This window comes from Lichenostomus cassidix, chromosome 5 (genome assembly GCF_008360975.1).
Source record: "Lichenostomus cassidix isolate B80296 chromosome 5, HeHo_3.0, whole genome shotgun sequence".
In the NCBI taxonomy this organism is placed as follows: Eukaryota; Metazoa; Chordata; class Aves; order Passeriformes; family Meliphagidae; genus Lichenostomus; species Lichenostomus cassidix.
In genome coordinates, this window is record NC_139486.1 from 4,660,504 (window position 1) to 4,884,855 (window position 224,352).

The window sequence follows — 224,352 nt, forward strand, 5'->3', positions numbered from 1 at the left end:
GCTGCAACGCAGAGTTCACAGGTCAAAGTTGGTATCTTTGTAAAAGACCCTGAGAGGCTTTTTTCTGTATAAATATGGCTCAAACATTGCTTAAACAAAGGAAACTTCCAGCCATTGCTGTGCCCCAGGGTGAGGAGCACCACATTTAAACCCACAAAGTGTGATAGAGCAATTCTTCGGTTTCTCCTTTTTCTCCCTTTCTGGGGTTAACAGGCTGGTGCTGAGCAGCTCTGTACCCCTGGAATTGCTCACCCTCCTCTGTGCCATATCTGGTTCACCTTGCTGAGATGGTGAAAGGCAAAAAACCACAATATTCAAGGTGGAGGCCAATCACAGTCTTATATATCTGTTCAGCAAGGATTTCTGGCTAATTCTCTATTCCTGATCAAACATTTCTCAGTTGTCCTTGATGGGGGTTTCCAACCCAATGCTGATGTTTCATGGAATCAAAGAATCAGAGAAAGGTTTGGGTTGGAAGGGACATTTAAGACCATCTCATTCCACCCTCTGCCATGGGCAGGGACACCTTCCACCAGACCAGGTTGCTCAGAGCTCCATCCAGCCTGGCATTGGACACTGCCAGGCATGGGGCAGCCACAGCTTCTGTGGGAAAAGTGTCCCTGAATTCCCTGGAGGACTTGATAAACTGCCTGAAATGTCAACTGAGTGCATTGCCCAAAGGCTTTGCAGAAAACTGGTTGAAGATGCAGACAAATGGACAATACCTTGGCTAATAGGAGGTTATGTTGGCTCCTGTAGAGCTAACTGAAAATGTTGCCAGCTGGATACAAGAAAGGAAAAGTAATACTGAATAATTTATTTTTAAATAAAACACACATATGTTGCAAAGTGACTGGATTAAAGCTTCTGGGACTTGGGGAATTTTGTGGAATGCATGTGAAATTCAAAATGTGTACTGTGCTGAGTTGAAGATTAGGCTGTTTCCAACTTTGATATTTCCTAGCTTTTCCTCACCTGCTTTCCAATGGCCCTGGGCAGTTTAAGCTGTGTTATCAGATGTGTGCTGGACATGTCTGATGAATGCCAAAATCTCACAGTTCGAGCAGACAGCTACTGCTCTGATCTGAATCGCTGCAGACTTTGAACAGGCTGTGTTTAAGCTGAAAGTGGGTGGTCTGAGTTGTCTGCAGACAGTCTAACTTGAGAGGGATCTTATTCCTGGAGCATATCTAACGCCATATATCAAAAGTTACTTTGATTCTTATCAATATTCTGGAGGCGAAACTTCAAAATATGCCATTAAAACAAAGAGGCATGACTGATCTTTTTAAGAACTCTTGTGAATTTATTGTTCTCCTAAAGTCAAATAACCTAGGAACAGAAAATATATTTTCTGAGTAGATATATAGGTTAAAGCAACTTCCTCTGTAAAAAAAAAAACCCACCAAAAAAACCTTTGGAAAGCTATTTCTTCAGACCTTCCTGACGCTGCTCTGCTCTAAAGAGTCTCCTTAAAGCCTTTCTCACAGCACAGTTAAAAATGACCTCCAGCAAAAGACAATTTCTTCAGTAAACAGCCAGCAAACGCCCTATTAAAGAAAGTATCCTCATTCCTCACATGACATGCAAGCTAAAATAATGGGCTTGTGCCGTCCCTGTGTCTTGATGATGAACATTCTGAGCCCAAGGGGATTTTCCAGAAGAGAGGAGGGCATGGATGGTCAGAGGGTAGATATGCAGCTATGTAAATACACAAAGATTGCTGCTATTTTATGTTCATTTATATTTTATGCTCATTTATATTAGCTGAAGATAATATAACTTCCTGCCCCACCTACATCAGAGATATAGGCTGTGTTTGTACTTCTCTCTTTCTTGAAAATCTCTGTGATTAAGAGTGGTTTTATTATACAAGAAAGGGCAAAGAAAGGGAAAACTACGCTGGGAGTTCTGCACTCTCCTTAACTTTTACTTCTTTTTCTCAGGTCAAATGAATATATTATTTAAACTTGGAAATCTCTTGATGAAAATTCAAGAGTCATTAGGTTAAAGACACTATTATCTAAATTTTTGTTTGTTTGATCTTTTTTTGGAAGAAGCAGTATAATTAATGATGGTAGAGAAACTCTTCCAGAACTCTCCACTTGTGTTTCAAAATCCCAGGGCACAGACTGGACATCCACATTCCCTTTATGAATCAGTCTTAAAATATTGGTGGGTCAAAGTCTCCACAACTGCTTTGAAAAGCAACCAACATCTTCCTGGTTTCAGCTGTATCATTGGGTATTTCCATGTCCGTGGCAGAGGGCAAAATGTGATTTAATTCACTTTTAAACCCTACCTATGCTTTTAAGACACAATGCATTAATGATTTTAAGCAGTATTGTTTTGGAGACAGCCTTCTTACTAAAAAAAAAAAGCCAACTCTCTCATTGTGTAATTACTCATAACAAAGCATAATGTAATTTTGCAAACAGCAAGAGCTTTGTTTTTTTCCAATTTCACATTAATTTTATTGGCCCCAAATCCGAGGCTGTGTTTTTGTATTTGGGCTTTTACCAGGAGCAGAGTATTTCCTGTAAAAGTGCTGTTAACTTGCTGGCACTGTAAGTGTTTCCTCCATAGTTTTGCTGTGAAGGAGCTGGTAGATTTATATAAGCTGAACACACTTTCCTAGTGACACTTTTTTTTCTGGTGTTCATGTTTCCTAGAGGGTGCAGGCTTGTCTCTTTGGTTTATATTGTTTTCTGCCAGTGGGTAAAGCATATACATCTGTGTCAGTCGACTTATACAAAGAACAGCTGTTTTAGCCCCTGTAGAGATATTTTCCCCTTGAAGAGGATTGTTTGGTCTTGTCTTTACGGCTAAATTTTTTAAATCTTTTTTTTTTTTCTCTTTTTTACCTCCAACCCCAGGGGAACAAGTGCTCGTCCAATATCCTGAGGTAAAAACACAAACAAGGCAGTAAAAGCTGAAGCACTCAGTGAGATAAATCTGCAGAGGTCAACTTCAAGCGAGATCACAGCATTGACCTTGGTGAGTTTACCCACAGTAAAACCCAAGTCCTCTGTCTTGGCTGTGTTGTTTACCTCAAGAGAGCTGCTGGCCATTAGTTACCTTCCAGTACAAAGAAATAGAACTGTTTTTCACTAGTGAAGACAAGTCTTTGGAGATCTGACAGAAAATTTGGTTGTGTTGTCAGAATTTAAAATAAAGTGAAGATCCTGCTGCCCTTAACTCCTGAGAGCAGCTCCAGAAGGAAGGCACTTGGGAGAACATGTGCTGGCTGAGCAAGCCCTCCCTGGCCAAATTTGCTGTTTCCCTGCTCCCTTTCACCACACTGCTTCAGGCAAATTCTCAGGTGGACCTGGTCCTGGATTTCACAGAATCACAAAATATCCTGAGTTCAAGTGACCCACAAAGATCACTGAGTCCAACTCTTGGTCCTCCACATGACAGCACCAGGAATTACACCATGTATCTGAGAGCTCAAATTCATCTTGAACTCAGGCAGGCTGGAGGCTGTGACCACTAAAACTTGAGGGCTTTAAGTCCACTGCCCCACTTTTGAATTTTCATGCATCCAGAAACACATATCTGATAACCACAGAATCCCAGAATGGTTTAGGTTGAAAGGTACCTTAAAGCCCATCTGTTTCAATGCCCCAGACACGGGCAGGGAAACCTTTCACTAGCCCAGCTTGCTCAGGGTCCCATCCAACCTGGCCTGGAACTCTTCCAGGGATAATCCTACCAAAATGAGTCAGTCTGGAGGGTGCAGTTTTGGTAGAAGGGTGAAGGTTATAAAGGAGCTGGAATATGACATTTGGAGCCCCAAAGGTGATGGGAAAGAGCTTTGGGAAAGAGCTGCAAGGCTTGGCTAAGCTTCACCTGTGTCAAACTCACTCAGCCTCCTCCACAAAATGGTGAACAGACATATTCATTCATTTTCCTGGCCTTGGAGTTGGTAAAAGTGTCACTGCCAACAATTTGCATTATTCTAAGTGGTGTCATTTTAAATCACACGTGCATGGTGTTCTGCTGCTTTCCTTTGAATCCAGGGATGGGACAGGGTTGGGGGACATCATTGAGATGGTGATGGGGCTGTTGGCACATCTGCAAGTGCTGGATGTGGTGCCTGGAAAAAGGGTGGAAAGGAAATGCCAAAGGATAGAGCACTTTAAACTTAAAAGCAGAGCAGAGACAGACCAGAAACCACACTGCAAAGGTCCTTAGGGAGTGGTGATATTTCCTCTCACTGGCCCAAGAGGGCTTCCTGCTGGTCTGTGCAAACAACCCCACTGCATTAACAGGGGATAGGTAGGGTCTAAAAAGGAGACCTGTCCTCTGAAAATGGGGTTAAACAAGCCCCAACTGCATTTTCACATATCCCCAGTGGGGCTGCAGCTCTCTGCACCACACCCAGGAATTAGAAACTGGGCTGAACCCCAAGATATCTGTCTCTGATGAGAGGAAGACGAGCTCTTAGCCACAGAAGAGCTCTCTCTTTTCTGGCTCATCAATCTGCCAGTGTAAAAATCAAGAAGTGCTTAGCTGTTGTGGTTTGTAAAGCTAATGTTTCAAGCCTGAGGAAGTGCTTGTTCCTGAAAAAAAAAAAGTTCAAGAATGAACTTTTGAAATAATGAGCTTTTTCAAATTGTATCATTTGCTTCCTATAAACCTGGCCTGGAAATATTAACTGTTCCCCAAGGGAGCAGAGTATTTGAGATGGTCCTGACCTCTCCCCATGTGTAATGTGTGTTGTAAGAAGGGCTTTCACCAGGTGTTGTTTGTTTAAACAGATTTCTGGTGACGGCATGGTTACATATGACCTTTAGGGACCACGTTGATAAGGACAGAGTAATTAAAACAAACCCCTGAAAACAGATATAGAGACCCATCAGGAAGCCAGGGATGCAGATGAAAGTGTGTTGGCCCCACAGCTCTGAAAAAAAAACCCAGGGAGGAGTCCTGTGGGTTTTAAGATAGCTGGAAGAGGATAATATTTCTGGGCAAAGTGAGTCAGTCTTGGGCTCACAACTGTTTTCAATAAAAGTACAACTGTATCAATGCACTTACCTGCACTGAGAGTGTTGCTGTCTTAGCTGAAACAAACCCAAAGGCCTCAAATATGATGAGATCAGAAAAGGTTGTAGTGATTTATTGATGATTTTGGCGTGGGGAGGTTCAACAGGTGGGAATTTCACTTAGGAAATCTGTGTCAGAGACTGCTCTTGGATCTCTTAAACTCCAAGTGAACATCCTAATTGCCAAAACATCCTTTTGCTCTACAAGAGGTCTCCAGTCCCTCTGTACTAGAGCTGCTGCAGTAGCCAAAAACTTCAGCTTCATCCATTCCTTATTGTTTTATTTATTTGTTTCACATGGTTTGCTATTCCAGTATGGGGTGAATCATCCTAGAGGTCTCTCCAAGTGCTTGATTCAGAACTTGCCCCTCCCAGGCACCATTCCTCACCTCGTCACAAGCTTAGAGTACTAACCCCCCTGCCTTACCCCTGGTGTGAATTTAGTATGTTTTGAGCCTGTGAAAAAAATTTGCATTAAAGCCTAGGGCATTAACTGATGAAAAATTACTCAGAAACCACTTCAGGTCATAATTCTTTTCCCCTCTGTGTGTCCTGTCTGGGTGGGAGATCAGGGTGAGGTGATCTGCCAGCCATCCAGGTGCCAATGGGAACTGATAGAGACATTCCTTCTCTTTCAGGGGTGCATGGTTGGGTTTCCCTCCTTTTTGTGCAGGTGATGAGTTTCTCTTTGTCTGTTAACTGAGAAACAAATCAGTGGGAGAATTATCTGGGAGGCATCTGCGCCTCTTTCCAATGTGGTTAAAATTGGCAAGCCAGTTCAAAAGTTTGAGGGTGGAGAGGAACCAACAGGCTTTATCCTCATATAAACCTTGTTTCCTGAGGTAAAAATGGCTCCTACTCCTTCTGCACAAACTTCACCTTCTCTTGCTGTGTATCAGGCAGCTAATTGCTTGTGGTTAATAATGAACTCATCTGTTCACAGCCTGCCCTGACTAAGTCAAAGGGAATCCTCCTTCACTCTCCTGCTCTTTTTGCCACCACCCACCACCCAAACCTGCTCTGCCTTCCAGGGTCTTGCAGGTTTGAGATCTGCTTTGATCCCAAGCTCAGCTCTGTGAAGAGTAACTCTCTCCACCTGGGATGTGTCCAGCCATTGTTATCTCTGTGCCTTTGAAGCTGCCTATCTGCAGTGCACTTCTCCATACTGCAGTTCTTACCTCTCCAAGTCCTTTTAACAGCCCCTTCACAGCTGCCTTTGCCTCCACCGCAGGCATTTGGCAGTGCAAAACCAAACAGGGAAGTGGAATCACCCATACTGTTAATTAAATATTCCCCCTCCATCCCATGGGCTGGAGACCCTGGGGTGAGGATTTTTCTGGCTGTGATGAGGGATGCTTTCCTTTGCCCAGTGTCCCACTGGCTCTTTCCCACGAGGAGAACTGCAGGAGTCTGCTATGGCTCCAGGGCTAAGAGCAGCACAGTGGGACAAAACCAGTACAGCTACCATGCTGATTGGAAATGAGTCCAGGGGAAAATCCCTGCTTCAAACAGCTCTGAGCTTTGGAAGGAAGTTTTAGCCCAGGACCAAGAACTGATTAGTAAGTGGGGTTTTTTTCCTGAATGCATTTATCCTCTGCTCATCGCCAAGATCCCCAGGCCTCTGGCAGTGGTGAAACAAGCCAGATGTTGAGATACTCAAAAGCTAATCAGGATCCCATCCTGATCAGCTTTTGCTCCATCCAGCCTAACCTTGAACCCCTCCAGGGATGGAGCATTCACAACTTCTCTGGACAGCTGTGCCAGTGCCTTGCCACCCTCACAGTCAAGAATTTATTCCTAATATCCAATCTAAATCTACTCTTTCAGTAGAAGGACAATCATTATAGAGGATTACAGTTCATTTTGAGGGTTAGGTGAAATCTCAAAGTGCATGCTGGTTAACTGGGAATAAGTAAATGAATTCTTCATTCAATTTGGCCTTTGCTCAGGACAAGTAGTTGAGTCTCCTCTCCCTGATCTCACTTATCTTTGAAGCTGCAGGGAGTTCATTAGAGTTGTCTGTCTCTGAGCAACTAAAGATTAAGGTGTGCATACATTAGCCCAAGGAAAATACATCAAGCCAAGGAGAGAAAATATGCTCTATGCACTACAGCTGAGTACAATTGTGTGCTGCCACACACCAGTGCATATGGCCCTGGATCTCTCACGTCTGATTCTGCCCTGGAATAATTCAGAAATGAATATGGGATCTATTTGTACGTCAGCCTGTCGAACTCTGAGCGTGACTCCCGGCAGAGGTTACTTGGAACAGAGCCCACGAAGTCCCACTGAGATTCCCATTGAGATACATATAGACCATTGTGTATTGCACATTAATGCAGAGTAATTATGTCGTACTGGAAACCTTTCAAGTCAGCATTCATCATTCAGAAATCGTCTTAAACCAGTTTGTGCTTGAAAGTGAATTGTGCGAAGTTGGCAGCCATAACCACCGCTGCAGCAGAGCGTATAAAAGCCCTTTCATTGTGGAGTTGGTGGTTTTACTGTAACTTCCCTGTCTCATCAAGGAACACCATAATTCACTGCAAAAATCTGTAACTCCTGCAGCATCCAGAGCCTGTGGCTTGCTGAGCATGAGTGACTCCAGCCTGAGCTGCGGTGGGATCATCGCTCCACATCCCCAAGCGTACCATCAGCAGAGAAACTGAGCAGACACTCCCATGGAAGATGGTCCAGATTGTCCTTCCCAGGTGGTAGGGCTGTGCTGGCTGGATGGGAGTAGGGCAGGAGGAGGAACGTCATCCTCAGCAGCCGTTCTTAAGTTGAGCTAATAAAGAGGCAAGCAGGCATTTGCAAATATCATGCTGGGCAGATTCTCCAGGGCCTCTGTCACAGCTGCAACATGAAAGAGATGATAATGAATATCTCGTCTGTTCCGTGGCCTTTCGGGCTCTTCCTGAGTTTGCAGTAGGATTGCGGTATGCAAAGAGCAAGCCTCCAGCCTCGTGTACCAAATTAAGTGGTAAAAATAATTGTGAAGCAATTTGCGGCTCGGTTTCATTATGTTGTTTTTTCCTTTCCTTTAGGAGCTGCAGACACATAGGAATAGCCTCAAGACTGCTTTGGTGAGGATCTTCCAGCTCAATTAGGTTTTCTGCATCATTTCAATGTCCAGCATGTAAATGAAGAAATATCCATCCAGGTTGCTGGTGGTGGGAAGGAGTGAAACTGAGTCGTTAAAAACCCCTTTGAAGAGTATGTATAAAACAGTGCTCCCACTAAATTCAATGCTTAAGCTTCCACAGATCTCATTACAGACAGATTTTCACCAGGCTCCGATTTAAGTGGAGCTGCTCACATCCTTACAACAAGCATCTTAATAAGCTTTTGCAAACTTGAAGCCTTAACTCATGGTCCCAGCTGCTGGATGTGGGAAAGATATATTAGTCCCGCTTTTTGCCATGTGGAAGACTGCTCTCTACATGACATTAATTGCTCTCTGCCTGGCTTAATAAGAGTCTGCTTTCAGCAGCCCAATATAACCATGTAATCAGAAGAATTTCTGTTTATTGTTAAAATGTTTTCATGCCTAGAAAATGAAGACTTCTGGAATGTGTCTGATGGCAACACGACGCGGGCGTCGGGAGCGAGCGCGAGCGTCTGGAGCGCTGAGCCGCGATTTGCTCCGCAGCCACCCCGTGCCCTGCTCAGTGATGAGCCACAGCCCAGCTAGAATTTAATTTCAGATTAAGGAGCCCAAGGCAGAGAGGGCGTTTCATTACAAGAGAGGACATAGCGTGCTGGTTTATGCTGCCCCTGTGCTTTGGGGCACCAGCAATCCACTGCAATCCCAAAGGATGAGCAGCTGGGATGTGTCCTGAGCACATGAGCCATTCCTGGAGTGAGGGTGAGCTGTCAGATGTGTTACAGCCTCCCCACAGCAGGGATGGCATGGAGATATCATTGGTAATGCCCTTCTTCCCAGGATAATCCCATGCCAGCTGTCCACACCACCCCCCAGATACCACCACAGGATGCCGTGCAAGGGAGAGGACAGTGTGTCCTTTGGGGTGCCAGCTTGCACTTTGGGACATTGTCACCTTAGGCCATGTCCCTGGCAATCAGCATCCCCTTTGGTTCTCTCTATCCCAGGAGGTTGTCCCACGTGTTTTCAATGGAGGGAGAGAGCTCCAGCATAGGAGGATGTCGTTCTAGAGAGGGACTTTCTCCAGGAAAATTATCCCAGGTGCTCTCATTTCTTGCAGGAGCCATGCTGGAGAAAAACTGGGTCAACAAAGGATATCCTCCTCCAAAACAAAATCTCATCCTGGTGCTCATGATTTTTAATTGGGCAGCACCCTCTCAGCTAAATTAACTTGTGCTCATCTGGCTCCTCCTGCTGCACAATCCCCCACCCAAATCACAGACTAGCATCCACCTGGATCTAATTAGAGCTGGAAGAAAATGAGGGTTTTGAGAAGCTGTGTCTGAAACAGGCATTTTTCAGAGGTTCCTTTGCTTATGAATGTCCATTGAAGGGAGCCACCCTGCAGGAGCAGCAGGCTATATGTCAGGGGAAACATCCCCAGCATGTCCCCTCTCTAAGCATCACAGTGAGCAGTTCCATAGTGCTCAGCTGCTGTGGCATCGGGGACACACTTGCCCCAGGCATCCCCTGCCCTGACTGGCCTTGGCTTTACCTATTTATTTCTCAGTAAGTGCATCTGAGCCAGGAAAATTGCTGTTTTGGCTGCTTCTCCCTTCACCCGTGAGTGATTTTTTCATCTCCAGGCAGCCACCTGTGTGCTGGACACAAGGGACTCAGTAAGGACTGAAAAGCACTGGGGTTTTTTTGGTTGTTTTTTTTTTTTTTCCATTGCATCCTGCACGTTTCCAAGGGGAGCCCTTTCCCCTCTGCCAAGGTTCAATGCAGCTCTTATGCACTGGATCCACAAAAAAAAAGCAGTAAATACAGCACAGAAGCATGCTTTGTGTGCTCTCCTGCCCGAGAAAAGTGGTGTAGAGCAACTAGGGTTTCAAAGCTTCCTTCGATAGGACGTTTCATTCCCTGTGGGATTTTGGGCACCGTGAAGCCGAGCTAACTCAGCAAATGTGTTTACTTTTGTGAGCTGGAGAGCCACAAGGCAGGAATTCACAGCAACCCCAACTTCTTAGCACAGAACCAATAACATTATGAGCACCTCAGGGCAGCTGTGAACAAGGGCTTCTTTTATAGGCAGGAAAGTGTAATACAAAGTGATTCTCGGCCACAGGAAAAGGGAAAATCGCCCAGGTAAATGTGCAGTGGGAACTGCAAACTGGATTCTTTCTGAAAAGTTTAATAATTCTGTGTTATTCCATGAAAGCTTTCCGGTATTAGGAGCAATAACCCCCTCCTCCATTCCTACATGTTAAAGTAATTAGATTGCAAAATACAATGGCTACATAATGTATCTATGGCTTTTGTTATTTAGGGGGGATTTTTTGGTTTGTTTCTCTACCCCCATGACGAGTTTAATTGAAATCCAAATTAAACCAGAGGCTAAAATAAATGGTGACAAGCTGGGTGCTCCCTCTGGGTCTGTGGCCTCACTGACACACACGTTTCTTCAAAAATTTCTAGGAAATGTAAAGCCAAATTAGAAAAGTCTCAATATGCCAAGATGCTGCAAGAGATGTTTGGCTGTTCCTCAGGAACTGGTTCTCTGGATTGGTTCTTTAAAGTGTGAGGATTTTCCCTTCCAGCCAGCCTAGCACAGTGGTGTTGCTAAATGAAATTACACAGGGATCACCAGGGCAAGGAAAAGAAAAATAAAATGTACCATTCCTCAAATAAAGGGCTGCAGTGTATCACCTTGCCAGACTGGAAAGGAACTCCAGCTTATGAGGGAAATAGCAACGTTGGCTATTTTCTGAAGATTAAGCAGCACAAGTGCTGCCTGGAATTTAATTAAAGATACATGTGTTTGCTTTATGTTCTTTCTTGCTGTTTGACCAGAGAGGAGCTTGGTTGTGAAGTCAGGTGCTTCCTAGAGAGCTGAGGGACAGCAGGACAAGTCCTGGCTCTGCTTACATCCCTGCACAGAGGGTAAAAGCCGAGGTCACATCCTGACCAGTGGTCACTCCGGACAGTGCTGACCGGTCAGGAGATGGAGCTCTGACCACACAGCCCAGCTGGGAATCCTCTCTGCTCACTCCTAGATTTCTGCCCACATCCTCAGCTCCCTCTGCTCTGCACTGGCTTGTGCATCAGCATCCAACCTCCTCTCCATCTGTACAGTTGTGGCAGAGATCTCTGCATCACAGTGTTCACTCATGAGAAAATGAGTGAAATGAAGGAAATGATGGAAATGAGATCCTCCCCACAGCACTCTCAGTGTTCCCCAGGAGGCAGCTGGAGGGTGGGTTTGGTGCCTGGCTGGGGCCTCTTTCCCTGTCACAGCACAACCCATCCATCCCCATGCTCCTCTCCGTGTTTATGGTGTGCTTGGGAAGCTTTTCATAAGCAGTTGTTCTTGGTGGGGGCTTTTAACACTTGCAGCTGTAGCACTGAGCAAGACGTGTCTTGCAGAATGCTTTCAACGAAGTAAATGAAATCCAGTTATTTAAATTTATGCAAAAAGACTGCAATAAATGGAAGAGTATTTTTTAAAATGCATGTCACACAGCGATTCTATGGAAAATGAAGATACTGAGGACTAGTTATCAGCTCCTAGGATCCAGCTGATCAATATGTATCAGTCCAGAGGACAGCAGAAGATGATGAATAGCAATTTCCACCATCGTATTAATTCCTGTAGTATCTGATGGCTTCCCAGTCCCTTAATTAATTTAGCCTCATGACCTTTTGAGGTGCCAGGTGCTCTGAAGGGGAACAAAGGCACAGACAAACACACAACTTCAGTTCCAGGCCTCAGCTCTTGGCTTAGATCATGGAATCACAGAATGGTTCAGGCTGGAAGAGAGGATGGATCCAGCCCTACCCCAGAACATCCCAGTCCCACTGGAGATCACCATGCCCAGATGTCCCTCATTTCTTCTGCAAGCTCGATGAGATGGATTCATCTCACAAAAACCCTGAGCTTTGAAATGAAGCCCAGCAGTTATGGTGGTGACCCAACAGAGGTGGTTGTGAAAAAGCACAAAAACATGTTGCCTGTCCCTGCTCTAAAATACACTTTCAGCTGTAAAGAGTTTAGTTTCCTCAATCCCCTTCCAGACCACAGCCTGGCTAGTGTTTCCCTGTGCTGGGATTTACCTTTCCAAGTGATTTGGTCATTGTTTCCACTCCACAAGCCTCTCAGATGGGGAGAGCTTTCCCTTTCTGAAGCATTTTTGCTCTCTGCAGATAAAGTGCAGCCTCAGCCCCTTGTAAATCAGAGCTCTCACCTTCAGCAATGAACAGTCCTAACCACAATTTAATAAAAACCAAATTAGGTCACCGTGGGAGCCAAAGCAGCTGAACCAGGAGGCTTCTTTGCATCTCTAAATGCTGTCCTAATGCTGAGGAGTGTTGCAAAAGACAAATGCTCTTTTTTGGAAATCAACACCAGCATTTCTCTACTTCTGGCTGCTGGCAAGAATGTCCCCCTCAGCACAGGGTGAGGCTAATCTCAGCCCTTGTTTGCTGCTGGAAGTGCTGGGGCTTACCTGGCCATCCAGTAGCAACTCACAGGGCTGCAGCTTCTCCCTGGAAGATTTTAAAAGTCCAGTCTAAAATATCATGAAAATACAAGGAGGCTTGTTTGGCACGTAGCATCGATTTCTCTCCCCACAGCTGGCCTCATGTGATAGTCTGAAATATTACTTGTAATATTATGAGATCCAGAGTGATCTTCAAATTGATGATGTCCCTTTAAAATGACTTTCAAAAAATGCTTTTAAAGTAGATGACAGATTTTTAATACCACCCGCAGAGTTCAGCATGTATCAGTGTCACTGTTCTTGCACAGCTGTAGCAAACCCTCTCCATCTGGACTTTAAAAGATTTGACTTTAAAAAGGCAAAACAGCAAACCCCCAATCATTAAGCAGGACCCATTTGCCAGAGATCGATGAAATTAAAGAGTGCTCGTGTTAAATTACTTCCATCCAGCATGTATGACACATTAAATTTGTTACACTTGGGAAATTGTCATATTCCTTCTGCTATTACGAGGCAGAAATACAAAAATTCCTAATAAAAGAACACACACACATGAAAAATCAGCTTCTTATGGCATTTCTCTTTGAAGTTGTGTGGCTCAGTGCCAGCGAGAAGCCACAGGCTCATCTGCAGCTGCCTTGCTGGACCCTGTGTGCTAACAGAGACACTGGACACGATGCCAGAATTTGAATTAGTGCCCTCCTTTCTCTCATACTATGACCAGCACAGCATTTTGCAGGCCCAAAGTGATCTTCCTTTTATTTTTTTTTTTAATTCTATTTCTTGATTTTCAGAAGATACAAACTGTTGCTGTCTTAAGTGCAACAGGTGACTGGGTGGAGAGATCTGCACTTCAGCACCAAGGGACATGTTCTGAGAGGGAAAAGTCACCTCCAGGCACCTTCTCCAGCAGCATCTTATCCTTAGTGCCTGCCCTCCTTAGCTGAGGGTTTGTCCTGGTTTTGATGGCCATCTGTCTCTTGTCATGTGCAGGTTATCCAAGGACACAGAGCCAGAGGACTCAAAGTGCTGGTGGCATCAAAGATGTGTGGGTTATCTGAGGCGTGAGCTGTGAGCAGCAGAAAAGAACCATTTAAATCCAACGTGAAAAACTGCTGAGAGGCTGGGCAAGCCCCTGTGAAGCCTTGCCTCCTCCTCATCCCCCCACATCCCAGCATGGGCAGACCCTGCTGCCATTGGGGGATTTACAAATAGCCAGGAACCCATCTGGTGTGAGGGAGGGGAGAGGGTGAGTCTGCAAGAACATGAAGAAGAAAATAAGGGGAAGGAGGAGTTGATTTTTCTTAATGCCTTCCACAGGATGACCTTTGACTCCTGAGGGGAGATGATCTTCCTTATCAGCTCCTTTCAGATTCCTCGTGAGATGCTCAGCAGAGAGGATGTCCAAGACTGATGGATGCAGGGATGGAGGGTTGGATGGATGTAAGGACACAAGTAGAAACACAACTTCTCTTCTGCTGCTCTAGTTTTCCTATAAAAATATGCATGTCCTGTCACTTATCACTTCCTTCAATCCTGACAACTGATGAGAAAGTGTTTAGGACTCAAGGTCTTTATTTAGTTTTCTAATCAAATAATTTAAATGTATGAGTTGACACAATAGGCAAAGAGCCATAAGTCCCACTGCTTGCTATTATGTGTGATTCTCCTTTGAGCAAATACATAATCACAGCCCTAAGTTATAATAATTATGTAATATTTCTTGATAGAAGCAATTGGAATCCATTGTGTAGGGAAGTAATTACAGCCTACTTTGGTTCCTTTGTTTCTGAGTGGGTGGCATTTATGGGCAAAAAAAATTATGCATGCTCAAAAATCTTTATAAAATGTTGGGTTCTCAGAAAATCTTGGGCATCCTCAGATGTACAGGATTTGTAAGGGATAATAAATTCTCTTTATTTTCTGCAATGCAAAAATGTGTATTCAGTTAACCAAGAAACATTTAGTTCTAAGGACGATAGAACATCAATGCAAATGTTTTACTTACAAAAAAAAAAAAGAGGAGAGTTTATAAATTTACGCATTTAAATAAGCTTGATGGGTGTGTGCACATGTTCCCTCTCACACACACAGAAGGTATGAGCTGCTTTTAAGATGACACCTTAAATATGGATTTTTATTCTGTAGCAGTTTCACGTTGGAGGGTTCTTATTTGTAATTAAATTGCTGAGAAAACCTTCACTGTAGTGACAGAGCAAAAATTGCCTTAAAGGAATAAATTAACAGTAATAGCACAAAAGAAGAAATGTCAGGCAGACTTCTACAACACTGTCTAATTTGCTTTTCTGATCACATCAGTGAAGGTCTGGAAATAACCAGATGCATTAACATTTATCTAGGAATTATAAAAGTTGCCATCCTGCCAGATATTCAGTTGGTTTATTAATTACCAGCAGAAACCTGAGATGAGATGTGTGTTGGTTCAGCTTCTTAACTGCTCACTGGAGAATGTTTTTAAAGGGATATCCTGTAGAGAAATAAGAGATGTTTGGGAAATATTTTTGAAGCTTGAAAACAAAAATGTTAAGTTTCAGTTCCTGCCATGATCTTGGTAAGTCTTTCATCAAGTGTATGGGGAGCTGGTAAAGGATGCAGGAAGTGGGCTGAAGAGAAGAAAAGATCATAAGAACACAAATATTTATCCTGGAGGTATGGGGTGGACTTTTTTACATAGCAAGTGAAGGGGCTCTTCTAAAAACATGGTGTTCTCAATCAATCCTGCACCCATTACTGTCATGCTGGGTGCCAAAATTGGTGTTGAAGAAGCTGAAATTGGTGTTTTCCGTGTCAGACTTGGGTCCTATTCAGTCCTGCCAGTGCCTTTTCCCACTAAAAGTCATCGCTGACTCTGGAGATTAGATGAGATATCTCCCAGTCACAGGCATGTCTGGTGCACTGAGCATTTCTTCACTTAGATCTGCCTATTTTATCTGCCTGCTTCCCATGGAAAGCTTTGCAAGTGGCTTCCAAAGATGAAAAGAAAATGTGTTATTTTCCTCGCTCTGCACATAAGCCCAGATATTTTTGTTCCTTTTGACTGCTTCCTGATCAATAGGCCAATTTTAGTTAGTGACCCTTTTCAGAATGTTCTCCTGGCCACTAGAGATTCTCTAAATTGCTCAAAAACTGCTCTGGTGAGAACAGAAATAGGCAGTGTGGCCCCAGCCCTGTTCAGTGCAGATGCACAGGCTATATATAATTCTGTTTTTTCTGGGTATAGACCTACATGCAGGCCCCCACTGGAAGCCTTTTCTCTGTGGCTGAGTAGCACTTAGCATGAATTTTTTTATTCGTGTCTATCTTTTAAGATACACTTTTTCATATGTCAATTTTATTCTGGATGCCTGCTGCCTACAAAAAGTGATGGCAGGATAGCAAAGCCCACCCTCTTCTACATATTTTGACTAATTGCCTCAAAACATCCTGTGTTAGATTCAGGCTGTGTTTTACACCCACATCACCACCATTTTCTCACACTTTTTTTTTTTTCCACTGGCTTTCTGAAACAAGGCTGCCAAAGCTGCCAAAATCCTTGGAGATGAATTAGAGGTCAAATTTGGCTCCTCCTGAGTGGAAGGGGCAAGGAGAAAGCCACAACTCTTCCCTATCCTACAGGGCAGCTCCTGTGTAGCTGTGAAAAACCATTTGCCAAGAGGATAAAGGAACTTCACAATGAATTTGATGGGAAACATAACTGATGTGTTTGGGCAGGGTTTGGAGAGGTGGATGGCTGTTGGCTGCTGCCTTGAACATCCCTGGCTGTGGAGCCTGGTTTTCCTCCAGGCCTGAGTCTCACCTGAAGGGAGACTTTCAGGAAAAAGACACTTCAGGGATGTGCCAATTCCATAGCTGCTGCTCACCTTATTGATGCTTCGTATTGAGATTCAAATTCCTTTTTTGAAAGATTGCAATTTACGCATCAGTGTTATTGTAGCTGCGGAGATTTCTTAATGACTTCCTGTCAAGCACAAAATGCAAGCTAATTTCTGATCCCAAAGAAGTGCTGTGACAAAGACATTTTTAATGAAAATGTTTGGTACAACCAAGCCACTCTGCTGCTCCAGGTCAGTCTGTGCAGCTCATCCTCCTGTGACTCCTACCCTGATCTCCTTCACCCCTTAAAAGTAGCACTCTAATTCCTGCTTGGCTGGGAAAGGTCAAGCCAAGCTAAGAAATAATTTTTTTTCTCATGAATCTTAGCATGATTAATTTGTCCTACTGGTTTCAGAACATGAGAATGTGATCCCACTCCAGGTGACAGCTTTTTGGAATATGCCTGGTAACTCCACAGTGTGACTTCCTTCAGCACCCTGTATTAATAAATAGGACCCCTTATTAATAAAAATATAACAAGAGAAAAAGACATCTCAGAAACCAAACATCTCTTATAATTCACTAAAGAGTTAATAGGCAATCCTGCACCTCACAGGGAGACCTTTGCTACACATTTTTAATGGCCTGGGCTCTTGGTAGGTGAAAGGAAAGTTCCAAGCAATAATTCAGGTTTAAAATACTGTCTCAGTGCCAAGTAATCAAACTAGTTTTAAGTGAAGCAATTAGCAAGCATTAGAAAGGCAGCTATTTCCTGCTTGAAGGTGGTAAACTCTGTGTCTCATATTATGATTTCTCTGGGGATGTGAGTAATAGGCTACAGAGTTTTTTTGGGGGGTAGTGGAGGTTTCTTTTGCATATGTGGAAATACTGGCAATGTCCTAAATCCTTGCCAATTTACTAGATACGAATGATGATGAGGGTGGAACAAAGTCCTTACTCTTTTCTGGTGGTTTCAGCAATCTGTGTGCCAAAATCAGTGAGGTGGTTTTCTCATTAGTTACTTAAAATGAGGTTTTTCGTTGCTGGTTCTGCCTCACCGGATCCTCATCTCTGGGACCAGACTGGTGCTGTGGGCTGGAATGAGCAGATGAGGCAAAAACTGGTCATTCTGCTGCTTTTGCTAGGTTTTGTTGAGCGGGTTGATGAAACACAGGTGGGGACCACATCTCCCTGAAGGAGAGTTTTCTCTCTGAAACCACTTGATTTTTTGCCAAGGGGAGCTCTCAGAGCTGCATTTCCAAGGCGAGGTGGCTCCTGATGGGTACAGCTGAGTCAACAGTCTGTTTTTACCTAAATGGGTGCTTTTGGAGCCAATCTGTCACTTGTCCTAATTTCCTACGCTTTACTTTGTGAATACAATTTACCTAAACTTAACCCTGGAGTGCCAGAGCAGATGTCCACCACAGCTTTATAAACTGCATCCACACCTAAAGCTCCTCAGATTAATGAGAAACTCCCCTGCTGGCTCTGCTGGGCTTTGAAAAAGGACTTGGGGGCTCAAAGTGAATGGCCATGCAGCCAAATAAAGTGAGAAGCAAGGCTGACAAGCTGCCAAAATGCTTGAGGTGCAGGACATGTCCCTGAAGCCTCAGTGTGGCACAGGACAAACTCCTGCCCCAAAGGGGAACCTCTGCATGAGGACCAGAACCAGAAATAACATTACTTTTTCATTGCAATTTATTTTTCTTGTCTTGAGCATTGGGGAGAAAAAAGCCCAACCCTTTTCTAAATGAAAAATTTGAATCTTAGGTAATATTAAAACTAATTTTCTTTCTGTTATTTTTATTCTTTTCCCAGCAAATTCAGAAACAGGCTGGAAAGCCTGAAAACCGAATTCTTCAACAGCATTTCAGATTTTGGCCAGCACATGCTCTTACCTAGTACTGAGCCTGATGAAACAAGTTTTATTTTAACAAACCTGGATCATAAACGTGATCAGGTGGAATTTTATGTAAGCACCAGCTGAAACCTGTGCTGGTAGTTATTGCTGAGTATAAGCAAAAAAGGAAAGCACACAAGAAACCTGTGGAATCTTACCTCAGGTTAAAGAAACAATGGGAAGTTTGGCAGAAAATGGAGAATTATATACTTTTAGAAAAATACTTGAATTTGTGTAACCACAGGAAGCAGAGGGAGAAGGTCCCCCTCCTAATCCCCTGGATTTTCAATCCATTTGTTCTTAACTTTTTCTGCAAACACATAGGACAACTTGGGGTTTTCTGACAGGGTGTCTAGATAATGAAGATAACCACAACTGAGCTTAAACGATCAGATTTTGTGGCTGAGTGCTGGGATGAAGAGCAGAGAAGAGGAAGAAGCAGCATCCCCAACACAAAGGACCTCAACCCAGATAGGTATTGGCAAAAGCAGCTCCTGTTTTGCCAAAAAGGGAAATGCCTTTTTCCAGCTGACAACTCAGCTGACGAGTCTATCAGCTCATTAAAAAGCCTCTTGCCTGCTCTTTATTTCTTATTAGCATGGCATCTGTGCAAAATTCGGTGGTTTTCACAGCTTTGATTTTCACACTCAGGTTTGTCTGGTGGAGGCATGAATGCCTTTACAGCAAGCTAAGCACCTTCCTTGTAAGCTTGAATTCACAGAGAAACGAGCCACAAGTTGGAAACTATTCAACCACAGTTGATAGATGTGATATTTTCCATCAGAAGACGCAGCATTTGTTTATAAGAGCTTTGCCAGCCCAGCCTGCTTCAGATGGGAATTTTGCTGTGTGTCTCTGTCGGGTCAGACCCCTCTGAGATGGGCACTAATTATGTGCTGCTGGTGGCTTTTGTCCCCAGCTTGTGACCCCCTTCTGCCAGACACCAGGGTGAAGCTCTCACGATTGCAGACGCAGTCAAAGGGCACCTGTACTGTCACCAAGTAAAGTGCTGTGGAAAAAAGCACTCTGAAAAAACCCAGCCTTGTGCTTTCTCAAATTAGCGGATGCTTTTAACGGCATTGACCTTCCTATCCCTGCAACTTTGCTCCCTGTCTCCAAAAATGGGGATAATGGCATCATTTTGTGGCATGGGGCTCTGCTGAAGATACACCCATTAGTGCTGGTGAGGTTTTCAGTCTCAAAGAGAGAGCACTTCACAGGAATGCTGAGCCCGGGGTTAGAGAGATGTGCAAAGGGAATGAGGACGAGAGGCTGTGTGATGAACAGGGAGAGAAATACCCAACAACCACCCTGTTCAGGGATCTGGATCATTATGGATGGAGCAAAGCAGGGTCTGATGGAGGGCAGAGAAATAGGTCTGTGATCACATCTTTCAAGACTGTGCATAACATACGCAGAGGAGACTAATCCAAAGTGGATGGCACTGTGTGTGCATATATATGCACAGGATCTAATTTTAAATTAGCAGCTAGGGTGAAGCAGTCATTTTGAATGGTGAGATTTGCAGGCACGAGTGTGAAGCTGAGGGTGGCTGTGAAATGTGTATTTACAAAAATAAAATAAAATAAAATAAAACAAAATAAAATAAATAAAATAAAATAAAATCAGAGAAATTTCTAATTCTGCTATGGAAAGATCCTCTGCTGACATCAAAATCAAAAGAACAGTAAAAAAATAACCTGCGGTAGCAAAGAAATCTCAGTGAATCACATTTTGGCACAGGGCAGACTCCCAGGCATTTCAGAAGACAATAACCAGGGCTGCTAAGGCCGACCTCAAAGGCTCAGGACTTTACCAGGATCCAGGATCTTTCCAGGGTGTCCACCCACCTGTCTGGGCCAGGAGACCCTCCTACACTGCTGTGTGCCTCTGTCTGGGGTCTCCACTGCTTTCTGCCTCATCCACCCCTGCCTGATCCATCACCACCCATCTGCCTTTAGCCAAGACCTGCTCAGTGTTAAGGTGATATTTGATGTTCCTGCAGCCACATTTCTTGAGGGCTGGGGTTGGAAAGGCAGAGAAATGGCTGTGCTGCACAGCTGGTGGGGTGGTAACCTCTGGTCAGCTGGATGGGGCAGCTGGGGCTGTGAGGGAGTTATAAACCTGTGATCCAGGGGGATTGTCACTGCAGGAGCTGGGATGTCTAACGTGGCCACTCCTCAAATATCTCATTGCTTCTGCATCAGACTTTGGAAGCAGAACAGCAAGATTTGCATCTTACAGCTTACACTTGCTAGCAACACTCTCCAAACTCTCCTCACTACCTCTCCCCACCCCAAATGCAAATGACTTCTTATATGTACTTTATTTCCAGTCTGAGTGTGTAAACTTCATTGATTACGCTGCTCGGGTTTGAAGATTGAATATCCTCTGTAACCTCTATTCACTTCATTTTCTTTCAGACAGGCCTGATCACTGCTTGAAAAACTCCCATTTCATCCAGCTGATGGAGATTTTTCACAGTGGAGTGCAGAGCATTTCCACCTGAGCGCAGCAGTGCTGCATTATTAGCTTGGGAAGCTATGACCTTGAAGGCTTTATATTTAATTTATTTCAGCATTCCAGCCATAGAGATGTTTGCTCTGATTAGACCCAGTAAATTACCCTCCACAGATGAATTATCAGGGGATTTTCTTCTCTTTTTTGCCTGCCCATTCTCAAACAACTCAGAATGAGCCTGGATATGTAGCTCTCTGTGGCTGGAAATCTTAAATTTCTTTTCCATAGCAGAGGTCTCCAAGCAGTCTACAGTGACTTTTCCTCAACAACTGTCCATCATATATGTGCCATTTATGGTGTCACCCACTGGCTGATTTGATTATAAAAAAATTTTAACAATAAATAAATCATAAATTATGTGCACTTTTGACCAGTGATTAGCCAATAATCCATGGGGTTATCCATATCTGCACCACCAATGAGGTTTCATCCCTTTAAATGTACAAGGCCAGCTTGGATGGGGTTTGGAGCAACCTGATCAAGTGGAAGGTGTCCCTGCCCATGGCAAGGGGTTAGAATGAGAAGATCTTTAAGGTCCCTTCAAACCCAAACCATTCTATGATCTGTGACTCCATGATAAGCAGGCATTCTCTTGGTATCCTGATATTTCTTATCAATTTAGGAAAGGAGATATAGAAACAATGGAAAAAACCAACAAAAGGTCTTAATGGAAGTCAACAAATTGTGGCTTTCTAGAATTAAATACCTTGATTCATATAATCTGCTATGGCAGTGACCATGACTTCTCTAGTGGAATAACATTTCTTGAAGAAACATTCAGTATTCTGGTAATAAAAAAGTGGGAATTTCCTCTTGGTGTATGAACTTCAGACATGCTGAGCAGCCAGGAGCAGAGCTGAACCAAATCTTTAACATTTTCTGGTTCCATATGAGCAAGGGGTGTGCTTTTCCTGCAACATTTTTCCACCAGAGATACAGCAAGTACTTGCAAGCAGTTGAGTAATAGGAGCTTAATTCTTTATCACTTTTGCCCCAGCAAGAAGCCTTGTGAGACTCGGAGCCAAATGCAAATGTAAAGCAAAGCGCATTAGCTCCAGTCACCCTGCAGGGACATTTTGTTTTGCATTTGCAGGAGCTCTAAAAGTCTGCACATGGGTAGTCCCTGTGGCTTACTTTGTTAGCAGGAACTTTTTCTGAGCTTCCCTAATTCAGTCACCTGCAGCTACATGAATATTTCCCTAGGGAAGAGAGGGTTATATCAGCATTTAGAACAGGGCTTTTCCCAGAATGACTCAGAGAGTGAAAATAAAGGTAGATGCACACTTCTGGAGGCGTTTTTCTCCTTGGGGGACATCTTTTTCTGCTAGCAGCAGCTGTAGCATGTGTGGAGGCCAGGTTTAAGCCAGTGTGATTCCCAGCAGAGCACTCAAAAAGCCTGTCAGGACAAGAGTTCACCCTGCAAGACCCAGGGCTGTGCTGCCTTCCCTATCACCTGCTGAGCTTCCTGCAGGCTCCTCAGCTTCACCTCACTCGTGGAGCAGTGATGAATATTGCCTGCTCTCCAGCACCTCTGTCCTGGCATGCTTCCAGCCCTGGGCTTGGGGACTCCATCAGGAATTTATTGCATTTGCAGAACAAGCTCTCATTCCAAAAAGCATTATTTGCTAATGCCTCTGCAACTCCATGAGAAAGTCTTCCCCCACAAACTCATTTTCTAGCTTAAATGAGGATGGAAATGATGGAAGGCGGTGGCTCCAGGTACCCTGGCATTTGTTTCCTAGCAGTGATTTGGATAATACTTCCCAGCTCTGGGGGGAAGGAGGGCTGGATTTTTTTGTTTGTTTGTTTGTTCTCATACCAAAGGTTAGAAATTGTCATGCAATCCTTGAACTGTGTGAATTAAATCCTAAATGCAGAATGGCTGGAAAAGGCACAGGGGTTACTTCAGCCAGGAAACAGCCCCATCAAATATTTTTTGGATCAAAACTGTTCAAAGTGTATTTTGCACTTTTCATACCCAAAAAAAAGTGTTGCAATAAATGAGGACACATAGCAATTTGAGGTCTAGCATGAAACACTGACATAACATTCTCTTGCACATTATCTCTATTTTTTGGGGGTCTGTATAGCCACAGGCAAGCCAGAGCTTTGGCAGGTCAGGGTAACATGGTTAAGCCTGGGCTCCAGTGACCTCACTAACCAAACAGATGAAGCTAAAAATAAATGCGAGATGTTGTAGACATACAGGAGCCCCTGTCCCTGGACTGTTTGCAAAAGGAAGAGACTGATTCTCCTGCTTTCAGTTTGTTGTTGGAGATAAGAGCTCACATCAGACAGTTTGGGTGGGGGAGTCCTTTGGTCTCATTTTCCCAGACAGCAAATACTGCATAGAGATCCTCCAGAAATCCCTTCTGCTCTCTGCATTCCTATTCCCTAAATACTTCAGGCCCTTACATTTTTATGGCTAGATAATGAGGCCAGACCAAATCTGTCATCTGATCTCTCTGCTAATGTAGCAGACACAGCTTTCCAATCCCAGCTTAAGCCGATTTTACTTAACTGTGACCTCTGTAGCTGATGGGAGCTGAAACAAAACTCCTTCAGTTAAGGTCCTGGGGTTTGGACAATGTGTGATTAAAGCTCTCTACAAGTCCATTTGAAAATCCATAAAACTACCAAGTCAGGATGCTGAGTTTAGAGTAACTATAAATTATCTTAAGCAAATAATTAGTCTCAGTGGCAGAAATGGAATTTCACGTTCACAAACATTTTGAGAATCAAAGGGAGCTGGTACAGAAAGATTACAATAGACAACAGATCATTGTCAGTTTTCCCATGTAAAAATGATTCAAAATTATTTCAGCAAAGGCTGGATCTGCTGGGCTATGGGACATGAAGATGGACCTCCACGGGTCTTGATGGCTCTGATTTTTCTGAGGCTGAAAAAGCAGAAACAAGTGATGGCAGCCAGTTAGCCATAAGGGTGAGAAACCTTTGTGTTGCCATGGCTGTGATTGCCAGAGGTGACTCCATGTGTGTTCATCCCAAGATGAGACTGGAAAGCACATTTCTGTAGATTAGTGGTGCATTGGGAGACTCTACATTGGCTGAGACAGGGACACCCAGGCCAGCTGCAGCCCCGGAGGTGTAACTGGGACAACCAAAGAGACTGAATTTCCCCTAAGAAAGTCTCACATCAAAAGGCCACACCGTGACAGCTGACGCTGGCAGGGTCTCCATGGATGTGGCAATCTCTGCACTGTGCCCTGCAGATGGAATAGGAAGTTCCTGTTGTCCCTTCCTCTCTTAATTAGCTCTTTTAATAACAAGGCTGTCAGGTGCAAAGGGATCTGGGTCCCATGGGCTGGACAGGGAGATTGCTCCATCCCCACCACAGCACCACTCCCCACACTGAGGCGATTTCCTCCTTTTTGTACTTGGAAAGGAGTGCGGGAGAATAGGGTTCTTTAGGGGATATTTTAAATTATTTTTCCTGCTGGCAGAAGGGGAGAAAAGGCTTCCAGAATGAGATCTGACCTTTTGCGTGCTGCAGCACTGATTCCCAGAGAGGCCTGTTGAATTCCTCCCTAATGAGAAAGGACTTTGTTTTTGCGCCACAGCGGAGTTCACTGAGAATAGCCCCATTTTCCTGCTGATCAGTTGGAAAACTTCCTCTCTCGAGGCTCTGGCTGGTGGCTTATCTGCCCCCCTCTGCATGGGGAGACACCACACACCCCCCAAAAAAACCTTCTGCCCAGGAGCAGCACTTCTTCCCCAGGTGATCAGTTTGGGGAGGTCCAGGAGTTCTGACTAAACCCCAAAGGCCCTGGGTAAATCTGATCTGCCTCTGATCTTAAAAGAGCCTCACAGCCCCAGCTAGTCCCAATAGAGGGAGAATTTGGGATGTGCAGACAGCTTTTTTCCTCCAGGAAAGGCAGAGATGTCCTCTCTAGTGCTTGTTACTGCCCTGTGCCCCAGTTTCTCCTTTCTGCAGGCAATTCCCTTTGCTCTCCACTGTAACCAGCTTCCTCTCATCCCTCCATTCCTCCTTCCTTGCCCTGGAGCATGCTGCAGTGGAAGGGATAAACATGATTTCCCTTCCTTACTCCAGGCTGTAATTCAGCTTTCCTCATTTTCCCTCTCTGGTCTCCTAGGATCATCTCTAATGGACTTTAAAGGTTAACCCCAGTGTCAGCTCAGCTCTGAGCAAATTTGTAATACAGGTATGTAAAGAAAACCCCAGAACATGTACTCTTTTTTTTTTTTTTTGGTAAGAATAAAGAAGGAATGTGGTAGGAATGTGTCAGCTGTAATAGCTGCAGCACGGGAAGGGGAAGCAGTTGGACCTGGGGTGAGAGTGGAAAAGTTTCCACTAGGGATACCCTGGGATGCAGGAGGGGAAAAGGGAGAGAAAAGGGCTGAAAATACTTGACAAAAGGGAGATGAAAGAGGGGGTTCAGCTTCCATTTCTCCCTGCTGGTGGGTTTCAACAAGGACATCATGTTTGAGATTTGCACTTAGCTTCCTTGGCCTCAAGTCCTATTTCTGCTTTTGGCCAAATCACTGGGGCTGGCTGCATCTCATCTGCAAGGGATATTCTCCGTGTGGATTGTACACAAACTGCTGCATCCCCAGCCTTGAAGGGCTTGAGCAGAACAGCAGCAGTGACTTTGTGCACAGCCAAGATCCACCATACACCCTTTAGCTTGTGAATAACAAGGGTTGAAGCATGTTTGCTGTGTCACAGCACCTCTGAAGGGGCTGACACGTTTCACCAAGCAGGTACAAATAATTGCTTTACACTGCACAAAGGCAGTCAAGGGCTGGGGACTGGCTGTTAAAATGTTTGTGGTGACACTGTGCCAGGCTCTGTGACGGGAATTCACCTTCGTGTAATTAATTCTGAGGCTCTGTCACTGAATCTAGTTCTCCTCAGATAAAGCTGGTGTTAAATAGGCTCAAAAACTTGCCGTGTCAGTCCACTTTGTACTTGAGAGGAGACATGTACCTCGGGGTAGGGGGAAGGGAAGGAAGGCAAATATGCTGATGACTGAGAGACACTGAGATATGCTGGTAATGGGGCCAGCCAAGAGGCAGAGAGAGAATAAATAAACATAATTTGGAAGTGACAGTCTGTCTGGCATTGTACTGCGGTCTGCTAAGATTTCTGTTTTTAAAGGATGCAGTAATTTAGTGAAAGCAATATGGTGAAAGGGCTCTGGTATTATCGATTAGCTTTGATCCATAAATTTCTGCTGAGTTCCTTGAAAATGCGTGAGATAAGCATGCAGGATAGACTGAGGCTGGATCTGGACTGTTGTGCAGGTCTTGATGATGCTAACACCATGAAATGTGATCATAAGGACAACTAGAGAGGGAATGAGGAGGTTTTTACAGGTCTTCATTGGGTATAAAACTAGTGAAATCATAATAATCATAGAAAGCACTGAATAGTTTGGGCTGGAAGGGACTTTACAGATAACCCAGTTCCACCCCCTGCCAGTTCCATGGGAAGGGACACCTTCCACAACACCAGGATGCTCCAAGCACCATCCAATGCTTCCAGGGATGGGACAGCCACAGCTCCTCTGGGCAACAAGTGAAACTGGCCTTACAGAAGCCTTTCAGGCCCTCCTGTACTTTAGGGAGACTGTGTTGGGCTGCAGTGACAGGGAAGCCTGTTTGAATGTGCCTCAGGGTATGTGTGGATCCCTCTGGAGATGGCTTGCTGAGCTGGAAGATGGAGGGGAAGAAGAAATAACCCAGAGCAGAGGCTGGCAGAGCACAATGCAACAAGTCCTGTCATGAATGATCATGAGTCTATTCCAGTCTCTCAATGCACGCTTTTTATCACACATTTGCTCTTGGTTTTGGGTGAGTGGGTTGCAACCCCTTGGGGCACAGGAATTTTGTGAGACAAACCCTTATTCCCTTACGTGATGCCCTCTCTGCTTGAGGTTTCTTTGCAAGCTTAAGTTGGGTAGTGTTATCAGAAATGCTCATTCCCACAGGCAAATTTGAGCACCTGAGCCCTGTTTGGAAGAAATTTCACAGGTCAGGTTTCCACAGAGCCTGGAACTGGCAAATCCATTGCAAGTTGCCAGCAACTCTTAGCTGTTTTTTCTTTATGATCCTCCAGACAAGCACATTCTCAGATTCTGGTGATTCAACATTTTATTGCATCAGGGACCAGCTGTGGTCAAATTTGGCAAAGCCAATGGCATCTTGCCAGCTGTCAGATCTGTGCTCAAGGCTGGAATTTCTTCAAAGAAGCTGTGTGAGGAACAGAGTATCCCTTTCTCATGGTTCAGATGTAGAAGGGAAGAAGCTTATTTCAAGTATCTGGTCTTGCAATGATCTCCAGAGTGCTCCAAGGATGACTAGGGAAATTGTGGGCTTTTCTTTGGACCATCACTACTTCCTCATGGGTTTTTACACTTGCTAAGCTCTCTCCCACAGCATCAGGTCCTTTTGCAGATGATGCCAGAGCTCTCCTGACTCATCCTCCCACAGAAGTCTGTACCCACCTGGCTCCAACTCAGTGACATGTTTCCCATTCAAACACTGACTGTTTCTTTCGGGATCAGGCCCTGCATGCTGGTCTTCAGTGGCTAGGATCCAAACCCTAGAAATGTCCATGAAGAAATTCCTGTTTGTTTCAGCTTTGGACCTGGTGCCAAGTTCTCAGCACTGTGCTGAGTAGGAGCCAGGATCCTGCTGGAGGCTGTATCTTATACAGTACTATGTCACCCCTTTGGATTCCCTGTCTTCAGCTTTTAAACCCCAGAAAACGTGTTTTGCTCAGCTCCCTAATGGTTATTCAGGAACACAAGATTGGAAGATGATTCCTTGAATCATCAAGGCTAATCCCTTGTTCCCTCTGGCAACCATGCCATTCAAATCCTTGCATAAATCTCAGCTTTGACTGTAATTAAACTGTTTGGCCCTTTAAACCATGGCTAGCCTCTCATGCATGTTGCATCCTTTTTCTGCCCAACATGCAAGTGTGTTGTAGAGTCTTTTCTAGCAGAACTTGGCTGCTGTCATTATCAGCTCACACCTTCTACTCCCACCCCATCTGTGCCTGGCACTATTTTCATGCATAATACATGGATCATCTGCAGCCTGGTAGGGGGGAAATCATCACTTCAAGTCACTTGTCTGAATTCAAGCCACATCTGAGCTGTATCCTTTGCTGAATTCCATATCCATGGTTTGATATAAGGGAGGGAAACCAGCGAGAAGACTTCAGGCTCCTCCTGCCTGCAAGGACTCCAAAGCAAATATTGTGTTTATAAGCCTTTGAGAGCCACAGTCAAAGCTGGTGGAAATCCATGCAAGTCTGATGCACTCTTGCAGCAATGCCAGCTGATACCAGGCAAATGATAAGGGTTCTGTGTGTTCACCTATCTCAGTTTTCTGCAGTGCAAAGCCTCTCCTCTTTTGCAGGTTGTCTGAGCCCTTGTGAATATTTACTGATTTTCAGCCATGCTGCTCCTCATTTACACCAGCATGGCTGGGAAGAGCGCCGGTGTTTCATTCTGGAAGACAGATCTTCAAAGAGTAACGTACACTTAACAAACTTGATTTTGAAGTCTCTCAGGAAGGCTTTGAAAACAAAGGCTCAAATTCCAGAGTAAGTAGAAAGACCTTGGTTCCTAGTGGTGAAAGCTTCCTACCAGAATTATTCCCAGAGGCAATACAGACTTTACATTTTGCCTCATCTAAATGCATTAGGAGGAGTATTAAATTTCACATGTGCTGCATGTTGATGTAATTCTCCTGACATGTCTGTTTGCACCATTATGAAATAAGGGATTTCCTTTCCCTTTCTTCCCACATTTGCCTTGCTCCCTAGGGATCTCCAGGATATGATCCATTGGCATACAAGGATTATGCCTTTTACACAGAGGACTTAAAAAAAGCTTCGTCATTGTGCTAACAGAGGTCTTGGGACAACATCCTGCATTAGCAGTGCTTGACTTAACTGACAACCTATGGCTGGGAGAGATCCATTAATCTTCCATGTCATGATCCCTCCAGGCCCTGTTCAAACTTTGTGAGGATGAACCCTTTGGTGCAGGAGAACCCTGAGGGTCTTTTCATGCAAAAGCAACACCTCTTGGGTACCCCGACCCAATATGGCATTTCCTTCAGTAGATTTTTTTTTTTTTAGTGTGGTGTTCAGGGGGGAAGGACGTGTTTAAATAAACAGCCCCCAAATATCCCCCCAGTTACCTGCAGGTACAAGGTGAGGTTGGAGGGTGCTCTACCACCCTGCAAACCCCTCTGCAGCCCTGGGAGGGTGACCAGCAATCTCCCTTGGGTCCCACACCTCTGCTGCCTCAAGGCTTGGCTCTCCCTGTGCGTTTATTCTGCGTCACAGCTCCACACTGTGACAGGGATGATGTAAATGCCAGCTTTGAGCAGAGTTGAGGGACTTTTTCTTCCCAATAAATCCTGAATGCTTTTAAATCTCAGGGGCAGTAAGGAGAGGGCAGAGCTCAAGGGAAGAAGAGGCAGAATTGGGATTCTTTTAAGCCTTTTTTTTCCAAATAAGCAAATTCAGATTGCTGAAAGAGTGCCATAAAATGAACTTAACAAGCCAAGGGAAATAGAGGAGACAATCAATTCCTTGATAAGTCAACACTGACCTTATTACACAGACTTGAAGGCATTCTGCCTTCCATCACTGGGGAATCCCACCTGTGCCTGTGTTCTCAGATCCTTTATTCAGGGCTGATCGCTCTGTTTCTCACCTCATCAGCTGGATGGGACACAGGAATGTGTACTGAAAGAGACGAATATTCATATGGTTAGAAAAGGTACTGGAGAACACACCTTGCTTTTACCTTCATGTAAAGTTGTTGGCAAAGAGCCTGTTATTCTTAAACCCAAAAGTTTTTAAGTTTTATATATATATATATAACTACATAAATATATTAAAAAAAAAAATTATATATATACACTGAGATGTGATTATATATATATATACACACATATGCACATACATATATATATGTGTGTGTATATATATATATGTGCACACATATATATGTGTATATATACATATATAAATATATATATATGTGAAAGTAATGAGCACCTATACACAGGGAAGCACCCATGTGGTCTACATCAGGATAATGCACATACAAAATGCTTGCATGCACAGCTATAAACTACATTGCTTGATTTGTATGTGATTCAAGCACTTTATCCAGGTGGACTGAAACCCTCCTGCCTGTCTGTCCCAGACAGGGGAGCAGCGACTGAAGGAGAAGTCTCTCAGTGGGGCTTTCCTGCATGGTTTGTGCTGTGCCTCTTTCTTGCTTGGGTTGATGGTGACATCTGGAGGCTGTCGTGTGTGTGCACAGTGACTTTACAGAATCCTAGAAACAGGGAATTATTTGGATTGGAAGGAACCCTAAAGACCACCTTGTTCCAATCCCCCTTCCACGGGCAGGGACACCTTCCACTAGCCCAGCTTGGTCCAAGTCCCATCCAGCCTGGCCTGAAAAAGGGCTGGGATGAGCCACAGCTCCACTAGGCAACCTGTGCCAGGGCCTCACCATGCTCATGGGGAAGAATTTCTTTTTAATATCTAATCTAAACCTGCCCTCTGCCAGTTTGAAGCCCATTCCCCCTTGTCCTGTCACTCCATGTCCTTGTAAAAAGTCCCTCTCCAGCCACAATGCACTTGTTTTCTCAGCAGATGGACACCTGTTCATAAAGGGGCTTCACCTATGGTGCAGGCTGAGCCCAAAAATCAGCCAGTATCCAAAATCCCACAGGAGACAGTGCTCTGCCTGTCCTTTCTGCCACCTCTCCTCACCCTGCTGTACCCAGGTATGACAGATGGCCTTGGTGGGGGAGTGACAACATTTCTCATTTCGTCAACTCACTGCTCTGCTTTTTGCTGTTTGTGAAGTCAGTGTGGGATTTGGGGATTTTAGCATGAGTTTGCCATTCTCTGTTTTTGTCCTTGAACCATATTAATTGAGAAAACCTTGTGCCAAAGCAGGGCTCTATATGGAAATTTGCAGTCATGCTTTTAAACTTCCCAGAAGTGTAGCTGGAAGGCACCCTGGCTGCCACACCAAAGCCCTTCCCACTCTGGGATGGTTTATACTGCTCATTACTACAAATGCCAGTATGCAAATCCCATGCACCAAAAATTGTGCTCCTCCCTTGACATCCCTAGAGGATGTTTTCCACCTTCACTGGTTGGTTTGCCAAGGCAGGCTGAGCCCCTACAGAGATCTGTCAGATGATGACTGGGAGTATTGTTACCAAACTCCAGCCCTAAAAATGTCCCATGTATGAGCAAAAAGTGTGGGCAGCTTGTATTCAGGCTTTTGGTCAAAGACCTACTGCAAGCAAGGAATATACTTTTACAACCACTGCTAGAAATTCCTACTTTTGGTTTCCCCCTGGCAATTTTTGTCTCTCTGGCATCACCCAGTTGTGCTACCACTGTCATCATTATATTCAGCCTTCAAGGAATTTGTAGACCTTGTTGCTGGGCCATGTTCTTCTCTAGGAGCTGCCCATGCATTTCTGGGACTGCAGTGAGTTCTGCTGCATCCATTCTTTATCCCATCACCAACTTGAAGGCTGTAAGGAAGAAAGAAATTAGGAAGGAAAGGAAGAAAGGAAAAAGATATATATTTAAAAAACCCAACTATTTAAATGGGGTCACAATTTATGTGCTGGAATTTTATACTGGCAATTGGGAAACTGGCTGAAGTTCTGCAGAGATTGGCATTAATCTCTGATTTATATCTACTTTGGGGCAACATACAGGCCCTGACTCCAGCACTGATTTGCAATAGATGTGCACAACAGAGATACTGAATAGCTCCTGCATGTTTTATGAAGAGGCAGACTGCTTGGATAGGGAGAATTGGTGTCTAGCAACTGGAAGGTGTCTATACTGGGCTTCTTGCATCTTTGTAATTCTCAGACAGTGCATTATATTTTGAGATTAATGCCTGGACTTTTGAAGTTGAGAATAGACAGATATCTGCTTAGGTTTCATCCTTGGTTTCTAGTAAATCTCCAAAGTAATTTTAAACTTAAGACCTTAACCTTGTTTTTAAAGCATTCAATGAGTCATTTAAATGAACAGAGCTCTGAATTCTTGGGAACTCTCAGCACAAATTCTGACATATGCTCTTTTCTGGTCTTGATGCATGATTTTCTCCATGCCAAAAGATGAACAGTCATCTTTTACTTTGAGAATCTGGATTCACCTCAAACCACATTTGTTCTTTGAGAACATCAGCATCTTTCTGGCTAATCCTTTTCAAGGAAACCATTAACTTAAATTGTAAATTGTACCTCCCTTCATTTCTCAATGACTCATGCTTGTTATTATTATTGTTCTGCTTATCAGGGTATCTCTCTTTCTGGGGATGTATTATTTCATGCTTCAGCATCTCACCACAAAGTACATATGTAGTTTCCAACCACAAATGTAAGAGTAATTGAAAGAGAAATTTGGAAAATGTTTATTCAGGAGATATGTCTCCTAAATCACGTCAAACTGGTAATCAAATGGATTCAATAATTGCCCTAATTTTAACTCAGCATAATGAGCTTTTCCAAACCCGTGGTGGAGAATTACCCTAATTTTGTCCAGAACCCCTTGTGATAGAAAATGCTGAATTTTCTAAGCAGATTTGAGTTCATATTCTGAGTTGGAGGTGAGACCAGCTGGAGGGATGCAAGAGAATGGAAAAGGTTTTCTGGAGGCAGAATTTTTGCCCCCCTCCAACCTTTTAGTTCCAGAATGGCTAAATATTGACTTTACTAATATGGAAACAGCAGTGTTGGCCCAGGCTGGTCCTCAGGCATGCAGGGGATCCTTTGGGATGTGAGGCATTCCAAAGGATGTCCTTTCCTTACAGTGTGAAGCTGGTGTAAAACCTATCTTCTGGGCCACTTTGAATCCTGCTGGAAAGGTACAAGAGACTTGGCTGACACCAAAAGCTGGAGGTTTTGTTTATGTGGGTGTGATCATGAGGGATGGATTACAAACAAGCCCTTGTAGAGTGATTAGTTATGTTTGTTAAACCAGTTCTGAGCTGGATCCAGCCTTTTGGTCATGAGTCAGGTGAGAAAGCACAGATCCAAGTGTGACAGAGGGGAAAACAACATGTGTGTGGCCCATGTTTAGCAATTGTTGTAAAAAAAATATTGCACTGGCTGTGATGTTACATTAGCCTAGGTGTTCTGCTGCTTTGAGTAGTGTCTCCGCTTCCAGAAAAAAAAAATACTTTCTCCAAATGAAATGGCTATTAATTGAGGGAGACCTCAAACAATCCCTAAAAAACCATGTACTAATTAAAGACAGATCAAAGTGGAGTTTCTCCTGTTCTCTCTGGAGGCAATTGAATTTATGAGGGGAAAAATAACTCCTCATGGCTTTTGCTTGGTTTCTAGTGCAGAAATGCACAGAGTTTCCTAGCTGGCAGCAAAGATGTGGGTGATGTATGAGGAGCAGCACAGACTGAAGGCAGGAACATGCTGCTGCCATTTAATCCAAGATAATGTATTTCACAATCCTACTCCTGGAGTTTTTCAGCAACTGGTTTAATGTTTTGGAAAGTATTTGGCTTGCTTTGGAAATGTTTCCCATTCAAAAACAAGCTGCAGTGGGAGAGCTGGCAGTTGCACAGGAGGCTGCTCTGTGAAAATTGGATTTCCCTGTGTGGCACAGTGGGAATGGGTCACAGAAGCTCCCAGAAAAGGCTCCAGGCTGTACAGATCTACCAGTGGAGAACCCCTCTGCTTGGTCTCCAGAGGATTTCTGTCACTCTGTCACTTGGCAGAGCAGGGATTTTGGAACGGATTTATTCCTGGTTGCTGTCCCTTGGGCAAAGAGAACGTGCAGAAGAAGAGCAAAGGCTGGCTTACACTCATGAATTAAAAATCGTGGGATTACTTTAAATCCCCAGATGTGGAGTAGAATCTCTGTTCTAATATTGCTCTCAATTCAAGTCTATTTTTTCTAACCTCAAAACTACAGAACCATGGCAGGGTCTAGTTTATTAGTAAGCAATACCAGGACACCTGGTCCTGGCTGAGAGAGCCAGAGGTCTGATGCATGAATTTGGGTGATACACTGAATTTTCTCTGGGGCCCTGTTACCTGCACAAGAATCAACAGCTCCCCCTCCCAGGGGTGATGTGAGGACAAGTTCTGCTGCTGTTCTGTGATGCTCTGAGGATGATAATGCTGGAAAAGGCTGCTTGCTCCAGCCCTGGAGAGATTTGTTACTGTGCCTAAGCCCCTCTGGAGACAGATTTATTGTTCAGCTTAAGAACGAGGAACAATATCACATCCAAAAAAGTTCTTGTCCCACCCTGGCTTGCAGCTTTCCCAGGCTTTCCCCTTCCCTTTCCCAGAGGAGAGGACCACACACCCTTTGGTTCTGGTTCATATCTGCAGCTCCTATCTCCACCCCTGGTGCTGCATGAGGCACTGCCTGCCCTTGAGGCTGCTGCAGAGCAGACCAGATCCCCCAGAACCTGCACCCAAACCTGCCTTTTTGCACATTTTTTCCAGCCCAATCCCTTTCTCTGTGGGACAGGGGGTGGGAATGTGTGCCTTGACCCTGCAGCAGATGTTATGCATGGGGCACATGATGGGAGTGCTCCCCACCATCAGCACCATGTGAGGATCCTCTGTGTGAAGGTTTGCAGACAGAAAACCCTGACATCCCCAGCTGGTCTCCACAGAGCTGTCTCAGGGACCTTGGGTGGACCAGTTTGAGGTGCCTATCCCCATCTCTTTCTTGAGAATGAGGCATTTTTTTAGCCTTCTGTAAGCTCGTGTGAGCTGGATAAAAATACAGGGCAGCATCGTCTGGTTCCCACTGACAAAACTGAGCTGCACAGTGGGAGGTGAAGGAAAGCCACCCAAACCTGGCAGGGATGTGAGGGAAAGGGTCTGCAGCACACAGCCACTGGAGGGCACAAGAAGCAAAGCTAAAACCCTTCTCCAAAAGGCCTCTGCAGGAGTAAGGATTTATGAATGGACAGCCTTCTTTCTCAGAGCTAAGTTTCTCCTGAGAGCTGTCATCCTTTTTTTTTAAATATATTTGTGGATGTGGTTTTTGTGTTCCCAGGCTGGCATCCACAGTTGAAAGGACACCTCAATTCTTGGTGCCTGAAGGAGGACAGACCATTCCTGGCTAATGTTTTCTGGATCCTCTGGCCTTGGGTGACTTTTTCAGTCCCTCTGTGCCACATCCTTACCTGGGGAGCATGGCAAGAGGAATGAGTTAAAATGCTTGCACCCTTTGCCAACAGCTACACAGGACAGATGGACTCTTGGAAGTGGGAAGTGCTTGGGTTTCAAGGCTAATTGTTAAACACCCACCAGGGAAAAGGAACAAGAATTTGTCCTATTTTGCTCAGAGAGCCACTGCCTGGCTCTGTGCTTGCTGTTTACAGTCAGAGTCCATAGGATGTGTCTCTTCCCTTCCTGAAATGTCTAAAAAAAGCATCCTTGGTTACTCTGTGTTGCAATAGGACATCAGCAGCCTGTTCCAGGGCTGGGTTGTGTTATTTGTCACAACAGGAAGCAAGTGGAACAGTGAGAATTTGAAGAAATCCTCCATTAGGTCTCGGTGGCATCAGACACCAGGAACTGCCATGGAAGGAATTATGAGAGGCTGTGCAAATGACTATTGCACCCCAAGGCAGGACCATCCCCCCTAAACCAGCCCTGACAGTCCCTACATTAGACTGGGAGTGGGGTTAATGATCCTTGTAGGAAGGGCTGGGGAAAAAAAAAAGAAGAGAACAGAATGATGCCTGGAAAATAATAATGTGGGTCAAAGCTTGGTGAGAGTGGGAAAGAGAGAGATGAAGAGATCCCTGCCTGGGAGCATCCAGCTGTTTTCTCTGCCTGGCTCTGGTGCTGTCTTTTGACAGCAACAGGATTCTGGCTTGTACATGGACCTCTGTGTCCTGTGATAGCACTGCTACCCTTACCTGATTTCAGTCAGGTCTTGTTCCTGCTGCCTCAAGAAAGCTTGCTGACACTGAGACATGTGAGGTGAGAAGTCAGCCTTGAGGGTAACAGTGGATAATAATTTGTGAAGGGAAAAAAATACATATTTGGTCAGGTCTACATGCCAGGTCTTGAAGCAGCAGAGTTGCTTTGGCAAGAAGCATGGATCTGTTTGACTGAAATAGCTATGAATCCAACTTCAAGGCTGATTGCATCTTTATGACCTGAAATTGCTTTATAGCTGTAATTTATTCTCCCTTTCATACAGGAATAACTCTGGCAGGGCCTGGTCATGCTGTAACTAACACCCAGAGGGTGAGCAAAAAAACAATTACTCAGTCTGACAAAACAGGAGCTTGAGGGGATCACAAAAACCTGTCAAGTGACAACTTCAGCACCTTCAGAGTGAGGGAATGGACTGCCTGAGGGGGTCTGTGGGCACTCATGTGAGTTCATGGATTTTGATGTACAGACACCACACCTCCTGTTTGGGCAGCCTTGTGCCACCAACTGCTGGAACAGTGGTTGGAGCTGTGCTGGGGCATGGCAGAGCTGTCTGATCCTTGCACTGCTGGGGACACATGAGGCATGGCCAGAGATGGTGTTGGACTGGGCTGACTTTCAGTGTGACCACACACACACTGTGGGATGTCTGACCTCTATGACTGTGTCTACCCCAGCTGCTTTGCCAGCTCTTCAGGGCTGGGTTTTCATGCACTTTTGGCACACAGAAGGCCTGTGACACAGAGGCCTGTGATCAATCCTCTAAAGGTCAGAGCCTTCACCCAGAGATGGCCTGCAAACCAGACAGCACGTCTGAAAAACCACACCCAGATTTGACATCCTTTTTTTTTTTTAACCTGGTTGAAGGTTTTGACACCACTCACCCTTGGAAAGCCACAGCACCACAGAATCATTGCTAAATGGCTTCATAGTTCCTATGGAATCCAAACACAGCAGCAAGGACTCCTCCCTTCAAACTGGTCTCTGTTCTTATGAAAAACTTATAGAATAAAATTATTTTAAAAATCAAATTAAAGACATGGGGTTTTGTGTTCTTTATAAACACCATCAGAAAGGTTTTTCAGAGCCACAGGGATAAAAGCTGAAATTGCCTTTATTCATCTTAGTATAAAACAGGAAGAGGTAGAATGAATCATTTCTAACATGCTAACCTTTTTATAACCCTGTCTATTAGATGCTTCTAGTGTCTCTGAACTCAGCTCAGCTCTTGTCATTTAAACATGTTTTTCACACCATAACACCTTATCCAATATGATAGCTCAAGTCAGGCATCTATCAAGTTATATACCCTTATTTCTTCTTCCAAAAGTGCTATGCAGTGCCTCAGAAAAGCCTGTGCATGTCAGTTCCTACAAGAGACATTTCTTGCAAGCTGCAAAAATCCAAATAGAAACAGCAAGCTCTTCTGTGCCCTTCCTCTGCATTTTTGTGAAAGCACCTTAAAAACACCTTGCAAAGCAAGTGCACTTCTCAGGCTGTTAGCACAACCTAGCTGCAAACTGAGGAGCAAATTTCTTACCATTAATATTCAAGCTTTGTATAACTGTAAGTCTTGAGTTCTGAAAGGTCATATCTCAGCTAAAGTTAGGAGAAATTTTATTTCTATGGGACTTTCTCTAGAATAATTAACTAGCAATTCTCCAATGAAGAATTCAAGTCTCACATGTTATGGCACTATTTTTGCTATCAGAAAACACTTTTTTCCCATTTTTTGTGTGTTCAGAATCTGCTGTTAATGACTCCATTTTCTGTGCATCCCCTCCAGCACGTGGTGGCAGCAGTTCTTCTTCTGGAATAAATTGAACAGGCCAGCATCTTCTTTGCTGGCTTCCTACATTGTCCTTACTCACCTTTCCAATTTGCTGGAGATCCTTGACAATTATTTTTTCAGTATCTTCTAGCACTGTTGTCAATAAATTAAACAGCAGAGCTATCCAGGCTAGGCCAAAAAGAATCCAAATGGCCACGAGAACTCGATAGTAGGAAAAGTACTTCCTGTCAGGCTGTTTGCCTGAAGATAAGGGGAAAAAAAGAAGAAGAAAATTAACAAGTTAAAATTGCTTTGCCAGTGTATAGTGGAAAAGTTTAATGAATTCATCAATATGTTTTATATTGAGTAATTTAAGGTGACTTTTTCACTGTAGTGGAGACTCTCAGCCCCACAGCATTAGGTTAAGGCTGGGCAATTCTCTTATTATTGAAATAAACAGATATATGCAATAAACATGATACAAATATTCTGGCCTGTCAAATGACACACTGGGATTGAAGTGAATCATTCAGTGATTCTATGATTCTGTGATTCTGTGATTGAGGTGAATTACCATCAGAGCAGGATATTTCTTCCCCCTTACTGTGTATCAATCCCAGTTCAACTGCTGCATGTACAGGTAAATGAAATAATGTGGGAAATAGTGTTAAATTGTATTATCTTGGAGTTATTCCCAAACTCCCAAAGCACAAAAAGCAGAGCACAGTGGGCCACTATAACTACACAACCATTATTATCTGGCTTATTGTAATTCCCTGTATTTCTATAGAGTGTGATTATCACCTAATTAATATTTCCTTTAAATTACAGGTACCTGTGACCATACAAAGAGAGCAGTTGCAATTCCTACCTCACTTTTGAATGGCTTCAGGAGCTTCCTCCATTAAAAAAACTATGTGGCTGATAGGAGTTCACTGACACATGCCAAGAACAGAACTTTCTGTGTCGGAAACCAGTGGACCAAAGCTAATTTCATGCAGTCTGATCCTCTTAGCATCAGCCAGGATCTCACATCCGCTGTTCTGCATGGGTCATTTTGTTTGATCCTTCAGATGTCAGCAACCCACCCCCAACATGCAGAGAGCATTTCCTCCCAGTGAACTTGGCCCCACACAACGTTATCCTCATGGTACAGATGATGTGGCCCTGGCATCTGCAGGAACACTTGGTGATACTGCTTATGGAGAGCTCTAAGTCACTGCCAAGGGTGACTTCACCTAGCTGATAACACAGCAAGGACAGGGAGATCACCACAGACCTCGTGGATCATTTCCCTTTGTGAACCTGCCCAGAAGGAGCCAGAGTGCTGGAAACTCTTTTCAAGTCCTGCAGTGACGTGTGCTGCATAGATTAATATGCAAGATTTTTGTTCTTTGTTATCAAAGAGTTCTGGAAATGAGGCAGCAGTGGGCAGGTTTGTCCTCGTGGATAGATTCCCAACAGCTGTTTTTCTTCTGCTGGACTTGAATTGGCAAAGGGATTCTCAGCCTTGGTAGAAAGAATTTCCTTGTGCTTTCATCTAAAGTGGGGTTAGGAAAGCTACTAGTAATATCTTTGTAATGTTAACCCAAAACTGGACTTGAGCAGGGAAAATGCAGTGAACAAGCCACAGGGAGTTTCACCCTAGAGGTATCACCTATAGGTACATGTATTCCAAGGCTGTGCCATCTTCCTAGCATGTCTCCCTACCCAAAACAGGCTCAGCTACAAACCAGTTCTGAATTACTAAAATGCAAATCAGCTCAAACCTGTTCTATTCCATGCTGCCAGTGCAAAACTATTTGTCATCTGTAAGCAATTCTCAGTGCCTAATTCTCAGAGCAGTCATTGATTCTGCTTGCTTCACTGTGAAGATGTGAAGCATTAAACTTATCAACATTTTATTACTGTTGTTAAGGCAAATTAAAATAAACACTGGCACAGAAAAATATTTCAGCTCCAGTCAAATCATCCTAATGAAGATGAAATCATAGAGCCACGAGGCCTATCTAATTGTTATTTTTAAATAACAAGTTAAAATACAATTAATTGTATTTGTAAAGCAATGTGGCTGCAGAGGAGGAAAGTGCTATGAAGGTCGTGGTTTTCAGGCTGTGACTTGCTGTCATGATTGTGAAATCCCCATAATTTGAACAAGGGAAGAGAATGCACCATTCTGATGCTGTTTTTCTCCTGCATGGCACCAGCCACTCTCCACCTTTCTGTACAGCAGACTATTTCAAGGAATAGATTTAGAGAAATTATGGTCAGCAGTGACAAAACAGTGCCTGGAAAGATTTGAGGGCTCCCTCTGCCAAAGTCATCAGCCTTATGCAAGATATCCTTACTGTGAGAAGCTCCAAGGTCTGTCTAACACCTCTGCAAAGCTTGAGAGCCTAGGATTTGTTGTGTGGTGGATGTCTGTCCCTCAAAAAGGCATGTGAGGCTTCCAGATCCTCAGTGGGGAAAGCACTGGTGTAAGTATTAACTCCAGCTTCCTTCACATATCCCCACTGAGGAGAAGTTCAGACTGCCAAAACGCTGGCAGGACAAGCTGTAGAAAAATCTTGGATTCTCCACGGAGTCCAGGTGTTATCTTGCTTCTTCTGTGGACACTGATCCAGCTCCTGGTGATCATTTCAGAGTTCCTCTGGAAACCTATTCCATGCAGAGTGTATTTTGTCCAGCAGACCCACAGAAATGTTTTGAGAAGCATCCCAGCATGCTTGAGTGAAGCTTAAACAGTGTTTCTCCTGGGGAAATCCTAATCTTTGGCTTGTGAATATAGAAAACCTCCAGAGATGCTCAGGGGACTAAAGAAGGCCACTTTTGCAGTGATGTATATATTTAAGCCTCACTTCTACAAGTGTGAGTAATTTCCCCACCTTCCCATGACAGGGATTTCCACCTCTCAGTCTGTTGTGTAAAGTCATATATTCTGAAACACCATCATTTATTTCCTCACTCTACACTGTCAAACAAAAGTCTTAAATGGCTAAAGCAGTGATGCAAGCCTTGTTTTGTATGACTGTTGCAAACTGTTCCCTCTTGATAATACAAATTCCCAGGCTCATTGAATTCTCCCCCCACACTTTCCCTTCCCTCACCAAAATTCTTGCATTCTTTGCACCCCAAAATACCCCTTTTCACGATATTTAGACAATTTTGTGCTTTTGTCAGCACATTCAATCCCAGAGAAACAAGCATTTCCCCCTAGAACTGTACAAGGCAAAGACTAGTCAAAGACTCTGATAGATTTGTCTCCACCGTACATTCAGTCAACCCATGGGAATTACAGTCATTATCCTGGAGTTTTGATGTGTTTCCTCTCTGGAATCAACCTTACCTACTACATAATCTCCAAAGCCAATTGTGCTGAGGGTAATAAAGGCAAAGTAAATCCCTTCGCTGTAGGACCAGCCCTCTGTTATCTGGAAGAAGACTGATGGCAAGCACAGAAAAACTAGGATCCCCGTGGCCAGGAAGAACAAAAGGGTCAGAAATTTGATCTTCTTCTGAAAAATAAACCAGTTCAATTAGAATCATGATTTGAAACACAAATAAGCTATATAATAAAGGTGGCTATTCAAAGTGGGTGGCTATCAAGGACCACAGGCACTGAAGGATTTCTACTGGGTGCTTTTCCTCTGGAAATACCTTAGCCTTGCTAGGAAGTAGGGCAAAGCCAAGTGTTATGGGTGTTGCATGTCCACAGTAGCCCTGGAAGATGTAGCCTTCTATCTGATTGTATCAATGACCATGACTATAGGAGGAATTCCTATCTAGTAACATTTACCAGGTCAGACCATTTCCACTTATCACAAGACAACTTCATTTTTAATTTTTAGGTATTTAGGGTTGGCACCTAAAGAACATTCAAATTTGCCTGGGAAACCAGTCTTTTTTAAATAAAAAAATAATTGCACAATTTCTGACAGTACTATCTTCAAGAGTCTTGATTATTGACTTTATTTCTCATTGCATCAATGCCACAACTTGGCTCCTACCCAGTGGATATCTTACTACAGGAATTTGAACTAATGAGCTCCTGATAAAGAAGAGCCTGGACAGTGACTTTTGAACCATTCTACTCCCCAGCATTCATGAGAAGATTTTACTAGAGAAAAAGACTTGGTATATGTAAAGATTTATCAGCCAGACACACATAGTTTCTATGTATAGAATTTTCTAAATCCAAATTGGCTGGAAATTAATGGCAACTGTTAGATAACTTTTCATGCCTTCATGCATTGTGTACATGCTTTGAGTCTCTATCTGATTGAGCCTTATCTGGCTCAAATGGACAAATTCAGCCTGATGCTTCCCTTCTGTCAGAGTTAAGGGTAGAGAGGGACTAAAGGAGTGAGTAATTAGGAGGGGTAACACACTATGCATTCAGTCAACATCCCTTGAAACCTCTACACCTCACCTAATTTTTACAGTTTTTCACAGCTCACCTGCTTTTTGCTGCCTTGAGATGCTTAATCACCCCTACTGGTTTTAAAGGGATGCATACACTTCCCTAGAGTGTTAGCTCCTGAGAAAAGTGTCTCAAGAAGTGGGTGGGATGCCCATCTCTCCTGATTGCTGAGGGGGGCTAGGTGTCTGCCATCTAGGTGGGAAGACAAAATGCATCCCTTTTTCTGAATATCTCCTCTATGGTTGCTTAGCTCTGCAAGTGAAAAATGTCTCTTTCCTTGCCCTGGCACATCATCTAACCCAGCACGAGAACAAATATAATTGAGGATAAGGCAGCATAAAACTTGAGAAAAAAAACCTAGAAATGAGTGTACAACTGTGCCTGAGTAAGTAAAATAATTACCTTTCTCATTCCTTTCTCATACAGGAACTTCCCCAGCTTTTTGCAGAGCAGTGAGAGCATCTTACCAACACGGTGCAGAAAAACAATGTTCAGAGGGATTCCAAAAAGAGCGAAAAACACACAGAAGAGCTGTCCCCCAGCAGTTTTAGGATGTAATGTGCCATATCCTATAAAAAGAAGATGAGTCAGAGGAGATATTCCAGAGAACTGGAACAATCCACAGTCACATTCACCCCTACACCAATCCAGCTTGCCTTTTACCCTAAAAGATGTGGCTAGTGCTTCTCAGCCCAAATGCACTCTTTTTTTCCACTGAAAAAGGAAGTAAGCAAAAGTAGTCTTTTACTCTGCATGTTTGGGGGAATGCAGAGAGCACTGTGTGTTCCCAACACAGCCTTAATGGGAACAAAAATACAATCTAGAAGCAATTGTGGGAAACATGCTCTATCCTGTGACAAATACATGGAAAGTCAGAAAATAGAAGTCTGAGGTTCTGGAAGACATCAGGGCTGGAGTCCATGTCAGAATCACATGCAGCCATCTCTAGCTTCTTGGGGATGTGCCTGTGTGTTAGTGACCTCCCTGGCTAAATCCCAGTAAGTTAGGTCCAGATACTGACTCCAGTCCCAAGGCAGTGCAGTGTGCATTAGAACAAATGGTGCTAATTAGTCCAGACCTCACTGATGGCTGATTTATTCATGCCAGAGAGAATAAAGTCCTACTAAGAAAGGATTTATCTAAGTAGTAGAACAACTCCAAACATGCCCTTTAGTCTCACGACTCCTGGACCCCATGAGGTACATCCCTGAGTGCAAGAGTAGTGAACTTTGTCTGTGTCCTTACTCTATCAGTGACCCTGGGAAAAGGCATTTCCCAAGCACAGTTCATCTCAAAGCATCTGTGACTTGGAAAATGCAATGTTTTCTTTGGGGGAAAAGACAAATAAAACAACTGAGTGATTTTTTTGGCTACTAGATCGCCAAATGCACAAGTTCTCTTGTACTCCCTGGTGCAGAAATATTCCAATTTCATTAAAAAACAGCTGGTGAAGAGGAGTGGAAGAACCTGATGTACCTTCATAACAGACCTTCCTGACAAAGGAGCAGAGAAACAGGCAAATTTGTACATTTCCTGGAACAGCCTGAGTTCCTGGGCTGGTTTTGGCTGGGATAGAGTTAATTTTCTTCATATAACCTAGTATGGGGCTGGGACTTGGATTTCTGCTGTAAACAGTGTTGCTAATTCAGAGATGTTTTAGTTATTCCTTTGCAGCACTTGCACAGAATCAAGGCCTTTTCTGTTCCTCACCCCAACCCAGTAGTGAGGATGCTGGGGGTGCACAAGGAGTTGGGAGAGGATATAGGTGGAACAGCTGAGCCCAACTGATCCAAAGGAATATTCCAGACCATCTGGTGTGATGCCCAGCATTTAAAGCTGGGGACAGAAGAAGGAAGGCAGGGAAAACTGTAATGAGAATATACAATAATACGGATAGTGGTAAGCAGTGGATTTACTAATCAATGTTGTAACCATGGAACACTTGTCATTGATGGGTCAGAACCCTGCCCTTCTACAGCAGGAGATCTCCCTGTGGGCTCAGGCAACACTTACACACCTCCCATGATGCTGGGACACTCCTGGGGCCCTTGGGACATGTCACACTCATGGATTAGTAGAGCAGATGTGCTTAGATGTGCTTAGAGCTTCAGCTTTACTCTGCAAAACCATAGATTTGACTTCCACTGCATAACAGTGAAGCAGATGACAACAGTGTGGATTTTATGCTTAAGTTTGGCAGGGATGCCTGGACTTTTTGTGAATTAGCAGGTCAAAAGAGGTTATGGACACAGTGCCCAGGCCCCAGCAGGATTCACTTCTTTCCTTACACTTTTTATGCTTTACAGCACTTTCAGATTTAAAGCCTGGAATAAACACCAGGAAAGTGAAGTTTATCCCCCACCCAGAAATATCAGCAGAATGACCATTTTAGCAGATGACTTGAGAAGAAGAAACAAGTGGGAAATAATAGGAAAGGCCACTGATACTTGACAAGCCAAAATAATGAACAGCTGTGCAGTGGTAAGGTCTTAGGACCAAATCCATGGCTACTTGCTCTCCATGACAATGAAGGGCTGGAGTTTTTAAGTATTATCCATTCATTCCTAATAAACAGACATAATAAGCATCATTCACATCCAAGCACACATAAATGGAAAGCAATAGACCTACCTATTGTGGAGACAACTGTGCCTGCAAAGAAGAAGGAGTTGCTGAAATCCCAGTTGCTTTCTTCAAACTGTGACTCATTTCCAACAGGGTATACTCCATTTTGAATGGCTTCAGTCAGGTTCTGGGGGAGAAAGCAAAGTTTGGTATCATAATGACTGCTTTTCTCAAGTGCTTGCTGCAAAAATAAGACAGGTTTAGCCAACTACTACTGCTCCTTTCCTGAGAGTACCACTCACCTCACTTCAGAGATTGTCTGACACTATTCACACTTTCACCTCCAAGGTTGGGAAGCTGTTATCCAGCAGTTTTGAGTGTTCAACTTCTGCCCTGCTTGTGCTGACTGCTCTAGTGGGTGTTTGGAGAACTTGTTCCTTTTAGTGTGACCAAAACCCTTTTTTCTTTCAGGCCAAGTAGTCTGCAAAACCATGATCCTGGGGGTGACCAGGATGGGGGAAAACACTGTTTTAAAGGATGGGATGGCTGGTTGCTGGACTTGGACTTGAGATGGCAGTGGTGAATCCAAGATCTGATCAGCCACCTGTATGAGCACTGATTCTGATGCCTCCCAGGGGTGCATCAGTGAGTTGTGGCACAGTACTCATGACATACACCGAGAATTTAATTTTAAGGCTGTATTCTGATTAGCATCACAGAATTAAACTCAGAGAAATCCATTAATTTGCAAAGCCTGACATACACACTCTTGTGCAAACTGCATGCATGAATACACATGCACAAATTCACACATTTACACACACATTTACAAAGTAGCTTTTGAGAGGAGCTTAGAGGAACATCTTTCAGACACCTTTTGGGTTGAGTTGAGACTACCCTGCCACATGAGGCTTGACTGGATGTTTCTTCCACACCTCTCCAGTGCATTTATCACTTTATGCATTCTCAGACTCTTCTATTCCTTGGTTTTAACTCTTAAGTGCTGTTATTTTTTTAATCTCTCTTTTATTTTAATGTTAAAAAATAGATTTAAAAAGCAAATAGTATCCAGTTGTCCCTGCCTTTAGCAAACAGAGAACATAGGACAAAACATCTGGAAGGCAGGCTGGTTTGTACAGAAACAGCTGAGATAAAATCCAAGACAGAGCCCTGCCAGAAGCAGGATGTGCTGGAATAACTTGCACTAGAAAAGTCTTCTTCCCTGCTTCTTCTCTCACTGTGTGTTTTGCTGATGCCTCAGAAAATCGAGGCTAACAAAAATCATTTCCACAGCCCTTGCATAAAAATGTCTTTGTTTTAAAAGCCCATCGTTTGTTTTTTTCTTGAAGAGCTTTTTTTTTTTTTTTTTTACTTTCTCCCCTACTCATGAAACACAATCAAGATGAAGAGGATATATAAATGGATGAATCAGGGATTGAATTGCTGGTTGTGCTGTAAGAAACATCACCTCTCCCCCACATTTCCTTATTCTGTGAACTGGTCCATTAAGAGCTCCCATTAGTTTCCCAAGTGGAAATGCTTCCAGCAGGGCTTGTACTCCTCATTTTCTCCTGCATGGTAGCAGATAGAGCTATGATATTCCCATGATGAAGAGACAGCCATATTCATCTTCATCTTCCTGTGCCATGGGCAGATACATTTTCCCCTGGCCAGGCTACCTGTTTCACTTCAGCAGCATCCTCAAAAACTAAAAGCTGATCATGCCACCTTCCTTGTAGTTATTTGGGGTTCTATTTTTTCCCCCATCCAGCCCTTTTCTTATTGTTCCTCTTTGCTATCAGTGATGCTGTTGTAAGTGGCAGCGACACCTATTTATTTCAGACAGCCTCGTTTTTCTTGTCATGCCACCCATTGTGTATGAGCACAGCCCCACTGAAAGCAGAATCAACAGGAGGCAGGACCCCAAAAAACCAGGATACTGTGGGATGAGGATTTTTAACAGCTCACACACACAAGGTTTTGGCCAGCTACTCAAGCTGTATCTACCATCAGACTGAGCTGCCTGCTCAGACTAGCGAGGGGTTTGCTAGAAGCATGCAGTTTCCACATTTCCACAGTCAGAAGGAAAGCAGTGAGAGTTACCTGAGTAGGAAACAACATCTGATGGGGAAACAGGAGGGAGAAAGGACTTCTGCAGGGCTCCACTTACCTTCATGAACTGCTCCATCTCTGCCACCGTGAGCTGTGTGAAATTCTGCAGAAAAGCCTCCTTCATCTGGGCAGCTGCCATCTTCTCCTGCTTCTCGGCGGTCCTCTCCAGTGCCTGGAACACAGCAGCTCCCACCAGCAGGTACACAAAGTAACCGGTCACCAGCCAAGCTGTCTGCAGCTTGCCACTGCACATGGCCTTCAGTGCCACACAGCAGGGGACTGGGAGTGAAAGGTGGCGATTGTAAATCCCTCTCACTGCTGGGAAGCCTCCCTGGGGCAGGAAGAGCCCTCCCAGCTCTGGTTTCCGCTGGGATCCTGCACTGGCAGGGACAGCGAGCTGCCAAATGCATTCGTTGGGAAGCTGGGGGGGAAAAAAAACAACAACAAAAAACCAACACTATAACAAACCCAACCCCCGAAGACAAAAATTTCCATTCTCTGGGCTGCATGCTGTTTAGGGATTTCCTCTTGTCTGTGAAACTCTCACTTGCTGAGTTCTCAGGAAAAGTGGGTCAGGATTTGAGGAGCTGGCAGGTGGCCATCTCCTGCTCAAAAGGCTTTGGGGACAGGTGACAATAGTCTGTAAAGGGTCCACAAGGGAGTTTGCTTGGAAAAACATTGTTTGCCCTCCTGTGTCTTCTACTGAGTCCAAGAACTGGACGCCAGGGTAAACTTCTAATCCCAGGAGCTCCTTCTTGCCCTTCAGGGGCAGGTTCAGGAAAATGGAGCTGGACTGTTCTTTTGGGCTTCACTTGTCCACTTGCAGCACAGGGCAAGGTCATGCAGCCCTGCAAAGCCTCAACAGCTCAGAGAAAAACCTTGGACACAGAGGCAAATGGCTGTGGGTTGCATATGTGCCAAGTCTGAACAGGTTCTTCTGCCAGCAATTCCTCTGCAGTGTAGCCAAGAAAATACATGACACTGGTACTGGATGCACAGCACTGGATAAAGAAGTGGCTATGCCATTGGATCCATGGAGTCATAAAATCATGGAATTGTTTAGGTTGGAAAAGACTTGTAAGATCATCAGACATAGTGCATAGGGACCCGGGTTAGTGGTGGGCTTGGCAGTGCTGGGTTAATGGTTGGACTTGATGATCTTAAGGGTCTTTTCCTACCTAAGTGACTGTGATTTTCTGTTACCTACAGCAATACAGTGTCTGCTGATTTCAGAAGGATGGTTCTCATGCATTGAGAAGTCTCTTATGTAAATATCAGAGCTTGTCCCCATCAGTTTCAAGGAGAATTTGGGTGCCACTGAGAATTTGTAAGATGGGAGAGAGAAGTCTTTGAATGAAGATGTTGATTTTGGAACAGACAGCAGACAGGTCTGAGCTTGGCTGCACCATGGACACTGTTAACACTGATTAACTTTCCTGACTTCAGATTTTCCAGCATTTTCATTTGCTGGGTGCACAATTTCTTTTTTATTTCAGCAGATGCTCTACTTTTAATAACGAGAAAACACTGAAGCAAATCACCCTTTGAAGAAGCATTTAAAATGTACCACCTATTCTGCTCTTCAAATCTGTGTTTTTCTTGAATTTAAAAATACCAATAAAAGGCAGAGACTCTGGGATTAGTTTTTCAGAACTGGTGCAAACAAGAAGCGGCACGTAGCTTCACTCTGTCAAGTGCAGGTTGTCCTTTCACATATAAATCTGTTTGACCTTAGAGCAAAACAGGAAGACTATGAATGAAGGTAAGCAGCTTCCGAAACCCTTACATGTTTGAAGATTTTCCTTCGGGTTACTGGAAAACGGTTTGTAGAAACAGGATGTGTCGTGTTTCCTTTACCTTCTTTTGAAGCTACACGTCAAAGGTGCGCTTCTTCCTCAGATTTAAATTATTTCTATAAAATAAAGGCAACTATGGCTCCATCCTTTTGTGTCTGTCAGTCTCCCAGCCCTGTGAGATAAGAGAAAGCCTTAAAGATAATGTACAAATGCAGCATGTCTTCATCATTCACAACAGACATGAAGATAATACAAGTGGATTATTTCCTCAATTCATCTGAGGGGAAAAGGGATGGAAAAAACATGAAACTCATGGAAGATCATGAGAATTTTGATATTGATACAGTTGCAGTGGTTTGATTGGGTGGGTAACATGCCAAGAAACCTCATCTTTCTTATGCTGTCTCCTCCAATCTGTATATATATACACTAAACTGGATTTCCCTCTAAGCCCCTCTCCAAAGCAGCTGGTTTGTTATTTGTGCCTGCAGCTCCAGAAGCGTTTGATTGCAAGAAAATTGGTCACCTTTGTTTTTCTCTAATTCTGGAACAGGGAATACTCAGTCTGTTTTTTCATATGAAGAATTTTTAATAACCTGCCTGTGTATCTTTAATAATCACCACAGATTGTTTGGACGTGAGAGGAGTGTCCCTTCACACAGCATCTTGTTCATACCTGGATTGACACTTCCCACGGGGAACAAGGGAGGGAAAGCACAGTTCACTACTGGGATGTTTGCAAATAAGTTGCTTTGAGAAAGAAAGGGAGGGGCAATTCACTCAGTGGAGTGCTTTACTTGAAGCCATTCCTCATAAAGGTAAAAGTATTTTTCATCAGTGGTGACTGTTGTCCTCTCCTGATTTTGCCTAGATTAAAAACTGCAAAACATGCTCTTGGTGGAGGCTGCTAGAGCTGTACAGCTTCAGTTACTGAGTGTCAGGGGCTTGTGACAAAGCACCATTGACTCCATGCCCCACCCCATCCGAGGGCTGATGCTGGCACCTCACACCTGCTTCATAACAAAAGTGATAACCTGTCTAGATAGCTGGGAAGGTAAATGGGGACACTGTATCTGGTGAACCAGCTGCCATTACCTTTATACACTGGAAAATCATGAATACATCTCACCTAGGTGCAAGTTATCATAGAAATCAAAGAGGTCATAGAATAGTTTGGGTTGGAAAGGACCTTAAAAATAATCTACTTCCAACTCCCCTGCTATGGGCAGGGAAGCCACCCACTACATCAGAAGATGCTGTGCTCAGGGCCTTATCCAATCTGGCCTTGAACACTGCCAAGCAAGTTAATAGAACCCTTCTTGTTAACCAAAACAAATTACTGCTGCCAGCAGCTCTTCTCTTGTGTTCCCCGATACCTTGGGCCATATGGGCTGACAGACGTGTTCAATGGCATTTGTTTCTCAAGAAAGAGCTGAAGAAATGGAAGTGAGGCCTCATCACTGTAGCTTTCAGGTGAGGGAAACCAATAAATCCAGCTACTAAGCAGAACATTTCTCCATAATCTACAAACTGACAAGACTTCTGATGGTCCAGTTCCCTTGGGACTGCCCCACTGCCACCTAACCTGTGTCTTGTAGTTGCAGCAACAAGATCTGTTGGGCTGCCTGAGGCTGTGGAGGGTTGGGGTGTAGTTTCCTGGCAAGGGGTGGTGGCAGAATGTGGCTATCTTGGCACTGCAAACCTTGTGCCCAGGTGCAGTGAGGACCTGGGAGCTGTGAGTGTGCTAACACCCTGTCTGTCTGTCCCACTGCCTCCATCCAGGGAGCAGGGCAGACCTGGAGACTCAGCAGGTTCAGCCAGCCCTGCAGGGTGTTCATGAAGCACGTTCATGGGGATGAGACAGGATGAGTTCAAGTCAGGAAGTCATCCTGCAGCTCAGTCAGGCAGAGATGTTGGATGTTGGTCTTCTGGTGGGCTTGGCTTATTGGGACCCATGGCTGAGCTGGGCAAGGCTGGAATGGGCAACCTGCAGTGCCACTGGAACAAGGACTGACAGCCCTGGTTTGGGCTGGAGATGGATCCTGGGCCATGGAGGGTACAAGGGAAGCTGGGGTGGGCTGGTCGTGGCCTTGGCAGACATGGAGGTAGTGTGTCTGGTAAGGCAGTTAATTAACACTTTTTGTTCCTGAGCTAGGAGAGATCCATGATGCAGTTAAGGAACTAGGGAAGGAGGAGCCATGCTGATTTCTTCCACCTGCATTATTTACCCTGACCATTGCAGGGAAGCCCAGGTAGTGATATCCACTGGTAATGGAAGGCAGGAGCATTTCCCGCCTGTGACCTGACATGCTGGGATAGGGTTTCCTTACGCTGAGTCCTGCTTTTCCTCCTCCACACTCCAGTCATACCCACAGTTCAGCCATTTCCTTTTTCTACATATGGTACTAGCTATCTTGCTGCAGCATTATGAATTCTCTGTCCTTAAGCAGATTATAGCCTAAAACAAATTCCAGTTTAATGGAAAATATTATCAGTTTCCATGGGAATTACTTACCATGTGATTGTGGTTGTACTTCCTGTTGTGCTTAGGGCTAAAACCATTAAATGATCTGTATTTTTTACACTTTCTTACAGTTCTCCTATAAACACCTATTGCTCATGACTGGTCAGAACATTCAGTCTTCAAATGTGGGTCATTTTAGTTTTTATGCTGTGATCTTAATGCCACATTATTAAACACTTAGGCTAAAGCTGAATTCAACAGAGATCCTCATACTTTCCAGTTTGTTATTTCAGGTCTGCAAAGCCAAATTCCTGCGGATCACTATCAGCTGTCAAGGAAATGGGCTGATATCCATGAGTGAAGAAAATCCTGAAGCTGGTCTCTTGCCCTTGGTAGCTGGATGAGATAAGACCTCTAGTGTTCAGGATATAAGGGCTGCTCTGCCAGGCAACCCAGCATTGAGAACTACCCAAGCATTGTGGGAATCCTGGCCCACAGCATTGGCAACTGTGATCAGCTGAGCCCAGCAAGGAGGGAGAGGTGTGGTAAAGACAGTTTAAGGTTTGGTTTTATTTTTCATTATCCCACTCTGATTTGATTGGTAGCAAATTAAATATGTTTCCCCAAGATGAGCCTGTTCTTGTCTCAACCCACAAGTCTTTATTTTCTCTCTCTGTCCAGCCAAGGTCAACCAAGCACAAGCAGTGAGTACTGATGCCTGCATTCCCTACCAAAGTGAGGCAGACACTCAACAGAGGAAGCATTTGCTCAAGATGCAATTTATTGACATCTCTGCACAGGGTGAAGTTCCCAGAGGGATTTGACTCTCTTAAAAAGGGAGGGCATTCAGTGTCCCCATGTTTATGGGAGTCTTTAGTTCTAGGCTCCTTGCCACGGCCTCTTCAGTTTCCAATGTGACTCCCAGAGGGGGTTTTTGCTATTGAAGAAAGGTGAGGAAATAATTCCTGATGCTGATAAAGCATTATCTTCTCCTGTGTGCTCAGGCCGGTGGCATCTGCTCCCCAGGAAGTCAAGGATGGGTGGATACTCCTAAACAATTGTAAAGGTACTGAGGCCCTTTAGTGGTACCACACACTTGGACCAACCACAGTCAGATCTTCACCGCCAATTGTGTCAGCAGAAAAGCTGCTCTAGGTGCATCCAGAATCCTTCTAGAAGCTTCTCACAGAAGCCACACCTGTAGGCCTTCCACTCCTGACCTGCAGTTTGGTCTACTTTGTGGGTACCTGGCTTTTGATTGCCTCAGGCTACACTGAGTGGCTAAGCTGGGGTGGGGACAAAGGGTGGGGCTGTCTTGGCTGTGATGTGCTGTGGCACCTCTGACATCATGGATGTCAGGAAAATTAATCCACAAACACCACAGGTTTATGTCCAAAAAGGAAACAGAGGCGTCCTATATCTTTATTCTGATAAAGGGAAAGAGTCCACTGAGGCACACACCCGACGGTGGTTTGCAGCCACCGTCTTCCTTTCCCCACTGGCTGAGGTACTTGGAAGGTACAGCCTTCCCAAAATGCCTGTCACATAATCCCCGGCCCTCTCCTCCCTCCCCGAGCCTGTCCCTTTACCCCAAAGTTCAGGTGCAGACCTACTTTGTTTCAAAAGTCAGGATGTTTGGACTCTGTGAGGAACTTGCAGCTTGCAGTCGACAGAGACATTAAAACGTGTCTCAAAGACGTTAACACCCATACCTTCTCCCATGGAATTGTTTGTAAAGACATAAGCACAGATCTTTCCTATCACAGTGGGTGTGTCACAGTGGGGGCAGCTATAAAAAGCCACAGCAGGTAATGCTGCCCCAGGACAGCTTGGGCAAGCAGTGAGTGCATGTGTGAAGGGGAGGCTGGGCTGGACGAGTACCCTGAAAGAAATGCTGCCTCAAATGCTTCCGCCTTTTTATTAGGGACTTTTCTATCGGAGCACAGGAGCAGGCAACTGCAACACACTGCAAGCCAAGCAAGAGAGATGGAGGCCTGCTTGGCTGCCAGGGAATCTCTTTCAACAACTTAGGTGGCAAACAAAAGTGTATGTGCTCTGGTAAGGGATTTGGGCCTTTTGCTGGACAGTAAGGTCAGTAGGAGTCAACAAAGTGCCCTGGCAGCCAGAAGGGCCAGGCCTGTCCCAAGCTGCATCAGGCCCAGTGGAGCTTGCCAGTGCAAAGAAGGGATTGGGCCAAGTGCCCTCAGTACTGCTGCAGCCTCACCTCGAGCACTGTGTGCAGCTTTGGCAGCCACACTGCAAGAAGCATAGAGCAATGTTAGCCGCTGTCCAAAGGGGGCAAGAAAGATGAGGAAAGCACTGGCAGGCACTTTCTTATGAGGCACAGGCTGAGCATGCTGGGCTTGTTCAGCTTAGAGAAGAGCAGCCTGAGGGGCCACCTCACTGCAGTGTAGGACTCCCCGAGGAGGGGAAGCACACAGGGAGGTGTGGATCTGTTTCCTCTGGGATCCACTAAAAGGATGCAAAGCAAAGGCTTAAAGCTGCACCAAGGGAAGTTCAGGCTGGTGATTAGGAAAAGCGTCTTTCCTGAAGCGTCTGTGGGGATGGTCCAGCAGTGGAACAAACTCTTTCCAGGAAAGGCTACTGGCCCTAGGCCTGTTGGTCCTGAAGAAGCAACTGGACACTGCTCTTAGATCTGTCTTAGAGACAGCATGGGGGTGAATGGAGTTCAGTCTGAATGACAATGAGGAGGGCAGCAGTGTTGATCTGCCTGAGGGTAGGAAGGCTCTACTCAGGGATCTGGACAGGTGTAATGGATCAGTCAAGTCCACCTGTAGGAGACCGAAGAAGGCAAAATGCTGGGTCCTGCACTTTGGTCACACCCACCTCATGCAGTGCTACAGGCTAGGGGAAGAGGGGCTGGAAAGCCAAGGAAGCAATGGCCCTGGGGGTGCTGGCTGATGGACAGCACTATGCCCGAGTGGCCAAGCAGCCAATGGCATCGTGGCTTGTATGAGGACCAGTGGGGCCAGCGGGACCAGAGCAGTGATTGTCCCCTGCCGTGGGGCACCAGTGAGGCTGTACCTCAAATTCTGCATTCATCTTTGGGCTCCTCATGACAACAAAGACATAAAGGTGCTTGAGTGTGTGCACAGAATGGCAATGGAGCTGGGGAATGGTGTGGAGCACAAGTCTGATGAAGAAGGGCTGAGAAAGGTGGGGGTGTTTAGCACAGAGAAAAAGCACCTCAGGGGGCACCTTATGGTTCTCATCAGCTCCCAGAACAGAGGTTGTAGCCAGGTGGGAGTCAGTGTATTCTCCCAGGAAACCAACCATACGACCAGAGGAAATTACCTCAAGTTGCTCCATGGGAGGTTTAGATTGGATCTCTAGGAATTATTCCTTCACCAAAAAGGATATCAAGCTTATGAACTGGCTACCCAGGAAAATGGCTTAGTCAGCACCCTCAGAAAGATTTCAGTTCATGTGGATTTGGCATTTGGGGGCCTGGCTGATTGGTGCAGGAGGCAGTGTTAGGTTTGGGTTGGACTGTGTGATCTTCAGGGTCTTTGCCAACCTTGACCACTCCGAGATTTAAGCGTAGCTCTACCAGTGTGGAGTCAAGGCTTGAACTCCATGATCCTCCAGGGTGCCTTCCACCATGGATATCTGTGAGATTGCCAATGCAGGGCAGCTGATAAGAAAGACAAAAGAAGGACCAAAGGAAGTTCTTTGAAGAAGATTTACTCAAAGGCAACCTTAAGCAGTACACCAGGGCCACTCGGAGTGGCTGAGCTGGGCTGGGGACAAAGAGTGGGGCTGGCCTGGCTGTGATGCGCTGTGGCACCTGTGACATCACGGGGGACGTGTCACAATGAGGGCAGCTATAAAAGGCCCCAGCAGGCAACGCTGCCCCGGCAGAGCCCGGGCAAGTGGTAAGTGCACACGTGGCAGGGAGGCTGGGCTGGACAAGGGCTGGGGCAGAAACGCTGCACCCGGGGGTGGGTTCTCCCCGTGCATGCAGGGACAGCCCCTCACAGGGGAGCCTTGGGCAGGGCACGCTGCTTCTGCTGCTCCTAGGGCAGCAGGACAAGCCTTGCTTCCTGCCAACTCTCTGGGGCCCTTTCCTTCCTGCCCCCACATCCCTGTGATTCCCACCACTGTTGCCCACTCTGCCAGCTCTCTCTCTCCCAGCCCCACTCAAGGCCTTCTCTCCATCCTCCTGCAGACCATGATTTCCTGGATATTCCTCGTCCTTGCTTTGTACACCATCATTCGGAACCTTCAGCCCAAGGGCGACAGTTTGGATGTGGAGACACTGCGTCTGCAAGTGGAGTTGCGTGCAAAGCGCATAGAAGAGGAGAGGATTCGGCTGGAGCGGGAGTTGGAGCAGCTGAGACTCCTGAATCAGAGCGGCTGGGCCTGGGGAGACCTGCTGGTGTCTGTCTTGCAGCACTGGCAGCTCTGGGCATTTGCTGGGCTCCTGGTCCTCTTGGCAGCATGGTTTATCTGGAGGAAAAGGAGCTGTGGCGAGGAAGAGAAGGAAAAGGAAAAGGAGGCAGAGGAAGAAGACCACACAGAGGACTATGACCTAAACTGGCTTCTAGAAGGGCGCATACAGTGGCCTGTACAGGACCTGCAGACTGGCTGCGAGAGGACAATGGTCCTAATGGACAACTTCCTAACTCTCCTTAGGCGTGAGGGAGGGACTTTCTCCCCAGTGCTGCAACAAGCCGTTGGTGTGGGCAGTGCCTTCGAAGGTTGGACTGGCAAGGAAAAGGACATTGTGTACCGTGTGCTCCTACCCCTCACTCCTCCCCGAGGACACACCTTCCACCTGGAGCTGAACAGTGCCAGGCAGAGGCCCAGCAGGAACTTTCGTGTCCGTGTGGGGCTGGTGTGCAGCTGCCCGAGGGAGCAGCAGGGTGCAAACATGCTATGCTTCCTCCACCACCCAGACGAGATTAGGAGGAGGACTGGGCAGCCCATCCTCCTAGACACCCTGTGCACTGGCTTCTACCTGGATGCACAGAAAACATCCCTCTGGTTCAGCCAACTGCTGAGAGACTCGTGGCAGCATTTGCCTCAGTCACACAGTTGGCATTTAGAGCTGCTCCCTCCCAGACGCTCTTGCAAACTCCGGCTGACCAACGCTGAAGAAAACCTCCATGTCAAGGTGCGGTTCGGGGTGCGGCGAGGCGCCTCAGACATCTTTGTGAGCAGCCAGCCTAGAGGGTCTGGCACCCCAAGAACAACATGGTCTGAGACCTACGGTGTGGCAGAGATGAAGTTCTTCAGGCACATGGCCAGGCAGGTGCCCCAGGACAGCTCGCACCTCAAATGCCTGCAGCTCAAGGCCTGTGTTCTTGAGCGCAAGCACTTCGCCACCTTTTCCCTGAAGTACATCTGGAAGACCATTGTCATGCGCCTGCTGAACACTGTCCCGCTGTCGCGGTGGCACAGCAGAGAGTTCTTGTTTCAGCTCTCGGATATCCTGGAGCACCTGCGCTTATCCCTGGAAGAGAAACGCCTCGACCACTTTATTGTGGGCAACCAGAGGCTTCCGGAGGAGATCAGGTTGCCCCGAGATATACGAATGGCTAAGCCACCCAACATCTTCCACGGCCTGGCGCAGGATCCGGCCGCCCACTCCGAGGCAATGGAAGCTTACCTGGATCTGCGCCGTTGCCTGGCAAGAGTGCTGGCCTACGGCCACTGTTAGCGGGGCTTGTGCGCAGGGCTGTGCTCGTGGGGCTCGTGGCTGGTGGCAGAGCAGCAGCTCGTAGTGCTGGGAAAGAGAGAGGAGTGCGTGGGATCCATCGAGAGACGGAGAGATATATGTGTCTATAACTATAGTATATATATGTATAACTACAAAGATTTCTATCAACAAATGTATGTTTAAATAGACCCATATTATATAGATAGTTTATTATTTCCATTAATTTTATGAAAAGATTTAGCATATGTATAGTGTCACTATCTGTAGAGATTTCTGTGACACATACTAACACTCTGTAGTTACAGCATTTATGACAGGAAAGATTTTTATTACATAGATATATTTCTTAAATACATATATAATGCATATCATGTCAAACATACCAAATTTTCATATGGACATACAGCCATATACAGTGTCACCATCTGTTGGGACACATAGTAAAAGTCCCATAGTTATTGTACATATGATTGGCAAGCCTCCAAATGCTTTGCTCTTGCTTCAATAAAATGAAAAATTGCAGAATCTGGACTGTGTAAGCTTTTATTGATCTCAGCCTGACCTCTAGTACTGGTAAATCTCACCAGTTGTGAATCTGGGCTCATCAGTAGTCTCATTGAACACAAGCAAACTTGCAGTGCTGAACTGGTTCTAATCTGAAATTAAGCTCAGCTGCCCCTGGGATCACAGAATCACAGAACGCCTTGGCTTGGAAGGGTCCTTAACAATCCTGTTGTTCCAAGCCTGCTGCCAAGGGCAGGGACACCTTCCACTCTCCCAGGTTGCTCCAAGGCCCAAGCAGCCTGGCCTGGAGTACTGCCAGGGATCCAGGGGCAGCCACAGCTTCTGTGGGCAGTGTGGGCCAGGGCCCCAGCAGCCTCAGAGCCCACAGCTTCTGCCACACCTGCGGCCTCAGCCCGCCCTGCGGCAGTGGGAGGCCACTGGCCCTGGTGCTGTCCCCGCAGGCCCTTGCAAACAGCCCCTCGGCAGGTCTGCCGTGGCGCAGGGACTGAGAGGCCGCAGGAAGGTGCCCCAGAGAGGCCCCTGGAGAGCACTGGGGGCCAGCAGTGCCACCAGCAGGGCAGCAAGCAGGACCTGGCGCGGCCATCGGGGCGGGAGGGCACAGGGCGGGCGCTGAGGCCCTGCCGGCTGGAGCAGGGAGCTCTGCTGTGCGGCCGGCAGAGAGCCGTGCCAGATGCTGCAGCAGCAAGGACACGGGGGTCTGGAGGTGTGTTAGAAACCAGAGAAGAGCTTGAGAATGGCCACACAAGGATTAGGGGGTCTCCCTGTGTGGAAAAAGAATCAGCACTCTGGAGATTTACGTGTGGAAAAGACACAGAGGAGTCCTGAACCTTTACTGGAAAACAGGGGAGAGGCATTGGGGCATTTCCTACAGGGTCTCTCAAATCGTTGGAGGATGTAGCCTCCTTTTTATCGTAATTTCCCAGGTGCGTCACTTTCTTTCTTCCCCCATTGCCTGAAGTACATGGAAGGTGCAGACTTACCGAATCACCTTTCTGTGGCCCCTTCTAACATGCAAGCTCTTCCTTTTGTTATTTCTCTTTTTTTAATATATCTAACCAAACACTGGTAATAATTCTGCTAAGCCTTCATACTTTTTGTCTAAGTTCAGGAATTTGACATGGCCTTGGCTGAGGAGCAGTCCATGCCCAGGGAAATGGCAGAGTCAGCACCCTCAGAAAGATTTAAAAGTCACATGGATTTGGCATTTGGGGTCCTGGCTGATTGGTGCAGGAGGCAGTGTTAGGTTTGGGTTGGACTGTGTGATCAGCAGGGTCTTTTCCAGCCTTGACCATTCCGAGATTTAAGCGTAGCTCTACCAGTGTGGAGTCAAGGCTTGAACTCAGTGATACTCCAGGGTGCCTTCCACCATGGATATCTGTGAGATTGCCAATGCAGGGCAGCTGATAAGAAAGACAAAAGAAGGACCAAAGAAAGTTCTTTGAAGAAGATTTACTCAAAGGCAACCGTAAGCAGTACACCAGGGCCACTCGGAGTGGCTGAGCTGGGCTGGGGACAAAGAGTGGGGCTGGCCTGGCTGTGATGCGCTGTGGCACCTGTGACATCACGGGGGACAAGTCACAATGGGGGCAGCTATAAAAGGCCCCAGCAGGCAACGCTGCCCCGGCAGAGCCCGGGCAAGTGGTGAGTGCACACGTGGCAGGGAGGCTGGGCTGGACAAGGGCTGGGGCAGAAACGCTGCACCCGGGGGTGGGTTCTCCCCGTGCATGCAGGGACAGCCCCTCACAGGGGAGCCTTGGGCAGGGCACGCTACTGCTGCTGCTGCTGCTGCTCCTGGTGCAGCAGGACAGGCCTTGCTTCCTGCCAGTTCTCTGGGGCCCTTTCCTTCCTGCCCCCACATCCCTGTGATTTCTGCCACTGCTGTCCCTACTGCCACCTGCCTCCCTCCCAGTCCCACTCAAGGCCTTCTCTCCATCTTCTTGCAGACCATGGAGTCCTGGATACTCCTGGTCCTTGCTTTGGACACCCTCATTCGGTACCCGCAGCCTGTGGGCGACGGTTTGGATGACGAGACACTGCGTCTGCATGTGGAGTTGCGTGCAAAGCGCATAGAAGAGGAGAGGATTCGGCTGGAGCGGGAGTTGGAGCAGCTGAGACTCCTGAATCAGAGCGGCTGGGCCTGGGGAGACCTGCTGGTGTCTGCCTTGCAGCACTGGCAGCTCTGGGCATTTGCTGGGCTCCTGGTCCTCTTGGCAGTATGGTTTACCTGGAGGGAAAGGAGCCTGAGGAGAGAGGAGAATGAAGAACAAAGAGATGGAGCAAATGAAGAAGAGGAAGTGAGAAATGTGGATGCAAATGCAGTGAACAACAATGATGGTGGAAATGAAGATGGCAATGACGTTGTAAATGCAGCAAACAATAATGACGCAAATGAAGTCGAAGACCAGGAATTTGATGATAACTTTGGAAGGATTGTAATGGAGCGCGTAAGTTGGCCTGCACAGGACCTGCAGGCAGGCTGCGAGTGGACAACGGACCTGATGGACAACTTGACAAACTACGCTGGACGTGTCTTATCTAACAGTTTCTACCCGATGCTGGAACGAGCCATTGGGGTTGGCAGTGCCTTCGAGGGTTGGAGTCCCCGTGAGGACGATGTTGTTTATCGTTTTCTTGTACCCATGACTCCTCCCCAAGGGCATTCCTTCCACCTGGAGATGTCCACTGCAAGGCAGAGACAGGTGAGGAACTTCCGTGTCCGCGTGGAGCTGGAGTGCACCTGCACAAGGGAGCAGCAGGCTGAGAACATGCGGTGCTTCCTCCACCGCCCCGAGGAGGAGCTGAGGAGGAATCAGAATCGCAGCCTCCTTCACACCCTCTGCACCGGCTCCTACCTCGATGTGGAGAAAACAGCCCGCTGGTTCTACGTACTGCTGAGAGCAATCTGGCCAGCTTTGCCTCAGTCACACAACTGGCATTTAGTGCTGCTGCCCTACCCACGCTCCTGCCAATTCAAGGTGACCAATGGCACAGAAAGCTTCCGGATTGAGATGCTGTTTGGGGTGCAGCGAGGCAACTCAGACATCTTTGTTAGCAGCCAGTCTGGAGAGTTCCTCACCCCAAGCACATGGTGGCCTGAGACGTATGACATAGCAGAGATCAAGTTCTTCAGGCACATCGCCAGGCAGGCTCCCCCTGACAGCTTGCACCTCAAGTGCCTGCAGTTCTTCACGCGTCTTCAGCTGGGTTTCGGCTTTTCCACCTATACCACAAAGACAATTGTCATGCACCTGCTGAACACATTACCCGTGTCACACTGGCGCAGGAGAGATTTTGTGAGGCGACTTCTGGATATCAGTGAGGCCCTGCATGTATGTGTGGAAGTGAGACGCCTCAACCACTTCATTGTGGCCAACCGGAAGCTTCCTGAGGTGATCACTGTGCCCCAGGATGTGCAAATGGCTCAGTCACTCAATCTCTTCCATCACCTGGAGATGGATCCAGTTGCCCACTCCTACGCAATAAGTAATTACGTGGATCTGCGACAGTCTCTCAGAAGAATCCTTGAGGGTGAGGATTGAGAGAGGTTCTCCTGCAGAGCTGTGCTTGTGATGCTCACAGCTGGCAGCAGAAAACCAGCTCACAGTAGAGGGAAAAAGAGAAGAGAATGTGAGATTATTAGAGGGAAGGGAAAATGCTGTGCAGTAGCACTCTGCCATCAGCAGAAGCAGTGTCATCTCAACGCTCTCCCCAGCACTGCATCCAGTGATGACCAGGTTGGCTACAAAGATCATGGACCACGCAAGAGGAAATACTATTATTCCTTTTTGTGTTCTCTGGCATCTGCATGGAGAACCTCCTCCCTGGGGAGAAGCTGTCACAAACCTGAGAACACAGGACATGGAGAAGGCACTGCTCAATGGGCACTTGGAATTGCTGCCACACCTTTCCGTTAGAGCAAAAGCACACTCGGAGAGTCAAAGTGGATGGAGCTGAAGACGCCATGGCCAGAGGCCCTGCGGGAAGAGTCCCATTACCACCAGGACTTTTTCTTAGAGTCCCCACCTTTTTCTTAGAGTCCATTTTCCCTCTCAGAGCTTTACCTTGAGCAAAGATGCCAATCTCGGAATCCCAGAAGAGTTAAGGTTTGAAATGGCCACAGGTCATATCATCTGATCCAGGGGTGCTCCAGCAGGCTCTTCCTGCTGCGCATGCAGAGAATTGCGTTCAGATGGCTCTTGGCTATCTCTGGTGAGGGAGACTCCATAACCTCTGGGCACTGTGTTCCAGTGCTCAGTCGCAGCACTAAATGCCAGATGCGCTGCAGAGTTGCTTTAAGTCAGCGGAGAATTGATGGGGCTGGGTGAGAAAAACATGAGCTGGGCCCCTCCCCTATCCTGCCCCTGGCTCCAGCAAGGCCTAAGCACGGAATGATGTCTGGAGTGAACCAGAGGCCTCACAGCCCAGTGCTGTTTCCCAGAGGCCCAGAAAAGCACCTACACCTCTCTACTGCCATTAGCCTCACTCTCCCTTCACGGCACAGAACAAGCTGTGGCACAGATGTGGTCCTTAAAGGAGAAGAGGATATGCACAAAGACTCTGGCAAAGGCCCCACAGCCTCTCCTGCTGCCTCAGCAGCTGGAGGGCCACCAGAGGGTTTTTTCCACCTCTTTCTATCATTCCATTTCCAAAAGAAGTCACTCAGATCCACATGAAGCCCTACTTGCATGTGAACTTTCCCAGTCCTATGAAAGCAAATGCAGAGAGCACATGCCTTACACGCATGGCCAAAGTCACCAAACCCCACCTGTAACATGCAGTTGTTCCAGCCCTTTGGGAAGGGCCAAAAATGACAGTATGAAGGAAGTGGGAATGTGGGGCAGAAAAAGACAAACAAACAGGGAAAAAAGACCGAGAGGACAAACTAGCTCTGCTAACTGTGGATTAGACAATGGACTGTGTCTCTCCTTGTCCCCGGAAGGGACACCATTAGGTCAGCATTGTGCCAATTGTGTTGGACCTTGAAATCTCGTATATATAAGTATCTAGATTTTTTTATTTCCTGGATAAATTTATATAATGTATACCTATTATAACTATATGATATAGTTAATAAAACTAATTTAAATAGTTTATTAGTTATCATAAATAATATCAAAATTCAATCAAAGAAAACCATATACTAAAATAAATAATATCAAAAGTAAGAAATATGTACTTAATGTATCGTGATAAATAATAACTATAAATATTTGACAACGTAATTATGATTAAACAATAACAATACAGCACATATTTAGTGTTGTCACTATCTATTGTGACACTTAGGAACTCTCTTAGTGCATTTTTGTCCAGAAAGATCTTGATAAAATAGATATATTTATTCCATAGATCACATATATAGACTATATCATATATATATTATTATTTTTTATACAAGTAAAGCCATATAGAATGTCACTATCTGTTGAGACCCATAGTAATGCTCTATAGTTAGTGCATTTATGACTGACAAGCCTCAAACTGTTTTGCTCTTTCTTCAATAAACTACAATAATGCAGAATCTGGACCATGTAAGATTTTATTGATCTCGGCCAGACCTCTAGCATTGGTAAATCTCACCAGTTGTGAATCTGGGCTGGTGAACAATCTCCTTGAACTCAAGCAAACTTGCAGTGTTGAACTCACAGCAGGGACCCTGCTCTGGGGCCAGGCCAGGCCACAGCAGGGAGCACCACATGGGGCTGCGCCCGAGGAGGGAACAGCTCTGCCCATGGACAGGGCTCAGGGAGCAGGGCAGCAGGGCCAGGAGTGCTGGGCACAGTGAGAGGGGAGCACATGGCTGCAGTCACAGCCTGGCTGCCCTAGGCAGGCCCAGCAGCAAACAAGACACAGGGCAGGCAGGAGCCCCCATCCAATCTGTGCCCATGGGCCAGATCCCTCCTGGATGGATCCTGGGTCTTGCCCTGACCAAGGTGCATCACCTTGTACTTGGTCTCTTAAACCGCATGGGATTACCATGAGCCTGTTTCTCGAGCTTGTCTGTGTCTGTCTGGGTGGCATCCCATCCTTCAGGTGTTGCAACTGCACCACTCATATCCGCTTGGTGGTATCGGCAAATATGCTGAGGGTGCCCTCAGTCCCTTTGTCTATGACATTAATGAAGATACTAAGAAACACTTCTCCCAGGACAGACCCCTGAGGGACACCACTGGTCACCCATGTCCATCCTTACTCGGAATCATTCACCTTTGGATGCAGCCCTGCACGCAATTTCTTATCAATCCCACAGTCCAGGCACCAAATCCATCCCTCTCCAATTTAGAGAGGATGTTGTGGGAACCATGTCAAAGCCTTTACAGATGTCCAGCTTAATGACGCCTGTAGCCCGCCCTTTTTCCCTTCATGTACTTGCTCCACCATAGAAGGCCACTGGGTAGGTCAGGCAGGACTCACCCTTGGCTGTCCCAAATCACCATCCTGTTCTTCATGTGCCTTAGCGTAGCTTCAAGGAGGATTTGTTCTGTGATCTTCCCAGGCACAGAGGTGAGGCTGATGTGTTGGTCCTTTCCAGAGTGCTCCTTTCTACCCTTTTTTAAGGTGGGTGTAGTGGGTTGACCTTGGCTGAATGCCAGGTGCTCACTATCACAGGAGCCACTCTATCACTCCCCTTCCTAGTGGGACAGGGGAGAGAAAATGAGATGGAAAACAAGTACTAAGTGGAGACAAAGCTGTTGACTAAAGCAAAAAACCCAAGAGTTTGTGCATGCATAAGTAAAGGAGAAAAACATTTAGTCTCTACTTCCCATCGAAGAGTGATGTTCAGCCACTTCTCGTGAAGCAAGCAATTTCTCTGTTCTCTGCTCTTCTCATTCCCTCTGGGATGTTGGGCCTATTGCACTACACACCTTAACAGAGCAGAGCGACACTTTCTAAGGAGAGCTCTGTTCAGCTTAGTAACTGAGCCGTGAATGGCCTCTAGCTGGAGCCAGAGGTTTATGTATTCCACTCTGGTCCTGGAGAAGTGAATGGCTGCAGATATGCTTGCCCTCTCCAGAACATCAGTCTTCCCTCATTTCTAGTTGGTTCCTAGTCTTGTTAAAGCAGTCAGAGCAGGGGAAGAGGGGAATAACCATTTCCAAGAGTTTGGCTAGTGCAAATCACACTACTGATGAATAAAGGATGGAAATTGCCCACAAAGTACTTGATAAGTTTCTCTGCTCCACTCTAGCAGCAGTTTCTTTTGTATGGTGATCCTTTCTCTTGTGGGGGTGACGCAAAATACAAGAAAACAAGCAGAGCCAGCAATCAGAGTCCAAGTCGGGTCACTGCAAAGAAAAGGGGTTATTCTCTTACTACATTGCAACACAGGGGTGAAATGAAAACATGCCTGTGTCGGGTGTAGAACGCTGCAACAGGTCACAGCAGTAGTGATAGCAAAGGCCTGAGCACAGAGAAGGGAAGGGAAGGGAGATGGGGAAGAGTCTGGAGAACAAGTTTGATGAGGAGCAGCTGAGGGAGTTGGAGGAGCTCAGCCTGGAGTTGGAGGAGCTCAGCCTGGAGAAGAGGAGGTTCAGGGGGGACTTTCTCACTCTTTGCAACTCCCTGACAGGAGGGTGCAGCCAAGTGGGGCTGAGCCTCTGCTCTCAGGGAACAAGGGACAGGACAAGAGGAAATGGCCTCAAGTTGTGCCAGGACTGGTTTAGATCGGGTATTAGGGAAAAATTTCTCCACTGAAAGGGTTGTCATGTACTGGCACTGGCTGCCCATGGACTTAGTGGAATTGCCATGCCTGGAGGCATTCAAAACATGTGTGGATGTGGCCCGTGGGGTTGCGAGGTGGATTTGTCAGTGTCAGGTTTGTTGCCTCCGAGTTGATGGCAGGATGAATGTGGGGCAGGACACAGCCCAGATGCTGGCAGCTGGGAGCTGACTCAAGCCATACAGATGCGCCTTCCACACAGGCTAGCACTGGTGCTGGCAGCTGAGCCACCAGCAACATGCCCTGTTCCCCTATTGCAGAACCCTTCCAGGTTCAAGCTGGGGCAGGGAGGGAGGGGTCTGCGGCTCTCCCAGCTCCTGAGCACAAGGTGAGAAAGAGAAAGGGTGTTTCCCACCAATCCCTTCAAATGGCACATGGTAACAGAGGAAAGAGAGGGGCAAAGGCACATTTTTGGCACTGAGGCAGCACTGAGAGTGGAGCACTCAAACCCAGGTGTGCAACTGGAAAATGCCACAGGTCTTCCAGCGGAGGAAAAAGCTGCAAATTACAACACAACCACCAAACCCAAGCATTAATGTTTGAATTTTCTGCTCCAGAGATACAAGGGCAGAAAGCTGGAGCCTAAGCTGTACTGCATTAGCACCTTGTTGAGCTTGTCTTGTCCTCTGTCATCCTTCAGTGTGAATCTGACCTGCTTTCATGGGGAATTCAGGGTTTGCCCAAATTGGGGCCTTGCTGAAGGCAAAGGCCAAGGAAGGGCTCTCACTTGTGCTGCCAGTCCCATGGAAGGCCCCAGAGCAAGAGAGCATTTCTTGGCTGCAGGGATACCATCTTCAAAGTCTGGCCTTGGAGGTCAGTAAAATCCACAAAGGCATCCTGGGACATTCCAGCACTGACTTGCATTACAAAGCTTTAAACTTTGTACCAGGAAAATTCGGGCTTTTCCTTCAGCTTTGAAAGGGGATGGATTCCCTTGGTTGATGCATGTGGCACAAAGGTTCTCCTAACATGGAAATGCTTCCTGGCCTGAATCTCTGCTGCCCACTGACAACCCATTTTGTCCCACTGGATCAGAGGAACTACAGTGCAAAAACATCACCTTTCTCTCCTCTAGGAGGAGCTAGCTTCACAGCCCAAACCTCTCTCCCCTCCATGCTGTAAAAATCAGGCAGTTCCCACATAGCCAAACTGTGTTCCTATCCAAGTTTTGCAGTGGGATGCTTCAAGGACGTGCAGTCTTCCAAAGTGTCCTGCCCCTAGGAAGGGAGTTGGACTCTGCAAGGTGACTATGGAAGTCAGATGAGGAAATGCTGCCAGATGATCTTAAGCTCATTTAAAAGGAAATGTGTGATGTTCAATGGCATTTTCTATTTTAGAGCTAAGTGACCAAGTGAAACAGCTAAATGGAAATCTCCCTAACAGAAATGAGAAATATTTTTGCAAAGGAACGATTTTTGGTTTTGAGAACTATGTCTTCAAGAGAGAACTGCTTTCATGGCATATCCCTTTCTCAATTCCAATTTGCTGTGATTTTTTTCTCCCTCCTCCCCCTTCTGTACCATGACGGCAGTTTAGCTGCTGGCTTTGGATGGAAATTGCTTTGTAGCAGCAGTGTTGCTGGTGAAATGCTTCAGGGTGGAAGGATCATTTCTGCAGTGGTCCAGAGCATTAGCACCGGAGTTCAGCGTTCTGCTCTGGCTGTGGCCTTTGTAAAAAATCTCACTCCTGAGCATTGGAGGCTCCTTCTCAACCAGCCTGAGCTGGTGGCTTCTGAGGGTGGCTGCCCAGCGCTGCCACCTGGCAATTTGGTTCTCTGAGCCTACATGTTTCTCCATGTCTCAGAGGCAGGGGTGTTTCTAGACACACTGTAAAAGCAGCTGTGAGTTGGACACAGAGCCTACAGTATTCACCACTAAGCAAACACTGAATGCAAGGCTGTACCTTCCTTTCAGTCAGACAGACATAAGGCTTATGAAATCTGGGCTGTGAAAACACTAGTGGTTTTCTAACAAAATGTAATGTTCATTGCCCAAGACTCCACCCTCTAAATCAGGATCTCTGCAGACTCCCTCCCCACTTTCCCACTGCCTCCACATGCAGAAGTTTTGAACAAATGCAGCCTCTTCCCCAGAGTGGCGAGATAGGAGCTCCCCTCCTCCTTTCAGCTAAATTCCCACTGCCAGACAGGTTTTCACCCCCCTCATTTAGCCCAAAGCATCCACGTGTATTTGTGTTTTGTGACTTTGAAGAGAATGTAAAAGGACTTATTTCATTAACAGCCAACAGACACTTCAAAGCAAAAATGTAGTTGAGAAATTAATCATTCTGCACCTCCAAAGTGAGATTTATTATGACTCCTAAAATAAGTTTAAAATTAACCAAAAGCTAAGTGCATGAATCACTCTTTTAAAATAAAGTCAGGACTGCAATGGAAGGTATGTGCCTACTGGTAAAATTAAATGCAAGGGCATCTAATTTTCTTAATTTAAGATAATATTAAAGTAATGTGTTGGCCTTAGCATCTCAATGGCTATGGGAAAGTGTTTCTCTTTACTAAAAAAAAGATTTTGTCTGATAATACTTTCCCAGATTATTGAAAAGGTTTTGTTTCCCACTCTTCCTTTTTGGTTTTTTTTTTCTTTTCTCTGAGTGTGTGTGTATGTGGAGGGGGTGGCTAAAAAGCCAAATTAACTTCCTCTGAGGAAATGCCCACTTTCTGTGTTCACCAGGGCGAAGAAGGCCATTGTCTGGGGGAAATGGCTCTGATGGGAATTTGAATTCAGGGGCAGGGCATTAATATTTGCTAAGTTGGGTAACAAGTGGGATAGAGTTTCACCTGAGGGGTTATATTGACAGATTCCCGGTGGATTTTTTTTTCCATGATTTGTCCAAGTACACAATTTGCCGAAAATTGGCAGGAAAATGTGGCCAGCTCAAGGTGCAGCTTCAAGAGTGTATTTTTTAATAACCATCACTGCCAGTTGCTGCTTTGGGAGCTGCTTTGGGAGCTGGTTCCTAGAAGCTCCTGGGAAGAGGGTGAGATGCTCTCCTGTGATCACAGGCTGTGAGCAAACAGAACCTATTTCACAGGTAGGACTGTGACCAGAGGAGCTCCCACAAAAACCCTGACATGTTTTCTCAGCCCATTTTCTTGCTTGTGTGCCTGGCTGAGCAAGGATGCTGCTTTCCCAACTGTGGCCACGCAGTCTGCATTGACCTCAGACCCCTTCAGCTCCTTCTAAGTTATTCTCACTGTGTTATAACTCTGTTTCTTTCTACTGATGAGCACATTCTGTGTTTTTCTCAAACTGTATAGAACCAAAAATCTCAGTAGGCAGAACAGCTTTGCCTTTTTCTGAATTATTTGTAAGCAAGATATGCTTCGCCCCAAGGGCTGGAAAGAATCAGCTTCCCCTAATTAGCACTTGTCTAATGCACTAAAGTGTCTTGGAATACTTTTACTTTCTGTCCAGCTTGGCTTTAATTTCAAAAGCACAAAATCTCTGACTACAAATAAATGACAGCTTTGCACCGCAGGGATAAAGCGCCTGGACAAAAATGCTACAGCGATATGAAAGGGAAATTCAAACGTCAACATCAAATCCTTAGACACCTTTGAAAGAGCTTCCTGTTTTGCCAATCCTTTAGGGCCAGGCAGTGAGTTCATGCAGAGCTTGCTCAGAGCTTACTAACACGAGCAGGACAGCTCGTGGTGGGGAAAACACACATGCCAGTGGCAACTCACTGCTGCAGACAACCAGCTGAATTTACAGCAGAAACCCACCCCAAAACTGGCTTCTTGCTTCGAGTCTCTTGCCAAACTTGGGCAAGAGCTTCAAACAGCTCAGCTTCCAGAAGATGGGGCTGTCCTTCCTCTCAGTATCATGCTGCCTGATGGGATGCTTATCTCACGCATTCTCACTCCTCATGCTCAGCAAAAAACTTAGAATCACATTATGGTTTAGGTTGGAAAAGACCTCTGAGATCATTGAGTCCACTGTTACTCCAGCACTGTTAAATCGACCACTAAACCGTGTCCCAAAATGCCACACCCACATGCCTTTTGAACACCTCCAGGGATCGTTCTCCAATCACTGCTCTGGACAGCCTGTTTCAATGCCTGACTACCCTTTCAGTGAAGAATTTTTACCTAATACCCAATCTAAACCTTCCATGATACAAATTGAGGTTTTGTTCCTCTAATCCTGTTATCTGTTACCTGGGACAAGACACTGAGCCCACCTGGCTCCACCCTCCTGTCAGGGAGTTAAGGAGAGTGACAAGGTTCCCCCTGACACCTTTTCTTCAGGCTGAATCCCCCCAGTTCCCTCAGCTAGTCATCACCAGGCTTGTTCTCCAGGCCCTTCCCCAGCTCCATTGCCCTTCCCTGGACACACTCCAGCTCCTCATTGTCCTCCTTGTCGTGAGAGGCTCAAAACTGAGCACAAGATGTGGGGGTACTTTGGTACAGAGATTGTTTTCACGTGACAGTCCTTCCCTAACCCACAAATCACTGTGTTGTGTTTGCATGTGTTGCTGCTCTGGAGCTGGGCTGTGCAAAGATGGTGGTGTCAGCCCAAAGAGATTAAGTGATTGTGAAGGAATTTCTTTATCACCATCCTGTGTAAATAGAGATTAGAGACAGAACATTTTCCTTACAGCTGTGCTTCTGCAAACAGGAGGGAATACAGGGCCAGGCAGTATTACAGAGCCAGCTTCAAGTATGTTGTTGCAAGTCCAAGAGGACATGGACTCATTGTAGTATCCAGGTAAAGTGAGAATGTCAGTGCCACTCTGCCTGTAGTACTTTCTTCCATTGGCAATGCCTCAGGGAATGGCAAAGCACGGAGTCCACACTGCCAGGTTTGTGTTAGTCCCAGCCAAGCTGAGCCTCAGTGACCTGCTTCTTGAAGGGCACTGTTTGTGCTCCAGGGAAAGGTCTCCATAGGTAGCGGAGTTGCAGGACCCCTGAGGAGGTGCTTGTAACACTTCTATCCCTGGAAGTGCTCCAGTCCAGGCTGGATGGAGCTCTGAGCCTCCTGGTCTAGTGGCAGGTATCTCTGCTCATGGCAGGAGGGTTTGAATGAAATGGTCTTGATGGTCCTTTCCAACCCAAACCATTCTATGATTCTGTGATTCTATGATATACAGGTGAGATCAAGGAAGAGCTCAAGCTGGAAATTCGGTATTAGAAGTGTTAGTTGTGATTGCTTTCTGAGATAAATTGCTTTGCTTTGGGGTGGGAGGCTAATTCTGTGCACCAAGCCTTGAATTCTGGTCAGAAGAGGTGAGCTGTGTGTGATATAGGAGAGTATATAATGTAGCTTTCTATGTTTCAGTGGCTGCCTCCTTCCTTGCAAGCTGGCCTTGGAAAGCATACAGAGCAGAGTAAAAATAAAATAGTATTCATCACTGGTAATGAAAAGTACTCCTACACCAAAAGGGAGAGGAGTAATATTTTTCAGAGTTTGAGGTGCAGGCATTCAACAGAGCAGGTCCTGCTGCGTGCTTGGATGGCACCCAGCCCGTGTCTCAATGCTGTTTACTCTGTAAATATTGATTTCCCAATGGGAACAACTGTTGTACAGTACAGCCAGAGTTAAACAACAGCTCTGAAAAAAAAAGCCAGCCGCACGCGTGCCTCACTTCTGCAGCATTCCTCAGACAAGGCTGTATTTTTATCATCTGCAAAACCAGCTACATCTGCTGTGCCGAGCTATAACTGGAATCCCGACTCCCTCATTATGACCTCTGTCAGAGAAGCAAGCCAGCTTCTCTGGGGTATAATTTAAATTCTGTCCTGTTCCATGGCTTTCCCGAGAAAAAGATAACACCCTGGTGCATGAAATCGGATGAGAGACTAGGATGGTTCAGCTGCTGCAAGATGACATGCTGCATGCACAACTTTATCTTTCCTAAAAGTCATTCCAGGCCACAGGTGTCCGTTGCTGCTATGGATGAACCTTATCCAACACCATCTCCCACATTTTAGCCTCCTCCTGCACACAGCAGCTCTGAAGTGTTGAGCTTTCTCCCTCTACCTGCCTCCAGTGGCTTTGGGTTTGCCACTCTCTTGGGTGCTGAGCAAACACTGCTCCTTTGCAGCACTGCAGCCACCCAGGGAAAGTGGCATCTCCTGCAGAGCTCCCAGCTGCCTGCAGGCCAGTCAGAAATGCATGGATTCCTCCCGTGCTTCTGCTGGAGCTGTTGTACTGCAGAGCTCCTCCAAAAACACCTCACAGGCCAGGGCTGGATGCCCCTGCTGTCACAGTTATCTGAGGTTTTGCCCAACTGATCTGAAAAGCTTCAAAATCTGCAACTGATCTGAAAAGCTTCTAAAACTGATCTGAAAAGCTCCAAAAGGAGGAGGGCAAGGCTCCAAGCTGGACTTAAGCCTAAGTCTTCTGCATGCTGAATGAGGGATGTATCACTCCAAAGTGGAAACCTGCAGCAACTTTCTGAGGGTCCTTCTTACCACCCATCATGGGAGGTTGTTCTCCTGCCAAGGTGTCCTAAAATCAAATATGAAGATAATATACTCCTTTGGTGGTATATTCCTTCTAGGAAGAACATTTCTGCACCCTCTGTCTTCAAAGAAGAATACCTGAAAAGAGGGAAATAATGCCTACACCATCTTTGCTGGTCCAATGAGGGCTCCTAGGAGGAGAAATGTTTCTCAGTTTTGTTGCATCTGTTAACGGGATTCAATTAAGCTGCCAGAAATGATAAGCATTTAGGGGGACATCAGCCATCACTCCTCAGTACCAGACAAAATCTATGTCTTGTCAGCGGTTATAAATCACTGTGATTGTACCTGGGAAGTGTTAGACACTGTAACTCATCAACAGGGCTTAATTCAGCTTCCCTCAGGGCACTGTTGTACCTGGTCTGCCAAGGTAAATGTCTTGCATTGCTGGTGAACAAGAAAGGAGTATTTGGGTGGTATAGAAATTGTGTCTGTTTTCACCGAAAAAGAAAAAAAAATAGGTTAAAAAATGGTTCCTTCTAAAATAGATTTAAAGTTGCGAGTGGTAGGTTGGTTGAAAATCAAGTTTTCCACTTCTAGACAAAAGTAAGTTTTTTAAAACACTTGGTTTGATACCAAATCAGGGAAGAAAAGGGAAAATACTCCTATTTTTCACAGACAGTATTTGTTGCAAAGTTCTGGAACATTTAAACTTCCCATCCCTGCTCCGTTTGCAGCATACAGGCTGCAATGCTGGTCCCAAGGGGCTTTGGCCCATATTCCACCCAGGCTTAGGCAATGTCTCTCATAATGCACCCAGGACAGCATCATAAGTGACGATAGATGACAGACCGAAGGGGCATCGCTCTCCACCCAGAGTGTCTGGGGATTTAAGAGCAGAGGCAATAGTGGATGGAGATGAACAGAGAGGAAAACACAAGAATTCAGGGGAATCTGCTCCCCCGAGGGTACAGCCTCAAAGCCTTGGGTGCCAGTCCCAGCTTTGATCTCTGCAACCATCACCACGCAGGACTCAAAGAGGGTGATGAGGTGTTAATGGGAAGAGTAAAAGGCAGCACAGGAGGCAAATGAAGGTGGTGGCATTAAAGCAGAGCAAGAGAGTTACCATTGACCAAATCCATCATGGCCAGGATAGCATCTACCAGGCCATGGAGAGGAAGCTGTGGAGAGCCAGTAGACAGCTGCAGAGAGATAAGATGAGTGGGTTAAGTGGTGGGGTGGGAAGCATCATCTCTTCATGCTGCTTTTGAGAAGATGTGCTCATGATGAGGATGACCCAGGTTCAGGTGGTGGCTTTGCTGCAAACAGTGGCAAATTGTGGCAAACAGATGCTGAGAGGAGGGGAGAGGGTGGCACGGGAAACCTCACTGAGAGCTCTCTCGTGTGGTGAGCCTCAGATTTCCTCAGCATCCTCCTGGTGGGACTTGTCCACCACCTCCTGAATCTTCCAAATCGCCAGACACTTTTCAAAGCTCTGTCAGGAGAGGCCAAGCTATGACCCACTCACAGGTGCTTTTTTTCCCTAGTCTCATAAGGGGTTGGTTGCAAATTGCTTCCTGAAATCAGGCTCCTTCCTTGCACACTGGCAGGCCAAAACAGCCCCCGGAGCTGATGGAGGCTCTGGAAAATGTTGCTTCACGCTTGGCTCTTTCAGCGCCCTGCACCAGGCGCAGGAGGCAGTTCGGTCCTTGTGCTTCATTTCAACACCACCAATATTGACCTTTTCTTTCCTTAATGAGAAGGGATTCAGGGAGGTAGGAGAGACAGGAAAGGAGGTTTGTTCTTTGCTCCTGCTTTGTGAGCTGAGCAGAGGAAAGAGACACTCAGGCCTCACTTGGGGACCTTTCACCTTGACATTGCTTGAAAACAGAAGTGCTGGGCAGGAGCATTTTACTGCTTTCTGCACTCAGGGAACAGGTCTTGCCACAAGGCAGAGAGAGGAGAGGCCATGTTGAAAATCAGCTGCTCTTTGGGGTTTCTTTCCTCCCCATTCTGCAGATCACATAATGGGTGCTTAGCAATGGCAGTTTTAGATACCACAGCTCAGAGCAATTAGATCAGAGTAGGAAGATCTTGGTCCCTGAGTACAGAAATATCTGCACCTACCCACACTGTCCACGTCCAAAGGTTTGAGTTGGGGCTTTAGAAAGGGGATGTTTTTCTAAATTCCTGTTTCTGAGGTCAGGCTATTGTGATAGAGGTTTTATTTTCTGCAGAAGGGGTTGTTTCTGCTGCTACATGTGGAGGGGAAAAAAGCCATGACATGTCCTGAAAGCACAAAACCCCAATAAAAAGACACAACTTCTCTTACTTAAACAAATAAAAATGTCATGATTTGGGGAAGCTTAATTTACAATTACAACGAAGTCTAAGATTAACAGCACTGCACATCCGTGAGACTTGAACTGCAGTAAGTGATTTCCCTGGATTAATTCAGCACCAAAAAAAGTAACAAGACCTGAAAAAAAAAAAATTAAATAACTATTTGGCCTCCTGCTCACGTAAATTCAGTCTAAGGAGGAATTCCCAGTGAGGATTTCTAGAGGAATTCCCAGTGAGGCAGGTGGGAAAGCCAAAGCACGCATTCAGCCTTGAGCCAGTGATTTCCAACCTGTCTCACCAGTTGTGTGAGCCACAGGCAGTGCAGGATCAGGCTCTCAGCAGGTTCTGGCCACTGCCCCGTGGCAGCCAGTGGCTCTGGTGCCATCCTTGCCTCCTGCTCCTAATGGAAGTGATGATTCAGGCTTAATGAAGGAGCACACCTTCCTCAGTGCACAGGCAAGCTCCGTGTCATCTTTGCTTTACCATGGCTGGTGATGCATCAACCTCCAGGCTCAACCAATAATCTCAATGCTCTTATTTTGTAAACAGAATATAAAAAATAATTTGCTTGGAAGTCACTGACGGATTAACAACCTCCAGCAGTAACTCTGATGACTAATTCAGTCTGATCTAACTCGGCTGTGCCAAAGTTCTCATTTGTATAATTTGACATTTTCCGACGGGTTCTCCACAAGGAGGATGGAGAGGAGATGGGTTTTCAGATGGAGCTGAGGTTTGTTTGAGGTTTGTTTTGAAAGTGTGCACTCGATGGGGTGTAAAGATTGTGCAGATCATGTTAGGATAACCTGCTGCAGACCTGTCTGGAAGGAGAAGTGAAAAGGGCTGATCTAGAAATTGGAGAGACATTTTTGCAAAGCTGGAGGCCTGGTTTTGTGAAGCACAGAATTCAGTTCCACGCTCACAAGAAGAAGTCTCCAAGTTAAATACTTTTAATATCTAAGTCAATTTCAGCCTGTTTTCAGCACAAAAGCATGTATAAGCTTTTGTATCAGAAAAAAAGCAGGATAAAAAAATTGAAAAGCAGATCTGTATTTCTCATGGCCTTCACATTCTTTGTTTCTCTTCCAGGCTGATTTGCTGTGTTACTGTGGATTTAGCCAAACTAAAAGGGCCAGCACTTCAGGAGGAAGAGATAGATAAGCAAAAAATGCCCAATCCAATGCCATCCATTCTCAGCATTAGCTCTGAGCAGCTTGCAGGCTGGGCATTAGTGAGTAGACGCTGGTTGAAGTTAAAAGCAGCTAATTCACCATGTGAGCTCTGGGTACCTTTTAGCATGCTCCCCTCTGCATTACCAAAAGCTGTAATATTCAGGAAAATATGCCCTCTGCCTTTCCCATGGCTGAGTTCATATCTAAGATCAAGTTGTAAAGATACTTTTTGACCGTGCAGAGTGTGTCTCTTTGCAGGAAGGGAGAGAGGAGGCTGAGGAACAGCCCAGACACATGAACAAAGGGAACAATAGGAACTATTCTGCAGGCAGAGGCTGCTGCATTCTTGAACACATTCACATGGAAAAAGGAGATCAAATAAGAGCTTCCAAAGCTGCACGATGATAAGAGAAAAATATTACAGTGCTGTTCTGCAGGCTGGACTGTGCAGTGATTATACAGCAGTTTGTCTAACACAGCTCCCCAGGGCCAAAACGCAATCAGTAACCCTTCCCTTAGAATCCTGGCTTCTCTGCAGAGCCACAAGAGCATCTGATAACTCCCTGGCAGCCCCAGCCGTGGCCGGCCTTGTGCAAAAATGTGGTGAGTTGAATGTCCGGTTTGTGCGCTTTCCACATACTGCGAGGCTGGGCTGCAGGCACAGCACAGGAGGGATGTGCACATCCCTCCTCTGACACTGACCCACTCTTTGGGCTTGGACAAGTCATCCAGCTGCAGTCCAAGTCCCAGGAGCTGCAGCTGCAGGAGGCACAAAGGGAGCCAGGACTCCCTGTGCTGCGGTGCAGCCTTCCTGGATATCTGCACCAAGGGAAGGCATGGCCAAAGGAAAGGGATGGATATGGGAGAGAGGTGGAGCAGATGGAGCTGGGCTGGGTGGTGGCAGTGGCTGTTGAGTAGTAGATCCCAAGGTGGGATGTAGGCAGGTGTACCACAGGTGGGGAAAGGGATGGACACTCCCCTTCTGTGGTTCAAAAGAAGGGACAAATTCATCCCTTCCTGGCTGACTAGAGTGTTGAGGTTCATCCGCCCGGGAAATCTGCCCTGCCCTCAGCCTCGGGCGCTCGCTCTCTGGCACAAGGCGCAGCGGCTGGCAGCCTGTCCCGGCACCGCTCGGCTGTCGCCTCTGAGACCGTGGCTCTGTCACGGCGAGGGGACACCAGCCCCGGAAGGGCGGCAGGCGCGGCGCGGTAGGAACGGGACAAGAGATGAGATCGCGGGAGCGGGGTCTCCCTTAAGTTCTCCTTTATTAGGGGGAACGGAACGTAGATACAGGAAAGAAACCAATCAGGGGCACAACCCCGATAGTTTGGGGGTAACAAGGGGTTTTAAGGTCGGGGAAAACGGGGCGGAGCATCAGACAATATCCAATAAAATATAACCGGAGGGAAGATATACAGAACAGAGAACAAATAAAACTTTTTAAGGGGAGGGTATAACAGACGAGAACCAATCAATAACTTAGCAGAACTTTCTGGAAGAGGGGGAAGGTCTCAGAGCTCAGTACCGCCTCCGGATCCCTCCGAGGAGGAGGAGCTCCATTCATCGGAGGTGGAGTCGACCTGACAGACGGCAGCTAGTGGGTCCGGACCGCCCGCAATTAGAGCTGAGTTAGAGGCAGTGCTAGGGCAGTACATTGCTAGCAGCTTCAGAAAGCTGGAGCTGGGTATTTGAAGTGGAACACACAAGGAAATATTATCCAGACCTTCTTGCAGACAGCTCTGGTTGATACGGAGTACAAACAGCAAGCAAACGAGCAGTTTGTGATGTAGCTCCATTAGTGCTCCGTGCCTGTGCTCTGGGGCTGGCAGGCTGCCTCTGGGCTGGGTCGGGAATGGAGAGGTGCGTCTCCCAGATCCCCTGTTTCTCTGCCAGGGCGTTTCCAAGCAGCTACAAATTGCACCACTTCTGACGCAGGACATCTCGTAACTGCACCACCTGCTCTGCTCTCTCTCACCGACTCTGAACTCGAGTGTTTATACCAAACCCCAGAGATGTGGCAGTGCTGTGAGAGCCTTGAAAGATGGATGATGTTAAATATCTCTAAAAGGAGCTCTGGAAGCAGAGATGATTTCTGAACACATCCAAAGGAGCCCCTTCACCTCCACTTCCCGCCAGCAGAATCACTCAGGGCATCTGTGTTATAAACAGATGGATGGTAGCCCAATAAAAACAACAGCAGCTTTTATATACAGCCTCTAGATCAAGCCTTTCCCGGAGAGAGTGTTTCAAATAGCAAACAAATACACATCAAAGCTGGCTCCCAGCGTCTGCCAGGTTCACTGGGGAGCCACAGCATCTGTGTGGTGGGTACATCACCAGCAGTCACTCCCTGAGTGGGAATCCTTCTTCCAGGAGTGAACTGGGGAGAGCAGGGCCATTTGGGGCTATCGAGAACGTGCATGTTCTTGAGGCTGTCTCCAGCTCTGCTTTTGCACCTACTGAACTCAGGTGGGTGGCAGGACATTCCTGGAGCTCCCTCCCTAGGGAGTGTGTCAGGTGTCATGCAGGGCAGTGCTCAGCTCCAGAAGCAAGGGGTACCAAGAGCTGACGGGGAGAATGTGAGCAAAAAAAAACCCCCAGCATCATGTGGGTCCCTTTAATCCAGACTGCGAGGTGTGCTAATAGGATCCTCAGCAGCTCTGATTGCATAGAGAAACACTTAGAAAAAAATTGAGACAGTTGAGTACCCTGTTCCTGAAAAGGTCCCTGGCATTCCAGAGAGGAGCTGGTTGTTGGGAGGGTCACGTTGTCAGCTCTTGTTTTCCATGACAAGGTCATTAAGGATAGGGCAGAGGTGAGTGGAGACTCATCTGCTGTCATCCCCCACAGTCATCCTCTGCAGCACCAAGTCAGGGGAAAATCTGGGCTTGGTAACATCGCCAGCACATCGTGCAGGACCTCCCAGGCAGCCCTTCCTGGGGCCACCTCCTTGTACCCAGGACTGGTTCTCGGGGCTGCCACAGGTGTGCAGTGGCCCATGTGCTGTCTTGGCTGATGAGCAAGGCAAAGCCAAGAGCCCATGCATTTATCATTAAATCACTCTAATTTCTTTTTCAGGAGAGAGGGAGGGAGAATGCAATCTTGTACCAGCCCAAGAGAGGATTGGTGCCAGCCTGTGCTGGGGCAGGATGGATGGCTGGAGGCCATGGGAGCTCAAGAAAAAGGCTCTGGTGAGCCTTTGAGTACCAGTTGGTGCCATGAGTGTCAGTTGTCCCTTGGCCAGGAGCAGCCCTGACAGCCAGCACAGCAGGTAACAGGACACAACAGTCCATTTCCTGCTGAAATGCTAGAAAATTACCTTTCCACACTATCTGGTGGGGCACCCATAACACCTACAGCTTTCTTGAGTCAAGAAGACCTCATTGGCAAGGGTACTTTTGGCCTGGGATAGCTTCTTGTACACAGGATCTTTGCTACCATAAAAAAGCACGGCGTAAGATGTTGTCTGCTGAACTGGTGTTACTTTTCAGTGAAAGCCTTGAGTGTTTTTGATGCAGTGTAAATAAATAATGTAGAAACAATAATACAGAGCTAATAAAGCTATTATCTGGGAATATTGCAGCCTAATCTCCAGCTCAATGAAGATAATGAGTGTTGAATCATGCCTGGAGCATCCTAAGTAAGCGGCAGTGGTTTTGATGAAGGGTAGAAACGGATTTTTGGTTTCAGCCTGTTGCTTGCTGGTAGATTTCTGGAGTGATCTGTGTGGGTCCCTAAGCTGGCTATGGGTCCACATTCCTCCTGGTGGCAGAGCTGGCTCAGCCTCCCATTTGCCAGAGCAAATTCCTGCTTGCAAAATCCTTTACCCTCGCAGAAAGGCAGGCACAGCGCAAAGGACTTGAAGGGTTCGAACTCAGTGGTGCTTGGGCGCTTACATTGTCACTGGTAAGCAGTTAGAATAGGGCAGGAATGGGCTGCTAAATGCACAGCTTTGTAGCAAACAGCCATCCCAAAATAAAACAAAACACCCCCGGACAAGCTGAGGATACACAAAGGAACTGACAGCCTCTGAATCTGGCTTCACATCAAGGAGTCCTAACTTGAAAGCTTTATTTAGACTACCAAGAAAAACAGCTGCAGAAAAGTACTGATGACGTGCTTTAAAGGGGGATTTCTGCAAGGAGAGAAGCGCTGGACTCCTGCTGGAAGTGGAGCACCTAGCTCCTTCAAAGATCCCAGCATTAGACTGGAGAGCACTGCAGAAGAGCAGGATTTGTATTACCTGAAGAAAATAAAAATACTTCTGGGGAAAAAAAAGACACAAAACCCAAAAAACAAACCACAACAATTTAAAAATAATAAAAACCTACCTGGAAAAGAGCTTAGGGGAGTCGTGAGCAAAGGATGGAGTCAGGGAGTGGATGCAGTGCTTGGCAAGCTTTTGGTTCGGGTCTCCCCCGTGCCAAGTCGAGTTTCCCGGTGCTGGGTGGTGGCAACGCTGCCGAGAACAGCCCCTGCCCGTGGACCTGGGCAATCTTGGAGGAAAATATTTGCAATTGTCAAACAGAGCAAGCTTGTTACGGTATCCAGTAGGGCTATATCGCCGAATCCTCTCCTGCACAGCCATAAAAAGCGGGGAGGGGGAGATAACTCCAAGGCGAGATTCTTGTGAGCTCATAAATCTCCACGAGCTGGGTCCCAGGACTGATGAAATCACCGGGAAGCCCAGTGGCCTGGTTTCCCCAGCGCTGCCAGCCCTGCCTCCACTAGCGACGGTATCATTGGGACAAAAATGGAGCCAAGCTCTTGGGAGAGGGGTGGCTTTTCCCGAGCAACAGGGAAGTTGTTACAGCCCAAGGCTTTCTTAGGATGAAATGATTTAAGCACCTCTCCGGCATCCTGCTGATCTTTTGGAGGCGGGGAGCCTGATAGCTGAGACTCCTCGGGATGATAATTGTGGTGTATTTGTAGAATCAAAGGTTTCCCCTTGGAGCGGGGCCAGCAAGCTTTGGGAAGAAGAATGGATCCAATACAAAGGGGTTTTTTAAAAGCCCATTAAGTCGCCTAGGGGCTGAGCTCAGATTCCCACCGCCTCGACAGTCAGGGCTGAGGGAGCAAGGTTTCGTTCCCATCGGCTTAGCCCAAGTGGGAAAGTTCTTCTTCCCCATTCCTGCCCTTCCCAGGTCTCCACAGGGAGGGGAATCGCCCTGGGGTCTGGGTGCAGACCCTGACGGCAGCCCTGGAGGGAGTTGGGGGGCTGCCATGTCCCTCCTGCACCACAACAGCCCAGCTGGCTGCAGGGGAGATTGGAGTCAGGGTTTTGGGGCTCCTGGGATACCCATGGCTGGGAGCTGCAGGAGACCAGTGAGACCTGGTGTGTGTTTGAGCCCTATGCTCATCGTTTACGCTGTCCATTATACATAAACTGGCATTTGGGAGATGTTGAAACTTCCCCAAGACCTGATCTCACCCCCAGCTTGCCATGGGTCAAAACAGGGAGAGCCATGAACAGACCGGGTTTGCTGCAGGGGCTGGGGGCTCTTCTCCAAGGCAAGTCCGTGTCCCAAATATAATCTCTGGAGGGACTGAGGTGTTGCAGATATTGTGGAAAAGGCTGAACTGTGCATGCCCATCTCCTCCTAGTGACACTGCCTTGGGGAGTGCTTGGGGCAATCTTCTCCATCCTGTCCCTCTGGGCTGGCTCTGTCCTGTAGCTGAGTCACCATCCCACTCCTTGCACAACCACTCAACTCCCCTGATGTGTGCTGAAATTTAAACAGCCTGATAGTCCCACCAGCATTTCCTCTCCTTAAGGGTTTCTGGAGGCAACAGACATCCCTAGCTAGGAGTCAGCTCTTACTCATGCCACTCCCATGGAAAATATAAGAACGGGGTTGGTAATCCAGCAGTGACTAAGGAGATTGCAACTGGGGAGGTCCCTCTTGCTGTTGTTGTTGTGACCATGATTTCCCTCTCTGCCAGTCTGGGAACACCCTTTTGTCACCAGCAATCTGGGACAGTGAGGACATGTTCAGGGTCCATCACCACGGGGGCAGTGATACAGGGAGGCTGCTGCTACTACCGCATCTAATGCCCCCAGCTGTTCATCCCTGCACTCCTAGGGGCTCCTCCTGTGCCAGGGAGGTGGTGCTCTTCCAAGGCTGCAAGCTGAGTCTGGGACCTCTGAGCAGCACCAGCCACGGGCTGCTTTTAGATACTGAGGACATCAGTTCTGCCAGGATATCAGTGAAAGCTTTGTGCATGGACCTAAAATCACTGTAAGGTAGATGGAAGAGGAGAGGTTTGTGTGCTTGGGCAAACAGAGAAAAGGCTGAGCAGAGGAAAGAGAAGATCTTTCCTGCAGTGTCCAACCCCATGCCCAGCCAGGAAAAGTTTTCAGTACTGCTATTTCTGTGGGTACAGCCTGGATCAGCCAGAGGTGGCTGCAACACCTTCCCCATCACAAACACTCCCAGCACAGTGGCTCTGACAGCTGATGGAGACCCTGGGGTGGAGCAACATCTGGGTACCATGGAAAAGGGAACACGAGCCTGCGGAAGTCCTGGCAGCAGAGAAACTGCAACCAGAGAGTAACCAGAAGCCCTCCAGGGAAAACCTGTAAGAAAATATAGCCAGTCAAGAGAGATGATCTCATGGTGCTGATGTCACCCCAGGAGTGCCCAGTGATGGAGTAGGGAGGCTGGAGCAGTGCTGTGCTCACTCCATCCATGCAGGATGTGATCTCTCGACAGAGATGCAACAGGATTCTGCTGCTCTGCTGACTGCACCATCGTTCAAATGCTGTAACAGATCTGTCCTGAATTCTGCTGATTAGAAAGAAATGCAGCACCAGGACCTGTAAAAGCCACACTGATGCTCTGAAAGATACTGGGAGCACGTATGTCCAGTAACACAGCTGTCAGGAATGGGAGAAATTTTCCTGCCTGCGCTGGTCGCTGAGTCTTCACATTCCAGCCCTTGTGCTGGGAGGAACAAAACCTCTTAGCTCTGCAGTTACTGGAGACAGAAGGCACAAACCTAAAGTCATCTGGAGTCAGGCGCTGTAAAAATTTAATGATGCAGGACAAATCAGGGGTACCAAAATAGTGAGCAAGACAGAGACAGTTTTGTGATTTAATGTGCTCAGCCAGGACTTGGGGTATCCATGAGGCATTTCCAGGTCAACCACAGACTCCAAGAGTGACCTTGGCTGAGTCACTGGAGAAATTCTGCCAAGAATTGGCTCGAGCATCTTTAAAAAGTAAGATAGGTGCCTAGAAGATTGATTCATGTCAAAAATCAGGAGGTTTAAGATATTCCAAATGCAGGTGGGCCCTTGATGAGGGCTTCTAATTCCTTCAGATAAGCTTCTTTCCTTAATGGATGGCAGAATTGGGCTGGGACCCATGTGATGATCTGGGATTTAACTGTTTTAAATAAGTGGCTGGAGGCTCATCATGAGCATAAGGTGACTTGGCACTTCCTCACTCTGTCTCTGCTACAGGTCTGGAGCAAAGGATGCTCCACTGATAAAACAACAGCCTCATTTGTCTCCCTGGCTGTTGTGGCCATGTGGGTTTGTAGCCCACTCCCCCAAGCAATGGAGGCAGATCTGGCCAGGCCATTTCCACCTCCCTGTTTTCCCCTCCTGCAAAGCCTTAATCTGAGGTTTTAAATTGGATTTAAGTGATGCTCTGGCTTTTTGCTGGCCCCTCTGCAAAGGCAATAAATTCAACCCCTGCTAGATGTGAACAAATAAAAGCAGCTCTCCCTGTAGGCTGTGTGCACACATCCCTGTTAAACCCTTCTCTGACAGCCCCAGCAACAGCTGGTGGAAATCTGCAGCAGTCTCTGGCCTTGAGAGGGAGGCACTGATTTACACCCCTCTCCCAGCCCTTCACTCCTCTTCCTCCTGCCTCACCTTTTCCCTGGATGCTTCTCCTCAATTCTTTCCCTGCGCTCAGATCAGTAACCATGGATGTGAGGAAGAAAACAGGGCACTGAACTTTCATCTATGGAGAATTTGCTCTGTCTACCTTGAAATTTTGTTGTTGTTGTTGTTTGTTTGGTACCTTCTATAGCAATTCAGTGCAAGAAAAGTCATCTCTAGGAATAAGGAGGAGAAAAAAGACCTGGGCAAAGTAATAGATCCCTAATCAAGGGATCCTAAACAAGGAACAGCTTGTTTTCTAGCAGGGCTCTGGAGTCTAGAGGGGAAGAGCTAGAGCCCTAAAAACCCACCCTGAACAATACATTTCCTCCCAGACCCAGCATCTGAGGCTGGCACAAGGCTGTGGATGAAGCCTGGCACTGGCAGGAGGATCTGGGGAGGAAGATTCACCCTTGGCTGTGTGAGCAATCAGGAGCTGTGTGTCAGGAGCCTGCCAAAGACACACCAGGTACCAGCAAGATGATCCCAACCAGGGCATGGCCACACGTACAGTGTCTCACAGGAGACAGCTGGGAGGATGGATGGTGAGGGAAGTGCAAGGTGCTTCTGGCAGCTGTGGGGAGCAGTGGAGAGGGGAGGAAGGCAACGCCAAGAACACAGAGAGGGGTGGGGTGGAAGGCCCTAGCCAAGGCACTGAGATAATTTAGGGCTTCCTACACCCCCAGCAGACCTGCAAGTGGTTTATGTCTCTCTGGCACCCATCTGAGTCATCTGTTTCACACAGGGCATGGTGTTCCTTCAGGTGAAGCAGCCAGGAGAGGCTGTGCTCTCCCAGCACCTCCCAGAAGAGAGTGAGTTTCAACGGGGCAGGGCTGGAGCAAGACTTTGCTATAGCTGTTTGCAGTAAGTCTCACAGTCTGCTCTCCAATTCTTTCTTACTTTCTTTATTCCTTAGAAAGACAGGCTGGGTGGGGCCTTGAGAAACCTGGTCTAGTGGAAGATGTCCCTGCCCATGACAGGGCTGTTGGAATCAGATTATCTTTAAGATCCCTTCCAACCCCAACCATTCTATGATTCTGTAATATGATTCCATGATTTTACCCTTCTCTGAACACACTGGAAAAGAATTTGGTTGCTTGGGCTCAATATCCCCACCTCCACCAAGGTACAACTCCCTGGTACGCCATAAAGCACTTATGTGCATGTGATTAAATGCCACTGAAGCGGATGGGAATTTGCTTACAAGCAAATTACAAATTCCTTACAAGCTTAAGGACTTTGCAGAATCAGGGCCTAAATCCACTGAGTCTTTGCTAACACTCCCAGCCAGCTGAGTCCTGCCTTGGGAATGCGTTTATTTTCCCTTTTGAGGCTATGAAATGTTATGCTGAAGCTTTGCCTCCCCCTGCCAGCTGCAGGGAGCTGGTGAGGATCCTGGGGTGGGATTGGGCTGGGCGCTGCTGGAGATAACGCTGGTTTAGGGTGTGGTTTGTTTTCACACGGAATATCCCAGCCCAGGTACAGAACCGTTAAAGGTCCTCTACATACTTTAAAAGCCTCATATCAAAGAGCAAAAAGAATAATGCTGTCTCCTACCTTTGAGCCAAAACCAGCCCTGATTGCTGTGATGGAAATCTTCCTGTAAGCTCCAATGGATTGGGATGGTGGTAGGGGCTCACACAGTGGTTTTGTTCTTTGTTTTAGACCGAAACAATTAAGTAAAAGCTGTGGCCTGTTTTTCTGCTGAGCAGATAATCTGCACCACGTGAAAGATTATAACCCCAAGAAGAGAGGGCTTTTTCCCTCCGAAATCAATTTTATTTAATTTTTGTAAGGGGATGGGTTCCATATTCCATTACTTTCAGTTGAATCAAGAATGTCCTTTTAAGTTTTGCTGGAACAGACACGTAAAAACTCTCCCCCAGGGATAAGACAATATTGATCTGACATGGATTGATCTCTGAGAACATTTATAGGGTCTAGTGAGCAGCTAACGATGAACACTACCAAGTATATTCTTACAGCTTTAGAACAAGAAACCCATTTTCTTTCCCTCAGCTCAGAGAAAGTCCTGGTTTAGTTTTTCACCCAATGAGCAAACCCTGCCGACCCCCTCCTGTTAGAAGGCATTACAGGGATTATTTTCCAGGCAGGCTTGGTACCCATGCTCTCCCCTTCTCGGGGCCGGATGCTCATCAGTCTTACACGATGACTATTACATGTGTCCTACTTATCCAGAGAGGCTCTGGGCAGCTGGTTATTGGGTTTTCCTGTCTGAATACAGGAGCTTAATTTAATAGGCGGCTGTTGGAAAAACAAGCAGGAAAGCAACACAATGGGGCTTGATAAGCAGCGTCCAAACAAGCTCCGAGGAGGCAATTACAAGAAAATGGCTGAGCCGTTTCGATGGGGAAGATGCAATTCCAGATGCCAACCATTACACAGACACTTGCCCAGGCTGGGAGCTTCCAGATCAAACCATCACTACATGGTTAACAAAAGTCCTTGAGGAGGGGAGTGGGAAGAAGGGTACTGGGAAGGCATTTTGTGGAAAAAAAAAAGAGATGCATAGAAGAGTGAAAGAAAAGCTGTGCTGGGTCAGATGCAAGGACCTGCCCAGCATCCTCTCATAGCCAATGGTGTATGATAAGCCAAGGGTATGAGAAGTGTTCAGGGATATTTTCCCATAAACTCTCCAAGCCTGCAGCAGCCTGCATGCAGCTCAGGGACTTCCTGAGCCTGAGGCTTGTATAGAAATAGTGTATTGAATAGTCCTGGCCTAAGCAGTTACCTCAGTGAAAATGCTCCCTATCTTTAATCACTGGGGTTTTTTTGTGAGAACAGAGGCCTGAGCTGCTCACAGTATTCAAGAGGAGAGCAAACCAGGAATCTGTACAGCAGTTTTTCCTCTTACCTCATTAACTCCTATACGTCTATTTGCTTTCTTGACTGCTGCTCAGCAAAGAGTTGATGCTTTCATCAAATTCCTTGTTATAACCCATGATCCTTTTCCTGAGGGGTTTCAGTTCAGAGCCCATTGCTGTGTGCATGACATTAGGAGTGCTCCCTCTGAGGCTCATCACTTACATTTGTCTCCACTGAATTGCATCTGTCATTTTGTCACTGAGCATCCTGAGGTCCTGCTGCGGTTTGGTGCCATCGGCCTTTCCAAGCAGCTCAGTGTCACCAGAAACCACCACCATGTCCCCAGCCACCCCCACGCCTACATCACTGATGAAAATGCTGAGCATAGACCCCTGCTCAGATCTCCATGAACCTCCCCATCTCATAGCTCCAGTGCAGACTGACCATCCCAGTCTGGCATTTGTGGTTTCTGTCTATAAACCAGTGAGGTTTTTTTCATGGCTCCTTACTTCCCTCAAAATGTTTTGATGAACAATTTTGTCAGAGCCTTTAGGAAATCAATATCTCTTATATCCATTAGATCTCTGTTTTCCACCACATATTTGGCTCCATCAAGGACTGTGGTAGATTTTGTGAGTTATAATTTCTCTCACCAAAACCTGTGCTGGCTCTGCCTTGGTACAGATATGTTCATCCTCTTGTTCCACCAGTTTCACAACACCATCATTGGGTATTGGTTGTATCTTTGCTGCTCCAGATAACTTGCCCTTGACACCTTTTATTCCAAAACTGCCTCCTATTGTCGCCTCCCATTGCTTCAACACCCAATGTGTAAGAAATCAAGCAAGGTAGGCTGGAAACCAGCATGGCTGAGAAAGAACCTGCTCCTCAAACTGAGGAGTAAGAAGGAAATGCACAGCCAGTGGAAGCAGGGACAGTTGACCTAGGAAAGGTACAGTGGTGTGATTTGGATGTGTAGGGATGGGGTCAGGAAAGCTAAGGCACAGATGGAAAAGGTCAACGAGAACATGGTCTAGTGGAAGGTGTCCCTGACCACAACAGGAGGCTTAGAACAAGATGATTTTGAAGCTCCCTTTCAACCCAAGCCCTTTTTTGATTGTATAATTTTACTCCACGCCTTGGCAGCAACTCCTTTAAGGATGCTCTTTCTTTACATTCCCAGCACTGGCTTTTCCTTTGTGTCTGTATCAATTTTTGTGCAGACTCCATATGAAACACAATCACGGTAAATCCCTTCCTGCCTTTCAGACCTTCCCATATAGCTGTTGCCAAGAGAGAAAAAAACCCCAGTCATACAAGATGAAAATAGCTTGACCTCTTATCCAGAAAAAAAAAAGAGAAAAGTTTACTTAAGGTAAAATGTTCCACACGATTAATTTGATCTGAGCTTTGATTTGCACCAAGAGCACTAACTGCTCCTGCCATCTCATGCAGCGAGGTTATTCCCATGCATATGGGAATCCAACCGTGTATCCAATTGCTGCTCTGATTCACGTGAAATGGGAACCCCTGGAAAACTGATTTCTTAAATCCAAGCGGAGAATGCCGCAGCTTGGGAGGCCTCTGCCAGGCAGCTGCCGCACAGATCCCGCGTGTCCGTGTCGCCAGTCGGGTGAAACTTTATCTTCGCCGCTCGGCGGGAGCAGAACCCTCCCGCTTGCCCTCCGCCTCTCCGCACACGGGCAGTGCCGGAGCAGTCCCGGAGCGCTACCAGCGCGGTGCCCCGGTGCCCTACACCCTTTGCAGCATCCCCAGTGCGGCACTCCCGGTGCGGTACCCTCGGTGCGGTGCCCCTGGAGCGGCAGCACCCCCGGCAGCACCACCGGCACGGCAACCGGCTGCGGAGCCTCCGCCCCGCGCGTCACTACAACTCCCGGCGGCGGGCGGGCGGTGACGCCAGCGCGCCGGGCGGGGCGGGCGCGGCCCATTGTGGGCAGGGGCCGGGCGGGCTCCGCGCCGCGCAGCGCAGCGCCGCGCCGGCAGGTACGGCGGGCGGACCGCGGGGAGCGAGCCCTCCGCCCCGGCAGGAACGGCGGCCGGACCGCGGGGAGCGAGCCCTCCGCCCCGGCAGGAACGGCGGCCGGACCGCGGGGAGCGAGCCCTCCGCCCCGGCAGGAACGGCGGCCGCGCTGCGGTGAGTCCTCCGAGCCCCTCGGCGCTCCTCCCCTTTCGGCTTGGGGGGCTTCTGGCGGGGGGTGTTGCCCTTCTCCCGTACCCCGCGGCCGTGCTGGGGAGAGGGTCGGGAGCGCCGGCAGCGGGGCGGGGGTCGGAGCTTTTCTGCCTTTTCCCCGCCGTGCGGTGGGAGGCGAGCCCGCGTCCCACCCCGCCCCGGGCGCTGCGCGGAGCTGTTGCCCCGGGGGGAGCGCCTGGGCCCCGCGGCGCCCGCCCCGCTGCCATCGCCCCGGGACATGGCGTGTCCCCCGCTCCCGGCGTGTCCCCCGATCCCAGCATGTCCCGGGCGGTGCCCAGCCGGGGGCGCCGGGCAGGGGGCGCCCACGCGGGGGCGTGGGATGCGGGATGCTGCTGCTGCGCTGCCTTCTCCATGGCAACGCCTCCGGAGGCTGCTGCGGCCCCGGCGCCGGCTAGCACGGCGGCTCCCACCCCTGCGGCGGCTCCCACACCACCGATGTGACCCCCCTGGTGGCGTTCCCGCGGGCTTTGGGGGGTCTCAGCCCCGGAGTGCCTCCTCAGAGGCACAGCAGTTTGGGGCTGCCCCGTCGTCTGTGTGTGCCAAGCCGCTGGTGCTGGTGTCACACATTTTGCTGCAGGCGCGCTCTGGTCCAGCTGATGCTTTGATGTGGGAGCTGGGGTGGGAGTAGGATTTTGGATTGTGCCCAGGTGTTGGGCTATGGCTTGGCTACAAGCAGGTGTGTGGCTCAGGCACCAGGTGGGGAGGTCGGGTCTGTCATTGGCTGCACATGCCCAAAAATTCTGGGAGAGTGTGGTCAGGGGTCTGCATGGAGGAGGGACAATGCCCTTGCTGCATGGAGCCTCGGGGGTTGGCACCCACTGCCACTGGTGTGCGATGGCTGTGGTCGGATCCTGATCTTTTGCTTGGCACAAACTGAACAGTGGGGTTTGGTCCCTGGGGTCTGCAATGCTCATGGGTGGCCACGCTGCCACTTGCACCGGTGCTGGCATGAAACATCTTTCTGCATCTTTAAGTGATCAAGGTTAAATTAACGCAAAGACGGATGATAATGTGTCTCCTGAAAAAGCCACGTGAACCGACAGGGCTGTGCTGCCAAACTGAGGGCGAGGGGCTCCCCGTGGAAATCGGAGGCAGGTGGAAGATCAGAGGGTGCAGCCAAGTCCCCTTTGCCAGGTGCTGGGAGAGGGGAGCCCATGGCACAGGCTGCTCTGGTGGTTTCGACCAGGCCTGAGTACTGCAGATGCCAGCCAGCTTCTCCTGGCAGTGTGGAGAGGGAGAAGCTGGCGTTTTCCTTTTTCTCCCTCTCTAGAGGTTGATTCTGATACTGCACACAAAATCGGGTGTTGGTGTGTATTAGTGCCTCAGTGGTGAACCACGGTGCAAATTCGTTATCCTCCCTTGCCAAAAAACAGTGTATTCCAAAGCTATCGGCATTCCCTGCCTGTCCCTCTTTGAGTCCCATTAGGAGTAAACGGGTCCTGCAGCATCTGGACCTTTTTCCATGAGCACTGGAGTTTGTTTTGGCGTGCATTTCCCTCCCAGCCCTATGGGTCAGACATCCACCTTGCCGTTCCTCGATTAATGAGTGACTCGCCCTGCTCTCCCCATGGCCATATGCCGGGACCTGCCTCTGCTCTGTCAGGAGCAGGAAGCAAAAGCCAAAGTCCATGATCTCTGACCGCCCGACGTTGTGTGACACCGGGACAGGAGGAAGCAGTGACGCTTCCTGGCTCTGGCCAGCGCTCAGCTGGTGTGTGGCTGTGCCGGTGGTGCCCTGACATGGCCCCGGGATTTTTTGGGTCCAGCCAGGCAGGCATGCACCCTGCTCCGTGTCCTAGCCTCTGCCCCAGGAAGGCAAACAGGATGGGTGAGGTGTAAAATCAGCGCTGAATCCGCTCCCCTGGGCTTGAAACGGAGTCAAACCGGTCTTGACCTGAGCTGGCTCCTTATCTGACCCTTTGTTTGTGGCAGGGGTGCAGGAGGGAGCAGGAAAGGGACAGCCACGGCAGGCCAGCTCCTCCGGTGAGGACAGGCAAGACCTGGGGACAGCCAGTTTAACTGGATCATGTTTATCTCCCTCTGCTTCTGTGCTTTGTTTTGGTTTCTTCCTCCTCTATTTCCCGCGCTGTCATGTCACAGCTGAGGAGCCCAGGGCAGTGGGGACCTGGAGCTGTTGGGCAGCTGGGCTTCCCACAAATACTGTTTGTCAGCCAGCCAGGAGCGTGGCTCCCCTCTCTCCATCTTCCTGCTTTGAAGTTTCCTTGCACTGACCATCCCTGCTGGGTCCATCCCTAAAGGTCCTTGGCTGATGCACTTAGAGCAGCCCACCACATGCCCAGGTTGCAAACCTACCTGGTGCATTTATAACCTGTGCTGGTTGCATGGCACCCTGACAGATGCACCACCCAGAGCGGGTGGTCTTCTGCCCATCCTCTTGCAAAAACACTCACTGAGCTGCTCCTGCACGGCCACTTTTATCTCTGAAGTATTAATACATGCAGCTTGCCTATTTCTGTGAGCCTTTTTGAGAGGCTGGCAGGGCTGCCTTGAAGGCTTGCTCGGCACTGCAACTATTCAGAGCTTTTTTTCCGCGTGTGCTCTAGCAGTCGATAAGCCAGGGCATCCAGCTGTCAGCTTTGGAGATTGCCAAAGCCTGCTCAACGACATTTCTGCAGGCTTCGCTCACAAATGAGGATTTTGTTGGACGCTTTGGTTTCTGACTTGATGCTGGTAATTAAATATCTTAACTTGGCTTCAGAAAGCTGCCACTGCCGTGGAGTGACTGGTGAGGCCATGTGAAGCAGGATGTGCTTGTTCTGCTGGAATTGAGTGTGACCTAACTAGGATTCTTCAACCTGCAATTTATTTTCCTATAAAAATATATATTTTTTTAATTTAAGTAAAACCCTTTTAAAAGGGGATGAAAAACCTCGTGTTTTACTGCTGTGCTGTTAAGCTTGCATGGACCTGCTGGGACAGCTGTTTATTTGCAAGTTGTGGCAGCCGAATGCCATAAAATCCAAATCATGTCCACATTGAATTTTTACCCCCTCTCCCTTTTAAGATATGTGTACTTTTCACTCATGTACCCCAACAGACGTTGGTACCATGCTGAAAAAAAAAAAAAAAGAGCTGATCTGAGCAAAGGGCTGTAAATTGGGGCAGAAATACTAAATGCCTGATACTGACTTGTGTGTTGGTTATTTTAGATGCTAAGTTGCATAGGTTTACTCACTCTGTGTGTTTACCGTTCTAGGGAATGAGAGGAACAACTAGTAAAGGCTTGGAGAGTAGTTAAATATTCCAGCAGAAGCTCTTCTGGGTATTGCATTAGTTCCCTTATCCTTAATGACGTTTTCTTAGAGCAACCATGTCTAGTGAACAGGGGTTGGAACTAGATGGTCTTTAAAGTCCATTGCAGCCAAACCATTCTGTGATTCTGTGATTTCACACTTTCTGTTAATTGCAAAAATTAGAGGCTCCACAGCCCCTTGCCAGATGCATGTTGCGATCTCCTGTTTGCCTTTAATTCTTCTTTTCTTTCTTCCTCAACTGGGAGGAAAGCTGTGCTGGTGCCTGCTTACCCTCCTGCCCTCTCAGGAGATCATTTGCACTTGGTATCTTCTGTCCTTGTGGCGTGTCATAACGTTTTGGAATACACTGAGGAACCAGGAGTTCTGGGGTAGCATAGAAAATCTCAGCTCAGTGAGTCATAAAGCTTTCAGATCTTTGTGGCCACTGAGAAGAAAACCAGAGGAGATGGAAATGAGAGAAGCGGCCTGGCACACCATGAGGACGTGGTTAGTTGACTGAAGAGTTTCAGGATCTGAGCTGACAGCGCTTTGTTCCATGATTGGTGTGGCCTGAACACCAGCCACCTGAATTATAGCAAATTAACCAAATTAACGCCTGAAGTTGTCTGAACATCTGGCCTGTGTTTTTCTCATGGTGGGGCTGGGTGGGGTCATTCCCAAGGGCATCTGATCCATGCTGTGCCCAGGTCTGCAGCAACCTCTGTGCTCTCATGTGAGTCTCTGGTTACCCCATCCTGTTTGTGCTCCCTCCTGAGTTAATCCCCAGCCTTTTTGGGGGGATTTTGTTGTAAATGTGTTAAATGGAGGAGGTTTGTGCTGCCTGGAGCACCTGGGTGAGGAGGTTGCTCACGGTCCCTTCCTGAGTCAGCCAAACTGGACTGGGTGGCCCAGCCTAGAGACACTTACTAGTGAGTCAGTGTGACAGTGACTCAGTAAGTTTCTCGATGTCCTGCTCCTGGTGACCAAGTTGCCTTGACACACTGTGTTCAAAACATTGCCTCGACCCACTGGAAGGGCGGCGTTGGACAGGCGTGTTCTTACCCACCAGCTGCTCATCATGCCAGTGCTGGTTGGAGCTCATGCTGGCTGCTCTTCAAACCTCACCTCTTCCTGGAGTACGTGCCACTTGCTTCACCGCTGCTCGGATTTTTATTATTTTTATTTGGAGCTCACTTCTGGACGCGGAGGAAACGCAGCAGCGTGTCGTCTTGTGGTTGGTAAGAGCTGATGCATTGCTAGCTGGAGACATCCTCCTCTTTCTCAACCCAGAGCTCCCCGGCAGGGCCTGGCGGATGATTGAAGGGTTATTTGCTCTACCAGACAAGTGGCTTCATGTTTCCCTTCTGCATTCCCGGGGCTGAGCACTGCATAGCGATGTGCTTTCAGCTACGTGCTGCTTACCTGAATCATATCTCCCCCGTGCACGCAGCTTGCGTGGAAATTTGGGCTCTCCCTGTCCAGGCTGCTCTGTCCCTGTGCCACTGCATGCTTTTATGAGAGGGTAATGAAGTGAGGTGTGGAGGGTGTGGTGGAGGAGCCGGAGGAGCGTCCGGCTCTGTCTGGTGGAGGGGACTGTGCTGTTTTCACCACACCTCCCGAAGGGACGGTTTTCAGAAGCTGAACCCAGTGACCCAATTACCGACCTCTGGGTTTGGATTGTGGCCAGGAATTCTGCACTGAGGCTCCTCATCCCCTTTTTCACAGGCCCTGGGTGGAAAGCAGCCATGCCAAAGCTCTAAACAACTTGGCAGCAGCCAGAGATCGGTGAGATAAAGAGAGGGGAAGGACGCAGTTAATCCACCTGACCTGTGCCCATCCCTAGGAGAGCAGAGGGGAGCGCAGGGGGATCTCCTGGTGTTTCTTGCTCGCTGCTTGCTCGTCTTTCACATGGGGCTTTCATCCTGTTTCCCGTGGCGATGGGCTGGGCTGCTGGCAGATCCTGCCTTGGGGCAGTATGGCAGGAGGAAGCAATTCAAAATCGTGCCATTCAGAGGCAGGCTCTGGGGGGTGGTGTGTGAAACGCCAGCAGCTGGGCTCTGTACCAATATGCAAAACTGAGCTGTGGAGCTTGGCAGCTTTTGGGGAAGGCTCTGCAGGGTGTTGGTTCCTTCAGTGTTTTACAGGAGCGAGGATCAGCTTGCCTTCCCCTTCTAGTGAGTGGGGCATCCTCAGAGGATGTGTGGTTAAGAATTTGAGGGCAGACTGTCACCAAGCAGGAAAGTCCTTACACTGTTTTTGGACAGGAAAACAACTGCAGGGCAGGGGAGCTCAGGCTGTGCTCTGCACCTGGGAGCTTTGTACCACTTGGGCTGGGAGGAGAGGACAGTACTTATTAAAATCAAAGAAAACTGGAGTGTGAAAATGAGGGATGCAGAGGGGCATCGTTCTGGGGTGGGATCTGCAGCCACTCAGGTCTGGGGTGTAAGAGGGAGAGTGCAGTGGGTCACAGGGGTGTGTGGAAAGACCCACAAAGTTTTATGCTGGTCAGGTCATTTTTCTAGCAGCTTGGTGCCTGTTACAGGCAAACTCTGTTAGCAGGCTTTTCTCCCAGCTCCAGCAGGGAGGAGGAGGAGGATGGAAGAACAGTCCAGAGACCATTTCCCCCTCTCCAGACAAGCAAGTTGAATGGCTTGCTATGGAATGGCCATGGAGGCAGCGCAAGGGGACGTTTTCTGGCTCAGATGTGTTTTGTGACATAGAGTTCAGTCCATGGTGGGTCTGCTCTGCTGCTGCTCCTGAGTGTTTCTCTTATCCACACCTTTCTGAGGTGGCTCTCTGGAGCTGCACATCCATCTGACTTTCACCTAGCTGTGAGGTGTGGGGTTTTTTTCTGAGTGCTTTTCTTTACTTGGCCTCAGCGTCTACTTAATGAATGGTGCTTAGAGGAGCTGTGAACTCATGTCCCATCCTGGAGAGTCTGCGTCAGCCATAGTCTGGTGCAGCTGCTTCCTTCAAGGATGCTTGTGTGGATGGAAGTGACTGTAAATCTGTTTGTGTAAAGCTTTCCCTCCGTGACTTCAGTCACCCTTCGTGTTCCTATTGTTTTGTGCTGCTGCTCCTGGAAACCACAGCACCTTCTGGCTAGAGCTGAGGATGGGGGAGATGCGTGAGGGAAGGTGGATCTCCTTGCTGTGCCTGGCTTCCACAGGAATCGCATGCAAAGGACGCTTCACTGACTGAGGTTTCCTTCCCTCTGCCCCCAAGGCACGAGGAGTGTCTTGGCTTGTGTGCCCAGTGCAGGGAAGAGAGGCTGCTCTGTGCCTTAATATCAGGGTAAGCCTTTCGGGTGCCTGGTGTTTTTCAGCTGCCCTGTTTAGCTTGGCACAGTTCTCCTTGCATATCCCATGCATCACTTCCAGCTGCCATGGCTCTGCAGAGGAACACTCGCCCAGCTTGCTCGTGGCCAGCCTGGTGTTGGATCTCATCCAGCAGCACAGGAAAAAAGCAGCCCCACAGTGATGCCTCCTTGGGTTTTCTTCTTCCATCAAGCCCTGTGATCAAGCTCAGGGCTGCTGCCATGCCCATCCCTGTGTCTCAGCCTCCGTGTAGGAGATGGCAGGGTTAAGGTGTCGGAGCTCGGGTGTTGTTCAGTGGTGCTGGGCGAGCGTCAGGCAGGACAAAAGCTGAACTTGCAAATCTGTTCCTGGGCTCTCTGGTAAGTCATGCCAAGGACTGTTTGAACAGTGCTAATCCCAGGTGCCTCTGGAGCAACCTTGTTTACAATGCCAGCGCTTTAAATGGGTGTTCTGACAGAAACTTTACGCAAGCCATTTGCTTACCAAAGCTCTCCGGGTCTGAGAGATTGATTTTCAGACCTCAGCATGCCATCTGCTTGTCCCAGCGTTTTGGAGACACCCCACAAAGAGACTGGAAGCTTTTCAGGGATTTCTCAGATCCATTTATGGGCTCCATCTCCTTTTCTGTGGAGAGTGCTGCCTGGCAAATTGCATGTGGAATACCTGGTGGCTCCAGAGCCATGAGAATTCCCGGCCCATCACATGGAGCAAAAAGGTGGTAGGAAAATTTTTGAAGCTAAATATTGTAATCCCTACACTCAGTCTGCTTTTGGGGCTGGGGCTAGTATTGAGCCTTTGTGCTCATTGTTTCTTCCGTTTGCTTTTGTATTAAATGCTGCTCTTCCATTTACCGGGTTTGGCAAAATTGCTAATTTCTTAATTGATGCAGTGGTGGTCGTAGTTGTGTTCAAGCTGCAGTGATGTGTGACAGGCTGTGATTTGGGTTACCTAGTAATGAAATTGTGCTGTTCTCTTAGCTGGCACACTAGGACTTACCTTACATCCAGGCTTTTCAAGCCATCCTACAGCATGACAGCTTTCATCGTGAGAAGAAGAGAGTAAAGAGGAACTTTAGCCTCAAAATTCTCAGAACTGATTTCCAAAGGGTTGCTTGTAGAATCAGAGGAAGTTTTGTTGGTTTTGCTCTGGGGATGAGGCTGGGCGAGGTGAGAGACGTGTGAAACAGTGGTGATGTGTCTTGCAGCTGTAGCTCGGTTGCCTCATGTTCATGTTTTTCTTTCACCTTTGCCTTGTGTTTTGGACTATGCTTTTCATTCTGATGAAAGTCGGGGTGAGGCTGTGGCTTTGGGGTCTGGCATCCCTCATATACCATGGGGTATTGGACAATTAAGGAGGGACCCATCCCTGGGGATGGCAAGACCTGAGCTCCAGCTGTGGTAATGGGCTGCTACAGTGTGTTCTGAAATGTATGCCCTTACTCTGGGAAATTGACTCCAGGCAACACAGAGTGGGGGCAAAAAGATCTGTGAAAAATGGGTGCTCATTTTTCCAGGGCAGAGAAAAGCCAAAGAAAACACATCCAACAATCGCCTTGTCAGATATGTCACGGGAATGTCCTTATCCAGCCCCTGGCTTCGACTCAGTGCTGCTAATTACAGCTTGTCTCTCTGCTGAAAGGAAAAGTTTGAATCTGTTCACCCTGGGTTTCCCACAGCAGCATTTTGGGACAGCACCAGCCCTGGAAGCTCTTGTCCAAGGCCAGACACCAGGCTGCTGTTTGCGCCTTGGATTTGAAAGCACCCATTGTGGCTGAAGGTCTTGGAAAAACACCTCTGTCTCTCTGGGCTATTCCAATTTACCTGCTGCAAAAGGCCCTGCAAAGGTGCTCTGGAGCTTGAGGGATGTTGCTGTAAGAGTCCAAAGCACAGTTCTGCTGTCCTTTCTGGCGCTGGCCTTGTTTTCAGCTCTGTCCTGCTGGAGGATCTGCAGCTCAGCTCTCCCTTGGGTGCAGTGCTTCCCGCCTAGCAGAACTGGCTGGCTTTCAGGAAAATAAACAGACCTTCTCCGCTGGAGCTGGGAGTCCCAGGCTGCTGCACGAGGGGAGAAGGTTGGAACCAAACAACCCTTTCATCGCCTGCCTCTACCTGTGCTGCGCTGCAGCCGCTCTGCAGCTCTGGAACTAGGCTGTGTCTAATTTATAACACACTGCCTTTGGAGGACAGCTTGATGTTCTTGTTTCTAAATTCTTGTGTAGCTCCAGGAGGGGAAACCGTCCCATATTTTTGTGCTTCACTGTGTTTCTGTTGGGAGTCCCGTGTCAGGGAAGCCTGTGGGATGCTGTGGTGTTGGTGAGCCCATGGCACACACCTGGGCACAGCAGCAGGGCAGCTCTTACCTGAGAGCTTTTGGGATGTTTGGTGCTTTCCCAGTGCCAGCTCCAGGTCATGCAGTGCTCAATACAGATGGATATTCACAGCCTGACAGTGCTGGTCTAACCTCAAGCTTATTAAAAGCCCACAGGACCGTGTCTTCCCCTTCCTCCTCCAGCTTCCTTCCCCCTCCTTTGGCTTTTCAACACCAGCTTTTGAATAAATCATCTAGGATGTGATCACACAGGAAATTTGCGACTTAATTTTTTTTTTTTTTTTTTTTACAGCCAAGTTCGGAAGTGAATTCAGCTCTCCAGGGTTTCAGTCCTGTGCTTTTTAATCACGAGGCTCCCCATCCTTTTTCTACTCTGTCACTTGTGACATGACGTCTCCTTGGCCACATAAGCTTTTTCCCTGCTTCTGCCTGCCCACAGAAACAATAGCTGCTGGAAATGCTCTTCAAGAACCCGAAATGGCCAGGGATTGCCTGTGGAAAATGCAGATTTAATCTATGTTACGTCTTTTTGTTGTTATTTTGTTTACCGCTTGCTTATCCGTTTCCTTAAAAGAAAAGCAAAGCCCTTGTTCTTGCAGAATTCATCACTCGTGGTGTGTTCCTCGCTGGAAGTAACACGCTCAAAATCCTGCATTTCTTTGTGCATCTTTGCTTTATTTTCTTTTTTCATTGTGGGTGGGAGCTTAGGGAGTATAATGGCCAGATTAGCAACTGCATTTGTGGAGTAACCCATCTTTGTGCAGGTCTGGCTAGAAACCAATTAAGCTTGTCTTGATCTCTAAATGAGATTTTCGTCGAACGCCTCACCCAACCGCCTTCTGCATCCATTAATAGCAGGGTGGGATGAAAATAGCTGAACGAGTGGAGATCGCGTGTTGGATAAATAGAGAGGCGTTGGCTGCGGGGAGGTTCCCGGGATGCGTGCGAACTGCTGCTGCCTCTTTGTGTGGTTGTTTTCTAGCTCTGGTTCTTGAAACCTGGGATTAGGAATGTTTGACTGCAAATGTGCAATCCCCTGCGGTAGCAGGCGTGGGGTTAGAGGAAAAGCTGTTGGATAAAGAGGGAACATCCCGTAAACTTCCTTACTTTGCTAGTCCCCGTTCCTATGACATCCCTGGGGCCAGAGCAGGCTGTGTTTGGGAGCATCCCCCAAAGTGCCTTGGCCTGGGTTTATCTGTCTGGTCTTAGGTTGCCTGGAAAAACCCTGTGGCTCTCCAGAGGGACACAGTACATCTCCAGGCTGGGGGTGTTTGCTGCTGCTGTGATGAAAACCAGTCCGGGAACGGCGCTTCAGTGCGGCGTTTTTGAAGAGAGTCGGCTAAGGAAAGATGCCTTTAATAAGCTGTGCCTTCGGGGAACCCTTCTATCTCTGTCCCAGACTGTTTCTGCATCAAGATAAGGTTGCAGAGCAGCTGGATTTGTGCTCTGCTCTGGGAGGTGTAGGAGGGGGAAGGGAGATAGGATTTCTGTTAGGATGCGAACATTTATTACGATCGCTTTTATTTGTAAAGTAGCTACAGATAAGCCATGCACAGGTGATACCTTCTTGCCTGCATGCCTGGCTTTGCTGTTATGGACAAATGATGGTGAGAGTGATCTCAGGGGAGGGGGGAAAAGAAAACTCTGGGTGAACTTGCAGGGTTAGCTCCTGCAGATGTGCCGTAACATGCAGCAGACCACCTTTCTGCCCTGCTTGGTCCTCTCCTAGGGAGGCACAAACCAGCTTTTCCCTGAATGCCTTGCATTTTGCTCTCCATCTCCCCACTCCTTAAATTCCAAAAGCTCTTGGGTTATTTGTGGAAGTGCTGCTTTTTTTCTTCTCCCAGTGTGAAAATAAGAGGTGTGGGTCTAAAGACATGGAATGTTGTGCTGAAGTCCATGTGTCACATCAAGGAGGTCAAGGTCTTGTGGACCTCAACATCATGGCATGGCCAAACCAGTCACTTCCTGTGCTGGGGAAATTTGGGTCAACTTGGGAATCCTGAATCCACAAAGGTCTGGATCTGGGTGACGCAAGTGCCTTGCAGGGATCCGTGACAATTGCAAAAGCCTCGGAAAAATCTAAAACTGGGATGACTGGAAGATGGTTTTGATACTTGGGTGGGGACTTTGAAGAGAGGGGCTGGAACAACCTTCAGGGCTGGTGCTGTTTGGCTTTTTTTTGGATGCCCTTGTCTGAAAAGGAGTTTTGATGCCAGTGAGACAGAAAAATACCTGGTGGCAGGGTCTCCCCCAGACTTCATCCTGCTGTCGTGGGGCTGAGGCGGTTGGGAGCAGTGATCTGATGTGGCATGGCAGCCGTGCCCCGTGGAGATACCATCTCCTGGGAGGAAAATGTAAAAATAACCACGTCTCTGGCTGCGTCTTTGAGTTGCGTGAGACGGCAGCAAAGGAGGTGAAGGATGAAATGATATCCATGGAAATTACGCAGGAGAAATGAGCCTCTTCATAGGGGGCAGAGCTGAAGCAGCACTCCTGAAGACCATGAGGGAAATGTGCTCCTCCTGTACTCTGCCAGGGTGTAGGGCACACACAGGAGCTGGGCTCTGGGGTTGTTTCAGAGGGTCCTCCATGGTCCCCTGTCATCCTCTTCCTCCCTGTGGGCTGAAGGAGGTGCAGTCCCATATGGGTGTCCATACCTCATCCCATGCTGTGGCTCCAGGGTCCAGACAGGTGACACAAACCCTTGCAAGAGACTGTGTCCTGCCCAAGGCTTTGGGAACCTGTTGGACCCACTCTTCCACCTCTTTGCTGTGTATTTTCCTTTTCAGAACTATCATGGAGCAGGTCTGTTCCTCCATGGGGGTTCACTAAAGTGTGGGACTGGGAATAAATCCATGGGAGCTGAGCTGGATGGCAGCCGAGCTCTCCTGGCGTAAGCAGGCTCAGCTAATTTAATCTGCGGTGGACATGATCTCTTTTGTCTTCCAGTGGAGCTAAATATATGCTTTGAGTTGTGGTTATGGAGGTTAACTCCCTTTTTTGATGATGGAAAACTCACTAACACGGGATGCAGCTGGCTGCCTGTGGATGGAGCCAGGAGCAGAGTGGGATTGGGGCATCCCATGGCCAAGCTCTCTCCTGCTCACCTGTATCTGGACCATGGCCAGGGTGTGGGATGCTCGATGGGCAGCTGTGTGGATGTCTCCAGCTCTGGGGCTTTGTGTGATGCAGATTTTGGAAGCACTAGGAATTCCAGCATAGCCATAAGCTTTGTCTGTCAGGTTTTAAAGTTTGGTGGCTGAGCTGCACCTACCTGGGCATGGCTGATGGCTTCAGGACAGAGAAAAGGTCCCTCTCCATCTTTGCAGAATTCCTAGAAGCAGCAGTTTGGTATTTCTGGATGCAAGGGAAAATAAAAAGCTGCTGTTGGCCAGCTTGAGCAGAAATTGGAAGACATTTTAGTCTCAGACGCAAAAGGGAAGTTAAATGCCGGTGGTGAAATTTAATGTGTTAGTCCAAAGGTGCCACCTGGGAATGTGTGTGCCTGGGATTAAGATCAGGAAGTTGTGTGTTGGGGGATGCCTGTTTCCATCCTGTCTGTGTGGGTGCTCTGCCAGAGCTGCTGGATGGATCTTTGGCTGCTTTATCTCCTGAGGTTTGTGTGACAGCATGTCAGATTCTTCTGTGTTTGGCCTCACAAGGGTCCTTGAAAGACTAAAAAGTCACAACGACAGGTAAAATGTGCTCTGCATCTTCCCTGCTGTGCTGGCCTCAAAGCCAAGAGACGTTTTATCTTTTCAGCCCTCACTATTGCAGGCTTCAGAGGAGCCAAGAAAGCAGTTCATCAGGAAAGCTTTAGTGAAATGTGGCTTCAGGGTCCCCAATATTGGCAACTTCTGAGTTAAATATGCAGTGTCAGCCATGCAAGTGTCTTGTGCAGGTAATTGCTGGAGGTTGGCAAACCTCTACTTCCCATTTGCTGACCTTCAGTGTGTAACCAGCTTATCTCTGAGCAGCTGGATTTAACCCTCTTATCCACTTCTGTGCTGGTGGTGTGGTGTGCCAGCCCTTCACACTGTCCTGCTCCTCTGGCCCAGGATGCCAGGAAAAGCCTGGATGACTTCTGTGGGAAATGGGTGGTTGCCTTTCCTGGATGATTACTCGTGTTATTTAAAAAGAAACAAAACAAAAAATGCACCAGCAAACTCCTGGATCAGGATAATTAAGCCAATTGAAGTGTTTAAGTGAATGAGTTTCCCTTTAATTAAAAAAATATATGTATCATCATGATTCCTAAAATAATGAGCCAGTGACCTGCTTTATCCCCGATTTATATTACAGATGGAGAGGGGAGGTAAATTATCATAGAAGCATAGAATGTCCTGAGCTGGAAGGGACCCTCAAGGATCACTGAATCCAGCTGCTGGCCTGCGCAGGACACCCAAAGAATCACACCAAATGCCTGAGAGTGTTGTCTGAATATTCCTTGAACTCTGTCAGGCTGGTGCTGTGACCACTTCCTTGGGGAGCTTCTTCCACTGCCCATCCACCCCCTGGGGGAAGAACCTTTTCCTATTACCCAACCTAAACCTCCCCTGACACAACTTCATGCTGTTCCCTCAGGTCCTATCACAGGTCGTGACAGAAAAGAGATTGGTGCTTGCTCCAAATTGTAGATAAAAGTAGGGGAAATCAGCTTTACACTTGAAAGATCAGCTCCTCATCTTCTGTGGCAGTGCCTGAGTTTGTTAGTTCAGAGAAGCAGAGAATTGCTCACCAGGGGCAGGACAGTTTGTCCTGTGCTGGTGTCTCTGGAGCAGAGCAGCTCTCCACCAGTTTTCAGCTCAGAAAGGTGAGCTCTCACCTCCCTGCCCTTGCATGGTCCATAAGCCAGCAGGATGCTGGAGAGCCAGGAGCTGTGCTCTGGGGCTGGGAGGAGGCAAGGGACCACATCACACTGCAGATTGGGAAATCCATTAGCATTTTATCCTGCAAAGCCAATGCATATGGGAATGGCAGCCCCTCAGTGGTGGATTAAGTGAATAGATGTGACGAGACATGTTTATTTATCAGAATACAAATCAGTGCCGAGGGAAATGGGGTGTGTTTTGGGGAAGGGGTGAGGCAGCGTGGCAGGGCGTAGGTGATGCCATCAGCAGGGACCACAAACACAGCTGTACATGCCTGTGTGCCCTGCTAACTTGAACTCATCGCTGCTGGGAGCCTCTGCCTCTCAGACTGCTGCCAGAGACGCTGTACTCATTATTAATCTGCTGAGATAATTGTAGTTTGAATGTTTCCAGCGGGGGAGTTCACAGGAAGAGGAGGAGGCATTCCTAGAAGCCCTCGGTGGGCACCATCCTGGAGGCATCCAGCAATGTGACTCAGCATCTTTGCTGGTGGCGTTTTAAAGCAAGCCTCACACTGGTGCTGATTTTCAAAGCTAGGAGGTGATCTGAAGGCAGTGATTTGGAGCTGTGGAAAGCATTTTGAGCTCTGATTAGCAAAAGAGGCAGTTTGGGAGCAGGGCTGCTGCTGAAGCCATGGTGGAAGGGCAGTGCCTGACCCTGGTTTGGCTGATGAGTGTGCAGGGAAGTGCTGCACATGCATAAAAGCTGGGAAAATGTTTTGTGCTGGGAATGGGAATGCTCCTCTTGCCTTTTCATCAAGAAGCTATAAAATGGCATCCAGCAGCTCTTCAGCCCAGCAAACAGCCCATGCCTGGAAGCCAAAGCCAGGTGCATGCTATTCTGAACAAGGCATGGGGACATCTGGATATTTATTTATTTTTGAGCTGCATTTCAGCCACTGGAACAAACACTTGCAGTAAGTGGCCTTAGCCTTGGCTCAGTATCCTGCATGCAGACCACAGGCAGCCCTGAAGGGAGCTTGAGCTTGATGAAAGCACATGAAGCCATCAGTAGCAAGAGAAACAGGTAAGATTAACAAGCTGCAGCATTTGGGAACCCCATACTCCAGGTGAAATCACTTTCAGAGCGAACACTTCTAGTATAACTTCACAGGGCTGGAGGAGGACAATGCAGAAGGGAGCCACATGGATCTGTGCCCCATCTCACCAGGGAGACAGTCCCACCTCCCCATCCCACCAAGAGCAGACCTTGGAGGGGTGGCTGGGGCAGTGTTTGGGATGCTGTTGGAGGCAGCAGCCTCTGTGTCCCATCCCAGCTGGTGCCTGCAGCCCTATGTGAGCCAGCAAGCAGGTGTGGATGGAGCTTCTGCAGATGTGAAACTGCAGTGTTTTTCCTACTTGCTTGCAAAAATCATCTGTTGGCTCTGCCTGCTGTGGGGCAGAGAGGTGGGGACCAGGTGAGATGTGACACAGCTCTGCAGTGGCCTCTGTGTCACCCTCCATCAAGCCCCCCAAAGCCCTGTAAGAAATGTCAGCTCTGAAAAAGTGGTTTCTTCTGGAATGTGGGACTGAAAGGAAAGCACTGCAACCTCTCACTGCCGAGGAGAGTCCTCGTTTTGTCTTGTCCCGTTGATCTGAATGAAGTAATTTATAAGGACATTTTCCATGAATCAATAAATCCATGCTTGCTGCTGTGCCTGGGAGGTTTAATTTGCTCTAGATACTGCACGGAGTATCTCTGTCCTGAATTGCACTGCGAAGTTCTCCTCTTTGGGAGAGGATGAGGATACAGCTGGATCCTCTGGGAACATGCTGCGAGCATCTGACGGTGCCTGATCTATCTTAATTGTGCACCTTCTGGTGTGGGCTAGAGTTCAGGGAGGGTGTAAAGAGCAATAGTTTCCCCGTGTGTGGAGTCTGAGGGCTTAGTCTGTTTTGCCAAGCATTTCCTGATGTTACAGATCTTGTGGAACTTGAAGCCAAAAAAAAAAAAAAGGGGGAGGGAGTGTTGGCCTTTGAAGGAGACCACAGTATGGAAATCTGGGTTACAGGTAGGCTTTCCTTTCACATCTCTGAGTGATGCTTCCTCTCAAGAGGAATTGAAAAATTCCTGTTGCTCTGCACCGCCTCTCATTCCAAAAGCTGCTTTTATGAGCCTCTTGGAAGCAATGCATGCATGTTTACAAAGCCTGCCACTGGATCTGCCTGGCAAAAGAGAATTCAGAGACACAAAGGTAACCCCAAACCCCCCAGTCTTGAGCTTGTTTCCCTTGCTTTGTCCAAGCACTGTGGCCTGGTGCGGCTGGAACTGTGGTCATGGATGGGTGAATCCTGCTGCCAAGACTCGGGAGGGGACCTTGCTTTCTGCTTTGGACTGTGGGTTTGGGGTTGTTCCTGACCTCTTCTTGTGCACAGTGTGTATTTTGAAGCCTTCTGAGCTGATGAGCATGGACTGGGTCAGCCATCTCCATGAGCACCTAGAGCCCACCTCTCCATCCTGTTCCTGCCTGACTGAGCCCCAGGGATCCCTCCACTTCTCCTCCAGAGCAGCTCTGAGACCATTTTGCATCTCCTGGAGGTCAGAGCTCAAGCTGGAGAATCCAGAAACGTTCCCAGAGCCAAAACACGCCATGGCGAGGGGGTGTGTGCCTGGTCTCTGCTTCTCATTTCCTTCATCGCTGTGAGAGCAGTGGAGCTGCACATGGGGTTTCAGCAGGGTGTCCCCTCTTTTGTTCCTATATATTAGAAAAGTCTGTGCATGTGTTTATATTTAAAAACAATATGTGTATATTTCAGCGTGGCCGTTTGTGAGCTGTGCCCCTCGGGGCTGGTCTGGTTGGGTGAAAGAGGGATGTAGCTCACAGCTGCCTACCTGTTGCACTGGCAGCTGTGTGATGGTCCTGCTGGTCCAGCCATTCTGCACTTGGAAATAACAGGTGTTGGCAGGGAGTGATCCCAAACCTGCTCAGACCCAGCTAGGGAAGGCTCCCTTTGATGTGAGCAGGCTTTGGAGTAAGTCTGGCAGTGCCAGTGGAGAGGCTCTGTTGCTGTTATTTATATCAGGCCTTCCCATGTGTGCCCATCTTGCATTTTCCAAGCCCTTTTTCCCACATGCTTGCTGGTGTGTTGGAATGAAACAGATGCAGCTTCTGGTGGCAGGGCTGGATGTTGGACTTGTTGCCCATCCTTTGGGACAGCAAACACAAGGTCAGAGCATGGCTGTGCCAATGGCAAAGTGGAGCAGCCATATAAAGATGTCATTTTAAATAATTGCCATAATGGCTTCTCCTCCCTTTCTTCCACCCCTTCCCCATGTTCTTCCCCTTCACCACGTCCTTCCCCACCCACAACCTGGGGGCTGCCTGGATCTCTTCAGGATTTATGTTAAAAGGGAAATGCTATGTGCGTAATTAAACCGTCGTACTGCTGGATGGAAATGGGATTTGGTGCTTACCGCTGTGCCTCTTTCTCATGCGTGAGGGTGAACTGATTGATTACTGAGGTTTGAGATTAAATATTCCCCTGAGCTCCGCTGGCATTTAGTGTGGTGGGGGGAGGGCAGAGGGAAGGGATGGAGGGAAATTATGTTTTTCCTCCAAGGCAAGGAGAGTATGGGAATGTCTACTGAGCACATCCCCCTGTCTTGGTCTGCAGTGCTGGCTGAAACAGAGGCTCCTGGTGCTGGTGTCTTGGGCCACAATAAAGCAGGTGCCTTACTCTGCATCCGTGATGGTGGATGAGCTGCTGGTGGGCTTTGAGTTCCTCTCTCTGCTGCACTGAGCATCCCATTGCATCCTCAGCTGCATCCCCACCTGCCCACATCTCATTCCTGGCTCCGATCCCTCCCCGCCTAGCAGCGGGGTAGACCAGCTTTCCCCGCCTTTCTCCGCAGAATCACACTCTATTTATTTATTTTCCTTAGATTCTTTTAATCCGAAATCCCCTCTGTTTTTGGTTTCGATGGGAAGGGAGGAAAAACCCCTACACAGTGCGTGGTGGGAGCCTCGCTGTGCGGCTCAGGTTGGAGACGCCGCCTTCACCCGCTTCCCTTGAAGTCTAATTTTAGCTGAAGGCGACGGGATCCCTCCAGGGTATGGCAGAGATTTCCTATCAGCTGCCTAGACCTTCAGAAACATGCACACAAACAAACACAACACAGAAGCACTTGGGTTTATTTGGGTGAATTCTTTCAAAAAAGAGGGTGTGACTTTATTTTTTTACGAGCAGCCCCTGCACACGCTGGCTTTGTTCTGCTGCAGTCGGGTATTTCAGGTCTTCCAAGATTTAATCGGAATAATTAGTTACTGTCTGTTTGTACCTTCTGTTTCTGTTGCAGGGTTACCAAAGGGCGTATTTATCTTCCAGAGGGCTGCCTAAGTGTCGCTTAATCATTAAAGCATCTGATTTCCTCCAAGTTATCTGTCATGAGGCTTATGTAAGTAAATAAATAAATAAAAAAAATGAAAGCGGGGAGGGTGGGGATGGTGTTGGTGGATTCTGCTTGGGGGGGTTTGTAAGGATTTTTCCTGATTGTCACGGGTTTAATTGTGAGTTGCCTGTGGTTCCCAGCCCGTCATGCGGTGATCAGAGGACTGAGTGTTTGGATTGGCGCTGCACGACCCAGCCAGTTTAATGAGGCTGCTTCCAGCCAAGCCTTCACCCCGCTAAACTGGCAAGAGCTGTGCTGCTCCCTGTCATTTCAGGAGCAGAGGAAAAAATGTCCTTGCAGAAATAAAGGGCTTTAGCTTTCACTCGCACGGTTACGGCTTTGACTCCTTAACCCAGTGGTATCCCTTATAAAAATCACAGGTCTGTCTGGAGATAAGTTACCACTGTAAGCTTGGCAGGATTGGAGATTGGGTGGTTTTCAGCCTGTATTTGCACATTTGGTTTGGGAAGGGGGGCTGTTGGTGCACACAATTGCCATCTCTAATGCAGGAGATGGGAAAGACACAGGAAGTCATGGCAGAGGAGAGTGGGATGGCTGGGAAACCTCATGGGGAGAGCAGTGAGGTGCTGAACCCAGCCCTGGTTGGTGTCTGTCACCCGACTGAATTGCGTGATATTTTCCCTTTGGTGTTTAACACTGCCAGCAGATGAGTGGCTGCTGTTCTGATGGCAGTGTGAGGCTGGGCAATTTGCTTTTTTCCCCTTGGTTTTTCTCTCTTCCTGAGCTGGGTGGTAGGGGTTGGGTTCTGAGGTGTTGGCTCATCAGCTGCCTTTGCTGTCTCATTTATCATGTCCAATGTGCAAACTCTGGGAGTCAGGTTTTGGGACGCACACAGCTTCCCTCATGGGTTTAGATCCTTTTAAATTCAGAAGCAGCCTTTGACATCAGCTTCTCTGCTTTCCTGTGTGATAGGGACCATAAATTTTTGAGGTTGGTGGCTTTGTGTTAGCCCTTTTCAGGCTGATGTATGCATGGCTGTGCTTTGCTCTTCTTCCCTGGGAGAAGTTCCTGAGAGGGAAGGGGCTTGGATGAGGACAAGGTGGGGTCAAAGGTATCTGCAGGGCTTTGGTGGCTGCAGTACACTCAGGGAAAATTGCTTGTGTGAAGGCTGAGGTTGAAATCCATCTTCTCTCTGCAGTTGTTGGGAAGAGTAAAGATAAGCCACAGTGATGATGCATGTGTTGGACTCTGCTGTGGCAGAGCTGAAGCTGGGCATGTTCCCCACATCCTGTCCCAGCTCCAGACTGAAAATTTGGAGAGATGCTGGCAAATCCTCTGTCCCCTCTGGGACAGATGTGGTGGCTGTCACAACCAGCACAGTGTTGCCAGTGGCCTTTGCTGTTCCTGCTCCGGTGTGCATGGAGGTGGGAAAAGTCTGATTTGATGGAAATACTCTTAAGAAATCCTGTCAACCTGATCTTTTCCTTGATGTTTATCCAGCTGGAAAGCTGGTGGAAGTTCAGACAACACTTCCTGAAGCAATGGGAATGTGTGATGTGCAGCACAGCCATTGCTCCTGCCCGGCATGGTCCCTCCAGCCACAGTGAGGGATGCTGGAGGGGGTGGCAGGTCTCTAATCCCCATCCTGCTGGTGTGTGCCTGCCTGCTTCACTCAGCTTTTCACAGATCTGCTTGCTTTGGGCAAAGGGGAAGGTGGGGAGAAGGAGCAGAGCTGCTGGGAGTTGAGGAGGGTGAAAGCATGGAGGGGAAGGGAGGTGACAGAGTCGTGGAGATGGATGCTGGGAGAAAAAGGAGATGACGTGGCTCATTTGCCTGGTGCTTTAGAAGTTGCTTAGTTAAATTAAGTGTTCACTAGGGAGCCTCATTTGGTTTTTAAATAGCTTTGGAGCATGTGAATGTTCTATGTTGCTCTGTTCTTTCTGCAGTGAGAGCCACCTCCTGTCCCCATGTCTCTCTGAAGAATGTCCCCCTGTTAATAGTCCACGTTTGGATGTAGGAGGGGTAGCTTGGTGGTCACATGCTTTCAAAAAGCTCTTCCAGTTCTCCCCAAGCTCCTCATCATTCCAGACCATTCATCCTTTCACCTTTTCCAGTCTGGATGCTGTGAGCTCTGGCAATTGGGATTGACCTCAGGTCTCCTTTCCTGCAGAGGTCATGGCATGCCAGGAACTCTGGAGTCCTTTACACAGCACCAGCTGGTCTGGGATGAGCTGGCTGGTCTTCCACTACCTCTCCTTGATCATCCCACTTAAGGCAGAGGTGATGCCCCTTTGGCTTTCCTATTCTTTTGCAGGGCTGTGTATTTCTTCTTTCCTTTCAGCCACCTGAAACTTTGCTCCAAGAGACTGGAGAATGATTTTTCCTGGAATGCCTTATTTCCCTGATTATCCCTTGGTGGAGAGCTGGATGTTATTTGTGCACTTGATCATCCTGCAGCCTGGTGAAGGAAATTCCTAGTGCTTAGTTTTATTTAATTTCTGTAGAGAATGAAAGTATCTCAAGCTGTTTCCTTTTCTTTGTCTCCAGAATAACACACTCGGTGATGGAGGGTGCCAAAGGCAGGCACAAACCCTGAGGAGGGGGATGCAAATGATGTTTGCTCTCCAAAAAACTCTGTCTCAGTCAAGGATGTGGAATATTGCCCGTGCCATAGCCACCCTGGGGGTTCAGCTGTGTCCCCCCATGCAAGCAGACGTGGCCACCAGGTGCCACTGAGGTGTCCCCAGACATGGGGCTCCCTCCTTGCTCTCATCCTCCCCCATGTGCCCACCAGCCACTTCCAGACGTGGTGGGGGAAGGTTTGGGAGGAGCACACCCCGTTTTCCTCATAAAACTCCAAACAAGAGGCTTGGCCTGGTTTAGATTTTAAAAATAACTTGCACATTTGGAAGCTAAAGTTTCAGAAAGGCTCCGAATGGAATAATGGCTTTGATCGTGACAGTCCGAGATCAAGGGAGGGCTTTTTAGGTTTGCTGCATCAGCTGGAAAATATATTGTAGTGTCTAGACTTTATCATCCTCAAGAAAGTCTCTTTTGTTTTTTCTTACTCTACAAAAGGTCTAATCCAAAGCCCATGTACAGTTGATAGGAGGGGCTTTGATTGTGTCCAGGAGCATGTTGAAAGAGGTGGAGATGAGCTTTGGACTTTGAAGGCCTCAGACTCTGCTTTACAGGCACTGCTGTTTCTGATGAGACTGTTGGTGGGGATGGAAGTTGTGTCAGCAGTGGGGTGGGGAGGCTGAGGATGGGGACCAGCTGTGTGCCAATCCCCCCTCCCCAGAGTGGTCAGCTCCTGCAGCTGGGTGCTGCTGACACCTCAAGTGGTCATCCTTTGGCTGCTGTGTTTGTGGTCAGCTGCTCAGACCGGCATCTCCCACAACTGTCTCAGTTTTGTCTGTGTAATGACCATAAACATCCATATTTGATGCTGTGCAGACAGAACTTCAGCATTTTTTTGCTTAAGTGTAGAAAATACATGGTGTTCTCTCCTTATTGTTCCATAAGTGTGCTTAAAATATTTTATTATTTTATTGTATTTTTTTTTTTAATTCCAAAAGATTAGAGGCAGGGAAGGATCTTCCTGAGGTGCTTGGAATAAACTCAAAAGCCTGCCATGAAGGTGAGGACATCTGGCCACATGTGTTCATGGAGTCATTAAGGTTGGAAAACACATCCAAGATCATTGAGTCCAGCCTTTGATCAAACACCACCTTGTCAACCAAACCATGGTGCTGAGTGCCACGTCCAGTTGTTTCTTGAACACCTCCAGGGATGGTGACTCCACCACTGCCCTGGGCAGTCTGTTCCAGTGCTTAACAACCCTTCCAGTGATGAAATTCTTCTGATGTCCAGCCTGAATCTCTCCTGACACAGTTTGAGGCCATGTCTTTTTGTCCTGTCCCTTGTTCCCTGGGAGCAGAGCCTGACCCCCACCTGGCTCCACACTGCTGTTAGAGAGTTGTAGAGTGAGAAGGTTCCCCCTGAGCCTCTTTTTCTCCAGGCTGAGCCCTTCCAGCTCCCTCAGCTGTTCCTCATCAGACTTGTGACCCTTCCCAGCTCCCTTCCCTTCTCTGGACACTCTCCAGCTCTTCCTCAATGTCCTCCTTGTCTTGAGGGGCCCTGAACTGGACACAGCACTTGAGGTGTGGCCCCACCAGTGCCCAGCAGAGAAGGACTGACTCTTCCTGAAAGCCCACACAGCAATCAAGCTCTGTCACATTGGAATATGCCCTGTGGAGGAAGCAGAGGCAGTTTTTCTTCGAAACACTGTGTTTTCTGCACAGGGCTCTGGGGTGTGTTTTGGCAGGTGTGTCACTGGCAAAGTCACCACCAAGCATCTCCTTGGCATCTCTGCTGCAGCACAGCACCATGCTGTGCTCAATGCCCCAGGCTTTGGAGGGGTTGTTGCAGCCTAGTTGTGAAAGCTTCATCTGGAAGCTTTGAGAAACATTTGGAAATGTTTTGGAAAACATTTGGATTGAGGATGCCGTAGCTCTGCGCTTGGTTGTTTCACTTTGCTTTGTCCTTGAGCGACAAAACTGCTGTTGCATTTCTGTTTTTTCTTTCCATCAACTATTCTTTCAGACAAACTTATTTCCAGGGATAAATCACAGCAAATGCCAGTGTGAAAACAGTTTGTGGTGTAAAATGGTAATAAAATTGTGCTGGAAGGGATCTTGAGAGGTTACCTTGTGCCCAAGGGTAGTTGAATACACTCATCGGTCTGGAAAGAGATAGTTTTTGCTGGGAGTTGTTTTGTCATAAATTTGTCATAAATTATCTCAGGAGCAGAGGCAAAAATCTACGAAATAATGCTGTCAGTATGTGTGCACGAGCCTTCCTCAGTTTATTCAAATCATTTGCTGAATAAGTGTTGAAAATTAATGCTGGGTTTGTTCCCAGAGCTATTCAGAGTAATATTCCAGAGTAACCTTTTCCACGCTGGCGTACTGCAAGCTTTGTGGATGAATTGCAGTCACCCATTTTGATATGAAGCCATCCCTGTTTTGCCCCATTTCTTAGACAACCAGTCCCCAGAAGTCCCACTGGGATGAAGAGCAGGTTTTTCTTTGTTTCTTGTGAATTAATTGTGAGTTTTCAGTTTTCCAGGTGGTGACCAGCCCTGTGGAAATCCACAGCAACCTCTCCTCTTGACATCTGCAGGCTTAGATGAAGTTGTGAGATCCTGGGCAAGGATCACTAGAAATCCTCATCTGCTTTGAGAATGAGCCAAGTGATGACTTTCAGTTAATTTCTCTCCCATCTTCCTCTGTCCCAGCTTTGTGTCTTGAGCAATGGATCAAAAAAAAAATCTATATCCAAGAGCCCTAGTTTAATGCCCCACCTCTTAAAGGTGCTGCACAGCCCCATGGGGTTTTTTCCCTTGCTTCAGTTCCCCATTTTAGTGATGAAAGGTTTAGAAAGGGATTTACCTGTAACCAGCTGGATGCAGGCTCACTCTCCAGTCAGCATTGCATTGGTGTTGGAATCCACACAGCCCAGATGGTGACTGGTTTTCCTTCATCTGGTCGTTTTCCCAACCAGTTTACAGTAGGTGATAGGGGAATTCATCCCTCTTTGGCTGTGGGGAAGGCTTGGCAAGCCCCCCCTTGGCCCATCTGCACATTTAAAGTGAAGATGACTGGCATCAGCGTTATTGTTTGGCCAAACGTATGCAGAGATATCACGGCTTAGATTTGTTACAGATGGGTTTCTGGATATAGTCTAAGGCATTCTGCCAGCCAATTTTATATCTGTGTAAAAGTGATTGGCATCCCTATAAATAAAGCTGCTGGGGGATTATAAATCTAAATATACTTATTCATTAAATTATTTTTACATTTCCACTGGGTTGTCATCCTGGCTTGTCATTAGCAAGCCATGCTCGCTGCCTGTGTGTTATTCCCAGCTACAGAAATGCAGCTTCTGAGGCTTGGAAATACTTTTTCACTTGTGTGTGAGCTAGCCATGAATATCTGTATCATGGATCTCTTCACTAGGACTTCCTCACAGTCATCACTTGGAATGACCCTGTCCTGGAGAGTGCTGTAGAAGTGGCTATAAATACAGAAATGTGAGTTTTTCTTTCTTGGCTCACAAGTGAGCATCACTTTGCTGGGGTATTAAGTACCTGTGACGTGGTAAATACTATCTGTGTGGCTCCTTTGGTGCTGGGAAGGGCTCCCCCATAAGCTTCTCCACCCGTGTCCTTGGCCAGGGACTCTCACAGTTTCTTCCCTCTGGGCTGCAGGCTGGGCTGCATGGAAACAGGGGTCTTTCCACCTCGTTTAACTATCCCTGCTGGTTGTTTTTTTGGCTACAGGAGCAAGGAAAAAAATCCCCCAGACCAGTTCCAGGTGCAGCTGTGAGCTGGGAAGGTGCTGGAGGGAGAGCCTGGCCAGACAGCAGCACAGCCAGGCAGCAATGCAGGCACTGGTAAATCTGGCTTGGTCTTAGAATAGGCTGATGAGAACACTGTGAGCTGCAACCTCTTGTTTCTGGTTTTTTTTTCCCCTTCTCCTTTCAAAGCATTTGGTTATTAATTCAGTAAATGATGAAGCATAGAGCACATGTGCCTGAGCAGCAGAATATCAGCTGCTTCACTCTCCTCAGTAATAATGTGCATTGTTGAAAGTCAACCCATGATTTTAGTTTCCAAATGAAAGGAAGCTTTAAAGTCGGTCTGTCTGTCTGCTCCTCCTCCTGTCATTGACCAAAAAAAAAAAAAAGAAAAAAAGTCCATTGGCTGTTTTTGTCCTTCTTTCAGATTGGTTTTTCATCTCCAATATGTGGAGCTGCTGCAAGTTTTGTCCAAACAGGCATCAAGTTAGCAGGGTGTTGCGGAGGTTTTTTATTAAGGGATGCAATGAAACCTCAGGCAGTACTAGACACCGGGGAATACACATAAATGTTATGAACATCCAAGCCATAAAGAGTGCTTTAGTTGGATTTTCCACGTTATGAGGCACCAGAGAGCCCACGCTGCGGGTCTCTGCACAGACATGTAGGTGTTGCTGGGGGGATGTTCACCTCGGTGAATTCTCTGATGTCTAATAAATGTAAGTTCGTGCTGCAGCCTCAATATAAAAGTGGCTTATGCTGCTGAGATTCACAGAGGGAAATCTTTTTGTTCCTGTTGGTATTCCTAGCGCTGCTCACCCCACCAAATGTAGTTTCTGTAGCATAACAGGGTCAGCACCGTCTCGTAGGGTCTTCAGAAGTTGGTAGAAACATGTGAATGTCTTGACCTTTTTCTGGAGCTGATGGCCAGTCCGTGTGCCATTTGGCATTGTGGAGGCAGGGCAGGTCAAGCTGCTGGGATTCAGCATCCTGAAGGTGGGAGCTGGACAATGGTGTTGCAAACCTCACCATGTTCTATTCCCAGAACGCACAATTTGGCAGGAGAGCAGCAGATGGAAAGGAAATACCTGAGTGGGTCTTGTGTCCCTTCCCCTGGGTTATTTCTGGTGTTCAGTGGCCAAGCTGCAGCTGCATGGTGGAAGTAAGAGGTTGACATCTGGGTTGTCTCCTGGAGATACCAGGATTGGTTTGTGCAGAACAAATGTATGTCACAAACTCAGCAGTTATATGAATCATTTTGCCTGGTCCAGATCAGGACAGAGGTTACCTTGGCCAGAGCTGCCTGGTGCCAGCAAACAGGGAGCTGGTAGCCTTGGGAATGACATTCCCATGGTGCCTGTGTCCTGCTGCAGATCCTAATGCTGTAAGGTACCCCATTCCTCCCCAAACCAGTGACAGCACGTTACCCAGGCCCTGCTGTGGGTGCTCAGAGCATCTGTAAGGTAGTCTGGAGGTTATGGTGTGACCAGCTGGGCTTGGTGCTGCTGGGAGATGGGTCCTGCGTGGGTGTGAGATCATTTCATCACCTTGTCTCGGGGGGGAAGGGACAGACCGTGAAAGACCAGCCACCAGCCTCCCTGCAGGGATGTGATGGGGTGCAAACACAACTTGACATTCAGTGTGTTCCTGGGGAGCTGCCAAATGTTTGCATATCAGCCTGGCTTTTACTCATAGGTGTCAATCCTTTCCAGGCCTGGCTTCCACCACAGCCTCAATTCTTCACAATATTGTTTTTTTTTCCCTCTTTGTTTCTTTTTTTCTTTCTCCATTCAGTGCCTTAGCAAGAACACAGCTGAAGTGCTGGGAGCCCAAACTAAACCTGTCTATTACACATGACCCGATTAGACGCCATGGTAATAAGCATTTGAATCTAAAGCTAGATTAGGCAGGGAGCAGTCTGAGGCTGGATTTGCATAGCACACATTCCTTTTCCATAGGACGTGTTGGTAAATCTACTGAAAGTGAATTTAGAAAGCGCTGGCATGCGTCAAGTGCTCCTGCTGATGCATGGGTTGCTCTTCTCACTAGGCACTCAGCTGGGGAAAAAATGCCTGTGATTGCCTGGAAGATGCTTTTTTCCCTCTCTGCCTGCTCTCATGGCTCATGTTGCAGTCGATGGGGATGGGTAGCTCTTGCCAGCCCTGAAAATCTGCATTAATGCCGTTTTGAAAGTTTTTGCCTGGAGAGACATTTATTGCAGGGTACTTTCTCTTCCTGTGACAACTCTGGCAGTAGTGGAGTGAATCTGGAATTTTCAGGTGCCTTAAGCCAATTTGCAGCTTCTTCAAGCTTTCACTTCAATGTTACAGGTCTTGTGCTGGAAAATGCTGCAGAGATTTGTTATGCAAAAGCCAGTTAATTCCCTTCCCCTGTGGACATAAGATTGTGGATGATCTGAGGGTCAGTTTCTCTTTTGAGTTATTTCATTACCATGTGTTTAGGCCATCCAGACTGCAACGTTAATTTGGGAAAATGGGATGCAGAGGTTAGACATAGGTGGGAAAATGTTTTTCAAGGTTTAGGGCAGTGTCTGGGCAGCAAACTTGCAGGCTCTCTGTTCTAAGAAGGGGTTTGAGATGAAGATCGTGGGTTTCAAGATTACTTAGGCTTGCTGTGCCCCACTTGGTTATCCGTGGTGTTGTCTGAACTGTGTCAGAAGAAGAGCTGACAGTCTGGTGAATCCTCCCCACTGCTGGGTTGGGGTGAGGAGCAGAAAAGGCCTTGACTCTGTGCAAGTGCTGAAAAGCAGTAACTAAAGCATCTCTGAATTAGCAACACTGTTTCCAGCACAATCCCAAAGACAATTAACCTTTTTCCAGCCGAAACCAGCTTGGAAAGGGACAAGACTGCTGTGAAGGTGGTGAGGTGTTACTTGCAAGGCTTTTTTTTCTTTTATTTATTTATTTTTTAAATAGAAAGGGAGATGATCGTATAAATATCTACAGGGATGGGAAGCTTGTGTTGCACTTTGTGCTGGGTGCAGTGTGAAAACCTGCAAAGAAGAGAAATCCATATGTAGCTCTGGCAGGGATGTGACCACTGCTGCTGTGATATTGCCCTTTCCAGGGGGTTTCCTCACTGAAATGTTTGCTCAGGTGGGGTGGAGAGGCTCATTTTTGGAGCAGTATGTAGAGACGAAGGCAGGGAGGATGCCTGAAGCACTGGAGATGCTGTAGATGACCTGTTTGGACTCCAAGCTCTCTGGGGGAAACCAGATTTGGTTAAATCAATGCGCAGAGGAAAAACTAACAATCCTGTGCATGTACTCAGTGTGTTTAAATTCGGTTTGTATTGATGCTGCTGATGCTGATACTTTCCTGGATTAAGCATTAAAATAGCCTCTATTGATTTTTAAATGCACCCCCTTGGGATCTCCACCGGACTGACATTCCCCTCTGGATGCTCCAGCTGGGGAAGAGGAACCTTATTTTGGCCCATGTGTCAAAGATTCCCTCCCCTCAGTGAGAGGCCAGATAATTAGGCAATTAAAACCACCCATTAAGACACGTCCTCTGAATTGCAGGTGGTGGATTTGAGCAGCTGTCCTGGAAAATCGAGTCCTGCTGCCCTGTGGCTCAGGATGGTGCAGATCCATCCCGGTCAAAGCAGGGCTTTTGCCCTAAGCTACATTGGGTTGTAGCCACACAAAAAAATTATGACCAAGCCTTCCAGTTAATCTCACTGTCTGTTCTTGCCTGATTCTTTTTTTTTTTTTTTTTGTTTAAATGCAAACAGTATTTCAGTGAAATGTGATAAAAGTTGCTGGTTTTTTTCCCAGGCTGGGTGGGAGCAGGATCACATTGTGCCTGGTGCAATCTCACCATACATTGTTTTTCAGTGCTCATCTGCTGGAGCACAGAGGGGTATTAATGTCATACTGGAAGGAAAAGCAGCCAGCAGGCCTTTTCTGCCATTAGACATATTTATCAAGGAATTCTCAACCCCAGGTTTGTAGTTTAGGGGGGAAAATCACTCTGGATTAACATCAGAATTTAAAAACCTTTAAAAGGAAATCAGCATTGCAGATGGGGAGGCCAGCTGAGAGGCCTGACAAGTGTGTTTTGTTTGCTCTGGGCACCTTCTGTACTACAAGTTTAATGATATCTTGAAGTTTAATGATATTTAGCCATCAGGGTCCCTGCTGGGAAGGACTCCTATTTACAGCAGCCTCCATCCAGTTTCCATTTTGCCAGAGAAAGAAACCATCTTGCTACACATCACAAAATGCCCGAACACCTGTGGTTCCAGTAGCCTCACCTTAAGCATGGATAGTGCTAAAAATCTCCAAACACCACCCAAAAAAAGCCCTTTGGGACTCAGCCAGTAGCTCCGTGTTGCCTTGTTGTGGTGGTGGCCCCATGGCAGATGTTGCTGTGCTGATGGACTGGGAGCATCTGCTGCTGAGCAACTTGGAAATTCCACTTTGTGAAGCCAAACTAAGAGGCTTTAAAAGAGGGAAAAAACCCTGCCTGCCTTCAGCCTGTCTCACCCCCAGGATTACTGCTGAAATGGGGAGCAGTGAAATGGAAAGCTCAGCAGTGAGGGTTTGCATATGATAAATCACAGTCACAGCCTAAGTATTTGTTGGAGGAGCAGGGATGAAAAAAAAGAGAGGAATTAAAAGAAGGTTTTTGATTGAGCTATTGTTCTCCAGGAAAAGACTGATCGGCAAACAAATATCCTCCTCCAGTGGGAAATACAACTCCTCTCTCCCTGCTTGCCAGTCTGGTGGGTTTATATTAACAATATTTGCATCGTCAGAGGGAGTAGTCAGAACTTGTGATATCTGGGCTGGTCTTCACAGCTGGCATTAGCACCTTCTGGAGGTGTGCTGTGCTTTGAATGAGCAGTTTTCCCCCAGCTGGGGCCAGAAGTGGTGGAAATGGAGTGGGGCAGGATGGTGCTGGTGCTTGTGCTGGGTGATAGGGATGCAGCCAGGATGGCAGAGGATGCTCCCCACTCTGGGATGCTCAGCAAGGCTGTAGGAGCTCCCTGAGCTGCCCAGGGGTCTTGCATCCCTCCCTCTTCACTGGTTTTGTCCTTGAGGGCTGCCTGGACAGGGCTTGGCATCACCCAGCCTGGACACTGCAAAGGCTGCCTGAGAGACCAGGTTCAAATGGCAGAGGACAAATTCTGTGAAGCTCTTCCCTGCAAGGCTTCAGGCTGTCAGGAGAGCCCCGGGTCGGTGCTAATCCCTCCCTGCACATACCCTCGGCTCTGAAAGGGCTGTTTCTGCCCCTTTGAGCCCCTCCACAATGCAGCACCGACAGCTGCTGCCCCAAAACAAGAGCAGGGTGAAGGGAGCACCGTGACGGGCGGCCCCTCGCTCTGCCTTTCCTTTCTGCTGGTTTTTTTTTTTCTGTGTTGCCTTTTCAAACTGAGCCAGGACACGGGGAGGTCAGGGGAATGCCCCAGCATCCTTCCTGGAGAGCCCCCCTCCACCTCCTCCTCCCTCTGCCTTCCTGGAAAGTCTCTTGGGCTTGGACAAGTGCTGTGCCTGGGTTTCAGGATGCAAATCGTGCAGTACATTTAAGGGAGCAATATGTGACTTGAAAACTGTTTCTTCCTCGCACTGCCAACCCACCCCACTTTCTTGGTTTGATTCTGTGAAAAAAGGACTGCAAATCTGCCTGGTTTCTGGGAAAACGGGATGTGTGTGTCTGTAAAACTGGGTCATTCAGCACCCTGGTGAATATCAAGAAATATATATAATTTATATAGGTTCTCAAACTGGGTCTTGTCTGTGGTTCCATGTTGTTGTCCTTGTTTCTGAAATAAATGGTATTTGCCTGAGCTGGTCTGCTGGAGCTCCTGTAAGAAGTGGTCTGTAGTGGTTTGGAGGCTCAGTGCTCAGTTTGTCACTGATCAAATTTACCCTTTCAGTGGAGAACTCATGACCTCCAATGTTACTGTGCTTCTCAGCATCTAGATAGCTGGGAAACTTCCAGCAAGGTTTGGTTTTTAATCCTGAAAAACCAAACAAAATTTTGCTGCAGCAGCGTCTTCTGTGGTTAGATTTATATGTGCACTGAGCTGTGCACCACAGGGGATCAAGGGCTGTGTGGGGATCTCTGGACCAGCTCCTGATAGATGCTTCAAACCTTCAGCATCTTCCTGGATCCAAGCTTGTCTCCAAGCCCTGGGATGAACATCCTGCAGTACACCATCAGCCATCCCCAGCTCCAGATTTTTGCTGGCTTGCCAAAGCGAGCGGCGCTGCTCCGAGGATTGATTTCAGTTGGAGGCAGTTAAGACAGATCCCGTCTCACCCTGCTGTGCACCACGCTCTTCCCCCCGAAAACTGGATTACAGAGTCAGCAGCGTGTGCTTCCCTTGGCAGGGACCTCACTCGTGCTAGAGAGGCGACAGGCAAGCCAAGCCATGGTGCTTTCACAGCACCAGGGAGGTTGTTGCTCTTTTCCCCGAATAGCATCAACACCTCCAGGTGGAAGCCCCATGCAGACACATACAAAAGTCTCTCTCAACACTTTTTCTGCTTTTGATAGGTGTAAGTTCGAAGTGGAAAAAGGGGGGCTTTTCTGGTGTATTACAAATCCATGAAACTGTTTCTTTCCCTCATTGGCTCTGTGAATAAAATGGTCTAATTTTTCTTGCTGCACCCTGGATGTGGCCATCAAGCCCATGAAGCTCATCTGCCCTTGAGCAGAGCAAAATGTTTTCTTGCCAGACAGCAGGCCCAGATGTATGCTTCAGGATGTGACAAATGCCACAATAAAAGGAAAGAATAGAAAGAGGAGGTGACACATTTTAGGCAAGCACTGGGTTTTTGATGATGCTGGCAGATGGGGTTTTCCTGGAGTGAGCAGAGAGCCTGCGGCTGCATCCAGCTCCTCATGGCATCAGGGTCAGTGTGCTGGTGGCCTTCAGGTACCAGGTAGCCCAAGCAAGGTTTGGAGATACAAAACACTCTTTTTGTTGGGTTCATAAAGTATAACAGGATTTCTGGGTAGAGGAAGGAGGATCTGGGGTAATTCAGGACTTGGCTGGTGTATTTATAAATCCATGAAACCTAAGTCTTTGAGATTTGCTTATGCTGAGAATCACAGCTCTTGTGATGCACTGGTGATGACTCAGGCTCCTCCTGGCAGCTGCATCATGGAGAGGGTCCTGTCCCCATCCCCTTTGAGGTAGAAGGATAGAGAAAAGGCAGTCATCAAATAGTTTAAAGCCTTTTAGCTGAATGTTTTGGACTTTTTGCCTCCTCCTGACGAAATGCACTGTTTTCCACCAAACACAAACATTGCTCCCCTGTACAGCCTGTGCCTGAAAACAGCTTTACACTGGTTTTGGAAATCAACAGGGGAGTTTGTGGCCAAAAAATTATTCTGGTTTAAACAGGAACAGCTGTGCTGGGAATACCAGCACTATGCTCAGCACAGTGGAGGTGCTGGTGATGAGCTCAGATCCTTTAAGCTTCTGTGTTGGAGGGAAGGTGGCTCCTGCTTGGGGGAAGGCCATCCTATTTCTGAGCATTTCATCCATGAAATGGCTCAGTGTAAAACCTTTTATTTTTAAAGCTGAATGATGCTTAGACCCCTCTCAGTAAAAAGTGTTTTCTTGCACCAGCTTTGGTGCAAGCATGAAATGGAGCAGCACTTTTCTGTCTTGAGAGGGATTTGCTGCTGCCTCTTTGATGGGCAGAGCACCATCAACACACTATAGAGGGCTCACAATGAGGACCAAACCCAAGAAGAGGTTGGGTTACTGAGTGGAGCCAAGGAGGGTGCTGACTGTCTTGGATCTGTAAGGTGAAAAATCAAAACATGCCTGGGAAAGGCTTTGATGCTTCTCAGGGGATGCTGCAAACATACAGCTGATCTGAAAAATGCTATGGGAGCATCCAGCTTTTATTGCTGTGGGGGTCTGTGTGTGACTTAGGGTGGGAGGAAAATCATCTAGAATTGTTTATTTAGAAAAATGATGCAAGGTGTCTTGCACTGTGCCCTGTGCTGGGCCTTGCATTCATGGGGAGAAGCACCGAGGGAGGATGAGCATTGCTCAGTGATGGGGTTGGACAAGCACAGGGTGCAGTGTGTGGAATGCCAAATTCCTGCTTTCCATGTGTTGTAAAAAGGGGTCCAGGACACCTGGGTCTAACACTTGGTGACAGTGATGGTGTCTTCCTAAAGTCCTTGCTGAGTCCAAGTGCCTCCCAACCATCACCAGCCAAAGAGGTCACTTTGCAGTGATGGATGAGAGTTGGAATATTTCCATTGTTTGGGAGGATCCCAGGCTGTGCTGAAACTCTGCAGGGTAGTGGGAGGCAAAGCTTAACATGGCTCAAGATGCTGGAATTGGTCAGGGTGTAGCAGAGATGGTCAGTGAGCACTGTTACACTTGCACCAAAAACACTCCCTCCTTGTGCAACGTGCTGGAATAAAGCTCCACATTCAGAGAAAGAGCTCACTCAGGATCTTGCACCCTCCTTTTGGGACGGGAGCCAGGAAAACAACAAGCTAATATTCATATTTGAGGATTTAGCTCCTGGCTCCTGGGTGGGTTTGGAGGAGGCGGGTGTGAAGGGGAGCGTGTGTGCTCCTTTGCATGTGTTTGTGCCCTTGTTGGGTATTTTTAGGCTGCAGACCGCAATGCTGCAATACCGGTGCTGGCTCCAGACCAGCTGGTTGGGGCATCGGTCACAGACAGGCTTTGGCAGCTCGTTGCTCCACGCAGTTTAATTTAGCTTGCTGAGGAGGCTGTTGAATATGCAAGTGGTAATTGCTGCTCTCCTTTCCTTAAAGCAAAGGCGGAAGCGACACCAGGGTCCAGTTTTCTCCTAATGACTGATTTCATTTAAACACTGCTCAGGGCGATGTAGGCTTGGTGCTTTTCTTTTTAGGGCTGGGGAGAACTAAACTTGAATCTCTGTGTATCGCTGAGCCCATGGCCTCTGTCCATCCTGGTCACACACGTGGGCTAAGCTCCTTCTCTTCAGTCTGGGTTTCCAGGTTGAGCCCATCACACACACATTTCCACCCTTGTTTCTGTGAAAACAAAGTTGTTTGGGAATGATTCAGCCCCATCAGTCCTGCCTTGAGATTTGGGCTTGGCTACGAGTTTCCTCGGTGACCCTTCCCATCCTATCTTCTCTGGCTCCCGTACATGCAGGGGCAATTAAGCTTAATTTATTCTGGCCTGCTCAATAGTAGAGGCCAGAAGGCACCATTAGATCACAATCTGACTTAAATTTATTGATCTAATTAGCGGTCAAAGGTACAAGCAGGAGGCGAGAGCAGGACACTTAACATATGATGCGGTGTAGAACTTGTCCCTTCTGTTCTTCTTAACACAAGCCTCCAGATTGCCAGGGGCTGCTTCTTTTTCTTCTTGAATAACCAATTTCTGCAGGATTTGCAGGGGAGGAGGAGGCTGTGTAGCTGGACTTTGTTCTGACGATGCAATCTGCGCTGTCTGCAGCTCCCAAGGACCTGCCAGGGAGCTGTATTTTGATTTTGATCCATCATGTCAATGAATATTCATCAGCCTTCTGAAGGTTTAATGCTATTTGCCTGGTAGCTAACATATTCTCTCCCTAACCTTTTTTTAGCCTTGGTTGCTAATAACCTACAGCCCACTCAGTCTACATTATAGGGTGGTTTGGTTTTTTAAATTGTTTATAGATGAAAATGAGGAACCTCAATAGCTGCAGACCTGGAAGCAGCTCAAAAGTACCTTGTCTTGGTTGCTCTATGACTGTCTGCTTTAAACCCCAAAATAAAACCTTGCCTTTTGGTCTGTCATTCAGACTCCTCATAAAACATTGTCAGGAGTGTGTATCTCTGAAGAGCAGGTGTTGTTCTGATAAAGGCTTTCCACACGTTTTTGTAAGCCCAAGTCAGAGCTCACATGTAGCATGTAGTGGAAGAGGAGAATGAGTCTGTTTGCTCCAGACCAGCTGCAGGAGCAGGATCAGCCCCTGCTCTGGTGTGGCTGCACCCATGGACTTGGAATGACCAAGTGACCAAACTGTGCACATCTGAGGACCCAGTGTGGGTTGGGAGAGATCCTGTGCCAGGCTCAAAGCACTGGGCGGCCACCAGCATCTCCCCTTACCCCCTGCTCCTTATGACTCTTTAAAGGCCAAACCTGCAGTGTTTTCCTCCATGCTGGAGTGGACAGAAGTCTGTGTGCCTTTGGCTTTTTATTTCCCTCCCTTCTCTAGCAGAGAAGCTCCACAGCAGGTCCCCAAACCCTGCTGACACCGAGGGGATGCCAGCAGGCTGCTAATGGATTTGCTGCGGTGCTGATTGCCGGGGAGCCGTGATGAGAGAGCTTTCATGGCAGCTGAAATTCCTCCAGCGGCTGCATATTTCTACATCCAAGATGTAAAAATGTGAAATGAGATTTGGGGCCCTTGAGGAAGGGGGGACTCTCCAGGCTGGGCACAGAGCAGTTGCACAGCCTGGGATTATCCTGCGTGAAGATCCAATAGCTGTTTCCCATCGTTAGTGGTTCAGCAGATGATTACACCATGTGCTAAAAACGTGCCATCGAGATCATTTCAAGGGTCAGATCCTCTGTTAAAGAGCTGTGGGTAGAGCCTGAATTTTCTGCAAGATCCCTGTTTTCAGAGGGCAGTGATTGCCATGCTGTGGTGGTGCAGGGTCTGACCTCAGGACTGACCCCAGCCCTGGCTCTCCACAGGACACAGCAGCTGTTTATTCTGCTATATTCTGTATAAATCTATAGTTGGAGGGAATGCCTGGCTCCAGGGAGATCAGACACTCCTCTCCAAATGCTGACCTTTTTTCCCTGAGTCTCTTCATAGCTTTGTTAATAAATCTGAGTCATCCATATTTCAACCTTGGCTGTTTGTCCTGTCTCTTAACATCTCAGTGTCTTGTTTCCCAGAGATAAAATATGTGGGTGTGTAGCTTTGTTAGACAAATGTTTAGGCTTTTCAAAAATTCCCTACTTTGCTGGTTGATTTTTCTCACTAGAGCGTTTCTCCACAGTCCTCATCCTTGCAGGTGATCCTCCTTTTGTGTCACTGCCTTGAGAGTCCCAATTTTGGGGCAGCATTTGCCTGGTCCGTGCTGTTATCAGTCAGGCAGGGCACATGACTCCTGCCCTGAGCTTTGCTCCCAACCAGAGTTTCAGAAATCAGCAAAACCCAGGCAGCCAGGGGTGCAAGCAATGCCCGACGTCAGCGCTGCTTAGGAAAATCTGAGCTACCGGCACCGTGTGATTTTTATCAGCTGAGATCGCGTCTTGTAAATATTTACTGGAGCTGCAAGTAAGGTTTATCTAATTAAAGCCAAGCAAAACTTTCCATGAAAAAGAGCCGCCCTACTGAGGGTTGCTGGTGGATGTTTAGGGACACGTTTAAGAGCTGGGGAAGTGTGCAGGATATTTTCTCAGCTCTGCTGCTGTCTGTGGCTTGGGACATCGTGAGATACATGAAGTCTTCTAGAACTGAGTCACCCATGGTGGGGACCTGGTGGCCCCAAGCATATCCAGCTGTTCCTGGCAGCAGCCTCCTAAATTTGCCATACCCCTGACAAGAGGGGGTATGAGGTGTGGATATGAGATGGGGGGTGGCCTGGCTGCCATGGCACAGGGAGGTTGGTGCAGATTTGCAGGGATTGGCATCAGTGGTGGGGCCCAGGACTCCTCATCCCACGGGGACAGTGGCGTGACCCCTGCCGCTGCCAGCTCTGGCACGAGGCGAAGCAAATGCATCTTTTCAATTTGCGTGGTTGTCAAGGTTGCCAGGACTGTAAACGTCAAATCTGAGCAGAAATATTTGGCATGAAAACCGTCTCTGCTCTTCTCCTCCGTGCCGAGCGCGTGGGTGGCTCGATTCCTCCTCCCACCGCGGGACGGGAGCGCAGCGCTGCGGGGCGGCTGCTCCAGCCTCCTCTCTTCTCTTCCCCGCAGGATCTAGTGCCCAGGAGGGAGGGACGCACAGGATTGTGGCCATGGCCCCGAGGAAGAGGAGCGGCCGGGGGATCTCCTTCATCTTCTGCTGCTTCCGCAGCAGCGACCACCCCGAGATCACCTACCGGCTGCGCAATGACAGCAGCTTCGCCCTGCAGACCATGGAGCCCTCGCTGCCCATGCCGCCCGTGGAGGAGCTGGATGCCATGTTCACCGAGCTGGTGGTGAGTAGGATACTTCTTAATTTTGGTTTTAGTTTTGGGGTTTCTCTGTCTTTCCCCAACCCTTCTCTTTGCAGTCTCCCCAGCCTTGGTTCTGAGTTTTCAGGCAAGCTTTGGTGCGAAGGGAGCACTGGGGGCTGCTGTTGCAAGTAGTTCTGTGCTGAACCTTGAGCTCTGCTCCTCCCTGAAGTCCTGCCAGTCCGGGGTGGTCTCTCTCATTAGAATCTCTTAATTTCTTAGAGCTGGGGTTGGGTCCAAGCTGGTAAAGCAGGATGTCCCCTGTAGGTGGAAAGTGACTTTGCTTGCTGGGTACTGAGCTTCACAGGAATCGTCAGGTGTGGGCTACATTGAGATTTGGAAAGTCGGGATTTTGTTTCTTTATCCCTTGGTTCAAAAACTTGGGAAAACATGGATTAAGAAAAAAATTGACAGCCAGAAAAAGCTTTAATTTCCTCTAAGCAAAAACATTTTAGTGTGGTATTTTAGATAGTGTTCTACTTTGAGTTCATTCAGCAGTGAAATGAGGTTTTCCTATGGTGCTTGGATGCATAGAGGGAGATGGGAATTGTGACACTGGTCAGTTACACCTCAAAGTATAGCATACCCCTTTAGATGCCAGGCAGCATGGAGCTACTGAGCTGGATCTCTTGGTAGAGGAAAGCTCCAGTTTGTATTATAAAAGCTGGTTTTGCCCAGACATCCCTCTCCATGGGTAGGATGTGGCAGATCAGGACACCAACACAGCCCGGTGGGGATGAAGTGTCCCTGCAAAAGGACTCTCCTTGCAGCAGTCCAAAACACCTCTGGTCAGGTTGGGTTTGTTCAGGTGAAGTGGCTGCCTCTGTGTAAATTTATTCTCCACTGATAACTTGACCAAATCAGGCTTACCTGGGGAAATTCTTTCCCATGGATCACTTTCCCCATGCCCCAGCAGGAGGCTGGAGGGGCTGAACTAGGCATCTCTGGAGGCTCATGTGCTGGAGCCCCACCAAGTGTGTGGCACCTCATCTCAGCCCAGGATTTTCAAAACATCTCCTCCAAACTCATCCAGATCCTTTGTGCAGTGGCAGTACCCCAGGGAACCTCTGTGTGTGCAGCCAGGCAGGAGCCAGTCCAGCCTGGGACATGCCCTAGTGTGGCCCTTCTGCTCTCAAATCCTTCTCCATGCTGTTGAGATTTTTAGTTATTTTTCCCTGGCCAAGGGTGAGAAAAAGGCCCGGAGGCAGCTGCTGCTCCAGGGCATGCCAGCAGCAGGAGCCATGCTGGTCCCAGGGAACTGAAATCATGTAGGGAGGGGACAGTGAGTGCCCTGTGCATGCAGCTGCAATGCCCTGGCTCCCCAAAAAACCCATCAGGCAGATCTCAACCCAAGCCAGCACTGGATGGGAGCGAGGGAGGGCGAAGCCAAGCTCTGCCCTGTGGGCACAAGAAGGCAGATTCCTTTTGAGGGGAGTGAAGTTGCAAATCTTCCCCTCCTTACAACGGCTCCTTCTTGCTCTCGGTAACCTGTTGGTGTCGGGTATTAAATTTCAGCATTAGTTAAATGGTTTGGAAAGTATCCCACTGTTCCTGTACAAACCCACTGTGTAACATTTGGAAGAGAGACACAGAAAGCACTCAGAGGTGCTGCGCTGATCTTTTTGCCTGCAGGAGCCCAATGTCATCGTGCTTGGCCATCCAGGGTGGTATGGCTTGTGCCTGCTCTGTGGGACTGAGGCTCCCTCCAAAGCCCTTGGCTGTCTCAGCCCATTGGCTTGAGGGAAGTTAAAGGGTCTGGAGGGGATCTGGAGGCTTTGCCAGCTGGAGTTGGTCCTTTGCCAGCTCCTCTCTTGCAGCTTAATCGTGACTTTTCTGCCCCACTTGTTCTCATCAGGGACTCAGAGTGGAAGGGGTGGAGGATTTCAGGCCTGGGATGGAGGGTATCTTTGGGGACATGGCAGCAGTAGGTTTGGCCCCTTAGCATGGACAATCCTCCCACAAACACAAACGACAGAGTGGGATTCCTGCTCCACAAATCCCAGGCTGCTGCTTACATGGAAGGGCAAGCAAAATCCCTTTATTTTTGGGGCCACTCTGCAAAATATTCCCTGAGCTTCATGTGTTTTTAAGTGTGCCTGTTGATCTGAGGCAGGAAACATCCATAGCGTGAGAAATTGGTGATTGTCCTGTGCCAGCAGCAGAGGATAAGGGCCTGAGTTGCAGAGGGACGTGGAGCAGCTGTGACTCCAAGGTCAGCTAAAGGCTTGGGCTGCTCTCCTGTTGCCTGGTTTTGGCCTGTTTCATGTTAGGTGGCCACTTCGGATTTTAATTAGGATAGGTTAATAGAATAGATAAATAGGGGTTTATTCTGTGTCTGTGCAAGTGTTTTTCAGGAGGTACAACAGGGGAAGCAGGATTTTTTTTTGTTGTTGTTTTTTGGTTCTATTTTAGCTTGGGCACAAAATGCAGCATTTAACCTGTAAGAAATGCCTGTTGCTCATCACAAACTGCAGGGACGATGCGCCCTGTCCCAGCCATAGACAGCAGGCAGAGGCTTTTCCCTGGCTCAGGGCAGATGCAGATGTTGTTGCTGTGGTCAGTGACTGATCACCGCTTCCTCCTGGAGGAACCTTTTCCCTTTCTCTGCCTCTCCCCCGGGCTGGGCTGAATGGGTTTTGTTGGAGCATTGTTAGGATGTCGCTCAAGCAGGCACCAGCCCCGTCTGAAAGCCTTTTCTTTGTCTGCTGTCCTGCTGGGGCTCCGGCCAGGCTCAGCCACCCAGGGAGGAGCAGGTGCTGGCAGAGAGGCGCAAACAAAAGCAGAGTATTCCAGCAAGATTTACTGATTTGCAGCTCCTCTGGCCGAGACAAGGCTTTATGATTTTGTGCAGCTTTGTGCATCGACAGCGCTGTGTCCTGCCAGCTTGGGTCGGTGGTGTTTGCTTCCTGAGCCTCGTGCAGAGGTGTGGTACCTGCCAGGCAGCATCCCCTGGATTTCAGGAGTTTCAGGAGCCATCAGTCCTCCCGTAGGACACATCAGGAGGATCACTGATCGCTGTGCCCCAGCGAGGAGGAAATCTGGGGTTGCACAAACTGCCTGCAAAACCAAGAGAACAAAGCTGTGCCATCTGCCACAGCTTCTTTCAAGAGGCTCCTGCGTATCCAGGCTAACAATACAGCATTTCTTCAAAGGCTGAAATCTTGCTTGCATGCTCAGAGAAAGCACTTGCAAAGCTCCACATAATGGTGCCATATGGTAGATCTTGCCATAACAATCCTCTCTATTTTCCGCCAGCAACTAGACTTTCCACCAGATGGGTAAATGACTGATGTCCTTTATATCTGCTTAACACTCCTTGTCACTCCGAGGTTTGTAATGAAACACTCTGTGTGTGGTGGTGTGCATCAGCCCTGTGGGATGTGCACTGGGCAGGGGGTGGGATGGTTTGGTTTGGAGAGGATAGGAGGAGCCCCAGCATGACCCAGGACCCCTCTCTGGCTCTCTTCACAGTGGGGTGGGTCAGAGTGGCATCTCCATCCCTGCAGAATGAGAGCAATGCTCCGGTGACTTCTCAGATGGCTTTGATGGTCAGAGGAGCTGCTGAGTCTGATGTGGCTTTGCTTGCCCCTGGAGCACAAGGTGCTGCCTGTCCCTGGTCCCACACCCCACTCTCAGCCTGCATCCCTGCTGGTGGAGGGATGGGTTCATAGAAGATGCTGCCCCAGACATTCCTCAACGCTTGCCTTCCCCAGGCTTTGAGGAAATTCCATTTACTACTCCCTGTGGGGCTTCTCAGACTTTTAACTCCTGACTTAGTGATGCAGAAGAAATTAGAGCAACCTCCATCAAGCCCTGCATCCTGCCTGTGATGCACAGCAGCCTGTTTTTATCCTCTGAAACCAGAGTAGGTAACCTTCTCTGGGTCGCTCTGCCCAGACTCCAGCAGCTGACAAGTTTTTTGGGATTTGGGGAGGTGACACCAGGAGGTGAGTGGCTGTGCAGTGTCCCCAGCTCCCTGAACTCAGGATGGGTTTAGACCTTTGCCCATGGATATTGCCTGGGCTTTATGCTTTCCCCTCACATGGAAGGAAGGCGGTTGTATCCCTCCCTGCTGCTTCATGAAGTAGTGGAAACTTGTGAGCCTGAGGAACAATAAAAAGGTCTCTGGCAGCTTATAAGATTAATCACAGCATTTGTTTCTGCTGTATTTGGGGCAACTAATGCATTTCATTTGAGCTGCTCTCTGGATGCTATCAGGAGATAGTTAGGAGATAGTATCCCCTGTCACAGACATTAATTCTGTTGCCTTTGAAATGCTTCATGGTGGTCGATGGGTCTGTGGCTCATGATATGCACTGCTGGATAGGATGCTCCATGAATAACTGTCCCTTGGAGCTGTGCCTTCCCTTCCTCTTGGCGTGCTGGGATGATGGCTGTTTTATGTGCTGCTTGAACAGGGAGCATATAAACATCAGGAGAAATGGTGGTGTGGTCAGTGTGAGCACTGTTGTGTGTCAATAACAGCTCTGGGTTGGGAATTCATTGCTAGCGATATCCAGTTGTACTTAGGAACTTCAGAAATGTGCTTTTCCCCCGGTTTCTAATCCAATAAGGAGAAAGTATGAGGTTTTGAGCTTTGCAAAACAACACGGCTTTTAAGTAGCAGCTGAGGGATCAGCTGCAAAGCCAAGCTTTGCATTTCATGCTTGCAGGTCAGCTGTCATATTTTGCTGCCTGGTCCTTCCAGCATAAAGGACTTCAGGATTTTGAGAACCACTGAATGGTGACCAAAGCCATTCCCTCTATATCTGCAAAGAAAAGCATGTGGTTGTTATCTGGAAAAAATTACAATTGCAGTGGCCTTTGTGTCCTGGACAAGCCACCCTGTTCTGCAGAGCCAAGGCAGAGCCAGATCCTCAGTGTGGAGCTCCTGACCCCATCCCACTGCTGCCTCCCAAAACCAAGGTCCCGTGGCTTATGATTCACTTTCAAGAAGGAAAACCAAATGATTGGGTAATATCTGCTTTTAAATTCACTCTGCAGGGATCCATGTGCCATACAGACACTTTTACCAGGCTGCCCAGGTTCTGGTTTTCAGATGTGAACAGTCTGGACCTGCCAGGCTCCCATCCCAGCCCAGCGCTCACGGCGCTTGTTTTCATCACCTTGTGTTGTTAACACCCTTCCAGATAATCTCTAAATGTACCTTTTGATAGGTAGGCATCTGACAGAGAAGTTACACACCTACTCAGTCAGAAAATCAGAATTTTCTGCCTATATGTGTTCCCTGGACCTGAATGAACCAATCCACCAAGGAACACAGTATTTCAGCTGAAACAGTCCTGCAATTCCAGTGTCTGTTACAGCTACAAACTAACAAACTACAAACTTGCCCAAAAAACATGCTGTTCCCAACCCCTGATTTTACAAAGGAGCCATGTTACAGCGCAGTGTGAATCTCAGCTGAAGGCAGAGAGCACATGAGGAACCCCTTTGTTTCCAGGAGAAATACCACTGAAGTGGAAAAATTATGTAGTCTACCTGCTAAGTGCTTTCCACTTTGCACTTGGTGAAAGACGAGGCAACATCCCTGGGAGATGCCTGGGCAGCTCATTCGGTAATGCATCAGTGACCTTAATTGGGGCATTTAGGCTTCTGGCTTGCACTTGCTCCAAGAATTTCTGGCACAGGTCACCATGGAGGGGACCAAGCTCTTTGGATGGGGAATCTGCTTCAGCAACTACTTCCTGACAGTCTTCTTCCTGACTGCTCAGTAGTTGGGTGGTGTTGCTGGAGTTAGGAGCAGGATTGAGCAGCAGATGAGTTGTGCTTTATCACCAGCCTCAGCTGGAAGCATTCCTGCTGGGAATGGGCTGTGCCTGCCCTGTATCCATTTGCAGATAGAGATGGAAGCTGTCCGTGCTGCTGTAGTATCTGTTGTTGGCAGAGCCTGGGTGTTCCTCAGCGTGGGAACATCACCAAGGTCAGCTTTTGGCAGCCCAGGCTTTTGCAGCCCTGCAGGGAGGATCCTGCCTGAGTGCCCAGTGATCCTAATTCCCATGAACTCCAGTGTTCAGATCAATACCATTATTTACAGGGATCAGCTTCCCTTTCCCAACCACATCCAACATCCCAGGTGCTTGTTTGCACTTGGCATCTTGCTGCGTGTCAGACCCTGAAATCCTGGAAATCACAGAGTGGTTTGGGTTGGAAAGGACCTTAAAGATCATCTCGTTCCAACCCCCTGCCATGGACAGGGACACCTTCCACCAGACCAGGTTGCTCCAAGTCTTATCCCGACTTGCTCAGGAGTAATCTCCTTTCAGGGTGACTCTGCTTTGCGTCTGAGTAAGTTCTTAAAAATGCCTTTAAAATACCAGGTATGACTAAAGCCAGGTCTGTGGGGGAATGAGGACTTGTCCATTTCCATTCTCTGTTGCTTCATCATCAGGCTATAGCTGGCTTCTACTTCCTATGGCTTCTGCTTCTCATGACTGCATTCTTTAGCTCCCACATCCAGAGTGGTACAGCCTGGGAAATTTTCAGGATCAAGTAGCCTCTAATTCCCATCCAGCCCCTTTTTGAAGCCCTTCCCAGGGCGTTATCTGGGGAAACCTTGGCACGGTTTAGCCCCAGACCAGCCATGCACAGCGTTCCTACCTGAGCATCCCTGTCAGGCAGGGGACATTTGAAGCCACACTTGACCTGTTGGCTTGATTCCCAGCTTCAGTAGCTCCCTGGGATGCCAGCAGCAGAAGCAGTGTAAGATCTGACTGAAAAGGGAGCTGCTGCTTTGGTTCTGTGAAGAGGTTAGAGGTCCACATCTGAAATCATATTTATTTGCCAGCTCTATGCTTTATTATGGTAGGAGGTGCACCCACCAAAGGACAGCCATCCCCAGCTCTGGCTGATTGAATTGAATCCATTTGAGCTGTCACAGTAGTAGATAATAAGCTGATACGTATTTTTGTTGTTTTTTTCAGGGTGTATGTACAATTGTGTGGAAAAAGTGCCCTGGTGATGCACCTGCAGGGCTTCTAGATCTGAGAGTGCTCTGCAGGGTGAAACTGTGTAGATCAATAACTCAGGCTGGAAAAGTACCCTGGGTTAATTAAAATGGGAGAAAGGTCTTCCAGATGAGGTCGGTGAAAAGGTCACAGGAGGCCAAGCTCAATAAATAACATTAAAAAAAAAGTATATATAAGATTATAGATATATATATGACAACAAAAAAGAGTGAGAAACCTAAGTGGATATTTTTCTTAAAACACACTAGTATTGAAATGTGAGCAGCTTTAAAACCTTTAGCCTATTAAAATAGTTAATTGAATTAAATGTTATTAAATCATTACATGCTGTCTGCCCCAGTTAGGTGTTTGAACTGATGGGAAAATGAATCAACTGCAGCTGGAGTTTATTGAAGAGCTAAATCAGCTATTGATGGCCATAATCTTTCCTGCAGAAGAAGGAAGGAATATATATTTTATTTATATCTGTCTGAAGTGTTCAGGTCAATAATTGAGCAGGGTGGATTGGGGTCTTTTTGAGTCTGGGACAAAAAATTCAGTGTGGGAGGAGGTTGACTAGGCATGAGCACTTTGAAGTGCTTCTGTTTTTCCTTGTTGCTGCTACTCATTCCCTTGCTGTGAGCAATTTCCTTTATTCAGGAAATTCATTACATGATAAAGGCAAAATGAATAATAATCTTTTATCTGCTATGCTTATTCATTAAGAAATATGAATAGTTGATTTTTGTTCATGTTCTGTAATTGCAGCTGCAAGTTGTCAAGGAGAAATTAAAAATACACAGTGATAATATTAGCAGGGGTTGGCTTGTCTGAGGAGTTGTTTTTCAGCTCTCAGGGTACTGTAGCTGAAAAGAAGTGTGCTGGGGAGGAGGCATTTTTATTAGTGATAATAAAAATAAAAGAATTTTTAAAAAACCCTGAGATAAATCTGCATACACTGGGAATTGTAATTGCCTAAATAAAGCTGCAGCCAGAGGAGCTCTGGAGGTGCTCTGGAGGTGGGTGGTTGTTTGCAACAACCACTGATTAATAAAGATTAATATGTCTTTTTTCCCAAGAAAACAGCTTGAAAAGAAAATAACGAGTGAGGTGTGTTTTGAGGCAGGGCTTTGCTGAATGCAGCAGGGCTGGCAGTGCAAGTGGCAGTGCAAGTGGCAGCTGCTGCTCCAGCCGCACGAGCAGCGGAAAAACACGAGATGAGGAACAGGGGAAAAAATGCTGATTGCCATTTCCCCTGACACCACGGCGTTCTGGGATAAATCAAATTGATGAACTTGGAGAAGAATGCCTGGAAGAGAGTGAAAAAGCGATATGACCCCTGAGAAAGGAAGGCGGTGCAGGATTCAACAGGCCATTATTTATTGACTTTTTAATTCCCATGCTGGACCCCTTAATGCCAAATGTTGCCAAAAAGTTCACACTTGGTTTTGTTCCTTCTGTTTTTTTGTTTTGCTTGTTTTTTGAACTCTTGGATCTCTATCTCTCATGCTTTATTTGATGATGCAGGAGATCTCATCATTACATGCTACAGCCTCACTTACAGAAGTTTCTAAACTTTGTCCATCCATGCATGAGGAGTAAATTCACTTGCTCTTTATTATGTTGGTCATTTGTTGATCCAGTGGTGTTTATACATATGTTTGTATGTGTATATGCACCCATGTATGTATATGTAGACACAGAGAGAGAAAAGTCATGGATGCCTCATCCCTGGAAGTGTTCAAAGCCAGGCTGGATGGGGCTTGGAGCAACCTGGTCTGGTGGGTGTCATCCCTGCCCATGACACCTTTCCAAAACAAGCCTTTCTATGACTTTATAAACATATATATGTATGTATTTATAAACCCAACACAAACCAGCAAATTTTAAATTTTTTCAGTTATGGCAATGGGTGACCCCCAGTCTCTGTGCTCTACACTTACACAATTTATCAGTCAGAAAGGTGCATTAGACTTAAAGGGTTTTAATTTTTTTTTCACTGCAACCTCCAAAGGTATTTTGAGGTTGTAGATCCCTCTGTAGGGAGTTGTCTCAATTATTTAACTTGTATTCCCCAGCTGCTTTTTACAGGTTTGATGACCCAAAGGACCTGTGGGATGTAGTGGGAAAAACCCCTGCTGGTCATCCTGGGGTCTTGTGGACATGGGTGGGCAGCACTTGGGCTCACCCAGCTCCATCCTGGAGGTCATTTCTGAAGTCAGGAGATTTGCAGCATCCTGCTGTCTGCTGTTGCCCCAATAAAGCCCATGGCTCTCAGTCTGTGGAAGATGCTCATTAAAACATGGCATGAGTGGAGAGGCAGGGCCAGGAGCTTGCATTGATGAACATGCTGTAAGTCTGAGGCTGGACTTGATGCTCTTCCTGCTGGGAGGGTTGAACATTTCTTCCAGGGGCTTTTTGGCTTTATCTGGCTTTACCTTCAGGAGGTGGTAGGGGACAGTGGTGGCTACAAACCAGAGAGGTGGTGGTGGCATCTCCCTCCTTGCTGCTGTGTGTCCTCCAAGGGAAGGGTAGAGAGCGCTTGCTTGGCTCATGGGATTGTGCTCACCCTGTGCTGAGCTGAGCCACATGTTTCATAGGGATCTTTAGGACAAAGGTGTGAGATCTCACATCCAGAGGAGCTCATGCCATGCTCAGAGAGAGAGAGGGGGAGTTTTGCTTGGCTGGCATAGGGAGCAGTCAGCAGAGCAAATGGCACAGAGGTGTTGTACCTCCTAGAAATAGCAAAATACATGCTGAGAATCAAAGCTTCCCTGTGAGGTTTTTTTTTGAAAACCATATTCAAATGAAGATTTAATGTGGAAACATGTTTCCTGATGTAAAGGTGAATAGTTTAGCTGTACAGGATAAATATTTAAGAGCAGCATATCTCTTTCCAGTAAAAACACTCTGGGCAGAGACTTCCTTTTGGTAGTAAAACGAGGCTGTTACTTTGTGTGCCACTGACCTGATTCCAAAAAAGTATTACAGTGGTGAAGTTGGCAGATCCTGACGTGGGAGGCAACCAGGTGGAAGGGGCAGAGCTGGCAAAGTTGAGGCTGAAGTGAGGGCTGAGAGCTGTGAGGGTGATGGACAACTGACCATGGGCTTGTCTTCTCAACAGCTGCCAGCACTGCATGCTGCAGTGGGAGTGTGTGGATTGCAAATGGCCCATAAAATGAATTGCCAGTTAGAATCACCTAATTATCGAGCTTGTGATTACTAATTGAAGGCCCATATGGGTTGGAGTTTCTGCACAGCTTCTCTGCCGTGCTGGTCGATTTTTGAAGCCTTGGTGGGAGCTGCATTTCTACAGTGAGCCCCCAGAAAACTGGTGATGTTCCTGTGCTTTCTTGATGTTTTGGAGCTGGAAAGGGCAGTTTCTGAGCAGCCTGCACTGAGATACAATCAGTGAGTGTAAGCAAAGGGCTGGAGGTGGCTGCAGGGATCCCCAGGCACATAAAAACCAGCAAAAACCTGACTCTTCACAGCTGAGTCACTGTTATGGCTCCGAATAACAGTCGTTAGTCACTCTTTGATTATGAGGATTTTCATATTCACTGGGTGCCACATAGTATTCATTTAAACACCTCTCCCAAGCATATCCTGCAAGATGTCATTAGGTAGGTGTTGTTGAGTGATGCAGGGCTGTGATGACTGAACATGTTAGAGCTGTGGCACAATGAAATGTGCTGTGTGAGACTCAGAAGCGTTTCTGCACCTTTTTTGGATGTGTTAGCACGTTGTCATGTGCCAGCACCTAATATGTTCCTCTGCTTTGTCCCTCCTTGCTCCTGCTTAGGCTTCAGCTCGGTTTAGATTTTTTTTCTTGGTTAATAAATTTTCTCATTTGCACAAGTTGTCTTTTCAGGGTAGGGTATTTTGAAAGTTTCAGTAAATATTTTCCTGAGGACCTAAGTGCGGATGTGCGTGGCTGGTGCTTTCATGCCTAATCATCAGATTCACGTGGCCAGAAAGTGGGGTCACAGTGGAAGCATTTTCCTGTGCTGTCTCAAACCCTCACCACAGAGGTAAATATTCATCAAGAGACCCTTGTCCTCTGTACCACACTCCCAGATTTACTTTTCCAGTGAGCTGAATTTCAGTCCCTGTGTTGCTGTCATCCTGTTGGCCACCTTTAGACGTGCAGAAAAGTGTTCAAGGCCAGGTTGTTTCACACCCTGAGCAACCTGGTCTAGTGGGTGAGGGATGTTGGAACTTCATGATCTTTAAGATCTCCCCCAAGCCAAACCATTCTGTGATTTCTGTGAACTGGGGCTGAAGCAGAGCTTGGCTGTTGGACTGTCTCATAGCCTGAGGAGACAGCGGTGAAGTGCAATTTTGATTTTGAAGCATGGAAGGGTGGCAAGACTTGCCCAAGGCTGGGGTGGAGGTTGGCTGCTTGATATGAATCTCTGACCTCCCAAATTGTAAGGACATGGGAATGTTTGAAAATGGCACTCACTGGAGGAGTTCCTAACCCAGGTTCTCCTCCCTGGGTGCAGGAGGATGAGATGTGTCTCGTGTTGGGCTCAGGTTTTCTCAGTCCTCTCTTTTCCCCCAGTTGTAGCAGCATGGTTTTGTCTGTTGTAAGGGTGTCCAGGTCTACTTCCAGAACTCCACCAGCGTCAGCTCTGTGCAGCATGGTGGTTTGAAGATTTGGGGTGAAAAGGTCAGGGAAAAGGCAAAGCCTCCTTCATGAATATGTAATAGAAAAAACACCATGACACCTTTCCTTTTGAGGAGTAATTTCATCACTAAGGGAAATCAATACCTGCAGTGGATATATAAGCCTCTCTGAGATGTTTGGGACAGCCAGCAGCTCTCTATCACTGGTGGTTGTGCTGGAGGGACCCTGGGTTTGGGTTACAAGATAGCTGAAGGTTCCCTTCATTGGCTACTGGGTGCAATATGAGCTTGAATTGGATCAGCTGAATTTCTTGGTGGCCTGTGGGCTTGCTGATGCAGGCACCCATCTTTCCCCAAAGGCATTTTGCTCAGCCTTCCCCAAATGGGGCTTTGATTGGGGTACAGGACCAACCAGCTTTAGTTGATAAATGTTACTGTTCAGGCAGGGAAGCTTTAACAGGTCTCCATGCGGGTTTTTTTTTAGTTGCTGGAATTAAGTGTGTAATTTTTAATTAAATCTTACTTAAATCCGCTGTCTGGGTGGGATGAGTTGGCTGGAGGCCATGGCAGGGATTTCCTGTGACCTTCTGCAGCCTCTCCACTCTCTCACTGCTGCCCTGAAACTCCTCCAGCCCCGAGGATTGTCATCAGTGGTGGCAATTTTAAGAGACACCCATGGTTCTAAGATCAATGTTGGCTTTAGCAACAAGCCTCCCAGCCCTGCCTGGATGTTTTATTTAGTTCCCTCATAAAAGCTTTGACCTACATCTAGCACCAGGAAGCGATGAGGCTTTGATAATGCTCGGGCATCCCGGTGGAGGGCACGCTGCTCACCCAGCTTCCAAGCTGAAAATGGATGTGTGCTTTTAAAACATCAGATAAACCAATAAAGGCTTCAGTCAGTAAACAGCTTTATCTCTGCCAGGCAGTATGTGATCCAGCTTTGATGGAGAGGATGTACCTCTTTATGAACTGTAGGTATTAGGAAAAGAGCTTTCTATTTTTAGCTGTAGGAAAACAAAGCAAAAGCCAAAACACCTGTGGTTTTTGATGATATGAGGGTGTCAGCGATGGAAATAGGTTGGACCACTTGGGGTGAGGTGCTCCAGTGAAGCATTGGTGGTAAAAAAGAAAGGTCCTGTTTGAATTTTTCTTTGCTGTGTGTGTCTTAGATGAGGTTGCTCACCTGAAGCTGTCAGTGTGAGTTGTGTGGGCAGCTGTAATATCATCGTGGGTGTCCTTTCCAAAACATTTGCAGCCTTTAAAAGCAATGAAGGCAATGTCTGGGAGGAACAAGGCAGGGACGTTTGCAGCCCAGAGTCAGGGGAGGTCAGCAAGAGCAGGATGAGAGTTGGCATCATTGCCCTGACAAATTGAGAGTCCCAGGGTGATGCTGCAGGGTCGTGGTGGCCCCACATTGATTTACACTGCTTGTCTGGGGGGTTGTGTCTGTGCCATCACCTGTTTGTGTACTCATGTTGCTTGTTTTGTGTTTCTTTTCCCCTTTCCAGGATGAACTTGACCTCACAGACAAGCACAGAGAGGCCATGTTTGCACTGCCAGCAGAGAAGAAGTGGCAGATCTACTGCAGCAAGAAAAAGGTAAGAGACTCTTTGGGTGCTGAGCTTCTTCCCTCTCATGCAGGGTGGGGAGGAGATGTGGGGGAGGACACAGCTCTCTTGGGATTCCAGGTGGTATTTGGGGTGTCACAGAAATGTGTCTGTTCCTGGGGTGAACCTGGGAAAACAAAGCCTTTGGTCTCCAGAATGCAGAGCCCTTTGTCCCCAGCCCATTCAGGATGGAGTGTCCCCACAGCCCACACAGGTGTCCCCAACCCCATGCTCATCCCAGCCAGCACATCAGGGCCATGTGGGACTCTGTGGCCACTGAGGTTGGCATTGCAGGGGCAAGGGGCTGCTCACAATCTCCTTAGAGCCCCTCCCAGTACCCAAAGGGGGCTTAGAAAAAGATGGGGACAGACTTTATAGAAGGAGCTGTTGCAGTAGGACAAGGGTAATGATTTTAAACTGAAAGTTTACTTAGGGTAGATAGAAGGAAGAAGGTTTTTACAATGAGGGTGTTGAACCACTGGCACAGATTGCCCAGAGAAGCTGTGGCTGCCCCATCCCTGGAAGTGTTCCAAGGTCAGGCTGGATGGTGCTTGGAGCAACCTGGTCTGGAGGCAAGTGTCCCTATTGACAGCAGGGCCATTGGAACCAATTGATCTTTAAGGACCCTGCCAACCAAGCCATTCTAGAGTTCTGTGATTCTGTCCCCAGATTTGCCACTGTGCCCCTGGCCTGGCTGCAGGATGTGTCTGGGCAGAGCTGGCAGTCACTGGCCCCACTCAAAGGGCACTCCCTGCCATTAATGCCTCTTTTCTCCTGCTCTAGCAATGGCACCAGATTTTCCATCTGCATTTTAGGCCAAGAGCAGGCTTACCTTGCTCATGTAGGATTAAGTTTTAAGCCTCTCATAAATACCCCTGAAATCCCTGTATTATTGTTAGACAGAGGCCTGCCATGCCCGAGATTTAAATCGGAGGGGAGAAGGGATGTTAACAAATTACAGGCACTGCTCTGGATCAACAAGAAAATGGGCAGGGGATGCTCGCTCATCACTGCCTGGTGGATAAGCAGACCCTTGCTCTGGTGTGTCTGGATAATGGGGGAGTTAAATCAAGCAAAGCCGTGTAATTATTATTGTGAGTGGAGATTACGTGCTATCTAATCTGCCCAGGAAGGGTTTAGATGGAGCTGATGGTGGCTCTTTCCCTTTCCAGAGCCCCCTAGCTCTCATGGTTTTTTCAAGGCTGTGCTGTGAAGCTCCTTGCTCACGGGGGGAAGGAGCCACAGAAGTGCCTGTGGCATCCTCAGAGGTTCTGGGAGCAGAAACCCATCCGAGGCTGGATCCTGGCTGCTGCTCTCCTCTGGTCCTCGTTCCTCTGGCTGTTCCCAGCCACTCCTTCCCTACTTGTGATGCCATCACAGTGAGCTGCAGAGCATATGCAGAGCACTGCTTGCTCTGATGGAGATGTGCTGCTGCAGACAAATTCTTTTCTCCTGCTTTTTGACGACAAATGAGGTAGACTATATCAATGAAGGCTCCAGCAGTGGAGGAAATCAGGAATTACATGGGCTGGAGAACATCTCTGTGCACAGCAGGCTCTAGGCTGTCCTGCCCCTGTGTGATGATGACCATTGAGCAGCAGAAACACTGGTGGATATCCTGGCAGCTTGTGGTAAATCTTACTTGTGCTCCTATGTTTTTATGAGGCCAAATCACCTACATGGTAGCTTGGCATCGAGGAGAGGGGCTGGACTTCTCCAGTGGAGAGAGTCTGGTCTGCTTTTTGGCCAGGACAGCAGAGCTGGAGATAGGACAGTTGGTTCTACCTCCCTGGCTTGGCTGCACTCTGAGTGGCAGTGATTTGGGAAGTGCAGGATGTGACCAAACCCTGTGTTTAACAGAAAATTGTTTCTTGAGGTGCTTTCAGCACCCAGTTTCATCTGGTGGGTCCCAGGGGGCTGGCAAAGGTGCACATCATCTCAGGCAGCTGCCTGACTTACCAACAATCCAAAATTATCCCCTGAGCAGTTTTTGCTGTTTCCTCTGCTGCCAGTTTTGGCTGGCCCTTCAGCTTTGCTGTCAGTGTCATCCATCACACTCAGCTCCCCAGAGTGCATCCCAGATGTTGCATGTTTTATATATTCCTGTGGTGGGCAAGATTTCGTAAAAGGGAACCAAAAGTGAGACAGTTTGTTTTGCTGGGTTGTCCTGGAAAGGGACCTGACAGCACCTGGCCTTGGCAGCGCCTGTGGAGAGGAAATAGGGGAAATCCAGCTATTCCCCAGGCATATCTTTTTCCCTGGAATATTTCCCCCTGGCCTGCAGCCCTGTATCCTGGTTTCTCTGCCCTGCCAGCAGCTGGTTTCATCCCAGCCCACAGGACTGGCTTGGCAGGGTGGAGGCTTTGTCCTCCCTGATTCTCCATCCATGGAAAACAGTGGGTTTGATCCCATCCTTGACCCTGCTGGGAGCAGGGGGTTGCACTGCATGGATTCCTCCTGGTCCCACCCCACCTGCATCCCCCCCGTGTCACTCAGGGGGCAGAGAGACAAAAAGCACCTCGTGATGGAGCTGGCGAGTTCTGTCAGCAGCAACCCAAGCAGGAACTGAAGTCTGCACTAAATCCAGTGCTCGGGTCAGGAGAGAGATTGAAAGATTATTAGAGAGACCTTCTTTGAAGTCATCAGCCCCTCCACGGCTGGGCTGAAGCAGGGAAATGCAAAGGCAGAGATGCATTAGCAGCAGGATGAAAGCTGCTTTTAGAAGTGGTATTTCTGGCCGATGACTCGTTTCATACCTCATCCCAAAATATTTCGCTCCCTGCTGGCCCTGCTCTCCAGGAGAGGATATTGCTCGGAAGTGCAGGGAGGAAGCAGGAGGCTTTCCAGATTTGCTGTTTCTTTGGCTGAGGGTTTGCCTCGGTGGAAGAGGGTGACTCAGGATGGCCTTCTTCCAGAGGCCACGCTCCAGAGGGAGTTAATGATTAACCCTTTGTGCTTAGTCTGCAGGTCCTGCTGAACCGCAGGAGATTTGGCTCCTGCCAGCCCGGGAATGTCATGTCAAGCTGTTAAAGCAGCTCAAAGGGTGGCTTTTATGAGCCTCAAAATACAGGGTGTTCAGCCAGAAGCTCAGAATAAATAACCAGGTGGAAAGGATGGGTAAAAAACCAGCTCACGTGAAGGCAGGCTCTGTCTTTGCCCCTCTCCCTTTAGGTCCAGCTGAGCATTTCTAAAGCTGGAGTAGAGGAAAAATGACCCACAGAGATGCCAAGGGATGCTGAGCTCTGTAAGCTCATGTTGAAAGCCTGGTGGCATCACTAACCCTGGGTGCATTGCTCTGAGCAGCGTGAAGCAAAGCTTGTATCTAAAATTTCCTCTGGTGTCAGGTAGAAAACCAGGATCCCTTTGCATTAGGAAGAGGCAGCAGTGGTGATTTTTCAGGGGATGATAGGGAAATGCGTGATAAATAATGAAATGAGTGATGTCTCTCCAATAATCTGCAATTTTCCAGCCAGACAGCCTCTTTCCCCTTCAACTGTGCCTTCCACCCACTCCCTCCAGAGAGCTTCACTTTCCAGCTCACTCTTCACTTGTCCTGCTCAGTCCTGCAGCTCGTTTGTGGGGCTTGCCTTCCATTTCTTTCATTTAAAAAACATCAGTTCCCCATATTTTTGCTGCAGTAGCAGAACTAAGAGCAAAAGCTGACAAAGATGGCATGCAGGGGAGGAGAGGATAAAATAGCTCGGCGCTTTGCCACGCTCCAGGGTCACCTGGGATGGATGAGAAGGATTTCATGGCCTCTGAGCAGCCAGATATACCTGCTGTTATTGCAGCAGCAGGTCAAAATACCATCTCAGGTGTCATTTGCTCAGGCTGACCGAGAGAAACTGGCTGTTTGCATGGCTGGGGGTATTTTTCACTGGGAAATGTTTATAGTTTTTATCTTCCAAGGTAATTCCCCTTTTAGTTCCAATCACAACACACTTTTGTTTAAGCAAGGTTTTTCTCGCTCTGCGGCCAAAAAATGCATCTGTTAGCAATCTTTTTGGATTTTAAAGTGAAGCTTTTCAAACAATGAACCAGCTGACTACGAAAGGCATCTGGTCATGCTATATTTGCTTATGGGGAGCATAATTTTTAAACCCTGGGAAAAGCATACGAGGGCATGTGTGTATTTGTGGAGGAGAGGGTATAGGAAGTGTTAGCATATGGAAAACCAGAGCAGGCTGGGCTGGGCTGGTTCAGACCCTGAGATCCCAGCTTGGGGAGAGTCTGGTGAAATTCCAGCCCTTTGCAGCATGCCTCCATGGGGAAAAGCTGTAGTTGAGTCATTTAGGTGCTGTGCCAGGGATGCCTGGAGGGGTGAGGGGGCTCTGGAAGGCTGTGGTGGCCCAAACCTCCACCAGCACACTCCTGGCAAAGGCTGGGCCATGTTGGTGGAGCTGAACTGGATTTAAACATCTCATGCAGGCTGCAGACCCCTTGGCTTTAAAACCCATCTATGGCACAGTCTGCTTCCTTTTTGACCTTGCAAACAGCATCCAGGTGGATCATCCAGAGCAGTTAGGGAGGGAGGGGTTGCCAAAATGCAGTGGGCTGCCAGCTGCTGCCAGCTTTCCCTTGCTCTGCCATTATGGAGCAGCATGGAGGAGTGGAAAACACCATGCAAAATATAAGTTATGTCAGGACAATGTGTAAAAATGAAGGGGAGGTCTGGTTTTGCAGCAGGTACCGTCTCATCCAACTGAAGAGGATTTTTTTTAATCCCTTATTCTGACTTTCCTGGGGAGTTCTCCTGGGACAGACCAGCTTTGGAGATGGTGCCAAGAGAGAGGTGAACCACCAAAATCATGGAATCATTAAGGTTGGAAAGACCTCTAAGATCATTGAATCCAGCCATTAACCCAGCACTGCCAGGTCCACCACTAGACCATGGCCCCAAGTGCCACATCTACACATTTTTTGAACACTCCAGGGATGGCAGTTCCACCACTTCCCCAGGCAGACTGTTCCAGTGCCTGGCCACATTTTCAGTGAAGAATTTTTTCCAAATATCCAATCTAAGCTCCCCCTGGCAAACCTGAGGCCATTTCCTCTTGTCCCATGACTTGCTATTGTGGAGAAAAGCCACAGGTGTTGTCACTGAAGGGCTCTCTGAGGTTTGCATGGAGCTGGCTGCTGTGAGCCAGCCCTGTCCTTCCAGCCTTGTAGGATGTAGCTCAGTGTGTTGGGCATCAGGTGAGTGGGGAACTCAGCCAGCCACCACCAGTTATCCCAAAGCAGCTCCAGATCCATCACCCCACTGTGGGCTGTGAGTACAGGGATGTAGGCTGCTGGGCCAGATGTGACATCCCCTGCAGACTGAGGATCTCAAAGATGTTGCCAAAGCTTGTTTAGGAAGCAAAGCAGGTGTGACAAAGCACTGAGGAGCATCCCAAGTGTCTTTCTCCCCACCACCATGGGAACATGCTGGGAACAGAAGGTTGCATTGCTCCCAGCAGCTGCATTCCTGCAGGTCAGAGTGGCAGGAGCTTGTGGAGATGCGCCTTCCAGGGGCAAGTGGGCTGAGAACAGCCTTCAGATTGCTTCCAGCCACCACTGGTTGAGCCACCACCTCCTCTGTCCTGTGAATGGCTACTGGGAAGAGAAGGGCAGTCTGGTTTTGGGAGCTGCTGATGCTCCAAGGGGGAGGCACAAAGGCTGTGGAAGTGTCAGGCTAGTAACCAAGACATGACAGGGCTGGGGAGTGTGAAATCTCCCTGGGAAGAGCTCAGGGATGGCTGGAGCTGGCAGATTGGTGACCTTCACTTGGAAAAGCTCCTGCTAATGAGGCATCTCGACTGGGCATTGCTTCCCCTGCGGTGCTGAGGAGGTGATGGAGCTTGTTTATTGGGTTCATATTACAACACTCCTGCCACTGCCACCATGGAGCAAAACAGTTGAGTGGCAGCATCAGTCAGCCCCAAGCACAGAGCTCAGGGCAAAGGGACAGCAGAGGCTGTGACGTGAGAGGGTGACAGGGTGACACCAGGGTGACACAGCTGATGGGATTTGTATTTTTGCCAGGTCCCTGGAAAGAAGTAGGTGGGGGGAGCAGGTGGAGCAAAGCAGGGGATGGAGCAAGGTTTGGCCCTTGGCTGCACAATTTTGGGATGTCCTAATTTTTGCAGCTGAGAGTGTGTGGTGGCACATCAGGGCCTGAAGGACTGTGGGGGGTGTTGATGCAAATATTGAAGAAGAGAAGGGATCCCTCCCCTGCACTGTGCAATTATAGCCATCAGCCCTCACTTCTGTGCTGCTTGAGAGCAAACACAGCAGAGACTCAGTCCAGAGAATAAGAAGCTGGGAGATGTTCCTTTCCTCAGTGCCAACTGGGCAGGACATGATGGAGCGCCCTGGAGAGCTGATGTTGGATGTGCTCAGCTCTCTGTCTGGCCATCCCTCCCCAAAGGCAGGCTGCAAAACCCACATGCCCAAAACCTGCCCTGCTAGGAAAATGTCTTACACACTCACCCTTTCAAACCCTGAAGCTGGAGAGGTTCTTCCCTCCTCCTGGCGCTGAGCAGAGCCTTGTGACTCACTTCCCTCCGGGCTGTCCCTTTGTCAGGAGATTTCTTTACCACCAGGAATACACCAAAGGACACTTATCAGTGTGCTGTAGACCATTAGCCCCAGTAATTACCACTGAGCAACGTCCTGCAGCGAGCAGAGGGGAGGGAAGCCCTTGCCCTGATCTTTTTCTGCTTTATTGTGCAGTCCCCCTTTGCCTGGGAAGCTGCTTTCCGACGAGCCTGCCCAGCTGCTCATCGGAATTAATGAGGTTCTGCTGCACTTAATTGAGAGCACTTTCTAAATTGGGGGTTTCAGGGAGGAAATGCAAGAGCCCGAGGGAGCCGAGCAAAGGGAAATATTTATAATGCAGCACGTTAATTATAAATGAGCAGTTTAGCCAATTTTGTTGTTCAGCCTCCCCTCCGCCCCCCGGAGACCTTTATTTGCTCCACTGCTTCTTTTCAACCCTAAAGGAGCAGCAGGTCCTGATCCCTGCCTGCCTTGCAGGTGTTCCCAGCACGTGGGAAGGCCCTGGCATGTGGGGTGACCCAGCCCTGCTGCTTTCCATCCCCATTCCCCAGCATGGATCCCACTCCCTGCCCAGGTCTCCTGGCTGGGCACATCTGGACTGATGCTGTGCCATAGTGGGGACATTGCCACCCTTCCCAGCTTGGGTTCTCTGTTGGGACCACTGGTGGGAAAGAGATGATCCTTACAAGAGGGACAATGGGGAAGACCTCCATTAACACCAGGAGGTGACAGGACCACGTTCAAGGCACCCATGAGTGTCCCAGTTCTGCTGTGCCCTGGAGCACCATTTGCATGTTGAACTCTAAAGCAGGGCAGGAAAGCTGGGAAAATCAGCATGTCCACCAGCTTTGTGCAGAGCCTTCCCCTGGCAGGGCACGAGACAGCCCAGAGGAGGTTGGCACAAGTGCACAGGGCTCAGCTGAGGAGCTGAAAGGCTCAATGGCTGTGTCAGACAGAATTGACACTGAGCAGACAGGTGGCCTGAGCCTCAGCCCAGCTGCTTGGCACCTCTGAGGAACTGCAGGGTCAGGAGAAGTGTTAAAGCAAAGGGCAGAGGTTTCCAGGCCCCTCGTTGCTCCCAAACTTGTTTTGTCCCTACCCTAGATGAGGCACAGCAGAAGGAAGGGTCAGGTCTGCAGGCACAGGCTGTGCAGCCTGGGGCAAACTGAATCTCTTCCGAATTACCTGTCCTTGACTCCCTGTGTCCTCGTCTTGGCACGCTGCAGCTTGGGAACTTTGGATGCACAAATGTTTCCCACATATGCCTCTTGAGCCACAGTAAATATTTGGGACTCTGCTCCCCAGGCTCGCTGCAATCTGTTGTCTGTGTGCACGGACAGGGCAGAGAGGCTGTCCAGCTCCTGCCATCGTAGGCAGTTGTGGTTTAGGATGAGTTTTACAAACATCCCTTCAAGTTAGGGAAGGGGCAGAGACATGCAGCAGGTCAGGCTGTGAACTAAAGATGGTTAGTGATGGAAAATGACTGTGATTTGGGTAGTATTTTTTGACTCTAGCCTAGACCTGTGTGGCATTTCTGCTGTGAAATCCTCTTCTTTTGATAGATATGTTTTTAGGAAAATTAAGTGGGGAAAAAGGCTAATTCTGAAGTATTCCCTCAGATTCTGCCTGCTTACTCCATGCAGTCCTTGGGGATGTGCATGATAACCAACTCAGCATTAGGTATCTGAGCTGGGCTCAGAGGTCCTTCAATCATTCCTACAAGAGCAAGGTAGAACCTGAAAACTCCTCATGAGCTCTGACAGAAGCAGGGCATTGTAGACCAGAATGGCCAAATGAGGCTCTGCATCACTCAGTGTCACAGATGGTGGGCCCAGGGTTGACATCCTTTAAGAGGTGACATTGCCAGATGCATGTTCCCTCCTAGAGGCTTATGAAGCTCCCAGAGGAACTGTTTGCTGTGCCTAGAGTCTCTCTTAGGATCTTGATATGTTGATAAGTCATGGTTCTGCTCCAGGAGTGCAGCCTAGATCATGTCACATTTAAATGCTCTTCATTGCTTGTAAAAAAAAATCTTTTTCCCCTAAGCACATTCAAGGCTGTGCAGCCAAAGCTTCAAGGGCATTGTAGAGTTGAAACAAGGGAGATTTGGATGTAAAATCTCAGTGTGGTTTCTCTGGAGCTGATAATCACAAGACTGGTGCAGTATCAGTGGGGCAGTGTTTGGTCACAGACAGATGATGTAATTGTATATAAAGTATGGCAGTTCAATAAACCAGGTAATGTTCCCATAGCTGGAGTTGTCAGGGGTGAGCTCAGAATGTAGAAAATTACACTTATATTAATATAAAGTAAGGCAAGAGCTCAAGGGTGCTTCAGAAGTGATTGGTCATGAAGGGCAGGGGATGTTAACATTATTTCTACTAATCTTCTGGCTTTGTTTCTCTTTTTTATCTCCCACCAGGACCAGGAAGAAAATAAAGGAGCCACCAGCTGGCCAGAGTTCTACATTGATCAGCTGAATTCAATGGCTGCTGTGAGTATCCCCCTCAGTGCTCTGGTGCTTGTGAGCAACATGTGGGACAGCAGGACAGTGGGGACACTCTGTCAGTGCTGTGCCTGGGAGGGTGGCAGGTGTTGACAGAGTCAGTGTCATCTGTTAGACCAACAGCTGCAAAATGGAGATGTTCCTGCAGCACCTGGGGCATCTCATACAGTCACAGAACTGTGCATGAGGTTTGGGTTGGAAGGGACCTTAAGGACATCCAGTTCCACCCCCCTGCTATGGGCAGGGACACTTTCCACTATCCCAGGTTGCTCCAAGCCCCATCCAACCTGGCCTTGAACACTTCCAGGGATGGGACAGAGGGATGAGCAGGGGCTGTGAGCCAGAGGGAGTGTGCTGCTTCCCCCAGGAAGGCAGGAACACCCAGTGCTGGCCATGGGCTGCCAGCCAGGCAGAGCCCTGAGCCTGAGCAGAGCTTGTGATCAAAGCCTGCCAGATGCCTGGAGGGTGGCTTTGATCTCCCTGACGTGCTGCTGAAGAGGAGCTGGGTTAAATGCAGGGGTCAGCACGGCTCCTCATATATGCTGGGACCCTTCTCTGTGCTTTGGGTTAGCCTCAGTCAGTGCTGGCAGGGCTCACCCTGACACCTCTGGGGCCCAGCACTGTTGGGTGGTGCAGGAATAACTCCAGGGCTGTTTTAGCTCTAGCTGTACCCCATGCAGGAGCAGGCAGCCCTGCTGTCCTGGTGCAGGAGTCAAAAATGCAGTCCCAGCCCCATCTGGAGAGCAAAATCCAGTGTAGGAGATGCATCCAGTGCACACAGCCACTGTCCCCAACCCAGATGCACACTGGTGGGTTGCACTGGGAGACCTGGGAGTGACAGGGTTGGCTCTTCACCATCCCCATAGCCTCCTCTGAACGATCTCCAATAGCCTAATGTCTTTTTTGGACGTCTTTTTTATACTGTGGTGCCCAAAACTGCCCCCAGGACTCGAGGTGAGGCCACACCAGTGCAGAGCAGAGCAGGAGTTGTGTGAGTGTTGCAGACAGTGCCTTCATCCCTCTGTGCCCATCCAGGCTGTCTCCTTGCAGACCATGGAGGGATTTTCCTCACTGCCCCTTTTTGCCATAAGGATCTGGTTTTCCAGGATGGGTTTAGGATCCCCATGGTGGGAGGGGAGCACTGCCACTCCTCAGGCTCGTGTTTTGCAGGGAAATCCTCCTTCTGACCTCTGCCTTCCTCTTTCCACAGAGAAAATCACTGATCGCCTTGGAAAAAGAAGATGAGGAGGAGAGAAATAAAACAATCGAAAGTTTGAAGACTGCACTGCGGACGAAACCAATGAGGCAATTCCCTTCCCTTTCCTGGCTTTGTTGATGTGGTTGTGGCTTTGGATTTGAGTTCCCTGGCAGAGCAGGGGGTTAAATAGAAATATAGATGGGAGCTGCACAGGATGAGGGAGGCAAGGACTCTGAGGCACTAGTTGCTTTTTTTTGTTTCACCAAGTGCTTTTTTTGCATCACATTTTGTTATTTTGTTCCTTTTTCTTGGTCCTTTTAGTGACCAAAAGCCACCAGGGCCTTCCTGACTGTTCAGGCAAATCAGGCAACTTCTTTTTTTTTATCTAAATTTTTCTTTGTTCTTACTGGAACAGAATGTGAAAGTTCCTTGCAAATTGATTGGAATTTTTTTTGTTTGGTTGCTTTTTTTGGTTTTTTTTTTTTTTTTTTTGTTTTGATTTTTGGGGATTTTTATGTTTTGGGGGCCTTTTTTGTTTTGTTGGTTTGGGGTTTTTTCTGTGGTTTTTTTTTTTGTTTAAGTTTTTTTGTTTTGGTTTTTTTTTGTTTGGTTGGTTGGTTTTTGAGGTTTTTTTATTGTCTTTTTTTTTATAAGAAAAAACTATTTTTATTGTCAACCAGGCCCTTTGTTTCAACTTCATCTTCTCTTGCACTTGATAAGGGAATAAAGCCACATGAACCTTCCTGCTTTTATGAAATGAAAAAGAAAAAAATGTTGCTTGTAGGTTCTGATCGGAAGGATAAAGGAAGGCTGGGGCTCTTTCTGAATGTCTGTAGCTTTTCCTAATTTCATTTTCTCTGGAGTCTGCATGCACACATCTGCAACGCTTCAGATGCCTCAGGTTGACATCTTCTGATGGGAATATGTTCCATTAGGAAATGCCTGACCTGTTTGGGTTATGGAACAAACAAATTTACTATTGCCAGTAAATACATTTCCCTCTTCCACCTGTGATGATGTTCCTTGGTAAGAAATTCCCAGGCTACAGAGTGAGCACCTGATTCCTGTGACACCTGGACCTTGTGGCACCTGCAGTGAGCAGGGCTGGTGCCCAGCCATGAAACTTTACAAAACCCTTAAAAGTCTGTTTTAGGTGTTTATTGAGTGATGCAGCTAGCTCTGCAGACGATTTTACCTGTTGGGCCTCCTTTTGCACCCATGGAATTGGACATCAACTTTCCTATTGACTTTGGCTGGAAGAAGAGCAGGCTTTGAAGCAGAGAAAAGAGTTTTCCCCAAGCCTGCAATTACCCCTTTTGTTGCTGAGCATCAGCATGGCTTGTTTCGAATTAAAATCATCCCAGTGCTGGGATGTTCTTGGCTCGTTTGCTTTCCCAGCCTGTGCCTTTTGCCAAACCAGAGGACACCCAGCCTGCATGGCACTGGGCAGGGGGGCCCTAAAATGCCTCAGCAGTGTGCCCTGTTGTGTCTGCCTGCTCTAGTGGGGCTGCCTGGGGCTCTGCCCTGTGTTTGCTGTCTGCTTTCTGTTCAGTGGTGTTGTAAGTCATCATAAAAATCAGAAATCCCTTCCAACTGGGGAGATGTGCCTGTGGGAGGAGGAGGGTGTGGGTGGTGAGGCAGGAGAGGTAGCAGAAGGCAGAAAAGCTGGCACTGGGGTGTCTGCAGCTGGTGAGGAGGCGATCTGAGGACTTGGGATCTTCCTCCAGTCCAAAACTGGTCTCAAGTGAGTGGGATTTAAGACTCAGGCAGGTATTTTTTTGCAATGTGACTGCAAACTTCCAACCTCTATCCTAGGACTTGTGCTGATGGCTGGGTTAGCTGGTCCTCTTTGAAATATCCTCGCTCTGAACAACCTTGTGCAGATGATGCCTGGTTGCCTATGCTCCCAGCCATCAATTAAATTGATTTTTACAACCCCATCCCTGTGTCTGGTCCACAGGAGTCCCTCAGGCTTTCTGCTGTCTAAGAAAAAGCATATAAGAAGGTTCTGGGTTTACATCAACAGACAAGTTAGCCCTGTCTGAGGGTAAAACAACCCTTTAGCATTTTGTTTTAAACTTAAAACCCCTTTTTCTGGCAGGTTTGTGACCCGGTTCATCGACCTGGATGGCTTATCGTGTATCCTCAACTTCCTCAAAAGCATGGACTATGAGACAGCAGAGTCTCGAATACATACCTCGCTCATTGGATGTATAAAAGCACTAATGAACAACTCCCTGGGCAGGGCCCACGTCCTGGCCCACCTGGAGAGCATTAATGTAATTGCTCAGAGTCTGAGCACCGAGAATATTAAGACAAAGGTGGCAGTGCTGGAAATCATGGGCGCCGTGTGCCTGGTTCCCGGGGGCCACAAAAAGGTACTGGAGGCCATGCTGCACTACCAGAAATATGCCAGTGAAAGGACTCGTTTTCAGGTAGGTGGGTCTCCACTCAGCTCCTGAAATAGCATTGCTGTCCATTTCTCCTTCTGAGTATCTAAATGCTACTTGGAAATGTTTTGCTGTGGCTGCTGTGAGTTAAAAAATCCAGAATTACCCCCGAACCATGTCTGATGGCATCTGCAGCTGAGCAGAGAGGGAGGAAACAGTTATTTAAGGCAATGCCAGCCAAAAAGATGCTTGTTTGTTCAGGGTGACTGGGATCACAGCTCTGCAAGGCTGCAGCATACCTGGATGGCCTGATGTTTGCCCAGATGAGTGCTGGGGTGACCAGCAGCTCATGGTCCATCAGCAGTTACAGGAGCATCACGAGGAGCTGTTCCTGTGTGTCCCCTGGCTGTTTGTGGGGGACAGGGCTGTCACAGGGCACTGAACTGACACTGTGTGTTTGGCAGACGCTGATCAACGACTTGGACAAGAGCACGGGTCGGTACCGAGATGAAGTGAGCCTCAAGACTGCCATCATGTCCTTCATCAACGCCGTCCTGAGCCAGGGGGCAGGCGTGGTGAGCACTGGGGCTCTGGGACAGGGAGGCCTTGGAGTGCCTGTGGGGTGCTTGTATTTCACTTTCTGAGGATGTGCAGCTTGCTGTGCTGACCTCACAACTGTCCCTTGCAGGAAAGCCTGGATTTCAGACTCCATCTGAGGTATGAATTCCTCATGCTCGGGATCCAGCCGGTCATCGATAAACTAAGGCAACATGAGAATTCAACCCTTGACCGGTGAGTGGTGACCCCCAGCCCACCTGTGATGTTTTCCTGGTGCCCTTGCTTCTGGTTGCAGGATTTGGCCTTTGGAGAAAGCATGTGGCTCTAGAGTCACACCTCTTACAGAAATTCCTTGCTGTTACCAGAGAGAGAGGGGAAAATTCCAGCGTGGTTTTGCTGCGTTCTGATGTAGGGTTGAGCTGGGAAGGATGTGCCATCAGGGGTGCAGGGGATGCTGTCAGCCCTCATCCACCTCTTCTCATCCCAAAAGGCTCCTTGGACATTCTGTAGTGATTAGGAAGTCAAGGCTGAAGGTCCAGTTGGTGTTTCAAGCCGTGCCAGTCTCTGGGCTGCTGACAGGCAGGCATGCCTGTAATTTATTAATTGTCTTATGGTGTATCTGCTTTTAACAGTCTTTTTTTTGTTTTTCTCCTTTCTTTCCTCAGGCACTTAGATTTCTTTGAAATGCTTAGAAATGAAGATGAACTGGAGTTTGCCAAAAGATTTGAGCTGGTGAGTACAAATGCAGACACTGGCACTCAATGCCACAGTTAGTTTTAGAAACACCTGTGAGCCCTGCAACAAAGAGTGGTTTCTGGATAAAATCTGGAGGTTAGAAATCTTTCCTGTTGCCCTGCTCTTTTACATCTGTCCTAGAGCCTGCTTTAACCCTTTTGTCCTCTGGCTGCTCACCAGCTCTGTTTGCCCCTCGCAGGGCACTGGGGCTAGTTTGTCTGTCAGGTTTGGGGTGAGGGTGCCTCATGGGGTTGGGAGCTGAGACTCAGGAAACAAGTGATGCTCTTGTGGGTGTGGTGGCCTGACCTTGCCTGGCTGCTGTCCACAGGTCCACATCGACACCAAAAGTGCAACTCAGATGTTTGAGCTGACGAGGAAGCGGCTGACGCACAGCGAGGCATACCCGCACTTTATGTCCATCCTGCACCACTGTCTCCAGATGCCTTGTGAGTCCCACGAGAGGCCAGGAAACCCACAGCTGCTGCAGGCTTGGCAGCCCAGGGCCTTCACAACCTGCCCTTTGCTCACGTCAGTGTCTCGCCTTCCTTCCCTGCAGATAAAAGAAGTGGCAACACTGTCCAGTACTGGCTGCTGCTCGACAGGATCGTGCAGCAGATCGTCATCCAGAGTGACAAAGGGCAGGACCCCGACGCCACTCCCCTGGAAAACTTCAACATTAAAAATGTTGTACGAATGTAAGTGCTCATGTGTCACTGTTCCGTATTCATCACTGTCACCTGGTGATGTTCCTGCTCCTCAGCTGCACACAGGGCAGCATCCCTGGAGCTGTTGATTTCCCAGGAATCACCCACCCTGCCTTATAAATGAAGCCCATCCATTTCATTAGACAGCACTTGAAAGCAATACTCGAGATTTAGAAGTTTTTGCATGTTCACTGATAACCTTTACATAACCCTGGTGGAGGGAGACACAGCAGAGCTGTTCGATATACGAAATTGGGAGCCTTAAATCCCATTTGGTCCGTCATGTTTCTTGCTGGTGATGGTCTCTTATTTGCTGTAGTAGGGTTGTCTCACATGCTACATCTCCTTTCCTTTTAGGTTAGTAAATGAAAATGAAGTGAAACAGTGGAAAGAGCAAGCAGAGAAAATGAGAAAAGGTGAGTGATGGAGAAATACACAATGTCAACTTTAACCCTAGCTAAACAGTTAACATATACATGTATTTATATATTTCTTTATACATGTATCTGCAGGCTTTATTGAGGGGCTGAGATCACACCCTGGGGCTGACAAGGGACATGGGCAAAGCAAAGAATGTTTTTTCATGGAGAAGCTCTAAATGAGATGTTAAGGCCCAGCACAGGCTCTCTTTTCTCAACTGTGCAGCTTCTCTGCAGGGCATTGTGGGGTTTAGCCCCCAGCATGGGCTGCTGTTGGCAAAAAGGAGTGTTTGTCACCCAAAAATGTTCTCCTGGGGCTGTTCCAGAGCACACAGAGCTTCAGCAGAAGCTGGAGAAGAAGGAGAGGGAGTGTGATGCCAAGGCCCAGGAGAAGGAGGAGATGATGCAGACGCTGAACAAGATGAAGGAGAAGCTGGAGAAGGAGTCCAGCGAGCACAAGCAGGTCAAGCAGCAAGTGGCAGATCTCACAGCACAGCTCCATGAGATGAGCAGGGTGAGACCTCAAACTGCTGCCTGCTGTGGGCCCAGTCCCAAACCCCCTGCAAATGCTGTAGGGTGATTGCAGGAGGCTGAGCTGCATGGGGGGGTCTGAGAAAGAGGCTGGCTGGGAGGACCACCAAAATGTCTGTCCCTGGTGATGGGGTGATTTTGTCTCTCCCCTTGCACTGAACATCACCCAGGGGTGCTGAAGGCATTGAGTGCTTCCTTTGTTTCCTAAATTTTAACTAAAACAATTAAAAATCAGCATGGGGTTCTTTTCTTAGGTGGTGTCCCCCAACTCCATATGACCTCTCCTCTTTCTCTCCCAGAGGGCGATCTGTGCTGCCAGCCCTGGAGGACCTCCCATGCCACCAGGAGCACCTGGTGGCCCTTCACCTTCTCCAACTCTTGGATCTCTTCTTCCCCCTCCTCCACCCCCACCACTCCCAGGGGTGTGTCCCCCACCACCTCCCCCACCACCTCCTCCAGGCGGTCCCCCACCTCCCCCTGGGCCCCCACCCCTGGGTGGGATGATGCCTCCCCTTGGAGCACCTCTGGGCATGGCCTTCAAGAAGAAGAGCATCCCTCAGCCAACAAACGCCCTCAAGTCTTTCAACTGGTCCAAGCTTCCAGAGGTAAGCTCGGCAATAATTTGGGCAGTGAGACTGGAGGTGTTGGATGGTGATGTAAGTTCCCAACTTGAAATGTTCCCACTGGCTTGCAGAACAAGCTGGCAGGCACCGTGTGGACCAAGATAGATGACACAAAAGTATACAAAATCCTGGACCTTGAAGACCTGGAAAGGACATTCTCCGCCTACCAAAGACAGCAGGTAACAGCTGGCCCAGGGTGGGCAAACCTGGGGACCTGGGCAAGGTGCCACCATTATGGGATCACATGGTTCCACTCATGGTCTCAAAACACATCTCCCATCATTATTTCATACCAGTGCTGTGTTTGCCAGATCGACTTCATCTGCTTTATCCTCTCATCAATGCGGCTCAGTCTTTCTGATTCCACCCCTGCCCACCTGACTGTGTGTATCCTGAAGATGGATCACCAAAAAAACACACACAAAAAAAAAAAAAAAAAAGAGAGACAGGGAATGTTATGAAAATAACCCCCAGATGTGGCCACAGTTGGGTAATATTTTTGGATTGCTCTTAAGAGTAACTGCTCCATGTGTCTGTATTGGGTGGAAAATTTCTATCCCTCTCTGGTCGAGATGGACTAAGTTTTGCCCACATCTACCATGGGTGGGTCTCTTCTTTTATTTTTGTAGTGAGCCAAGAGCAAAATGTGAGCTTTGAACAAAAATCCCAAACCAAAATAATGTCATTGCAGGCAAAAGTCTCGGCTTTTTAATCTCCTGCTCAAGCAACATAGCCCCAGTTTGGAAGGAATCAAAGCACACGAAGAAAATAAGACACTAATTTTACCCCAGGCAGCATGAAAATGGGTAAAAGCAATGAGTTTTTCAAGAAGGCAGGAGAAGAGGCAAGGAGAGAGGCTGAAAAAGAGTGTTCACCTGCTGAACACCTGGCTGTGTTCCTGGGAGGAGAGAACAGCTTGTCTCCTTCGTGCCATGCTCAGTCAAAGGGACAGTGCTGGGAAGGAGTAGACCCTACCCATAAGCTCATTAGGCAGTGTGAGAGTTTAATCTCTTCCAGAGGCTAATTGAGGGAAAGATCAGGGTGGATTAGAGCAGGGCAAATATCAAGAGTAACCCACCAGAAGTACGTGCTGTCCTGGTGTTTTGGGAATAGGTGACCACAGCAATGTCTCTTTCCCCCGGCATTTTTGGAGCTTGACTCATGCCTACTGGAGGGCACGTCTGAGGACAAGGAATGGAAATGGAAGAGGAGCAAGAATGGAAACCTGAGTGTCAGCAGGATGGTTTGCCCTCAGGCTTCCCTGCCCGAGCCCATGAGTCACCTGGTGTGATGTGCATTATTGCCAGGCAGGAATTTAAAAATAATTTTTCTTGGCTGAGGTCCTTCTGAGTGAAGTGGCTGGTTAGGTTTGGAGCCAGGAGGAACAGGGAGATGGTGCAAGGAGAGCTGTGAGATGGGCTTACATCCCAGATGGGATGAGGACCTAAAGGGAGCTGAATGCAGGAGGCAGGGTGTGGGGTGGGACTGGCAGGAGATGCTGTGAGAGATTCTGGAAGGCAGATGGGAAGGACAAGGTGAAGTCCCACCTGTGAGACACTGCTGGGGCTGGAGCTGCCCTTGGGGACATGATGCACAAGTTCCTTGTGCTTCACCCAGGCTTCATTTTGCGTGAGTGGAGCCATGGGACACATCTCCCTGGGCCTGAGGGACGTGGTTGTCTACCTGGCAGTCCCCAGGGTGCTCCCAGAAGGGGTGCACAGCTCTGCAGCCAGCAGCAGTGCAAGCACCAGCATGTGGGCTTAGATGTGCTCCATGAGATAAAGAGAAATGGAAGTGTTGAGGCTGGATGGGGCTCTGAGCAGCCTGGTCGAGTGGAACATTCCCTGTCCATGGCAGGGGGGTTGGACAAGATGGTCTTTAAATTCCCTTCAGCCCAAGCCATTCCGTGATTCTGTGACACATGCAAACCACAGGGCACTTTGTACATGCTGGGGGGCTGGGGGAGTGAGCAGCTTCTCCCTGAGGCACAGTGAACTAATAATGCTTTAATAACTCACAGCATTTTCAAGCTCTAGCAAAACTTGGTTTCTGTCACGAAGAAGCAGGGGAGGAGCAGGGCTTTCTCCTCGCTGTTCCCTGGCTTGAGCCACTTGCTCCATGATCGTGCCTCTCCCTAGTCCTGAGTCACAATCTCCACAGGACATGAGGCATCAGGGGCTGCCTGTCTGCCCCAAACAAACCAGGGCTCAGAAACTGTATGGTCAAGTGGTGCATCCCTGTGGCCAGTGCCCCAGCAGGGCTTGGGGACAGCAGGCAGAGGTGTGTGCAGTGCACAGAGCTCTATGATCCCCCCCAGGTGGCTGCTGTGGGGCTGCCTTTGCTGGGATTTGTCTGGTTTTGTTGCCAGAGTGCCTGGGAATCTCTAAGTGCTGCACAGACCCGGGGCTTAACGATGTACTTAATTTTAAGCATCTCTTTAAATGTTTTTCCCACATCACAGGCTGGGATGTAAATGCAGGCTATTAAGTGAGCTCTGCAGCTTTTGGGAAAAGCCCTTTCCATATGGGGAGGACAGGAACCCTCTGGGCTTCCTGGGGCTCAGCCTGGGAGCTGGGTGAAGCTGTCAGGAGGGCTTGTATCCTCCCTGCCGAGGCTCTGCAGATGTCCCTGTCCCCAGAGAAGGTCCCAGCCCTGCAGCTGTACAGAAAACCAGCATTTGCAGAAAAGCCAGCAGGAGCTGTTGAGTTTTTGGCTGTGGCATGGGAGCTATGTAAGGATGTCTGTGTAGTGATGGAGAGAGGCAAGTCCAGGGCCACCAGGGCTTACATCAGGGCTTTACCCCTGTGCACAGGGGTTTGTGCCTCTCTCAGAGATGTCTTGAGAGTCTTCAGGGGGGTAGAGGCTGGGAGTGATGCTGATAAGTAGCAGTGACACAGCCAGGGCAGTCCTGGCAGGTCCTGCAGCGGTGAGTGATGTAAAAGAGTCAGGGCCAAGTGGAAAAAATATGTGTTGTTGAACCAGGGGCTTAGCAGTGAGCTGGGAAAGAATTCAGCTCCCAAAAAAGGATGAAGGAAATAAAGCCTTCAGCTCCTCTGTGCAAGGCAGAGTGACCTGCCCAGGGGCCAGGGGCAGCAGGGCTGGGAATTGTTTGTGGGGATGGTGACAGCACATTTAAAGCTCCTCCTCCTTACACCATCCTGCAGCAGACTGGATCACGGCTCTTGTGAGGGAAAGGGTCAGGGATGAGGCTGGTTTGAGGCAGAGAGGGAGGGCTTTTGTAGTGAACTTTTTCTCTGCCTTGGTGCATGAGGAGCCCTCCCTCTCCTAGAGCAGGGGACTGCAAAGAAAGCCTCCATGTCCTTCTCCTCTCCAGCAGCCTGGGGCAGGTCTGAGGGTCGAAATTGAAGAAAGGCTTCCTAACTAGGGACCAGTTAAACTGAAGATACCCGCTGCTGCTCGTGGGTGTGCTTTTTGCATGTCCCACAAAGGAGACTGCTGGGAAGAGGTTGATTAATGAAACACTGCTCCTTAGCCTTAACTGAACCAGAGACTTTTAGCCATAAGGCTCTTGATCAGCACAGCTCAGCCGAGGCAATGAGGAGGGAAAACCCTTCCCATGGGTGGTGCTGGCTTTACTGCACCTGCTTCCAGTCTGCTGAGGGGAGCCCAGCAGGACAGCCAGGTCCTTGGAGGAGCACAGTGCCAGTGTGGCATCAGGGTGGCATTTGGCCAGGCTGCTGAGCCCTGGGGAAGCAAGGAGGAGGAGGAGGAGGATGAGAACTCAAGGGGGATTGTGTTGCCGTGGCAAATGGTAAAGTTTTGCAGCGGTCAGATTTGCTTCAGGATGAGCCTCTCGTTATTTCCACTTAAAAGCCCAGTTTTTCCTGGCAGTTGCATTGGCATTTCAGTCCCTCAGATGTGCAAGAAGCAGCAATTTTCCTCCCGGCACGGCAGGCTGAGCAGTGCTGTGCCTTTGGGCCAGTGGCAGGGCTTGGCCAGCATCCTCCCACCTCATCCTGTGTCCCCTGCTCACCTCTGTGCACAATGTCCCTTGGCCTGATCCATTCACAGAGCCACCTCTCCCATCAGCTCTCCCCTTCTGCACATCCTTTAATCCACATTTTCACCTGCATCCCCACCCTGTTTCAGCACTGGCACCCCCAAGTGCCTCCCCATGCTGCCAGACCCCCTTTTTTGCATGTTTCCCTTCTCTGTGCTTCTCTTCCCTCTGATTTTGCCGAGATCACTGAACTGCATGTGTTTTTACTGCCTTTTTCCATGCTTCTGCTATGGCTGTAGGACTTCTTTGTGAATGGTAGCTCCAGACAGGTAAGTGAGCTCCTGCAGGAGTGTGGCGTGGGTAGGGTGATCATGGGGCTGGGAAAAGGGACATGGAGACACCTGGGTGCTTCTGAGGGGGTTAATGTGTGACAAATGGGATCAAATCAGAGAGGTGCAAAGATCACCAGAAAGAGCAGCTTGAAAGTTGATGCTGGGGAGCCTGGTAAGGCAGAACCCACCCTGTCTGCTGTCTGGCCTGCAGTCAAAGCTGATTTCTGAGTACAGGAGTTGATTATTAGATCTGAGCACAGAGAAGGTCCTACCCCTGAGCAGTTTTATTTTTCAAAAGGTGGAAATAAACTCATGGGTTGAAGCTCTGTGCTTGGTTAGAGCAGGCAAGGCACAGGATGAGGCAGCTGGTGCTGGGTGACTTGGGTCTCACTATCCATCGCCTGCCTCTCTTCCCCCTTCTCACAACTGAGGGGATTTTTCATTAAAACAAGAAAAGGAATAAAAAAATGGGAATTTCTGTGCTCACTCTCGGCCCTTGCAGTGGCCATGTGCCAGGTCCCCTGTGCTCATGGACGTTTAGTGTGGATCTGTAATATGCAAGACCTTACAGCTCCAGATTGTGTTCCTTCCAGAAGGATTGAATAGCCATCTTTTAATTGATTAACCTTGCTAAAATATGCAATATGGTAAATTAAAACCTGGGGCAACCTGAACTCCTCAGGCAGCCCTGCAAAACTGCTGTTATGTAGATCTGCCCATTTGCCCATAACCACAATGTTGCCACTCATTTGAAGGTAATGTATTTAGGCAGCTTAGGAGATACAGGTGCTTGTGCCATGCAATTCCTGCTTTCAAATCCCTTATTTTGGGAGAATTTCACTGAAAAACCTTTTGCAAGTGTGCTAGGCTGTATGGGTTAGCTGGCTCAGGAGGAGTGGTGCATGAAGGGTGATTACAGATGTTTGGAGCAGGGGTGAGGAGCAAGAGCAATGCTGAGTGTGTGCAGCAGCTTGTTATGAAATATTCCATGCGAGGGTTTAATGAAGTATCACAAGTATGTATGCTGAGAAAGCCTGCCTTTATTTATTCAGCAGCGCCCGTGTGTTTGCAGATTTTTAAATCTTCCCTGTCTGAGAAAATATTTACATTTCTAACCAGTGGCTTCAAAGCCAGCTCTGGTTTATGAAATGACTTACTGTGTTTCGGTTACAGGCGAGGGGTTTTACCCATAGCCCATGATTAATGAGGGCCCACTGTGTATCTCTGCTGTGTGCTGAGAGTACTAAATGTCCTTGCTGCTCCATGGCTCTTCTCCAGGCTTTTCCTCTCTATTTTCTTGCAGAAGGAAGATGCCATCGATGACACTTTGAGTTCCAGGCACAAAGTCAAGGAGCTTTCAGTCATAGACGGCCGGAGAGCCCAGAATTGCAATATCCTCCTCTCCAGGTATGGTTGATGCCTTGTTGCCCTCTGGGGAGTGCGGGGATGCTCAGTGCCTGCCCTGGGCTGCCCTGAGTGTGCTCCCCATCCCTGGAGCAGGGCAGTGGTGACAGGAGCCAGTGCAGCAGGAGAGCCAGTGTCACCTGAACCCAGCTATAGCCTTACACCCTCATGCTGGGGTGATTCAAGGGGGGGCAATGCCATTAACTGGGTTCATGGCAATTTGGTGTCCCTGGAAAGCCCCTGAGGGGTTGGGATGCCAGGGAGCCTTCACAGGAGGTGCAAGTGGGTTGATTTCACCTCTTATCTTTGTTAGCCTGGGTTTTGTTTGCTCTTTGCTGGTGGTTAAAGAGGCTCTCTCTGGGCTGGGGAAGTGCTGGGTGTCAGCAGGGTGCAGGGAGCAGCAGTAATTCAGCCAGGACTTTGCTGCCCACATCTGAATTTCGGGAAGGGGAAATGGTCTGACAGCTTCCCTCACACCCCTCACCAGGCAGGCTCAGCACTGCTACCAGCAATTTAATCTGTTCTCCAAATTGCTGCCTAAAGGATAAAAAAGGGCTTATTTTTTTGCAAGATGAACGGCACCAATAAGACTGAATCCTGAGAAAAGGGAAACCAGGTTGTAGTGGCCTGAAAGTGTAGCTACTTGGAAAAAAAAAATCCAAATAGCAGAAAATGCTACTTGTTTCTGACTCACCCAGGGAAAAAAAACCTCCAACAGCAGTAAAATTTAGAAATATTCACTCTGCTGTCTGGAGGCACAGAAGTTTCTGTGCCACCCAGGACTGGCCAGGATGGAGCAGCATCGTTGGTGGGTTGCAGCCGCAGCACCCAAATTCGGTGTTTTCCCACAGCGTGGGTTCCTTCTGCTTCTTCCCAGTGGAGATGGTGCCTTGTCTGGACAGCCCAGCTGATTAACTTCCCTAGGAAGCTCAGAGAGGCTGATGTGTGCAAAAAACCCCCTCTGGGTGGGTAACTCAGCCCCTGGTGCTTCTCCCAGAGGTGGTTGGCAGCCTGTGGGCAGCGAGAGCGATGAGTGTGGCAAGCTGTGTGCCACATTTGGGGGTAAAACTGCCCTGTTTATGGCTGGCTCTGCTCCGGGCTGCTTCTGGGGATTTTTGTGCTTCCTAGCAATCCAAGTAAAAAAGGATGATGATGAAAGCAGAGCTTAAAGCAGCAGGCAAATGAGTATGTCTGTGGCAGGCAGCTATTAGCAAGTAAAACGATGGGATTTGGGGCACTGGCTGGGCTGCTCCCAGCATATGTAGGCTGAGCGTCAAGTGGGTTTAGGTGTGATTCAGCCAGAGGTTTAAGTGTATATTTAGAAGTTGAGCACACAAATAGCTCCTTCAGTGGGAAGGGGAGAGACCCAAGCAATCAACTTCAAAGGCATCTTGCACGTCTTACTGAGTAAAGGTCTCAATTTCCTCTCCCCAGCAAAACTTTCTCTTCCAAGAAAGCAATGGCTGGAAATGAATTGCCAGTAATTAATCCCACAAAAAGGCAGGATGGAGGCTGCTGCCTGCCTGCCTTTCCCTGTGGGTCATTTCCTAGAGGAGAAGCAGGATCAGATTTGCCCTGCAAGGTGGTCCCCAGGCCTCTGATATGGCTTTTCCCAGGCCCATCCTCATGCAGGGACGAGTGGCTTTGAGGTTGCAGTGACTTGCTCCAGATGCTGCTTTGGAAGTGCTTTGGGGTTCATCCCATGGCACTCCCAGTACCACAACTGAGCTCTCCCTAAAATCCCTTTTGGTGATATGCTCTTGATGCCAAGTGTTTCAAAGAAAGAGTAGTGTAGGGATAAATCCCAAGCATTCTTTTAGTGGTCTCAGGTCCAGCTCCTGCATCTCCAGCAGACATCATGTCTCCTTGGGCAAACCCTTTTGCCTCTGCCCATCCCAAAGCTGGGCAGAGCAGCTCTCCCAGGTCCCAGTGTTCCAAAGGGATTGGTCTGGCAGCTGGGCTGCTGCTCTCCACCTCACTCACACAGCCACCACAGGGCTGAGCAGACTTTCACATGTGAGAAGACCTGCAGGCTTGGCCCCTGATTTAGCCCAGACATTTGTGAGCTCACCAGGCATTGTCTGGCTCGCAGCGTGGAAAGATTACAGCCAGTGAGATACTTTATCTCTCTCTGTAGATTTATTTTTTTGCCTGTTTCCCTTGCTTTGGGAGAAATTACTGCGCAGTGAGATCACTGGATTTTCCTCCAGCTTGTAATGCAGCACAAGAATATTTTTAACGCTTGCTTTTTTTCTCCTGATTTTTGGAGAGCGCTTTGCTGATGTCAGTGCCTTATCACATCTCCCTCAGTGAACCCACCACGTCCCTGCTTTTGCTCCCCATGTATGGGTGTGTATTTTTAGCCCTGCGTTCTGCCAGATGCAAATCCGCCCTTCTCTCCATCGTTTTCCGCCTGTGCTGGCAGTGAATAGCCCGTTTGATTCCTCTCTCCCAGCGAGGCAACATGAGGCATTTTCTCCCCTCAAATGAATGTGGCTTTTCAGGAGGGCGCGTCCCTTCCCCGGCGGAATTTGTTTTTCCCCTTCACACTTATTACGTCCTCCGCGGGATTCGACAAAAGCCGCGCAGAGCTCGCGGGGCTGGCGAGCTGTCACCTCGCATCGCCGGGCTGCTGCCTTTAAATCCCTGTGACAGCAAGTCCTGTGACCCCGTTCCTCTCAGACGGCTCGCCTTCGACAGCTGCTGCCAACAATGATAATTATTGTGGTTATAGATAAGCTTCTAGCTTTCACTGGCCCCTTTCCCATCAAATTGTCTGAGAAGCTGTTTTCTTCTGGCGCCCCGCGCTTGCTCTCTGCTGATGGCAGGGGTAGGATCTTGTTCTTGGCACTGGGTTGTGATGATTCCTGAGAAAAGTTGGGGGTTTTTGTCAGCCTCTTTAAAGGCATTTTTGTTGTTGACTTTGCTTTCAATGAGCAAGGGCTTAAAAAAGTCACTGTCATCTTTCACCACCCTGCTGGAGATTGATCATGGTACTTTTATGTGCATTAGGTGTTGGCTATGGATGAAGGGTAGCTGCCTGTCCACCTCCTTCTCCTAGGAGCATTTTTGCCTCCCAGGGATCCCCAAATGCCCAAATCTAGCCAGTGTCTGCTTTTCATCAGGGTGGAGACTGGTGTTGGTGGTCTGAGAATTCCTGTTGTTGCTTAGGTGTAAAAGGAGCTCTCCTGCAGTTTCACATCCCACCTTGGATTGTGTCCCATCCTGGTGCTGCCACTGTAAGGGACAGGTAGGGTGATCCCAGGATGTGGCTCCTGGTTACTGCAAGCAGCAGAGGGGACATTTTCCAAGGATTCTGGGTTTGCTGCCTGTATGATGACCCCAGCAATTGTCCTGGCTGCTGCTCAGCACAATCTTTGAGCTTCCTCCCCTGGCTGAGGTAGATTTTACTTCCCTCCTTAATTAACAGGCTCTCTCTAGGGTGCTCCCTTGAGGAGGAGGTGAGAGAGGACTGAGTGCAGGATGAGAAACATTGGCTCATAAGGAAGAAGATTTACTCACCAGGCCTGTAAGATCTACCTGCCTTGATAAAGCTAATCCTTCACTTCCAGTCTTGAGCAAAAGATTGCAGGCTAAACCAAGCACTTGCTGCCCTGGCCTTTGAGACCAGCACCCTTCCTGTGTTAGCTTCAGCTTCCAAAAGCCAGCTCCGGTCTCAGTCTGCTCCCTGAAGAGACATGAGGGTGAAAAACACCCTCCCTGTGTAATTACTCAGAGTGTGATCAAGTCAGCTCCTGGTCTTCTTTTTGATCTGTGGATCAGGTTGACTTCCAAGGTCTCACATCCTGCTGTAGGGTGTGTTTCTGGTTTCCTCTCATTCCTTTGAGCCACATCCAGTGTTTCAGCATCATTCAGCACTGATCACCGATACTGGGGCCACGGGGTTCCTCAAATGGATTTTTTCACCTCTGTGGTTTTTTGCTGCATGCAAGTACAGGGAATTACATTTTTTAAACTGGATCTGTTGCATTGGCTTTAACCACAATGGCACGCTGGGTGAGGGAGAGGATGTTGGTAAAGAGAGTTGCAGTAGTTTCTGGGCTTTCCCTTTTTAAAATTTAGATTATTTTATTGACCACAATGCAAAGAAGAAGAAAAATACGTGTGGTTTTGCAATCAAAGTCCTTGCAGGGAGCGGTTACAGGGAGTGCTGCAGACGAATTAAACTGTAATTAATGGCTGCTCTAGCCCAGGAGGAGCCAAGGGCGTCTTTCAATCTCTCTGTTGCCTCAGCTCAGTGTGGGCTGCTGGCAGAAAGATTTCTGCCAGGGAAGCCCAGCCTGGTACTTGCTGTGACACAGTGGTCTGTGGTTTTGGAAATCTCCAATTTGAGGCTGCGTCTTCAATTCCTGTTAGGTGAAGTATAGGAAGAAAAAGGTGGAGGAGAGGCTGGTTTCCAGTTTCTTACATTTCGAAGCGCATTGAATCCCCACCCCTCCAAAAAAAGCTAAACTGATGAGCTTCCTGGGATGCTGAGCATCCACTTGTCCAAATTCTGGATTTCTCTGTCATTCTTTCCTAGAGGAAGGCTCCAGCCAAGAGGTAGTCAGGAGAGGTGGGAGAGGCAATGTTTAAATCCAAGAACAGCAGTGGAAATTGGCCAGATTTTCCTTAAGGGTTGTGGCAGTTCAGGGGCAGTGCTGAGCTGCACTCCTGAGCCTGGGCTGGGCTGTGCTGCTCGGAGGGAATGTGACCTTCCTGGCCCTGTGGCCTTTGGGGATGCTGGAACTGCAGGAGCAGCATTACTATGCGCAAGAGTTATATAGTGTTTAGTGTTCTAAATTTAGGATATTTAGTGTTCTACTTGAAATACTGACATGAAGTGCTATAAAACAGGGAAACGGAATGGTGGCTGTGGTGTGGGGAGAGGGAATTGGCCAGTGGGGTTTGACCCCCTGTTTGCAGCAGGGCCAGGGGTGCTCTGCTCTGTGCTGAGCCTTGGCACAGCACAGTCCTACCACATTTCTCAGACATCCTTCTTCATAACGTGCTGGATAGAGCTGTTTGTGATGCTGCTGCTGGCTGGGAGTTCAGCTGTTCATGTTGCACAGGTCTGTAAGGAAATGCTCCTGAGCCTTCCCCGATTGCTGGGACGGGAATAACTCTCCTTTCCCTCCACCTCCCAGGCTGAAACTCTCGAATGAGGAGATCAAACGAGCCATTTTGACAATGGATGAGCAGGAGGACCTCCCAAAAGACATGCTGGAACAGGTGGGCAACATGTCTTACGCTCTTTTGTGGTTGCCTCATGCTGAGACGATGCTGTGCAAAGCACTTGGGACCAAAGTGTGGCTTTGAGTGTGTCAGGCCCCAAATTAGTTACCAACCACATGTTGAAAAAACACCCAGATGAGCTGGAGCAGCAGAAAAGCAGCTCAGTTGTGGCATCAGTGCTGGGAGCAGCATGGCCCCAATGTGCCATTCCTATACCTGGGTCTGCCCTGGGACCCCGAGGTGGGGCCATTTCCCCTTTTTGTGGCTGCAGCTTGAAGTTTGTGCTCAGTGGTGGTTTATTTTTGAAAGCTTAGACAGCATTTGCACAATCCTCAAAAGGGGAATCCCATTTTCCACCCCCTCTGAGTCCCTTTGGAAGCATATTATTCACCTGTCCTTAAAGCTGAGCTGGTAATTGCACTTTGAGCAGAGACGTGGGAGGTTTCATTGCACAAAATTTCCATCTGCTAATAAGTAAAGTTGTGGCAAATGGGAGTCCCTGACTGACATCTCCTCTGGCAGAGCTGATGTTGAAACCTCCTTGGAGCAGACATAGTACATCAGTTGTAAAAGCAGAGTGATGGCAGGGCAGAGGCAAGAGGCACTGATGTGATGGAGTAATGTGAGGAAGGTCACAGGGACAGCAGTAACACTTATTTCACAGGTGCCTTGGGGTCACTGTACATGCTGAAAAGATGGTAGATTTGGGGCAATAAATCACTTTTTAACTCCTGAAAAACTGTGCCTGGTCCTCATGTCCACTGCTGTGCTTTCTCTTGTTTAGCTCCTGAAGTTTGTTCCTGAAAAGGGTGACATTGACCTGCTGGAAGAGCACAAGCACGAGCTGGACCGCATGGCCAAGGCTGACCGGTTCCTCTTTGAAATGAGCAGGTTGGTGGCTCAGGGGACATGTGTTTTGGCCAGTGGCTGCATGGCCTGGCTGGGAGGTGGCTGTTTCATGGAGCCTGCTTGGGAAATATGCCCTTCTTACTGTTTTTCACATGAAGAAATGAGTGGGCCAAGCGGACGGGAGGGCAAGCAAGGTGTTCCAAATCATAAGGATCATTTGTGGTGCTGTATTCCTAAAGCCAGAGTTGTGCTTCCATACAAGCAGCAGCTGGACAGAGCAGGGGAGAGGGATGGGGAGATGGATTCTCTGGAGGGAGGTATTCCCTTCTCACATCATATTCTGACACATTTTCCCTCTCATTCGGGGTAAACAGTTTAGGGGTGATTGTGGTGGTTCTGGGTTGATGGTTGGACTAGATAATCTTGAAGGTCTCTTCTGATCCTTGATGATTCTGAGTTTCTGTGTTCTAACCTGTCCAGTGGAAGGTGTCCCTACAGGGCAGAGGGGTTGCAACTAAATGATCTTTCAGTCCCTTCCAACCCAAACCATTCTGTGATTCATTGTGGCCCAGGTGGGAAGTGCTGTTTGAATAATAACACAATGCTCCTTTCCCCTTCATCCTAATGAATATTCAAGCCTGATGTATGTACATTTTGCCCTGCTGTGCAGATGAGTCCCACTCCTCACCTCAGGATTGACTCATCCCTAGGGCTCCTGAGACTATATGAGACTGAAAGGAAATGTCATTTCTTCCTGCTCCTGGTAGCAATCATTTAAGACTTAGGAGTCTTCAGGGATGAATAACCTTATCTATTGCATGCACATCCTCTAGAGGTGCCGGGTTAAAAATCTTGAAGCTCCTTATTTAAATTCAACTGAGCATTGAGCTCTTTGAATTTCTTAGCTGAACTTCAAGCAAGTCACTTGTTGGCAAGGTCAGCGAGTTTTACAATTCGAGATTGCACTGGGAGATCAAAAATAGAAATGCTCCCGTCCTTCCCGAGCAACGCACCGCTGAGCACCGGAGCGATGTGCTGTGTGGTTACTGAGTGTCAAAGGCAGGCAGGATGGAGCTGTGAAGTTCAGACCAGAGCCCTCGGGGCTCAGTGATGCTCAGAATTAGCTTTTCTATCACAGGTCACCTTTCTTCTTCACAGACTCTCGCCCATGTGTTGCTCCCTTGCCTTCATCCTTCGGAAAGCACAATGTGCTGATGCAAATGTTTTCCTTGATTTCCAGCACGGCTTTTTAATTTGCCTTGTGGTCTGTAACTGAGTGTGATGTCTTTGTCACCTCTGATTAGTACAACAGCGTAGCTCATGGCCCTGTATGTGAGAATGTCTCCCGTGGGTCCTTGGTCCAAGTGACTCGAATCAGACTGCCATGTGCATACAAGTGAGATCTTGTTTAGCCTAAACACAACTGACATGAGCAGAGCCATCCCAGACTTGCCCAGGAAAGGGGCTTTCCAGCCCAGGCCATCATTTGGATGATCAGAAGGTCTGGTTTCATTAGTTCTGCTCGTTGGTGAGCCTCTCCAGCTGCAGCTCATCACAAAGCCATGGGGAGCTCAGACCTTATCAGCACCTTTGCTTAGGAGTGGTTGTGAAAGAACTGTTTGTTCATACCAATAGGGTGTAAAAATCCACTTGTTGAACCTGCTGAGTTAAGGATAGGCTTTAGCATGTGCTTAAGGACCCACTGGGATCCACCCCAGGACAGCTGTAGCTTCAGTTGTCATTTTTTCCCATCCCAGCACAGTTTCAGGGAGAAAAGGGGTCATTATTTTTTAATCACCATGGTTCAAACATGCTTTGTAAGCACAGCTGTGAGCAATGGAGCAACAGAGCTTTGCCCGGAGCAAGCAAAGCTCAACCTGCACCTCGTGTTTGTTTTCCAGGATAAACCATTATCAGCAGAGGCTGCAGTCCCTCTACTTCAAGAAGAAGTTTGCAGAGAGAGTTGCAGAGGTCAAACCTAAGGTGGAAGGCAAGTGACCAGACCTGCTAAGAGATTCTGTGCCAGCACAGGGATCAATCCCACATGGAGGTTGCAGTGATACAAGGGAGGGGAAGGAGTTGGTGGTCATTCTTTGGGGGTACTGAAGGGGTTGCTGGAAGGAAAGGGGACTGCTGTGCTGTTGTGGCAAGGAGTAACATCCCACCCTCTCTGCTTTCAGCCATCCGTGCTGGCTCCAAGGCTGTCCTGCAGAGCAGCAGCCTCCAGCAGCTCCTGGAGGTGGTCCTGGCCTTTGGGAACTACATGAACAAGGGCCAGAGGGGCAATGCCTTCGGGTTTAAAATCTCCAGCCTCAACAAGATCGCCGACACCAAGTCCAGCATTGACAAGTGAGCAGCCCTGCCCTTGTTCTTAGTGACATCCACAGGCCCCATGGATGTTGGGGGAATGGAGGGGTCACTAGCATTACCTCTGGGACATGGGTGGGTGGGAACAGTCCCCTCCTCCTGCTGCACAATTGGGCACATTCAGGATGTGAATGTGCATCTTTTGAGCAGGACAGCTTCCAAAGGAAGCCACGCTGCAGATCAGCACAGGGATTGATGGGGGCTTTCCTTCCTGGGCTGGCTTAACTGCAGCCAAGACTGATTAGAAAGATCATCTTCCAAATGCTTTTTAACACCTTTGAAGAAGCCAAGAGCCAGAGAAAAGGTTTCCAGGGGCTTCTCTCCATGGGAACCCCTGTGCCACTCTCCCATGCTGATGCAGCCATTGCCTGGTGTGCTCTGCCCTGCTGAGCTCTGTTCACTGGGTCAGCTCTCAAACCTGTCTCATCTGTCAGTAAAGACCGTGGAGGACAAGAGCAGTGATGCTCAAGTCATCTCCCCTGGGTTCCTCCTGTGAAGGACCCTTGCTTGCAGGGACCAGGCTGCTCTGCACTGTGACTCTGCATGGGACAGACCCATCCTGTGACCCCAGACATTTTGGGGTGAATCCTCCAATAGTTCACTACCAGGGCTGGGATTTAACCAGGCTTTTTGACTGAACTGTGAGCTCCCCAGGTGCTGCCACACTGACCTCGCTGCTTCCCTCTCCTAGGAACATCACCCTGCTGCACTATCTCATCACTGTCGTGGAAAAGAAATATCCCAAAGTCCTCCGCCTGCATGAGGAGCTGCGAGACATCCCACAGGCAGCCAAAGTCAAGTAAGCAGGGATTGAGGTGGCACTTGGGGAGCACTGGGAGCTCCTCTCCCCTCATCTCAGACAGCTTTTCCATGTCACCCCACCCCAGCTCACCCTCCTGGCCAGATGCTGGCTGCTGGGCTGCATCCCTTGCCGTGGCTAGGCTGGCCCAGAGCAGCCCAGGACTCAGAAGCAAACATCACCTGGTGGCTTTAAATCACAGCCCTTGCAGCAAAGGCTCCAAACTTCAGAGCTTGAGGGAGCAGAGCTGCTTGGAGCAGCCGCTTCCTGTTGTTATCTCACCGCAAAAGCATTTAATTAATTTCTAATGGCACATTAAGTAATCCGGGAGGAAGCGGTTGCGGCGTGGCTGCAGATAAAGGGCAGCTGTTTATCTTCATGTGCCAGGGAGGCTCTGCCTGCACAGGCAGGACCAGGCAGCTGTGTGAGGGGCTCACCTGCATCCAGGTCCTGCCTGCCCCTCGTTTTACCACCAACATGGAGCTTCTGGGGTTTGCAGCCAGCTTTTTAACCCTGCCTGGTGAGCTGTTGGGAACAGGCTGCCCCAGTTCAGCAAAGCCCTCAAGTATGTGCTGAAGTACCTCTGAAATCAATGAGGCTCTGTTTTGGTTTTAAATTCCAGCAGGAGCTTACGGGCTTTGATGCTTCATGTGATGCTTCATGTGAGCAGCAGGGATGTGAGCAGCAAAGACCTCACACTGCTGCAACAGTGCACATTTGTGTTAGCTGTGGACATGAAAAGGGGCTGAAACTGCACCTCTTTAGAGACAGTGTGGTTAGAACAGGTTACCCAGAGAAGTTGTGGATGCCTTCTCCCTGGAAGTGTTTGAGGCCAGGTTGGATGGGGCTTGGAGCAACCTGGGATAGTGGAAGGTGTCCCTGCCCATGGCAGGAGGTTGGAACTAGATGGGCTTTGAGGTGCCTTCCAACCCAAATCATTCCATCATTCTGTGAAATATGCACAGAGTTTACAGTGGCTCAAGGCTCTTCCAAATTTCAAAGGTCCCTTGTAGCAGTGGTGGGTTCCCAAGGAAGATGTGCACTGGACAAAACAAGCATCCTCATATATAAAATGTAAAATAATCATCAGCCATTGGGATTGAACATAGTGATGGGATAAATCTTGGTGTGTGAGGAAGAGAGTTCTTCCCCCAGAGAGTGGTCAGGCACTGAACAGCTCCCCAGGGCAATGGTCACTGCCCCAAGCCTGACAGAGCTCCAGGAGTGTTTGGACAACACTCTCAGGCACAGAGTGGGATTCTTGGAGCTGTCCTGTGCAGGGCCAGGAGCTGGACTCAGAGATCCTTGTCAGTCCCTTCCAGCTCAGGATATTCCATGGTTCTGTGGGTGTGCAGTGCTCAGTTTGCAGGCATCAGCTGAGGGCAGGGCTGGGCAGGACATGCTCCCTGCCACAGGAGACTCAGCTTTCCCATGCTCCAGTATCTGCAGCTGTTGCACAGACACACGTATGGGAAAGAAAATGCCTGCACAGAGAGTTTCTTTACCCCCCTAAACTTTATCATTTCACTCTAAACTGGACACCATATGTAGTATTTGGGTTTGGTCCAATCTAGAGCGAAACCAAAAAGTTTCTGAAGCTCTGGAAAACCCTGAATTCCCCCCAGCCCTGCAGCTGCGAAGCAGAAATTGCCGCCTCTGTCAATCCCACCACTAGTAATGAACTGCTGGAGCACAGGGCTCCCAAAACTGCATTTTCCCAGAGTAAACCTGCCAGGAATGCTTGCCCCGTGACCCGGCGTCAGCATTTCCAGGGACCCCAGCCCTCGCACAGACACCCCTGGAAAGGCATCAAGCCTGTGGTCACCGAGGCTTTGTGAGAAAGCTTCCCCTCAGACGTAGTGGTAGAAACCCATAAGCACTTGAATTTGAAGCTCATCAGGGGCTTGAGCCTTGTGTAAACAAAGCCAGCGCCAGCCGTGGTGATTTATTTTTATTTCTCTATATTTGGGCTGTCTCCCTTTGTGAAAGCCTCGCAGCTCGGAAGGATGCTTTGCCTGGTGTTCACCCAACCGTGGTACCCTGGAAAACTGTCCTCTGTGCACTGAGACAATGATCCCATCTACAGCTGGGCCTGGAGAGAAATCTGTGCCCAGCAAGGCCCTCCTGAGCCCTCCTTTCACCTGGAGAGGGCTGGAGGCTGCTGAGCTTGCTAAACCTGCGCAGTCCACTTCATTAAAAATACAGAGAAAAGCTTTGCTTTAAAAGAAGCAGCTGCAGCCACTTTGAGATGGTCCCAGTGTAGAGGCTGTCAGCCTGATTTGCTGCTTGAGACATGCTGATCTGCAAAAAGGAGGCAATGTGGGCAGTGTTGGGGTCTTTTCAGTGGGAAAACACAGACAGGTTGGTCGGGGAACTGTAGAATTTGCTGCTGAAAGTTGAAAATTCACATCCTGCTATTTCCAACAGCATGACTGAGCTGGAGAAAGAAATAAACACTCTGAGAAGTGGCCTGAAAGCGGTGGAGACTGTAAGTATTATGTAAATTAAGTATAGTCCAGCCTGGCTCCGAGCAGCAGGGCATCCCTTCTTGGGGAGGGAGGCAGGCAAGGGAGCTCCCAGTGAAGCTGCTTTTATCTCACATCCTGGAGATCTGTTTGCCTTTCCTTCCTGCCCTGCACGTGTGTCTGTCCTCTCAGGGCTGTTTTGGCACTGAGGTTACCATGTGTGTTTAAGCACATGCGTGGTTTATGTCTAATACCTCAAGGGAGGCTGAGTAAGCCTAGTGGTGATGCCCATGGAGGACCTGTGATGTGCAGAGGGGTCTCCCCTTGGCTGTAAAACTGCAGAGCACTGGTGAGCACTTCTGCAGCCCAGCTGGAGCGGTGATGAAATGGTGGAGGTATCCCAAAGGACTCGCTGTCTTGCTAAATTACCCTGCTTCCATAAGCTTTCCTGCAGGATTTGGATTAAAAGCTTACTTTGAGCGTTGTAAAGTGGGATAATCTGGGGTGCCATGCATGGCAGGGGGAGCTGCAGTGGTGATGCTGGCAGCACCCCTGGCACTGCTGTAGGCACACTGCCAATGCCACTACCAGAGGTCAGTGTGTCCCTCCTCTGTGTCCCTCAGCAGCCAAGGCCTGACCAGATTTACCTTTTCCTATCCTATAGGAGCTGGATTTCCAGAAGTCTCAGGTTCAGAAGGCAGGTGACAAGTTTGTGTCTGTCGTCAGCCAGTTCATCACGTTGGCCAGCTTCAGCTTCTCGGATGTTGAAGATCTCCTGCAGGAAGCAAAAGAGCTGGTAAGGCCACCAATGTCCTTGAGATCTGGGCAGCTTTTCAGCCTCACCTCCTTCTCCCTGGCTGTACCCATTGTCCAGTTGGGACTGTCCTTCTGACTCGTGCTTGGGCATTAAGGTGGACCTTCCTGAGGCCATGGCTCACCCACCCTTTTGGATGTTGATGGTAACCTGGCAGATACTCCCTGCAGTGAGCTAGCACTGTGGGAATGGTGACAAATGCTCTGCAAACTGTATCATCTTCTGCTGACTTGGCTGGATCTGGAAGAGGTCTGGTCATGGTCCCCAGCATCTGTGGAAGTCCACTCTGAAGCAATTTGCAGCTGTTCCCATGGTTGTTGGGTGGGATGGGCTGTGTGAAGCACTCCAGCTCTTTGCTTTTTAAACACATGTTCAGATTCCAATTGTGTTCCTGTTTTCTCTTAGGAAAGCAGAAACATCCCTGTTTTATAAACTTTATATCACATGAGGACAACATTTTCCTCCCTCACCAGAATCTCTTGTAACATGGCAGAGAATTTAATGTCTTGATTAAAATCAGCAAGATTAACCTCAATTATGTTGACTTATATAGTGGCACCTCTCAGATTCCTCCCTGCATCTTGAAGTGTAAAGTCTCTTAAGTAAACAAAGAAATAAAAATGCACTAAATGTCTTTTGAAGAGCCTGGGGCACCCCTGCAAATAAAACTAAATCATACAGACAGGCTTTAAAAATGTTCCTCTTGGTCTACCCTGCAAAATCAAAGCATCTAATAAATCTGTTGGTGCTTTGATTTTGTTTTTCTTTCCTTTTAAGCTTGCTTATCTCCAGAATGTGCCTTCACAATTTTAACAAACTTGCTGGGCACAAAGAGTCTCCTTCAAGCTGGAAGTGAGAACAAAGAGTGTCAGTCCCAAGGACAACTCGGGGGCTGCTTGGGGACTGGGATGCTTTGGCAGATTGTGGATGTCCTGTCCTGACCTCTCCTACAGCCTCATTCGACTCCCTCACATTAATGGTGTGCAAACAGCACAAGAGGCCGGAAAACTCCCTATTTCCCTGCCCAGGGCTGTGCCTGAGCCTGGGCAGAAATCTCTCTTAGAAGTTTCACCAACACATTTGGTTTCAATAGCAGAGCATGTGGCAGTGATAAATAATACCCCAAAAATACTTCAAAGAAAAACTTAAAAGTGCAAGTTTCCCTTCCCCTGCCGTGTTTACTATTAGTTTTATGTCTTCGGTCCCACAATATTTTGCTTCCTTGTTTTTACTGCTGCTTAGTTAATAAAGTGGAGCTGGGGCAGGGGAGGCTCAGCAGAGCCAGAGGCGAGATGGGGAAAGGGGGCTTGAGAGTGATCTAGGCTGGCTCTTGCAGGGCAGCAGGTAACACATCAAGTGATTTGTTTCAGGTTTAAATCAAGGCTTCATGAGGCAAAGCCCTGCTGTCTGCCATGGCTGCAGGAAGTGTTTCATTCTTACATGATGTTGAAGGTTTTGTCAGTGCAGTGGGTTTATCCAAGACTGACGCAGCCCTGTCTCTTCTATTCCAGTTTTCCAAGGCTGTGAAGCACTTTGGAGAAGATACAGACAAAATGCAGCCTGACGAATTCTTCGGCATCTTTGACCAGTTCCTTCAAGCTGTGACTGAGGCCAAGCAGGAGAATGAGAACATGAGGAGGAGGAAGGAGGAGGAGGAGCGCCGGGCGCGCATGGAGGCACAGGTGAGCACACACCAGTACCTGGGTACCTGGGAGTGGCAACTGTGTCATGGTGTCCCCATGGTGGTCACGGTGGCGTGGGGAGCACTGAAGGCTGGGAAAGGAGCTTCTGTGGTCTTAGGCCCACTGGCTTTTGACTTTTGGTTACTTGATTAACTGATGACCTCACGTTGGTGAGCTCTTGCAGCTGCAATGTGCAGCAGAGCTGGTGCTCTCTGGGGGCTGCTGTGACCCACAAGCAGCAGCCATGGGGCTGTGATCATCAGCCCATGGGTTGTGTCATAGAATCTCAGAATCATGGAATGATTTAGTTTGGAAGGAACCTAGTTCTAGTTCCAACACCCACACTGTGGGCAGGGACACCTTCCACTAGACCAAGCCCCATCCAACCTGGCCTTGGACACTTCCAGGGAAGTAGTCTATCAATAACCCCTGCCCAGCTCTCACATTTCCCACTGGGTTGGGAAACCACTCTTCTTCCATGAGTTTGGGGATCACCATGCATGAGTTGGGCACCCCCACAACCACCTGTGTGACACTGAGACGTCTTCTTTCCCCTTGCCACCGTGACCTGCAGCTGAAGGAGCAGCGGGAGCGAGAGCGCAAGGCGAGGAAGGCGAAGGAGACCGGGGAGGAGAGCGGCGAGTTCGATGACCTGGTGTCTGCCCTGCGCTCGGGAGAAGTCTTCGACAAGGACCTCACCAAGCTGAAGCGCAACCGCAAGCGCATCACCAACCAGCTGGCGGAGAGCGGCCGCGAGAGGCCCGTCACCAAGCTCAACTTCTGAGAAACAAACTGACCGCAAAACCCAGCAAAAGACACGCGGGTCAGTCTTTCTGAAGTGGCTATGGTTCATTTTTTTTTTTTTTTTTGTTTCCGAGACACTGCCTTGCGATTCGAAGCGGAACAGTGGCACGCTCTTTGTCCCCGCGGGCGAGTGTGTGTGTGTATATACTGTGTATATAGTCGGGTCGGGGGGTGTGGAGGGAGGTGTGTGGGCAGTTCATGGTGGTGAGTGCCAGCACTGCCTCCTCCCCACTCCAAAAAGTAGTTCTCCCCATGCACAAGCACAATGCCGCGTCCGTGGAGCAAGAGAGGACCCAGCCCCACGGCCCCGAAGCCAACGGGAAGCTGCCTCCTGCTGCTCTCCTGCTCGGAACCCCCCGGGCCGTTTGCAGGGGACGCCTTGCACACTAGCCGAGCGGTTTAAAGAAGAAAAGAAAAAAAAAGCAAAGTTGACTGAACTTTATTCCATTGTTTGTTTGTTTGTTTTCTCTCATTGTTGTGATGATTCTGAGAAACTCGCAGATCTGTGCGTTCGCGCTGGTTCCCGAGCTCGGCGCTCCTGGTGATGCTCTTCCCGTCATCCTTGGGAAACGCTCTTTTTCCTCCTGCTGCCACCTTGCTAAAGGACAAACTTTACCCCAAAGTGCTTCTCGCTGTAATGCCACACTGATGTATTTATACTTCTGCAACGTTTTCTGGCCCAATCCGGTGGGAAAGGTTCGGTTCTCGGAGGAGACGAAGAGCATAAACTTTTGCGTTGTAACTTTTGTTCTTGCTTTCTGTTCAATGGGACAAACTGTATCCTCTGTCAAGGTGGGTCAGGACCAAAGGTCTCTGAAATACAAAGGGGTTGGGGTAAAACCCACCAGCTTTCACCCACCTTCTTTTCCTTTTTCTTTCTCGGACACACAGAAGCAGCGATGCCAAGAAACACTTGTCTCTTAGCCAGGTCCTTTTTTGACTGGTTTGCTGTTCATTGTCATTGCAAATTTGTAAGCAGAACTACCTGTCAAATGTCAGTCCAAAAAAAAAAGACAAAAAAAAGAAAAAAAACAATAATAAAAGTAATTCAGAGCTCTCAGGGAGTAATAATTTAAGGGTTTAGAAAATTAAGAATTGGAGAATAAAAAATAACCACCATTAACATATTAACATTTCTATTCTTAAATTATGCTGAGTATATAGAGGACTGTTACTTTTTACTTTTATTTATTTGTGGTATGTTTTTTAAGAAAGCAAAACAAAACCTTTTTATACCACCAATCCTTTTGTGATTTTTTTTTTTTTGTTTGTTTGTTCTTTTTCCTGTGGAGAGATGAGTTTGTCCCTGTTGCACTAGATATTAACACTATTTGAAATAAGGTTGGTTCTTTTTTTTTTTTTTGGGTCAGATAATCGGTATTACTGGTGGGGTATGGGATGTCAGTTAACTATATGTACTGTATAGAAAAAGTGCTGTTTAAACTAATTTGTATTAAAAAAAAAAATGGTTCTAAGCACCTGAAGGCCGCGGGGTCTGTGTGCTGAGTGAAAGCTGTGAAATCTCTCTCAAAGCAGAGTTGTCAAGAGCTGTGGTTTTACCATTTTGTTCTTTTCTTCATTGCAACGTTTAACGCACTGTAGATTAAAAAAAAAAGAAGAAAAAAAAAAGAAAAAAAAAAGACTTTCTGAGTAGCATTTAAAGCAGTAATAAATAAAGCAGGTAAGCGCAAAAATAAAGTCCAGCACCTCGTATCCAAGCAGCTGCAAAACCTGCAGATTATGTTCAAAGGTGGAGTTAAGCACTTTGCTTTAAGAAGGAGGGGGAAATAAAGACAAAAGGTAATGATAATACTATTCCTTAACTAAAGTGCCTCTATTTATATTTTTTATTTATGGCTGAAAAAAATGGGGCTGATACAATTGAGGGAATGGACTGTGGGGGGAATTGAAAATATATAAAAATAAGAAGGAAAAAAAAAGGTTAAAAAAAAAAAGTTTGGCTTCTGATGGTTTAAGGAATGGTTGGTCACACGTTTATTTGGACAGGTGGTGGGGTCAGAAAGGGCAATGTCCTCCCGGGGTCCCTGGGTGCCAACACCCACCCCGGCTCCTGCCTCTGCAACCCCAGTGCCACATCAGGACCTTTCCTGACAGATTTCCTCTTGCCCTTCCAAACCTCTTGGGTTGGTTTGTTTTTTTTAAATTGTTTTACAACAGCCTGATTATCAGGCTGACTTTGCCATTTCTTTGTTTTCTTTAAAAAAAAATAGAAAAAAGAAAAAAATATTATATCTCTATAAATAAATACAAAGGCTGTGTGCAGGTAATTCCATGTGCCATTGTCGAAAACTACTTTTAGATTGGTGCTGGTGTAAGTAGCCATTCTTTTCTCTTGGGTGTGTATTTTACAGATGATTTTTTTTTTTTTAATAATGCCAAAAACAAAAAAAAAAATCCATAATTTGTAAACGGAAGTTTATGTCTTGGACTTTATTAGCTTCGTAGTGACTAAGGTAGTCTGTTAGGTGCAAGGATGTTAGTAGTTCTAGCTAGTGGGAAATGCTGTGTAATGTTATGAGACTGTACATTTTCTAAGATGGCAATATGCAATAAAGCAAAACGATTTCGGTGAGTGTACATGGCAGAGGCGTGAGTTATTTTTTAGGGGCAAAAAAATGGGATATTTAGGAATTGAGGCAGGTATTGAAAAAGAGGCTCTCTGAGGGTTGCTCTTTTTTGGGTGTGTTAGCAGGCATTTCTGGGGTCGACTGGTAACTCCTTCACCCTTTCCCTGAGCACTGGGTTTCAGGAGGTTGGGGTTTTTCCATCCTCCAGGATTGCAGCATCCTCACAGCCACCCACATGTGGGTTCTGAAATGCCTCCCAGTTGGTGACCCAGTTAATTTCTCCACGTAATGTCTGTTACCACCATGGTGGGAACTTCTCCAAAAAGCCCACAGGGGCTTTTCCAGGATCCTGCATTGAGGCAGCAGCCAGTTTTTCATCATGGGATTGGATCATGTCCCTTTTTTCAGGGGAAGTGCTGGCTGGGTTGGCCTCCAGCAAGCCTGTCTAGTGATGCTTCCTTGGCAGTAGTCCAAACCCCTCCTGGGCTATTCCTGCTCTCCTTTGCCTTTCCCACACAACTTCCCATCCAGGCTTTTCTTTTCCCAACGCTCCTGAGTGATTTTTGCAGCACCCAACACCCCAGACCCCACTGCCTGTCCCAGTGGGAACATCTGCACTGTGCTCTGACCCATGCACTTCCCACTTTGGATTGGGGCTGGCAGGGAGCAGAGCTTCCATCACCACCCCTGGCACTCGTGTGGGCTGGAGATGCCATGGGAAAGCAGCCCAGGGCTGGGTGGTGACAGAACCCGAGGAAAACAGGAATGGCTTCAGCTCTCTTCTCATCGTAAATCCCTGTGTGCTCAGCATGGAGCTGAGCTGGGTTCATCCAGAAATAGCTGTGAACAAGCTGACCAAACCCCACAACCTGATGAGGACCTGAAGTTCTAGTTTATGGCAGATTGCAGTTTCCTGGGCCACTCCACTGTTGACACAGGATGGGGACAGGGTGGCAATGGGAGATGAGAGCAAGGTGAGGACACAGCGTTTTATTCAACCAAGATACTTGAGGGGGAAAAAAATCCTAGTAACCTGTAAGCTTCCTAGCCTTCAAACCCTTCCACATGGCTGGATTAGAAGCATCTATGGTTTAAGAATATTAATTTCAGATACCATGTTTGTCATCCTGGAGGAAAGGGGACCTGTATGGGCACTGTGCTGGAGTGGCACAGCTGTGCAATGTGATCCCATGTTCACTGATGTCCTGGCTGGCTGGGTTTTCACCTGAAAAAAGTGCCCCAAAAACCTGGCTGGTCCCTCCAGTTACAGCCATGAGCCAGCACACCCGTGAGTTTTGGATGATCCAAACCTGCCCAGACCCGCTGGTGCCAGGGAAGCAGCTGGGCACGGCGCTCCTGGAGGAATTGTCCCATGGGGCCACCCGGGTTGGTGGCACCAAACCTGCTGAGCCAGCCCTGACTGTGCTCCACTCCAGCCCGGCAGCTCTCTGTGTTGCCAAAGGCTGGGGCAAGCAGGAGTCCCACGGGAGCGAGGAGTGCTAGGTGTCACCTCCCGCACTCAGCCTGTTATCCTTGGCATCGCCCCGGCTGGGAAAAGATGAGTCAAGGGGTTGGGGCGATGGCCTGGTGCAGCACAGCATTGCAGGCATAGCTCAGCTCAGCTCAGCAGGTAGGGCAGGCACGGCTGGACGGGGGACACACCCAGCTCCCATCCCGCCGGCAGTGCTGCCACTCCGTGCCACTGGCGAGGGGTCACAGGGTGCCAGCTTGGCAGGAGCTTGCTGGACTTATGGACTATTCAGTCCCGAGAAAGGGGGCAGTGGCCCCAGTGGATCTGCTGGACTTTGGTATCCCTGCTGAAGACCCTCAGGAAGGGGCAAGCAAAGCAGGGATGTTGCCAGTTCTGCTCCCAGCAGTGCTGCAGCTGGATCTGGCTCTGTCCCTGCCTGTGTCACAGCTCAAGCAGATGTTATGGGGTCAAACTACACTTTGTCATCATAATTATCTCACACAGCCCAGTCAAACCTGCAGTCCCTGTGCTGGAGTGCCACAGGAACAGGCACAAGTCTGATGAGGAGCAGCTGAGGGAGCTGGGGGGCTCAGACTGGAGAAAAGGAGGCTCAGGGGGAACCTTCTCACTCTCTACAGCTCCCTGAAGGGAGGTTGTAACCAGGTGGATGTTGGTTTCTTCTCCCAGGTGACAAGAAGCAGGACCAGATGAAAATGCCTCAAGTTGCACCAGGGGAGGTTTAAACTGGATATTAGGGAAAATTTCTTGACAGAAAGAGTGGTCAGGCACTGGCACAGGCTGCCCAAGGAGGTGGTGGAGTCACCATCCTTGGAGGTATCTAACACCCAAGGAGATACTGTGCTTGGGGACAGTTTAGTGGTGGGTTTGGGTATTTTGGGGGAACAGATGGACTCAATGGTCTCAGAGATCTTTTCCAACCTGAATGGTTCTGTGATTCTACACAATTCTGTAATTCTGTGGTTCTCAACTCCCATAAAAACTGGTTGTTTCTGTACCAGCCTGTGCTGTGGGTGAACACAGTCTTCAAGCTTTGCTTCTGGGGGGGAGACAGGAGAGGCCAAGCAAACACAAAGGTGATGGATGCAGGAGGGAGGTGATGAGCCTCTTGTCCATCCCATCTCCTGCAGAAAATCCTGCAGGCATCTCTCCTGTGAGCTCCTTCCCTGGCACTGCTCAGGGTCCTCCAGCAGATGCATGTGAAAAGGAGAGTTCTCTGTTTGAATCAGAAGAGCTCTGACCTGACACCTCTGAGCATTTTGTATCATTTTTAGCCTTAAACCAGGCTTGATGAGAGTGTGCAGGTAAACCAGGGAGAAATCCCGTGCTGCAGGGCCCCACCAGAGCCTCAGCAAAGTGCCATCTGCTGGCACTTTCCAACTTCAGCATTTTACAACTGTTAACAAACTCGATTCTGCTGCTTGTTCTCCTCTGTGATCTCCTCTGTGGTCTGAAAAGATCTCATGCTGAATTTTCTTTGTAAGTTTCCCCCAGCATAGTTGAGAGACTAATTTTAGAGGGTGAATTTTAATTGTCTTCATTGTAATTCGAGTCAAATAGGCAAAGGTCACAGCCTGTGGCTTCTCTGTGACTTGTGGCAATGTCCAACCTTCAGGTTGATGCACTGTGTGTGCACATGCAGGCACCAAAAATGCACGTGTGTATAAGAGAAACTAACTCAAAATAGTGCCATGGATTGTCTGAACTTACTTCCATGGCTTTTGAAATTATAATAGAGTTTACCTGGGCTTTGGGTGCTGAGGGGTACCAGCAGCTTTTCCATCTGCCTGAATTTCTGCCTGCGTATTTTGACACAGCTTTACATTGCCAAGCTCTGTGCAGATCATCTCCTGGGCTTAAGGAAAAGCAAGGAAGTCCAATTTTGTACTTTGGCCAGCTCCTGATCATTGCCTAAAACCCTTTTCACTATGAAATCAGTGAGAAGCACTCAGGCAAGGCTTAGTTTCTATGGCAAATCTTTCCAATTTAATAGCAGGAGGCGATCACCACTTGAGTTACATTTTCTGTAAAGACTCCACAATTCAGATGCTGTATTCAGAACTTGACATGACCTCGGGGATTGTATATTACCAAATGTTCTGTAAAATGTACCAGACTGAGCACAGAAGCCACAGGCACAGATCAGGCACAAGTGCTGCAGCACATTAAATTCCACTGGAAAAAATAAGTGACCTGGTTATTCAGAGCATTTTTTATCCCTGATGCTGAGATTAGATCAGAGTATGTTGCTAAATCAGGTAAGCAAATTACATTTACGGGGTTGTGAGGGAATTGCTGGGAGGGGGAGATGAATTTTAGAGAAATTTATCTTGCTGGTTTTGTCCTCATCTAACCTGAGGACATATGAGCCTTGGGGGTTGTGTTAATTTGTAGGACCCATCCAGAGGGGTTTTGAAGAATCCTCTCAGCTGCTCTTTGATGGTGTGGGGTGGGCTGGGCTAGCATGTAGAAGGCTGATCAGCCCTATTTCCACTACCAATCTCCATCCCAGGAACTGAGGAATATAATTTTCCTAAGTGATTTCCCCAAAGCCATCACTGCTGCAACCTTTCTGCTTCTCCTTATGGTGGCAAGGAGAAGAGGTGTCCCCATATCTGAAGGGAAGGCAGACAATGTGTGGAGCATTTTGGTTTGCAAATACCTTCAACTCTTCAGTGTGCACAAGAAAAGGCCTCTGAGAAAAGGCACAATCCTCTGGTCTGAGCAAAGCTTTAAAAAAAACTTTGTTGCTGTTATGAATCCCTTCAGATGTTCTCTTAGTTTATTAGCTCCTGAGCTGACTATGCAAGAGATAAGTTAAGAATAGTTTATAAAGGCAAGAATAATGGATATATAAAATTAAGAATCCCATGTACTTGGAAATTGCTCCCCAATTACTTTTGTGGGCTCCTGGCAGTGCTTGCCTTTGTGAAACCAGCTGAACCTGGAGGAGCTCAGTGTCAGCAAGTCAAGAAATAACACAAATAACAAGCAGTTCCTCTCAGGGTGAATTTACTTCCTCTGCTGAATCACAGCTGGATCCTACCCATCTCTCATGATCCCCCCAGGAGCCTGTGGGCACACTGCTGTGCTGTGCCACCCAGTACAAACAGCCCCCCCTTGTTACATCTCCTTCAGTCACAGCCTCCTGGGGTCTTCTTGGCTGAGATCATCCATCACTCCCCAGACAGATTAGCACAGACCCTGTTGTTGTGCCCTGGGGTTTCTGCTACTTTGACTTTGATTTCCCCAGTGACTCATCCATTTCATGCCACTGAGAGGGATTTACAGTCTGTCTCTCCCCATGTCACTTTTCCTCCTGCTTCTTGCAGTGGTGATTTCCTAGGAAAATATATCCTAGAAATGCAGAGCTGTTGCCCAAGCACTTTGGCTGGGATGCTTCAGGACTCAGAGGCAGTGCCCTGCCAGCAGCATGGCATTGAAAACACATCACTCCTCTGCAAACTGGGAACAAGAGGAGGGCTGGCCATGGTGTAGGAGGAGGGCTGGCCTTGTCCTCCTACATCCAGCCCCATGAAGCCCCTGGAACTCACTCCACTGGTCGTGGCAAGCCAAATGCTTGCAGCAGCAAAGCAGCACAACCCAGTTGGGCACGGAGTCCCCCAAACTTGGCTCCTTTTCTGGGTTACTCCTCCTGCAGGACTCAGGACCTTTTCTTTCTAGCACTTAGTTACCACTCTGTGGCTCTGTTATGCTTTGCAAGCAGATCTAGATGTGCACCCATTTATTATTAATAATCAAAGTCACCATGAGAATGTATAAAATCATCCAGAGGGTGAAGAGGCAGCTGTACTGCTGAACTAAGCACCCTGCCAGCACTAGGACTGATTTCACCAGCCCTCCAGGCTGCAGGTTTGCAGCTCTGGCCTGCATGCACAAAATGCCACTTTTCTGATGTGCTTTCCAAATTATTCTTTTCAGCCTGTACAACAAACCCCCAAAAGAGCAGTGATACCTGATGGTTTTTGCCTTTTCTTTTTTATATACCCTTATACACATTTTTATACCTTTTATATATTCCCTATGCCCTTAACCTACATGCTTGTAATTTTTGTAGTCTGATATTCCTGCTTAGTTTTGGAGTTCTGCAAGGCAAAAGGACCAAACCTTCACCATAAAAATACAGAAAGCTCTATGCTATCAAAAACTCGAGATTTCAACCTCGGTTGAAACCTTCCACCTGAAACATATTTTGTAAACTGGGCTCTAACCTCATTTGGGAGAGGTTTCTTTAAAACAAAAAGACACTACTTCATTTATTAAGTTTCTCATTGAGAGATTCTAGACAAATATGCTAATTTGCAAAGTCCATAAAAATTGTATACACATTATATGTGTGCATCTCAATGTGTTCCACCTTTGATGACCTGTGCACCTAAAATTCTATAAAATACTGAAATAAAACCCTTTTACCCTTTTAATCGTGTTTGCCTCATAATTCTAAAACCAGCCAAAAGGCAACAGCAGCATGTGTTGAATTTGTCTTTCGAACTAGGGTTTGGTGAGGTGCTCTCAGGGCTTGCATGGCATCGGTCAGACCCCCTTACCCTAAGTGCTTTTATTTGGGAAGCAACAGCCCTGCAGGCAGAGTGGTTGATCCCACTAACCTCAAGAGGCTTTTCTTAGGATCACTGCAGGCTGACAGGTCTCTGCTGGCATCTGCTGGAGACAGGAACCAACACCAGTGCTGAAAGAGAAGCAGCAGTGGGGGATTTTATACTCCTGAGCTGTCCCCATCCTGGTGACTGATGGCAGCTATTATAACCCATCAGGCTGTCACTTAGAAACACTGCTAATTGGACTGCTAATTGTTCACAGTTTGTAAGTTATGCACGCAGCATTTGCTTTGAACTGAGGTTTCATCCAGAGATTAGGAACGGAGTGGAAAATAACTACTTGAATGAATCTGATGATTAAATCAGCAGGAAAACTACCAGTGCGTGCAGTTGGAGCAGTACATTCTAAAATGCTTGTCATTCATCAAGACTTAATGTTTTCCTTCTAAGATATAATGTATTAATTCAATCAGTGGCATGTGTATCATTGCAAGATACTCTTAAACTGAGGGTAAGTATGCTGGAAAGTCAACAAGAGATTAAAGAGCCCAAGGACTCATTTTTAATTTGCATTTGATTGAGTTTGTCTCTGATACCCAGGGCTGAACTGGCCTTCAAGTAATTTGAATTGTTCTTCCTGTTATGCTGAATATCCTGCACGGACTAATCCACGTGATTTTTGGGGTGCTAAGATGTGTCCCAATATCCTTGGACAGATAAGATTGCAGTTTGCTTTGTCCAGGATCATCTCAAGGGAGCAAAAAGGGAAGAGGCTGGAGGGTTGGAGCCTCAGAGCTAGTTTTGTAGTGTCTAAAACCTCAGTGTCTTGCTGCTTTCTGAGTACTTCAGCCCAAAGCAAGGGGATGTCTAAGAGGGGTGACACCAGCATGGGCATGTGGGAGATGTGGGGTGATGGTGATGTCCCACAGTGGCTTGGCCAGGAGCCACCTGCTGCATGCTTCCTCACCCAAGAACAAGCAGCTGCAACCACAGGCAGAGTTTTCAGAGCTAAACAGGGACTTAATCCACTGGTTTCCTTCCCCCAGATGAGCACAGGGAGCTGTTGTCAGGTGCAGGGACAGACCTTCTCACTCACTCTGTGGTGTTGGGAGCAATCTTCAGCAGAGCTGGGACACAGCAGCATTTCAAATACCATTTTGGCAGGCAGCCTGCAGCCTTTGGCATGGTTTGTAAGTGTTTCTCACTGCTGTTTGTGGTTTATTTCAGACCCTTCACACTTTGGTTGTATTGTTTAAAACGTTTTAAAGTATGGCTGTAGAGACCTGTGTACCTGACTTGTTCAACAGTGCTGTGATATGAGGAGTGGGTGAGGGAGCTGGGGGTGTTCAACCAGGAGGAAAGGAGGTTTAGAGAGGATCTCTCTACAGCCACCTGAAGGGAGGTTGTAGCCAGGTGGGGTTGGTCTCTTCTCCCACGTAACAAGTAACAGATGAAAATGCCTTAAGTTGCGCCAGAAGAGGTTTGAATTGGATCTTAGGGAAAATTTCTTCACAGAAAAGGTTGTCAAACACTGGAACAGGTTGCACAGGAGGGTGGTAGAGTCACAGTCCCTGGAGGCATTTAAAAGACATGTAGATGTGACACTTAGGGACATGGGCTAGCGATGGACTTGGCAGTGCTGGGGGAACAGTTGGACTCCATGACCTGAGAGGCTTTTTTCAGCTGAAATGATTCTATGATTACATGATTCTGTGATTATGAGGAGTACAGGCCAGGCACAGCTTTAAAACACAAGCTGGCTCTCTACTGGAGTTGCAGCAGGTCCACGTCAGAAAGGATCAGGTCAACAATCTCCCCTTGCTACAGCCCAAGTTAGCATTTCACAGAAATGTGCCAATTTGTGATGCCTCTGAGACCACAGCCAGCTGCCCTCATTCAGCTTCTCACATGCAAGACTAATGTGCACCAGCCTGAGCCTGTAAAAATATGCTGAAATCTGTGTTATAGCAGCTTCACTACCACTTTCCTAGAAAGCTGTATTAGTTCCTCAGAGCTGACGTCCCCAAATCCTGCCCTTGCTATTATTAACTGCCACAGAGGTGCTCCCCTGGCCTGTGGTACACTGCTCAGGACCTCAAATCAGTAGAAAAGGAAACCAGCATGGAAAAAGAGGGAATCAGTGATTGTTTAGTGCCTGAGTCAGCTGGGGTGGTGGGGACAGAAGGGACAGGGAAGGTGGGCAGAGCCAAGCAATGAGGGGAGCAGGACCACCCTTTCCAGGGGCTTCCAGCCATATGCTCTGCATGGTCAATTATCCTTATTACCACCTGCAGCTAACTAAGAGTTAAATCCAATCTCATCACTCACAACCACCCCTCTCCATTTACACTCAGCCACGAACTGCTGAGGAAGGGCAGGTGTGCCAGAAATTCCTGTCCTGCCCTTCCAACAAGCCACCAGTGTCCACTGTGAAAAGCTGTGAAAACCTGTGGGCTTTCTGCACAGCTCCTTTCTGAGACAGCAAGCAGACTGCTCAGCTTGTAAAATCCAGTAGCTGCAGGGCAAATTAGCAGTGCTGAGCAGTCAAGGGTCAAATCTTTTCCTTGTGGGCTTCAGGAGCATCACAGAAGAAAGTTACAGTAATGCTTACAGCGTGGAAAGAAGCTGCATTAAAATTTCACAAACAATTAGGTCTCTCTACTATCATTCATCTGGCAATTTTTTGCAGGTGTTCCCTTCCCAAGGCTGGCCTGAGAATGATGCCAGGCTGAGACACTTTCATTTCCTGCATAAAAGACAATTTATTTCTTGTCTTACATACAAAATAACGATACTGTGTTCACTTGCGTCACAAACAGCTGAAAAATCCAGTAAAACTGAAACATTGTATTTTTAAAGCCTGTACAAGAAAAACACTGTCTCATACTTAACTCTGGCAAGGACAAACGAAGGCCAAATCCTAGTTTCCGATTCAAAATACTAATTTAAGGCTTTGGACCCTGGAACAAAAAGATCACACTGATACATTCACATGAATTTATGCTGTGCAATTGCACTTCCATGGCGTTATCTTCCTTTTTTTTTTTTTTTTTTCAACAGCAAACAGAGCTGGTTTTTAATTATTGTACTCCAAGGGATTGCTGCCATCAATACAACAATATTTGGTCTGTGCATATACACATTTTCACATGCTGCAGAACACAAAGGGAGCACGTGGTATTGCTTCACCCCTCCTTTCAGACACTTCTCTCTCACACAGCTCCTCTAATTATGGTAAAACCCTTGGAGATGTGAGACACTTTGGATAAGCTCAAAAAGAAAACACACATCTTGTGCACACCACGGTTTACACCCACACCCTTTTCCTCAGTCTGTCTGAGGAATTAATGTTTTTCATAATCATAGTATTTTAAGTTGACAGTACCTACAAGAAAAAGAGAAAAGGCTGCTGAAATTCTGACAACTGAGGTATCACCTTCCTTTCCTTCCCTCCCTGTATCATACATCTTCCCTTTCACAATTATTTTTGGTTATGTTTCAGAGTTTAAATTAAAAAAAAAATACTATAAATAGATCACTTTTCCAGCCTGTCCTACAGCCTGTGACTTTATGACTATTGGCACTTCCACATAACAACAAGTAAAAGCAACATTTTCCTGCCATGATGCGGTTTTCACAGTGTGGTGTTTTCAGAGTGGCTTCCAGCTGCCAGCGCTCAGCTTTCAATTGCTTTTTTGGCACTTAACAAACAGCTCACACAGTCAGTCAGTCGGTTTGGGCTGCAATGGTGTGTCAGCCTCTTGAGGTTCACTGTGGCACTTTCTGAGACTGGAGCAAACACTGTCCTGTTCTTACAGTTGAGCTCTTGTGCTGGCCAGGCTTGGTGGCTGTCACCAGTGCGTCAGACGTGCCGAAAAGCAAGGGGGACATCCTTTCCTCGTGGATCTCTTGCTGCTCACAGATTGGGTCACCAAACCAGAGCTCACACAGTGGAGAAGAAACACAGTCCCATCTCTCCAGTTTCCTGGCAGCCTGGCTGCAAAGAGCTCCAAGCACCAGGACTTTTTTCAGGGAAACAGCCCCAGGGCCAAATGCCTCCATCCCGGCCCGCTGTCCCATCAGAGGCTGGTGTCGATGGTGCCTGCTTTGGCCTTCAAGGTGGCCTCAGAGATGGTGTCCGGCTGCCCATCCCGACAGAACAGCACAGCGGGAGTCTTGCAAGCCCACATGGCCACCTCTCCGCCGCTGGCAGGGCTGGAGGAGGACAGGGCGCTGCCCGGGGCGCCGCTGTGCCGATTGATGTAGCGCTCCCGGACTCGCTCAGCCCTGCTCCGCGGCTCCGGCTGGCGGCCCGGCACCGACAGGTACGCGACCATGTTGTTCCTAGTCCTGTAGCCACCCTCCCGGCTGCGCCGCAGCAGCACCGAGATGTTGGGGTTGCGGGCGGCGTAGATGAGGGGGTTGATGGCACCGTTAGCCCAGGCCATCCCGCTGGCCACGGCGTCCATGGTGGGCGAGAAGGGCAGGCGGCCGGCGGCGGCGGCCAGCCCCAGGATGCAGTAGGGCCCCCAGCAGCAGATGATGGAGACGATCATGATGAGCACGGTGGTGGCCGTGCGCATCTCGCCGTAGGCGCGCAGCAGGTGCCCGTAGGTGGTGAGCGGCCGCACTCTGCTCTCGGCCAGCCGCACCGCCCGGCAGATGTTGAAGTGGCAGAAGCACATGACGGCGAAGGGCAGCAGGTAGCAGAGCACGATGAGAGCGGCGCCGTAGGGCGGCCCGAGCCGCGAGGAGCCCCAGGGCAGCACGTAGACGCAGCGGTAAGCTCCGGGCCGGGCTTCGCGACGCCCCTCGCCCGCCAGCCCGTACCAGGGCCCGGCCAGCGCCAGCGCGGCGAGCCACACGGCGGCCAGCAGCTGCGCGGCGCGGCGCCGGCCCATCTTGTGCCGCGGCTGGCGGACGATGGCACAGTAGCGGTCGAAGGAGAGCAGGGCCATGGTGAGCGTGGCGGCGATGCCCAGCCCGGCGTGCAGGGCGGCGCTGGCCAGGCACAGGCGCTGCCCGAAGAGCCAAGCGCCGGGCGGGCGGCTGAGCAGGCTGAGGAAGGCCAGCGGCAGGCAGAGCAGGGCGCCCAGCAGCTCCGACAGCGACAGCGACAGCACGAAGGCGTTGGTGACCGTGCGGAGCTGCCGGTGCCGGGCGATCACCAGCACCACCGCCCCGTTGCCCAACGCCGAGAGGGCGAAGATGAGCAGCAGCGCGGCCGCTTGCGAGGCCAGCGCCGCCGCCGACCAGCCCGCCGCCCCCGCCGCCGCCCCGCCGCTCTCGTTGCCGCCGCCGCCGCCGCGGGAGAGGTTTCCCGGCACGGCCGCCGCCGGCTCCATGCGCAGCCTCATGCCCCAGCCCCGCCGCGGCTGCAGAGGCCCCGCCGCTCCCACCCCGCCGGCCGCTGACGTCGCTCTGCCGCCGTTGCCCGGGGAACCGGCCCGGCCCGGCCCGGCTGGACCCGGGGGCGGCGGAGCGGAGCTGCATGGACGAGCGGTGGTGCCGGGGCACTGCACCCCACACCGGCACCATCCCCATCCCGCAGTCGGCGATGAGTCCCCACAGACGCGCTCCCCTCGCAGCCCCTGTCAGCTCCTCTCCCCGCACAGCCCCGCAGCACATCACAAAGGATCAGCTACCCGCCCAGCTCTCCAGCTTGGGGCTTGAGGGATCAGCAGCTGTAGGGTTGAGGGATCAGGCCAGGGAGCCCAAGGGCAGCAGGACTCTTTCCTCCACTCTCATCCATGCCAGAGCTGCCTGCCCCTACCTGAAAAGTTTCTTAGGGACGGATATAGAAAACTGCGAATGAAGGATGCATTCCAGTTAATGGCTGAAGAAGCTCCAAACCTCCTGTGCTAGGCTTTGTGACTTGCTGTCCCAGCTCTTCCCCCCATTCTGGGGGTGATCAGAAGGGAGATGCCCAGAAGCTGAAAACACATGGAGAAGTTTGCTCCTGCAAGCACGGAGGATGTGTGTGTCACTTCTTGTTCCCCTAGACCAGAGGCTGTACTGGACTTTCAAGGGGGTTACAGGAAAGCTGGGAGCAAGAGCCCCAGATGCCATCCTAAAAACCCTGTATTAGCAGAACAGCTGTTGTACAAATCAGGGGATTATTGTTTCCTCCTGTTCCAAAGTTATTTTCATGTAGACAGAAGAAATTCCTCCCAGGCTTTTCTATTCTTAATCTTAGATAAGTTCACCAGTATGACTTTCTCCCTTCTGCTGCATCAGCTACTGGGAGATGATCATTCTGATTTTCATGTCTCATTTCAACAAGTGCAACCAGTTACTCCTATGACTGTCTTCAATAAACATGCACCATTTTGTCCAGAGACACAGTGAAAGTGACAGGCCACAAGAGGTCTGAAGCTCTGCTCCTGCCACTGCAAACGCTTGGCTTTTCCCTGGAGGGACTCTGGCAAAGCAAGCACTGGCTGCACTCAGCTGCACAAGCTGTGCCTCAACTGAAACAAAATCATCATTAAATAAATAGCAGTCAAAGGTCATAATGGCTCAGACCTTCAAACACAGCTGCTCCTGTTGAAAGTTAGCCACGGGGTATGTGCAGCCAATAGTCCAAGATATGCAAGAGAGGAAAGTTTAGGGAAGCAGCACAGCATGGACACTCAGCAGGGACAGTAGGAACCTCTGATCAAATACCTGCATCCAGCCCTGGGATGCAGGAGGGTCCTGGTGGAGTGAAATGAGTGAGGAAGGGGTTGTCTGGACAGGCTGAGCAGGGAAGCTGGGGCATGAGGCAGAGCAGCACAGCTGGCTGAGCAGGAGACAAGGGAGAGCTGGCAATTCAACCCAGCAATCGTGAGACACTCAGCAGAATACTGGAGATGAGCTCTGGGAGCAAAAACAAGGAAAATGGCAGTGTTTTCAGCTGGCATTTAATAGAAATCTGGCTTTGAAATTCATAATTTGCAGATATAGAGAAGGCACATAAATTTTAAGGCAGCTCTCCAAGATTAGATCAGTTTTCTGTGGGTAAGTGGGAAGAAAAAAAAAAAAAAAGAAAAATACTATTGTTAGAGCAGTCTGTATATGCTAATCACAACAGGACAACAAGCCTGTTACCTTGAAATGTGACAAATGCTGTCACACCACCCAAGGCTGTTCCTGCTACAACAAGCTGTGTGGAGAAGAACAGAAATTCATGGGCAGGAGAAGTGCAGCACCACCAGTGAGGCTTTGCCACCAGCCAGGTCACTTGAAGAAGAAGCCATGTTTCAGGGGGTCCTCCTCTTCGACAGTGAAGGTGGCTGTACCAGTGTAAAAGGCTTCTCCTGAGACTTCCACAATGACAGCGTTGTAGTTCCCAAACTTGGCTTCCTGCAGAGGGATTAGGATCAGGATAGAGGCAACAGAAGATTTCTCCCCTGTCCCAACCCCACAGAATTCCAGTGCTACCTGGCATTTATGCAGACACTCCTCCCTGAGCACTCTGCCCTGCCCAGGTACAGCCCAAAGTGTGCAGCAGCCAAGCAACACAACAAGGTCTTACTGTTCCTCGTTTCTCTAATTAAAATCCTCAAAGTGTGAGGTTTGTGAGAGAGTAAGACCCACAGGCATCTCCCTCCATCTGTATTCCCTTTCCAAGCAAGAAAAGCTTTTCTGCTCCCCCACTGAGCACATTTCCAGCAGTGAGACAGAGGGACAGTCCAGCAGAAGCCACTTGCCTTCACTGCCTTCCCAGTGAACAAGGAGCCTGTAGTGCTGCTCCGGAAGGTCCTGGTCTGGTCCAGCTGGATGAGTCCCTTATGGTACTGCAAGGCAATGCGAGCTGTCACCCCTGAACCTGTTGGGCTTCGGTCAACCTACAGCAGAAGAGATGAACCAGCTCTAGTATTTTGGGGTGTAATACAAAATCAGATTGCTCCCCTCAGTTCTCTCTGCCAGCTTTATAATGTGCCTGGGGGAAACCTCGCTAACCCTGTCTTATGTAGAGAATCCAGATACAAATGAGAAGGAAAAAAGAAGCAGGTTTGGGGTACTTCTGGACTCTGATTGGTTTGGGCACAGTTAGGGATAGATGATCTAATAAACACTGAGGCTATTTAGGAGCACTTGAAATCTTCCCAGCATCATAGCAATAGGACTGAGAGGGGCTGAGGCCACCTGCTCCATTCTCACACCTCAAGGCAAGATTTGTTCTCCTTATGCTGAGGGGGCTGCTGGCCAGCCTGGTTTTTAAAATCTCCAAAAACACAGTGTTGGCCAGCTTCTGAGGTGACCTGTCCCAGTGCTCCACTTCCCCTGCCATTTATGGGATACTTCATGACAGCAGACGAGAACAGAATTTTAGCACACCATTTCTGTCTTGCTCTGTTAATCCCCAAAAGATGTTTCCTAGATTAGGACTTTAGGGATATGCACTATGTTAGAATCCTGTTTCAGCCCCTCAACTCCTAGAAAAGTGCTAGCAACAGGTAATGCGTATGAACCTTTTAAAAATGCCAGCATCAAAGGTGTGCAGAAGTATTTCTGCTATGAGGAACAAAACCAGAATGTGTGCATTGACACTCGGATCTTCAGACATGACAGCAGCACAAGTAATCACTGTCCAAAACAAGAATCAGAACAGTCTCTCTCCTCTGCAGTGGATGTAAGAAGGAGCAAAGGGACAAGGGTGGTGCCTCATGCCTGAGAACAGCCTATTTCTGTACCTGTTCATCTGCAAACACACAGATGTTGGTGGTGGGCTCCTCGCTAAAGGCATCTTTCCCATCTGTCAGTATGGTGCCATAGAGGAAAGCCAGGTCTTCACTCTCAGGATGATGAAGCTTGAACTGGGAAGAGCACAGGGAGAGAGAGTGACAAATGCACAGAACAGCAGCATGTGCAGTGCAGCTCCTCTGAGAGACCAGAGGAAAGGGACAATGGCACCTTGCTGCATTTCCACCTCTGCCTTTCAAGTAACAGAGACAGAGCAGCAGGAAGGCTCCTTCTCACATCCTTGTAGGGACTCTGAAATTCAACATGGGGCTGGAGGAATGGGATTTCCCTGCACTCATGAGCATCTCACTCTGGTGCAGTCACCCCAGCATGCTGGGATACCACAGTGCTCATCCATACCTGTTTCTTCACTGCTTCTGTCACTGCACTCGCTGCACTGACGAGGTCTCTGGTCTTTGAAGAGCACACATCAAGGCCCAGCTGCTTGGCGTCCAGGAAGGCATAGAAAGTGCCACCATAGCCAATGTCAACCACCACCTTCCCATAGCCATGGACATCAATGGCCAAGTCTGAGCAGAGAAAGGGAGGGAGGTGAGGAGGCAAAACTGTGCTGAGCCACAGGCTTGCATACAGAGTGAAGGAACACAGCTGCATGCAAGACCCGTCCCTGCTGTGGACAGGGATGGTAACTCGAGTGCTCCTGTGTCAGAAAGCAGTGTGTGACGCCTTATGCCATCCCTATCAAGAACAGCGGAATTAGGGAGATATTATCCAGATGCCCCTCAGCCAGGCCATCAGCCCCCAACGCCACCACCAATCCCCCCAAAACGCAGCGGTTCCCACCGGTGGCGGCAGCGAAGGCGGGCACGCTGTGGAAGCGCACGGGGTTGCCGCTGCGCTGGCCGTCCCAGGGCACGAAGGCGGTGACGAGCCCGCAGGGGCAGCGCAGGCGGACGGCGGTCTCGGGGCGGGTGGGCGCCGGCAGCAGCCCGTAGTCGAGGGCGAAGCGGCCGAGGGCCATCACGGCGTGGCCGCACATGGCGCTGTAGCCGGCGCAGTGCAGGAACAGCACCGCCAGGTCCGCGCCGTCCGCGGCCGCTCCGCCGCGCACCACCAGCGCCCCGTACATGCCGGCGTGGCCGCGCGGTTCGTGCATCAGCGCCCGCCGGACGTGGTCCTGCGTGGCCGCCACCTCCCGCCGCAGCGACAGCAGCGACAGCCCCGCCGCCGCCGCCCGCTCCGCCGCCTCCAGCCGCGGGACGATGCGCAGCGGCTCGCCGCCCGTGTGCATCTCCACGGTGTGCAGCACCGAGCCCGAGGGCGAGTGCGGCGGCAGCGCCCGTGCCGCTCCGCCGCTGTCACCGCGCCCCTCGGCCGCCATCGCGCCCGCGCCGCCGGGACGGGACTGAGGGGCGTGGCCAGGGCACAGGCCACGCCCATGAGACCACGCCCACAGGAGCGACCCCGCCCCGCACATGAGACCACGCCCACAAAGCTAGAGACCACGCCCACCAGGTGCGTGGTTTTGGTCTCAGGCCACACCCCTTGCGTTCGCCCTGTTGACGTCACGCCCTGTAACCACGCCCACACTGGGGACACGTTTTGTCACAGGCCACGCCTCCTGCCTCAGGCCACGCCCCCTTAGCACCGCCTCCCCTGCTCCCCGCCCACATTCCCGGGTGGAGCCTGTCCCACGGCGGAAGCGGAAGCGCCAAGGCGGAAGTACCGGGGCGCTCGTTGCTGGGTTACCGCGATGTTCCGCTCCGGTAGGACGGGCCGGGATGGGGCACGGGCATGGGGCACCGGCATGGGGCGGGCTGGGAATGACGGCGGGGTGTGTATGGGGTGTGGGTGTTGTCAGCGGCTGGAGCGGGCCGGGACTGGCGCTCGCTGCCCCTCCCGGTAACGCGGCCCGCGCTCTCCCCGCAGCTGTGGACATCCAGCCCGCCTGCCTGGGGCTGTACTGCGGCAGGACCGTGCTGTCGGTGAACGGCTCCGTGGAGACGTACGGGGACTGCGGGGTAAGTGCGAGGCTCGGCCCGGGGCTGGGTGGCCCCGCGGCAGCTCAGGCCGGTCCCGCTGGCAGCAGCAGCGCGGCCCAGCCCTGCGGATCGGTGTGCCGGGGCTGCGGGGCGGGCACAGCTCCCTGAGCCAAACAGGAGCTGCACCCAGACTCGTTTCCCGGAGGATGTGCTGGAGGCTCGGTGCTGAAGCCGAGCTGAGTGGAGGGGCTGGAAAAGCTGGAAGAGAACGGGATGGTGGGGGAAGTGTGCTGAAATCACGGTGCACAGCGATGTTACTGAAGTGTTAAGGGAGAGAGAGATACAGAAAGGGTGGGATGAAAGGGAAGAAAGAAACTGGGGAGCAGTGGTTGTGAGCAGCCTGGTGAGGGAGCTGAGATGAAAGGGAGTGTTGGGACAGCAGGAGAGGAAACTGGAGGCTTGGATGAAGCCTTGTAATCCTCTTTCACCCTTGTTTATATTAAAAAAGAAGACCCAGAGAGAGCAAGTGTAAGTTGAGAAATTACTGTGGTTATTGTTTCATGTCTTTGACAATCTGGTCTGTGTCTTCCCCTGTACTGCTTCAAGCTGTTTTCCCAGGAGCTGCAGTGATCTGCTGTTGTTACTGGGACTCTAAATACAACCTCTGCTTTCTGCAGGTGTGTCCTAGAGGTCAAAGGACCGATGACAACAAAATCTGCCGGGAATGTATGGGATCTCCAGACCGCTATGACTGGCTCTACCTTGGCTTCATGGCCATGCTGCCCCTGGTTTTACACTGGTTCTTTATTGAGTGGTATTCTGGAAAGAAGAGGTTTGTGTATCCTAAGTTGTTTAAAATTGGAAATCTTGTATCCATGAGTGATGGATCTGAGATGCTGACTTGAACTGTCCAGCAGTTGTTAGAATCCTAGACTGGTTTGGGTTGGGGGGAACCTTAAAGAACTTTTTTTTGTTTACTTAAAGAACATCCAGTTCCAGCTCCCTCTCATGGGCAGAGACACCTTCCAGCAGACTAGGTTGCCCAGAGCCCCATCCACCCTAGTTGTGTGTTGAGATGATATGGCAGCATGTTAGTTTTGAACAGCTGTAGGAAAGTTTATTTACAAATGTAAGTGTCCTGCAGGGCATCCTTTCCAGTCACCACCCTCAGGGCATGGTGTGTATCTCTTTAATGTGGTGCACAGCCCATCTGGTAGTTTGGATTCCCAGTAGGTTTTGGTCTTTGTAGCACAGCTGCTGTGGCCTTTGCATCAAAGAAGCTCTGTAAAAAAGAGGTTTAAATCCACATCTGCATGTGGCCATTAGGTGTTAGACTTGAATTTTTTAAGAAGTAATGACTCTGGAGTGTCAACCCCCCATGGCAGGGGGGTGGAACTAGATGGTTTTTAAAACCTCTTCTAACCCAAACCATTCTGTGATTCCATGATTCTATAAGCACTGAAAACATAGTGGCCTGGGAATGTTAAAATATGAATATTTACAGTCTTTAACAAGGACTTGCTGCTTTGGAAATTCTGCAATTCTGCCTATATCACATGTAGCAATGTCACCCCTTCTGGGACGTGCAGTGTGTTATCCTCACTGCTCCTTTCTTTTACACACTAAATCATCTTGAGACTGTAAAAGAGTTTTCACACTCAGTGCATTTTAACTCTGCACAAGGTTCTGCACCAGGTCTCCTCTTTTCAGTGGGTGTTTGGATTTCCTCTCAAGCTGTCAGGGCGGCAGTGACAGTGTGTGTTGTCCCTCAGTTCCAGCGCGCTGCTGCAGCACCTGACGGCTCTGCTGGAGTGCAGTGTGGCAGCTGTGGTGACACTGCTGGTCAGTGATCCCGTGGGCTCCCTGCACATCCGCTCCTGCAGGGTGAAGAAGCTCTCAGACTGGTACACGATGCTCTACAACCCCAGCCCTGACTACATCACCACAGTGCACTGCACCCACGAGGCTGTGTACCCCCTGTGAGTGAGAAGTGTTTGTGCTCCTGTCTGCCCCTGCCCTTTGTGCTGCTCTGTTTCTGTCCTTGCCTCTCCTCAAAGCTGCCAGAAGTGTTTAGATTGTTGCTTGTCTCAGCTCTATCAATCCCCTGATTCTTTCATGCATTTTACATGGATTTAGCAACATTTAATAAGTTTCTGAGTAATCAAAGAAAGTGTCATAGTCCAGCCTGTCACAAGATCCTTTTCCGTAAGGCTAGGAAAGACCTCTAGGATCATTGAGCCCATCCTATGGCCCAACACCACCGTGGCACTGAGAGCCAATTCCAGTCTTTCCTTAGACACCTCCAGGGACAGTGACTCTGTCACCTCCCTGGACAACTCATTCCAATGTCTAATCACTCTTTCTGTGAAGAAATTCTTCCTGATGTCCAACTGAACCGTCCCTTGAGACTATGTCCTCTTGTCCTCTCACTGTGTAGCTTAAAACTTCTTTTTTTCCTTTTTGCTTTCCTTTCTTTGGAAAGGAAACACCTTGACTGTTTCTCCTAGGAAAAGTGAGCCCATCATTCTATGTTTACAACTTTTGCCTATAAAGTCTTTAGATTCCAGTGACTAACCCCAAATTCCTTGGCTGTGACACAAATCTCCATGAGAAAACTGCACATTTTAAGGAATCTTTTTTTCTTCCCAGGTACACCATTGTGTTTATCTATTATGCCTTCTGCCTTGTGTTGATGATGCTACTTCGGCCTCTCCTGGTTAAGAAGATCGCCTGTGGTTTGGGGAGATCTGATCGATTTAAAAGCATTTATGCAGCACTCTACTTCTTCCCCATCCTCACCGTGCTGCAGGCCGTGGGAGGAGGCCTCCTCTGTGAGTTCTCACCTAAAAACACTCCTGAACAAACCCATAAATGCACAATGAAAAAGGACTAGGGGAGAGAGGGAAGAGACACTTTCTGCTTTGGGAATAAGGATATTGTTTAGGGTTATTTTGAGGAGTTTCACCTGAAAAAGTTGCTCGTTAGGAGTTCTGTCCTCACCAGGCTCCTGACCAGCACTGCTTTGCCTCAGCCAGTCCTGCTGCAGACTTTCCCAAGAAAGGAATAGAGGGGGTGTGAGAAGAAAGTACTTCAGAGGAAGTTAGTTCCACTTTTTGCTAAGGCAGAGCTTGTCTGATTTTGGAGATAGATTTCAGTGTGAATTTGGGGAGATTGGCTATTTTTGGTTTAGCTTCCAGCATTCTTGTCTCACTTGGAGAGGTGCCACAAAATCCCCACTCAGCCTGACTGCTTTTCTCATTATGTGCCTTTTCAATTCATGTTGTAAGGGATCAGCAACTCCACCAAGAAATAGCAGAAGTTTGAAAACCTCAGAGGCAACTGTTGAAGGGCTGTGCTTGGCTGACTCCCACTGCTGTGCATGTGTGATGCCATGCTAAGAGGCAGGCTAGAGTAGTTCAGTTTACTCCATATCTGTGGAAAAACTCTTTCTGCTGACTGATAAGCCATGCCTTTTATTGCTTGCTAATGTGTTGTACATTTTCCTTTAGATTATGCCTTCCCATACATCATCCTGGTGCTGTCTTTGGTTACACTGGCTGTGTACATGTCTGCTTCTGAAGTGGAGGTGGGTAAACACAGTTCCTATGTTAAAACTCAGAGTAAAAAAGACTTGAGTGAGCAGAGACCACTTTGTTTCTTGCCTTTTCTCAGTGGTGTATTTTACATTTAAGACTCTATCCCTTCTCCTCTTGGCTGGAGGAAGCTCAGGTGAGAATTCCCTCTGATGGTGCACTGGGAAATTGTGTGTGTGCTGGAAGGGCTCAAACCCAGGAGGCTTCACATGGTTTTTGTGTAACATTTGTGTAACCTGTAACATCTCTTAAATGTCAGGTGCTGGGTAGTAACAGGCTGAAAGCTAACAGGGTATTGCGTTTATTTTGCCAGTTTTTCAAGGATCTGCTAGTGAGGAAGAAAAGGCTTGTTGTCCTCTTCAGCCACTGGTTACTTCATGCCTATGGAATCATCTCCATTTCCAAACTGGACAAGCTGGAGCAGGACCTGCCCTTGCTGGCCTTGGTACCTGCCCCTGCCCTCTTCTACTTGATGACAGCAAAGTACACAGAGCCCTCACGCATCCTCTCCGAAGGTGGGAATGGACATTAAAAGGAGCCTTTGCCAACAACTCTGTCCCAGTGATCTGGATGAAGCAATTGCAGTGCTTTGGAAACTTCTGTTTTCAAAAAAAAAGTTGTTTATGTGCCAGACTTCTGGTGAAACACCTCTGGGTGACACTGTATGACATTAAAAAGCTGCACTTTGTATTCTTCCCAAGTATCTGGTGTAGATCAAAAGCAATGTCTTTTTATCTATTTATCACTGTGAATCTGTATAAAAAGCTTGTGACACATCCTAGTACAATGGTTTGCTTGTGTACTGTTCATTTCCTAACATGATATTTGAATAAAACAATAGAGCCTGGTTTTCAATAGACTTTAATTAAAAAATAGAGCTTGAATATGCCAGAGAACTTGGTTTTCTCATCACATGCTCTAGCTTCTATCCCCCACCAGGCAAACAGACTGTCTTCTTCCTTCCATCAAAAGATAAAACATGTGCAGGATTTTCAGGATGTTTGAGTCTGACTGCTGGGTAAAAGGAGAAGAAATGCACTGTAAAATTCTCTGTAAGGTGCAGTTTATGCTCAGTGTGCTTCATGTAGGGAGAGCTTCCTGGAGAGCATTAAATACATCAGATTAAAGATTTTCTTTTCTTGGTAGTTGGGTTAGGATTGGTCTCCATAACTTGGTGCTGTGGAGAGTCTAGAAGATGCAAAGCAGTGCTGAAGGGCCAAAAACAGAGCAAAGAGTAAGAGGATCCTCTTGAATTAAACTCTTACCACTGTATGGATCACTGGCTGTAACAGTGCATAGTTCTATATATAAAGTGTGACAGTAAAATGCTTTTTTCATTCTATCACCTACCAACACTGCTAAGGACAGAGTCTGCCAGCAGCTCAGGGGCTTTGAAAGGTGTCAGCCAGGCTGCCTCAAGCTGTCGCTCTCCTCCACAGAAGGTTTGATTTTGTTACATCTGATATGCCCTTCCTGATAGATTTGTGTGATTTTTTTTTTTAATGTGAAATGCCAGTTGGCAGGTTCCCTGCACCTAAAAATTGTGTGCAAACAAACTCAGTCTTGCATGCAGAAGCAAGGTTTTATTTAGGGATTAAGGAAGTAATTTATCTTAAGGAAATCAAATGATGTTTGTACCACTGTGTACAATGTCTAATTTGCAGACACACTAATCTAGAGGAAAGTTCTAAAAGTACAGGATTAAAATTAATGTTAAAATACTACATCTAAAGACTTTACTCTTTCATGTATATTTCTCTGTGTAGATTATATGTACTTGGTTTAAATATTGTGCTATATCTTGTTTTTAAAAAGTAAAGTAACAACAAGTCCCAGATAAAGAGTACATCTTTTGCTAGGTCTGGAAAATTGTGTGTTAATTTTGAAAGCAGAATGAGGGATTCTGTTAAAAGCAAAGCTCATAGGAAGGCAGTGCACCCCATGGACCTTGCCTGACACCCCAACCACTGACCTTCCTGCTGGACTCCAATGCTTTAGCCTTCAGCAAGACCTGAAATGGCAAATACAAATTAATGAAGTCTTTTTATCACTTTCTCTTAGTAGCATTAAAAAATTATATACATATACATACATACATATATATATATATATTCACACTAGCAGCCATGGAAACAGCAGTACAAATTGCTCACATTAAAATTCTAAAGAGCATAAACATTAATTAACCACACAGTCCTGCAGCGATAACCACCCAGCCACAAGCTGCAGGAGTTGGGGTCTGTTAGTTTTATTTATCCATTGTGGAAAAGCAAACACTGAGTTCTGGGAAGATCAGTGATGCTCAGACTATTTTACAGCTCCCTCACTGCTATTATTCACAGCTTTTCAGGAAGGGAAAGTTAAGGATGATCATCTCCAGGCTGTGCCTTGAAGCATTCCTGCTTCTTCTAATAAATGGTCTCAGTCTGCAGCAGAAGGATTGGATACAGCATGGCTGTACTGCTTGTGTTTTACAGATTCAGAGAATCACAGCATACTTTGGGTTGAAAGGGACCTAAAAGGTCATCCAGTTCCAACCCTGCCAAGCCAAGCTCCAAGCCCCATCCAGCCTGGCCTTGAACATTCCCAGGGATGGAGCAGCCACAGCTTCTCTGGACAACCTGTGCCAGTGCCTCAGCACACTCAGAGCCAAGAATTTCCTCCTAATACCTAATCTAAATTTACTTACTTTCAGTTTGAAGCCATTCCCCCTTGTTCCATCACTACAGTTCCTGAAGAAAGCTGCTAAGAATTAACATATTGTGGGATTTAGAAAGGAAAAAAGTGTGGAAAAGTAAAAAAAACTTCAACATATCTTACAGTGATAATCCATTCAGCATTTTTTGACAACCAGAGTATCCAGTCCTTCCAGCTTGTATTGCAGCCTGCTGTAAGTATTTCTGATCTTTTCCTCTCATTGCTGAATTTTTCTTGTTAGATCTGTCACTGCGTTTGGTATTTCCTGCTCATTTTCCAGAAATTCCTGTATTTGCAGATAGTACAATTTATTTTTTCTTAAATTGAAAAAAAGCCCTCACATAACATTAAGAAACTTATTTTGCTTATCTTGTTTTCCCACAGCTTGACTGGCCACCAGACCTGTAGCTCTGAAGGAACTTTTTCAAGTGCCTAATCTTTGCATAAAACCCCCAAAAGTTTACCTTTCTGACAGGATAACTGGTGAAAAAACTTTCTTGATAGTTTAGCAGAATTTCTGTTCAAAATTAAAGCCACACCCCACTGGAAAAATATTACAAGGCTGATGAGCTGAACATTATGAGGTACAGGTTTAAGATAAAAATTGAGTATCAGACAAACAAAAGGAATAATATCAGGAAAAATTGTTTTTATAGCAAAGACTTTTATACAGTGCTGAAAAACAAATATTGAATAATTTGCCTCATATGACTTCAAAGATGGTAGTGCCTTATTTGTAAAATGCAATTTTATTTTTTACATGGAAAGTGAAATATATTTATGCAAACCAGTACAATAGAAAATTTAAGTTAATCTTTTGAATTAAGATCTCTGACCATCTCTTCAGAAGATTTACAACAGAGTTAAGAGTTACAATGGGGGTAGATTGCTGTGCCAAAAAAAAAAAAATATATATATAAGGACTGAAAGATATTCTTAAAAATGTCAGTTTTTCTTGTTTTCAAGTTATTAACATGTTACCATGAAGCACTGTCAGGTCATTCAGGCTTTTGCCTATGGCTGACTTGAGTTCACTGCAAAAATATCTTCTTTTATCATTGCTCTGCAAAAAAAAAAATTACAACTGAGTATTACCTCAGTTTTCTAAATATTTTCCAAAGAGTTTCACTGTTTCTAGAGAGATCAGGAAGAATAAAATGAGTTTTAGCTTATGGAAGTACAAAGGTTAATGTATTCCTCTGACATTAAAAAGACACTTTTTCTTTCAACAACATCATCCATTTCACCCCGTTGAACAAATTTCAAGAGTTTCCAAAATCAACACAAGCCACTCATGTCTATGGCACCAAATAAAATGGGTGAGAACAGCACAGGTCATGCACAAGCAGGGAAACTCTTCCTCCTCTCCTCCCACAAAATTGGGTGGAATCATTCCAGTCAGATCAGCTCTGCCAGCTGAGTTTTCATCTTGAGGGAATCTTTGTTTTCAGACAGATGTGATTAGATAGAGCTGATAGCCAAGGGCCTGAAAGATGTACAGAATATTTTCAAAAGCACATATCCCACATTTCATAGGCATATTCCACACCTCACCTGTAGGAAAGCTTTTCCTACAACTCCTGACTGAATGCACCAGACATGATATTGATTATGCCTCAGGCAGGAGCCTTGCCCTTGGATATTCCTCTTTATTTCCTCCCAAATTTCATCTTTCTCTTCTGCAAAGCTTTTAGACTTTTAGACAGCATAGTGACTGAACATTAGAGTTAAGCTGTTCTAAATAAAAGCAGGGTCTAGCAGTAAGTGATTTGTTCAACCACTCAGACTTAAAAAAAAAAATTATACTTTTGTTTCTTTGTGGATTTCTTCCAAGGTTAGCCTGTTTATGTTTAATTCTTCTTTTTACAGTAGAAAAAAGTATACTAAAAGTAATCTCAAAAGGTCATTTTGGTCCATCTCTGCTGTACAGCAGAATCAATTAGACCTAAGTACCCCTGACAGATGTTTGATTTGTCCTTAAAAACCCTGGTGGTAGAAATACTCTGTGTCTGCAACACTCAGACAGCTGATTCCTGTTTGATTCCAGGAGTTTACTCTGTGTGCTGCCAATGCTTTCTAAAGGCCTTTTTCTTATGTTAAATCTGTCCTGTTCCCAGGTATTTGTCTGGAAAAGTAGACAAGGAGAAAAGCTTACTGTCTTGCTAGTAATTTTTATTTATTTGGTAGCTCCTACCCTGTCTCCTCTTAGATTTACCTATTTTAAATGGAAAAGTTGCACAGTTCTTCAACCTTTTTTTGATAATCTTTACTGAATTCCTCTTGGAGCTCAAATTAATCCACATCCTCCTTTAAATGAGATGGTCAATACCAGACACTGCACTCCAGATCTGTGCTATACCAAAACTACAGGTGAGAACTCACACCTCAAACCTTGTCAGGCCTTTTCACACACACTGGTCTGACTGTTGCCTTTTTCATTGCTACAAATCTTTGTTGACTTCTGTTCAACTTTTCAGCTTTAATTCTGTTTATCACTGCTTAAATGTCTCCCTCGTGATGGATTTGCACAAACAACCATTTCTACCTAAATGCAAAAATACAGATTTTTAATAATTATTAATGTGGACCATTTTTCCCTCAATTAATTTTCTAGCTTGCTAAAATAATTTTGAATTCTAGTTCTGCCCTGCAGAGGGTGCTCCCACTCTTATCATGTTTCTCATCTGCAGCTATGAGAAGCATTTGCTTTATCCTACCACCTGAGTCCTTAAGGAAAAACTAGATTAATTCCAGTATGAGGCCAGACCTCCTGCAAACTAACAGGGATCATTATTCTATTCAGTCAGTAAAGCATGGGTAACAGTTACCTAGGGTGATTTTTTCAACAGTTTTTGCTCAGCCTGAAAAAGAGACAAGTGAAGTGAAATAGAGTAAAGTTATGTAAAAATCTCACACACCTTTGCTGGAGGAGATGAGTTACTGTTTCTCATAACACAAGAACTGCAGGATGCCAATAAACTTTTGAGACAGCGGGTTTAAAACAAGAGAATCCTTGTCCTTATTAAATAAATTATCTAAGTGATGAGGGAGGATAAATGTATATGTGAGCTAAAAGAATCAATCAGTGATAAGAGAATACTGCCCCGAAGATCCAGCATAGCATAAAATTCCATCAAAAGCTATTAAAATGCAGATATCATCTCCATCCAGAGAAGTTCCTGACACTCCATTTGTCATGGAGATTATAGAGAAGAAGGGTCATTCTATATTTGACTGTTCTTGCATTACTTCTCCAAGGAGGACTATTGATCACAGCAGAAGACAGGATCCTGGTAGGACCAGCACTGAGTCTAACCCAGTGTGGCTATTTTGGGAAATGAAGCTGATTTGAACTTCACTCACCTATTCCTGATGAGCACTTAAATATAATCACGAGCAGCTCTGGCCAAAAAAAAGTCTAATTTGATGTATGTGCACTTCTCAGCATAGTGGAATCTCATTTTGGTTAGGGCCAAAGAAACACAAGTCACAAGTTAAATGACTTTTCAGTGGAAAAATACATCCCTTCTGTTTTGCTGCAGTAGGCAAAAGCACAGAAAGGGAGGACAGGAAGGATCTGTATAGGCTGGGGGAGCTGGAGAACAGAGAGACAAGATGATACCCAGGAAATAAAGCCACACAAAGGAATGAAACTGGGCTTGGGATGTGAAGCAACAAAGGACTCTGAACTCACTTCTGTACAGAACTTCAATGTCAAATGCTGCACTGCCTGGTTTTTTTCCCCTCTGAGACTCTGAAGCAAACCTGTCGTATCCACTCCTGTGATCAAAGACTAGAAACATCAGATAAACTCAAAGTATAGATGTTTGGATATTCTCACGAGCTTTAATTTTATTTTCCTTATAAAGGACTGCAGCAGAAAAATCAGTAAAAAAAAAGAAAAAAAATGTAAAATACGGAGAACAGAAGAAATGACTCCCTTGGCAGAAGCAGGTGTGTGAGGAGGGCAGAGAAAGGTGATCTGAGTCTCATTTCTGTGGGCTACTTTGATATTGTGCATCATTGTAATGCTCCAAACAGAGAAGAATGAGCTTGATCTGACATGATTCCTACAAAGGAATTTATTCCCCTCACACAGATCACTTCCATAATGCAGCATTCTGAGGCATTTTGCAGATGAAAATAGTGGAGGGCAAGTGCAAGAAATACTGAAAGCCCCCCAAAAGAAAAACGGAGAAGAAAAGGAAGAGACTTCAATTGTTTCATCAAAATAGGACAAAATAAAAGCAAAGCAGGAAAAGTTAAAAAAGAAGAAAAACCTACGAGTGTGTCAGTGAGTGAAAATAAACAGTTACAATTGCTTTTTCAACCTGGGTCTGTTCAGGCCACAAAGGAAGGGCAATCCTCTGACAACAGTCTCATCAGCACTGTACTAAATGAGGGGGAAACTCTTTCAGAGTGGATCCTATCAAGCAAAAGACAGAGCAGGAGAGTATCAAGGTATGTTTGGCATCTCTTTTGTATGTTCTGCACAGCTCAGCTGCCACAAAGAGCACGAGAATGAATCCAGCACCATGGTTTCCTCAGCAGTGACAGTCCCAGCCCTGATTTTTGGGGAGGCTTGAGGAGTTACAGGCTGTCCTTTGTGCTGTGGGAGCTCAACCTCTCCACCAGCAGAATGAGAACAATCTAAGGTCAGACATGCACAGAGGATATTCCCTGCACTCCTGGCATCTGATTTATCCTGTCTCAGGTCAGACTTGACCAAGAGTCAGGCAGTTTCCCTGGGGACAGAGCATCTGCTGCAGACCAAAGGAGCTCTTGGAATCCTCGAAAGCTGCACAGTTCATATTCAGCACTTCAGTGCCCTACTTTCCCTGGGAAAGGAGCTCATCATTGTTCTGAGGAACAGTGACAGGCAGTAGCCTTGGGGGATGTCTTGACCACCATCACTCACTCCAGCAGATTCACTACAATAATAATTCAGAGGAAACTTCAGTGCCTAAAATGAGGACGTCTTGACAATGAAGGGTGGGATGGTGAGCATGCAATATCAGTGGAGGCAGGCAGGAGTTAGGGGTCTGGGCTGATGGAGGCAAGTGCAGGAAGATGAAAGCAACACAGGAAATAGGAATTTGGGTGTTTGGGAATACTGGGAATGCTGTAGAAGAGCAGGTGGAGTGGTTATGGGATGGGGGAATGTGGTTCCCACCTTGTCCTGCCTAGTCCCAGCAGGGCAGAGTTTTTAATGACCCAACCATATCTATTTTGATAAATACACTTCTGGAGGAGAGGCTATGGACACAGCTAGCAAAGCCCCCTTGGACAAACACATGTAGAGGCCCCACACAATTTGGATTTTCCACACACAGTGAAAGTCAATAACAACACAAAAGAAGCACAGAGCAAGTCAGCAAGGGTGACTCTGAAAACTGCTCCCTCAGCTTTCCAGACCAGGAACTCGACCTCATCCTTGCTGACAAATCTCCCCACCATCCTCCCACATCCATCTGTCTGCCCCACTCTCCTTCTGCACATTGATTCCCTCCCAAATCAACATCCTAACCTCATCACCCTCTATTCCCTGGCATCCCAGCACACAAAACCACTCCCTCAAGCTCATCCCACCTCTCAGTGCCCCTCAAGTCTTTTAACATTAGCCCATGGCCTCAGCAGAGAAAACTCTGAGCCAGAATAAAAATATCTATCTTACCTTTCCAGGTTCCTTATTGAAATCCTCCTTTTCCTGGGCAATTTTTGATTATAAAAGCAGTAATTCGGAGTCAAGGTGAATCCCAATAAACTAAACTAATGTAGACATATTTAGGAGAGTGTTAACAAAAACCAAAAAAACCAAAACAAAAACCCAACAAACAAACAAACAAACAAACAAATTGAAAATTCATAAAAAACCATGCATTCTAATTCTCAGGTCTCTCGTGTGAATGCAAGCTATGTCTACATGCTTTTCAGCTCTATTCCATTCCATCTTTACCCATTAATTCCCTCTAATATATCTGATGACAATTAAACTGGCAAAGAGGGTGAGGACATACAGAACTAGTAGGATTTCTACTACAAGGTCCTAAATTATGAGTCAAGAAAGGCTTGTGGGGAGAGGCAATATTATCTATAGAAAAAGTACACAAGGAGAAAACAGATTCTTTCAGGGATATAAGTCCAACCTGCTGGTCTACAGGATAAAACTGGGAAAGTTCAGCACAGATTTATACTTCTTCCTTGGGTGAATATTGTGCATTTGTGTGTTTTACAGGATGCACTCAGAACAAGGGAGAGTTGCTTCCTTTTTTTAATCTTCTATATAAAACAGGAATTGTGCAAGAAGCATGAGCCTGCTTAAAGAAGTGTTTGAAGAAAGAAATCTGCTACAGAGGAGGAGAGGATACCAAAGGGAAAAAAGAGGAATAAGAAACCCCAGCATCCTAACAATCTTATAGCAAACAAATAAAAACCAGAAGTCCACATTGACCAGGCTTTGGGGGCATGTGGCAAAAAGTGAAGGAAAAAATACATTGATGAGATATTTTCTTCAACTCAATTAAGCAGCTATAAAAATGCAGCACAAAGAAAAAACTCAAGGGGGGGAAAAAAAAAAGAAACAAAAAAGAAACAGAAAGACAATGCTTCTGCTCCACTCAGGCTGTGAAATTCCTGCCCTGCAGCTCTCTGGTCATCATCAGATCATCACCCTCCTCAGACCCTCAAAACAACTTGGTCAACTTGCCCAGCAAAAATATTTCTCCTGAAGTTAATGCTCAGAAGAGCAAAGAGAAGACATTTATAACTGCCTGCAAGATCAAGGGCCAGGGCCGGATGCTGGCTGCAGCTCATTTTTTACAGTAATTACATTGTTAATTAATGGCAACATTCATTTCATGAGGACATTAATGAAATAGGTCTGCCACCAAGAAAAATAGTAGAGTTCTGAGCAATGGTTTTACACAAGTTTCCAGGAACTCATATTTTCTTCTCTGTAGGGATTCTTAGCTCAGAATGTACAGGGAAAGAGGTTCAAAAATGGGTTTGATTCACCAGGAAGAGTCTGGGATTTTTTCCCCCCTTCACTTTGGTCTTACAACCCTTCAAAAAGGCAGATCAGGACAGAAAATACTATTTATAAAATTATTATTATAGTGCTAAATTTGGAATCTCCACATTGAGCTCCATAAATGTAACATAGACAAGCCCATAGAATATTTGGATTATTTTTCTTGGTCACACTATTTGCAATGCCTTGAAATACAGGTGACTTTCAGAAGGAGAAACCTCTGTGACACAGATTCTCTTTTCTGAGAATGCCAAAATGTCTTTTTAAATTAAATTTTTTTTTCCAGTTGCCTTTTTTTTTTTTTTCAGTTTTGCTATGGGAATTAAATATAGCCTATAAAAATAAAACAGAATATGTCAAAACAAATGAAATTTCCAAACCAGCAGATAATGAATCCCTTTACTGCTACTGGTGGGGTTTTTTTTTTAAGTTTTCATAATATCTGCATGAGAAATGACTATTTTCTAGCCCCCTCTGAGATTTCACAGTTAAAATTTCAACAGCCTGCAAAGAAAGAATAGTGAAGGAGCAGTGGTTAAGGCAGCATTTTCTGTATTTAATTGTATTTAATCATGGAAAGAGTTAAAAAAATGCCAAATTTGGTAATGAAAAGAAACTTTGAAATGTTAACCTGTGAAATCTGCTGTTTGAGAGACCCTCACTGCAGAATTAACTCAGATTACAATTCTGGGAGAGTACAAACTCTCTCATGATGTCTGAACTGTCTTCTTTTAAATTTTTTTTCCTATTTCTGACATCATAGTTTGCAACCACCAAATATCTGTTGATTATTTCTCCCTTTCCTCCTCCAGGCAGCTCCACCAGAGTCATGGGAGGGTTTGGGATCTAAATAATCCTCACTCTGACTCTTTTTAATGTTCCTTGTAACAATGTCCTGATAAATTGACCAACACAGAATAGCAAGCTGTTCCATGAATCTGGTAAAACCAGTTTATACAGACCTTGTGTTTTTGAAAGTGACTTCGTAACCAAGCAATTAATAATGGCAGTCCAACCAAGTTAATAATGTCAGTCAGACGTCAAACAAGATCATTTTCTTCCTAAAAGGTAGGGACTGCATTACTCTATAAATGCCCCCTTTGACCAATTATGAAATTGAGTTTTGACTTTTGCACTAATGAACCCAAAAAATTTTGCATAGAATATACCATTGAATTCAAGCTTATCAAATGCTATAGGTCCAAAAGTTTTATATTTAAGTTTTCAAATTCAGCCTTTTTCTTGGAGGATTTAGCCTCCTGAGTATCAAGTTTTTTTAGTTTGTTTTTTTTTTATTTCTCTCTTCTATATTAAAAATAATGCAATTAACTGAGCAATGTACTGTGCACTGCTTAACACATTAAATTAAAACATCTGAAGCCTTCCAGAATTAAATGAGCACAAAACTTATGGAAGAAAATAACTGGAAGAAAATAATTTTCTGCAAAAACCACAGCGATGTACCAAATGACAAAATTCTGTAAGATAAAGAAACGATGAATAATTAATACATCATGCAAATTAGGTTTTCTGTCAAAATTTCACATGATTTTACTCCAGTCTAGGAACCTGATTACACCACATTTAGTAATGTAATCACATTTAGTAATGTGATCTCTGATCCTATAATTCTCTTTGTTGAAACGAATCCTTGCCTATCCACACATGAACAATATTAAAATACATTCAATAAAGCATGAGATGACCAGTAGCTGTGATAAGACCATTTAAGACTTTGTGTTCCAGTGAAACAGTTTCCAGTTATTTATATTATAACTTCTAGAAAGGTGTAATAGAAAGTTGGCTTTTTCTACTGCAGTTGTTTTCCACCAGTTTCATTAAAAATGGAAGGGCTGCTTGCAAGCACTGGAAGAACAAAGAAAGGAACAAACAGGCTTCCCCAAAGAACAGGCATTGTGATTTATTTTTGAACAGCTCTAGCAGCATGGCAGAAGGTGAGAGGGACATGAAATCTGCCAGGGAGAAAACAAATACCTCCCAAGTCTGTGTTGGAGCAACTCTTGAAGAAGAAGATGGATCTCTAGCACAGTTGCTAGTTCAGACTTCTTCTACTGACCTTTTTTTTTCCAGCTGAAAACTACGATTTTTTGATGAGGGAACAGCCTCAAGTTGGGCTAGGGGTGACTTAGATTGGATATTAGGAAAAATATTGTCACTGGAGGGTGACCAGGCAGTGGCACAGGCTGCCCAGGGAGGTGATGCAGTCACCATTCCTGGAGGGATTTAAAGATGGGTAGATGTGGCATTTAGGGCTATGTTTTAATGATGGCCTTAGCAGTGCTGAGTTAATGGCTGGACTCGATGATCCTAGAGGGCTTTTCCACCCTTAATGATCCTGTTCTATGATTTTTGTCTGTAGCAGTCCCTTAACATGAATTGTTAAAACTCCAATTTTCCCTCGGCGAGCTCACCAGGGCTGTGGAAGGCAGCAGCAGCAGCAGCAGGCAGAATCTGCTGCTCCAGAAAATAACATCTTAAAAACCTCTTGCTGCTGCAGCAGAGTTGCTTAGGAACATCAGCAGAGAGCTGCAAGGGTGAGGGCCAAGCACTGCTCACCGTGTTTTGAGAGCATTTCTGTTCTCCTTATTAGCCTCACCGATGTGGTTTTCCATGCATTCCAACATTCTCTCTTTCCAAAGGGTTTCTTTGCCTCTCCTGCAGGAATTCAACTCCATGAGCAGTGCTTTCCAGGGCAGGCTGCAGCTGATGTGTCTGAGCAGCTCTAGATTCATGTGCAGCAGTAAAAAGGGCTGAAAAATAAATGCAAAACATGTGGAAGCCTCTTAGCTATAAAAAGCTATTTAGATATATAGGATAATTCATTAAGGGGTTGATTTATAATCTTTAATTCTCTGCTATTGATGCTGTCAGCTGGTAAAGGATAGCTGTGATTCTAAGACACTAACATCCCAGAAATCACATACTTATTCCAGTAGTTGAGTCTTACCACATTTTCCCTGAGTCATCTGCATTTATCAACGAGAAGGATCCTGCTGTGTTCTCGCACAACAACTGCTCTTTTTCATGTTATTTATCTAAGAAACTCACTGGAGATAAGGTGAACTGATAAAAATTACTGCTCTCCCCCCCAAAAAAAGCTGCACAACAAGCTGTGGCAGCAGGGACGAGGAGCAGGATCACCTGGCTTGAAATTCAGTATTTTTTCTCCCAGAAGAGCTCCTGCTGTGTAGAATGGAAGAGCATGGAGGCACTGGGGATGAAGCTCCTCTGTGCAGGGATGTTGTACTACAGCATCTCTTCAGCTTCAGAGATAAGGGACACGCCAGGGCACATCCACCACTACAAAAAAAACCCCTCAGGGAGTGCAGGATGGGATCAAAAAGTACAAACAACCTTCTGGCTGCAAAGCAGCCACATGCTGTGGGCAGAGAGAGGTGAGGGAGGGAAGTGGCTATGAGAAAGTAAACAACAAACATCAAATGCAGCTGGGGAAAAAAAAAGAACAAGTGAAAAAAAGAACAAGAGAGAAAAAAGAAAAGGCCTGGTTGCTGTTTCTTGATGAATTTAAAGCTGATCTAGCTCTGTAGTATCAAAAAAACACCCAGTGCTGCTCTTCCTGGCCACCCTGCCATGTTCCCATCCCTCCCATGCCACCACCAACAGCCATGCAGCCGCGTGGTTAGCTGGATAAAGAACTCCATCTCCCTTCCTTCTCCCAAGGAAAAGAAACCCTGATTTTCATCTCTATCAGCTCCCTGGACAATTTGTTTTGTGACTACAATGCATAGAGAAGGTGGTAGCAGAATATGCCTTGGTCATCTTAAAAGTCAAGCCACACCTGAGGGGAAAAAAGAGCAATAGAGCTCAGACTTTATTTCATGTGGGTATCTACATTTGGGATGAGGCTTTAGCTTTCTGTCATAGTCAAGGGAGAGAAAGAGGAATTTCCAGCTTGTGAGGAGCTTCAGCTCCAGCCTGGAGAAAAGGAAGCTCAGGGGGAACTTCTCACTCTCTGCAACTCCCTGACAGGAGGGTGCAGCCAGGTGGGGCTCAGGCTCTGCTCCCAGGGAACAAGGGACAGGACAAGAGGAAACAGCCCCAACTTGTGCCACGAGTGGTTTATATTGGGAATTAGGGAAAATTTATTCACTAAAAGGGTTGTCAAGCACTGGCACAGCTGCCCAGGACAGTGGTGGAGTCACCATCCTTGGAGGGATTTAAAGAATGTGTGAATGTGGCACTTGGGGACATAAGTGGTGGCCTTGGCAGTGCTGGCAGAATGGTTAGACTTGATGATCTTAGAGGGCCTTTCCTACCCAAATGATTCCATGATTTTTCTGACCTGCTTTAAACATCTATTCAAGGATAAAGAATGTCTAAAAGTGCCTCTTTCTCTTCACTGTCTAAAAGAGACAGGTGACAAGCATTTGGACAGGTGAACCCCACCCAGCAGCAACGTCACATTGGATAAATATCATCATCCCTACCTCACACAGAGGGAAGCTGCAGCACAGAGCTGGGATCAGAACAGAACTCTGCAGTTCTCCAGGCATTCCTTGTGCAGGATCTTCAGTGAGGATGTCTCTCATTTACACCCTTCTGTGAGAGATTTGATACACCCTTTTGTATCACACATCAGCAAATACCCATCTTCTTCCATTCATAAGTTATTATTATTATTATTAATTATTAGCAGTAAGACTTATTTTATAGAATACTTAAAATTGTTTAAATGAATATAAAATCAAATTCTCTTGTGGTTTTTTTTTTCTGGTGGGTTTCAGGGCTAATTAAGTCAATACTACCTGTCAACTCTGCAATAATCTCTCCTGGAAAATTCTGCATTCTGAAGCAAAGATTGCTGCTATTTATAGTCTCCTCTAGACATTCAAGCGTATTCCTTCAAATTTCTTCCTGACAATTAAAAAAATCCACAAGAGAGAATGAAGTCATACAACCGGTGAAAAAGCACTTTTTCCTTACAAAATCGTTATTTAAAATTTAAAAAATTATTATTATTATTATTATTATTATTTACTGGACATTTTCCATGCCTGGATAAATCATTCCACTTTTCACCTTGCTCACCAGGCTGCCCAGGGAAGCTGTGGCTGCTCCATCCCAGGAAGTGTTCAGGGCCAGGTTGGACAGAGCTTGGAGCACTCTGGGACAGTGGAAGGTTTCCCTGCCCATGGCAGGGGGGTTGGAATGAGATTGTCTTTAAGGGATCACAATTTATGTGTAAATCCAATCCAATCTCTGTCCTTCAGTTTTTCTGGAAGTTACAACTACCTGCTGAGACACTGTGGAAAGAAATTATATTGTTGAACTTTGCTGTCTGCAGAGCCAGTTCTGCGTGCATGTGTATAAATTACTCTCCTTTCCCTGGCAGGGTGAAACATTTAGAGGTGTAAAATAAATGTGCAAAAGGTTTTAATTTTCCTGTGAGTTACATCCTCTATTAGCTGAAGTGGTGAAAAAGAAAACAGCTTTATGATTTCAGCACATTGCATAAAACACTTGCCTGATAGACTAATGCAGAGCTGGCCTGAAATGGATGATTTAGAGACCCACTGAAGGAGAAAGGGAAGTTTTAGAAGATTTACACCTGCCTAGATAAATACATTATGGAGATGCTTTTAAAACACCCTCTGCTTGAAGCCATCCTGGTTTTATTGGCTTCAGAGGTCTTGCAGAAGTCACCTGTGAACAGCCATCCTCAGCTCCTAACTGCTGCCAGGTCTTTTATTATCCAGTATCACCATTTTTGAGGTGTTTGAACAACTCTCAGGCACATGGTGGAGTTCTTGGGCATGCCTTGGGCAGGGCCAGGAGTTGGACTCGATGACCCTTGTGGTTCCCTTTCAACTCAAGGTATTCTATGACTGAGTGAATCCCGCAGTGGAAATGTTTCAAGGAAAGACAAATAATTTTAAAAACCCACTTTGCACCCAGTCAGAGAGCAAACAACCCTCCTGCTGAGCTCTGGGCATCTGCAGAACCCTCTGGGTGCAGAGGGTGAATCCTCACGGCAGCGCTGAGGGAGGGCAGCTCTGTTTTCCCCCTTTGCACTGGCAGCTTTAAGGTCCTTATGATGTAAAAAGCTCTACACAAGCAGGGTTTTGCCTACAAGTGATTTTTTTGATGCTCTTTCTGAGTCACTGCAGATTCAGAGCTTGCAGAAAAGCAAACAGTGAAACCACAACAGAGTTCAGAGGAGAACTTCAGCCCTGAGTCCCAACTTATTTCACTGACCAAACTCTGACAGCAGTGTAGGCACACCTCAGATTTCCCTGGCTCCCAAAATGTATAAATGACATTTTCTCTTCCCCCATTAAAACCCCTGCAGGTGAGCCAAGGCTTGGATCAGCTGTGTCCTCTTCCCTAGCCAGGTTGGTTTGTTCTGGGACAGCCAAACCTCTGCAGGCAAAAGTGCAGGCAAGCATCTCCCCTTCACCCCAAATTACCTCTCCCTCTCTCTCAATTCACACTCCTAATAGTACAACTGTGAAACATTAATTCCACGGTTACCAACTAATTTATTCTCGTATGTTTTAAATGAAATATTAAATTTTCCTTACCGATTTCTTAATAGCAGCAATTGTACCTTCAAGGCACTGCAGAATTTCCCTGCTGAATGCAGAGCCTTCATTTTCCAAGAGTTTCCCCTAAATGAAAAACACAATGAAATTAGAGTGTTTGGTTTCTAAGTGTCAAATATTGCTCCATTGTTCTGCAAGAGTTATTCAGAAAGAGAAGGATTTATTTTTTTAATTATTTGCTAAAGCTGTTCTCCCTTGTTCTGAAGTAGGTCAGCATCTTTCACACTCCTCCTCCTCCTCCTGGTGCACAGAAAAGGCAGATGCACAAGTGGTGTTTGAAGTCCACAGGACCTGGTAAAATTTCCAGTCACAAAATGCTTCCAAACTTAAGTTCTGCTGACTCAATCTTTTTAAATAGTCTTTCAGAGAAGTTTAAAGAGGTTATTAGACTGAAGTAAGAGCTGTGGATCAAAATAATTTCCCTTTAAGCAGGGTGTAGCTAATCTTTAGATTTTTTCCAGGCAGTCATGCCTTCATTACCTCTTTTTCCAACCAAAAATGCTAATCCGGATTCATCAAAGCCTGAAGTGAGATTTACATTAGCCCAGAAGCTACTCTTTGTGTTGTAAATTTTAATTTAGCTTGAGCTGGAATAATAATTGCAGGGATTTGAATTAATCCAAAATATTACTGTACCTGTTACAGTGGCATGAAATTTTTTTTGTACCCTGATTTTGTCACAGAGCCTAAATCCTCATAGGAGGGAGAAAAAGAAAATTTGTAATCCACCAATAAGCGAATTTGTAATGAAGATGAGGCACTTGGCCAGCTGAGATGAGAGCTCTGGTTTTAATTTGACTTACAAACTTGTTGGCAAATGAGCAGCTCCCCATGACCATGGGATTATTATCCACAGCTGGTGGGAACAGAAGCCAGGAGAAGCTCCTACCTTAGCCCTACCTGCCCATCTTCATCCCTGATGATGACCAGCTACTGGCATGGTATTTTCTGTGAAATATCAGCAGGAGAAATGTTGGAAAATAAGTCCATGTATGCAGGAAACAGCAGAATTGCTGTTCTGGAAGGGTAGAATTTGCCTGAGCTTCACCAATTTGCAGCAATTCCAGGCAATTCTTTCTAACAATAGCAGTCTGAAATCACATTTTTTTTTTGCCACCTTCAGATCAATAGAGCAGTGAGTTATTTTCCCCAGAAACATCCTAAAACTTAAGGCATATTGTGAATAATTGAAAACACATATAAAAATTTAACTTAAATTCTATGAATTTAGTGAAGTATGGTGTTAGTGAAGTATTAGTGAAGCATAGCTTTCCCAAATACAGGGGTTCATTAAGAAAAAAGATTCTTCTGAAAAGTCTTGCCATTTTTTACCACATACTCCTCCAAAATCCAACCAGCTTTTTATCCCAACCTCTTCATTGCTGAAGTTTCTCTCCTAATCAAACCCTTAAGACTTATAAAAGTGGCATAAAGATCAAGGTGAAAGGCAAAAAAAATGTCAGCTGACCCTTTTCCATCCCTCCTGGACTCACTCGGTGCCACAGGCACAACTTCTGGCTTGAGAAGAGCACCAGTTCATCTTCCTGCAAACACAGCACTGCTTGCACACCATGTTCTCAAAAGCTGGAATTATTTAGTTTGGAAAAGACCCTTAAAATCAGCAACTCCAGCGGTTCCCCCAGCACTAAACCATGTCCCTGAGAGCCACATCCACATGTCTTTTAAATCCCTGCTGGGATTTTGACTCCATCACTTCCCTGGAAAGTGGCAGTGCAGTGTTCAGTGGCATCACTGTCATGGACACAGCACAGTCTTTGCTTTGTCCCACTTGAAATCCCTCCTCATTCCCCCTGCCTCCTTTGGGCACAGGATGAGCAGCAGCCTGACAGTGGCCAGGAGGGCAGAGTGCTGAGATCATGGACATTTAGTGGGAAAGTGTTTCCAGACCATCTTACATCTCATAGAACCCTAAGCTCATGTCACCCCAAGCCATTTGCCTGAACTGTGAATTACTTTTTCTGACCTCCTGGCTAAAAGCTCTTCGAGGGACATTGTGAAAGTGCAGCATTTGAAACCAAGCTGCCCTGAAACTCATCCCAAAGGCACCAGGGCAGCTCAGGCCCCCACCCCATACAGTCCTTATCCCAACAGCTGAGCCTCCAGAAGTGAATATTTTGTGATGTGCATGCATTAGCACAGGCTGTGCCAAATCCTCACTATTTACAAGAAACCAGTTTTGTTAGACAGAAATAACTTTCCACTACATTTGAACAGATTTGACAGCGATGGAAAGTTTTGAACATTCTGGAATTGGACAATTTGGAATGATAACCAGAGGCAGTGTGGAATCCATCCCTGGAGATTTCTCAGCCACATCTGCCCCTACATCTCCAAGAGGAGCATTCTAGAGACAGATAAAACTTGTTTGAAATGTGTCTCCTGGTACTTAGTTTATTTGGTGCTTTTTTCTCTGGGCAACTTTATTACTCATAGTGCAATTTCCTTGCTTGCACTTGAAGCAATCCTTCTCCTGCATGATGATTAATCTTGCCCTCTGAAACAAATTTATTCTGTTTTTAGCCATTACTTCATCTCTTTCAGGAAGGCCTTCACACCGAGCTGCTGATTGCTGAATTGTTCCAGTTTTGCATCCCTGTAATTCATCCAGGCACCCTGACAGCAGGTTGTATTTCTTACAGCAGTCACCATGATAAATGGGATTCAATAGGTCACATTTGTCTTCCAAGAAAGCCCAACAGCTCCATAAGCAGGTTCTTGTCTGATACAGCACAAGGGAAAAAAAATTAACATTCAAGACAGTTCAAGAGCTTCTAACCTCTCAAGACCTGAAAAGAACGAATTTGTGCTCAGAGCATATTTTGAATTTCCTTCTGCCTTCAGATCCCAGGCCACATGACCACTTCAGAGGCCGAGGGGACAAGGAGCATCTGTCTCTCACCACCTGCCACTGAGCCACCATGCAAGGCACAGCCACTTCCTTAACGTGCCACCAGCCTTGTAGGTGACAGAGGATTCCCCAGAGCTGCCCTACAACATCCACACTGGTGGCAGAGAGGTTTGTGTGACAGGTAGAGACTGCAGCTCTCTTTTTGTGAGCAGGGTTTCCAGAAATAAGACGTAGTAGAAAGGCTCAGGGAGGAAAAATCCCAGACACCTTCATGGATGTGTTTGCCAGAAAGTCTTGGGAATCCCACAGAGGAGCCAGATGGCCCCATATGTGATAGCAAAACCAAAAAGACAAGGAGGAAATGCATTAATAACCATGGCAGCCACCTCATCTAGAAACACTTGCAGTGACTCTTCCCCTTTGGATTTTATGTCTTTTACATCACCCCAGTAAACAGGAAAGGAAAGTCCGTGGCCATGGGGATAACATTGATTGTGTTTTCCTAGGCAGATATTTAAACAAACAAACATTAAAAAAAAAAGGTGAGCTAAAATAATACCCATTTTCCCCATTAATCCTTGGCTCCAAACATCCCCATATGAGAAAACAAGTACAATACAAGGAAATGGTCATTTCAGAAAACACAGTGCATACAGCCCTTCTAGGTCCCAGCAGTTAAAAGAAATGATTTCTGGCCTTGGAGACTGTGCTGGCTTCCCAGCCTTTCAAAACATAGAAGTTTAAAAGATATTAGTAATAAATTTTACATGCTTTATTTTCTTTTCCAAGCCTGCACATTGCAGTTGAGTTGTATTTGGGAGCTTCCCCATGGATGGTGTTTAAAACCATGTTTTAAAAAAACTATGTTTTAAAAAGAAACATGTTTAAAAAAACCTGTGTTTTACAGTTATCAGAGAGGTCTAAGGACAAATATCCCCAATTAAAAACTGAAGATAGAGTAGTGATTGTATGAGGGAATATCAGGTGGCACTGCTGATCATTTCTGTGTGAAGCAGGCTTGTAGAGAAAAGGAACCAGCAGGATAACCTCACCCCTTTTCAATTATCTAAAAAAGTCTAATAAAAAGTGCTGCAACTTTCCTCTGGAGACAATCAGCTGGACAGGAGATATCCTCTTTCTCTCCATCATATTTACAGCTGCTGCCACCTTGCCAAGCTGCTCCTGGAGACCTTCCCTGTTCCAAGTCAGGATGGATTTATGGCTCAGCAAGGGACCAGCAGCAAAGGTGGGGATATCCTTCACCTCCAGCACGCTGAGAAATTGCTTTGGAAATTGAACTGTGCCAAGAACAGCCAGGTGTTAAATGATCTGCTGCCAATCCTGGGGGTGGGGAATCTGCACAGGACCTGATCCCAGCGAGGTGAGCATCTTCCCATCCCTCATCCTGATGTCTTCAAGGGGAAATCACTGCAGCCTGCAACTCTGTGCTGGAGCTCAGAAGACTGAAGCTCTTCTGTGGTTTGAATCTGCAAAGTGTCTCCAGTTCAGCCCCAGAATAGATGGATCCATGTCTTCATTTCCCTTCAAGTAAAATACCATTATCTGGGTGAACACAGTAATCTCTGGACTAACAGAACACCTATTTTACCTGGCTTTGGGGAAAAAAAGAATTGTCTGTTCATTGCATGACAGCCAGCTGGGAAATAATTAAATTTTACTTGGAAGAAAGGAAGACCCTCTTTTTGCTGAATATTTTTTCGAGTCTTAAGCATGACTCAGGCCTCAGTGAACTTGGTAGTTGCAGTTTTGTTCCTGAATGAAACTCAGGCACCTCTGGGTCAAGTAAACAAGTAGATTTAGAATCACAGAGGTTAGAAAAGACTTCTGAGATCATTGAGTCCAACCATTAATCCAGGACTATAATACCAAAGTACTCCATTCTCCTGGTGAGTTTAGCCCCTCAAATGGAAATTATGTGTGAGGAAGAATTATAGGTTGGTGCCTTTTCAAGCAATAAAACATTTCTAGGTAGAATATCTACCTATTCTTCACTTAAAAAAAAAAAAGTTATTGTCCCACAGTTGTGATGGTAGAGCTTTGTACAAATGCATCAGTGAAATTACAGATTTTAGAGGAAAAAAATAGTAATTTTCCTTTTTCTTTCTGAACCATATAACTTTTTTTTTTCCCCTTTCCCTGTAAAAGCAGCCTCAAAATCAAGACTTCTGATATGAAATAGTAGCTTTTTTTCCCCCCAGCACATATTTCAAGCTAGGGCTTCACTTAAAACACCTCTGCCGAGCTGCACAGGAATTTCAGTCCTTTAACACCTAAAAGAAGATGTCTGGTGACTCCTACACAAAAGGTCCTCCACAGGGCTTTCTCCTCTCCTAGAGAAAAGCCTTTTCCTTTGCCATCATGCTGCCTCTGCAAGTCAAATAAAACCTCATCTGCAGGTTTTGCTTTCAAACTCCTGTCAAAGATGAGGGTGTTAAATAAGATACAGACACATAAAGTGCACAGGCAAAGGATAAGTCATGAATTGGGATGGTTTTACTGCTGCTGCAGGACATTTAAGCTAAGAAATACTCTGATTTCTAGCCCCAGACTTCTAGGGATTTATTGCTGCCCTGCATCTGAAATAAATTCAGCTACTGCAATGATCATCAAATGGGGACAGACAAATCCCTGCCCAGCCTGAAGGTGAGAGGAGCTGGAAAATGCAGCAACATCCTGCAAGAGCCACCAGCATGCTGGGCCTGAGCTAGCAGAGGTAATTTTGTGTAGGAGGATATGCTTCTTCCTTCCTTCCACTACAACTCTGAGTCTGAACAAATGCGTGGTCAATGTGAATGGAAATTTCCATCTCTCGTAAATCACCTGCACCCTGACAAGTTTATTAAAAACTAAGAAGGGAATTGCAGTAGATTTTTTCCACTTCTATTTACTTATGCCAAACAAAAAACCCCTGTGGGTTTGTTTGCACTCATTTCTATTAACCTATCCATCAAAACCTGAATTTAACCTGGTTATCCTTTTCCCTGCCTGCAAAATTATGTCACAGCAAACAGGATTCACAGAGGAAGACACAGACCAGTCTGTCTTTACAGCATATTTCTAATTCCCAGGAAACAAGAGGAGGCATGAAGCACAAAGCATGCATGAAGCTGCATTTGCAAGAATTATTTGAAAAGCCTTTAAAATTTTGTCACAAGTCGAACAGTGGCCTCCCAGGTGCCTGGATGAGTGCCTGCCTCTCTGAGTACCTCAGCTGAGCCTTCTTGGGATCACAGGCATCACCAGTTAATAATAATTGACAACGGCAATCTTTTCTTCCCAAAGAGAATAGGCCAAATTTTGATTTCATGTGATATGGAGAGACTTTCTCCAACTTCAGCAGATCTGCTTGTTCATATCCACATCCATGTAATATTCTCTTCCTGGTAATAAACACAGGCACTCTCTTATGGCTAAATGCACTGGTGCAATAATTGCTGGTGGGGGGCAAAAGATGTGTGGTTCCCTTCAATCCTCTCTTGTGAACTCACTTTTCTGTAAACTCACTTTTCACAAAAGAGAGCCACATAGGGAATTGCCACCTGCTCATGATATCAACAAGACACTCTGCATTTTCTATAACTTATTTCCCTCCTTGAATGACTCAGACATTCACAGTGCTTGTTTCTAACTCCTATTTGGGAGCCACTGTTAATTTCCCAGACCAATAATAAATTTGAATGTACAAAGCAAACCCATGGAATGCAATTTTTTTTTTCCTGTGCCATCGTTTATCACCTTAATTAAGCAAGAGTTCAAACAGATTTTAGCCTTCCTGTGTTTATGCCCAATGTACATGTGAAGAGCAATTATATTCCCTCTTCCCAGCCTCTGGTTTGCTAAAAGTGACAAAGCTGAACTCTTCTGGACTTCATTCCTGTAATGGCTCCACATCCTCTTGTATAACGTTAGGAGGATTTCTCTGCCCCACTGAGTGTTTTCACACAGTGTTTGACCAGGATTTTCTCATCAATATTTTTGTTTCTAACCAGCAGCCTCCTAGCCAACAAGGGAATTTTCTGTTAACAATCCAGGACAGAACTCTGCAATGCAAAATGGAATCTGATTTTTCCTGCTCATGGGCTTTAGGATTATTCATCTCCTTCCCTATGGCATCCAATGGTCTCCTCCTGACACTTCACCACTTCGTATCTTTAGCAAAGTTCAGGAGCTTTTTTTATTTTCATTTCATGTTACCAATTCCCATCTGCTCCTGGAGATCTCCTTAAAAATCTTGCATTAATCCAAGTTTTATCTGCTTCACCCCTAATTTCTCTCATGGCACCATATCCACCTTGACTCCAGATGCTCTACTCTCAGGACTTCTCTGGCTGATTTTTTTGTGGCAAAACTTAGTTATGATTCCTCAATTCATCCTGCACAACAGAGACAGCCCCATTTCCCCCTAGAAGGACAACTTACTCAAGTCTCTTGTGACTGGAGAGCTGTGGGAGTACCTTTGGCTAAACAGCAGGAGGAAAAATGTTTTCCTTTAATTGGCACTGTTGGTGTAGTATGTGAGTCATAGACGTGTGATTGCTGCGGGGAAAGTGGGTGGGAGAAAACACTTGAGATGAAGAGAGATCCTTGGTTTTACAATGATGTCAGAATTAAAATTTAAGCTGATTTCCTGAAAGTCTGGTGCTCGAAAGCGACAGTAGTACTATCAGAATTTTATACTCCTTCAGGATTTTTTTTTAAGCTGGCACGTGAAAACTTGGAGTATACTTTTTAACAGGTTTTTTTTCTCTGCAGTTCATCACATTTCTATATTTCAGTCAGAAAAAACTTGTAAATTGTATAGTTTTTGAGGAGGGGAGAGGTGTAAAGAAGGTTTCCAGGACTTCAAGATTTCCAGCTAGAAGGAATACAAGAGGTTCTTCTAAGAAGGTTACAGCCCACCTCTTCCCAATTAAGCACCTCAGATTTGCTGAAAGCTGAGAAGCCAAGCTGCTGTTCTGCTGATAACAGATCAGTAATTATATTTAACCTGTGCCAAAAGTGATGATTTTTCACTCAGTGTAACAATCCATGTGGCTGCTGGTTTCTCCAAGCAGGCATCTGTGGAATTAGGAGAAATGAAATTAAGCCTCATGTCTAACTTGGCAAATGAAGAATATTTTGTGTAAAGACATCTGCTGTTGAAGTCACTGCACTGCCTGGATGTTACATTTTTTTGTTTGTTTTGTTTTGGCACATCTATAAGATGTTATAAGAATTTTTGATGATTCTGTAGCTCATAGACCTGTTGGAGTGAGTCCAGAGGAGGCCATGAAGATGTTTTGACACTAGAGCACCTCTGCTGTGACAAAAGGCTGAGAGAGCTGGGGGTGCTCAGCCTGGAGAAGAAAAGGCTCCACAAAGACCTTAGAACCAATTCCAGACCCTAAAGGGGCTCCAAGAGAGCTGGAGAGGGACTTTGGATAAGGATATGGAGTGACAGGACAAGGGAGGATGGCTTCACACTGCCAGAGGGCAGAGTTAGATGGGATATTGGGAAGGAATTCTTGGCTGTGAGGTCAGTGAGGCTCTGGCAAAGGTTTCCCAGAAAAGCTGAGGCTTCCCCATCCCTGGAAGAGTTCAAGGCCAGCTTGGATGGAGCTTGAAGCAACCTGGGATAGAGGAAGGTGTCCCTGCCCATGGCAGAGGGATAGGAATTAGATAAGCTCTAAGATTCCTTCCAACCCAAATCATTCTATGATTCTATAATTCTGTGATTTTTAGACCAGTCTGGGGTACTTTATATCACTGCATTTAAATTAGAGGGCTGTGCAGAAGAAGTAAAAAAGTATCTAAATCCTCTTTACAGCTCCCTCATAAAGGGAAATGTGTGCCAAGGGACCTCACTGTGAATGACAATTAGCTTTGCTGGACTGAATTATTTTTTCAGCTAAAACAAAAAGACTTGTGAGGAAGCATAAATTGCAACCTTGAGGCTGAACCTCTTTAATATTCAATGAACATGGGAAATGAGTCTGACTTGCTAGCAGAGGTGCAGACAGGACGGAAAAGAAATAAAGCACATCAGCACAGGTGTACTTGGTCTTTTGGTTTTCCTACACAGCCTCCTCCTGCAGCTCTCTCCATCCCCCAACCCTGACCCTGCAGCATCTCCCAGAGCTTTGGCTGAGGCAGCAGCAGAGAAAGGGAGGATGAGAACAGGGCACTGCAGAGATGAGTGCAAGTCAATCCAGAGGGATTGACAGAACACTGGACAGAACAGTCACTGCACAAGTAACTACCCTGCCTTCACACACATGGTGGTGTCCCCAGATCACAAATCTGGCATATTTGTAGATTTAGACCCCTCCTAGGGGAGCTGCAGAAGTGGCAGTCACTGGGATCAGATGCTGACCAGAGGAGAGCTCCAGCACACAGGGCTGTTCCCTTGTGAGCAGAGACCAGACAAGGAAATGAACACTTCAGATAAATGAGAGAAGCAGGTCAAGCCCATTTACCTGCTCAGAATCCACTCCTATTTCCCTGTGCACCTGCAGACAAGGATCCCCCACTCTCAGTACCTTCCCCATCATGGCAGAGAGCAGGGCTGAGCAGGTGCTGAGCACAGAGGCAGCCTGGCAGCAATGAGCAGAAATGGCAGAAATGCCCACTCCTCCTCCTGCTTCAGGCACTGCAGCTTTGACTCTTATCAGTGGCCATATCTCACCCTGACCCAAATACCATATGTCCCACAGTGCTGCATGTGCCAGCCAGTCTGACCAGGATCCCTCATGCCAGCAGCCTCCCTCCACTCATTCCTCATCCCAGGAAACTCACTTGCAACTCCCCCGATGGAGCATCTTTTAATTCTGTGCCTAAGAATATATTAAGAGGAGCCAGGAAGAAATACATCACACTTGGTCTTCTCCAAGCTGCACTGAGCAAACACAAGGCTTGCCACGTATTTCCCTGGGCCCATATGGAGAAAGAAAGGCTGGAAAGCTCACAGCTGACTGCCTTGTAACCCACCAGGACAGGGAGGGGAGCCAGCTGCCATCTGAGAGCAAGCAGGGAGAGAGCTAAAGCTATGGGGGGAGCAGACAGATTCTCTTTAACTGGATTAGCTCCTCACAGAATATTATAGCATTCTTATCTCCTCCCAGTTCCAGGGCTTTCCTGACACTCATGTGCTTTATGATTCTACTCGCACTAGACTAATATAAAAAAGCAGAAGGAGCATAAAAGAGATCAGTAACAGAGGCAAGGACAATGTGTAGAGGAGTGGAATGCTGCTGAAGCACCAAGAACCAGGGGATCAAAACCAGCAACCTTAGAGAATATTCACATTTCACATGAAACTACCAATGCAGTAATCATTTCAAGGCACAGGGAGAGACTTTCAGGTGATATAAAGCTCTGACAGAACTCTTAAATAACTCTTGAACCTCTCCTTAACAGGCAGCAGTTTAGGAGCAGGCTTATAAGGTTTCTACAAGGTACAAGTGAAACCATGGAGAAAATATTTTAAAGCCACAGAAGATCTAAAAAAATCCCACATATAGATGTTCTATCAAAACTTTGTCTCCTGCCAGCATGCCACTCCTGATTTCATATCCCCAAGCCAGAGTTAAATAACTTTCAGTCCAAATTAGCACAGTCATTTGGGCTGGCTTTCAAAGGTCAGCTCAGCAGGTAGACTTGTTATCTTCCT

At 47.4% G+C, this 224,352-nt stretch overlaps 6 protein-coding genes, 3 long non-coding RNA genes and 1 pseudogene across 13 annotated transcripts; 4 read left to right on the top strand and 6 right to left on the bottom strand.

The window, feature by feature from the left end:
• Positions 1 to 5,101: 5,101 nt before the first annotated feature.
• LOC146435823 (uncharacterized) lies at positions 5,102 to 14,313 on the bottom strand. The gene is made up of 2 exons (XR_014852395.1): positions 12,660 to 14,313; positions 5,102 to 8,215 (listed from the first exon to the last, which is right to left on the bottom strand). It is a non-coding gene; the product is annotated as an uncharacterized LOC146435823 (long non-coding RNA).
• Positions 14,314 to 27,024: 12,711 nt separating this feature from the next.
• Positions 27,025 to 29,798, bottom strand: LOC146435824 (uncharacterized). Its single transcript, XR_014852394.1, has 2 exons — positions 29,523 to 29,798; positions 27,025 to 27,493 (listed from the first exon to the last, which is right to left on the bottom strand). It is a non-coding gene; the product is annotated as an uncharacterized LOC146435824 (long non-coding RNA).
• A 7,193-nt stretch (positions 29,799 to 36,991) lies between these two features.
• LOC146435825 (potassium channel, subfamily K, member 16-like) lies at positions 36,992 to 48,262 on the bottom strand (annotated as a pseudogene). Its single transcript, XR_014852396.1, has 5 exons — positions 46,822 to 48,262; positions 44,718 to 44,838; positions 42,489 to 42,655; positions 41,013 to 41,181; positions 36,992 to 37,927 (listed from the first exon to the last, which is right to left on the bottom strand). The product of XR_014852396.1 is annotated as a potassium channel, subfamily K, member 16-like (transcript).
• A 6,953-nt stretch (positions 48,263 to 55,215) lies between these two features.
• LOC146435826 (inositol 1,4,5-trisphosphate receptor-interacting protein-like 1) lies at positions 55,216 to 57,190 on the top strand. Its single transcript, XM_085061079.1, has one exon. The coding sequence runs from the start codon at positions 55,216 to 55,218 to the stop codon at positions 56,704 to 56,706; it is 1,491 nt and encodes a 496-aa protein (XP_084917205.1). The 3' UTR covers positions 56,707 to 57,190.
• A 1,611-nt stretch (positions 57,191 to 58,801) lies between these two features.
• On the top strand, positions 58,802 to 62,359 carry LOC146435827 (inositol 1,4,5-trisphosphate receptor-interacting protein-like 1). Its single transcript, XM_085061080.1, has 2 exons — positions 58,802 to 58,938; positions 59,175 to 62,359. Exon 2 carries the CDS (start codon positions 59,178 to 59,180, stop codon positions 60,768 to 60,770), a length of 1,593 nt encoding a protein of 530 aa, XP_084917206.1. The 5' UTR covers positions 58,802 to 58,938; positions 59,175 to 59,177; the 3' UTR covers positions 60,771 to 62,359.
• Positions 62,360 to 87,565: 25,206 nt separating this feature from the next.
• On the top strand, positions 87,566 to 177,184 carry DAAM1 (dishevelled associated activator of morphogenesis 1). Of its 2 annotated transcripts, XM_085061082.1 has the most exons (27): positions 87,566 to 87,765; positions 105,889 to 105,987; positions 124,225 to 124,448; positions 137,572 to 137,661; positions 146,633 to 146,704; positions 147,927 to 148,021; positions 150,016 to 150,349; positions 150,769 to 150,879; positions 150,993 to 151,096; positions 151,528 to 151,594; positions 151,926 to 152,043; positions 152,154 to 152,292; positions 152,659 to 152,717; positions 153,047 to 153,234; positions 153,551 to 153,856; positions 153,946 to 154,053; positions 158,135 to 158,164; positions 159,471 to 159,574; positions 164,719 to 164,803; positions 165,591 to 165,697; positions 167,557 to 167,645; positions 167,836 to 168,004; positions 168,714 to 168,821; positions 171,249 to 171,309; positions 171,951 to 172,082; positions 173,612 to 173,782; positions 174,357 to 177,184. In XM_085061082.1, exons 3-27 carry the CDS (start codon positions 124,266 to 124,268, stop codon positions 174,564 to 174,566), a joined length of 3,240 nt encoding a protein of 1,079 aa, XP_084917208.1. In that variant the 5' UTR covers positions 87,566 to 87,765; positions 105,889 to 105,987; positions 124,225 to 124,265; the 3' UTR covers positions 174,567 to 177,184. The 2 variants fall into 2 exon arrangements, with proteins under 2 accessions (XP_084917208.1, XP_084917207.1); XM_085061081.1 differs by lacking the exons at positions 87,566 to 87,765; positions 105,889 to 105,987; positions 158,135 to 158,164 and having other exon boundaries at positions 124,227 to 124,448.
• Positions 137,656 to 144,340, bottom strand: LOC146435829 (uncharacterized). 2 transcript variants are annotated; one of them, XR_014852397.1, is made up of 4 exons: positions 144,142 to 144,340; positions 140,189 to 140,332; positions 139,630 to 139,773; positions 137,656 to 137,797 (listed from the first exon to the last, which is right to left on the bottom strand). It is a non-coding gene; the product is annotated as an uncharacterized LOC146435829 (long non-coding RNA). The 2 variants fall into 2 exon arrangements; XR_014852398.1 differs by lacking the exon at positions 140,189 to 140,332.
• Positions 177,185 to 183,121: 5,937 nt separating the features above from the next.
• Positions 183,122 to 188,873, bottom strand: GPR135 (G protein-coupled receptor 135). The gene has a single exon (XM_085061083.1). It carries the CDS (start codon positions 188,595 to 188,597, stop codon positions 187,320 to 187,322), a length of 1,278 nt encoding a protein of 425 aa, XP_084917209.1. The 5' UTR covers positions 188,598 to 188,873; the 3' UTR covers positions 183,122 to 187,319.
• A 1,252-nt stretch (positions 188,874 to 190,125) lies between these two features.
• L3HYPDH (trans-L-3-hydroxyproline dehydratase) lies at positions 190,126 to 193,361 on the bottom strand. Of its 2 annotated transcripts, none has more exons than XM_085061085.1 (5): positions 192,772 to 193,361; positions 192,328 to 192,497; positions 191,919 to 192,041; positions 190,928 to 191,069; positions 190,126 to 190,580 (listed from the first exon to the last, which is right to left on the bottom strand). In XM_085061085.1, the coding sequence occupies exons 1-5, from the start codon at positions 193,307 to 193,309 to the stop codon at positions 190,459 to 190,461; spliced, it is 1,095 nt and encodes a 364-aa protein (XP_084917211.1). In that variant the 5' UTR covers positions 193,310 to 193,361; the 3' UTR covers positions 190,126 to 190,458. The 2 variants fall into 2 exon arrangements, with proteins under 2 accessions (XP_084917211.1, XP_084917210.1); XM_085061084.1 differs by having other exon boundaries at positions 190,126 to 190,584; positions 190,932 to 191,069; positions 192,772 to 193,360.
• Positions 193,362 to 193,539: 178 nt separating this feature from the next.
• On the top strand, positions 193,540 to 198,389 carry JKAMP (JNK1/MAPK8 associated membrane protein). The gene is made up of 7 exons (XM_085061087.1): positions 193,540 to 193,694; positions 193,858 to 193,949; positions 194,588 to 194,742; positions 195,683 to 195,889; positions 196,560 to 196,741; positions 197,420 to 197,496; positions 197,817 to 198,389. Exons 1-7 carry the CDS (start codon positions 193,682 to 193,684, stop codon positions 198,033 to 198,035), a joined length of 945 nt encoding a protein of 314 aa, XP_084917213.1. The 5' UTR covers positions 193,540 to 193,681; the 3' UTR covers positions 198,036 to 198,389.
• The last annotated feature ends 25,963 nt before the right edge of the window (positions 198,390 to 224,352 follow it).

Bases quoted from the DNA above. Each gene is read 5' to 3' on its own strand.
- JKAMP (XM_085061087.1), top strand. The intron at 193,950-194,587 runs GTAAGTGCGAGG...TGCTTTCTGCAG, and splicing joins AGACGTACGGGGACTGCGGG to GTGTGTCCTAGAGGTCAAAG. The intron at 194,743-195,682 runs GTTTGTGTATCC...GTTGTCCCTCAG, and splicing joins TGGTATTCTGGAAAGAAGAG to TTCCAGCGCGCTGCTGCAGC.
- L3HYPDH (XM_085061085.1), bottom strand. From the start codon at position 193,309: ATGGCGGCCGAGGGGCGCGGTGACAGCGGCGGAGCGGCACGGGCGCTG. The intron at 192,498-192,771 runs GTGGGAACCGCT...TTCTCTGCTCAG, and splicing joins CGCCTTCGCTGCCGCCACCG to ACTTGGCCATTGATGTCCAT. The intron at 190,581-190,927 runs GTGGCTTCTGCT...CTCTGCAGGAAG, and splicing joins TGGGAAGGCAGTGAAGGCAA to CCAAGTTTGGGAACTACAAC.
- DAAM1 (XM_085061082.1), top strand. From the start codon at position 124,266: ATGGCCCCGAGGAAGAGGAGCGGCCGGGGGATCTCCTTCATCTTCTGC. The intron at 124,449-137,571 runs GTGAGTAGGATA...TCCCCTTTCCAG, and splicing joins CCATGTTCACCGAGCTGGTG to GATGAACTTGACCTCACAGA. The intron at 148,022-150,015 runs GCAATTCCCTTC...TTTTTCTGGCAG, and splicing joins CTGCGGACGAAACCAATGAG to GTTTGTGACCCGGTTCATCG.
- GPR135 (XM_085061083.1), bottom strand. From the start codon at position 188,597: ATGAGGCTGCGCATGGAGCCGGCGGCGGCCGTGCCGGGAAACCTCTCC.
- LOC146435827 (XM_085061080.1), top strand. From the start codon at position 59,178: ATGGAGTCCTGGATACTCCTGGTCCTTGCTTTGGACACCCTCATTCGG.
- LOC146435826 (XM_085061079.1), top strand. From the start codon at position 55,216: ATGATTTCCTGGATATTCCTCGTCCTTGCTTTGTACACCATCATTCGG.